The sequence below is a fragment of the Blennius ocellaris genome, assembly GCF_963422515.1.
Source record: "Blennius ocellaris genome assembly, chromosome: 16".
In the NCBI taxonomy this organism is placed as follows: Eukaryota; Metazoa; Chordata; class Actinopteri; order Blenniiformes; family Blenniidae; genus Blennius; species Blennius ocellaris.
This window is the reverse complement of record NC_137665.1, coordinates 6,505,057-6,793,414: the sequence shown is the minus strand read 5'-3', so window position 1 is coordinate 6,793,414 and position 288,358 is coordinate 6,505,057. Positions and strand designations below refer to the sequence as shown.

At 43.5% G+C, this 288,358-nt stretch overlaps 13 protein-coding genes across 19 annotated transcripts in view; 4 read left to right on the top strand and 9 right to left on the bottom strand.

Annotated features, from left to right (window-relative positions):
• Positions 1-17,718: 17,718 nt before the first annotated feature.
• On the bottom strand, positions 17,719-36,599 carry pdgfab (platelet-derived growth factor alpha polypeptide b). Its single transcript, XM_080511771.1, has 6 exons — positions 35,965-36,599; positions 34,670-34,766; positions 30,074-30,211; positions 28,656-28,846; positions 21,070-21,196; positions 17,719-19,740 (listed from the first exon to the last, which is right to left on the bottom strand). Exons 1-6 carry the CDS (start codon positions 36,025-36,027, stop codon positions 19,727-19,729), a joined length of 630 nt encoding a protein of 209 aa, XP_080367897.1. The 5' UTR covers positions 36,028-36,599; the 3' UTR covers positions 17,719-19,726.
• A 12,680-nt stretch (positions 36,600-49,279) lies between these two features.
• Positions 49,280-101,002, bottom strand: prkar1b (protein kinase, cAMP-dependent, regulatory, type I, beta). 2 transcript variants are annotated; one of them, XM_080510911.1, is made up of 11 exons: positions 100,913-101,002; positions 99,426-99,613; positions 86,647-86,817; positions 83,813-83,904; positions 66,647-66,708; positions 64,219-64,265; positions 61,121-61,279; positions 57,496-57,556; positions 55,480-55,601; positions 50,829-50,910; positions 49,280-50,003 (listed from the first exon to the last, which is right to left on the bottom strand). In XM_080510911.1, exons 2-11 carry the CDS (start codon positions 99,597-99,599, stop codon positions 49,831-49,833), a joined length of 1,143 nt encoding a protein of 380 aa, XP_080367037.1. In that variant the 5' UTR covers positions 99,600-99,613; positions 100,913-101,002; the 3' UTR covers positions 49,280-49,830. The 2 variants fall into 2 exon arrangements, with proteins under 2 accessions (XP_080367037.1, XP_080367038.1); XM_080510912.1 differs by lacking the exons at positions 99,426-99,613; positions 100,913-101,002 and adding an exon at positions 89,587-89,705.
• Positions 101,003-102,730: 1,728 nt separating this feature from the next.
• Positions 102,731-124,829, top strand: dnaaf5 (dynein axonemal assembly factor 5). The gene is given in 14 exon segments (XM_080512025.1): positions 102,731-103,283; positions 103,758-103,942; positions 104,126-104,250; positions 104,485-104,603; positions 105,812-106,044; positions 106,357-106,581; positions 110,635-110,778; positions 112,122-112,268; positions 112,271-112,292; positions 115,128-115,275; positions 118,545-118,695; positions 120,223-120,379; positions 120,533-120,724; positions 124,637-124,829. Coding segments are annotated over 14 exon segments (2,541 nt in total). The 5' UTR covers positions 102,731-102,745; the 3' UTR covers positions 124,792-124,829.
• Positions 124,830-125,867: 1,038 nt separating this feature from the next.
• Positions 125,868-131,790, top strand: LOC308141698 (glycerophosphodiester phosphodiesterase 1-like; the record flags this gene model as incomplete). The annotated part of the gene is made up of 6 exons (XM_080511907.1): positions 125,868-126,128; positions 127,120-127,295; positions 129,403-129,508; positions 129,950-130,042; positions 130,241-130,452; positions 131,643-131,790. The coding sequence occupies 6 exons, from the start codon at positions 125,868-125,870 to the stop codon at positions 131,788-131,790; spliced, it is 996 nt and encodes a 331-aa protein (XP_080368033.1).
• A 2,170-nt stretch (positions 131,791-133,960) lies between these two features.
• LOC308141940 (MAPK regulated corepressor interacting protein 2-like) lies at positions 133,961-138,506 on the top strand. 2 transcript variants are annotated; one of them, XM_080512208.1, is made up of 5 exons: positions 133,961-134,396; positions 134,506-134,575; positions 134,983-135,122; positions 136,217-136,309; positions 138,342-138,506. In XM_080512208.1, exons 1-5 carry the CDS (start codon positions 134,345-134,347, stop codon positions 138,410-138,412), a joined length of 426 nt encoding a protein of 141 aa, XP_080368334.1. In that variant the 5' UTR covers positions 133,961-134,344; the 3' UTR covers positions 138,413-138,506. The 2 variants fall into 2 exon arrangements, with proteins under 2 accessions (XP_080368334.1, XP_080368335.1); XM_080512209.1 differs by having other exon boundaries at positions 134,506-134,579.
• A 198-nt stretch (positions 138,507-138,704) lies between these two features.
• trap1 (TNF receptor-associated protein 1) lies at positions 138,705-145,234 on the bottom strand. The gene is made up of 18 exons (XM_080512207.1): positions 145,049-145,234; positions 143,870-144,040; positions 143,698-143,780; positions 143,468-143,608; positions 143,033-143,104; positions 142,758-142,918; positions 142,561-142,670; positions 142,344-142,417; positions 141,996-142,151; positions 141,719-141,839; positions 141,554-141,623; positions 141,201-141,348; positions 140,578-140,763; positions 140,329-140,467; positions 140,154-140,239; positions 139,923-140,068; positions 139,758-139,830; positions 138,705-139,393 (listed from the first exon to the last, which is right to left on the bottom strand). Exons 1-18 carry the CDS (start codon positions 145,158-145,160, stop codon positions 139,292-139,294), a joined length of 2,151 nt encoding a protein of 716 aa, XP_080368333.1. The 5' UTR covers positions 145,161-145,234; the 3' UTR covers positions 138,705-139,291.
• A 648-nt stretch (positions 145,235-145,882) lies between these two features.
• crebbpb (CREB binding lysine acetyltransferase b) lies at positions 145,883-177,468 on the bottom strand. 3 transcript variants are annotated; one of them, XM_080511187.1, is made up of 31 exons: positions 176,595-177,468; positions 166,598-167,226; positions 162,686-162,853; positions 161,607-161,859; positions 160,310-160,423; positions 158,663-158,902; positions 158,479-158,575; positions 158,214-158,351; positions 158,008-158,125; positions 157,705-157,879; positions 157,511-157,573; positions 157,155-157,276; positions 156,558-156,740; positions 155,954-156,406; positions 155,627-155,800; positions 155,257-155,434; positions 154,844-154,962; positions 154,515-154,754; positions 154,327-154,415; positions 153,271-153,351; positions 153,068-153,124; positions 152,911-152,988; positions 152,764-152,831; positions 152,529-152,679; positions 152,153-152,299; positions 151,939-152,052; positions 151,700-151,865; positions 150,515-150,682; positions 150,185-150,346; positions 149,383-149,664; positions 145,883-149,269 (listed from the first exon to the last, which is right to left on the bottom strand). In XM_080511187.1, exons 1-31 carry the CDS (start codon positions 176,677-176,679, stop codon positions 146,936-146,938), a joined length of 7,446 nt encoding a protein of 2,481 aa, XP_080367313.1. In that variant the 5' UTR covers positions 176,680-177,468; the 3' UTR covers positions 145,883-146,935. The 3 variants fall into 3 exon arrangements, with proteins under 3 accessions (XP_080367313.1, XP_080367314.1, XP_080367315.1); XM_080511188.1 differs by having other exon boundaries at positions 155,954-156,403; XM_080511189.1 differs by lacking the exons at positions 155,954-156,406; positions 156,558-156,740.
• Positions 177,469-181,826: 4,358 nt separating this feature from the next.
• LOC308141124 (adenylate cyclase 9) lies at positions 181,827-212,695 on the bottom strand (the record flags this gene model as incomplete). The annotated part of the gene is made up of 9 exons (XM_080511147.1): positions 181,827-183,165; positions 184,089-184,231; positions 184,414-184,573; positions 185,295-185,503; positions 186,226-186,328; positions 186,490-186,781; positions 187,127-187,226; positions 188,756-188,928; positions 210,883-212,695. 9 exons carry the CDS (start codon positions 212,693-212,695, stop codon positions 181,827-181,829), a joined length of 4,332 nt encoding a protein of 1,443 aa, XP_080367273.1.
• Positions 212,696-217,423: 4,728 nt separating this feature from the next.
• srl (sarcalumenin) lies at positions 217,424-231,505 on the bottom strand. 2 transcript variants are annotated; one of them, XM_080511133.1, is made up of 7 exons: positions 231,427-231,505; positions 223,650-223,745; positions 222,877-222,972; positions 222,130-222,165; positions 220,954-221,070; positions 220,587-220,820; positions 217,424-220,489 (listed from the first exon to the last, which is right to left on the bottom strand). In XM_080511133.1, exons 1-7 carry the CDS (start codon positions 231,485-231,487, stop codon positions 219,678-219,680), a joined length of 1,452 nt encoding a protein of 483 aa, XP_080367259.1. In that variant the 5' UTR covers positions 231,488-231,505; the 3' UTR covers positions 217,424-219,677. The 2 variants fall into 2 exon arrangements, with proteins under 2 accessions (XP_080367259.1, XP_080367260.1); XM_080511134.1 differs by lacking the exon at positions 222,130-222,165.
• Positions 231,506-237,407: 5,902 nt separating this feature from the next.
• Positions 237,408-244,312, bottom strand: tfap4 (transcription factor AP-4 (activating enhancer binding protein 4); the record flags this gene model as incomplete). The annotated part of the gene is made up of 7 exons (XM_080511724.1): positions 237,408-237,566; positions 237,678-237,845; positions 240,548-240,691; positions 240,811-240,981; positions 241,088-241,186; positions 241,272-241,437; positions 244,224-244,312. 7 exons carry the CDS (start codon positions 244,310-244,312, stop codon positions 237,408-237,410), a joined length of 996 nt encoding a protein of 331 aa, XP_080367850.1.
• Positions 244,313-248,134: 3,822 nt separating this feature from the next.
• glis2b (GLIS family zinc finger 2b) lies at positions 248,135-270,580 on the top strand. 2 transcript variants are annotated; one of them, XM_080512106.1, is made up of 7 exons: positions 248,135-249,141; positions 266,974-267,175; positions 267,619-267,749; positions 269,010-269,165; positions 269,258-269,391; positions 269,473-269,591; positions 269,699-270,580. In XM_080512106.1, exons 2-7 carry the CDS (start codon positions 266,998-267,000, stop codon positions 270,439-270,441), a joined length of 1,461 nt encoding a protein of 486 aa, XP_080368232.1. In that variant the 5' UTR covers positions 248,135-249,141; positions 266,974-266,997; the 3' UTR covers positions 270,442-270,580. The 2 variants fall into 2 exon arrangements, with proteins under 2 accessions (XP_080368232.1, XP_080368231.1); XM_080512105.1 differs by having other exon boundaries at positions 248,135-249,146.
• A 4,231-nt stretch (positions 270,581-274,811) lies between these two features.
• On the bottom strand, positions 274,812-277,564 carry pam16 (presequence translocase associated motor 16). Its single transcript, XM_080511388.1, has 5 exons — positions 277,471-277,564; positions 277,060-277,144; positions 275,785-275,921; positions 275,343-275,408; positions 274,812-274,990 (listed from the first exon to the last, which is right to left on the bottom strand). The coding sequence occupies exons 1-5, from the start codon at positions 277,471-277,473 to the stop codon at positions 274,904-274,906; spliced, it is 378 nt and encodes a 125-aa protein (XP_080367514.1). The 5' UTR covers positions 277,474-277,564; the 3' UTR covers positions 274,812-274,903.
• An 888-nt stretch (positions 277,565-278,452) lies between these two features.
• coro7 (coronin 7) overlaps positions 278,453-288,358 on the bottom strand; it is a 97,782-nt gene continuing 87,876 nt past the window's right edge. The window contains exons 10-28 of the mRNA XM_080511386.1: positions 285,610-285,664; positions 285,123-285,177; positions 284,882-285,027; positions 284,677-284,775; positions 284,489-284,593; positions 284,068-284,233; positions 283,798-283,973; positions 283,609-283,717; positions 283,431-283,517; positions 283,208-283,350; positions 282,889-282,993; positions 282,449-282,534; positions 282,188-282,329; positions 282,018-282,107; positions 281,797-281,913; positions 281,539-281,674; positions 281,364-281,455; positions 280,978-281,064; positions 278,453-280,155 (exon numbers count right to left, since the gene is read on the bottom strand). Coding sequence (XP_080367512.1) covers positions 280,147-280,155; positions 280,978-281,064; positions 281,364-281,455; positions 281,539-281,674; positions 281,797-281,913; positions 282,018-282,107; positions 282,188-282,329; positions 282,449-282,534; positions 282,889-282,993; positions 283,208-283,350; positions 283,431-283,517; positions 283,609-283,717; positions 283,798-283,973; positions 284,068-284,233; positions 284,489-284,593; positions 284,677-284,775; positions 284,882-285,027; positions 285,123-285,177; positions 285,610-285,664 — 2,005 coding nt within the window. The 3' untranslated portion in view covers positions 278,453-280,146. The remainder of the gene's footprint in view (positions 280,156-280,977; positions 281,065-281,363; positions 281,456-281,538; positions 281,675-281,796; positions 281,914-282,017; positions 282,108-282,187; positions 282,330-282,448; positions 282,535-282,888; positions 282,994-283,207; positions 283,351-283,430; positions 283,518-283,608; positions 283,718-283,797; positions 283,974-284,067; positions 284,234-284,488; positions 284,594-284,676; positions 284,776-284,881; positions 285,028-285,122; positions 285,178-285,609; positions 285,665-288,358) is intronic.

The window sequence follows — 288,358 nt, the reverse complement described above, 5'->3', positions numbered from 1 at the left end:
TCCTCTGTTTATACTTATATTTAAATTGAAGAATATTTGAACAACATTTTAGATCATTTTCTAGAGAGTTCCACTGTATCACACCAGATACTGAAACACACATTTGTTTAAGGGTTTTTCCTGCGAAAGGTTGTTTAAAGTCATTATTTCTTCTGCTTGTCTCACTGTTTACTGTAAAAAGCGCTTGCAGTCCATGCGGTAACAGGCAGTGTTTTGCCTTGTGAACAACTAATAAAGTTTGTAAAGAAACCAAGTCCTTCAATTTGAGTAGTCCTGACCTCAGAAACAGTTCTGTAGTATGTTCCCTTGGAGCAACTCCATTAATTATTCTTATAGCCCTTTTTTGTAAAATAAATAAGGGCATTAAATTTGTAACATAACAATTTCCCCATACCTCCAAACCATACATTAAGTATGGCAAAATAAAGGAGCAATATAGGATTCTCATTGCCTTATAATTCAACATAAACTTTACTTTACTCAAAACTGCAATGTTTTTACAAATTTTATTTCTTACGTAAGCTATGTGTGACTTCCACTTAAATTTATCATCAATGAGGACTCCTAAAAACCTAAATTCTGACACTCTCTCAATACTTATTCCATTTAAAGTCAAAGTAACACTTTCAGGGCATTGTTGATTTGTGAACAACATAAATTTAGTTTTGCTTAAGTTTAAGGACAATTTGTTTTTATTAAACCATTTCTGAAGTTGAACCATTTCTTGTTCAATAGTTTTCATTAATGTTCTTAAGTTCTTCCCTGATACAAAAAAATTTGTATCATCCGCAAAAAGAACAAAACGTAAAATCTTTGATTCCTCACAGAGGTCATTAATATATAAAGTAAAGAGTTTAGGCCCCAGCACAGAGCCTTGAGGGACTCCACACTTTACTGTTTCTAACTTGGATTCATGGCCTATATGCTCTACATATTGTTGTCTATTTTCTAGGTAACTACTAATCCAGTTTAACACCACACCTCTAATACCATACGTCTGTAATTTAGATATCAATATACCGTGATCGATCGTGTCAAAGGCCTTTTTAAGGTCAATAAAAACTCCAACTGTGTGATTTTTATACCCCAATTCTGTTGTAATGTCCTCCGTGATTTTCATCAAAGCCATAGCTGTTGAGCGGGTGCTTCGAAACCCAAACTGATTGTCATGTATCAAGGAATGTTTCTCAAGGAAATTGTCAAATTTATTAACAAAAAGCTTCTCCAGAATTTTGGAAAATTGAGAAAGCAAAGATATAGGCCTGTAATTTGTAAGACTATGCCTATCACCAGATTTAAAAAGGGGGACATCGAATCACATATAAATGGTCTCTCCTTTGTTGACAATGAATACATTCCTTTTCTTAATCTTTCATTTTATTTATTTTTTTTGTGAAGAAAAAGAAGCTTCTTTGCTCCCACATGCCTGAGCTGGAAGACATTGACACTTTCTACAAGCTGGGCAGCGACTATCTCTGTATCAGGTGTGATATCGTTCATCTGACGCAGATAATGTCTTCAAGTCCTCTGCCACCTCTCAGATATGATTGCTGCACTCGGTGCCTGACGACGACTCTGTTGTGGTCACGTTTGAAAGATAAACCAGGTATTATCTTGTTTGTATAGTCTTTGGTGTTTGGTGATGGAGAATGACTTCATGGTTGAGATGTCTTGTTATTGTGGGCTCATGCTCCAGCTTACCATTTATTTTATAATTCAGAATTATACCTGCCTAGTGTTTGCTTCAGTGTTTTGTTTTGTTTTCCTATATGTTCATTATATTCCATTTCCAAACCAAATCTCATTCTTCTTGAACAGGACAAAGGTCTGAATCCAGACAGCTATACCTCGGACATACCTCTGAATTAACCCGAACGCTTTCAGACCTGTTTTTCCCTTTTTCCGTGTGACCTTCTCACCCTTTTTACTGTTTTTCTATCCATGCCCCCCCTACCCCTCTAAACACAGGAAACCTGTGCGTGAAAACCCTGCTTGTGTGTCACTCCACTTTAAAGTCAGAGTATCAAGCAGGAAAATAAATACGGGATAGAGAAAGTAGCAGTAGAACAAAGTAAGACAAAATTGGCATGGCAGCAAAGCCGGGTTCTGGCTGATGTCCATGTTGATAGAGAGGCTTGAGGCCTGGGCTGGGAGGATGCTCGAATAAAAAAAAAAAAAAAAAAAAAAACCCACTGCTTCTGATACCATCAATGACATGCTATTGCTGTGCTATTACACTGCCAGACGTACGATTGTTGCTTTGATTATCTCACATAGTGTGTGAAGCATCCCTCCACTATTCTTTATCCAGCAGTTTTGAGTAATCGTTTGGAAAACCCGAACGACCGCTATATGTGTCCACCTCCATCGGTCATGTTTGACTCACTTTCTCAGTCTTGCACAGGCAGGATAATGAGAATGCTTTAAAACTATGATCTCCTTTCACAAGTACCTCATTGTGGCATAGAGGCTGTCAAATGTCGGGGGGGGGGGGACCTGTTACATAAAAGATGTACGTTGTGTCTGTAATCACACATCAGAGACTCATCATGGCCGTCGCAACAGGCCGGCGCATCCCATCCTGTGTACTTCAAAGAGGTGGAAATATTTCACACGCAGACAGACTGTCACACAAGCACCTGTCACTTTGTCTCCACATATAAAGACAATTTAAGTGGCTCGCATCAACAGTACGATTATCCCTCAGAATGAAAGTTGATATGAGCAAGAGTGACTTAAAACGACACACATAGGTGGGCAAGTGTTGAGATGAAAGGGGGGAGATTTCCCAACAAGTCTTAACGGCTTTGTTCTAAAAAGATCCTGAGCTTAGATTTATCTGGTGGAATGCGGAGTGAAATCGCAGCCTGCATATTAAGCAGCCTGGCGAGGGGAAACTACGACACAGAGTACAGATATGTTTAGGTGGTGGGGGGGGGGGGGGGGTGGAGTTTGAACATTCCTATAAAGTTGCTGCAGGGACAGTTGAGGCTGTGTTCCATGACCGTGTCCACATGTTGACAGCTTTACGCCTGTGGTCCTGTACTTTAACTGCTGCCTTGGATAAACCCAAAAGCCATCGTCTCTACCACTTGCTGCCTGAACTGAAAGGAAGTCTGCTCTGTCCTTAAAAACTAAAAGCTGCACTGGTGAACACTTCTTCATAGGAAGATGTCTACAGTAAAACGGGACGAGGGAACAGACGGTTTTGTTTGAGGAGTCGCTGGACGTCTACACGTCTCCACTCTCAACAGGTGCTCTGTCTAAGATCACCAGAGAGCAGACGGTGGACCGCCTGCTTGCATGAGTTTATTGACCTATGAACCTTCCTTCCACCCCTTAAGAAAGAAGTACACCGTCACTACCATTAATCACAGAAGAGGGTTTAAAGGGAAATTTCTCATAAAAATTTGAATTCAACGTGCCAGTGTGGATATGCTGAATATGCCTAAACATTCTTTTCCACTTCATTCTAATTTGCCTTCAAATCTGCATTTTATCTTTTAAATTTTGTCTGTGAAATTCTGCACCATCTCACTTTAACTATTATGTTCTGTTAATTGTGTCAAATCCGTTTTATATGTTTATATGTTATGTGTATAAGTCTAATGATGGGATGTGTGCTGTGGACCTCTTGGCTAGGTCACCTTTGAAAAAGAGATTTTTATCTCAATGGGTTTTATTTTTCTGGTGAAATAAAGGTTAAATAAAAATAAATGTTCGGTCACACATGATCATTTCAAGAAGGTTCCCAGTTCCAGTCCTGGTTAGGCTTTGGGTCATTTCTGTGTGGATCCACACCCCTTTATGCGCCTGGGCTTTATCTGGCGACAACGTTTGCCTGTCGTCATTACAAAAACATGAATTTCATGTGAACTAGTGTTTTTAAAGATTACTTCTATATGCCTTTCTCTCTGAGTTTGTCCTCTAGATGGACTGGCGACCTGTCCAAATCAGCTAATTGCACAGTTGTGCAGCAAGTGGATGTTGGATTTTGGTGAATCTTTGCAAAGACACTAAACACATCATGTTGCAATGTTTTATTTGCCGCAGGTTTCTACAAACTTCATTCTGCTTTTTTTTTTTTGGTTCAGTCACGCACCTGTGTCTCCTGCTTTTTTCTCTATAGTGTTTTGGTGTTTTTGTTTTCCATAATCTCATTGTCATGGTTCACATTTAGCGTTTTTGGGATATTTTGAGATTACTTTTTTCATTTCAGGGTAAATGGCTTCCCCTCCTCGTGTCTGATTGCTGCTCCCCGCCCAGATGTCGTTCACCTGTGCCTGAGTGTGTGATTGTCTGCTCCTGGTGGCTTTGGTATATATTGGGGCTTTTCTTGTGTGTCCTGTTTGCTGGCTTATCTGTGTCGGTGTTGGTTGTATTTCTGTGGCTCTTATGTTCCTTATACATCAGCCTTGTCTGTTTGGAATTTCATTTCAATGGCATCTTTTAGTTTGAACAAGTCCTTCATATCTCTCATTGGACACTTGATACGCATTTCTTCCTTCTTGACTTAGACCACTGTGTTCTCACAGTATTTGCCCCTGCTGTTTTCCCTCATTCCTCACTGTCAACTGCAAGCAAATATACCCAGATTACATAGTCTACGGCACTTTTATGCAGCACCTTTTCAGTTACTGTAGTAGAAGTGAGGTTGAGGGAGTAATTTGTTATTGTGGAAATGTGAGGGTACATTGCTGATAAAAGCACAAAAGCAGTTTATTTGCTCCTTTGATTTTTCTTTTAAAGGGATCTGTTTCTAAACTTGGGTTGATCCTTCCGATCCATAAGTAATGCTTGAACAAACGAACTTCTCAACACCTCTCCCTTCGTCGGTTACCACTTCATATCCCACTTGCATCACACTGAGGCCGTCCGCCCTCTCACATCAGCTTCGATGACAGTATTAAGTATTTCTAAGTGTAGCTCTCCTAAGTTGTCTCCCTGTTTTGGTTTCATCCCGTTGATATGTAGCGATAGTGGGGTTATTCTGCAGTCCACAGGCGTTAATTTTATACATGGAAAGAAGTCTCTTTTTGAACCTGATCACAGTCAAAAGGTGTGGACTAAAATGGCAACATGCACAAACCAAAGACAAATATACTGGTATGTATACTTGGCTTATATGAGCTACTTTAAGCACTTGAGACCAAAAAAAAAAAAAAGAAAAAAGACAGGATAATACGGACAATAATTTCACTCTTGTCTGTTTCTCTTCCTCTGATCTTTTCACTGGAGCTTCTCAAAGTAGGAGGGCTGCACAGTGAGTGGATTTCAAAAGCTACCGACTGATGGAGCGCTTCATATGAAAGAAATAGGCTCACTGTTCCCTTTAATGGATGTTTCTTTTTCAATGAGGACTTCCCAGAACCCTTACTTGACTTTACACTCCACTTTACCATAACGGCCCATTCTGTTCCCATTACTCAGAAGTAGTCGGTGCCTCTCTTTGCAGGATGAATGAAGAGAGAGGTTGTAAACACACCAAAAGCCTCTTTTTCTTCAATCTGAAAAAAAAAGGTCAAGCATTGACAACTTGAGATGAAAACAGAGCTGTTAAAAAATGATAAAACATATCTGCCAGTACATAACCCAGGAGAAAAAAAAATGTAATAACATTTTTCACAAGCTTATAGAATAATGTGTACATTTGACTTTTTATATAATTCTCTGGTATTTCCACGTTGCGACAATATGAAAAAAGTTTTTCTTTGTTTTCACAGAAAAGAATGGTCTGCTTGCACGCTGTCCTGCTATCGGCGCAGGGCTCAGATATTTGAGTATAAATAGCGTGAAAAGAGGAATTGTGCCAGACAGGAATGTCCTCCTCAAGGGCATCTGTTGGATGATGCCCAGAATGTCCTGATGGGTGTTAAAATTTGCTGGAGAGCAGCCAAAATCAGTCGGAGACGGAAAATAGAAAAACAGGACGGAAAGAAAAAGAGAGAAAATCACCAAGGGAGGCATCCATCTATCTTTTTTTCTTCTTGCTCAATTTATGAAAGAGGGGGAGAAAAAAACCCAAAGAAAAGAGGATAAAACTGACTCGTATTTGAAGGCAAATGGGGATTATTTAAAATGATGGATATTTGTAAAAGAAAGCAGGAGACAAAACAGATATTCCCACAGCCCATCCATTTCCAATACTGCTTTATACCTCTTAGGGTCATGGGGGACCTTAAGCTGTATTTGCAAATTGACTGAATTGTGACAAAGCGAACTAAAAGGTTGCCATCAGTCTTAGTTTAACATGGGGAGGCAAGAATCTGCCAAGCCTTTGATTTGAGAACTATTCAGAACTAGCTATGCTCTTTACATGGTGGTCCAGTTCTTCTCTGTTGCCTTCATATCTGAAGTCACTGCAATGGCATAAAAGAGAGGCAACAGACAAGAGGGTGAATAGCAACTGCTGTTGTGTAGACACTGATGAAGATTGGTTGCATTACTTTTAATCTTTTATTTGATTTAATTAAATTAAATTTATTCATGCATCAAATCCATCTTTGTCGGTCACAGTTTTGTTTTCTACCTGATGAAACGCACCACCAACTGGCAGCTATTCTGGCTGGTCATCACCTGGCTATTCGGAGGCATAAAAATGGAATGGAAGCTCAGCAAATGACCTTATAAAACAACGTGCCGGAGGTGCTTTCAACAGCTCCTTCTCACTTCTTAAAATGAAGAAGCCGCAATGCCACAGCAGAGCCTATGAGCGATCAAGCAGGTATGTCAGGTATTGCCGAGTGATTTTGTTCGGTGCGTGTCTGTGTGTGTGTGTGTGTGTGTGTATGTGTGTGTGTGTGTGTGTGTGTGTGTGTGTGCGTGCGTGTGTGCGTGCGTGCACAGCTGTGTATATCGCATGGATTTCTGTGAGCAGTGTGCAGCCACAGTAGCCTTGTTGCCTTGTTTGTAGCAACAGGAGCTGCTGTCAGTCGCACAGTGACCCGGCTATTTTACAGGGGTTGGAGGTCAGAGGTCAATGAGGTGACACTGGGATTGTTGGGAGATATGGAGTGAGGCAGAGCAGCCTCGTCACAGGCCTGACACAAAAACAAAAGGCGGTGACCTCGTTCCATGGGGATTGTGAAGAAGCACGGGAAGTTGCTGATTTGGAGTTTAACTCGTTAAACCCCTGGGGAGCCGAGAGAGATGCTGAAGAAATGCGCTCATTTTGCCACCTCCAGTAAAAAGCTGGATGAAAAGTGACCACAAAGCCGAGTCATCCGGGGAGTCCCGTGTCGATGTGAATCACAGTGCTGACACTGCAGGCAACACCCCGCATCTCCCGGCAAATCGCGTTAAAATAAAAGACCACAGATTTAGTACACGTGATTGTGAAATTTGAGATTATCAGAGAGGTCAGTGACTGGGTGTTGTAGCAGGAGGGGTTGTGGCCCCGGCCACGGTGCCTGAGATTTCACAGCAGCAGTGAATTCCTGAGCTCTGGCTTGTCACAGAGAGATTTGTTTCATGTGCGAACACAAAGGCGGAGCGGGCTGCACGCGGGCCCTCGACAAAAAGCAGCCAGTCCTCCGCTGGAGCGTTGGAGCGTTCGCACAATGCCACCTCTGTAACTTCGATTTGCCTGCAGATGTTTACTTTTGATGTCTCATCACGCGAAGTCACACTCCAGAATAAAAATGATCGTCTCACATCTCCGCCTCCTGTTCTTGTTTTTGATGTCGTTGTCAAGGAGTTATTTTCAAAACAGGGACTTTCACTTCTGAACTCCACCGAAAACTTTATTTTAGAATTTATTTGTAAATTTGTTTAAGAATAGAAAGACAGATAAGTGAAGCTTTTTTTTTTTTTTTTAAAGACCTCTCATACTGTTAAAGACACCTCAAAATCGCCATAATTTACAAGTGACAATTTAACAGTGTTGCGACCTGCAACACCAACAGGTGTCCAACAGCATTATCGGACTCTGTGTCTGTCGATGACCCTGAAATTGTTGACCTTCTCTCCTCCGAGACCTCCATTTGTTACCTCTTTAAGCCTCCAGGCTCCTTCGACATGACAGTTATCTCTTTTTAGGTGCACATGAATTTTCATGAGACAACCAACCATTAAAAGTCACACTGCAGTAAAAACAAAGTCAGGTATCTGATTGATGTGATTATCATTTATTAAAAAAAAAAAACCACTGAAAAAATACATCTTTACAAAAGGTGAACAAATGTAATCGGACATAATTTCTTTATGTTTGAATATCTCTTGAAACAGAAACCGTTTCTGCAATGCCATTTTGCAGACACTCTGAGGTTAACCAAAAGACCTTGCAGCAGAGACCACAGAGTAACACGGCTTTTCAGAGAGAATATGCCACCCATACATAAGCCTGGCACCCACAAACATTCGCTTGTCCCTTCCCCGGAGCACTGATGAGTGCATTTGTTCTCCGTCTGGGAACGACAGATCAAAAGAGACAGACGATTGAAAGAAAGAACTGAATGTGGTCGCTGCCGCTGCCAGTAATTCAGGGATTTGATTTCGCATCTTTGTGTGTTATCGTAAAGCGGAGATCGACACAGAGAGGGCGAAAGGAGGGGGGGAGAGAAAGAGTGCTGAGAGAAATGAGAGCAGTGTGGGCATGCCTGTTGTTTGCTGGCATATCTCTCTTCTCCATCGGCTATACAGCATCTCGCTCGAAAGCAAGATTGCTTTACACTAAACAAAAACGTTCCCATAAGCGCATTCATGTCATTGACATTTCACAATGCATCTTTGAATCATTTTCAGGGGTTCAGCATTGTGTTTATACAGACCAATTGTACAATATTGCAAAAGCGTCCTCTGTCTGTGCAAAATGGCTGATCTGATTGATTGAATCAGGCCAAACTTTTAAACAACATGCCTGAAATACGCTGCATGCCAGCTGCCTCTATCTTGCCACTGGATCTCTTTATTCACCATTTTTGTTGCTTTGCTTCTTCACTTTCCCATTGGCTTCTACCTCCTGTTTGGTTCTCCCTCTGCTTGATTGCACATTGACATGAAAGACCTTGTGTCACTGTATCATACAAAATAGTCTTCTGTTTGAATTTCAGAGATGAGAAATGCTTCAAGTTTGAAATTTTTAACAATTTCCTACTACGGTATTGGTTCCCCCCAACTAAAAACATGCCCCCATTGTCATTCTCTGACTCTTACACACACATGGGCCCGGTAGCATTCAGTGTCTCGGATGAACTTGGGCTGAAATGCACACTTGCACCACTGGCATAAGAGCAACAGAGGTCTACACAGGCACTGTTGTCCCGGGACAGTAAGGTAGTTATCTGCGCCACAGTGGGAACATAAAGCAGTCAATAGATGAATGCTATCTTTATATCTGCTGCACCAGAGGTGATTTGAAACGCTGCCACTGGACGTCATAGAGCCTCGCTCTGAAACGCCGGCTTTGAAGCCCTGACAGCACCGACAGAATCAGGCCAGCTCTTTGATACGGGTGGCGGGGAAAGGAAAACTTGAGCATTAAGAGGGAACATTATTTGGTTACAGCCCCATTAAAAGTCACTGAACTTTGAGAATGAGGGGAAGAATAAAATATATGGGACAGGAAAGTATTTTGTGGGCTGAGAGACATTTTTTCATCCATCTTTGAAATGTACCCATACGAGTGTGATTGTTAACTTTTTATTGTCAATAAATGTACATTATTGTTTATTTTGAATTCAATCTTTGAGCTGAATAAGGTTTTATCTTAAATGACTGAATATCAAAGTACCGTAACACAAAGTAATCCTAAATGAGAGATTTTATCCCTTGTTCAATCAAAGCTCTCCCCTATAATGAAGTCTTTTGTCGGATCTGTTTGGGCTTAAGGGAATTAAGATATCTACCCCAAAATGTTGGTTTATTTTACTCAATCTTCCTGTTTTCCTATTACACGTCATCTCAAAGCTCTTTCTCACTTCCTGCCCGTGGGACTTCAGGTAAACCAAAACATTACGTCAGTGAGGAACTGGCGTCTCACCACTTTGGCCCCTGGAGCGCTTTCTGAGGAGAATGATAAACACAGTGGTGGGCTGTGGGAGAGAGAGAGAGCGAGAGTTAATTACTGAAGCTGATTCACTTGCTAATGACTGCTTCATTTCTGTGGGACCTTTTTTTTTATTTTTAATGGGAATCAGGAGTCGGTCTGAGCAACAGCACAATCTGCTTTTAATGGGACTTTAAACAGCTCGAGTTGACGCTGCTGTGCGCAGAAACAAAGCCGATGCTTTTTACTTGTGAGGCAGAATGATCTCATTAGGAGTAAAGAGGAGGATCGTGGATTGACTGTAACAGAGGGAATTGAGACAAAAAAAAGAAGCTGAAAGACATTACTGACGGGTTCACACTGTTCAGAACACACCCCGAGGCATCTCTTTCACTACAGTCACGCTTAATCTCTGTCATAGTGTGATTACAACATAAACTTTCACTGCAGCTCTGACTCAGTCACTCAAAGTGAGTGTAAAGAAAATCCTTGGCAAATGAATGCCATATATATAGTGTAAAGTATTTATAAGGATGCTTAATAGAGGCACGTTAGTTGCTTCCCACTACACCTTAGGTATGTGTGCCAAACCGTCCTTTATTTTCCAGAATCTGAGGCAAAACATATTTTTATCTTCAGTAAAACTCCAAATATATTAGCATGTGTAATTACAAATTGATGTCCCCAGGCTCAAAAGGATCCATGACAACCTGTAAATGTATCCCGTGAGTATTATAAAGCTGCACCAATTCTCAAAATTTGATTTAACGAACCTTTAATCAAAAGTTACCACCATGCAGAACCTGTGAACCTAAAACTGTGTGCGACCTTTCTTCAACTAAACAAAAACTGTACAAGAACTACCTGCTTGTGTCAATCTGAGGTCATTATCACAAACATGAAATCTTATTAAAATGAGACCAACTATCGCTGAGAGCCATTTCTATTCACTATCAAGGTTCCTCTCGTGTGCTCATGGCGAAGCACTGTGGGTGTCAATGAGGGGAGTCCGGGGCTACAATTAATGAATGTTGGGGAAAAGACGCTCAAGTCAGAAGGCTCACCCCAGATTATCGCCTCTGCCCCCTGCTGCACAGCTGAGGATTACTGAGCTCTTTATAGAGACGAGGGTCTCCACATCCCAGAGGACCCCCTGAGGATCAGCATGTGTCCAGAGCATCATACAGTGTCCACTCGCACACACACACACACACACACACACACACACACACACACACACACACACACACACACACACACACACACACACACACACACACACACACCGAGTGAATTTTTTGAATGATGCTACAATAGTCGCATCAAGAGCTGCTTTTGTTTCTGACATGAAAGATTTTTCTGATATTTTTATTTTGTATTCCGCATTTAAACATTATTGAAGAAAAATAGATTTGCTGGTCACCCCCATCTTTTAATTTATGGCATTTCTCTCACCAGATGAAGTGAAACCCCTGGATGATGTTTGTGGTTGTCTAGCCAGAGATTGTCAATATCAGACTTCTGCTCCACTACTGTAATCCAGTTTGCTATACCTCAACAACTACTGAATGCATTGTAGACATTAAGTGTATGCATCATGCATACATCTAATTTAAAAACCACTGACTAGTTGAAATACCTACTGTAAATAAGGCAGATATGATGTACACAACTCCATTTCAGAGTTTGCCAATAGTGTTCACGTCAACATGCAAACTTAGTAAATTAAAAGAAACAATAATAATACATTTTATATATCTGTTAAACATTTGATTCAGGCATACAATTTGTTCAAAACTGTCTGATCCAAGTCATCACATGTCGCGGTGCTCAACAGAGCAGTGTGATGCATGTGTGTGTGTGTGTGTGTGTCTGCTCTTAGGTAGACCAGGGGTAGGAAGGGGGTGTGAAACAGGAATTCCTGGACACCGAGCACATGTTCTGTTATGCCCTCCTGTCTCTGTTAGCAGGTCAGAGATGTCAGTCATTCAAGTTGGTGTGTGTGTGCACGCCTGCCTCACACAGTGGCACGCCATGATTTACACCTCCAACTCTGTACCACAATGAATATGTCATTTAAAATAGCAGGTGTTCACATGCGGCTTAGCTCATGGAAAGCAAATTAAAGAGAGAGGGGAAACAGAGACGAGTGTGTGTGTGTGTGTGTGTGTGTGTGTGTGTGTGTGTGTGTGTGTGTGTGTGTGTGTGTGTGTGTGTGTGTGTGTGTGTGTGTGTGTGTGTGTGTGTGTGTGTGTGTGTGTGTGTGTGTGTGTGTGTGTGTGTGTGTGTGTGTGTGTGTGTGAAAAGGAAGGAGACAGGGGCAGGAATGAATCTGAATTAAACTCTAAAATGGTGCAGTCACACTAGCACGCAGGTCATTGAGTTTCCCGACCGCCGCTGGGCCTGTTTCTCATCCCGCGACAATAACTTTGCCAGGCAACGTAGCACTGGTAGCAGTTCTGCTGTTGCTGTTATTAGCTTTGGTGAAAGTCATGTCGGAGATATTCAGGTCAGACTAAAACCGCTTAATATGAAGCATTTGGGTTGGTGAGAACTGCGCGAGCATGCCTGTGTGCTCCCGTTTCTGCACAATGTGCCATGACATCATCTTAGTGATGTGAGGAACTGCAGATAAAAACAGGCCAAACGAGCCATCTGAAACAGTCAAAACACTACAAAAGCAGTCTCCTGTTCCAGTCGGTGAGGAGGGAAAAAAATAGCCGGAGGGTAAAAAACAAAGCGTTAAGATCAGAGATTCGGGGAAGGAAAAGCATCAAGTTTGAGAAAAGACTGATGCAGAGAAGCCTTCATGTTACATACAGGGAAAGATAAAAGTAAGAGAGCACAGATGAGAGGGTTTAAAAGGAAACAAAGGAGGTTTTGCTCTTTACCAACGCCCGACAAAGAGAACAAATGGGGTGCTGTGAAGTCTGGTAACATGCTGCATGAGTCTTTCCTCACTCCCCACTGGTCGTCTGTCCGATCCTCCCCCACTGTCGTGACCTTCCTTCAGATGCTGCTCCGTCAATCCGGTTTCCACTCAGGCTCCTGCTTTTCAGCCTCACCTCTCATCAAAGACGGTCATGTGGGAGATTTCTTCTGATATACCCTCTCGGAAACACGAGCAGCAGAAGTTGAGGTTATCAGGGGGTTAATTCAGTCGTGGCCCGGTCGTGATTCTGATTGCTTATTATAACTTTCAACAACAATTTCAAAAATTACTTTCTTGAACTGGCCATTGTCTCTTGGGGATATTTAACTAAACCTTGCAGATATCGCCTACATATTAAAATGTATGTAGCCCTCATCAGTGAATTGAATTTCAAAGTTCAGGACTTCAGCGCCTGTTTAAAAACAGATGTCACATCATCATCTTTCTTTTGAATGTGTGTGCATTCATCTACACTCCAGCACCAGGTGTGTCTGCCACCTGCAAGCCAGCGAGGATAGTGTGAGGTCTGTTGTGATGCTCTCGTGAATGATGCCCCCATCAGACAGATAGGAGGGCTTCTGCTGCTTCAGTCTTTCCCACAGTCGGAACATAAACTCCATGAGCACACACACTAAGGTTCAGAGTCCTCTGTTAATGTCAATCACGCTTCTTTTTCTTTTTTTTCCCATCTGCACAACAAAGCCTTTGTACATCTGCGTGTGTGTGTGAGTCTATTGACTATAGTGTTCCTTTAAAGATAAGACAGTGGTATGTGTGTGCGTGTGCAAAGGCTTCTGAGCAAGTGTTCTAGTAAGGCTATAAAACTAGGTGGTCTTATCGCGCAGGTGAATTATGGGATGTAGAGTGCCGGAGCCTTTGCCGCAACCGCTTTCATCGGAGCGAGGGATGGTCTGCGCTGGATACGCGAATCACCCAGTCAACATCTTAATGAAGCATCCCTCAGCAGTCCTCGTGTTGGAAATAATGAGGGACATCCTGAACATCATCATCTCCACGTAAAGACAAGAATCTCTGAGAGGAAAAGGAGACGGGGGCCAGGTTCAGCTGAGTCCATTACTCCTCTGATGGTGGTTGGATCAAAGTAAACACTGATAATGGTTACACCACAGTTAATAATACCGCCTGCCCAAGAATGTTGGCTGGGCCGGCTACTCCCGACCTCACACATATAATTGTGTGTCTACGAACACACACACACACACACACACAGACGGACATACCCTCAGTCGTCATTCCTCAATGGCAGTGACACATTCCAAACTTTTTTTCCTCTTTTTTCCCACAAACCAAACACTGCTCGCTCCTTCTTTCTAATTGTAGACTTTTGATTTATTTGATGTGCAAAGGAAAACTGGCTTCCTTCGCGGCGCTCCCATCGGAAAACGTGCACGCTCGCAGACTCGGCCTCCCTCACAGACGCACATGCAGCAGAGGCACCGACTCCCTGCATCTCCCCTTTGTAATTACAACACATGAAAACTTCAGCTCCCGTTAGACCTTGACTTATCTCCCTCCAGAGACCTCGACACTCTCCGTAGTTCCCTCTGCCACACCTTTCTCACGCCTTTCTTCGCTAGCTGATTTCACGCCCAGTCTTGAATAAAAGCTGACAAAGCTGTTTCACTCAGTCAGATAGTACTTAGGAAAAAAAAAGTGGATTTGTGTACCTATAGATTAGTCTGTGAGGATTTACAGGTTTTCTTTCAGCCTGCACACAAACACTAGCATGGTCAAATAAATGAGATATGCATAGGTTTACCTGTGAGAAAGTGAAGAATATAATTCCTGTACGACCTGGATGTGCTGGGTGAAGTGGATTAAGATAGTAAGTATGCTTTGTTTTTGCCAACTTTGATGACCGAGGGTTGTTTCATGAGGCTTTGATGAGTCTTGTTGGAGTCTTGAAGCTGAATATGTTTGATCAAGAGAACGCTGTGGTGAATTGCAAATGTAGAACAGATTTTTCACCCCTGTGGTCTCAAAAAAACAAACTTTAGTCTTGAGTTATATTCGCACATAAAATCATTGGTGACAAAGCTGGTAAGCAAGATTTCCATCAGTCATGAAGAACATCTTGTTTTTCCTCAAGAAAACTTTGACACATCAACATGTGGAGGCCAGAAACTGATCTGCCAAGCCTGTGATTTGGAGAAATATCTGCTGTGCCACCCTGGACTCAGTGGTATTACAATGTATGAGGCAGTCTACTGAGATAAAATGTTGCCTTTCTCCAGTTTTGTTACTGGCATTAGTTGCGACTATGGGAGTTAATCAGACAATCCAGAGAAAAGTCATACTCGCACAGAGAAAGGCCCACAAGCAAAAACTTTGCTATCCCACAATGCTTTGCAGTGTTCTGTGCATGCCCCATAAAACAAACTAGTTCAACTCCGGATTATTTAATGTTTGCATGGTCTTCCTTATCAGTTTTGTCCTCAAGGTAGAAGTTGATAAATGTCCATTTTAACATAATGCTGCATGGATGACAACTAATACCAGTCTGCAGTTGGCATTAATTTAACAGGTGTAGAGGTGCATGTTACTGACGTAATAAAAACTCCAAAACAAAATTTTTCACAGTAGTGTCCCAACACATCTCAATGTATGATATTGGAATTTAATGAAGCTGATGTGTCACAGTACACTCAGTACACAAAGAATGCTTAATGCACACACATTTCTATGGAAAGAAGGTTTGTGAGGTTTTTTCGTTTTTTTTACATTGCATTACATCGAAGCAATTACCCGAACGAGGATGTGTGCGAATGAGAAAAACGTTTCAGAAGGAGTGCCACCCAGGGGTGAAACCAGAAGCCAGAAGCATGAAGAAACCACGGCCGCCTCAACCTCCACTCTTCTGAATCAGCCCCCGCTGCCCTAATCCAGTGTTTACATTCGATGCTGGGCAGTAATGATAGCCATGAGACCATGGACCACACCACGTCCTCGTGCACCCCTTCTCTGCAACCACCCCCCCACCACCACCTTCCACCACTAACCCAAAGCTGTTTTCACAGGAGCCAAATACCTTAAATACATAATTAGCGGGGTCATTTGTGCGAAGGGGGCCCCAGCAAGGGCATGAACGTGTCCATGTGAGTTTGTGGGGGGCAGAGGGAGGACAAGGAGTGTGGAGGGGGAGGATATGAAGACGTGAGAGAGCGGCGCACAACAAAGACGTGCATTCATGGCTGTGGCCCCGGACAAACTTGGCTGTCGCCATCTTCAAAGGCCACCTCTGCCTTTCCTCAAAACCCAGAGGCCACAGGTTGGGGCGAACAGGAGAAACATAACAGGGCAACATGAAGGGAATATGGAAAGGGGCGGACGGGGGCAGGACACGAGCAATGAATGACAAGTACAAATATCTGCAATGTGGGAAGGAAATAGTCAGGGTATATTGAGACGAGGTTGCTCAGTTGATTAGATCAGGTTCCCTCAATCTTGTATTTGCTGCATCAAAACTACCAGAAGTACTGTTTCTGTAAACATTTTCATAATAAACACAAAAATGGAGTGAGATGATTAAAGCTCCATATGTCAGTTACCACTTTGCACCACCAGCAGCAGACTCATGTGACCTATGAACCCTGAACTCTGACCTTATGCATTGTGGGTTTTCAAATCACAGTTTCACTCCCTGCTAAAAGCTCGAAATTCCTGCTGTCGATGTTTCACACTGGGACACCTTCTTTGTATTGTTTCCGACTGCGCTCATAACTACATCTGCAGACTTTTTCCGGCTCTCACACGCACACACATGCACACACAAAGCCCTCTTCACACCTTGGCTGCCCCCACATGCCCCTCTGGCATTGTTTATAAAAGCATGTCCACTTAAGTGCTGCCCTGTCTGCCCTTTCTTGCTGTGGTGCCGATTACCCACATCCTGAGTCCACTTCACTCCCTCTTTTCTTCATTTGTTCCCCTCTGTCTCCATCCCATTGCACTCTCACTCGCTCCTCAGAGTATTCCCACTCCTCCTCCTCCTCTCCTCAACATGACATATTGAGGATTTTTCTTCCCAGCAAATACATGGCACACACCCCCTCTTTATGAATAATGTCAGTTAAAAACAATAAAATCAATCAAGCCTCTGTTCTTCCTTTTATCTTGACTTTATTGACTTTATCCTCTGTTCCACTGGCGAGCCGAGCTGCTGCCTTTCTGATCCCTTCTCTCTTTCATGTTTTGTCTTTCTTTATCTGGCTCCCTCCTGAGGTAATAAGCAGGCTGTATGGCTGGGAAGTGCACAGGAGAGGGACTTTCATGTCCCTCAGCCCAGGGATTAGGGTGAGCTGCACAGGGAAAAGTAATAAAGCCCCGCAAACCTACCGTCTGCTGCTGGTGGATGCTGGAATAGAGCCCAACTGCTGCTCAGTCTGCAAGCCTGGAAAAGCTAACATTTCCTGCATACACAACCGCCCGACTTCAGGCCTCTGTCGTCCCGCTGCCGCAGCAGCAAGTCATGTGGACGCCGCTCTTTGGAGCTCATGTATCCATAAATTTTCAACTGTTTGCACATTATGAAGCTATTTAGATAAAGCTCACTGGGAGGCTTTTTTTTCATTGCATACAGGTTCATTTTTCTTTTGATCAGATCTGGGCATGTTCTATTGCATGATTTTGGCAACCCGCGGGCAGTTTAGTGGAAGCAAAACTGATAAAACTTTGAGCAGAAATACATTTATTATGGAAAACATAAATATATAAATTATGGTCCTTTCTGTCTTTGTCCAATGGAAGCTCAAAGTAAAAGTTAGAAAAGACTGAGTGATAGCATAATAATGGCATTTGGTTGCATTGTGATCAACACCTAGTAAGCATGGACCCTGACTTACTGAGAACAATATCTTACATTGATGTGGATGTGAACAGTGGGGAAACATCAGTCTTACAAACAGAGCACCTGTCAGACTCATGGTTAATGATTCCACAAGCAGGCTGTGGGTGCATGATGCAGCGATCGCTGATACGGTTTCTATTGTTAATTTGACTTTCACTCGACTCATTTCACATTGCACAGTGGCTCATTATTTTGTCTTTTTCTGTTACTACTCAAACTTCCTCATTTCAACACAGGTGTTCTTGCATCATGTCTCCCTGGTCGTATATTCATCAAAACCGCTAAGAAAGTAATTGTTTGCGCTCGTCGGTCATGAGGATCTGCAGGCTGCGTTTCCAGGCCATCCTGGAGTGATCTTCATCATCTCTCCTTATGTTGAAAGGCTGGAAAAAAATTTAATTACACAGGGCGGAGTGATCACAGATTTGTCCTCCTGTCAACAGAAGAGTAAACGCCGACTACACAAGGAACCCATTCATGCATTTGTCGCTTTACTTCACTTGTTCATTCAGTCCTGGAGGTGGACTTTGCTCTGTCTCGGCTCCATATGTGTACTCGTGAAGCAGACTAGGCGGGTATCTTCCTTATCATTGAAGCGATATGATTGGAAAAAGCCTCATGTTGCGGCAAAAATTAGCGCAAGGACACACGTAGTCTGTCTGTCCATACACATTTAGGCACTTTTCCACTCATTAGTTGCACACACATACTTTGATATGTTTTGTGTTTAAAAAAACAGACAGTGCTTAACACAAATAGTACTTCGGCTACAATGTTCCCCTCCATATGAATTTGCCATATCTGAACTCTCTACTATTAAATCTTTGCTGTCTTGTGTCCAGGGAGCTGGTGCACTGATTTGTTCCTGGTCTCTTTCAACCTCTGACTTTTTTTTTTTGCTTTGTTTTGTTTTGTTTTGTTTTGTTTTGTTTTGAGGATTAAATTCACACATTTAATCACAACAAATGAAAGAAAAACATAATTCCTGCTGGAATATAAGTATGCATAATATATTTCATAACAAAAATAAAGCATCTTCCTGTACTGACTCTCACATATCCTCCTTGCACACATATATCCAAACCATATACAAGACTTGACATAGATCAGGTATACTGCAATATAATAAGAAACATTGCTGACAAAAAAAACAGCTAAAAAAATTGACACTGAGATTGTGATCTTGGTGGTTACAAAAAAAAAAGCAGACCGCACAGAACTCTTGCATGTCTTCAAAATCATATAAACACCTTTAGGGGTCTTTCGTATCTATCAGAAGAGACAGAAAGCAAATGTCCACACATATAAATAGTTTGTAAGTAGCGCATCTTCCATTTGAAAATTAAACTGTACATAACAGTTGGGCAAAGTCACAGATGACCAGGCGTCTCAGAGAGCATCCACTCTTATCTCAGAGCCAACATCCGAAAGTTCAAAATGATCGATGCTCCACAGTCTTTCCAAGAAATAAAGAACTTTCCATTTATCTCTGCTTTGTCCGGTTTCTCTCCTCTTCTTGCTTCCATTCTGTATGTGCAGGAGTCATTTAAACGTTGCCGAGTCGGAGCATGAAGACATCAGTTTCTCTGATCAAAATGTCTGGCAGTCCGCCCTCCAGGCTCTCTCCGCCCAGCGTCTCTTCTTCTCAATCAAGCTGCGGTACAGTTCAGTCTTACGAGTCGGTCGCACATCAGGGACAAGGTCATAATCACTGGTCACTGTTCTTTGCTGCTTTTTTTTTTCCTTTTCATTTCTTTTCTTTAAAAAAAAAAAGCACCTTTGGCATTGTATTTTTTGTTTTGTTGTTTCAGTCTCTCGATTTTACAGAAAAGTTTCTTTTAGGTTGAAGGCAGTGGGAGAGAGAGGACAGAGCAGGTGTCCTTTGTGGAGGCGTCCTCTGTTTAGGTCTCGCCCTCGCTGAAGTCCTCTGCTCTGATTGGTCTCACCTCACATCCACTGTGGGAGAAAAAGCTTCAATTAGTGTCTTTATTTTACATAAACAAGGCATGCATTTCACCACAGTTGAATCTATTTCTGGATTTAGAACCCAATTTGAATCTTGTTTTTTTTTTTTTTCATGCATTTCAAACAAATTGACACAACAAACAATCATGTTTCTGCAGCTTTCAAGGACAGTGATCTGTGGAGACATTATTCAGTCCCATGAAAGTACTGTGTGTTATTTTTTGCACACCCAAAGTAAAGCACAAGACAGAGACAAACTTTTTTGTTTTGAAAACACAATCTTTTTTTCTCTTTTAAAGGGTGATGACAAGATAACAAAGTGAAGGAGAGCAACAGTAAATAAAGACAAAGGGGTGTCTCTTCAAATGTGAAACCAGACAAACAAAGGTTTTCATTACAGCAATAAGAGTGTAGCAACCACAAACAAGCACAACACTGACACAAAGCAGATTTATGCACTGTTCATGCTCGGCAGGCCCAAACAACATGCAGCACTGGGGTTCAGAGTGTGGTACTCTTTAGCCCTTCCTCTTCTCACACTGATTGGCTGTGAAGTGATTGGTGACGGTGATTGGCAGGCCCTATTTACACTCTTATTGGGCCATTGAAGCGCCAAGAGGTGAGAGAAGGTGACAGCGCTCAAGTCCTACCTGTTCCCCTCACAGCTCTCCAGAGGGCTTTGGGTAATGAGAGCAACATAATTATGTCACCAATAAGTCCTTGCTGGGCCTTAGCTTTTTAGGTTTCCTTTTTTTACCCTTAGCCCTAGGGTGGCCTGAAAACACAAAGTCAGGGAGGGTGGACAGGAAGGAGGGTTAAAAGAAAGCAGGAAGCAGGGTTTATGAAACAGGAAGAGGCACGGACAGCCCTGCGACAGAAGCAGAGAGTGCAACGATATCACACTACTGAAGATGCCTTATCAGCACACATCACAGGACTTATCTACCCAGCAAGAGAGAAAGCCTTTAGATCAAGGCATTGGCAGATTTACCTGCAGCTACCTTAACACACACATTGCCAACACTTTATACACACATCCTTATTCTCATCCCACAACACACAAACACACAAGCTTGAGGGTATTGCGATAGCAGGCCACCACATAAATGTTCAAGAGTAATTGTAGATGAAGTTCATTCAAGCTAAAAAGCGAGACAGACAAAATGAGAGAGACATAGGACAGTCAGGAAAGGAGAATGTCATGACTCGATGGGGTGAGGGTGTGATTCTGCTCTGAGACTCATCCTCAGAGGGGGTTTTCTCTGTGGAGATGCCATGCTGGAACATTGTGTTGGGGCGATGTGCAACAAATCCATTTACCTGTTTCTGCTTCTGAGTGCTCCACCACATGATGCTGTGATGTGCACACACACTCCAGGTGATCTTCTAATCGCACAAAGACCTCTTTCAGCTTGGGTCTCCTCCTCACGTACTCCACTTTGGCTACCTGAAGAGAGGAAGAGTTGAAAAATGGATAATTACATTACAATTTCTGGCACATCAGTGAATACACGCAGCCTGTGCTCGTCTTCAAACAGCAAGACTCAAAGTTCTGTGACTTCATTAACCAAGTGATTTAAAAATAAATAAATAAAACAAGGCACTGCTTTGCCTCGGTGTGCTTGGAGTGTGACGGCAGCATTCCTCACAGGCTGATTCATTGGGTTCCGCTTGTGTGCTGCATGGACTCCAGATCGGGTGTGTAACTGAATGGAGTGTATGACCCCCTCTTGAGCAAGCTCAAACAAAGGGAGAGGAGAGATGACGTGAAGGAGGAGTTGTTGTGCGCCCTAAGGCCTAATCAAAGGTTTACTCTGGCAGGAGAAGAGAGGCAGGGATACCCCCCTGCCCCAGGCCTGGAGCATCCACATCCAGACTGACACACACCTTAAACTCTCTTGCATTGTCCCAACACGTTTGCTTTAAATCACATTTCTTCATGGGTTATGAAAAGTGCGTTTTAGCTTGGTTACAAAAAGTAGTTTGCTATCTATAGTAAGATTGGGAAATAGAAACACATACATTTTTACGAATACAGAAAAGCAGTCGAAATATTTCTCGCCTTTCAGGCAACAGGTTTTTCGCTTCGGGCTTCCATTGCTGCTCCCCACCCACAAGCCAGTGATGAAAACGACCAATCCGCAGATGGTTATGAACACGCAATAATGATTAAAGCTCTGATGAAAGCTCAATAGAAGAGGTTGCTCAGAGGTTATGATGCTCTTGCTGGGTAACTCAGAGGAGGTGGCCACATGCTTTTCTCTCTCTCTGATCCGTGTGCCAAAGGCCGGTAGCCTCCCGATCCACCACCGAAGAGCCTCAGGGCCCCATGGAAACAATATCTCCTGCTCCACCGATCCTACTCACTGCACGAAGGAGGATATTGACCGACAATCTTCCAGCACTCTCTGGTGTTATGAACAACACACTTCGGCTCGAGGCTAACACACACATGTAGAGGGGCAAAACTGATGAGAGGCTTTTCTTCCTCTATTCCCAGGATGGCTTCCCGCCAAGGCCGATTCTCGGTGGCGAGTTAGTCATGCAGACAAATGAACATACCAATCCCTGTCTGATAAAAAGAAGTACAATGTTGACATTCACACAGAGAGCAAAGCCTCATCTTAGGGCTTCAACAATGGCCAGAGGGTCATCCGGTGGGCCTGAAACTGAGGCCAAAAGAAGTGAGGAACCAGCAGTTTCACCAGCCACTCTTTTACAACTGCCTCTGACCGTGGAAGAGGAGAAAGAAGAAAGGGAGTGAAAAGAGGGTAAGCAAGCAAAGGGAGGTATGTGGTGAACAAACAGCGGACAATGGTGTCTGGGCTAGTGGCGAGGTGTTTGCTGTTACCGAGCGCTGACATGGAGAGCGGGTGAAAGGCCACAGCGAGGAAGAACTTAATGCAGGAAGGTGAACCACCGGTCTGATTGGGAACACTGGAGAGTGTCTATGTGTCTATGTGTGTGTGTGTGTGTGTGTGTGTGTGCGTGCGTGCGTGCGTGTAGGCAAACAGAAGAGGTTATTTGAGGAATAAGGAGGAGGGACCAGCCGTGTTCATGGATCGCATTAGATGAAATTCATGTGTTACCTATTAACTTTTCTTTTCTGTCTCACCCAGTGGAGATATTTATTACATTAACCCTGACAGGAGAGATAGAGGAGTTATTGGAGATTTATTGTGATGAACCGAGAGGAGCAGACTGCATCACAAGACGACTTAAGTTTCCTAAAAAGAGCCCATAGCTGATCTTGAATCAAGAGAGAGATATGAAAGCTGCAGCTGTCTCAATGGACAGCTATGCTGCCGTGAGTTTCAGGGAATGTCTGCGCGAACTGATCGCCAGCAGGAAACCTTGAGAGACAGTCTGACGATTACAACTGACACTGATCGTGAGGACTAACACACAAATAAACAAACAGCTATTGACTGAAAGATTCAGCAGTAAATCCACTAGATAGGAGGCAAGAGGTGTGTCTCCTTTCCCTTCACACAGCAGGGTTAGAAACACTCCCTGCAGGAGTTGCAATTCACACAGATAAATACATACTTGCATATTTTGCAACCAATGTATATTTTTGTCCGACTCTTCTCTTTCTGCTTGTGACAGTTGTTTTCACTTTCTTTCCAAGTATAATGTGTTGAGTTTTAGCCACTTCTTCACCTCCACATAAAAGATCACTGGCTTCCTTTTTGGCACTGAGTCAATGACTTCCCGCATAAAACATACATCAGAAAAAGACCCCCATGCTACGACAAGGGGCCCCACATTCTCTTTGTATAAATCAAACTGCTCTAAACTCCTTAGAAAGCCTGGGCCCTGAGAAAAAGTCCCCTGAGTGGCTGTGGAATGACATCCGATCCACGGGGTTGGGGTGAAGCAACGGGCTCTGGGAAGCGCACCCGCTTGGTTTGTCCCCAGTGTCTCCACAGCCCTCTCTGTAAAGCCAATTGTCCCACTCGGGTTAATTAGGAGATCCCTGAGCACACAGCGTTGATGAGACCATGATGGAAGGGAAAGTTTTTACAACTGCCTTCCAAGGAAAACACAGCAGGGATGTGGATGTACACTGCAGGGCCATCATGAAGTGGAACAGTAACTGAATTGAGTGGGAGTAAAAAAAAAAAAACCCAAACAAAACCCCCCCCCCAAAAAAAAACAGATGGAAACAGACAAACTGGAGTGGCAATTTATGCATCAGGGGACAGAATAGGCTAAATTAAATTTGTTGGCCAGACAATTTTATATATTTACATCTGAGTTTCCCCTCCTTTGAAGTGCAACAAAGAAAAGATTCTGTCCACGCGCAGCGACCACAGAACATCAGCCAGGAAAGAGCACTGCTGCTGCCCTCTGCTTCAACCGCCTCAACACACACTTGGGGTGGTGGGGTTATCACAGTGTGGAGGAGAGAGGAAGCAGGGAGGGTATTTATCACGTCCCACACAGGCCTCAGATGCTGAAAAAAGGCACTTCAGAGCACCCCGCCTCCCCACTTGTTCCTAGTTCTCACACAGCTACACTCCTGTCAATGCATCTCCAGATGTGAGCCTCTGTCTTCCCCCTTACCACATCATGTTCTGTGCTCCCCTATGCCTGCAGCAAAATCACGCAATATCAAATATCAAAGAGGTTAAAAATGAGTATAATTTCTCACAGACTTCTCAGAACAACATAGAAGAGAGAAAAATATTACTTAAAAGCACTTAAAAGAAGAAAAGGCCAATTTGACTTTAATGAGAGGGGGCAACAAAGATAAAGTAAAAGGCCCTTGATGGAGTATTAGATTAAAGAGAGGGAGATTGCTCTGCTTCAGGGATAAAACAATAAAAGCGAGTAAATTGCAGATCCAGGACTGAAGGGATCTGTGCAAAGAGGAGATGCGGCAAAAAGAAAATGAAGTCACTACGGACAAGGGAAAGGGAGGACGGAAACGAAATAATGAGGAAAAATACAGAAGTGGAGTACAATTTGATTAAAATGCAGCGCGAGTCTTCCCGCTGGAGCTGATGCATTCCAGCCGGCGGAGCGGTAGCCAAACCCTCCAGCTTCTGGCCTGGTCAGGACACTCCCATGATCTGCGACCTGCCCCCCACAACCCCCTGCTGTGGTTACCACGCACACATTTATACACATACAAACTCCCTCACCCTTCTTCATCTCGCTGCAGAGCTGAGTGAATCAAAGGGGAAATAATTCACAGCTGCAAAGGACTTCAAACAAGGAGGCCCCTCATTCCAATATGCTGCATCCCCCCTATACCGCACCCTTCAGATGATCATAAATCATTCCCACTGTATCATTGTCTTTTTTTTTTTTTTATTTATGAAACACCCTGTGAGTTAAGGTTCCAACCAACTGTGAGGCTCCTACTTCCTACGACAACCAATGCCAGTGCAACTGCCAGTATGTGTGTGTGTATTTGAGTGTGTGTTTGTGTGTATGGGGTCAGGGCCAGGGCTAGTGCCGAGAGATGTGTGGACCCCCACACTCAGCACTGAGGCTGTATCCACCTGGCCTCTGTCAGCCTCCACTTTGATCCAGAAGCCATCAACACTTCATTACTCTGCAGCCCGTCTTCCTCTCGCTGCCACTTCACACAAATGGCCTTGTCCCTTCACTGCGGTTGAATAGTTTGCACAGCACAGCGCTGACTGCACTCTCTCTCTCTCTCTCTCTCTCTCTCTCTCTCTCTCTCTCTCTCTCTCTCTCTCTCTCTCTCGCTCTCTCTCTACTTCACCGGTGCATGTGCTCCTCTTAGGATTACAAAGATGTGCACTGATGGCCTTCTTTGACCTCTGCAAAACGATTGTGTGTGGCCTCTAAGGGCAGCTACAAAACCAAAGTGAATGAGACGAACGGGACTGCTCCATAATACACTCCAGATTGGTCAGATCACAACAGACTCTAGAAAGCTCATCTTATCGTTGGTTCCAGTGGTTTTAGTTGTACTCATTATGCATTATTTTCATAAGAATTAGACATTTTCATTTACATTGTGGTAATCACAAACATTGAAAAAGACTCATTTGCTTTCAGGAAGTGACTTGTTCTCAGAAAGACATATATCTGAAGTGGTATTTTGTGTAAGTCACAATATATTTCTGAAAGTTGACTCTCACGTGTACTGCAGAAACCTGAAGCGTTAATGAGTGTGAGGATGAGTGGCAGGTCTATTCTTTCCTAGTGTCATGCCCTGTTTACTCAGCCCCAGACATAGAAAACAGACACACACACATATATACATGGAAACCAATGTGCAAAAGAATGCATGTGCATGTCAGAATGACTGGCTCTCCCTCCAACACTCTTCCTCACTGCTTTCTGTTCAAAATCCCCTGTTGTTTTATTGTGCAGATCATCTCGCAAACCATGGAACCAAAAGCACTGAAAAAATCATCAGGGTTACTGGACACGGCTGCAGCTGTCGGCGCAAGATATGAGAGGGATGAGCTGATGGAAAGACGGAGAGTTCAGGCAAAGGGGGCGAGAAAGCCAGAGAGAGAGAGCATTAATATTAAGAAGGATTAAGGAGCAATAGGATTCATTATTTTAATGTCCAATATGTTCCTGGAGTTGTCTTTGATAAAACATGTGAAGGAAAAGGCTTGAAGAATGGAAACGATACATTGTGAGAGATGGAGTGGATGACAAGCAAAGGAAGGAGAAGGAGGAATGCTGAGATAATGCACTCCAAACACAAAATCATTGTCTCATGGCCAAATCAGCCTCTCTCTTCCTGTCATCTCTTTCCACTGCTCTTTTAGTTGCTTTTCCTATTGCCCTGAGCATCAGGTTTCTGAACGCTGGACATCTCGAACTGGCTATCCTACTGCACATGCATACTCCTCTGTCTTTTATTGTGTCCTTTTATGCCGAGGCATGCAGTCAACACAAAAACAATATCACACACGCAGATATATTTATCACAGAGATGAACCAAAACTGCAACAAAGGAAAAGAGAAGTGTAACAAAAATGTGAAACAATGAAAATAGGGAGAAAACAAGGCAGAAGGAGAGAAAGAAGGAGACTTTACTCTTGGCCTATTTGCCTCCCTCAAGCAAGTCCTATTTAAAGTAGCTTTTTATTGCCCCACTGATCAGGACAGACATCAGTACAGTACAGGGCCTGTAGAAACCAGTTCTTTACTTTGTTTGAAGTCCATAGTATTGATAGTGTGAAGGAAAGAAAGAAAAGAGAAGAGGAGGAATAAAAATGCATCATGGCATGGTAAAGAAACAGAAAGAAAGTGTTCCTTTTCCCATCCTTGAAAAGAAACAAGTCAGGCCCAGAGTAGACGGACAGCATTTTTAGCTTTCTAATAAATGAAAGTCCTATTTAGACACACTGCTGAGGGGACAGAAAAAAAAAATGTTGGCATGAAACAATGTTTCTCTCTCACAATGTGGTGAATGTCTTCTGAAAGAAGAGAGCCCTGACAGATGCCCTTTCCAGGGATAAAAGTCTGTTCAGCCCTCTCTGCCAGTGGCTGTAACCACATGAAAAAAAAAAAACCTCAGAAGGGACCCTGCACACCATGCCTGAAGGCCCTGCTCAAATCTGTGTAACTTGTATTCAATTTGTTCTCGGTGTCATGAGGGGGACACAGACATAAGTCGCATGGATCATGGCATTCCAGGAATAACTGAATCAGGCTTTATAGTGTCTTGTGCGCCATTGTCAATTTCTCTCCATCCTTCCACATCCCTGTGATCACAAACAAAGCTCCTTTTGGGGATGACAGACACTGAGCGGCTGGCAGGCGAAGAGACAGATGAGTTTGCATGCAGACGGACAGACGCACAGGACCGCGCCGTATATCAGGGCTCTTTAGCGCTCCATGAGTCAGCATTTCTGACCATAAACGCTGAGCGCTGTGAGCACCATCCTGTCAGTGCTGCCTTGTTGTTTTTAATCCGTGAATAAAAGAGGACAGAGAGAATATCCCTCCAGTCTGTTAAGAGATCTCCGTGAACTGTGCCAGTACGATTGATATTTATTACCCTGCTCATCGAGTGAGGCGGCACCTTTAAAGCCAAACAGGAAGATGGGAACGGGAGAAAGAAATGTTCCAGTGCCAAGACAGGGCAAGATCGCAATGATTACAAAGAAGAGACAAGAGAGAGTGTGCAGATGGACTCGATGAGAAACAAAAACACGGTGAGAGTGTTCCAGGCTGTCCTGTTTATTCTCCGGTTGTCTGGTGCTCTTACAAAACAGACCACATAACTCCCATACCTCCAAACAGGGCCATGCACAGGATAACTAGCCACAGTGTAAATATATCAGAAATACATCTCAGGTCCCAGCCACTGTGTCTCCCCTGATCCTTACCAGGCGGACATGTTTTTAAGCAACCAATGCCAAAGAGCCTCTGAGAACAGTGCAACCCCCTTCTATCCCTCCCTCCTTGTCTTTGTCACCTTGTCTGGTCTGGGTTCGCAGCCTCCAGAAAAAGACAAAGAGTCAAATTAATAGGGAGCAGCCGTGCAGTAGCCAGTGACACTCAGACGAGACACTCTCTCTTCTCCTGTTTTGGCTCTCTCTCTCTCTCTCTCTCTCTCTCTCTCTCTCTGTCTCTCTCTCTCTCTCTCTCTCTCTCTCTCTCTCTCTCTCTCTCTCTCTCTCCACCGCTCCTCTGCTTGTCTTATATCTGGCAGTAGAATCCCTCCCGGTCTATCCTTCAACAGACGCCTTGGCTGAAAGTGCCAACTCCTTGTCCCCTTTCCTCGCTCTTCCTCCCCTGGGACAGCCTTCTTGGCCTCTTCACCAACATTAGATGGAGGATGGGGAAGTTTCTCACACCTTGTTTAGAACCTGGGTTATCAACCTGATGAGAGGGTTTTTGGTTGCCTCCATGTGGGAGAGTGGCGTTTGCGTTGCGGTAAATGTAGCGTGTCTTACCTTAACGGTGCGGTGGTGCTTGCGGGAGGGGTGACAGCGCATGTTGCTGGTGTTGCAGCAGCCCGTGCAGCGCTTCACCTCCACACAAGGCGGCCATATCAGGAAGTTGGCAGATGTGGGATCCACCTGACTCCTGGGGATCTCGTAGATCACCGTTCGCGTCTTGCACACTGCGGGGACGGCCTCCTCCACTGGAAGACAGAAAAGGGAGAGAGACAAGCAAGAGTTGATATGTGTGGTTGGTGATACTTTCTGATGACATGCATGTACTGATTGTTGTAATCTGTCCATTTCACTCACAGCTGCTTCATGCATTCCTTTGCTGCTTATAATTTGATGACTCACTTAATGTGGGAGCTATTCGTCTTACCACAGATCACTCCCAACTCTGTTTAAGGCCGTTAAGAAGACAAGCTTCCCAAAAAGCTGATCTCATATCGGCTAAAGAGGTTGGGAGTCACTGAGACCTAAAAAAAAAGTGTTCTTTTGTTCAGAGCTCTCAGTGAGGTTAATGCAGCGTGACTAGTCTAGAAAACCTTTATGTGTGCCGGTGGGAAATATCTAACGGCCTTTGACCCCGCTGGCCACAGTGAAAAGGGGAAGGCACTGAGCACTCAATTCACATTTAATGCTCTGACATGCAATCGAACCTAAAGATTTGACAGAGAGTGTACAGTGAGACACCATTATATCGTAAACCTGATATGTCCATCATGCAGGGAATGTGAGGGCTTTTGTAGAGATCTGCCAAAATGGTATACTGTGTCATACTCTTATGATACAGCCCACATACATGAAATGTGAGCCGCCACTTCATTCTGTGTTGCGTTAAATGCTGCGCTGCCTGGACAAATGTAACGAACACGCAGTCGGTCTTAACACACACATCGCACACCACATGGTAATCTCCGCACCTCGATCAGATATCGTACCGCGTGGCGTTTTATGAAGAAATCTGACTGAGGGCCCAGGCGAGCTGCAACTTGAACCCTGAATGCCTGGAATTTCCACACTCGAGGATATAGTTCTCTCCTGAAGTGTGTGTCTTAGAAGTGCAAGCCTCTGGCCAATTTAAAGCCTTCATGTCAGACGTACTCGTCAACCTCAATCGCCAGTCTTGTTTCCCATGATTCCTTGATTGCCATAAATAATAGGTAGATGCCTTCATTAGGGTTCTTTTCGTCCACAAAGAGCAGTACAAAAGCCACAAACTATAAGCTATGTTTGAAATTAGTTTACAGTGATCGGTTTCATCTCGTGGGAACTCGTATGTCAGTAGTGATATTTAATATGCAGCTTATTTTTAGGGACATTTTTATACTGCGATGGTGTGCCCAGTTGTAATGTATATAGTGTCAAGTGTAATCATGATGCAATCTCAGAGCAACAGCGTGCACATTGTGTTGATTCAGTCTCACCAATGCTCCTCTTGCGTCGGCTGTGCAGCTGGGAGCTCTTCAGGTCATTGTAGTAACCGTGATGATTGGAGTTGTTTTTATGGTGGTTGTGGTGCTGCTTGTGGTGCTTCGGCTCCTCGATGACATCGTTTCCCGTACCTCATCAAAACAGAAGGCCGCCATATTAATAATGTCACACAGAGAAGAGGGAACACACACATACATACACAAACAGGCGGACACGCACGCAATGCTTATTCAACCAATAAAAAAAGCTATGAGTCTCTAACCACAGCTGTAACTGTAACGATGATAAATGATTGTAATGGGAGGCTTGTTAGGAGACTGCATATGATCTGCCGCTGCTGTTTTTATATACCTTGTCCACAACAAACTGTGGGTTCAGTTAGTCACCCAACCATAATGAAACAGTAACTTCCGAGTGCTTTCTGGTGCTGTTTGTTTGATTGTGGCCCAAAGGGCTTTGAGTTCCCTTCGACATGGAGGATGGCAGGCTGGGTGGCAAGGTAAGTGCTGATGATGTCACAAATTGAGATAAACAGTCCAGAGTACACAGGGTGCAGGCATGAGGCATGCGGCATGGTTTTACACAGACCTATGTGTAATTGCAAGCTTTATGTGTCAGCCGCTCTCAGTCTGACTGAACTTTCCCAGCAGGAATAAAGTAGCTATGCGCAGGTGAGTCAGCATACTCCTTCAAAAACAACCAGCTTTCGCAGCAGGCACACAAGGGCCTAAAGTGGTCATTTGACAGGTGGTACTCAGCCGCCATTATTCCTGTGCCTAATTAGTGGTTTCATGTCTCTCATTTACCTGGAATTGTTTGCTTTTTCAATCATTCAGTGGCTTGGAAAAGTACATGTTCTGTAATGCTGCAGGGCTATTCTATTAAAGCCTTCTAACTCCATTCCAATGCAGCCAGTTCAACTTTTTCACAGTCATGGCCCTCTGATAAAGCTTGCTTGTTTTGGTCCCCACCCAGAATCTAAGGTAGATGATGGAAAAGTGCCACGGCTGCAATAAAATGATAAAGCTTGTCTGAAGGGTACAGCCTTTTCCCAAAGAACAGAGTCTGAGTGTTTGCTAAATGGGTGGGTCTACCTGTCTGTATGTACAGCATATCCACCCCACTTGACAAACACAATCCTACACCTGTACACTTAAACATAAACACATACTGTCAATTACGCAAACTCCTCTCGTTATTCTCCATAACATGTTAAAACCCAATGTACACCAGCACAACAAAGCTCAGCCAAAGGCAAACACATTCCACGCTTCCAGCTCCCTTTGTGCTCTGACCAGAGTCATCTGAAGGGATTTCCTCAACCTATACAAGTTCCTCCTCTGGGATTGGTTGCACGTTTGCTTTTTGATGCCTTCATTTTCCATTTATGTCAGGTTTCACTCACAATCCAGTCCCTTCAGTGAAAGTTTCCGTCCAACGTGTCGAGCAGTCAGTCAGACCTCCAGTGACCCAGAGCCGAAGGTTCACAGAGGGGAAGTGTTGACTGGAGCCAAGGCTAAGCGCAACAGGCTGTAATACCTACATTCAGAAGGACACATGCGCATACTGTACATGAGCTGTGCACTATTTGAAGTGCATGACATATGCACTAAGACACACACTGACTCTGTTTGCTGCACCGCCAGGAGGACTCGCTGTCATTAGCAGTCAAATGTTCATACATGCCAACATTTTAACACGAAAGGTCACTGACTCCCACTGAGCCTTTTCTCTTCAGTCTCCTGAAGACAGGAGTGAGGGAGGGTGTTACACCAACGACCACCCAAAGATTGTTTTTGTCTAATCTGAGAGGAGAAAGAGAGGCAGGACATAAAGAAGTCCTTTATGAACTACAGACTCCTATTTTCAGCACACTAAAAGGTTGTTGTGGCTTTTTCCCCCCCTTCATCTCTGGATTCAAAGGAAAAACATAGAAAATATGGAAAGGAAATGATCAGAGTCATTGAGATGAGTTATGGAAAAATTTGGGGAAACAATCAGGTGACGAGAAGATGTCAGAAATGGATTTTCTCCTCTGCTGGTTCCAGGTGACTGAAAAGGTACAAGACGGCCTGGAGCCTCATCACACTGAGACAAGAGAAACGAGGAAAGGAGACAGTCTTGCGCCATGAATCAGGCTTTCACGACCAGCAAAATGACTCCCTCCCTGTTACTCCTGTTTTTTTTCTTTCTATCTCTTATACAAACAGTCAACATGTTGACCTCTGGTGATAAGTGACACAATAATTCTCTCTCGTTGTCACTCTTCCTTGTTGTGTTATTGCAGACAGCAACAATTTTGAGTTGACAGAGTTTAGGTCATGTGGACAACAGGTCGTCCCCTGTGGGTGTGACCGCAGGCAACAAGAAATCTGCTCGGTGAACTCTGCAGGTGTGAAGGCAGTGCTGCCAACTCTACGGCAGGTAAACACACTGCCAGCCTGTCAGAAACAAGGAGGATTGCACAACAACCGGCGGCCTCTCTCAGTGAGGCAGGAACACAACCTCCAGATTCCCCTCGCTCCCTCCTCCTCCTCCTCCTCCTCCTCCTCCTCCTCCACCTCTGCCCCATGCCAAGAGTCAGGTTCCCTTTTCTGTCAAAGTCCTTCAGTGAGAGAGATAAGAGCAGGCAGGCTAGGGGCCACCTTGGGAGAGAGAGGGATCGAAACGAAGGATAGCGAGGAGAGGAGCACCTTCGGGGCCAGACAGCCATCTGCCGACTTCCACGGGGTCATCTCATCTGTCAGTCAGAGCTGAAGACGCCATCCTCATGAAAGCACATGCAGGCCTGCAGTAAATGCAGCACACTGCAGCCTTCCAGTGAGTTAGACAGCAATGTGTCTTTCTAACAGGCCTCAGGTATTGCTATTCTCTCAAAAAGGAAATTACCTATATTTCACTCAATAAAATACTAAACTAAATGACAATGGGGGAGCCCATGTGTTGCATCACCTTACAGGTGAATAAATACACCTCGGCCTTTCATGTTCCTGCCCCTGTTGTTACACCACTCCATGCACAGTTCAGTGTATATCGGTAGCCTTGCGTCCATCTGCAACAAAAGCTCTGAAAATACCCCGCAGGCTGGCGTCAAAAGTCTTTTAATGGGCCGGCCAGAGCCGCCAAGCTGGCCCTCAGACAGATTTATGTCCTCGTAATAATAATCAGCCTACTAGTGTTACCCCACAAAACATTACTCTGTTTGAAGAAAGACATGTTAATTCAATTATAAACACCTCTTCTCATGCTAGAGGCACTCCGGGGATCTATTCCAGGCGCGGCGTGTCGAGTGATCACTGTTGTGGAAAGCAAACTGGTTTGATTGTGAATTAATAAATGGAAACCTTTACTGATGTGGGGCTATTAGTCCTAATTGATAGGCACTCCAGAAAAGCAAACTCATCCTCACATAGAAGAATACTTAATGAAAGATCAGTCCCCATGCTGCTTTGCGGAATATAAGTTTGGAGGTTGCTAATGATCTGTGACCGGTGAGGCAGCTTACATCATTTGGACTGTTAAAGCAAATTTAGTAATTACCTACATCAACAAAGCTTTACGGCAAAGCCTTGAATTTGGTGCACAGCCAGAACCTGTGTAAATAAAGGCTCTTGTGAACGCAAACAGCCTCTTGCAGTGTACTCCTGTAACTTAATCTAAGACAGTCTGAGACTGGCTGGTCCCCCGCCATGGAAGAAGCAGCACTTAAACCAGAGGAAACCCGCATGACCTGCGGGCTGACGTCTCTATTTACAGGGCAACAAATGTGGCAGTCCTGGGATAATAAAGCTGTTCATGGCAAGTAACAAGAATATGCACAAACAAATGTCTCGGTGACAGTCCACTTTGTCACATATAGACGGTAAAAGCTCGTGTCTCGGTTGCAGCTTCTGCAGTTGGCAGTGTTCCTGAAGATACAGATCCATCAGCAGTTTCTTTTGCATGCCACCCAAGCTCACTTTCAGGAAATACCACTTATCAGATCCCAAAAAATTGTGCCAACACAGCATTAAGTTGCTATATCTATTTGTTTACTAAACTAGATAAAGCTGCAGAAACAATGAAGTCAAAACACCTCATTTCATCCAGTGTTACTCAAACATCAGTTATTAGTAGCTGCATCTTATATGTGGCATCTGTGTATGATTGTTACACAAAATGTTTTAAGCCACCCAATCCAGGAAAGCCCCTGTGTATATTGTTTTAAAAGAAAACACAAGGAAAAGAGCTTGCACAATCCTTAATTATCTTAGATGCTGTGCAATCGTTGGATAACTGCAACGTAATTAACTTCATCAATCGGCCATCACATGTGGCTTTCGCTATAATAAATCTATCAAAACCCTCCATAGGCATCTCTTTTTAGGTGTTTGCATAATAGAGTGCACACTTTTCCCGCTGACAAAAACCACTTTTTTTTTTTTTTTTTTTTGCAATCACAGTGCAGCTCTTTAAATGCCATTCATTACTTGGCTGTTAGACCACTAATAGCAGGCTCACTTCTGAACAGCATCCAGACCGTCAGAGGCTTCAAAGTGGAGCCAAAATCACAGGTCATTAGTTTGAGAGTAGCAAGAGGCAGAATTTACCTACGGAGTCAATCTCCAGTAGCCGCTGGAGGTCGCTGATGCTGTGGATTTCACTGTGGGACAGTCGGTCTATCAGCTCCTGGGGAAACTCCACTTCCTTTTAGAGGGGGGGCGGCAAAGAAACCAAACAAGAGATGAAGGTTACACATGTGTCATGTTAGTGTAATTCTTTGTCTCTATAAATAAAGGGTGGGCGTTCAAACAACTATCATGGACACCAGAAAGGTTTACAGCTCTGTGCCAACTCAGAGGTCTTCCCCGTTGCCACACATTTTCCCTCATCAATGGGTAAAAAAAAAAGAAAAAAAAGAGCGAGGAACCCCCTCAGAAATGATGAAATGAAAGTGGTGCTTTTTTTGCAAGACAGCAAAAATAAATGCTTCGTCAATGCTTTTTTTTTTTTTTTTTTTAACAAAAACGTTACAATAAGCAATTTTTTTTAATCCTTTCTTTTCTATCAAAACAATTACACAAACTGAACCCATAAAATAATCATCTGTCATTTATTATTTACGGTGCATATCATGCTTCTTCGGAGCGTTTTAAACAGTATATTTTAAAGATCTAATTCATGTAGCACCTTTGCGCTCACAATCCAAAAATGTGTTTTATTTATTTATTTTTTCCTGGGTTTTTTTTGTAATGGATCTGCGAGACAGCTCCTGTCTCCGTGCGGGTAAACGGCGCCTCAGCCGCACACTTTGCACTTGTTGCGGTCCTGCAGACACCTCAAGTTGAGAAGCAAGTCTTGCAGTCCCACAGGAACACGGGCTATTTTTATCAACCCTTGCGCGGTTCCCATGAAACGCGCTGAGCCCAACCAAAACGTTTGCCCAGTTGGCTCGGGCTACAAACAAATTTGGCACAAAAGCCAAAAATAACTGTGATAGGAGTCCAAATGCGGACGCGAGGTGCGCTCTCCAAAAGCGCGTAACCGCAGTAGTCAGTCCCACATGGTTTCCGTGATTCTGATGTTTAGCGTCTAAACTATTTCAGTCTGAACTTAATATACAATCTTTAATGAAATACATTTGATCAACAAACAAACAAACAACAAATGCGATGCTTCTATGTAGCTCAGTCTAGTCACAGGGTTCATCACTTTACAAGATCCCTCTCACTCTTTACGCATCAGGTTGCTGTGTTGTGCGCGCAGCTCTTAGGGACATGCGCGCACAGTTGGACCTTTGCACCCTCGCAGAAATAAAACCCCACACCACTATGTCTGACATAGATCCAAAGAGACACGCTCTACCCGACCCTCGGACCGTGTGTGGAAGGCCCGGTAACTTTACCTCAGCGGTGGCCAGCAGTAGGTACGTTGTCCACAGCAGGAAGTAAGAAAGTGCGGTTCTCATTTCCTTTTAATTTTGAATTCACCCCGATCACGAAGAAGGTGCTAAATTGTCGGAGCCCCAGAGTCGCTCCTGGCTCCAGAGGATCCACAACCATCCCCTCGGGGGGAGAAACCGGAGTGTCAGAGCAGCTCGGGAGGCTCAGTTGGACACTTGGTGCTGCACTTGCTTGCACTTGTGAAATCCTGAGCCTGCTGGAGGTTGATTCTTGTTATTCACATTGGATTGCGTCCTCTTGAACAAGCGCTGTACTGCAGCTCGACATGGTTCCTTAAGCGCAAATGAAACAATCCCAGGAGACCAGCCTGATGCGCATTGCACTTGTCCTTCACCTTCTCATGGAAAATACACTTAAAACTTTTTTCCAGTTTCAAGAAGAGAAAAAGAAACGTGTCCCTTTTCTGTAAGAGGATATTAGACAGGTCTAAGACGCACAAATATCAATATTTTAATGTTAGTAGTTAATAGTCCGAAAAGATTATAATCCAAACGAGCAGATGCCCTCGGAGAGTCATAAGGCAGAAAGTTGTCCGTGCTATACTACCCAGAGCCTGTCTTGCGGCAGTCAGTACAGGTCCTTGGCAGTGGAGGACTCTGGAGTGAATGGTGTCGGAGCGCCTCTGAGCTGCTGAATATAGAGAGCCAGCAGCTCCGTGCCCATTGCGCCTCCCCTCGCGTTTTGGTGATCATGCATCCATTCAGCGAGGGGAGCTGGTTGGCTGCTTGAATGACTTAAGACTCGAGAGCACGTCCCCATCCCCCCTCCAGTGTGTGTGTGTGTGTGTGTGTGTGTGTGTGTGTGTGTGTGTGTGTGTGTGTGTGTGTGTGTGTGTGTGTGTGTGTGTGTGTGTGTGTGTGTGTGTGTGTGTGTGCGCGCGCGCGCGCGCGCGCCCAATATAGCAATTCGAGCTGCAATCAATATAGATGATCTGTGAGAGGTTATACTGTAAAAAATGCAACTAAAGAAAAACCCGTTCTGAACGGATGAGAAAGATGAGAAATGTGATCGCTTTTGTTCCTCATTGTTGAAGACTGATGCAAAGATTGAATGAATGATGAAATGCAATGAGAGGAAGTTCCATTCGTCCATCTGTTGATCTGAACATTCATTCCTGGAAAGTTTTTCACAGAGCTCAAGAGGAAGTTATATTTAATGACTCAGAATTTGTTTTGGGTTTTTTTAATTGTCAGAATGACAAAGCCTAATGGAAGGATGGATGGATGGAGATGTACTTGAGTTCAAGTCCATCCATCCATCAGTCCAAAACAAAAAATTAAAAGATAATATGAATGATTACAGTGACCAGACTTGTGTGACTGTGTATGTGTGGGGGTGCGGTGTGCTGTGTGCACGATTTCGGGCCACAGGAAGCACCTACTTAACGGCTGGTTCGATGGACTGGTCCGGACTTGTCCTGAGGAAGCTGGAGGCTGCGTGGTGCTGTGCTGATCTGTGCTGGGAGGTCTGGAAGGAAAGCCTCCGGGGCCTGATAAAGGAGACATACCGACAAGAGCAGAGTCACAGGCAGACAGCACACACACACACATTATCAGCCAGAGGTGACAATCAGTAGGGAGCTACAGGTCAGTCGACCAGGTGGTCTGAACCCTCCACCTTGTGCGTTCAACTACATCGCATAGCACAAGGCCTGCCTGAGGGCACTGCGGGCTGGAGAAAGCTCTGCAGCAGATGGTGGAGTTATTAATGTATTTTAAAAGACCCATGAAGTTCATTTTAGGATGGCACCAGTGCTGTGAAATGAATTAAAACTTTTTTTTTTTATGATGAATTTCCCTCTGACAGAAATTATTTATATGACACACTGCTCCTATTGAAACTGCCCGGTAAAGATTTACTGTCCCACACCGATTATTCATTTCTCAGATGCAGATTCCACCAGCAACTGTGCACAATGAGAAATGTCCTACTATGGCAAGATGACGGTTAAAAACAGATTCCTCCTGACCTCTGTGTGACAGGCACCGCGCTGAGGTTGTGGTTACATCACAGGTCGGCGTCTCGGCTGCACTCTCACTCAGATGCACGAGTCATGTTTCTGGTGGGTGTCCGGTTCACATTGTGATGAAAATGTCGGGAGTCAGAGGAAGAGATGAGAGAGCCAGACACAGAGGAAACGAGAGTCAGCAGGCCAGTGAGTGAAGGAGTTAGTAAAAGGAAAATGATAGCAGGTGAAAGTGAATCACAGCTGTTTCTTTATGTTGTTCACTTCAGTGTGTTTTTGTCACTCTGTGCAGCATCATGTAGATAGATGGATGGATGGATGGATGGATGGATGGATGGATGGATGGATGGATGGATGGATGGATGGATGGATGGATGGATGGATGGATGGATGGATGGATGGATGGATGGATAGATAGATAGATAGATAGATAGATAGATAGATAGATAGATAGATAGATAGATAGATAGATAGATAGATAGATAGATAGATAGATAGATAGATAGATAGATAGATAGATAGATAGATAGATAGATAGATAGATAGATAGATAGATAGATAGATAGATAGATAGATAGATAGATAGATAGATAGATAGATAGATAGATAGATAGATAGATAGATAGAGGGATGGATATTTCAGTGGAGAAGAGAGAAATGAAAAACCAATAGAAAAAATTATTTTCTTTTTCTCTCACCTCCCTTTTTTTCTGCATTTGCTGCTGAGCAACATGTTTACTGGCAACTGAGGCCTGTGTACTGAACAACATTAACCCCATTAAATGATTTTATAGATGCTGGTGCATAGTAAATCTGGCCATAAAGACTCTGCGGAGAGGACGCTCTGAGTGCGGTGATGACTCCCGTTTTGCCTCCGGGCCACACATAGTTCCCACTAAGAGAAGCACAGGAAAAAGAGGCATGGCGGGGGGGGGGGGACTTTTGAGGAATGCGATAGATATGAGTTGTGTTCCCTTTGGGGAATAGGTTTGTCTGGATGATGTTTGAATCATTTATTTCCACAGTAGGGAAGAGGAGATCCTTACTGTTGTCTCGAATTAATAATTTTTTCTTTTGTTTTTAATCATCAAGGTCCAAGAGGACTCCAGGTGTGAGGTCAGACCATCGATACACGTCACTGCCATAATATTAATGAATGCCATGTGTCACAGTACAGTAAGTGTTAAAAGCCACACATTATCATCCATAACTCAGCCGTATGCCAGTGCAGCCGAACTCTGACCCTGCAACGAAAGCAAAGAATCTCACACTTCAGTGCGCTGCAGCACCATAAAAAGATAGCAGAGCCGACAATAGAAACTCGGCCTGCTGATAGCTGGATATTCCGGATCATTACACTCACAGTGACTGGCGTGTTTCTTTTTATATTAAAGTTATAACAAGTTTTTTCACTGGGCATTCCCTTTGTATGGCACCTTATCATTTCACAGGTCGAGTGGATTGCCTTGCAACAGAGAAACAAACACAGGTTTTAACCTGGTGTTTCCCCTCTGCACCACCCAACCTCATCATGAATGAGTCACGGACAGCAGGAGCAGGCCCTTTGTAGAGGAGAGGGATCTCCTCCCTCCACCTCAGGGTAGAATTAGGCTCCGCTAACGAAAGCCCCGACTGGCTCATCAGTGTCGATGATGACAAAGTCGATGCCATTAGTGGGTTGTGTCTTGATGTTTTTAGCACCGGTCTGCGTGTTATTTGACACGAACGCTTGTAATGTAGCTATTAGAAGTAGCGGTAACATTTATGGTTGGGTTACTCATGTACACACACGGGTAAGTAATTCAGGTAAAACTTTCCAGGAGTCAAAGGTACATTCCAGCGGCTGGTAGCAATATAAATTGGACTTGGAAATTATCCAGAGCACAGTGCATTCTCAGGGCAAGGATTAGGCACATAAACAAGCACATATTTACATTTGGATGACTCTAACTAACACACACATTGAATACTAAGTAGTGAGGAGAGGCAAAGTATGGAAGCTCTCACTACTGGTCTTAGATGCAGCTGCTCTTTTATAGAGACGATTCCTGGCAGCCATTTACAAGACTTCATCTCTCTAACATGCAACCTGAATGAAGTGGTCTGTGGGGCCTCCCCACTCCCCTCTGGACCCCCCTTTTATTTAAGGCGCTATAGGTGTGCAGGCATTCAGAGGGCACAATACCCAACTGCTCTTTCATGAGTCCCAACTGCAGTCAAGTCCAGCTCTGGCATCAGAAATGACTTCCCATGCACACATAAATGCACAAAGCTGGAGGTATACGGTATGCAGGGCAAACCTCCAGCTGCAACACATTATACATTAATGCAGCACACTTCAGTTGTTAAGGGACCACAGGATCCTCTCTGTGTGATCTACAGATCTGTCAAACTGGGCTCTGCTCCTGTCATAACTCTGCTTTGACTTTTCTTTACGACGTCCTCTTTTGTGGAAGCTATCCTCAGAGGGCTAAAGAAACAGGGAGACAGTGTAAAGGAAAAATGACACAGAAAGGAAAATAGGAGAAGCAAAAAAATGTGAGCGCTTGTGTGTGGTTGTGTTTGCGCAGATCTTGCAGAGTCAGCATCCGTGTTCGGTGAGCCTCACACTATGACTCTCTTATTTAGATCGCAGATGGACTTCTCAGCACAACAGGGGAGAGGAAGCATCAAACAGCTTTGCAATGCAAAACCAGGCGTGTAGCTCTCCCAAACACTGAGATATAAGATGCACATTTGGGAACCCCAACATGTACACTCACACACCTGCAGTCTTTCATGTGCATTCGTCAATTTCCTCGAATGTACGGACAGGCAGACATGAAGCAATCCGGGCACAAGTCCTTACAAGCAGCTCCCCGTCCCCCCTAACCCAGCTCATTTTCCCCTTTAAAACACTGCCTCTTTATTCTCTATGAATGAAAAAAAAAACACACACTCTCTCTTTCTACACACACTCACTCAGAAAACAGGGGACTTCCAGCCACTAAGAAATAGCAGCATAATTGGCGGTGCTCTGTTGTCTATCAAGACCTGACCTTTTCAACATGTGTGCTGCGTGTTGGGAGCAGTGGGAACCAGCGAGGAGGAAGACAGGGGTCTCCCCGGCTCTGTGGTGGTCTGACCCAATCCCCTCCTTGTTTCGCTATTCCAACTCCCCCCAAAAAACTCTGGGAACTCCCACTGTGTCCGCATGTTGAGTTCAGAGGAAAGGAGGGAGGACGTGGCTCACCCACAAATCAGCCTCTTGGCAGGGGGAACATCAAAGGCGGTACAGGACGACGTGGAAAAGGACAAGCAGGAGAAAGAGCTGCCCTGTCTCACTGTAATCCCAAAGGGGATGGAGGAAAATTTGAGGTCTATGTGTGGAGCTCAGACATTATAGTGGCACAAATGTGAGCTCCCCTGCTAGTGCCAGTGGGAAAATAGCCGACTGGTTTTGCCTTACATGATTCTGGCCCCCGAAACGAGGACATTAAAGAATGAAACATATACAGGGACATTCTCATAATAAACATATGGGAATTTACAGGATTACGCTTCTCTGGTAAGTGGAAAGATATGGCTCAGAGACGCTGACAAAAGTCATCCAAACAAATATGCAGAAACTATATCAAGGGCTGATAAAGTAGGTGAAAAGTCCATGGGAGAGCGTTATCTAAAAAGTAATAAAACCAACATTATATACTAAATTAATTGCTCTTCAGCCCAATGACGAGTCACCTGAACGGTGCTACATGACGCTCAGCTCTCATGGGGGGGGCACGAGAAGCTGTCCTCAGAGATGCATTAGCAGACTATAAGCTCATAACGAGTCCAATTGGCATGTCAGATGGGGATTTTTACTTTACCTCGCTCTCTCTATCTTTCACTCGCCATAGGCTGCCAGGCTTACTATGTAGAGACGCTGAGATAAGAGCACTATTGGTGGCTGCTATGATGGTGCTGATGTATGGGATTAAGGAGAGTTTTCTCTGCTCTACTTGAGTGACACGAGCTCGCCCTGCTGCAGATGAAGAGGGAAGAGGAAGACTTGGATGAGGGCGTGAGGTGATGGGGAAAGAAAACACCCTGGATTTAAATATATTTAAAACTAGATACCTCTGGTCACTTGTTCTACAGCAAACATTCTCAGAGATTTTCCTCAACATAGTGCGATTCCTATAGCAACCAGCTTAATTGAGCCATGAAAGTACTTTAACTCCAGGAGAGAAGCCCTACCCAGTTTATGGGCCATACTGTGAAGCTGTTTCGCACACATCATGGTAACGATTAACAGTGGTTAATGTAAGCCCACGACCCCAACGAGCTCCCACAAAGCTCCCATCTGAAAACAGCACTAGGGTTCCTTTAAAAAATAATTACATTGGGTCTTTGGGTTCTTTTATTTTCATCATGAGGGCTATAAAAATAGTACCAGCTCTAATCTGACTGTATGTTGTCAGCGGATGTTTGTCAGCAACTGAGAAAAAAAGTTGATGATGAACAAGTAGGCAGGAATTCTGGGATATCTGGGCCTCACAAATTAAGAAAAGAAAGATTTTTCAGTCTTTTTTTCAGCCTGATACTTCATCATGATCAGACCAGAACCATAATCACACCTCCCCTCCTCTTCCTCCTAATCATCCTCTCTTAGGACTCAAGATGAAGCGTTAAAGATCCTGAGGCTGGCGAGAGATCACAACATACTGATAATCAGCAGGAAGTGTCTCCATTATGAGCTTAAAGATAGGAGAGAGTGCTCTCTGGTTACACCTCTCACTCAAATCCACACATTCCTCCAAGGTTTAGGAAGAGCTGGGTCGCCACTGAGCTGGGTACCGTAAGGTTTTAGGGGAGAGCTCGGCCACCCTCAGTCCGGCCGCCGTTTCCACCCCGGGCATTGCTCCATCTGCAGCTGGGACATTCAACGGATTGTGGGTGCTTTAGGAGGTCTGTGATGTCTCGGGTGGCCTGACAATCAAAAGACATCAGACAGCTTTTGCCGTGTGACTTTGCACACCTGCAAAGAGACGTTGTATGTACGAGAGAGGAAAGGCTTCTTTCGGATGCACACCCAGTGAAACATTCATGTTTAATCGCCGTTGACTCTTGGCGATGAAACCAAATCCCATCCAGACATCAAACAATGTCAACGTACAGTGAAGGCCCTAATTTGCTGCATCGCACTGCAAAAGCTGTCAAGTGATTTAGAAACCTGAGAGGCTTCAAATGCAGGAAACGTAATTGTCTGAACTAAATCATCAGCCGAAAATGTCTCGAAGCTAAAAGGTTTATTGCCATTACCTCAGAGGGTTTCTGAGACTATTTCTTTTACAGTACAACGGGGACTTCTCCCTCATCACATTCCTTCATCTTCCTAATGTGATTAGAACGGCGCTTGACTACTTTTATGATCCGCACTCAAAACTCTAATGACTCCTCTGAGAGTAGGAGGGACTGAAAAAAAGAAAGAAAAAAAACCCCCAGAACAATTGAAACAATTGCTGAGCTGCCTCTCCGGGGAGAAAAAGTCAGAGCTGGAGTGAAGAGATGGATTGTGCTGGGCTGGGATCAATGTGGGCAGGAGATTGCAGAGTCATGCGCATGATGGAATATTTCACTCAGAAAAATGCTTCTTGACTTGAGGCTTTTTTGTTGTTGTTTTTTTCTTCCTTTCTTTTCATTTTCCTCGACCATGCAAAATGTCAGGAGAACATCTTAGTCTTTTGTTTGTTTTTTCTACACATTGTTTGGAGACGAGTCACACAAAAGTTTCATTTGCTGGGAAAAGCTTTGAAACTGAGGCCAAAAGTGAGCCAAGTCACCGAGGCTTGGTCTCAGTGTTGGTACATGTATACATGTGAATTATTTACTTGTCGTCCAGCAGGAAATGAGAAACGATAACAAGCTTGGGAAAGAAAAGTAGAAAAACAAACAGATGGTATCTCGTTCCCTCTTTCATTTCTCTTTCTTTCTCTCTACTTTTCTGTTTGTCTACAAGGGTCAAATTTAAAGGCAGCAGCCCGACTGAGACATTGTTTCAGTCTAAATCGTATTGAACTGTTAGATAGTGAATCGAACTTAACTCACCTGTAAGAAAAAAAAACTGTCTTTATTTGTTGTGAAACAAAAATGGTGGAAAGCCTTTTGAAGGTCGAGTGGAAAAACCCACAATGTCCACTTCAACGTGTATAAAGAAACAAGAACTACGCAAAGGAAGAATATGCACACTCCATCCAGATAAGGCCATGAATCAAACCAATGATGTAACAGTTTAGAAATCTTTAAACCTTTGTTACAACGTAACTATGCAAATCACATATTCGATATTTGTCAAATGGTCCCATGCATCTTGTGTTTTTGCTTTTCCGTAGTCGTACCGTCTCTCACCACGAAGTTAATCAGTGATCACTGGTGACGAGGGACTGAGTTTAACTGAGTCAGACCTTGTGATGATCTCCTGATCCAATCTTTGACTCTCCCTCTCTCCTCCTGACCTCGGCTCGACACTCCCTCTCATCCCTAACCTTTCAATCCCATCAGCCTCACTACTGCTCAGCCACCTGTGACTTGGTCCGGGTGGTGACCTTTGACCCGGGAAGGTCGTGATTAGAGCTCAGAATCAGAATGGGGATCAGGCAGAGATGAGATTCCGCCATACTGAGAGTTTCAACTTAACCTGACTGAATGTCGCTCCAGACAGCTGCTTATTAAAGCGGCCGGTCATTAGTACAGGCACCTGGAAGTCCAATGCCTTTATTTACTAGAGAATGCAGCAGGAATCAATGAAAGTTTGGAGAATCATCATGGGTTTGTGGGGGGGGGGGGGGGGTGCTGCTGTCTATGGGAACAGAGAAATCATACGAGGTCGACAGGAAACAAAAGGGAGAGAATTAGAGAGAAGGGGGTTGACCACATACCCCTCGGCTAGACTCGCTGTGCCAGATCTAAATATGCAGCACCAAATAAAACATCCTCTCGTGGGACTGTGGGTTGCTGGGTCGAGTTATGCACTGCAACGCACACACACACACACTCACACACACACACACACACAAATCCTCCAGGCCATGTTATCTTGAAAAGCCCCTAATTTTCAAACAAAGATATTAAAGATTGCCTATTTATTTAGCTCAACAATTCAGGATATTTTAATACTGCTATCCAGAAAAATATTTAAGAATATCTTGTCGTAATGTACCTATTTGGCCTGCCTCTTCCATCAGCTGTAGACCTACCATAGTAATATACATGGCTCCTTTCGTTCATTCAAATTATTGGCTTCACGTGTTGAAGAGATTGTGTCTGCTGCTGGGTCCAATGCAACTTTTTGTTTTTTCACTATTGATTTCAGGAATGTTGTTTGATTCTTGTTGGTCCATTTTATCAGCTACTCACTGTCAGTGTCAGTTGGTCCACTTACTTCGGCTGCAACACTTGCATCTTGATCATTCGGACCACAAATTGCACAGGAGTTTCACTCTAATTGCACCAGTCTGTGGGAGTATCTGCGTTATAGCTTGTAGCAGCAGCGGCAAAACCAAAAGAAAAAAAAGAAGAAGAAAAATGACACGAAGGGAGTACAAGTAATGGAGAGGCGCTGTATGGGTCCTTCATCCTCCCAACTCCTCTCTACTGCTGGGCTTTCCTACTGTCATGGACCAAGAAGAGAGACACAAAGCCGGGACAAGAGAAAGCCATATAGCAGAAAAAGAACAAAAATATATGATTCATGCTTTTGCGAGTACCTAAACAAAACATGTTTTCTAAATGGCAGCAATAGATGGTCCAGACATAGTTGTGGACTCAATCCATTAAAAAGTCATTTTTAATTGGCTGCTGCTGACTGAGTGTGGATAAACAGGCTTTTTTTTTTTTTTTTTATTACCCTGATGGTTACTTTACTGACAATGTGAATAATCAGTTAACCAAACTGATGCGAACCCAAGCATGCAACTAGAGTTCAATTAAAATTTACTTGGTGTGCAGGTGTGTGTGTGTGTGTGTGTGTGTGCGCTCTCTAATTCTCACACTGGCGTAGGGCCATGGTGTCGAGGCCTCAGCTGTACTGTTGGTGTGGCAGTGCCAAGTTTTGTCCTCACTGGGCCCACCCAGGGTGGCACAGTCATGACCGTGGTTTAATCAGGTACTCTGAGACGCACACACGCACTCTCAGTGTACAGTTTGCGCTTTTTTTTTTCTTCTATACTGATGAGGATGTCAAATAAACATATGGATATTAATGCACACTGTGGTGACTTACAATCTTTTTGTATAGATTCAAGCATCTGTCTCATTGAGCTGCAACAGAATACCTTGAACCAATTTCATAAATGAGCCGCAGGTCCTCCCCGACATTCCAAGTTGTCCAAACATTCAGTGAAACAGTATCTTTTCACCGCAAATGTCTAAAATCAGTTTGAATCGATTTTCAATTTTAGTGTCGATAAAATAAGAAGTTTCCTGGCACTCATTCATATCTTCTTATGTCTTCATACATCAGGTCTGCAACTGAAAGACCCATGCGAACTTAGGTCACACAATATTTTCACAAACGAGGAAAATGTAAGATTTTCTGTCATTTCAAGAAAAATTTTTTTTGGCAATTATAGTTGTATTTCTAGAATTGTATTTTTAGAATCAAAAGGACAATAAGTGTGCTAAAGTGCTCTATCTATATCATGACCCTTGAAAATATGGCAGCCCACCATTATTGTCCCCACAAAACCAATGAAAACAAGAATCCACACCAACACACGCTGACCACTTTCATTAAGTTCATTTTGAGAAGAGCGCGATGAATATTTGACGGGAGGAAATCTCTTAATCCTATTCCAGGACTTTTACTTTTCTCACCGGTGGCACGGAGGTTTCATCCTCCACGTGATCCTTCACGGCTTTGAACGCGTCTTTTTGTGACGGACGAACTAAATAATTCAAACATCTTTCACATCCAGCTCAGGCTTCACTTGGCGCTGGAGCCGATCCCGGCTGGCTGGAGGTTGAAGGCAGATGGACGTCACCAGTCCATCACAGGACAAACAGTCACATTCACACATGTAACAGCCATTTATTCACCGGTGTATTCACCAGTACAAAGTGTTGCGGGGAATGAGAGGAAGGAAAAGAAACTTTGGCAAGTTAAAGAAGCTTGACCTGTTATTCACGGCAAGATTTGTTGTGCATTTACAATGCGTTCGTGTGTTGAGGGGGGTACGAACTCAATGTTAGCAGGTTGGAGGCACATTCCTCGGTTGATTTAGGAGGCATTAAGATGAGGAGGAATGTGTCAAAGCTGCAGAGGCTTTAGTCCTCTGTGGTGTAAACTGGCTGGGAGGAGCGCCGAGGCTTTCTGACAGCAACGTCTGACGGATGACTGACACTCGGCTTAACGTGGGATGGATGGAGGGCAGAGAGGGGGAGGAGTGGAGGGAACCTGTGGAGGAGAAGAGGCGTCTAGGAAGACCCATGAAAAGGATGATTTTTATGTTTCAAAGAGAGAAAAGGAAGATTTATCGAGATTTAACTTTTAAGGGAGGTCTACGCATGGACTAAATAGAGAGAAAGGGCATGAGCTGAGATAAAGGAAAGGAGGGGGAGATAAGTACCATCAGGAGAGGAGGAGAGGATGCCAAAAAGTTGGGATAAACGACTGGAAAAGAATGTGGAAATAGTCACACTCACAATGGGACGAGGAGGGGCAAATCAGGAGAAAATCACCACTCGAATCAAAAAGATTTCAGAAGCTTATCTTTATTTGCTCAAGATGGTTTGATACTTGAAAAAAGAAGAAAAAAAATGATACAGAGAGAGAATAGAGAAAGGTTGTTGTTTTTTCTTCCTTAAGGTCTCATTTATACCACATCAGTCACTGGGTCAGTTGTGCAACTTTGACAGATTACAATAGATCAAAGGAAAGCAACAGGTTCATATTATTCATTTTTCAAATATTTTCTTATATATATATATATATATATATATATATATATATATATATGTGTGTGTGTCTTTAAAAGCACCTGAACTCAAACTGCTTTATTCATCCAACATTACAAACTCTAAGTGGTGCAAAAGCATTCATCTAACGTCAAACAAAATGAAAAAAAAAAGCATCCGGTAAGACGTGTACGTGTGTGTGTGTGTGTGTGTGTGTGTGTGTGTGTGTGTGTGTGTGTGTGTGTGTGTGTGTGTGTGTGTGTGTGTGTGTGTGTGAAAGATTCATTGAGTCCTGAGACAGTGTACGCATATACAGTAGATTTGTGTGTTTTATCTCAGTGTGTTTCAGACTCTTGCTCGTGAGTGTGGACTAGACTGATAACACCGCTGCGCCTTTGGTGAAGCTCCCAGATCAGATTGAGCCGCTTCGGGGGATATCGGGAGGATTTTTACTGTAAAACAAAATCGGTTCATAGGACGAACACACATATTGCAAAAGTTTAAAAGATAATTCTGGTGATTTTCTATATATTTTCAATGTTAACAAAATGCAGTGACCAACAATGAATTGATGTGTGTATTGTCTCTGTATCACTCAGTGAGCTACACTGTTGTTCAGGTTGTACTGTTTGGAGCCATTTGGAAGCAGCTTGGCAGACATCGACTTGAATGACGTCCACGATAGAGTTTGAGCAACACACGCGAGTTGTCTGATACGCAAGAAAAACACGGACTGGGCGGTTAAAAACACCCCGTTAAATGAGCCCTGTTAAAATTCTGGTGGTACAAATGTGATCGATGTAAGCGGCTGTGCTGTAGAAAATGCTATGGGAAAGACAGTCTGGAAATCTGTGCTGTAAGAGCTGCGCGATGGGAGAGGAATGATATCGATAAGTGCAAATTGCACTAAAGTAAATGATTTTCTAAAGAGAAGTGGAAAATTGTAAATTCCAGACACGTCATGTAGCAGCTTTATTTGCAAATAAAATATGAGCCTATTTACAATATAAAAGGATTATGAGCGTCCATTACACAGCAGTCTGTGCCTCAGAGAAATGACATCTTCCCGCAGTTGACGGTGAAAATCGATGTTTGTGGAGCTGCTTCCAAATAAGCCTCTTTATTCTATGTGATGTAGAAAGTGAGGAAACAACAGAGCTCTCGCAAGCAGATCCAAGAATAACCATGCTCCGGACAGAGAGGTTTTTAACAGAATAGGTTCATTGTTGGTTTTGCGCTTTTCATGTTCTTTATAAACCATAAAATTGGAGAAACTCAACCAGGTACGTGTCTATTTTTTCAGCTCAGACCATAAAACTACATTGCAACTCATATCAGCAATAAAAGCACACAAAAGAAGCCATGAAAATGAATCAAATAAGCCAATTGTTTATTATTTTCACACCTCTACAGCTACATTTTTGGGAACAGAGGTCTGGTTCAGAAGTGGAAAAAAGGCAAACCACAGCCAGCGAGCAAAGAAATGTGTTCTCACCTCCTCGCGCTGTACGTAAACATGACTTTACTTCCTTCTCGTGTCCTGAATGCATCCCAATCCTTCCATAGACTCATGAAAGTGCAAACACCATTCCTATTCACCCTTGAAGCATTCATCATGAACAGTTGCATGGCTCCTTTACATTATACGTATGGTCGATTGATCTCTACCCTCGCTCCGATTTTGACCCCCCCTGCATGTTGTTTTGGACATAAAGCTACGTGACAGCACAGATCAAGTCAAAGTGCACAAGGGCAAAAGAAAGAAACTCGCAACATGGATAAAGGCAGGAAATGAGCGCTCTGTCAGTGTCTATTTAAAACCCATGTCCTTCACCCCGTACCTTCGTCCCATCCCTCCCACTGACCAAAACTGTGATGCTGATGCCGCCCACCCCTGCTGGTGGAGCCCGGTGGGGCTGACGTGTCACACGGTGAGGGAGATGAAGCTGTTGTATCTCTGGATGTTCCTCTTCAGGATCTCTGAGCACGGCCCCAGCACGCGCTCAAAGCGGGGCCTGTCCAGCTTCACACACTTCAGGGGACCGCGGGCGACGACAGTGGCTGCCCTGGGACGGTTCAACAGCAGGGCGATTTCACCTGGAAGAGGAAGAGGAGGAAGAGGAAGAGGGGGTGAAATTAGAAGAGGCAATCCTCTGGGAAAGGGTTTCCTAATACTAACAATGTGGCCCAAAATATTGAAATAAATACACTAAGATTTTGCTATAATGCTTCTTTGGGAAAGAAAATACTTATGTATAATTATTTGTATGTAATTATTTGGTTGAAAATACTAAGCAAGAATAATAGTGATGAATGTTTTATACTGAGCATGACTGAAATTGATCCGAAATTGGAGAGAAATGTAGAATGTAGAACATTTTTTTATCGACAAGAACAGTTTGTATGATGGTTTAGAGAAAAAAGGAAAAAGAAATCTAATATCCTTGCTGCTTACTTTATTTAAGTGTGTTTATTAACTTGTTACATAATTTCTCACTGACTCAGTTATTCAACAATGAATGCATTGACTCACCCCACGTTACTTCTTTACTTCACTTCACTTCACTTCACTCACTCACTCACTCACTCACTCACTCACTCACTCACTCACTCACTCACTCACTCACTCACTCACTCGTGTTGGTAGAAATAGCAAACGTCAGCAATATCCAATAGCAATATCACTTTCAGAAAACCTTCAGCTGATCCAAAAATGTTTGTGATGACATGAAATATATCATAGGATCATAAAAAAATGACGCAAGCTAACATTTGACCTTTCAGAAATCCTGCATCCTACATAGGTCTCGTCATTTCTCATGTCAAAAGAAAGATATAATGAGGACAAGTCCTTGCTTTGTTAAGTAGCTTTTCTCACGTGGGGCTGAGCTGGAAAGTAGAAACTGCCTAACGATCACTCACCAAAGTAGTCAGAGGGTCCGAGGCGTCCAACTTCCACATACTCCTCATTGTCAGACCGACGCTGCAGAACAGATGCGATTCCCTGGAGGAGAGGGAAGAAAGGAGGGAGCGTTAGATGAAATTTAGGAGGCACGGAGGAAGAAAGGACAGGATGAGAAGCAGAGGAATAAAAGGGGGAAGGAGTGTATGAAGAAGGGGAAGATGGAGGGGAGGGGTAGGGGTATTTAGCAAGGGGCTGAGAATCATCAGGAGGATTAAGCTGAGGAGAAATTCCTTTGCTTCATAGGAACACAGGTGCACAGGATTTACTCCGCTTTTCTGTGGGACGGACACCTGTTGTGTGCGACTCGCAAGAACTGAAACACACACTCAAGAGTACGTGGCGCAAAACCTGATCGGTTGGGTTATTGCTTATGTGCAAACAGTCACAGCATGGAAACAACAACCTCAATAACACAGACGGAGTTAAATGCAGACTTGTGCACTGAGAAAATGCACAATGCAGCGAGGAAACTCGACAGCTGATGTGTGTTGGAGACACTGGCTGGGCTATTACTTCCATCTAGTATAAATACATTTCATTTCTGTTCACCGTGTCCAATTCATGCTGTCAAATCTTGCAGCTGTGGACTCATTATAAAATATGTTTTAGTTTTTTTCATCAGTGGTAGGGTTGCGCCTGATGTATTTCCATCTGGACTGAGATAGAATATGCATGTTAAATGCTACTGTCTGGACATTTTCCTGGACACAGAAACTACTGCAGGTTAAAAAAAAAAAAAAAAAAAAAAATCCAGCAGGGGAACTTCCCAGCTTGTCCTGGATCGTGTCATATAACAGACTTGACCGTCCTAGCACTCCCCCACTTTCTTTAATCCGTTTCTGTTTTCTCCAGACCTTCTGCTGACCAGGCTAATAATGCTTAATATGAATATAATCAGCCTTAATGAGAACCCCCCCCCCCAAAAAAAAAAAAAAAAATCTGTCAGCTGCCCACTGCACGCACACAAAGGTAAGGCTGTGTCTCAGGGACTTAGTGGGTTTTTGTTTGAAATGAGCTGTGGAGAAGGCTGTGTGTGTGTGTGTGTGTGCGTGTGTGTGTGTGTGTGTGTGTGTGTGTGTGTGTGTGTGTGTGTGCGTGTGCGTGTGCGTGTGCGTGTGTGTGTGCGTGTGCGTGTGCAAGGAGGGGTTACCGTTTACTGTAAGTAAATGGAGTACACTGTGTGAGTGTCATTTTCAAGTAAGTCTTTGGCAAACTGGTCGCAATGCAATTTCCACAACGTGACAGAGCAAGGTGGATTTAGCTCTGCAGTGAGGGTCTCCGCGCTACGACAAAATATCTTCCGTCGTTTTATCCAACTGAGGCTCTCAGGAGGGCAAATCTGCTTCCAGCCGAGTCTGGGGAAAAGGCAGCGCCCAGTCCATCGTAGGGTAAACTATCAGCAATTTTTACGTCACCAATAAACCTAAAGTGTATGTTTTAGTCCTGTGGGTGGGAAGAAAAAAAAAGATTACAGTAGGATCCTCAAGGTTTGTTTCACTATTAAATCTATAGAAAATGTGTTAGAGAAGAAGCGACAGAAGGCATTCCGATGTATGGAAAAAAAAAGTTCCAACAGAAGACCACTTGAGAACGAGGTCTCCCACCAGTGCGGAGGCACGAAGCAAGAGTGGGATGTGAATGGAGGGACGATGAGGCGTTTGGAGCACTCAGACTGCAGTGTTTACAACTGGCTGATTCCTCTTCTTTCCATTCATGTCCAAACACACAGAGTGAGACAGCGCAGCGACACGAGTACAGTAGTCCTTTAGCGAACAGGCCTCGTCATCCAGTGTGGTCCAGATAACCATCTTGCACTGTACCACCCCAGGGGGTTGCACTCTACTCCGCAAATATATCCTTTTATAAACACCGCAGGGTGCACAGGACGGGTAACAAGGAAGGACGGCAGGGAAGGCCAGACGATGCAAGACAAAAACAAAATACATAGGTAAAGATGTAGCATCTCGGATGTGATGAAGCAAACAGCTACTCGGATAACGGCCCTGAGAAAGAGAGAGTGGCCTCGACAGGGATGAAGAGAGATGATACACTGAGCAGCCGGTCCGCGGGGCCACCCAGCACCAGCAGTGTCTGCACCTTCTCATTCAAACATACGTCCACTCACTGGAGAACAGCGTTTCTCTGGAATTTCGCGGGACTGCTCTCCAGTCAAAGCACGACCCCCCCCCAAATTTTTTTTAATATTCATGTAACTCACTGCCACCAAAACGAGCCCCTCCATTAACTTTATCAATCTTCAGTCTATAAAAGAAGGTTTGAACGCCATTAGCTAAATTGCACTTCAGGGAATACGTGTAAGTAACAGACAAATAACCAGGAAATATAGTGAAGAGACACAGGGTTGTTTCAGTGTGACCCACAGGGACCTTTTCGACCACTTAGGTGAGATTACTTTTGTTCGAGGTCAAAGGACAGATGTGAGCTGCTGTTCGTGCTGACGATGGAGATAAAATCGAGTGTATCTGCCTAAAAGAAGATAGCAAGGTTTATAGGGGTTACTTTATGTACATAGCTTCTGCCCTCACACAAGTGAATGCAGTTTTATAATTTTAACACTCTATATCAACTTGTCTGTATTTTCTATACGGTCACGCTTCCTCCAAGGAGAGAAAGAGAGAATCTCGCTGAGTCAAAAAAGAAGAAAGGGTTTTTGCATGTGAGGTGAGCCAAGCTGGGGGGTGAACTCCAGGAGTAATTGATGTGTGCTAAGGTGAGGCTGTCTTCATGGCCCCGGGAGCCTGTGAAGCCTTGTTTGTACAGTGTGAGGGGAAAAATGTAAACGTGTCACTTCTCATTAGGGAGCCATTTTTCGAAGCGAGCAAAGAAAGTGATGTCTCTTTACCTGCGCTTTGTTAATCTTGCATGTAATTAGTGATTGAGTGGTTTGTCTTTGACTCACCCACCGAAAACCACAGAAACAACCGACGGAGAGAAATGGAGACATGAGAGAGGTAAGAGGGAGGGCAATGGAGGAAGAATAAACGCCGCGAAAAAAGAAGAAAAAAAATCACTTACAACTTTGCCTTCGAGGCAGGAATCGGCTATAAAGGTATGCAACAGAAATTCCCTCAGAAATTCCTTCTCTGCCTCGTTATGTTCGAATCAACTTTATTTCTATCCTGGTGTCTCTGCAATCTTTTACTCATCCTTCTCTCCGTCTCTCCCTCGTCTCCTCTCCTGGGAGGCTGGGTCTCCTGACCCCGTGTGAAAGTCAGTAACACACATTCCACCAAAGTCCGGCCCGCTCTGGGAAAGTCGGGCTGGATCGAGAGACGGGGAGCCAAAGTTTAGAGGTAAAGTCAAGGGAAAGGGAAACCTTAAAACAAAGAGCAAAATTGATGTGAAGTGATTTTTTTTTTTTTTTTTTTTTTTTAAGTTATTCCAAAATGAGGGACGCACCCTGCATGATTTAAAAAGCAATGATACACACAGACAGTCTGGAATGAACTTCTGGATTCCTGATACATTTAATCCAACTCTGTTGTTTTCCCATCATCTTCCTCCATCTTTCCATCCTGCAATCCCCCAGATTCCTCAACATTGTTGTTTTTGTCCTCCAATTTGAGTCAGATTGATGAGTTGCACATTGCAAGGAGCGACATTTGTGTGTATCCATTTTCTGCCAAATAAAAATGGTTTGAAGTATTGAACTTTCGATTTGAAACCTCAACGTTTGAGCTGTAACATTTTTTGTTACCACAAAGGTATCAATACAATGTTGTTTTATTAAATTCACTTTCACGTGGTTCTGAAACTGTATTTGCTTTGAGTTCGGTTGTTTTCAGTTGGGCAGGTCACATAGAAAATTGCTATGAGTGTCCATTACACCAGATACATTTGACTGACACCAGAATGGAAAAAAGAAAAAGCCTCACTGTCTTAACAACTTAAGAGTGAACATAATGTATCTTTTATAATCAGAAGATAAACACTGTTAGATGAAGAAGAAGAAGGAAATAAGCGAAAAGCAGGTCATGGGCGGAAACATAACTCAGCGCTCCCACACATTCTAACCAGTCCACTGCTCACTGGGCTTATTGAGGGACACGGACGAGTTGAACAGACATATATGACAGAAAGACTTACAATGTGAGAAAGACTGGATAATCTATGAGACAGGTTGATAATGGGAGAAGCAGCGGACAAAACGGCAGCAGGTTGTGCCCTCGTCCCCTCTCGATGGAGGCCTCTTGACTTGACCCTGGTGAAAGCTTGTGTAAGTATGGAGTTAATCAAAAGTGTGTTAGGATGACAGGCAGGGGGCCCTTCGTGAAGCAGCGCCAGGGGCCCCCCTGTTCCACAAAGCCCGCAGTGTGAGGGGGGCTCTTCTTTGTGGTCGAGGACCGGGGCAGCAAGGTCTGTCTGCTGGTGGCAATAAACGGGGATGAGTTCCGATGTCGGCAAAAAGCCCACCGACGTCTCTGTACGATGACAAGTACATGAACCCGAGGCCCAGACTGATGACATGCACACTGTCACGGGCCCCACGTGTCAAGAGGGGCAGATTATGGCCAGAGTGAGAACATGGATTTGGATAGTGGCGATTGTTTGTGTCGAGCCCCGCTGAAGCTTATGCAAATTTCTTACCTCTGTGATTATGAAGAAGTCGTCGCCCGGCTCTCCCTGCACCACTATCTTCTCCCCGTCTTCAAACTGGACCGGCTCCAGAGCATCGGCCACGGTCAGACGCTCCCACTTATCCAAAGACTCTGTGAATAGACAACAAATCCCAAGAAACAGTGTGTGAATGCGCTGCAACAACAAGATAAAGAAACGCATACCTTTGTGTTTCTGTGAAATGCAATCATATCTTTCAATTGTTCATTAAATTGTTAGAAACAATATTGTATAATCCAGTGACTCGTCATCTCAAATTTCTTAATTCTGCTGAAAAGACCATAAATAAACTCCTAGATCTGTTTGCCTGATAACAGACAGTCATACATAAAACTAAAAATCCTTCAATCTAATAAATAAGCAATTTTCCATAGAGGCTTTGAACATGTAGATTTTCCTATTAAATATCTGACTGGGAAAAAAATGTTTCAACTTCAACTGATATAGAAAATCCCACAATTTACGTCAAAAATCATCCGACTTTCACCCTTGTGGAGATCATTGTTGTCTGATCTAAATAATGAATACATTCTAATGTGGAATGTGACTCATGTGCAGCGGAGACATCACCAACATCATCAGGCTTCCCTGGATGAAAGAGCGACTCATTGTTTCGATTGACGCGAGTAAGAGGGGAAACGCTGCCGCAGAATCTCTTTGTCTGAAACGTTGTCTCCTGATGAGCTCAGTAACTGATCCCAGTGTGTCTATTTGTGTGTGCAAAAATGTCTGTGTACTTAGGATTAACTAGGGAAGGTCTCATGGTCCGAAGGTGTCCAGTGTCCCCTGCAGTGGGGCCGTGGTGTCTGCCAGACACAGATGGATGTCTTCTGTCCGGTAGCCGGCTCAAGGCAGCAGGTCCTGTGGAGGTGATCCTTAACAGCTCGGCAGGTAACGTGAGACGCAAATGTGCTGACAAGAGAAGCTACATTTCACGCTTCATAGCGCCTGCACCCACTTGGATCACCTTGTAACTCACATATATAGTAAACACACTGGGAATTGGTCAGTGGGACGTTGAAGTGTGTGTGTGTGTGTGTGTGTGTGTGTGTGTGTGTGTGTGTGTGTGTGTGTGTGTGTGTGTGTGTGTGTGTGTGTGTGTGTGTGTGTGTGTGTGTGTGAGTGATTTGTTTTCTCTCCCTTCACTCCTCGACATCAAGGGCTTGCACCCAATTTCGTGGCTATCTGAAAAATCAAAGACAAACAAAAACACTCCCGCCTCCTTCCCCTCCTCCAATTCAAAGGGGCAGAGCAGAGAGGCAAAGTGACAGAAAGAGGAATGAAGAGAGGAAAACCACTTGGAAGAGGGAGGCGGGTGTTTGAATACAGGCCTCAACAAGGCTGTCAAAAAGGAGCCACAGAAGAAAAGGAGGTGAATGAAAAGAGAGCGGACCGCGCGGAGACGTTCTCCTAAGACCTAAATTGAGTGTATGTGTTTACTCAGCCAGCTAATAACTCTGTACAGGGGGCACGGCCTTATTCTACACACCACACACACACACGATCAAGTGGAAAGGGATGAGATGTCAGTTCCAATTGCAACTCATTTCTAAAGTCTGAATGAATCTCATTTGCTATCCCTCCAAACCCAATCGCCTGTGTAGGCTGGTGTTATCCAAATTCCAGTGGGAAAGAGAGGCTTAGCTTAACCCTCCATTCTTTAATTGTCGGCGCGGAGACGTTGCAGTGTGACTGGCTTTGGTATGAACGGCGTGAGAAGATTAGGGCCGCACACACACAGACCTCACTCAGCCGCGGGCCTCGTGTGACAACGTGCGCCTGTGTTTACATGGGTTAATCTACAGTATGTGTTGAGTTAACTGCTCTGGACTCGTTGACCTTTTAAATATTAATGCACAAAATGTTAAGCGCGTGCAAACACACTCACGGTTCAGCGCATTCATAAAGGCACAAAGAGTGAAACGCCGGAGGAGAAAGACGGATTGCCTACTTTTCTCACTATGTGCTAATGTTTGCTGCACTTACCGAGGATGGAGACCTTGCTCAGGAACTCTTCGTACATCTTTCTCTTTCTCAGTGTGCTGCCCTGTAAGAAAATGACAAACGTGTTTATATTATGAAACGTATTTATTGCGATCATGAAAGACATTCTCTTTTCACTTACAACATTAGTTTGAAAAGAATCAATTTATATCGGAACATTTATTAACAAAAGATTTTTCTTTCCATAATATTCTTCGAGAGGCACTTTACATTCTTTGAGCGCAGCAAAATTATGAAACCAATCTTCACTGTGAGATTATCACAGTTCATGGGGTCATGGTTATTGAGGTGTGTATGAGATGTGCGCTAATGTCTGTGGCATGTGTGTGTCTGTGTGTGTGTGTGGCCCACCCCACCCACCAGGCAGGGGGACTTTCCCCTCTCCGCCTCTGCCATGAAAATCAGGTACTTCCTGACAAGTCCAAACCCAGAGGGACCCCCTTCTCCTTCACTGCACAGAACCACTCAGGGGGAGCAGAAACATAAAGGGGGAGAAGAAGTGAGTGAGGAGAGACGATCTTGTCCGCCCTGTCTCTGCCTTTGCATATGGAAATGATATATTGAGGCTTGGGGTGTCTTTAGTGCATAAGTGCCAGAGTCCCACTGCTGCCTCTAATTTCATATAATTTCACATTTTGTCTTGAAAGGCTTGAGAATATCCCCAAGTGAGCCAACGTCAAACTCAACATCGTAAACAACTTGATTAAAGGAATTCTATCCTATAGTGCCTCCTTCCTGGATAAATCATTTGAGTGAGCCACAGTGTGTGTGTGTGTGTGTGTGTGTGTGTGTGTGTGTGTGTGTGTGTGTGTGTGTGTGTGTGTGTGTGTGTGTGTGTGTGTGTGTGTGTGTGTGTGTGTGTGTGTGTGTGTGTGTGTGTGTGTGTGTGTGTGTGTGTGTGTGTGTGCGTGCGTTATCAGTGTGTGGAGTCAGAGCATGCGGTCTGTTTTCAGTTTTGCCACTTATGTTTCTCTGCTGCTTCTCCAGAGTATAAACTTGCTGATAAAGCAAGCAAATATAAACACTTGCACGGGTGCTGTGTACTGTATCTCTATCACATACTAGCTCACACACACAAACACACACACTTAACTTCTAACGGAGGTTGAACTGTCCCTCTGATTTAATAAAAACTCTCCATCGAGCTCCTCAGACAGGCTTGCTGAGCTTAAAGGCTTACCAGACATACATAACATTACATTATACAGTTGGTCTAATTCATGCCAGTGCTGTAAAAGGCTGGGTGGGCCCCAGTAATGTCAGCAATGTTGGGGTTCACTGGAATGAAAATTATACTTTTCTCAAATTTGTTTTTTCTAATTTCAAATGACAGTTGTTGTTTTTTTTTTACTCTTTGCATTCTTTTTAATCTGCATCTGTCCCTATCCATCCTGTCTACTTGGGAGGGCCTGAGCACATGTTTCATATAGATATTAAATAAAAAAAAAAAAACCCTACTCATACTTCTGTTGACTGTACTGTCTTCTCTTCTCCTGCGGTTAAAGATGAGCCAGCATCTGTGTCTGTTCGCTGTCTTTGAGGTAGAATCATCAAAGACTTGAGGTGTGGAGCAAAGCCAGGCTGAACCAACTGTACCTTCACGTCCTTTCTCCGTCACCTTCATCTCTGGCCAACGTGAAACACCTCCCCCTGCACCGCGCGGCGGTCTTTCATATCATCTTTCCCTGCTCCCTTTCGTCTTGCGTTCTGTTTGTTGACTATGGTCTGTCGCTTTGTTAATGTCTTTGTCTGTGGCTGCGTATGTTTGAATACCAAGGTGACACGACAAGGTGGGCATTGTATGGCTGAGAGCCACACACGCCGGAGATCTGTGTTTATCAGAGGTAATGGTAAAACATTGTTTACTCTGTGATAAGGAGAATTGTAGGATGCATGGCTGTGCAACGGCAATGAAGAGAATTACATAATATCACTGGCAGCATGCAAAAACTATACATAAACTATCATCAGCATGCGATGAAACTGAACGTGTTGGTCAAGTAAGTTACCAAACATCACAGAACATTTTTCATTCAATAAATTGCAATAGCAAAACATAACATAGAAGATGACAAGGAAGAGCAAACTTTGAGGTGAAACAGAAAATATCTTATTATAAAGTCCACAAACAAAACTCGTGTTGTGAGCCAGCGTACCCAAAAACAAATGTATACATTCAAATGGTGAACATGCAAACTCCACACGAAGGTCCCGAGTCGGTAAACAAAACCGAGACAAACCATGAAAACTGATGGCAGTCCCCCACGCACCTCCCAACCTCCTAACTAGGCGCAGGCGCAGGCATCCAGCCTAATTCTTACTGGAAAACACATGCACACGCGTGCACGCGCGCACAGAATGCTCATTGTGTTTGGCCTAAGATGTTGCCAGAATACCACACTTTGTAAAAGCGAGCTTTACAAATCATTGACAGCAATAATTAACTACAGGTTCACATAATTCACCCCGACTCCCCTCCTGCTGCTGCTGGAAAAGAACGAAGGAATGAGATCCGCCGAGAGAGAGAATCCTCTCAAAGAAAGGTTACCGGGGCAGATTGTGCCCTCAGCTTAACTATGTGCTCGAGAGGTGACATGAGTGCTGGGAAGGCCGGTGCCAACTTTACACGGAGGTGAAAGGTCCAGGAGCAGACCCTCTTCCATCTCGGAGTGTTTAAACTGTTTGACATACAACAGAGTTTTCCGCCGCTGCGGCTGCTGGCAAACGCTGAGATGCCCGAAGGCGTTTGAAAGGTTAATTGGAGTCTATCTAATTTATTTGGAATGAGGTGTTCGGGAGATGTGAGGAAGCATTTAACCAGTCGAGGAGTCTCGTGCCCACGCACATGCACACACACAATAATTACTCATTTTCGTGTGTGCGTGTGTGTGTGTCTGTGTGTGTGTGTGTGTGTCTGTCAGTGTGTCTGTGACAGCGAGGGCAGAGCACCTTGTGTTTCCAGTTTAAACATTTAGACATTCCTGGTAGATAAGCTCCTGCAGTGGGAAGTGTGTGTACAGGCATTAGAAATGACCCTTTTTCGCCATCGCTCCCCCTCCTCTTTCACATGCTGCTTTTATACATGAAAAAAGAGGTCGAGTTTAGACATTGCTCGGGGAGGAAAGAGGAGGATACACTTTTGTGAGAGAGCGTGTGTCAACTGGTACGTTGATGCATTCGGAGCATTAAAATTAAATGTTGTAAGGACTCTTTAAGTGCTTGAGTGGGAGAAAACTACAAGTGAGGATCGTGACTGATGACTCTCGGGGGGGGGGGGCATTTTAATTGTTTGTACATACATCACGCGTATTTGTGTGGTGTGTCATGGTGCATGATTGAATTTCAACTGAAAAATGTAAAGGGTTCGTCAACTGCTTAATGCACAGAGGCTGTAACAACAGAGGAAACCAATAAACACTATCTGTACTATAATTATAACAAATGACTGAAACTCTGTGCTCTCTTTCTCCACGTACAGTATCTTGGAAAAAAGATAATAGTGTGGCGGAAATCTGACAAGCTTAGGCTCCAGCCTGTAGAAGCATGAAGGAAAAGCTCAGACTTATGCGTACTTAAGTGATATGTGTGATTGGATTAAAGCCCGTACCATGAGAATGCGCCGGTAGCTGTCTCGGTCAATGCCCCACAGCTTGAGGTCAGTCTTGGCCTTGACAGTGGCAGCTCGAGGAGTCCCGTAGATGAGGGCAAGCTCTCCGAAACTGCCTCCTTCTCCAATGCTGGTCACCCATTCACCATTCACGTACACCTGCAGAAAGAATTACAATTCATTTAAAAAAAGAAGAGGGGGGGGGTAAAAGGGGCACGGATGACCGAATAAAGTCTAACATTGCCAGGTTAATGATGAAAATGATCAATCTTTTGTTCATCTCCTCAGTTTGTTGGATTTGTTTGCTGGGCTTCTCCCTCAGTATATGATGCTTGCACAGCGCTCAGACGAGATCCTCTCGCTCTCCTGTCTCCCCATCAATCCCTTCAATTTGCTTTGTCTTGTCTTGTTGGAGTCCACGCCATCTTTTTGCAGTGATGGATATCATAAAGCTGAGGTGGATCTTGTGCTGCTTGCGCCTCATCTACTCGTCTTACACGCGCACACACACACACACGCACGCACGCACACATCTGATCACATACATGCACAACTATTAAAGCCAGCCAGTATAGCTCTCCAGCTTCAGTGAGACTCATTCAGGTCATCTCTGGGGCCGTTACAGTTTCACCTGCCGACACACTATCCACTATCTTGCTGACTTAATTACACTGAGAGAATGGCAGGACCCAGAAGGAAGGAGAGACGTTGTATCCCTCCGTCGGCTGTTGTTTGCCGTAATTGTTGTAGGCAATTATTCAAGTTCAGAGGAGACCACGAGGGACTCATCCGTCACCGTAAACTGGGATGGTTTCAAATGGATGCTGAGTGTCAGCTGCAGTCATTTCAAGCCAAGGGGAACAATTATATACGTGTTTATAAAGCGTTACGTCAGAAGAACACAGCTGGTATTGCAGTCAAGTTATCTCCTAAATGTAAATCTCCACACTTCCACACTGATCCCAAAATGTTTCAATAGACCTTTCATGAGGTTCCGATGACAATAATAAAATTTTCTCATGAGAGCTTTTGGTACTTGAGGTTCAAATAGGAAAGACAATTAGGAAAATCCTATTGAAGGAGTGAAATTGACATGCAAAGATATATACTATATATATTTTTTTATTTTATTTTATTTTTTTTTAAATGCTGCATCCACAGTAAATAGCATTAAACAAACCCCCCAATTATGAAACAACGGATTGCTTGGCTGAGAATACTCAAGTGAGATATCCTTTTTTCAATAGATATATGTGATTAAAAGGTGCTGAACTTTCAAATAAAATCACTTCACATATAGAAAGGCTCTCGTTTGTTCTGCAGTGTACCCATGTAAATACAGGCCAATGTCTTTTAGTGAATACGTTTGTGCGCGGACCTGGAGGGGTGTTTACATTAGTGGCAGTGGTTGTCAGCTTTCAAGCAGTTTATGAGACGCTGGCAGATTTACACCCCCCATCTAATGAGAGACATCTCCGCACTTCAATATGCTCGGCACTGATCTTCAGGCTGTTTAGTGCCTGGGCTGTGGCTGGCAGGCAGCAGCTGTCTGCATGGTTCGAAGGGTGGCTAGAGGGCTGAGGAGAAGGAGACAAAGATGAGGGGTGGATTTGGGATGAGGTCAAGCGTAGGAGTCTTCCCAATGCTTGTTCGGGCAGTGGGAACACATTCATGGGTGGCAGCGCAGAGCCGACCACCTCCAGTTTCACACACTGGAGAAACAATGAAATCATAATGTGGTGCAAGACTAAAGTACTGGTGCAGTGATTTATTTCACTGTGAGGCTGGGTCACGGAGGAATTTTCGAAACCTTAAGAATGAAAGTGGGAAAAATTGCTACATTTATGCAGGTCTGAGCGAACGTTAGAGCTGCGAGGATTGACTTGTGGCAAAAGAATGGGCTGTTCCTCACCCTAACTATACAAGCAATTTCAAAACACTGACAGACGAAAAAAAAAAAACCACAGACTCGTGGTGAATACAAAAACAATGTTTCCCTCTTGTTAGTGAAAGACAATTTCAATGCCAGATATTATACAACTCTACATTACAATGAAAGATGTCTGAATCAAACACACAGAAAATATATTTTGTGTGGATAACTTGTTTCAAAATGTTTAAATTGCACTCAATTTAAAAAAAAAAACAACAACATTTGGGCTTTCCAGGTCTTTGTCATCCTTGATAGAGACCAGTTAGGGCTGAAATGTTTTCAATTTTTTTTCTGTTTCCTTCAGCGAATTTCCTATCTTGCATCAGACCTAAATATAGGCTTGAATCCACAGACAGCAGCTCTTTTGTAGGAGAAAAAAAAAAAGAACCATTGTGGCATGTTGCTCCTTGACATGAATTTATAAAGGTGACTTTCCTTATCTAATCACATTTTTACAAGACACTGTCTGAAACCAAGAACGTCAGCACAGGAGTCGGCCAGCGCACTCTTTTAATTATTATTGCACCATCTGACTATTATTAGACACCCTTCTCCCTGATTAGATGGTTCAACGATATTGGTGAGCTGCAGCCTGCTTCTCTTCTCTTGCCCACTGTCTCTGAGCTGGGCGCTGTAAGCTGATAAGGTCACTTCCTGTTTAACTTTCCATCAGCTCCTGTTTTATCTCCCTACTTAACTCTGCCACTCCGTGTCAGCCTCGCTGAGACCAAAGATCTTCTCAGTTTGTGCGCCTTCATAGCGCCTTCAACTCCGAAGCGCCAGGTTCAGATTGTCATCAGAGGGGAACTGAACTTTAAAGAAAACAAAACGTGGGGGCAAATCATACAACCTGGCCATTGTCTGAGGGAAATTTTGTCTCATGAAAGGATCAGGTTGGGTTTTCCACTGACTCACAGTCCCTCTTATAGTCTGACATTAAAAGCAGGGAAGCACGAGCTAAAGCTGCCGTTCTGCAATCTAAAATCCTCTTTAATTGAAGTGTTTAACTTTGATCCATTTGAAGAGTTGGCGATGAATTCATCTGTGGGTGAAACCATGTGTGTGTGTGTGTGTGTGTGTGTGTGTGTGTGTGTGTGTGTGTGTGTGTGTGTGTGTGTGTGTGTGTGTGTGTGTGTGTGTGTGTGTCACCATGTCAGCCACTTACGTCCACTTCACCCTGGTCAATCACATAGAAGTTGTCTCCTTCATCACCTGGAGGAGAAAGAGAAGGAATACAGGAGTTTGTAAAGGAACAAATAAATGCAAAAAAAAAAACAAAACCCACATGGACTCAAACTAAATGTAAATGGTTTGCTTTTCCCACCACTGTCACTTCCGACTCAATGTTTATATTGTTTTTCTGATCAATAGTGGGACTCACCAATGAATATGATGCAGTTCAATATTATATATAGTTTAAGTTTATATAAAAGTATATAAAAGTGCAGAGAACAGATCTGTAGTAAAGCTTACAACTATAGATTGCAATTTTATGTTTTCTGTTCTCTGCATCACAGAAAACCGTCAACTTTATGGTTCTAAATGTTTGCAAGTTTGATATTATGGGCAAACAAATGGAAACTGATCTTTTAAAGGGTCACTCGGACTATTGTGTCACTGACAAGGAATCATGGGGTCTGGTCGGTTGATGTCTGTAAAAAGCATCTAGTCCGAAGACAGGACTGAGAAATAGCAAGTGTTCCTTTAATTATGCTATCTATTACATGGGGTTTGGCGGAAATGATTTTTAAAAAAAGAGGCGGTGACTTCAGTGTGTATGCATCTTATGTGTGTGTGTGTGTGTGTGTGTGTGTGTGTGTGTGTGTGTGTGTGTGTGTGTGTGTGTGTGTTCACCTGAAGATTTGAAAGGCTAAAAGTGCCCTGTGAGTAAAGTTCACAGGAGTTCACATGGCTAATTAATACTGTGAGTGGTGAGGGCTCGTTAATCATGCAGCCCTATTTGTCACACAAAACGTCCCTTGTCTGTCTGAAGGGCCGTCCCACAGGAGACCCCAGACACACACACACACACACATGCACAGATACACACAACCTGCTGCGACCTGGCCTTCTGCTATCTCCCCGTTTCTGTCTCTCTTTCATCTCATCTATCGCTCTTTAAATTCCCTCTTATACTGTGTCTTTCTTTTCTTCCACTCTTCCTGTCTTTTATCACTTTGGAGCCTGCACCTTTGTTTTGCACCTTTTCATTCCCCCCCATGCCTGAGAGTGCAGGCAAATATTTGACCAGTGTGCACACACACACACACACACACACACACACACACACACACACACACACACACACACTCATAAATCCTTTTCCACACTGGTGTACTTGGTGGGGACTTGTTTTAGCGCAGCCTACTTGTGATGCACACTAATCAGATTATTTCTCTTTACTGAAGAGGACAAGCCGAGTTACATTATGTGCCACAATCATATCTTATAATCACCAAACACCAGTAGCATAAATGTATCGATGAGAAAGCTGATTTCATGTATGACAGTGGATTTTATATGTAGTTAATGCAAAGAACCAATGCTTTAAAGTTAATTGAGGGCATGGGTCAACAAAGAGTCAACAAAGTACAATGAAAATACCTCGAAACTGCATTTTGCATGATATGATAGAATAGATTCCCTCTTTGTTTAAATACCACTCGAGCGCCACAGTCAATAACTTCTAAGACTGTCTAAATAGTGTGTGAGTGGCCTGCAGCAGGCTTGGTTTCTTGAAGCTTTACAGTAGTCCAGGCGTTTTCAGTGACATCAGTACTGCCTATAGTGCACAACACGGTGAACATAACAATAGAAGGTCTGGGAGTCGAGGTCCTACAAAGAGTTATTATCACCAAATTAGGACAGATATACTCGTGGAAGCTGTGTTAAGAGTTGGCTGGAGTGACGGAGCTATCACAATTATCTCTGAACTTCTATATGAGCTTGTTTTATGAAGCATGTGTCACATGCGTAAACCGCCTGATGTTGTGCGAACCCGGCATTATCTCAAAGTGCGAATTTGTCTGTGAGAATGTGTGTTTTCAGTGTTTTGAATATGTGATTACATGTGTCTGTGTTTGATAGGAGTTTGAGTGTGTGTGTGTGTGTGTGTGTGTGTGTGTGTGTGTGTGTGTGTGTGTGTGGGGGGGGGGGGGGGGGCTCTGGAAAAATACAGTCTGGCTCTGCCAGTCTGTCTTCCTTCAAAGTCTGGGGATGTCTACGGCTGCAAGTCGGGCTGAAGAGAGGGACCTGCCATCTGTTGCAAACTGGGGGGAAGTTGTGTGTGTGTGTGTGGGGGGGGGGGGGGGGGTGCAAGAGGAAAAGGGAGGGAACATGGGAGTGGTGGGACAAAATAAACATGAGTCATTGTGGCAGTGCAGGAGATGCATCCTTTGAGATAAATCCATTGAAGGTCATCCTGGAGAATGGCACAAGAATTCGACGAAGAATGATTTCATGGGCTGGTGGAATATCTTCAATATGTTTTCATGATCTGGCTTGTTGATATTTATATTTCGCCTAACTACTGCAGATCATTCATTAGTCCATCACTGACTCCACATAAATTCATTAAAAATAATAATACAAACCTTGCTGGATGACTGTTTCCCCTGCAATGTGGGTGACAGGGAACATGGCATCAAATATGTCACTGGAGAAGAAAAACAAGCAGAAAGGAGAAAAGAGAAGGCTGATTAGAGAATAATTTATAACTGTTTATCTCAGCTAACATACAGATATACAGTACATGCAAGATGTTTTGATGGATTAGGAAAGCACAGTCAACTCCATTAGCAGGTAGTGAAAGCAGAGGAGGGAGGGCTGATCCCTGAATAGACACACACACACACGCACGCACGCACACACACACACACACGCACACACACACGTGGAATTGCGATTTCTTAATCACCATCTACATCCAACACTATTCATTATCAGACTCACCCTTATATTTTCTCACAACTCCAAAATCAAAGCAGTTTATAAGAACTAAAGTGACAATGGAAAAAATACTGGGGGTGAACTATCATCAGATATCAGTTTAAAAAATGTTTTTTTGCTTGCATCATTACAATAAACTGCTGCTGTGCAAACAAGACGGTTTTGTTTCAGCTCACGATCAAAGCCCGTATCACAGTGTGTAACTCTCTTCAGAGGCACTGAGAAAACAAACAAAATGAAGGCTGTGCCTGAGCACTTAATTTCTGTTTCAGCCCGACAGGGAAAGCGCCTGTTCAAACCGTTGCTAATCGGGCTGTTTAAATGCATCAAGCCTCAAAAGATTAGAGCTCCACTACTGGGATGTGTTGGGACAAGAGAAAACTAAGTATCCTTCCTCTCCTCCTCCCTGTCTGTCTCTCACCTTTAGGGTATATTTATCCATCTAATCAGCTGCATACCACCCGTCTCATAGAGAAATATAGAAAAAACAATGACGAGGGTCAGGCGTATCAAAGACATACAAGACCCGCTGATTGACTGTGTGGGACATGTCTGAGCCCGTTTTCAGTTATTCCTGTGTGTATCTGGGCCAGTCTGTCTGAATCCGGGTACATACTGCCCATGAAAACGCACAGGTTTGTACAGAATAATGTGTGGGTGTAGGATAAGTGTGTTCGCCTGACAGCGCACTGCAAGGCTCAGGCAGCCAAACACAACTTGCAGAAACACTCAAAGACATGAAAGTGCAGCTTTATTTTTTTTTGTGAACTTGCCGGGTAATAAACTTCAGGTCAACAGATGTTGGGGGGAGAGAGAGAGAGAGAGAGAGGTTATAAGAATGTTATTGAGTGGTTTTGGAAGTGAATGGACCCTGCTGGTATTTGTTTATGTGACACAGAATAAAAAGCAGACTCGAGGATGTGGACTTGGACCAGCAGGTAGAACCCGTGCATTGCAGCTGGTCATTGAGTCATGCATATTTGAGGACACAAATCGCAGACGCGCACATATTGTACAAAACTCTTGCTCTTTGAAGTGTATTGGCGGAGCCCCCATACTGCTCAGCGGTGGCAGCGAGGCAACACACTCACGCACACATTTGCAAGTACAATAACTTAAGGCACAAGAATTCTTAATGAAAACGTGCATACCAGCACTCTGCTATGACCCACAAGTTCAAACAGCCTGATGGTGATTAGTCAGAGCACGTGCACGAGCACCTGCACTTGGCACGAACGCTGTTTGTTCAGGGAGACACTTGATTTCAGATCAAATATAACCACAAATACAGATGTTTATGAGCAATTTGGTATAATCACATTTACAATTTGGATATGATTGTTCATGAATGTGCGTCGTCCCGATCAAATAAATGATTAAATAAATAAATAACTGCGACCATCAAAACAAATACGCATAAACACATACTTTAGAGTACATAAGTATTTCAAAGCATTTGCTTCACGTGGAGAAAATATGAAGGAACAAGTTCTTAACGACTGAGTCAAATCTGTGCACAAAAATAAGATGTGTTCAACGCGACACACGTTGCGCCTTTGTTATGATGACACATCACAAAGTCGAATTTCAGGCTCAGCATTAAGCTCCAGACTCCACCGAGTCACAGTGAGAGGATCAAAGAGCAGCAAAGTTGAATTTGGGTAATTACACTTGACCACATCTTTCTTTCTCTCCCTGCTCTGCTGCTCCATCCAGTCAGTGAATGCACCGCTGAGCACGACAAAGATACTTATGCAGGTAATTACTTCCTCTTGTCTCTACCTGTCTCTTTCCCTTTCTTTATCCCCCACTTCCTCCCTGTCTGTTCACAACCACTTTTTCTCTTCCTCTCCCTTCTCAATTACCCCTTTCTTCCCTCTAATTCCCTGACGGCCCCACCTATTTCGACCATCTCTTGCTCCATCACCCTCTCCCCGAGTGTCCCACATGAAGTCATTAATCTTGTCCTTTCCGCTACCTGTAGCCTCTTTGACCCTGTGAAAAGGCAGCGCCGTCCCACTAACAATGGATGTGCTGTTCTGACGGAGACGGCGAGAAAGACAGAGAGGCAAAGGGACCCTCCAGTCTGAGCGAGGAGCTAGGAAGTACACCTCCACCTGAGGGAAGGAGACAAAGCGTCTGTCATGGTTGTGATGTGTGGGCCGGAATCCCTGCAACATGTGTTTGCGCCTGTAGACACATGCATACACACAAGCATGCAAAAACATAAGTCTAAAAGAAGTTGTATGAACCATTCTGCTCATACTGCATCAGACTCTGTCCAAGTGTATTCAGAAAGTCCCCAAAAAGTTTCCTTGCATATGCAGTAGGTGAAGCAAGAATATAAATGCAGTAATCAAAATGAACACACAGTGAATGTGTGCATCAGTGCATGTATGAGCTTTTGTGTTGGAAGGCAAAATAAAAGAACAAGTTTACCCCTTTCTTAGCTCATTCTGACAAAACAGCCTCTTATTGTTGTGAAACACCCATAAAAGAGTGGTTAGGTAGGGGGATTTTAGTCATTAATGAAATAAAGCCTGGCTTGCTCCTTGCAGCCGGATTGCTTATTATTCTTCCAGATTGACGATGAAGGCCTCCCACTCTTGCGCACCTCTTCCATCCTCCTTAATCTCTCCCGCTGCACCGCTGTTTATTTGTTCAGCAGCAGACGTCTTATCTTTTACATTGCTACATCAACACACAGTGCAGCCTTCATGCCATTAACACCAGAGGCCTCTTTAACGGCGCGGCGTGCCGCCATGTCTTTGTGCTTCTTAATGGGCCGCAGAATGTTGAGTTATACAAGTGTTCAATGCTGTGCCCGTCCAGAATGCCCGCTCTATTTGGGAAATTTTGCAATATCCAGCTGTATATGGCAACGCTGCTGTCAAAGTTGTGTGTCAGCTTGGCAGCAGTGAGCACTGGTTTGGCTGCTACAGTGTCAATGCCGTAAGTACATGAAGAAATAATTTTCACCACAACAGTTTATGGTAATTCGGAGTGTTAATCCTTGGAAAATAAGAACAATAGTCTTTGTTATGCAACTCTAAACCACTACATCATACAAGCTACGGTGCAAGGACACTAAAAACACATTCCGTTTATAAAGCATGTTAGATTTGTGGCTGCAGACTGACTTTTATGAAATAATTTCACACATTTTACAAGCACAAAGACGCAGATGTAATAATGCGTAAAGTGCGTGCTGGAAATTGAAACATGTTTTGAGGAGTCTTTATTGGCTGTGCCTCTTCAAAACCTCAGGGACCTGGGAATGTTCAACAGGAATCGCGCTGCATGCTAATCGTAGTCTACTTAGAATTAAGAGCTCTCGGAAGACTGCAGAGACACTGTGTACATTCTCGACAACCTTAAGTGGCAGGTTACTATAAATAACATGTACTGCTATACTGATTTTTGTCTGGCTGTTTTTGTGATTAGTCAGCATAGTGTCTAAAGTCACAAATATGAGCATGTAAACATAAATTAGATTTTCACTGTTGACTGTGTATAAGAGAAGTGTTTAGCCTGTTATCATAGCAAGCTGGAAAACAGCTTCACGAGGCTGAGTAAGTGGCGCACAGTTTAACACCCTGCATTTACAGTTAAGCACAACCAGCCTCAGTGACTCTCATGGAACAGCCAACTCGCCTCACTTGAGTTTTGTTGCTGGAAACACAATGGTTTATTTTTGATAACTATTTAAAATTACGTAAATTTACAGAGAGAGACGCTCACATGCACGGGCATGCCACTGACAACAGCCAACCGTGTGAGAGAAAAATAAAGGCGGAGATGAGGGAGGTATCGCTATAAAGCAGTGAAGCATTCAGGGAGAATATTTATGACATAAAGGTTGTGAATGTTGGCCCCATTCACCCCAGTAAAAAAAAATTAAGGAATAAATATAGAAGGACTGGGTCAGGCTTGATCGCCGACAGACTCTGAGATGAACTGCTAATAGTGCCTTACATATGCATCACATATCTGGTAAACAGGAGAAGTTGAGAGAGTTAAATACATATTTCAAAGCCCTCTGGTAATGAAGATTAGATTTTTATGGTCCTCAGGGTGAATAATGTAGCTGATCCCTGACACACATGGGGATGAATTCAGCCCTGGATGTACAATTATTCTTACATTTCCCATTCCACTGTTATAGTTTTATGCCATTAATATAGGATATGAAGTTATGCAACTTTATAGTTACAAACAAGCAAATAATAATACAAATGTAACATTTCTCAAGTTTCACCTAAACCACGGCCTTGTTAAGTGACATCAGATGTCGATGTTTACATTGGGAAGCTCCCATTCTGACTAGACGCAGATATATTTATCAATATTTAATTTACTCCTGAACACACCAAGAGTTTATTCCGGTACACATATTTCTAATTGTAGTTTTGAACCACACAAAGAAATACCTTAACTATTTGTCTTAATTTGTGACACCCTTCATACTAAAATCATTTAATCCCAACTATAGATAAAATAACACACAATTTTGTCCATCAGTGAAACTTCCCCACGTTGCCCATGCTTAAGTTTAACAAGATACGACAGAGGGGTGGTCGGAGAGGTTTATAGATGGACATAACAGGTTACGGGTGATGGAAATGACCACTTAGGGACGGTCAACAATGTGGGAGGAGAGAGGACATAAACGTCAGTCAAGGAAAATGAGAACTCTCCCTTTTCAAGGAGTCAACAGGCTTTTAGCCAATTTGGTCCTCAGAGATAGAAATACTCCAGATTTGATCAACATCATAAACTCTGAAGCCCACATTGTATCTACTTTGCCATTGTCTACTGAAACCTGAGGACTTCTTAAAGTCCTTCATAGAATATAAGAGTGTGTTAAGCCTGTATCTTCGCCTCAGCGTCCAATAGCAGCAAACATTAGCGTTTGTGACTTATCTTCAAAGGGAATTGATGGACGCAGGATTCAGCGTTAAAAGGAATCTGTATGTGAACTGAACAAAGGGCGGTGGGGACACTGTGTTAAAACCACACACCTGGCGCTGCTGGGTTTATAAGGGGTGTAAACACGGACGCATCCTGTTGCCTTAACTTGTGGACGTGCGTCTCGGTGTGTGCGTGCACTGCGGTACCACGGCGCCTGAGGGTCAGTGCATTTATACGGGTGATCTGTGTGACCTGCAGACTTGTGCTGAACCCCGCTGAAGAAAAGTGTCATTTATATAGACTGCAACGATCGGACCACCTGGGGAGAAACGGAGTTATAAAGGCAGGCTTTTAGGCTCTTTATTTTCTACTTCCATACATCGGTTTAGAAATGAAGCAGTGACATTCATATTTAAGATGTGTTTTACTAACAGCCAAGCAGGCAGTGCATTCACCTGTTTGAATGTAGGATACTAAAGCAGTATATGACTTTAGAAGTCACTGAATTACGGCAGTAGCAAGTTTGGAAGAAATACTTTCGACACGGTCGCTTCCTCTACACATTTGAGCCTAATCTAATCAATAGCTATCAAATAAAACATCAAGGTAAACTCCAGTACCAGTCACGCCTGCCAATGGCATGAGAAATGGAACATTTAAAAACACTAATTCCACAGAAGAAGTGAAGAAACCGAGACAGGAGAGGCCTTCTGTCATATTTCTCTTCTGTCAACGGTGTACAGCTCCAGTGGAGAAATCACACATTGATACTGGCCTCAGGATGGTGGGAGCCAGAGAGTCATGGCAGTGGTACAAAGAGTCCGCCAGAGAAGGAAGAGTGAGTAAGAAGGACCAGTTGATGGGAGGATGTGAAGGAAAAAGCAGGATGTGTTATAGTGAGGGAAAACAAACATCAAAGTTTGACAGAATCTTCACTGTAAATGTGGAAATGTAGTTTGAAAGTTATAAGAGCAGAATCATTTTCCAGGCAAAATACCGAGTCCACTTCTAATGTAATCCCTCCTATTCTCTTGAAATGTCTCTATAAATAACTTCAAAGATTAATAAAAGAGATATAAATAAAAATCTGACTCGCACATTCTGCTCCGTTTGAGACTGCGTTGCTGGTCGTCTGGTGACATGAATAAAAACTCCCTGTTCCTTGTTTAATGGACTGTTGTGTCTATCAAATATGACAAGACTGTTTTTTTTTACAGGCCTACCTGTTGATCCAACACACACCACCTGCTGATGCAGCCATGATGTCAGCTCAAAAACATCACAAACATGTCCAACCCTGCTGCCTCTCCCCTTTTTTCCTCTCCCTTTCTCCGCTTCCTATCTCACATTTTCCCAGAGCAGTGATTAGCCGGCTGAGCAGCTACTTAACTTTAGGAAACCTTTCCCTATCGCTCTTTTTTTACTGTAACTTGTAAAACCATTGGATTTAAGTAATTTCTGTCATATTTCAGCATTAGTTGATTTCATACTTTTCTGATGCCCTCTTTCTTTCCAGCCGCAGGGCAGAAAAACGCCAGCTTTCCTCCACTTAGCCAGAAAAGGGTCAGGCTGAATCAGGTGCTGACAGGGCTAAGCCTTTACCACTCGGATGTGTCTACAGGGGACGTGTCACTGGAACGAGTGTAAAGACAAGAGATGGGGAAGACACATACTCTTCCTCACCCATTGCGCAGAAATAACTCCACGAAATGCTCACAAATAAATATATATAGTTAAATTAAACCTACAGGATATGTAAAGATTTGATTGCTTCTTCCACTCACTCTCTCACACGTCTAGTTGCAAACACACACAAACACACACACACACGTATCCTGACACGTTGCTAAACATCATAAGGCATGCCGCTGTGTCCTGGAGGCATGTCTTTTCCTCCGCTTTTTCCTCCCGCCTTCATTCCCACCTCGCAGAACACAAGAACGGGAACAAGGAAAGCATTTGAGAAGCAGATCGGGACGCAAATTGTCTTTTGTTGGGGTTTTAAACCTGAGAGGTGTTTACACAACACGGCCCATTGTACATGCATGCTCAAACACATATACATGTTGAAACTGAGACGGCCAGAAGAAGTTTGAAAACAGCCCGAGGAAGAGGGAGGGAGGCTTCGACCAGTAGATGACTGGATGGAGAGAAATGAAGGAGGTATCCCCAGTGGAACTGTGTGTGTGTGTGTGTGTGTGTGTGTGTGTGTGTGTGTGTGTGTGTGTGTGTGTGTGTGTGTGTGTGTGTGTGTGTGTGTGTGTGTGTGTGTGTGTGTGTGTGTGTGTGTGTGTGTGTGTGTGTGTGTGTAGATATAGCATTCTGGGTAGTGAGGTAATGGTGCATCGGGTGCAAGTCGAAATGGGAAAAATAGCTGACATCTAACTGATATAAGGTTTTCACTGCTATAAAAAGACTGCTTCGCTATTAACATGCATATAAGAGTAGTGTTGTGCAAAGAACAAGCACTTTTCTTTATAAAATCCTAATATGCCATGAAATATGCTCAGTTTCATTCCTAAGTTTCAGAATTGACGTGCCTTCAAGAGCAAAGCATTCTGGTCAGGTCGTGTGCCACTTTGGGTTGTTCTTATATATGTCTGACACTTCAAATTCCAATTAAACATTAGTTGAACTTACAGAAGTGGGCTCTGAAAATTCAGGAGTTCATAATGATGTTTTTACACAAAAATGTACATATGTACTAGTTTGGGCAAACAAAATCTCTTCTCTGTCCATGCAAATATGATTTCCACTTTAATGTTGAGTTTGTGCAATAATTGTTAATTGATCAAACTGAAACTTTTCTATATATGTGAACCAAAGGGGGTCATTTTAACTGAATTCAAGTCACCTTTCTAGATAGTTAGCCCATCCTGTGCACCGTTGCAAACCAGATATTAGCAATTCCTGTAGCTTTAAACGGGAAATATGACTTGAAAGGTGAAGTTAAGAATGATGGCCTACATTATTTAAAATAAACTCTATGAGACCTGCCATGCTAAAGCTTATCTAGCATGGAAATAGGCTGCACCCTCGAATCCAAATAAAACTCAAATTGACACCGAACAAACCAATAAGGACGTCATGGGAGAATTAACACACTATAACAAGACTGTTGTCCGTGCTTGTGCACTGGAACCTATCGCAGTAGCATAGACAAAGAAGGCGGGATGTATACAATAGGAGGCCATGGGCCAACCCGGGCTATTTTGCAAGGCGCTAAGCTGCCCTGTCCCCGAATAATGTGTGGTGGTCAGAGTGTGGGTTGTCCTCCAGGGCCTGGCTGAGCTATAAAGGAGCTGGAGGGTTGCAGGAACATCATGTCCTCACAACAGGGGCAGAGCCAGGAAGCTACTGTCATGCACACTTGCACATTTAGCCTACATATTAATTCACACGTGATGAAACGTGACACTGTCCACGTTCAGAAATGAACTGTGTCACAGCAGTATGTGTGGTATAACACACAGACACAGACACACAGACACACACACAGGTGCTCAGCCTAATGGTGGCACTGACGTTAAATACATGTTCTCCCTTTCACTACACTTGACCTCCGCTCTCACAGCCGTTCAAAGAAGTTTTGGTGGTTGTTTTCCTTTGAAAGACTGAAGTGAGATACAGAAGATTTGTGACCCTTTTCAAGCGTGGGTATTTAATCAAGCTGAAGCTGAGACTCATGGGGAGGCAAGTTTCAGTTGATCTCCCAGTTTTATGCAAGACAAACATTCATGCGCATACAATTTGCTGATTATCTTTTGATCATTTGCATTCATCTTGTGAAAATGTGTCTGCACACAACTGCATAGACACATAGATACATATGCACGCACATGTTGCATTGAATTGACCGACATTTTAGGCAGGTTTACACGAATCTAAACCAAAGCTACGACGTACCAAACTCAAACCTCAACTTCAGCCAAAAAGCATGTGTTCATCTACAAATCTTGTGTTAATCAATTGACACAAACACACTCAGGGAAACACACGCGCACACACAGATCCTCAAACTGATTGTATAAGCAGTCGAGATGGCAAATATGAATCATAGATAGTTGGAAAAATGTCCAACAGGGACTCTAGGGTACATTTTGGAGGGAGTGAAGCGTTTTTTAAAAGGACTCTAGACACTAAAACAACTGCATTTCTCACTAGTTTCTGAAGAGCTTTATAAGGGAATGGATGAAGAAAGATGACAGGGGGTGGAAGAGGTGGCGGGGGAACAAGTTGAGTCAGCAGAAAGTACATGAGAGAGGACAACATTTTCCAGCTATGAGTGCACATGTGTGCCGCTTGCTGATGTGCATGTTTGAGCGAGACTATCTGCGCTCGCAGGCAAAAAAATGCAGCCTGGCTGATATGAATGTTCAACAAATCGCATGCGTGCACGCCGCGGTTTGCATGGGCACGAAGGTGAGGGGAGTCAAAGCCGGAGCCAAGACGTGACATCTGGGGGAGGTGACGCCGCACTTGCCAGCACTGCTCTGTGCGCACTGGATGGTGGTGGGGATGGTCGAGGTTCAGTCAGGCCTGCAGCTCTCCTGTGGTGAGTGACCTCATCGCCTGGCCCCTGGCATTGTGGCAGCAGCACAAAGCCACGAGGAGAGAGAGAGAGAGGAGACTCCACATAATTGTGGGGGAGGGAGTGGATGTGTGTGGATGTATAAGAGAATGAGCCCGCATGACTGAGAGAAGGAGAAAGACAGGAAGGAAAAGAGGGAAAGACAGAGAAAGCAGCCGCTTCTAAAAGGAAGAAAAAGAAGACCACCGGGTTCTCAGGAAAAACGCACGCACGCACGCACGCACGCACGCACGCACGCACACACACACACACACACACACACACACACACACACACACAAGGAGTCAATGTGGAGATTCGTGGGACAGGAAACACAAACACACTCAAACAGACAGAGAGACTAAACAACACACATCACAAACCTGCTCATTTGATTCATGTTGCACACTGCTGCTGTTTCACAGCCCGCCGTAAAATACAAATCATGGACAGAGTCAAACATCTTCATTACTCTTCGGCCTGAACACGCAGAGAAACAACAGCCGGTAAAAGAAAAGATGCCAATACACACAGCGCAAAGTCTATAACTGACTTCGACAGGAGTCACAAGAAAAAGACATTCTCGCCATATTATCAACCTTATATCCTGTTTATTCTGCATCCTATACGAGGGTCACCTGTGTGCAAGCAAGTCGATTCCCACACTAATCTTCATTTTATCCATACTTTATTCAATCAGTTTCCAAGACGTTTCAGTGAATGAAGAAGCAATGATTCCAGTGGTTAGAGAATACCTGTCTACTCTGTGTGTGGCAAAAACACCCCCTAGGGGCTGCTGTATGGTAACAACAGATTCAGTGTCCATAGACTGGATGCTGTGGAGGGCCGTGGCTGCTTTCTGACCCATTTCGCCACTGCACAAGTTGTCATTTCAGAAACAATCTGTCTGTGTTTCAGACCTCAGTCTATTCACTGCCCTGCTCAGCTCAAGTTCCCACATTAGTTCTATTGAGCTATCAGATGTGATGATGACAGCTGGGTTCATCTGATATGGCGAGACAGTATTCTATCTCCCATCGCATCCTTTTTCTTGTTTTTGTCTCTTTGTACAGACCTTAAATAAACTTCCGGCGAACACAAGCAAGACGGATTTTCTCTCATGCGGCTTTAGTGCCTCTCCCCTCGACTATTGTATGTCTTAAGTTTTCAGTTGGCCCACTGATTTATTATTATTGTTTTTGCACCTCTTTTAGGGCACACACACAACACACACACACACACCCACACCCACACACACACACACACACACACAACACACACACACACACACACACACACACACACACCCGCACACAAAAGCGTCCCGGTACACTAAAGATGTCCCCTGTCTATCAGCAGGAGCTGGTGGGGAAGGTGCAGAGGTTAGGGTTTAAAAGGTCAAAGGTCAACTAATCATTCACTTCATCAACTCATTACTGTGTTTGTTAATTAGAGGATTAAAGAAGGCAGGATGAGATGAGCAGAACCACTTTACAAACGCTGCACGGATGTGTCTTTTGCTTTACAATATTGGAGGTACAGGACTTCCTACAAATTGAAAAAAAACTCTATCTCCTACTCAAATATGTGTTTTTAATTGTACATGCTAGGATGAAAAACTTTTACTCCAAAGATCAAACAACCATTTGTTACTAGATGGCAATATTTTTTTTATTAATTTTATGCGCCTCTGAGTTTTCTCAAGTCCCCCAACCTATTTCTGTGAATATACAGAACGCAGGGCTTCCAGTGTTGATACTATTCCGAGAGAGCCTCTTTGTGGACTGAAGGCATTAGACTAATGTAGGCAGACAGGAAGAGACAGCTTGATGAGTTGATATGTGTCTATTTGAGTGTGCTTTGTTTGGGTCAGGAGAGAAATAAAATGCGCCTTCACAGAATCCTCGAAGGCCTCTTCAATATGTAGCACTATCAGATTTCTCTTGACAGTGACTCGCAACACAAAAAAGACGCAATTAAAGTATGCAACAAAATGTACAAGAACACAAATCTTTTCAATAAAAAAACTGCTTAATGACCGCTTTATAAGTCCTGTTTAAATCTGTTACCTTTCATTTGCTATAATAAATAAAAATTACAAAAAAAGCTGCAAGTTATCGTTCTCAGTCACAGTATCTGTGATGAAAAGAAGTTTTCCGTTATCCGTTACTAGCATCGTGTCAATATTCATATAAATAAAACTTTTATTGTACAAAAAATAACTGAAGTCTTATTCCACAACACATAAGCCAGACATTAAATTACTTGTGCTATTAGAGTAACAACTAAAGGAAAGTGAGTTTATTCAGGTCACAATGCTTGTCGCTCATGTGGAAAGAGTTGGTGGAAAGGCTGCAAAATCTATCCGCACTGTGACAAGCAGGCTAAATGTGCACAAACACACATAAATAAGAGCCTGTAAACTTAACAGCAGCAGCTGGGATTACATCCCAACAGGTGCAGTTGTAATTGACCAGCCTCCTGTTGTCACTCCTGATGAATTTCCTATTAACATTTGTTCTGAAAAGTATGGAATCAAAATGGAACTAAAATACAATTATCTGATATCCGCATGGTAAGATGAGATAACAGTTTCAGTTGGTGTGATAATCATTTTGGATGTAGCGAGACGAACTCCAGCTGTACGTGAACTCAAACACCTGCTCCTTGCTTATCTTACAGAGCCGTGTGTCTTTTTACGGCCTATGTCATAATGAGGACGGAAGAGAAGGAACCACAAGGCACAACACAATGGTAGAAGTTTAGAAGTTGCTCCAGAGACCAAGCAACATGAAACAAGGTATATATCATGTGTACACTAACTAATGATGAAGGAAATACTGACGTGTCGCTCGGGGGGCCTTTTTGCAGTTTATCACCGTGAACAAATCAACTCCGTCCTGACCAAAGAGAAGTGCCACATTCTTCAGTAAGGCCTCACCTCTGGTTTCTACCGTCGTGGAGGAGGAGTCACACAGCAACAGAGAAAATGTTACTGCAAATCAATGTCAAAGGTTTGCCGGAAATACTGAGAAAATCCACAAGACCAAGTGGTGATTATCACAGACTTCTTCCACAGTCAATGATGATAACACATCTAAAACTTTATGGAGACACTTGAAGATGGACAAAGCACAATGTCTCTTGAGCTTTTGCATGCTTGAATGCATGCTGAGTTTAAAGTGAGGATGTTAGCAAGATGCGGACGTACTGTTGCTGATTGCAATTAACATAAACAACAAAGTTCATATAATTGCAATTCAAAGATTTTGTTCTGAATATATTATAAATGTTTTCAGTTTACATTCCAATAAAGGAAATGGCCACAAAGCATGTAGCGGTTAACACCTTTGCCTCAGCAGTAGAGCAGTAGATACCATGATTCTGGTAACTAACTGATTCATCATTTTCAGATGATACATGTTTATAACTGAGATTTTCCTTCTGTATTTGTTTTGGCCATTTTGCCAGAGATATCGACATCATTTGACAAGTAAAAATAAACTCTGGAATATCTGGATTTTCATCTGTCTTCTATACCACGATATCCAGTCAACCTTTACCCTGAAAAGGTTGCCAGTCCATCACAGGGGAAACATGAGGAGAAAGACAATCAGACACACAAACACACACAGGGAGAACATGCAAACTCCAAACAGTAAAGGCCTGGCCAACCTTTTCCTCCATTTAAATATTTAAAGTTCATGTTCAATTTCATTAGACTTTTAAAAAGGATTCAAATCAGATTTTTAATTTCAAGGGAAATGCAAAAAATGTACCAAAAAAAGTTTTTTAAGCTTAATCTTTATCTAAATGTTGTTAACTTCCATCTGCAAAGGCAGCCAAATGTGCCCAAACTTCACTTTAAGACAGCTGAAGAACAATAAGCCGCCTACAAGCACACGCACGCATCCACGCACACACGGGTGGTGCAGCTCAAAAACCTTCGAGGCCATAAAGTTTGACATATGGAATGGCGTGTTAATCAAAGACTCCATGGTCCCAGCTGGTGCAGACACACTGGGAAAACATTCTGACATGCACACTTGAGAATGCACTTGTGGTGTGTGCATGCATGTGCGTTTTCTCAGGATAAAGTAATCCTTGTCATTCTTTGAAGTGATGGTGGTATTTATGCGCCTGTGTTCTTCATGGTCTATACTGATGTCAGCTTCTCTTTTAACTCAACTTGCCCATTTTATATTAACCACAACTTCTGTTCATTTGATCCAGTGCACAGTAAACAGTGAACTTTTTTTTGTTTCCTTCTGGAATTATCATAGGGTCAAGATAGGATGAACAAAAGAGGAAAACGCAGAAAAGGAAGTGGCAGTGGGGGCTAGTTTGCATAACTGTATTGGCATCTTCTCCATTTTTGTGCCTTTGCATGAGCTCAGTACACCGCTATAGCTGAGGTTATCAAAAGAGGTAATCTGAATGTTTAGTCCTTCCAAAATCCTTTCCTTACCAACTGAACTCCTCAGGAAATCACACACATAAAACCCAGACTACTACGCATCATCCACAATGCAAGCTGAGTAAGCGAACATTCACAAAACAGGATGTGATTAAAGCATGGACGACTGAGTCGCTCTGTTTTAAGTCAAGTAATATTCTGCTTGTCCCAAGATGCCCGAGTGGATCATTTTTCTTCTGTCTGGTTCACTCCTGTAATTATGCACTCAGTTATTACAGCCCAAACAGAAAACTAATAGGCAGGCTTCACCGCTGAAAGAAAATCCTGTGGAAAGACATGATGTGTGTAATGTTTATAAATGGGTTTTGGTGGAGTGCCTTAGAAACATAATTATCGGGATTAATCCTCCAGTCAAATTAAGAAATATTCACAATTACATTTTGAACATGAAGTACATACAGAAATGTATATTTTGATTGCTGGTAGTGATCATATAGGATTGGATGTGCAATTAAGACGAGTCAAAACACAGCAGGATGGTGGAGAAATATAATCACGTTAGAGGGAAGTCATACAGTAAGAAGGAAAAAGACAGGGCAAGTCTGTCAACCAGTGTCTCCAAATAAGCTGAGCAAAAGATCTATTGGAATGTGTAGAAGTACTTCTCAATTCCAGGAGGGGCAGATAAACAAGTGAAGACCATCAGATAGATTATAAAAGTGAGAGAGGAGAAGAAAGGTCACTAAAAAGCAAGGCTGGAAAGAGAGCGATGGGGAGAGTGAGGAAACAAAGAGGGCTTTATTGTTTTCGATCGTTCTCATTACTGAAACAGATGATAGCATAATATAATGATAATGGGGGAACAAACTGTGGTGTTTGGCTTACATAACTGGTGAGTGACTAATGGCACAAGATGTTTTTGTCAAGACACACACAAATATCCACCTTGAGGTTTTCACACTCTCGCATGCAATCCCGAAGAAAAGGAGTAATCTTGTGAATGTCTTGAGAAAACGAGCAAGCAAGATTTCTTAATTGCATTCATTATCTGCTACATTACCTAATATTGATAAGAAATAGCTTACTGATTTGCTGTTGTGACAAATTCCTGAACCAATTATAAACTGTGACAAGCTCCCCACTTAATGTAATATGTGAAAGAACATCTGATAACCCAAAGGGCCAGCTGCTTGCGGATTGAAAAAAAGGCAAGAGAGAGAGAAAGTGAGAGAGGGTGAGTGAGAGAGAGAGAGAGAGAGAGAGAGAGAGAGAGAGAGAGAGAGAGAGAGAGAGAGAGAGAGAGAGAGAGAGAGAGAGAGAGAGAGAGAGAGAGAGAGAGAGAGAGAGAGAGGCGACTGAGGAACCGAAAAGCTAAGACTCCATCTGCTAATCTACGTCAGTCCAATCTGGCACTTCTGGACAGAGCTCATGTACTTCATACCATGGCTTCATTAATGCAAACAGAAGGCAGAAGTCAGAAGTCAGTCCTCACAGACGTTTGTCCAGATTTCCCAGCCTACATTAGTATAACTCTTCAAAATGTACAGTTTTTTTAAGTTGAGAATAAATCGCAGATGCACATTCTCATGCAAAATATGTGGCATATTCTGAAGTCATGCCATATGCAAAAAAGCCTTCTGGTTGCTTTGTACAGTTTTTCTTTAATGCCGGGTGACCACACTGGCCATACGTCAACACTTTTCTGTCTGTGGCCGCTCCAGGCAAAACAACCACAGGGCGACCGCAACGCAACCAAGCCAGCAAAGCAGCAAGCAAAGCAGCCAGCCGTCCAGCATCATCAGCTGCAAGCGAAGAGTGAAGAAGAACAGCAGCGAGGGAGGGATACTGTAAGAGCAAGGAGACAGAAATAGTGAGGAACTGGAAAGCAATGCCAAGGAACTGCTGTCGCTCGGCACAAATCGGCAATCAGAGGAGACTTTCACCAAGTGAGATCCTTCTGTATTGCGAGATGCATGCTCAACCGCAGATCCCACAACAACCACTTCCTCCTTGCACAGCATTAATTGTGGATGTTGGTTGTGTGTAGTGAGGCAGCAGACATGACGGCCAGTCGAAGAAGTTCTTCATCACGCATGCTTTCATGGACTGATGACAACGCCATTATATAGCCTGGCATGCCGAGAGGTCTTGAGTACATTAAATCCTGACAGTTTATGGTCTGCTGCCACATATACTTCTGCTGTAACTCTAATCTGCCACATCAGCCACCCAAGTACATGACTTTTCAAACTGTCCAGATCCATCACGCGTTGCGCCCGACTCAGAGCTCCCTCAGAAGCAGTGACGTGCAATCAGAGGCCTGCGTGCCGCCGTCGAGGGACAACACTAAATTGTCAGCTGACGAAAGAGTGGAAAAAGTGTGTTTTGGGTTTGGTCCGCGGAGGCTTGAGCCAACAGGAAAGCTCCGGTGTTTTGCTCTCCACGGGCCATAATGGATTCTCCCTGCCAATGAAACACTATTCCGGCTGGCGGGCAGGACTGCCAGCCACCTGAGAGCCTTTCCCACAACACCCAATCCTATGTCAGAGCCAGACGCGGCCATCATGGGAGATCTGAGACAGATGTAAGCAGTGTGAGAGCGTGGTGGCAGAGAGGAGAAATTTGAAACAACAATGAAACGGGCGCAGATGGCGAAAAAAAACACTGATCATTTCTAAAAATGCAACATGATACCGATGCACGTACAAGTAACTATAACAACCAGTTCTACAAAGCTATAAAATAACCCCCCCCCCACCCCCATCATCTCCTTCTTCCCAGCCACATCTGTCCATGCTCAGCTCCTCTGTTTCTCACTGTAGATGCAGGCAATAGTGGCGCACAGTGGCTAGGAGGCTACACACTCAAGCAGAATCATGGCACGTTTTCACAGGCGTTGCAAAAATGTCATACCTTCTCTCATTGTCATCCAGGTGAGCGAACAGCACATTCTTGGAGATGGCTTTGGCCAAGGCAGTCATGGTCTTGTAGTCTTTAGGAATCACCTGTGGAAACCAGGAAGTAGTAGCTGTTGAGGTAAACTGAGCTGTAACAACACTATGCAGGTGGACACATGAAAGAAGCCAGAACAAACACATAATACCACTGACTTCAAACGTGGACTGAATTGAGTAATTAAAGAGCAGCATATTGGCAAACTCTGAAAGGAATATACCACACGTGTGCTTGTGTATTTTTGGGATAGTCCATCTGTTCAGGGATTACACTGAGAATGTCACACAGACGTTAAACATTCAAAAGGTCTCTGAACTCATTCATAAAACATGCATTTTTCATGTCGGGGACTCTGTGGCGTGTGTTCATGGAAAGGGACTGGCAAAGTATGAAGCCACAACAAAGAGGCTCAATACTCAGTTTCTATAGAATCTACACGTATTTATGTATATTAATGTATATTAATGTAATGCAAATGGGGGGGAAAAAGAGAGGAAAACAGGAGAAGAACATCCTATTAATCCCTCTCACAAGAGAATGACAGAGGGGTATGGGTATGTGTGTATGTGGTGTGTGAGTGTGTGTGTGTGTGTGTGTGTGTGTGTGTGTGTGTGTGTGTGTGTGTGTGTGTGTGTGTGTGTGTGTGTGTGTGTGTGTGTGTGTGTGTGTGTGTGTGTGTGTGTGTGTGTGTGTGTGTGTGTGTGTGTGTGTGTGAGTGTGTGTGCATGTGTTGTGGGCGAGAGGAGGGGATAGGCTGTAATTAAGTTAAAGCAACAGATGTCTCCACATGAAGATAACCACACTGGGTTGTGCACAATATGCACATAAATACACGCGCAACCACATCTCATACAGTATATAATAAGAAGTACCAACATTTTATCTGTTCGTAGAACTGCAGGATACTTAGCGGTCAGGAAGAGAAATAGGTTGGTCTGGCCTGGAAATGCACTTGGAGGAGGACAGGGATTTTTAGGTCAGCCTCCTACACATCTTCCCAAAGATCAAGCTGTAGCTTTATCACTCTGGAGAATAGTAGATGCCAGGGCAGTGCTTTTGCTCTCAACGTTAGGATTTAGTGAGTGTGATTCTACTGGTAGAGATGGTGCTTTAATAAAGCCGAGTGAAATTTAAAAAAAAAGTTTGAGTATAGACAGATGTGAAAATATGGGTTTCTTGATTTAACAGCTGCAAACAGTTGTGAGAGAATATTATTAGTGGAATCCAGTTGGATTGTGATGGCTTAGGTAAAAGTAAAGGGATGCATTACAGTCAGCCATCTGCGGGCAAGCCCCACAAAGTTGGCTGTGTGTGTTGATTTTTCACTGTATGTCAACGGTTCAAGCAAATTCCCCGCCTGACTGCAGTAATGCGCTTTCATGTTCTAATTTGACTTTAATTCACTTTTCTCTGAGGAGCCTGCTATGTTCCGCAAGCCCATGAAGTAATGCCACTGACGTGGCTGCGTGAATCACTGCATGTGCGCATCCGCCAGTGTGACAGTCTGTGAGATAGTGAAGGACAGTGAAGAAAGAAAAAAAAGCTGGAGATGAAGGCAGGCTGCTTGCCACAACACATGACTGCAGTGTCTCTGGTAGAGATCTCAGAGCCTTAAACGCCGAAGTGCATGTGCACACCTGACACGCACAGAGACACACTGCACGCTCCAGTGGTCACGCAATTACAGCGTGGTGACGGGGTTCATGCCGTTATGTCACTACCCAGCAATTATTGGCGTGTCAAGTTAAATTACAATGAACAAGCACTGTCCAATCCAAGAATGCGTGTGTGTGTGTGTGTGTGTGTGTGTGTGTGTGTGTGTGTGTGTGTGTGTGTGTGTGTGTGTGTGTGTGTGTGTGTGTGTGTGTGTGTGTGTGTGTGTGTGTGTGTGTGTGTGTGTGTGTGTGTGTGTGTGTGTGCGTGTGTGTGAAGGTGAGTTATAGTTTCTGGCGTTAGCGCATTTTCCCTTTCTCCCATGGCTCTAAAAAGTTATGTCACGGAAACATGGAAGTTTTTAGAAAAGACTGATAACTTTACCAGCTTTTAAAGTACAAACGTAAATAACTGTGGCTGCTTCTCCCATTTCTAGGTTCAGGAATATAGTAACATCTTAATCTAATCTGGTATTATGTGTATTGTCTGTATTGTGTCGAGATATAAAAACATTCATTGATCTTTTTCCACCACTTTTTAAAAATTACGTTTTTCAAGAACCCTTAGATGAGTCAATTTGTTCTTCAAATATATATATAGTGCACGAGTTTTATGTGCAGGACTATGACAGTAAATAAGATTTCTCGGTGTTCACCTCAGTTTAATAGATGAAAGCGGAACAAATAATGTTAGTTGCTCTGACTAACAGAGCTAAAAAAAACTTGAGGAGTTTTTCACAGACGTAATATCAGCATCACACTGATGCTGATATTACGTCCACCAGTGTAGCAGATGACTCACATGCTGTGTATGTTGGAGAAACTGAATGAAAGTACAACTTCGTTCCTCTGATGATGAATTGCTATTTAATACACAGTTTATCTATCTGCTTTAATGCTGCGTAAAAATGTCTGGGTTAAGTATATAAGTTAAATCTGGAATCCACAGTCATCAGTTTTCTTGCTCTTGTGATTCTTATATTAGGTCAAAAATGAAGAATTATTAAATATGTAAGCAGTGACTGCAAGCATTTGTGCGAAAGTGTTGTCGTGGTTTTGTATGAGCAGAAACATGCACACAGGTGTGTATTAGATGTTTGCGTATCTGTTGACAAATGTGGTCTCAGGCCGCTGGCTGACCTTGCGTACGTAGCTGACAGCATCCTCCTCGGTGTAGACCTCGGCGCTGACCCCTCCTCTGCGGCGGCGGGCCTTGACGACAGGGTTGGGTGGCGGCGGGGAAACCTCATCATCATGCGAGTCTGACTGGCTGTTAGATTTCTGGCGCGCCATGATCTGTTTGCATTCTTCCTGTAGGAAGAAAGATGCGAGAGAGAAAATGCTTTGAGGCTTGAGCATAGAGAAAGGGAACAAAACAATAAAATATACAGTGAATAAGAAGTTGGTTTATCCAATACTCCCTTATTCACTTATTCTTGTCAGGCAAAAGGAAAAAAAAGAAAAGAAAAGATATGTGTTGAATAACAGACACGACAAATGAAGCTTCAGGCAAACAAGAGCATCTGAGAGCATCTGCTATTCTTATAAGTCACAAATGATCACATGAAGAAGGGATGACAAGCCTCTTCTTACTCCTTGCATCATGTGGTTTCATCAGCAGGCCAGATGATGAGCCACAAAGAACATTAGATAAAATGAAATACACGTATTCGTGGTCTGAGCACACGATGACTCGCACAGTGTGAAAGACATCAAATATTGACACCCACAGGCCTGTACAGTCAGCCAGTACAGTCAGACAGGAGAGCTCCAGCAGGTCCTCCTCAGCGATGAATAACAAGGAATAAACTCATCAAAGCAGACATGGGCTGCTGCTGGCTGACTGTCGTTTCAACTGCAGATCACTCATGAATTATAATGCCAGAATAACCCATCAGCATGTGTACAATAAAATTACTGAGAGCTTGTTAATGCAAGGAAAGGGGGTTGCAAAATAATTGGCCATCATCCACTGTTTTGAGTATTTTTAACAAATATACTGATAATATTTAGCAAATACCTGACAATGTGGTTTTATTTCTACATTAGGAATTTGATATCCCGAAGTCACAATTTCTAAAACACATTCTTGTGCCAGATCTTTATTATATTTTCATTCTGTTTGGTTGTTCACATGTGCCCTGGGTACTTGCAAATGAAAAGAATAACTTCACATAGGCAAGCGTGTCAAGCAGTGGCACTGACACACTGCAATACAGAAACCCGACAACGACTGGAGTGAAAAAGAGAGAAAGAGCTACTGTAAGAAATGATTCCCAGAGGGTCAGCAAACTGATTTTTTTTTTTTTTGCCTTTGCAAACTAAATTTATAGCAGCACGAAGCATTTCTTCAGCTCAGTCCAATCCCACAAGAAAAACTGAAATTTAAATCCACAGCATTCCCTTCAGATGAAATGTGATCACATTGAGTTGGACGTGCAACTGGAGTAAATGATCAAAGACATTGGAACATGGCAGCAAATAAATCTGAGTATGAAAACAAGTCAAATGCAATATATTAGATGATCGGTCCCAAAGAAAACTTAAACTTTGGGAAAAAGAGGAGCAACAGAAGAGATTTAGAAAAGATTGTTGGACCCGAGAAGTGGCACAACAGTGAAAATATCTTAAAGTCCACAAACTAAAGTTGTGACAAGCCAGCTGAGGAAATGTCTCCCGAGATCCCTATTAAAAACAGACGCAATTGTGATCAATTCAAACATTGTCAGACGTAAATCACATTTCACGATACACTCGTCAATTAACATAAACGTCATCCAGTATTTTGTGCAATCTGACAAGCAAAGCAACATGTACTTAATCTGTGGGTATTGATAGACTATCTTGAGTAAATCGGTCAGACCTCAAGCATGTTATAGTATTTTCATGATAACTCTAAAATTGCCTTTAGGTGCAAATGCGAGTATGTGTGACTGACTGTCTCTCCAGATGGATGGATGGATGGACAGATGATGGATGGATGGAATCACAGCAAACAAATATCGTGGGTTATTGTACTCCTAACAAAGGAAATAAAGACTTAAAAAAAACAAACAGTTATGAAAACTCATGTGTACACCACCAAGAAGCATATGCAGCTGCAAAGAAAGAACAGATTTATCCCTGTGTGTGATTCAAGCACCACAGAGACGACGATAAATGCACAGTTTCTTTTCCCCTCACTGTCAACAAGATACAACCTGTGCACCAAGACACGACTGAAAACACCACAGAAACAGAGGGGAGCAGAGAATGGATGACATGGTGGTCATTCTACAACTCAACATTTCTCTGGACAGTTTTCTCCAACTGTCTAGTTGAATAATAATACCTGCATAATATTGTAAAACAATGACAAGCCAAAGAACAACCATGCTTCAGCAAAAAAAAAAAAAAATCTGCTAATTAGGTGGATATCCACAGTGACCTCATTAGCTTGAACTTCGACTTATTCTATGAGATGGTACCTTCATTCCCTCGCTGTATATCTTTGTCTGACTCTGTCTCTCCCTCTTGCTCGTTAGGCTCAAAAGTTACCGCGACGCGACGCTCACTGTGTAAAACACTGTTATAATGCAGATGTCATACACAAAAACAACTCAGTGGGACATGCACGCACACACACACACACACACACACACACACACACACACACACACTCACACACACACACATACTTATTTTTTGCTTACGCAGAGTCACCGCCTGAGGGAACGCAGCCAGCAGGAGAAGCAGAGGGGAAGTGGATCCAGATAGCAGCAGCGTCGATGCACATATTTACACACTCGCACGCATTAAGGTACACGCACAACCTTGCAAACACACGCACAGGCAGAGTGCAGCGGGAAAACACAGCTCACACACTCAGCTCTATCAAAGTGTAGCAGTGTCTGCAATCAAGCAGCACACGGCATCCTCCGAGGAGTGAAAACAAACACTTTAAATACCAGCATGCTTTTCTTCCCCGTCCAGACAAACTCATTCTCACTGACAAATCAGCTTAATCTATACACACACACACCACACACACACATTCACCTTTACCTTTACATGACATCCCACACGCGACAATGTATTTACCATGGCATGGAGGATTCCTGGTCAGGCCTGCTGTGAGTCCCTCAGCGTGTCAGAGGCACCCAGACATCGACTCAAAGTTTGTGTGTCAAAGTATGCATGAGCATCGACACACCTTTATCCCCATCTCATACACACCTGACGCACATGTCACAATGCATCAGCATCCCGCCTCTCTTGCACAGCATATGGGCAAAAACGAGAGAATCCACGTTGGTTGTGTGAGACAAACTGAGAGCGTGCGAGCGGCTAAATGTCTGCAAACCCCAACGACACGGCAGCCAAAGACCAAGGCTATTGATGAAATCACTGATCACAGCAAAAAAGGCTGTCTCCTCATCGCTCCTGCGCAACTCTTGGGTCTCTGCTTTCTACCCTTTCTGTCTCTCCCTCTCCCTCTCTCTCTCTCTCCCTCTCTCTCTCCCACAATCAGGTGGCGCAATGAGCGGGTTCCTCTCGCTACCCTTCGTCACTATGACAACTGTGCACTGTGAGCATCCTGAATGGTTAGTAGTGAGGCTGAGCAGGAAGCACACACCTACATCCAGACACAACGGTTCGGATGCCTGTTGACAGAGTCTCACCACAGTCGCATCACGAGAAAGAAAACGTTGCTGGTTTACAAAGATTCCCACAAGGATAAGGACAGATTCCCCGTGTGTGCCAGGCACTATCCATCTGTGTTTCTTTTTCACACACACTTATCTTCAGTCCGCCCACAGGCTTCCCTCTTAGGTCAGAGGCTCAGTCATCAAGTGACGACTTTGTACCAGGCTCTAACAAGTCCTGATATTGTTGTGGCCTCAGCATCCAAACAGACGGTCGCACGAAAGAGTCTCATGAATGTAAAACTACACAACATTGAAGCCCTTATCTGTGTAAAGTGAGCAAAAGATCCTCCCAGACGACAAAGACAAAGCCTTTACTGATTGAGAATTTCTGTATGCCTGGTCAAAAGAAAGAAAAAATAAAGCCATCTATGTTTTAATGCCATTCTGTCCTTTTTTTTTTCTAAAAGCCAAATCTATTTTAACATGATTCCTTCGGTTCTATGCTGTTTATTTACAAAGTGATGTTCAACTCTAGAATGAGTGCTTTTGCCCTCTATTAGAGTCTCTCTCTCTCTCTCTCTCTCTCTCCTCCTTTCCTCTGCTCTCTCTGCGTCATCATCAGCGGCTGTGTGCCAGAAAGAGAGGACAGAGGGGGAGGGAGAGGAGATGAGACAGAGGACACAGGCGTAAGCAAGACACAGAGGCGTTTTCGAAAAGTGTGCTTTGAATCAGTGACAGAAGGACCTCGGACCAGAGATTAAACAATGACAGCGTAGACAAAGGATGACACAAATCCAATCCCACACACGCCCTCGCCACATAAAGTAACTTTTATTAAAACCATCATTAATTCCAATTTGAACTCATCTATGGATGACGAGTCCTATTAAAAAGGTCTATCCGAGTTTGAACCAATTTGCACCAAACTGACATGAACAAAAGGTATGACTACCTCTCATCCAAATGACTGTGTGACTAACCAGTATTAATGAGCCCAGCCATTCATCCTGTTCAGCGCCAAACCATTCAACCCATCCGAAAGGATCAGTGAGTTCAAAGCATAAACACCTCAAAAGAACTATTCTTCCACAAAGTTCGTTTTTTTTTTTTATATCAGTCAGAAAAAAAATTAAAAATAGTAAAACATCAGCAGTCCGACTAAAAATGTCTCTTATTTACCCCCCCCCCCCCCAAAAAAAAAAGGTTACCTTCGGATATCCCTGCCCTCGTTCAATGGCACAGACAGTCTCTCTCTCGACTGCTGAGGCTGAGAGCATGCAAGTGAACAAAAAACAAAACAAAGTGACGCACAAACACACACACACACACACACATACAGGTAATGAAGCATGCAGAGCTGATCCACCAGAGAAGCTAACAGTCAACTCATCACTCTGTTCCACACCATTACAGCACAACAATAGACAGAAAGTTCACTGCTGTATTAGGCCTGCCGCTAACGACCCTGTTTCACTATCTGAAAACGTTAACTCGATATTGAGTTGATCAAATCTGGCAAGAGTGAACTTTTACATCAACCCAACATCTTAAGAAAAGGTAACGCCGTGATACAAACTCTTGTTCTCAGCAAACAGACTGAGGCAGTCTCACTCCAGCTCTAAGCAAAAATTGGGTATAGAGTCCTCGCGCTTGTATTGCCTCAGTCAGACATCTTTCATTGTTCTAGTGCCGCACAGTATTTAATATACATCATTATGTTCGTGCAAATCCAACTTGCATACATTTTATACATTCGAGCTGAATCTCCTAATCACAAAGCATACATTTCCATAATTGACTTGCTAAGATTTCATCAACAAGAACAAATACACTTTTTATTCAAGATTCACAAAAAACGGGTAGCCTGAGAATCGTGTGTACTGCTTGCAAAAACGAGAAGACGCTGCCTAATCACGAAAGGAAATACTGTCTTTAAACAGTGTTGTTCTGGGATGTAACAATGTTTGACAGCTCGGATGAACATGTTTTGTTACAGTCCTGTGGAGTCTCTGCTTTCGCAAAAAACTGTGGGCCGGTAGAGGAAGGTGAAAGGATGCAACGGGCAGATGAGAGAAGACAAAGAAGGACCACCACGGAGACGGGGACTGGGCTCCGATTTTACCTGCAGAGGCCCCGAGTGAGCTTGGGTGGAGGAGGTTTAAGTCGGGGTCACTGCGCACAACCTGGGCTGATCTGACAGACGACCCACTCCAGCATGATGGTGCTGAGTGACTGGGCCGAGTGAGGACGCTCGTTACACTTTAATGTCATTTTTAATTTATTTTTTTTAATGTATATTTCGCAGAACTACACTGAATTTTCACAATTTGTACTGACAAATAAAACCAATGTACAAAATGAGGGACAATGACAGAGGAAAAGATAGGGAAGCTGATTCAAAGCCACACTGAGTCTCCTTCTTAAATGCTCTCAGCAGACTCAACAAACAACTAAACCCTCCTGACGAATTGTCAATCAGAGGCCTTTGAAGGGACTGGTGAAATTGTTATGATAGTCCCTGGTGACAGCTGAATGGCTGGCAGCACATAATGCCTTCTCATTTTACAGGGGAGAGGGGGGGGGGGGGGGGGGGGGGGGCAGCGGCTGATTGACTGATACAGTGAAAGACATGGAACAAAGAATCCTCTCCCATAATGCAACGTGATGGGATCGTTCACAAGCAGGGCTGATTTGGCAGCGCTTGCGTTTGTTCTTCCTGACATGCTTGATGAAGCCGTGTTGAGCTTTACAGAATGTACTACCACCGGCTTCAAAGACATAAACAGACACCCTCGCAATGCAAACATGACACTGACATTTCGGGAATCCATTTTTGTCACTTTCCAGGGCTTATAGATGCTTCTATTATGATAATAGAAAATGAAACCAATCAGTCTTTCTCAGAGTAATTAAAACTAGATTCAGGAAGAACCACTGTTTCTAACTCAATCACAGACATTGACATGGACTCTGTTTAGCAACCTAAACCCAACAGGTAATCAAAAATACATTGCATATTATGAACTGTCTCGTCCTGCTATGCCAACAACTTCTGAGTGCCTGAGGCCACAAAGAGTTGAAAAACATAAAAAAAAAAACAGGGAAAAAGAAAACAGCCCACAGCTTTTATAAATTAGGGGGCAAGAGAAAAAGCACTTTATTTGGAAGAATGAGCGAATACTATACAAGAAGTGGCACTTCAATAAATCTTCAAAACAATTCAATCAAGTGCCGAGCAGCTTTCATGTACTGGTGGATCACCCAATAATTGTAGCTCACCCTCTCGCCTTCCACCAATGACACAAGTAGTTCACCCTTGATTTTGATTATCATGGGTTTAAATGTGAACGTGTTTTGTCCAATATCTGTATGGGAAAATATGGTATATCGTTGGGTAAAAAGATGAAAATGGACAAAAAAAAGGGTGATTCTTGACATAAGAAAAAAAAAACTGTACAAAGATGGAGCGAGTGAGGACTGAGAAATAGCACGAGGAACAAGAGGCATAAAAGAAAAACTGTAAAAAGCCAGAAGTGAAGCATGGGACACAAACTTATGATAACCCCTGCGGCTGCGAAGAACAGAGGCGCATTCTGATCGAAACAACATTTCACACAACACGACAATAATCACTCTGTACTCAAATTACAAGCAGGCAGAAATTGCCACTGAGTGAGTAGATGTTCTGCTACATGTTCACTCAGTAAAAAGCTTATGGCAGTGAGGCAGTTTACCAACAACTGTCTGCTCTTAGAATAATGTCATAAATACAGTGGAAGTCAATGAAGATATTTCATGAAACTGAAACCCCCAAAGAAAATGTACGTCAGGAATGTTTACGTGGCTCAGAATTACAAAGGCGGCTCTGGTTAACTTTCCATAAATGGTTTACAGCAAACAACCCACCCCCTTTCCCCCTGGGGCCAGGCAAATCAAAGGCAACGAAAGAAAATTGGAGACAACCAAACTAACATATCATGAGATCAAAAGCTTTGTAGCTAAGATCACATATGAAAATATGGTACTTCCAGACTATGCTGAGGTGTCACATGCATGCAGATGGGGTTGTGGAGTGAAGCCTGTCATTGCACCGAAGGGCGCAGGTGGTGCGTTATGTAAAGAGGAGGGAGTCTATATGTTATCATGTGAGGAGAGAGGGGTGAAGCTCATGACATGTGGGCAGGACAGAACAAACTTTCAACAGAAGGAGCAAGGAAAAACAGTTTGAAGACACAAATGTGCCAAACTACACGAAACATCTGTGGTGCAAGCTGCCTACTTCCCACACTGAGTGACATTCTTTTTTCTTTTTCTTTTTTATACAGAATTACGTTCAGTGATGCCACATTTGGATGGTGCTGCTTGCAAGGAAGCCAGCTGGCCTCTCTCGCCATTTATTTTGCTTTTTCTTTCACCAAAAGCTTTGACTGTGACAGACCATGTTCCATATTGTGCTTGCCTTCCCTGCATTTGCTGGAACACGTGAATGTTTTATAACATCCTCCACGAACTCCATCCGAGGGCTCAGCGCTCCATTAAATCACTCCATGGCGAACCTAAACGAACAGCCCTGCTACCTAACGGCAGTGCACGGGTGGTTTGTAGTTTTAAAACACTAAAGAGAAATGAAGAGTTCTTTTCCAAGAAAGATTGGAGCTGTATATCAGTGGTTTCATCAAGAGAATGAAATCAATTTAACATGTAGGCAGTGGCCGTGGGGACAAAACCGGGCATATAATCACTTCACTAAGACAAAATTCGACCACGTTTCAACAAAATTATTACGTATTTTCATTGTATTTTCTAATAGTTATCCAACAGTAATATGCACCCACAAACCTGGGAATGACGCCCCAGAAGTGAAGAAGGGCTGTCATCTCTCTCTTTGGCTTGTTTCAATTTTTAAAAAGTGCATTCCTCCAACGAGCAAATCAGAAATCAAACCCTATATAGTGTCATGAGGGGTTTAGCCAATCTCAATCAAGGCAGGCTCTCCCTTTGACTCCTCCCCAATTATGCAGCACTGCTGAGGGCACATGGCACCACGAGAGGAAGTACTTCCTCCTCTTCCCAAGATGGGCATGTGTGGGCGGAGTCAGGCCAGCTCACACAGACACAGCAGATTCTGAATGTAGCTCCTATAAGCCAATATTCAAATGGAAGAAAATCAAGGAAAAGTTGGATTTGGAACCAACGTTGTTAGACTAACGAGACCCATGTGAAAGTGTTGAAAAGCTGTATAAAACCCCTTTAAAATTCACTTCTGCAGGAGTGTTCACTTCCTGAGCACATGATCGCCTCGTAAATCCTAATCAGTGCTTTACTAATTCCCTCAAATCATCTGTAATTTCCTAAAACAAGCCAATACATGTAGAGAATAATTCAAAAATTGTCCTCTGTGAATGAAAATGGTTCTGAGATTTTGCAGTCAGTAACAGTGACAAACTCACTATCACCAATAAAATACATAATACGGTGAAATGCTTTGTCTTTATGGTTCTATTATAAAATTGAAGTTTAATTGTCTGTAATTACACTCTTAGCTAAACTAATAGAGATGACAAATTGAAGCGTGCATTGTTCTGATAAAAGACATCATTACCATGTATAAATAGGCAGGATGAAACGGAGCCTGATGCCTGTTATTATGACATTCACAACATCAGACAACTAATCAAGACATGTTATTATGTATTAAAAAATTTTTTAAAAAGAACTGATGTATTTCATATTTATACCGAATTTAAAAAATACTGAAAGAAAAGAAAACTTTGAAGTGGACAAAACAAGAAGGGCAGACAATAGGGGAATGAAGACAGGGGGGGAGATGTTCCAAGATAAGATTGCAAGTGCTCCATGAAAAGTATCCTGTGAAAGGAGGTCAGGTCTGGAAAAGGGGGAGAAATAATACCCCAGTTATCTAACTGGAACACAGAGAGGCTTGGACACAGTGGTGGACAAGGAGAGTAAACTTCTCTGAATAAAGGGGCTCATTGAACACAGGACAGAAATTGTATATCTATCAAGTCGTCCTCTACCGTTGCCGAGGTTACCACCTTTTGTTGGCTGCGACTGATGACAGCAATAGTTGCAAGAGATTAAAAAGAAACAAACACATGAACGTACAGACTGGAAAACAGAGGAATGCTCAAAATAACTTCTCGACCTAAAGAGAAGCTACATAGAGTTTAGACAACTTTCACAAGATAGTGTATTCCTTTAACGGAACTTTTTTTGTTGCGAAAGACCTGAATTCCTGTGATGAAGAAAATTTTTCTTTGGAACAGATGGATTCAAAGAAAACTCAAAATGGTATTACTGTTTCATCCGTAAATTTGAATTAAAATGACAAGGCTTGTTGGATAAAAAATAAATAAAATTAAATACTGTCCCACCGGTTGCCATGTGCATGAGAAAAGAAACACAATAAGCCTCTTAAATAAGTGGGACAGCGCCGAAGCATCCAAGGCCCGTGTCAATCCCTCGAGTGGCCGACCTGACAGCATAAGCAGAGATTTGAGCAGGCTGGCTGGAATAATGTTGGGCAACTGTGGACGACGCAGTCCTGCAAGTCTGCTGTTTTGTTGTTGTTGTTTTTTTTTTTTTTTTCAAACCTTTTAAACACACCAAGTCATTTGTCTGACCACGATTCAGCAACATAACATGGTCTGCACCCAAAACAGCACATTATATCTTTTTTAACCCTAAAAGATGCCGTTTTGATCCTGCACACATTGCATAAAGCCAGTTTATTTATGTGGTACTTTTCAGGCAACAGGCAATTCAAAATTGCTTGACGGGTACACAGAAATACCTTAAAATGATTGTCTTTCAGCTGCTCCTTTCTGGGGTCACCACACCAGAATAAAACACCAAGGACACAAGAAGCAGTAATGACATACTATTACAGGGTCAAAATGTGCAAGCATTGATATACACGTCTGACACACTTCAGAATTACATCTCTTGAAAACGTGCTTTTTATGAGTGCAGACGAGTGGCAACCACGGGTCTCTCTTGGTTTTTGGCTTTTTGCAAAATACGTAAGCATGATGCCGACAGATATATTAAGGCTTTGTCAATTCGTGCAGGTATTTATTTTGTATGTACAGACTGAAGTGAAGAAGACATATTACTCCCAGGGTGAGACAAAAACATCAAATCTCAATTACATTGGAGCAGCCAGCAACAGTGCAGGTTGAAGAGTGACTGAATATTATTATTAGAATATGATGAGAGTCTACAGATGAATGTAGGATGGGTAAGGTCGATGTGAAAAAATAAAAAAATAAAAAAATTGTGCTCCATGCTAAGGCTGCCTGATGTCTCGCAAATCTACCTCCATCGCAATATAAACATGAACGATATTAATACGACAAACTTTTTATGACGGAGAGCAAACACAATGTAAGGCAAAGCTAAATCCCTGAGCACAATGACAAGCATTGCAGTATTGCATGTTTACGTGTGTATTCATCGCAAGTCATTTTGCATTATTGCATATAATTTATTTTATGTGTGTATATTTATCCATAACACCTACAAGAAAAATGTAGCTTCTGTTGCCCTCGTCAGGGTTTATCACAATAAATATCACCTATGTGCTGCCCAGAGTAAAATATGCAATGTATGTGCATTATTATATTTTTCCCACCAAACCATCGTAACACATTGTCTCTGTCCCAGTTTATATGAATTTGGCCTATTTTCTTTTCCATGCAAGATATTTACATGACAGCGAGATGGGTAAATTCTCATTCATCTTTCCTACTCTAAAAATACACCATGATAAAGATTTACAAACACCTCATTTGTTATTGTGCGATTGGCTGCGCGTGAGGCAGATGCGCTCGATGTGAACGTATAGCATGTTTCACTCGTAACTCAGATTTCCTCCTGAGGTCTGCCCTATTAGTATTCCTGCTGCCTCTCTAACTATGCAGCACTACAGTCTCCATTAACAGCTGCAGCTACACTATCATTGCTTTGTTCGTTTTCGGGAGACGTATGTGTTTAAAAGACTTTAAAACACTGATATTTCTCAGAAATATTGATCATATCAGACAAGTCTCACATGCTACAACACACGTATATCACTGTAGCAGAGCTAAAGATCCTCCTACAGACATTATGATGAACTGTGGTTCTTTTTTTTTTTTTTTCATTCTTGCTGTATCTGATCTTTTCTCATAATCACTCCTCTTGTTGGGAGTTTCTTTCTAAAGCCGAACTCTCCCCCAGGCCACCGCCGACGGCCCACGGCTACATCTCAAACACCTTGATGACCTTCATGCAGCAGCAGGCGAAGAGTGGCGCCCGTTGTTCAAGTGTAGAAACCTCATGATCCACTCGTGAGCAAAGTACCCAAGTGCGTCAAAGACAAACCGACGAACAACGAAAAACACAGAGACGCTCATTGGGATAAAACTTCATTCACGTAGTCAATCTGTGCCCATTCAACGACGGTTAAACATTTCTTTTTTTTTTCCAATCTGCAGCGTCTGACTGTCCATTTCATGTTGTTCATTTTAAAATTACACGAGAAATGATCAAAGCCTTCAAAAAGATCTTGCTGCTATTGATATGTGCACGCACACACACACAGACACACACACACGCACACACACACACACACTGAGCTGTCACATTGTTTGTGGGCCACAGGAAAGTGCTACTGAGGCTGCCCCAGTTTTGATGTGTGTTTTCGAGCAATAATTACTCCTATTCTCTCCTCACAAAAGCCCGCTCACGCCTGTGAGGATTCCGTCTTTTAATGAATATTTCACTTCTGTTGACCGTCTGCTTACAACCAGACACGCAGACATGCAGGCAGACACAAAAAGTGTGCTGTCTCCCGGCAGGACACTGGCCTTTTATGGGTGCCCCTTCACAAACTCCCTAATGGATTCTCCTATTATAGGATGGAAAATAAAAGCCCTATTATGACCGTTTCAAGGCAATCTGTTTCTTACATTGAAACTCGCTAAAATGTGATTCCTCTGTTCGTCAAATATTACGAATAAAACAGCAGAAACACCAGCACACTTGCTCCAAAACATGTATTTTTATCCTATAACAAAAGGACAAAAAAATAAATCTGGCAGGAAATAGTATTTAATAGCTTCCACACGATGCAATGAAAGTAAATGTAAAACAGACATGGTAATAAACACTTTAAAGCGCAGTACACACTGAATTTTCTACAAAGACGCCAACATTGCAAACAGACACTCAAAGTGACAAACCCAAAGTCAGACAGGCACATAAACTTGAACTTTTGTGATCACCAACCTTCTCCAGCTTTTCAAAATGCTCCCGCAGGAACTTCATAGGACGCTCAGGCTTAGCGATGCAGAGGTTCACAATGCACTCTTTGAGGATCTGCTGGATGTTGTGCTTCTGCACAAAAATTTCACAGCCCTTCAAACTCTCGTCTTCTTCCAGAGTGGAGGAGGAGGTGGCCATCTTATCTTTTATCTCTGTGGCAGTAGGAGAAAACAGGGTGGACCATGAGAGGAGGGGACGGAAAGCAGAACAGGGGGGTGGGGGTGGGGGTAAAGCAGTGCAGCAAGGGGTGAGGACGGGGTGAGGAGAACAGAGCGATGGGCCGGAGGGGGCAAATTTGGGAGCACATACTGTCAGCTATGAGGAGAGCTCATGATGATGAATTGTAGGAAAGGGGTGACTTTATCTTTTGATGGTGATACATGTTGTCTGTAAAGGACCTCAAATAAATACTCCATGATGATGATTGGATGTGTCGTTGAAGAAGACAAGATAATCTTTCGATTTTAAATACCTTGGTTGAAATATGTCAGGGTGAGTTTGTAAAAACAAGGTTTTTTTAGGGGGGACATTTCACTGTATTCACTACACGAAGGCTTCGTAAACGTTGCCTTTATGTTGAGAGTGCAGTCACTGTTTGGTTTCGCAAAAACGATTTCCACTCTGCACCACAACAAATAAAAACATCAGTTTGATTTGAAAGGTTGTTATTGCACTATTATATCTGTCCGGCCCATCCAAGATGAAATTGAGTTTGTGGCTCCTGAACTAAACTGCTTTAAAATGCCATCACCTTTAATTAAATATGATATTGTTTATATTCTGCAGGCCTGTTTAAACACTTTGCAAAAACACAACTTTTGATCCAAAAATAAACACACTTCATCCTCACTGCTGTTTTCCAGGCTCCATGAGTACTGTGTATAATTGGTGGGTATATAGTTGACGGAACAGGTTAATTGTATAACTGTGTAAGAAAATAGCAACGATCATGTCGATGTACCATGAAACTATAGATTATGTGTCTCATAGCAAGCCTGGAAGAGTGAGCAGCTGCAGCTAGCTAACTGGAAACCACCGTTTCACTTCCTCATAGGGACGTATACGTCTATGACATGGTTAGTTCTGCAGAATAAATAATAATAATACATTGCTTAAGGTCGAGGGTGGGGGTGGGTGGGTGTACATCTATCTATCGATCTCCACAATAAACACCCCAGCAGCGTCTGCGCGGAGCAGTTTTGTCAAGTTTAAACTGAGGAGCTTGTGATGAAACTGAGCACCTGTTTAACTGCATTCAGAGGAAACGGCTAACGCGGCTAGCATCGCTAGCCTCGCAATGACAACCAAAACCACAACGAGAGGAAGAAGAAGAAGAAGCAGAAGGGGGGGGGGGGGGATGCGGCTGTCAGCATCGTGAACGTAACGAGCAGAGGTCACGCTCTCACGCGCTGACCCCGTGGAACGCGGATCCAGTGGGTTTGTGTCCCTACCGTTGTTCTGTGGAGGATGCTCAGTGAGAAAGCTGCTCGCTGGTGGCGGCAGGAGCAGGTGGAGGGGGCTGTTTCTGGGCTGGGATGCTGCTGCTGCTGCTGCTGCTGCTGCTGCTGCTGCTGTTGCTGCTGCTGCTGCTGCTGCTCCCTCTCCTCCGCCGCGGCTCGCTCTGCGTCAGTCCCGGTGACGTCAATCTGTCGTCTCTCTCACGAGCGCCTCTCATGAGGCCGGCGGCGGCGAGCACGCGGACCTGCAGGTAAAAAAAACCCTTTAAAGGAAACACACGCCCAAACAGCGTCTGTTGTGCTATCTTTCATGGTTAGATTTTTTTTTTTTTAATTCCTCAGCTATATTGATTAAAGGACATGACCATACATGTTCATTGATTCAGCTGTGAAATTGTAAATATACTATGCTTCCTAGAGTCCAAAAGTGACCTTTGATGAGCTTGTTTTTGTCTTTCTTCCCAAAGCTCTCTGCAAAGAAAGAGTGCACTACTCATGATTGGCGCTATTGCCAAATCTTTCTCTACTCTTGTTAGGTATCCATCCATCCATCCATCCATCCATCCATCCATCCATCCATCCAACCGATAGCACTGACAACTGCGTCACTATTCAACACACACGTGCGTTTACACACCCACACACACACACACACACACACACACACACACACACACACACACACACACACACACACACACACACACACACACACACACACACACACACACACACACACACACACAAATTGCATGTGCAACTATCATATGAATTTGATGGAGATGTGGCAGAAGTTGAAACTGATATAAATTGGCTGACATAGTTTGATTCTTGTGAAAACTTCACTGTGGAATTGAACACACATAACTACAACTGCCCTTGCTCTAAGTATGTACACATGCGGCATGCCATTGGCACTGTAACCGCACATGAAGATTCATTAAATATTCTGACTGCCAAATCTAAATGCCCCCATGTTAAAAAGACCGACAATTGTGATTGTTTTTATTATTATTTATTACAACCATCATACAACACTTTGTTTGTCGTTCTTTGTGAAAAAGAAATGTCCAGGCGATTAACCATGGGAACATCTTCAGGGGTCTGCCAATAGAGAGTTTGAGCTCAAGGGTGAATGGAAATGAGAAACTGATGAGTTGTGGGCGTCCTTCCTACATAGTAGGAAGTACATTGTTTTTTACTTTTTGGTTTTTAACATGTTTATTATGTACAATGACCTTAGGTGTCTTCGCGTGAATACATCCCAGATTTACTAGTAGAATATGAAACATCCAGACCCCTGAGGTAATCAGGAAGAGGTTTACTAAGTGTTTCCAGAGTCGGAAAGGAAATAAGCTAAAGTAGCATTTGGTTGCAATGGGTCTCACCTGTGGTGGAAACTTCCTGAACACCTTCTGACACTCACTGCTTTTAAATCAGGTCTTAACACCCGAATGTCCGCAGGATTTCCAACATACAATAGATTTTACTTATTCTATTACCTGTATCTTAATAATTTTTTTTATTTATTTATCATCTTATTTGAATCGCATTGAATATTAAGATTCTTAATCATCTTGTCTTAATGTGTTTCTTTTATATCTTTGTAAAGTGTGAATTACCTTCTGTCTGAATGGCGCTATATCAAGAAATTTGCCTTGCCTTGAAAGGTGCTGATAGATGAAGTTTATTAATAGTAGTAGTAGTAGTAATTGTAGTAGTATCGATATGTATTGTGTGTCATTGTTAATAAAGGTTCACGGTTTTGAATCGTAAAGCAGTCGTTTGTTTGTCGTGCAGCTGTCGGTTGCCATAGTGACAGCCAAGATGGCAGCCACGGAGGCAGGAGAGCAACATGCTGCTTCAGAAGTGCTGAGAGGGCTCTCTCGGCACTTAAACTGTCTCAACGAAGACAACAAAGCGACGCGAAAAAGAGCCATCGAGGCGATAAAAAGGGAGACGGTAGACAAGGAGCTCTCTGGCGGAGTTTTACAGGAAGTATTCGCTGCTCTCCTGAAGCCTCTACTCAAATGTCTGTCAGACCCGATGGAGCGGTGCCGAGAAACCACGATAGCGACGATAACAGAGTTCATTCGATGTGTTCCCAAGCCGGAGGAGTCGCTGCCTTATCTTGTACCCTGTCTGGCACAGCGGTTTGGGGAGAAAGAGGCTCTGGAGCCTGCGGAGGAGCTGCGGCTGTCCACCATGGAGCTGCTGTCTCTGACGGTGGAGGTGTGCGGAAGACACTTAGCGCCTTATCTGAACGAAGTGATCAGCATACTGCAGAGAACCATCGTGGACCCTTTCCCGGATGTTAAAAGAGAAAGTTGCAAATGTACCGTGAATTTTGCGAAGTGTGTGCCAGGTTGGTAAAACGTGTCTTTTGTTGGTCAGTCAGGTTGCCATGGTAACAGACAAACGTTTGTCAGAGGCGCCCCGTTGTCATGTCTTCGTCTTAAAGTTGGACAAATGCATTTAAACAAAGTTCCTGTGTCTCACACTGATTATGGCAAATCTTTGTTTGTTTTAGTTTATTTCGACACTGACACTGAATACGTCCACATTTCCTTTCAATGGACATAAACATCAAAATGACCAGTTAATAGTCTTTAAGGATTAAGTCACTGTTTGCTGTTGTTGAATGTTGGAGTTGTTGGACACTGGTTATGCAAAGAAAAAATTGTTATAGACACAGAAATTACTAATAGACATTTGAATGTGTTTAATGGCAGTGTGGTAACCACAGTCCTATGGTTCATTTACTTTAACGATACAAAAGTGTTTTACATAAGTGTATGACCACGATGAACTGGAATTCATTCCATGCATTTCTCCTCAGAGCACTTTCACATGCAAGCAGAGAGTCTTGTCAAGCCTCTAATGCAGACGATTGCTCATCAGCACTCCAGGGTACGAGTGTCTGTCATCGAAGCCACTGGGGCAGTCATTCAGCATGGCAGTGGGAAAAACATGGATGACGTCGTCTCTCACCTGGCACAGAGACTGTTTGACGACTCACCTCAGGTTGTGTTCTTGTAAATAATTAACTTTTTGGCCCAGGTGTACGTGTAACTGTTATGTTTTGTTTAGTTTTTCTTGTCTCTCTTGCCTTCAGCGTTTTTTCTAGGTGTTGACAAAATAATAGTATAGCTCTGAAGTGAAAACATGCATGTGTTAAATTACAGTTGCTCTCAATTTCTTGTCCAGGTGAGGAAAGCAGTGACTGCTGTCGTGGGTGACTGGTTGTTACGCCTGAGAGATCGTTACTCGTATTTCCACAAACTCATCCCACTCCTGCTGAGCAGCATCAGTGACGAGATCCCTGAAATAAGGTTTACATTCACACTCTCTAATGCATTCGTAATTCCACATTCTGAAAAAAAAAAACGTGTATGTGGGCTGTGAGAATTGCAAATCATTTCATCATGTTTTAGTCAGCTTTTCACACATTTACACAATCTCTTAGGAGTTTGGGTTGTTTGCTGTTTTGACATTTTTCGACGCACACTCATAAAAATGTCAAACGCATAGGACTGACCACAATGACTTATCGTCGTTCCTTGTAGGCTTCTAGCAGCTGATTTGTGGAGGCAGGTAGGCTTGCAGTGGGAGAAGGAGAATGAGGACGACATCAAGGACAAGATGGATTTCCTTCTCGCTCCGCCGCCACACTTTCCACAAGAAGGTCAGTCACTTGCAAAGTGGTCCACCCCAGCCCCGCCGTTTAGAGAGGAGAGAGTGGAGAGCATTATTCCTCCCCAGGGGGAAACACAAACTTACAACAGCTCAAGGTAAAAGGTGCAGAACTTATAAAATTAAGGAATTAAAATATGTAAACATATGTAAATATCTAAACAAGAGCAAAAAAAGAGCCCAAAAAATAGAATATGTAAAAATAAAAATAAAACAATCCAGTCAAAAGAAAAATCCTCTAAAAATAGTCTTTTTTTTTCCTATGACTTTCCCTCATAGACAGCGAGAGTCATTGCCGTTACTGCACTGCTTTGAACTCTACTCCATTATATAAAGAGGGTGTTTTCAACAGATGTGTCATTTAAGTTCATCTCTTTATCTAAACTACAAACCATCAAAGTCGTCCCAATGTTTCTTCAGCTGCACATCAGTGTAATAACTGCACTTTAGGTAATGCATTAAATCTTATCTTTTTTATTCCAGCTGTCCACAGCTATAACATACAGTAAAAAAAAAAAAAAATGCTGTATTTGACAGCTTTTTTGTTAGGACAGGCAGTGGCTTGGAAAGATAAGTGTCTGCCTCAGGGCCAGGAATAAGTGTCAACGTGAACATGGTCAACACATAAAGTCTAACTCATTCTATGTGGCTAAGATACACAAGTGATTTATGCAGGTTCTGGGCTTTGCATTTTGATTACTTTCCAAGTCTGGCAATTACACATTTGGCAGTATGGATCAACGCTGTGTCTGCCTCGAGACAGGAAAGGAAATGAATGATAAAGAAAGAGACTCTCTCTCCTTCCCTCCCTCTTTGTGCTTCTCTCGCTTGCCATCGTAAATCTGCCAGGCCTCCCAGTGTGAAGAGGTCACTGTCAGACAAGCAGGAGGGGTCTTGTTTGGTCTTGTTCTGATGTGTTTCTCTGATTTATCACTGTCATCTTTTCAGTTCTGGCTTCTTTTCAGTTGGCCTATAGAAGGAGGAGAAAACAGTGCAAGCGAGAAGTGCGCTGGAGTTCAACAGTAGAAGTCTAGTGAAGAATGTGTTTCATAAAAAAAAATGTATGTAGAGAACATATACGTCGGGGCAAAATTTGACATGGGAATTGTTGAAATTTTTTTTGTTTCATCCAGCCATCTGTCTCATACACCCCACTTACCTAGAATTGGACTGTGGTTAATGTTTACTTTTCTCCTCCAGTGGAGCGTCCAGGCTTAGGTTGCAGAGAGCTGGTAGTGAGAAACCTCGGGAGGCTGGTCCCAGCCATCAGCCATGATGTGACCGACTGGCTGGTCCCGACACGGGTCAGGACCTCTCAGCTTCTTTCTGTGCTGCTCCTCCATGCTGAGGACCACAGCACCCAGCATCTGCAGCCTCTCCTGGCCACGCTCTACCGGGCCTGTACCGACACAGAGCAAGACGTCGTCAGCAATGTAAGTTCCAATAAACATCGACTCAGATATGGGATTATGTAATACCGATCTCCGGACAAACACGAACGAATCGAAACAATTCCAGGAAAGCATCCGCTGAGTCAGCAGATTTGGCGTCGTGTGTGTGCGTCCTAAATTTAGACAAAGCAAAGCGCAGTTCGGGGACTTGGTATACTCCTGTTTACATAGGAGGATCCAGCAAAAATCTTTGATGTGTGGCAAATTATAAAAACACTTTATGTCCTCATCCCTGTTCAAAACTCCCATGTTTATGTCTCTGTTCTGACTGTCTCTCTCTCTATCCGACACCAGTGCCTGGCCGCTGCTAAACTCCTTGGGACGTTTGTCCCTCCGCCCGTTTTCCTCAAGTTGCTGCTTGAACATGTGACAACCCCACACTCGTCCTCTCACCCCTGGGCCCCCCTCATGGTGCTGGCTGCCGTGCTGGGCGGCTGCTCCAGACCGCTCCTGAAACCACATCTCCAGCAGATTGCCAGCACTCTAACCCAGCCCGAGGTCTGCCAGGAATATCAACAGGTTAGCACAAGAGGGGGAAGTTTGGGTTCAGTTGTGGTTGACATTGATTTGAACTTATTTACCTGCGAATGACTGTTGTTCCAGTAATACTGCCGACCTTCTTCACACCCACTCTAAACACATCCTAATGCTCTTGCTGACATCGTGGCTTTAGCCGAGTATCAACACCTGTCATGTTTATCGAGGGCGGGGGAATCAAGTTGTTGTTTAAAGTTCTGAAACCGTAATTCAGGCATGTTTCGAAGCAAGCTTTGCTCGCTCCCCTCCACTGTCGTACTGCTCTTACTGTACCCGCTCTTGATTTCCCCTGGGATTTGTGTGAACCAGCTGTTTCTCCTCAAGTCTTGATAGGCGATCTTGGCAGTCATAGAAAGTCATTTTGTACCTTCACTGTGTATCTTAGCACTCTTATTTTTGGCAGTGATGCGACAGCGGGCAGCCTATATATTTCATTCCCAGTTGGTCCCTTATAAAAATAATTTTGATGATAAGATGCCACATCCTTTAAAAGGCTTAAGCTAAAGCGCCTTCAAGAGTTTCAATAGCACTACTGTACACAGTGGGCTCTGTGGGTATAGTGTTGAGTAATTCTCTAATAGCTCTACCCTACTAAAGTGGCAGTCAGACCATCTGTTTTTCTTTTCAGTTACACAGCAGCCTTTGATCGAACCGTCTCTGCTCACATGCAACTTTGAAACTATATATTTTTTCCTCGCAGGATTTTTTTTTTTCTTTCAAATATTTAAACTCTCCTTGTAGTTTCTATGTAAATAACCACCTACCAGTGGAAAAACCCCAATCTTGTCAAGCTGGGTCAGTCATGTTTCTTTTCCTTTTTGCAGCAAATATGCTTCCCTTTTAAACTCATAATAACAAAGAGCTATTTTCTGATCGTGCTGCACCATTGACTCGCCCATCCCCATGAACTCGTCCCCCTCTCAGAGAGGCCAGAAAGAATTTCCTCCCACGAGATAATAACAAAAAAAAAAAAATCAACTACATTCATTGACCTCTCCATAGCTGCTTTGATCCTTTAGAGCAAACAAAGGATATTGGCTTCTTTCTTTTTTTTTTTAAAGCCGTAAGTTAGGTGTCAGTACCAGACTGTGGCTTAGCCACACCATTAAAAGGATCCCTGAAATTTCAAAGCCTGGATAGTCAAGGCCGGTGATAAATGAGTAGGGAAACTGACCTCCTTCTGTCCTCCATCGTCACTATGTGGCAGGGTTAACCAGAGGGTGAATTAACAGGACGGGACAGTCACATGCTTTCACACAGATGCAGGCAGACCTCTGCTTCCTCTCTGTCTGTTCCACCATCTATCTTCTTCTGTCATTGTCTGCGTCTGTGTTTCCGAGGGCAAAGCCTACAGCATTGTGATTCAAGAGTTTCCCCAGACAATGCACCTGCAGCATTCTTGGACAACAGGCAGAATTCATTGCAGGGCAAAGGGCCAGATCGGCGTGTAGCCGTAAATCACATTACTAGAAATGGGACGTGTTGTCTGCCTGTCTGACCTTCCTAGTGTGTATTACTTTTGTTTAATAACAGTTTGCTGATCTGCAGGCAGACAGTACACATCGGCACACATAGACTCTGTCGCTTTTAAAAAGAATAATAATTTAGACAACTTAGAATGTTTCAACAATAGGTTTGTTCTGATCCAACTTTGGTGTAGTATGCCAGTTGAACCATAAAAAAAAGATAATTTGACAAAATCAGGTTTAAAGGGTTAGGGTTATAATCTCAAAAGAACCAGGTGGGGAGCTAGAAAACACCATGGGGTGCCGAAGATTTGAAACCTGATACATCATGCTTCTGCACAATGTAACCGCTTCAATTCTTTCCTCTCTGATTTCTTTCCTTTATTTCAGAAAGGCAAACATATATGACAGATGCTCAGTGAAGAAAAAACAAAACAAAAACACTGGTCAAAAGTTGAAGATGATGTCAGTCTCTCCAGAGGAAATCAAAAAGAGCCTGCGGTTAAGGAAGCCACCATCTTCTCAGGCCCCGTGTGTGATTTATATGTGGTGTTTGCTGATGTATCACATGCAAGTTTCCCTTTTCTGAAGGGGTATTCCACTGGGGATTAGCGAACGCTCGCCTTCACACACACTTCACACAGAAGAGTGTCATGATGTTTTAGGTTGCCTTGGTGACATTGGTATCATAGATAGGCTGAAGCAAATTGATAAAATTGTAAGACAAAGCGAGCTTTGTGATTTGGAAAGATTATTTATGGCTATTTTAGCATAAAAGTAGGGCAGAGGTACAAAGAAGGGTTCTCTAGTTTCTCCTTGTCTCTGCATGAAGAAACTTCTGAGCATTCTTTTAGGTATTCTGCTGAATGTGTAAATGAATTGTCACCTGCAATGTATTTGCACTTTAAGGCACTTGAATACTGTCCAATTGAACCGGCAAACTTTACCTGAGTGCAAGGAGCCAGTATTGCATTCACTGGCAGTGTTTGTTTCCCTGTTGCCATAGGAACATCAGTGGAGGGGGGGTGGGGGGTGCGCTCCCCACTGGATAGGAATCCTTCGCCTGGTATAGGTCTTTAAAGAGGAGTTGTGTAGGTGTAATTGATGTATCCAGTAGTGGACAGATGCGCACACACGCTGTGTAATGAGGCCCCTGAAGCGTGCCCAGGCCAATGAAACCAGGTGTATTTCGCCTGGCTCCAGGTGTCCACCTAGTTATTACTCGGCACCACTTTTTCCGCTCTCCCTCTTTCTCACTCTCAGCGCGCTCCTTAATGGTTGTTTTCTGTGCATGTATAAAATGCTTGTCTGTATGTGTGTACACTAATGTCTGTGTCTGCCACTGTTTGTCACGTTATTTCCACTGCTGCTCGACTGGTGCCCCTTGCTGCATTTATGTGCCAGTGAATGGTACGGTCACAGGCAGGGATTTCCCCCCACATCAATGACGCGTGGAGCCTTTTTAACACCGGTGCACCGTGTTGTGGGCAAGCTGTTTCAAAGGTTTGATCCAAAGCAGTCACCTAACGACGGGAAGGCAGGTTGTGGTTTCGGCATGGAAGCGTAATGTCGATTCAGACAGCCGGAGGAAAGTTCTTAATCTAACCTTTTTTCCAGTCTGTGGTCAAAGCCACTGCTGTAAATGAAAACGTTCACTCGTGTGTTTCACTAGCTGAAAGTACCTTCCTCACAATTTATTGCTTTTGTAATGCTCTGAGCATCTTCTTGGCTTAACACAGTGCTTTTCCTGCAGCTAAGTGCCAAGCTTTGCTGCACAATAGCAGCTGAAATGTTTGAAAAGACATTGCACCCCCTAGTGAAAGTGATCTGCTATTTGCCTGACAAGTAGACAAAAGGATTCCATGTTTCAAGCGAGTGAGCAGATGAGGATGGAATTCAGTATTTCTTGCTCACGCAGTCTCCCCCCCCCCCCCCCCCATGACCATGTCAGCGCATCAACCAGACGAGCGGGAACACCTGAAGGCCACCCCGCAGCTCAGCCCCTCACGTACAAAAACACAACACTCTGGCTCACTCCTGGACACACTTCCCCCTCCTCCCCACGAGGCTCTAATGACAAGCCCCGTGAAAACAGGAAAAGAGGCCATGATCCCACTGATGGCATGGAAATTAGCTTGAGCTGGAGGTCTTTGTCTAAACATGAGCTCACCACAACACTGACTGAGAAGTGACAGCAATCACACGCACTCATGCCCAGAGGTTAAATGTAAGTCCTCGCAGTTAGGCTTTCTTGTTCATCAGAGGACTCAGGTGGTTGTATTATTTAATGCAGTGATTATAAACATGTTTTTGCAAAGCGACGTGGCCACGTATAAGTGCTGCAGTGAATAGATGACTACATGTGCAGTAACAGAAAAAAAAAAAGGGAGTAATGACTAAAATCAAACCCAAAATGTGAATTGATGATCCCTCCAGTCTGATGTTCCTCAATAAATATGCATGAGTCCAACAGGATTGTTCCAACAGGTCCCACATGTGTAACAAACCAGGTGGGACAATCTTTTTTTTCTTTTTCTTTTTTAATGTTCCTCTTCTCTCTCTTTTGCAGGCTATGTACTTGGAGCAGTTGTTGGCCTGTGTGGATACGCTGTTGCTTCAGTGTGAGTCAGACTGTGGCAGTGTCAGTCTGCAGCTGCTGCAGGTGCTGGTCACTGTCCAGAGCCTCTCCAATGAGCCTCAGCTCAGTGAAAAGGTGAGAAGGCTTGAGTTGTGTGAAAATATAATCCGAGACACTTCCTGCAGCTCTGCCATTACTTTGTTCCAGACAGGTGGGACCAGCTTCAAAAACTATACTTTTTTTTTTTTTCCCCTTCCATTTTCTATTTCCATCCATTTTTACTAGAAAGGTACATGGGTTTTATGAAGCAAGGCAGCTATTCAAAGAATGTAAGCATTTGTACTGGTTCAAAGTGGGCATGGCCAACAATATAATTACCCACTTAGCCAGGGGAGCCGAAATTGTACCTTTGGAGTGGAACTTTAAAATCCAGTGTTGGGTGAAAGGAAGCGAGGGAAATGTGGAGAAAGAGCGAGACAGACAGAAATAGAGGGAAAATCAAATGGAGAGATTTGGATTGTTAACAGTTTTTGCCTTCATCATATTCTCGTTACCACCTCCTTCAAGCCACAAACTCTAGCTTTCCACTTGTGGTCAGCCCCCACACTGACAGACACACAAGAACAATGACGAGTGAAGCAAACGGTATCTCGGGTCAACATGTCATCTCACTTCTCACTACTATTGTCAGATAATGACAGAGAGACGAGCGGGAAGAAACTGGCACAGATGCTCTGCAGACAACCACAAGGGCTCACCAGTGCGACTGTGTGTTTATGTCTGTCTGCATCCGTGTATAACACACAGGGGGCAATATTAGTGAAAGAGACGGGACAATATGAATTAAGAAAGAGAAGGAGGGTGAGAATGGCCCTGAGCATTCCGGGACCCAGAGGAAAAGCAAAACTTGTTTTCCCAGAAATCGGTCTCGTCTTTCCCATCAACAGACAGCTCAGGGCCGTCCTTCTCTCTTCTGAACATGCCGATCTGTGACTCAGACAATGTCTCTGTGCCTGTCCATCCCGAAGGGACTCTGTAGGGAGCTATGAAGTGCCCCAAAGGTCAATTCCCTTGCCCTCGAAGGTCTGCTAATTACTCGCTATCTCATTCCTGCCCTTTTCTCCCAACTCTTCCATCTGTACTTACTTGTTTTTATGTGTGTTATGGATTCCTTACATTTGTGACATCCTGTCTGTCCGGGTTTTTGTGACTCTATTTTATGTGTGAGACATTGTCATGTCTGACGCTCTCTTCCCCCCCCCATGATGTTACATGATCATGTTGTGCCTGCCATGTGAGCAAAGCCTAAAGAAATCCTGAAATTATAACAAAGCAACAAAAGTGGTCAACTTCAAGACAATGTTGAGCTTTGTTATTCTATTTTGACAACTTCCGTAAGCTTTGACTCCCACCTGAGTTTTCACCGGAAATATATAACATAGTTGATAACATTTTGTTTTGCCCCCCCCCCCCCTCAGGCTATGGGAAGCGTACAGTTTTTGTGTGAAGTGCAAGGTCTGGACTCAGCGACGGAGCTCTATAGGCAGCACATGGGCCTGCTGCTGGACTGGCTGTCTACCTCTGTCAACACTTGGTCCAGTTACTCCCCACAAAGGCTCCAACTGTGCACATCATAGTCACGCAGTCAGGTGAGACCTGAAAACCTGTGTGCCTAAGAAGTGGTCAGACGTGCTGCAGAAACTGAGGTTTGCGCTTGGTTTGCTTGTTTAGACACCACATGATGTATCATATTTGAAACAGTCATTTAAGCATAGATTCACTTCAACTGACATGGTTAATATAATAATAACTATCATTTTATTTTCATGTGGCTGGTTCTTTTTATCACCGATACAATTCAGAATGTGGTTGTAACTGACCAATACCTATCATGCAATCATTGATAGTACTTCTCACACATTGTTGCAGGTTGTTCCTCATGGTGTAACACCCACTCACAAAATAACAGAGCTGTCATTAGTGCCGTTTGGCCTCCTGACTTTGGCTAATCCCTGTGTCGCCCTCTGTTTGTTAGTTACCAGATCTGTCTCAGACTCGCCTAAAGCACTTAGTCCGTGCTTGCATATGTGTGTGTGTCACGAGGGGTTAAAGAGCTCTGACCCTTGATTTGGTCCTGAGACTCCACATTACCTCCCTTTATGCCATGTAATCCTCCACTATCACCACCTCCCTGTGCCATGCTTTCATCTCCATATCTCCATCCCTTTTTCGCTCCCTCACCTCTCCGTCTAATTGACTGGGCAGCTGGGCACTCCTCTAATCCTCTCTCTCTCACTCTCTCACTCTCTATCTGTCTCTTTCTCTCTCTCTCTCTCTCTCTCTCTCTCTCTCTCTCTCTCACACACACACACACCCTGACTGACCAGTCCATTCAAGGTCCCCACTGAGGTCACTACATCAAACAGCAGCAAGAACTGCCCGCTCTTGACCTTCTCCTGGATCAAGGCCACTTTGAAGCTGTGTGTGTGTGTGTGTGTGTGTGTGTGTGTGTGTGTGTGTGTGTGTGTGTGTGTGTGTGTGTGTGTGTGTGTGTGTGTGTGTGTGTGTGTGTGTGTGTGTGTGTGTGTGTGTGTGTGTGTGTGTGTGTGTGTGTGTGTGTGTGTGTGTGTGTGCGTTGGACCCCATCTATGTGGTGGGAATCAATTTGTTTGACCCCATGAAACCGAGCACTTTTACAAAAAGGTAGCAACACGGTTTGAGCGTTCAGATGCCCATTAGTTAAGGTTGTGTTACTGCTGCCGTCCTCCCAGACACGATGATCAAGCTGTTAACCTGTGTTTGTACATGCATGTCTGTGTGTGGTCTGTTTCTGGGTGCTCAAGACTTAGACTGTGTTAAACTTGTGGTAACCACCTTTTCCAGCTAACGTTGTCGGGCCCCACACTGATTTAGATGTATTTGAGGGTTAAGAGGTGGTTTTATTGCTAAAGTTACAATTGTGGTCAAGGGTTTAGAGGTTGGTCACTCAGTTGTGATGGTTAAGGTTAGGGCGGTGGGCTCGAGAATGCATTGAGTCAATGGGAAGGCCCCACAAAGGTTATGTGTGTTTTACTCACTGACTGCTGCTCCATCTGTAAGTTTCTTTCTTGCATGCATAATCGTTTGTTTATTACAACAACTGAAAGACTTTGCTACGGGCATCAGAACTGGCACTGTCTGGCCACCTTGTTTGAAGTGCAAATGAGTCAGTTTAAATTCCTCCCCACTGGACAATTGTCAGTAGTTAATATGACAACTGAGAACTGGTCACTTTGCTTGCTCATCATGTCTTCACAGACTCTGTTTGTTGGAGACGGGAATAATTATTGCCCTGTCATATCCTCCTCAGCCTTGTTTTTCAGAGCGTGTCAGAAAGTCCAGTTGTGTGAACCTTGAAACAAGAGCTCTCTCTCTCTCTCTCCTTTTGAAATGTTGCTGCCAGTGCTTAGCTCAGGCACAAGAAACATTCCCCCGGTCTTAAACAGTCCATGTGTTAAATGCAGCCACTATAAGATAATCAGCAGATATCTATTCAAACACCTCAGGTGATAAGTCATATTCTTCGGGTCGCTGGAATCTTTTGGATTAAAATGAGCTTTCTTTCTCTTCTGCTGATTTATCATTTTTCTTGTATCTTTTTATGAGGCTGGCCAACATCCCCAGACAGTGTCAGGATTTCCTCCGTCTCGTTCCACTTCTGTACAAGTCAGAGTCCAAACAGGGTGTGGACACTTATCACACAGACACACACGCACACACAGAGTTCATTTTATATATATAGTTCTGTAAATATGCACGCAGACTTTGTTGGAATAAGTGTGTGGGCATGACTCTAACTGGGAATGCTTGCACTGTGAGTTTGTCATTTCCTGTAAAAGACATTTGTATGGACACGTTTGGTCACGCAAAGATCATGTTCTGATTCATTTCCTTTGCACACAGTGTCACCGTCTTAACAGTCCCTTGAAGTCTCAATAACACAAGGCTTTTGGTCGCAGCTTCACACAGAGAGTCTTTGTGCTGATTTGTGTTCGTCATTCAATCATCAGCTCAGAGGAAGGGAAAAAAAAGCTATTAAAACAAATGTTAGATATAATGACTTGGGTGGCACAGCTTTCTGATTTCAACCCCTTGCTTAAGTCACATTAATGGCCGTATTTTGTGACAGTGAGACGAGCAATTCTCTGCTTTAAAATGTATTCAGTGTTTTTGATACACAACACAAGATGTGAGGAGAGGTTGAAACAGAAGGTTGAAAGGAAGCGCATAACATCTTGGTGTCTGTTTCTAGTCGTTTTTGTCCTCACTGTAAAACTTGAAAATGATGCATAATAACAACAGATAAATTACTCAAATGTATTCACAAGTGAATAACCCCCCCCAGCTGGTTTATATGCAGCCAACCTTGTCTCTGTTTCAAAATCATAATTGTAATGAATCATTGTGTGTGTGTTTGTACGTGGGTGTGTGTTTGTGGGTTATAGGTCCGGTGATTGGGGAGTTTTTAAGCCAACTGATGCCTCTTCTCCAAAACTGTCTACAACCACAAAAAGACCCAGAAATGAGGATGAGCATTTTCACGATGCTTGCCAAGTCGCTCCTGGACGCAAGCAACACACTGGATTCCAAGGGGTGAGAGAGATGCATGATTTTACATGTCAGTTAAAATTCCTCCCAATTATTCCAGACCTGTTCCATTTTATTTATATTGAGTCGAACTGGACAAAACCCATGGCTCGGCCATCCACAGTAAGCCGAGTTTTTCATGTGGCCCATCTGGAAAATCAATTGCCCACCTCCGAATTAATCACTGCATGATGTCACAATGAGCTTTAACCTCTGTGATTTGTAAGAATCCATCTAACTATCCGCCTGGTCTTTTTTTTTTTTATATATGACCCTGCTCACATTCTTTTTGACTTCACCCTTTATTGACCCAAACAATCTGGTAACATTACAATCCTCAAAAAGCACACAAAGAACCTTGGATGCAGTTGATTCAGGGATTGTAATAATAATGAGTTTTGTTTCATGAAGACACCAAAAGGTCCATAATGAAATATTTGACAGTTAAAAATATTACATTGAAAACAACATTAAAATGGCCCTGTTAGCTTCAACGTCCAGTGTTGATTCAGGTATAATTAATGATAAGATGCACTGTGTTTCCTAGAACGATAACCTCCATTGTAAAATGTCCCATCCGAGTTAAAATGGTCTCTCGGGGAGTATCAGAGTTGCTGGGATTAGTGGAAAACGCCTCTCGCTGAAAGAAAAACATGGCACATATTGTCCGAATCTCTCATCTGTAATTGGACTGGTCATTGACTGATAAAGAAAGTAGGACAGCAGGAATTTCTGACACCAGGAGGTGACTGCGCCCCCCCCCCCCCCCCCCCCCTCCTCTGAGCCCTCAGCTGTGCAGCCTTCAGCCTGGACTCAGAGCTCCACTGAGGGAATGCATTAAACCTGAGGCCGCCAGTGATCACAGCAGCTGCTCCTGTCGATCAGGAGAGACAAACTCTGTCTGTGGCGTTGCCATGGTGATTTGAAATGAACCGTAGCCTCACAGCAAGAATGGTCTTTCACGGCAAAGTTGGGTTATTACAGGAAAGCACACGGGTCATCTTTTATATGGGAACACAATGAAAATACTGTTTCGTCGACTTGGCCAAAGTGTAAAGAATCTAAGATGAAATAATATCCTTGTCAGTGAAATTTGTCACACACAAAAAAAAACAGGAAGTGTCCTCGAGCCAGAATATACTGGCAGCTTTGCCCAAAAAATGTGGAGGTCGGAAAATTCAGCTTTCATCAGTTTTTTTTTTTTTTTTTTTTTTTCCCAAACCAAAAAGCCTATTTAGACAAAAGATGTCTCTGTTTCTTCGTCGCTGTCAATGTGGCCACCTGCACTGCTAACTGCTTCTTTCATTCCTGAGGTATATCTCCGGTAATCACAAAGCCCTGAGAAGACAGAAATCATGTTATACCTTCAAAAGGTTTCATACAAATGCTTAACTCGCACTATGTGGGGTTGTGCAGTCTGCCATAACATTTCCATTCATGCTCATCGCATCTCCCCATTCATGATTTATAGCTTGAACTTGGGGGCCACACGTACTGTATGTCATCAAGAGGACAAGGATAGTCGTAGAGAAAAGCTCTTTTCTTTGTTCTTCAATCAGAATGACATAATGACAGCTCGGGGATGGAGCGAGCAGAGAGGGAAAGTTTTTTTTTTTTTTTTATATATATATATATATATATATCTGTAAGTGCCTGTCATCCGTATTCGCTCATAATTTTTTTGTTTCATGTGGAGTTGCGTTCTATGATTACAAAGCTGGATACGAAACATAAGTAGAAGGTGATGCATAACAAGTGAAAGTTAATGCTTTTTGCCGAGATGTGGCAGGCCAAACCCATGGCCCACGTGCAATGGAGATAAGAGAGTGTGCTTTCATGTTATGTATGAACTGCCTAAGATACCTCCCTTTGTGCTTAATTTCAAGTCACGTACAAAAAAAAATGCAATCCACTTGTGGTTTTTCTTTTTGTCAGAAAACTTCAAGATTGTACGGTAGATATATTTGTAACGTGGATCAAAGCAGGTCCAATTTTGCGTTCATCAAAGAGATCTGATGCAGAAGTTCACCTTGCTGGAATGACTTTCAAAGAAAGGATTGTGGAAATGAGTATATCTGGTAACTTCTGCATTTCTTTTTCTCTCTTCTGTATGTCGGTAAATTGTTGGCAATCATAAAAACACACGATTATGCAGAAATCTGAGTACTGAGGTACTGCTGATGTGTTTTTCCTCCCAGTCCAAGCAGTGATGCTTTCAGGTTGAAATATTCCCTCCTGAAATGTATTTTAAAAGTCAGGCTTGAACATAAACTCTGTGCACATAAAACAGGTACAAGTGACCAAATAGTGTTTCCTTTCTTTTTTTTTCAGCGCGAGAGAGGATTTTTTATTATATATCAATAGCACACTCTCTGGGGTTGGGAATTTCCACAAAGGTGTTATATGTACAAGATGAAATTAAATGCAAACATGATATTAAACATAGTTCTTTATACTTTTCAAGCTGAATCTTATTTTGATGCTTCGACTTTACGGCTCGATCAGTCGAAAGTTCTTTGCAACACGATATGCACACAATCGGACCTTGCTGAAGTTCGCAAAACAACCTCATTGAGTAACCGTTTCGGCACATGACATAATGATCCCAACACATGTTGTTTTTCTCAGGATTTCAGCTTCATAGCTTAGTTTACTGCGCACTTGCTTCGCAAACATCATACAGACGGCCCCCGATGAGATTTACAGTCGAAATCCACTCGAACCTGGAGTTTGTTTGTGCATAAATGTGCAACTAAGGTAAAAAATCGTACTCTTCTTTCCACTGGACACCGTCCCCGTAGCATGGAAATGTGTCTTTCCATCCGCTGGCGTCACTCATGGTGATCTGTCAACACCTGTCAAGAGGAAGCCACTGAGCGAATACAGCAGCACAGTTGTGGCTGCATTACTGGCACGCTAACTCCCCCTATTGGCACTGGCACATCACAACATAGTTTACCACGTACAGTACATAGAAGTTTATTGGTAAACCAGCTGAACAGCCAAAGGCAAAAGGCAGCTTGGAGATGTTTGCCAGTAAAGGGCATTGCAGACTCTGGCTGTGAGTGAATACATAAAAAAGAAAGTGTAGAGCATAGAAAGAGAGCAAAGAAGGACATTTTATAGTCAGTGCTCCTGATTTTTGTCATCTGTCGCACACTGTTTGAACAAACGGCGATTGTGGTGCCATTTTTCTGCTGCTGCTCGTACAATATATGAATATCAAAGCTCTCAACGTGATGCATCTTGTCCGTCCGGTTGATGTGTGGTTCCAGGCACTTTCGTGAGGAGTCCGAGAAGTTCCTATGCGACACCCTGCTTCCTAATCTGGTGTGGCAGGCGGGACGCACTGCCGCTGCCGTACGCACTGCAGCCCTCAGCTGCCTGTTTGCCCTGCTGCATGGAGGGGCCGTCTCACCTGGGCAGGTAAACTTACACACTCGCACTGCAGACGTAATGCAGGTTAACACTTTAGTCAATTAAACCAATGAAATCCATCCGCATGCACAAAAGCAAATTAAAAAAAGCTGACTATTTTTTTTTTTTTTATCATATATTTTGTTCCCTACCCTTGCAAGGCTTTGGAAGCAAACACCGGATGTGAGCCTCTCCAGTAATATGTGTCTTTAATCTCCAATCTGACAAAAACAGTTTTTATTCACTCAGCTATAAAGGGGAAGTTCTGGTGCTGCATTTTTGTAACACCCCCCCCTTCTCCTTGGTTCTGACAATCGCTTCAAATTCTCTAGTCTGTCTATCTTACGTTAAAATACGCAGCCAAATCTAGGAACCCCCCCCCCATCTTTGCCCCCATGGTCGAAAGAGTTGGCCGCAGTAGGTCGCAGGTGTACACGAGGGCAACCGGGTCCACATACCTTTGTCCCCGGGGAACAATGCCCCCACTGTCCCGGGGCCCTGTTATATGAAGGAACTATCACCGGAACATGCCCTTGCACCTGCCTGTCAGAGCATGTGCTGAGTTACAGTATGCGCGTTTTGCACCAATTGCACGCACATCTGGCTGCCTGCGCGAGAGTGACCGGTTGAGACCGGCTCAGGCGCCTCTTCTATTCGCACGTCGTTAACTACAAGGCGGCGCACACATCTGGGGGACAATGTGAACACGGGCGTCAGTGTGTGCTGTTTTAAGTGTTTGTCATGAAGCTGCCTCTGCGCACACGTCCCCACGAGCGGAGGGAAGCCGTGGATGTGGCGACTAAATAAAGCCGCGTTACTTTGAAAAAGATCAGGTTTTAGAAGTCGAGTGGAGTCGAGATCGAATCAGCATGTCCCGACAGATGTAGCAACAGTACGGTGTGTGTGTGTGTGTGTGTGTGTGTGTGTGTGTGTGTGTGTGTGTGTGTGTGTGTGTGTGTGTGTGTGTGTGTGTGTGTGTGTGTGTGTGTGTGTGTGTGTGTGTGTGTGTGTGTGTGTGTGCGTGTGCGTGTGTGTGCGTGTGTTTTCACGGACAAATCAAACAGCCTTTCATTTCGAACACTGTTTCCTCACTGCTCCCTGTGAAAACAATTAGCAGCTCTAGTTACACTTGGCACCCTCACATTTGTCACTGATGTAATCCCGGATACTTTCGCTGCCAAATTTTTCCTCCGCTTTCCCTCCCGCTCCTTTCACTCCTTTTTTCTTTTTCTTTTGTAAAAAAAAATTGTTTTGCCTTCATGGTCTCGATAACAAACACACACGGGGTGACAGAGGTTTTGGCCATCACCTCTTGGCTGTGGCTCCGTTGCTTTCAGCTTCACCTTGTTTGTCCATTACCTCTGTTTCTCATCTGCTGGTGTGATGAGAACATCAGTCTTCGCCGTGCTCCCAAAATCAGGCTCCACATCCATGTGACTGTACACGCTAATCCAGGCCTGCCGGTCGCACTAAAAGCAATGTTAAAGGTAAAACCAGGTGGTGCTGGGTTTGACCTCTGATTTTCTTTGCGTGTAGCTTCTGTGCGTGGAGGAAAAGCTGAGTCTTCGGGTTTTGTCAGCATTGGACGAGGACTCAAAGACGAGTCGACTGTTGGCTTGTCGCTCTCTTTCCGCAATGCTCAGGCTCATAGGAACCCGCCTGCGCCACGACGCGCTCAACAAGATCTACCCTGGTAGGAGACAAACACTGACACACACACGATAATTCAAAACTCCATACTAGCATTTGTACGTACATGCATGTTCCACGGAGTTTTACGCTCTTTTTCATCTCGTCTAATGCATCGGGTTTTTGTTTGGTTTTTTTTTCTTCTTCCTCTCCACAGAGTTGTTGAAGCGACTGGACGACAGCAGCGAGGAGGTCCGGGCCATGGCTCTGCAGACACTTGGATCATGGCTGTCCAGCCTGACCAAAGACTACAACCCTGAGATCTGCTCTGCTCACCTCCAGCTCGTCTTTCAGCAGCTCGTCCTGTACCTGGACGACCCAGACAGCTCAGTACAGGAGCAAACTCTCGGTGAGACGAAACAGACCCAGGGATGACGCTAGAGTGCTGATTGATAGTGACACCCTAATAGTTGCAGGTGTAATTGTGCTTTGGTGAAGGTTAATGCAAAAATGGACGAGTTGAGTTAAAAACAACAAAGCACTGAAGGAATGTGTTCCTGATGTACTCAATATACGGTAGACTTAATGTCTTTCAGATTTAGCATTGTTCAACATAAGAATGATGCTTGACGAATCATTTTATGTCGTTACTCCTAAAGTCTTTTTTTTTTTTTTTATTCCACACGGAAAAAAACCTCAGTGCCTCTTCCTGATAAGACGTCCATATGCACGCACTTAATACGATTCAAATGATGACGTGCGATGGACCTTCTGCTTCGGCTATTTGAGAAATAGGCCGCGATGAAAGCAGAGTTTAGGTGTAATGCACTACAGACCAGCCTGCTGCGTCCGTGACACTCACAGGGGGATGAGAGGAATTTGGGGTGTCCTCTATCAAACGTCAGATTGCAGTGCGGGCACTCTGCCAGCAGACCCTCCACTCCCTTATTTCAAAAGCATGATCCCACTTTTCCACGCAATTTATCACTCGGTGCACCGTGAACAGTTCCAACTGCCAAGTGCACCCATGAGCGGCTGGGCCGGCCGGCGGTGGGCTTCAGGAGTTAGATACAAGATCCAGATATGAATAAGTACCCACCTGAGACTCATTTCATAGGTTAATATGCAAGCTCTCTCCTGTCAGTGTATGGATATACCTGGGTTAGTGTGTGTGTGTGTGTGTGTGGCAAATCTCTGCTTCTCCACTCAGGACCCCCTTTCTACTACCATTGCACCTAATGACAACCACATGAGGACCGTCTCCCCACCTTTCCACATCTGTGTTCAGACCATCCCACTTAATCCCCCCCCCCCGTCCCCCGTCTTTTATCTGTCGGACTCTCTTCCTCTTCTTGTACCCTCGCTTCTCTGTGGCAGCTGGGTTTTGTTGATGTATCGGTGGAAATTCCAGAGCACTGTTATTCAAGATTTTTCGCTGCCTCCTGCTCGCCTGGCTGTTCGCTGTCATTACTTTTGACAGGACGAAGGTGAGCACTGATGCAGTAGTCGGTGATAAAAGGACTCGCCATCTTCAGAGAGACGTAGTGAAGAAAAGAGAGGGAACTTCGTTCTGATTCTCACCAGATGCAGTTGAATAGTTTTGGGATGTGCATCTTGGAAACTACGTCGTGAAATGCTTGCGAAGATCATCGATGTTTGAAAGATGCCAAGCATGTGTGACCTTGCCGTTTTACCTGCGGTCTGAGTAGGTTTGTGGTTTATAGTTTTGATTCCTTACATTTCAGCTGAGTTACAACAACATTTTCTGCAACGGTGAATTCAAAGCTCAAGTCTGTATTCTTCTTTTTCAACAAGTCCCATGAATTATCCAAACCCTGAATCTATTCTAACGGTTATTGTCGGTCAGGCTCAGCCCTAATATACCTTAAACTTCCTTAACATGTAACTCACGTGAAGGAGCATGAAAATGACTTGCAGTGTGGGATTGGCTGGCATATTGCTGAAGTTTCCACAGTTATGGGCTGTTTATTTTATTTCAAGTTGATCGCACCGACACAAACGTGCTGCCTCAGATAAATATCATGACACCAAATCCAGCGCTTAAAATGACTCTGAACGAGTGCACAACATAATCCTGTTTCAATCAGATTGGTTAAAAATAAACAGTAGCTCTTTTAGAGAAAGTATATGATGTTTATAAAACATGAAGCTGTGTGCTTTAGGATTTCTCTTTGCAAAGAAACTAACGAGCCGACGAGGATTAAAATTTCAAGTTTATTTCTACAGAACAAATTCAAAACAGCTGTTGTCCAGTGCTTTATAAGACCAGATATTAACAGTACAATTAATATAAATTGGATAAAACAGCTGAGTCAGAGGCATAATTATAGATCAAGTTCAAGATTGAGCTTTCCAGGTGGTTCTAGATCAGTCGGTAGAGTAGGTCAGCTTCCAGTGCCGATGTTTGTGATTCGATCCCCATTCATTCGTCTTCTAAACCGCTTCATCCAGCTGACGGTCTCCAGGTGCTGCACCAGGTCTGGGCCGGTTTTAAGTGAAGACAAACTCTGAACAGCCTGTCAATTCATCACAGGGCAAATGCACACACACACACACACACACACACACACACACTCACACACACACACACACACACACACACACACACACACACACACACACACACACACACACACACACACACACACACACACACACACACGGGCAATCTCACACACTCACATTCACATCTGCAGTCAATTCAGAGTCAACAATTAGTGCCACATTCAAGTTTTTTGGACTGTGGGAGGAAACCAGCGCATCCAAGCTCCACACAACCTCCAGCCTCCAAGACCAACCTGGGCTTGAACAAGGGCCGAGGTGGGATTGTAATCCAGACCTCATCTTGCCCTGTCCATTTGTTAAAACGTCCTTGGCTTGGGCAAAACATTCTTACATAGCTCATTTCACAACTTCAGCAATGTCAAAGCACTGCACAGTGGGGGGTTTTTCACATTCATGAAGCAAAATAATATATTTTAACTCGCTCTTCTAAAAACTCACCGACTTCATAACATGATGGCTTAAATCTAAAAAGGCCTTTGTGGACACCCCAGGTCGTCAAAGTGATGCTCAGGGAGGACAGTGCTCGGAATCGCTTTGTGAAACAAGATGACCTCACTTCTCGCTGAGTGATCGTCTGGATCCAACAGCAGCCATGACCGGCTGCCCCCCCCCCCCCCCCCCCCTCAAAAAAAAGTGGCAGCATTCCTGCTTCTCATGCACGTTTCCGTTTGAAGCTTTGTTTTCTGCCCTCCCGACGCCCATTCTTCCGCTCCCTCCCCTCGGTGCTTTAATCGTTGATCCTATTCTTATGCTTCTTGTATTTCAAACGCATATCTGTGAAGTGGCTGGATGTCGGCAACATGTCCCGACAGAATGATGGACACCACTGCCATTCCCTCCCTCTCATCCCTGCTTCCCTCCGTGCTGGCACGAGCGTCGCTCACTTCCCACAAGCCGCCATTGTTCTCCTTTAATTCAAAGCTCAGCCCATCCATGCATCCACCCCACCTGAGTACAGTATACACAAAGGCCAAAATCCCCTCCATCTCCTTGAAGAACAAAGGCGGGTATCAAGTGATGAGTTTACATGAGCGAACTCCTACACACTGGTGGCACGTCAACCACGGGAACTGCACTTGTGCATTGTCCTTCCCGAAGCACTGACAGCAACTGAGGTAATTCGATATTCCTCCAGAAGTCACCAGGTAATCTGGGAACAATCATGGAAAGACTGTGGGTCTATCGCCCCCCCCCCCCCCCCCCCCCCCCCCTGGACGGACAGGGAACCGTCACGTGTGTGGACACAGTGGCTGTATTTCTGCAGTTCATCACCGCCACCTGCTGGTGATGTGCTCTTTGAAAGAAGATTTACCAGAGAGGACGCACACCGTCTCTCTCTCTCTCTCTCTCTCTCTCCCTCTCTCTCTCATCCACACCAACTCAAAAAAACATGCAAGTGCAACGTAGATATAGTATTAATGATTGGCAGCTTGTTACATTATGATTCTAATAGCAGGACTCGGTAGACTGGCCATTTTGATTTCACATTTGAATGACCTATAAATGCTCAATTTCCAAAAAGCTGGTATTTCCAAAATGCAAATAATAACAGGACATAGTCATTCTCAATATCCATAACCCAATACTATTAGAACATTATTATGAGAAAAGAAATTAGATGTTGAAATTAAGACTTTTTTCCTATTACTGTTTATAGAAATGGTTGATGTTTGGTATTAACAGTTTTGTGTTGCTGTTGTTGTTGTTTTCCCCCTTTCTGTTCTTGATCGTGTAGAAATCCTAAAGATAGGCAGCTCAGTCCATCCGGGACTTCTGCGGAGGGAAGTGGAGGCTGCGAGGGACAGACAGAGGAGTCCTCTCTACTGTGACCAGCTGCTGCAGCACATCAGTTCCCTTTCTACTCAGACCACAGCAACATGTCCCGACTGACCTGAAACACATCTTGAAGAAACTCGGAGACTGACGCGTGTGCCTTTAAAGAAACAGCATCTTTTCTTAGTGTTTCTTAGAATTTGTAGTGATTTATACCTGTGGTTTGCATAAATGTATTTCTTCAACTCATAATAAAAATAAAGAGTTCATCTTAAAGAAACCAGTTTTATTTTTAGTGTGGAAGTGTTTGATCTATCTTTTATTGCAGTGGTTCCCAACCTTTATTCCTCTAAAGCGAATTCTCTCTTAGATGGACTTTTAACCTCCTCTGCCATCTGACAAAAACTTTACACTCCAATATGTTGGGCAGCAGGAGAAGCAAAATCGAACCTGCAACCTTCCGACTTAGAGACGAGCACTCTACCAACCAAGCAGCATAAAGACACCTTTGTGCAGATTCTTCTTCTTGATTCTGATTCTTGTGTCTTCTGATTTAGAGGAGGCTGAAAGTGCCTTCAGAATAACCATCCATCTGTCTAGGATATATATATATATATATACACACACACACACACACACACACATATATATATACACACACACATATATATATATATATATATATATATATATATATATATATATATATATATATATATATATATATATATATATATATATATATATATATATATATATATATATATATATATATATATATATATATATATATATATATATATATATACACACACACAGTTATCTGACATTAAGGCATATGTTATGCTCAAATGCCATGTAGGATTTGTTTTTAATTTGTGGATTCATGCCAGAGATTTTCAATAGGGTGAAGGTCTCGGCTTTGGCTTTCTCCAAAAAGCAAGTGTCATCTGACCAGAGCACCTTCCTCTGTCCCCTACATTCCGTGTCCCTTTCCTCCTCTTCCTCCTCTTCCTCCTTTGTCTCCTCCTCCTCCTCTGCAAAGTCCTGACGTGAAACTGCTGATTTCCGATCTGCTCGCTGGCTCAGCATCATGTAGTCAGCTGCATCCATCCATCCTCCTCCTCCTCCTGAGCTTCATCCTCCTGCTGATCTCTCCTCTTCTTCCTCCTCCTCCTCTTCCTCCTGTCGCGATGCTGCAGGTCGGGGACGAGGCGCTGTATTTCTCGGTGCTGTTTGTGCTGGTGTTTGGGATGACGAGGAGCGCCACGGGTTCCTCCCTCCTCACCGCCTTCCTCTACGTCTTCCTGGTGACGTTCCGCTTCCCGCCGGTACCGGCGGACCAGGCCGGCCGCGTCCTGCGGCCCCGGAGCCTCTCCGGCGGCGTGCCGGTGGTGGCGCACCGCGGAGGCGGACACGACGCTCCGGAGAACACCGTGGCAGCGATCAGAGAGGTCAGACTCCGAATTTTAGCCTAGCCCTGTCCAGGGGGTTAAATCCTACAAATATTGCCATTTGTCAATGTGTGTAGGCTATCTAATGAACCATAACCAATATTTCGTTGGACCACCTTTAGCTTTGATTACGGTTGGCATTTGTTGTGGCATAATGTCACAGTCTTTATCTCCATTGTTGCTTTATGTTTTCAACAAGCTCTAGTATTGATGATGGGAGAGTTGAACCACCTTGCAAAGCCTTCTCCAGCACTGACTTCTACAAAGTTCTTTGCAAAAATAGAGCTTTCGTCTTTCCTGTCGCGACATTCAGGCGCTTCCTTCGGGTCTCTGGACTTTTCTTAAAACTCTCAGCTTCCTTCAGCACCTGGACTATTTCATCTGCCAATATTTCAGACTCTGCAACAAGATGGCGTTCCAACTGTGTGCCAAAGGCTGGGCGAGCTCCACAACTCCTCTATTTTTGGAAAACCTAAGAACCTCCAGTGAGCCAGCACTCTCAGAACCAAGTGTTCTCATGGGCTGATATGGGACTATCAGCTCTTTAGGATACAATGGAGTCTGGGTCTTCTTCTTTCGGGTTTAACAGCAGTTTGCATCCTTTAAGTTGCATTACCGTCATCTGCTGGTTTTATCAACCCACATTGTTTCCCACCTCTCTCATCGTCCCTGTTGACTGTTTCCCTCTCTCTCTTATCAGCAGCTTTCCCACCCTGACGACTGTTTAGTTGCTTTGGCCGTGGCTTTCTTGGAGAAGCCTGCCAACCCTCTCACTACCCACAACACCCACATGAGCATGAACCCATCTAAGAAAAAGTTCAAAGAATCCCAATCACGGCAGTGCTGGGAATTCCTCTTGCCACTTTTATGGATGTAAACTGCCGTTAAACCCAAAAGAAGTAGAAGAAGAAAAAATTCTGTTTGCTTAATTTTACCCTCAGCTTAACAATACAGCTGCTATTTTACAGTGTTTTTACTATGTTTTCTTCAGGCCAGCAGAAACGGGGCAACTGGAGTGGAACTGGACCTGAGCTTTACATCGGAAGGCGTGCCGGTGCTGATGCATGACGAGACGGTGGATCGCACCACCAATGGGTCCGGACCAGTCAGTAAACTGCAGCTTGTTCAACTCAGGAGGCTGGATGCTGCAGCTCGACACAGGCTGAAGTACATAACAACACACACTGTTATTTAAACAAGTCTAACTCTGTTTTAGGAATTAAAAATGTAGGGATAGTTTGTTGACAAAATGCATAAATAATGTGGTACTTAGGTAGAAACTAACCAAGTTTGTGTTTCCAAATAGTTTTTTTGCACTCAAGTTCTTCTTTTTATCTGAATATTTTAATTATTTAAATACTTCAAACTCATCATATGGGTTGTTTTTTCTCTCATGGGAATGAAATGTACTGAAATTTCTGGATATCTTACAAAATAGGTCTTTTGTGGTTTTTAAATGTCAGTTGATAACTAAAAAGAGATTCCATTCATATATAGTAAAATCGATGATTTTAAGGTGAAATTGATCAAAGTCACACACATTCGACCATTTTTAGCCCGAAGATAATGGGTGGCTATAAAACAACCTACGCACTTAACTTTACTGGGTTTATGTTACTGATAAAAACAGTAATAAAAATAAAGATGAGCAGACGCTCGAATGCACTGGATCAACTATCATGAGACAATCTTTCATTTTCATTCATTTTTTCTCCCAAATGTTCATATTTTTAAGTTGAATGATCAATCGGGTGCATTTAAAGATGTTTCCCTGCGCTAAAGGGACAAAACACAGAAATGTCATGTGTTGTCATCATTTTGATTGAAACTAAAAATCCACCTCACACTCCTCAGCCTCCCCGGGAAAGTCTATTCCAGGGTACTGGAGAGGAGGGTCCGGCCGTTAGTCGAACCTCGGATCCAAGAGGAACAATGCGGTTTTCGTCCTGGTCGTGGAACACTGGACCAGCTCTATACCCTCCACCAGGTGCTTGAGGGTTCGTGGGAGTTCGCCCAACCAGTCCACATGTGTTTTGTGGATCTGGAGAAGGCGTTCGACCGCGTCCCCCGAGATGTCCTGTGGGGGGTGCTCCGGGAGTACGGAGTCCGGGGTCCCTTGTTGAGGGCTGTTCGGTCCTTGTATTCCCGGAGCAGGAGTCTGGTTCGCATTGCCGGCAGTAAGTCGGACCTGTTTCCTGTGCACGTTGGCCTCCGGCAGGGGTGTCCTTTGTCACCGGTTCTGTTCATCATATATATGGACAGAATTTCTAGGCACAGCCGGGGGCCAGAGGGGGTCCGGTTTGGGGACCACAGAATCTCATCTCTGCTATTTGCGGATGATGTGGTTCTGTTGGCCCCATCAAGCCTGGATCTCCAGCGTGCACTGACACGGTTCGCAGCCGAGTGTGAAGCAGCTGGGATGACGATCAGCACCTCTAAATCCGAGGCCATGGTTCTCGACCGGAAAAAGGTGGCTTGCCCCCTCCAGGTCGGTGGAGTGCCCTTGTCCCAAGTGGAGGAGTTTAAGTATCTTGGGGTCTTGTTCACGAGTGGGGGAAAGATGGAGCGTGAGATCGACAGGCGGATCGGTGCAGCGTCTGCAGTCATGCGGACGTTGTATCGGTCCGTCGTGGTGAAGAAGGAGCTGAGCCAAAAAGCGAAGCTCTCGATTTACCGGTCGATCTTCGTTCCTACCCTCACCTATGGTCATGAACTATGGGTCATGACCGAAAGAACGAGATCTCGGATACAAGCGGCTGAAATGAGCTTCCTCCGTAGGGTGGCTGGGCGTACCCTTAGAGATAGGGTGAGGAGCTCAGTCACCAGGGAGGAGCTCGGAGTAGAGCCGCTGCCCCTCCACATCGAGAGGAGCCAGCTGAGGTGGCTCGGGCATCTATTTCGGATGCCCCCCTGTTTCGGGCATGTCCCTCCGGTAGGAGGCCTCGGGGCAGACCCAGGACACGCTGGAGGGACTATGTCTCTCGGCTGGCCTGGGAACGCCTTGGGGTGCCACCGGAGGAGCTGGAGGAAGTGTCTGGGGCGAGGGAAGTCTGGGCAACTCTGCTCAGACTGCTGCCTCCGCGACCCGGCCCCGGATAAAGCGGTAGCCAATGGATGGATGGATGGATGGATGGATAAAAATCCACCTGCTGTAACATTTGATCGTATGCTCGGTACCTGTCATTAACACTGAGTTAAGGAAATTCCCCTGTTGCGTTCCACATATTTACAATAAGTGACATAATATATGACACCTTGTTTCTTTGTCTTCCAGGGACCGGTTTAGTGGCGAGAAGGTTCCAACTCTGCAGGAGGCCGTGCAGGAATGTGTCAAACATCAGATGGTCATATTCTTCGACGTGAAAGGTCAACCTGATCAGGTAGAAAACACACCAGAGTAAAATGTGATCTGGAACAACGATGGGGGAAATGTATGAGATTAACATTGAAGTGATGACTGATGGGAAGATCAGGGCAAAAAAAGGAATAAAAATGTTTCTCATAAATAATTGTACTGACTCAATTACAATTGTATTACTACCGGCGGAATTACATGAAATTCCAAGTCGATGTTGGGTGGAACAATTATTTTCCTGTTGAGCCTCCATTTATTCAGGTTTTCATGCATATCATGGTGTATGCACCATACATCCCTTTTATTAAAAAAACCAAAACAAATCTATACATTTATATATCACATTTTATCACATGGATTATTAAAGACTTTCACTAAGATTTCAGGTACGGTTAAATACAAAGCTATGTTTTGTTCCAGTTTGTAATTTTTTTATGTTTTTATTGAGTTTTCAAAACATTTTCAGGCGGCTGCAGTGCTTCATGAGATGTATAAGAAGTTCCCGGTCCTTTACAACTCCAGCATTGTTTCCTCATTTGAACCCAAAGTCATCTACAAGGTAAGGAAAATACTACCTTAGTAAAGAATATATCCATTGTCTTCTTTTAAAGATATTGTTTAATGTTTGATGACATTATTGAATGAAAGTCTCAGCAAACTTGCTGCTCCGTTTAGTTCCATCGCACGACAGCTGCTCCTTTTAGTTTCTGAATTCGTCACCATGTCTTGCTGAGTTTGAATCCTCTCCGGCCCTCAGATGCGTCAGACTGACCCCTCGGTGGTCACAGCTCTCACCCACCAGCCCTGGAGGCTGAGCCGCTTCGGGGACGGCACTCCCCGGACCCTGTCCCACTGGGGCCAGCTGTGGACCGGACTCCTGGACGTCCTGCTGGACTGGGCGCACCACCACATACTGTGGAAGCTGTGCGGCATCTCTGCCATCCTCGTGCAGAAAGATTTCATTTCACAGTGGGTGTTTTCAGGTTTTGTAGCCGAAACGAGTGCCGTCAGTGCGGAACTCCCGTTCATGCTCGAGAAGCAACATTTATTGTGTTTTCACATGTGAAATCAAACGTCAGTGAAGTTTTCTGAAAAACTGAAAAATGGCACACAGAAAATAACTTCTTTCTCTAAGCATCAGTTCATACGAAGCAAAATGGATGCAAAACCTAAAAAAATGAAACTGCAGGTCAAAAAGCATCTGCGACAAGAATAAGGACATTTTATAGCAGTAAAATAAAAATGTGGATCTGTAATATGGCTTAAAAATATGCACTGCAGGGAACAAGCAGCCCCTTTTTCTCTATACTTTACAGCCCCGGAACCAACTTTCAGAGATGAATAAATGATTAAGTTGCAGCACATTAAGTGGTTAATGCGGTAATGGTAGAATGATGATCATTTAAACACATTTTATAACAAGGTGTCATTTCAAATGGCCTCAAATCGCTTTGTCAAGGTGAAGCTATCAAATATGTGCATGAAGATTTAAAGAAAAGACAAAGCTTCTCAATAAATTAACATCCATGTTTCTCATAAATCTTCGTGGTTCATGTGCTCAGTCAGAGTTCGGCCTGTAGATTGTGAGGATGAACTTTTGGCGACCCTGTCATACAATATTCAGTCTTACAGTTTAATGTGGGATCGACAATGAAAGGTTTCTTAGGCTATTAGTGTGATTTTTATCAGATGTTTTTTGTTTTTTTTATCACTGGTTTCCGGTGCATTGCAATTAAAAGAGTTGCTTTTTTTTATTGTGAAGGAACAAAATGCACCACTGTTCCTGTCAACGTATGAGAAGTTTAACACAGAAATGTCAATAATAATGTGAAAACATGGCTGGTTTCACAGAACTAATAACAAGAACCTGCATCTGGGATATTTTCTGACCATTTCATACACCCTACCACTCATTTCAGCATCATATATGTGATGAAAACAAAGTGATTCTGTATCTTTTCAATTCACTTGCCAGGAAATCATTACAAGCCTGATTTTTATACGTATATATAGTAGTTATTAAAACTACGACTTCGTCCGAAGTCATCGGTAATCTCTGGATTCGCTGTTTTGTGTCACGTTTCCACTGAAAAGGGTTTTGTCCTTCTCAGGAAGGAAACTGTATTCATTCAGATTCCTTATCGTTTTCTTCAAACCAGGGATTACGTTGAGTACTGGGCGGCGCGAGGTGTGGAGGTGGTCGGCTGGACCGTGAACTCCGCTGTGGAGAAGGACTACTATCACAACGTGCTGAAGATCAGCTACATCACCGACAGCCTGCTGGAAGACTGCGATCCTCATCTCTGAATGACATGTACACACATGTAAATAGTGTTTTAGGACATACAGGGATATCCAACCTAACATGCATGATCTTTGAAATGAGCGAGGAAACTGGAAAGATGGAAAATAAAAGACGAACACAGGGGTTTCTCCCCTTTTCCAAGTTTTAAACCAATGAAATGCGTGGATAAAATCACTTTAGGTGGAAGGAACCCAGAAGTTGTGATCTAAAGGTTAAAAGGTTAAAAACATGCAGTGATTTGTAGCTGGGATACACATTTTCCTCCCGAGCTCAACGGTCACATTCAACCATGAAGGCTTAGTTCCGTCTCGTTCCTAACCCAGTACCAGCAGCACTACCTCCACCTCGTCTGGATCAGGGATTAGGATTACGCTACCTAAAGATCTTTTCTACCGACTGCGCTGATCTGATCTTCCATGAGCTCTGTTTGCACCTTTAAGAACACGTCATTGTATTTAGCCGTCGCTTTACATTTTAGCGTCATACTTGACATTTAACTAATCATGAACTTCATTTATAGAGAATATCCTGCGAATGGATGTAAACATACTTTGGATTGTATAGTTTGGAAACCTGCCTTCCATTTGTCTTTTGCGCAAATAGATAAGATGCTTTGTGACATGTATTTAATTCCTAAAGCTGCAAGATGATGACAGTACGAGCTGATGTGTACAGATAGTTTGTCATAGTAGTTTTATTTAAATATGCTCATGATACATGATTGCGGATACGTTTTTTTTCATTAGAGAGGGAGAGTTGTAAAATAATCTTGAGGTTTTGTGAATTATTCTTTTATTGATTAATGAATTCATTAAATTTATTTTAATTAACTTTTTAGTTATCGTGAGGTTTTTATTTCTTCATCAAGCTGTGCTTCAGTTGATGCAAGGTTAAAAGTATGACAAGAAATCTCTATAAATCATTGCATCTAGACATGTCATTGTCCATCTTTGATAGAAAATAACCTTTCATACTTCTTGTTTTTTGGAGCTTTCACTAAAAAAAGAAAGGAAGCTTTTATTTCTTTGTATTGTAGATCATTTTAATGTCAATGTGAGTGTTTTTGATGAAACACTTTTTTTTCTTTTTTTTTACTTGAACCAACATTACTAATAAAGCCTGGTTACACTGTAAAGTGAACTGAGTGTGAATTAACTGTCCTGTGCACCTGACTGCTGGTGTGTGCACTGTAAACACAGAGATTTCTATCTGATGGGGGCTTCTCAGAGACACAAACGGCTGCAAGTGAATCCACCCATCTTCTACAACACAGTGTGAAAACAAAACTCAGCTTTAATTGTAGAAAATGTTAGAGTCTGTATACAAAACTGCAGGGACGGATGCTGCAGCTGCCGCACCACACCAAACACAAGCACCACCACTAACTGACCATAGGACAGACCTTTGGGAGAGAGATGGAGTTTCAGAGGGATTTATCTGCAAACTGCTTTGGATATAAGGTCTTATGATCAACTGCAGGCATTTACTTGAATGAGCAGTTAAAGTGCCGCCATGTTAATCAGACAGTTGGCTGCTTATGGGATCTTGCATAATGCCAATAATAGCAGTTTAATGCATTTCTTCAAACAGAGCAAGCCGAAAGACAGTGGGAGTGTTTTGCAGCACCATCTACCTGCTGGAAAAAGGTTTTTCTCAGTTCAGCATATCATCCATAATAAACTAGACCTTCACAGAAAATCTCAAAAAGTATCAGCGATGCCAATCGTTTCACATGATTTGGAACTTAAAGAATGTATCCTGACTTCTATTAGAAACTAAATCAAGAAATGTCTAACCTGTGGCCCCAAGTTAATTTTAAAACGGCCTGCAGGAAGTTTTAAAAATATCGTGAAATTTATGAAAACATACTGTTGACTAAACTATAGCACCGAGTTTTAACACCGGACAGTTTCAGCAAGGCAGCTCTGGCATCGTCAATCTTTTTTTGTCTTTTTCTTTAAAAAAAAAAAAAAAAAAAAAGAGTTTCTATTTAAAATAATGAAAAATATTGAAATCAGTGTCGGGCAGTTTTATAACGTCTCCCACGAGGAAACGCTGTCTCTTTAAAAGCGCACGCGGGGGGCGTGTCGCGACGTCGCGGCGTGCGTCTGCGCGCAGCGTCTTGTGAATGACAGCGGCTGTTTCAGGTTGTGTGACATTGTGGCAGGACGGGGGACGAGCTCGAGCCTCAAAGTGACTCGTGCGGTCTGCCTCATTACACGGTGGCGAGAGGGACGCGGGCGTCGAAGAGCAGCAACGAGGGGAAGACGTGTCGCGTGGGATATGCGCGCGGAGAGTCGAGCCGGCAGCACGTCGCGCAGAGCCTGAAGCGCGCGGCACGCGTCTTTACAAAACTGGTTACAAAACTGCTCGCGCAAGCTCGGCGGAGCTGAGGCAACACACCGTGACTGAACCCGAGGCCGGTGTGGAGCGATGTGCTGCTCTTGAACGAGTCCCGACAAGAAGACGAAGATTCGGTGGGGTTTTTTTTCTTCTTTTTTTTTGTACTTTTAAAGAGCCAAACTTGGGACGTCCAGGTGAACCTCCCTGCGCGTGATGTACACAATTTCAAGAGGTCCCAGCAAACTGGTCACCCAGCGGAGGACAGGTATGTTTATGAAAGCGTTGACTGTAACGTTCTTACTATTTACTTACTTTTATTCATTTTTTTATTTTTTTTTTAAAGAAACTTAATATTTGTCTTATGTTGATTTTAGGGCCCACTCAGCAGCTGGACAGCAAGATTAATGATTTTAAGCACAAACAGACATCCTGGAGCATGCCGGAGTAAGTAAGAGACGCCACCATGTTCTGATGTGACTTCAATGATTCACAGGTTTATCAGGTAAACTTGTGCAGGTTGTTGAGTGGCAGCAGTGGACGTCATCAGCTGGAGACAGACTCGTTTGTTTGTTCATCACTGATCCCCTCTAAACACGCCACACGCTCCCGCTTCCTCATTGCTCAGCCTGTCTGCTTTCCTGACTTTGAACCAGCCGAGCAGGCCATGTGTGTGTTTGTGTGTGACCTTGGGAGAGAGAGAGAGAGAGAGAGAGAGAGGGGTGGGGGGGGTTGGAAGGAGTAATGGCACATGGTCCTTCATGCAGCTGTTGTAATCTCTTGACTGCCTCAATGGAAGAGCCACTAAAACCCTGTTTTTGTCCCCCCCCCCTCCTCCTCTATATTCCCTCCAGCCTTCCTGCACCCAAGATAGTTTTCAACCGCCTGAACGGTAAGAAGTACCACCACCCCACGCCGGCGCTCTCCGATGACAGCCAGCGTGACGAGAGCTTCACTCCTTCCCACGAGGAAAACGTCAAGTTCGTCTACGACGGTGAGGAAGATGAGCCCTTCCTCGTCGTCCGGTCGTAACCAAACACCCCCTGCACGCCGCTGCCTGTTGGGTTTTTTTGTTTTTTTTGTTTTGTGAATGACATTGTTGTGGGTGATCAGAGTTTGTTGGAGCCTCCTCCCCCTCCCAGGCCTCACCCACACAGCTGCTCCAACACTGATATAATGAAATCCTCTCACACCCAACACTTCACACCCCTCTGACCCACCCGGGCAACAATGGCCCAGGAGAACTGCTTTGTTTTGTTGTTGTTGTTGTGGTTCAGATGTAATCCCACCGCTTACTTGAGGCTGCTTGAAAGGTTTTGCCGATTCCACACGCTGACCCACTTTTTGAAGTGTGGCCGTAGTTTTAACATTCACGGGCCTGTCCGGTCTCCTGGAGACTGCACCGGCTCAGCACTTTTGTTTTTTTCTTTTTTTTTTTTACTTTCTCTGTCCTGCTGGCATTGGAGCTCGGCCACAGAAGCTCATAAACAACTTGAGCAACCTTGTAGTTGAGAGGACAAGGACACAAAGAAGGTCCAGCGCTTGACCTTTTCAGGTTAAAACCATTCAGGGATACATTTTGCGCCGCAGCACATCAAACCTATAACTTCACGAGTTTTATTCATGAGACACCTCTGCAGGAGCAGAGTCGAGGGGTGGCGAGAGTCTGAGAACGCGATCGGGTGGGACTAAACAAACGAGGCGATATCAGACGTGGAGCTAATCCACTCAGTGCAGACTTGATGGGGAACAAAAGTCAGAGGTCGTGAACCTTCAGCTCCAGTCTGACGTCCTGCAGCACGAGGGACGGAAAGGAGGGAGGACAGACTGCAGCAGAGATATAATCACTCACGCACACACACATGCACACACACACACACACGTGCACAGGTGTCATTATTTGAAACACAAACATTGAGTGGGCGGGACCGCCCTTCTGGACTTTACTTGTTTAACACTGGGTGTATCTCTGAAGGGGCGGGGGGGGGGGGGGGGGACAATATTCTTTTTCTTTTTTTATTATTTGTTTACTTTTTAACTAAGGACAGATGAGGACGCCTGGCCGTACTGACGGCGTTGTGTTTTCAGCCTGGCAGGAAGTGGCGCAGCAGCAGAAGGAGCCAGAGGCGGCTCGCACAGCGGTCCACTACAAAGAGACGACGCCCAGCCGGCACACGGACGGTGAGTGAACGACCACGGCGTCGTCTCCCCGCCCCCCCGAGCCTCTCGGCCCGTGACCCCGGGACCGGTCGTCTGCACTGGTTCGTGACGGCCAACCATAGTGAGGATTAGTGGAGGTGAGGCTGATCCGTCCAGCTGGAAGACTCAAACCCGTCGTGCAGGAGAGATGAGCCGACTCCCGCCGATTTGGAAATAATTAATCGAGCATCTTGTGCGCTTAATCAATAAACCACGTAAAAACACAGTTTAACACGACAAATAGATTAAATTACAGGGATATAGTAGGATTTAGAAGTGCTCAACCATGTAAAAAGACTAAGCTTTTTTTCCTTGCAACACGTATTCAATATTTAATTGATCAACTGATTTAATTTTGAAGCTCTATACCAAAAATAGTGAACAAACTTGGTTTAAAATATTAGCTGCAGTACCTCGTTATATCCACCAGAGTGCAGTATATACTCGGTGTCTCCTAAAACAACACTGAGATTCAACATTACTAGTGGCCATAAACGGTTTCCATGATATTGTTCCTTATGATTACAGATTTATTATGTTGTTTAGTAATCTTTTTTTTTCACGCTACCATATCGTACTTGTCGGTCATAACAAAGGTCTGAGACCAAAAAACCTGCAATAAAACAGTTAATCAATATCCAAGCGCCGTCCATTGATCTCATGTAGTTATATAGTGAATAATACACCTGAACCCGAGATAACTTAGACAATAGAACACAGGTGAACAAAATATAAGCCTTTGATTTTTGGCATTAATAAAAATGATGTACAGATACATATTCGTGTTAAACGTATTCAAATCTCTCAATAAAATAAATGTGGCGACACATAACGGGGGCAGCTGAGGAGCACCACCCTAAAGATTTTTTTTTAAATGTCTGGAAATGTAAAGTAAAAGTGATTTGAATAAGAAAAAAAATGTTTGGGGCAAGTGGGATTGGGACCATTTCTTTTCAATGCAGACAGTTAATAAAACACATTTTATATTTTGAAAATGCCTTTTAATGTGTCTTTAGCTGAGCATATATATATATATGCTCCAAAGTCCCAGAGAAAGAGACGAATCTTGTATAAAAGAGAAACAAAGAATCACCTGTTTCCTGAAATGTAGTTGTGGCTCAGCTGGTAGAACTGGTTGCCTCCTAATCCTGAGGTTGGCAGTTTAATTCCCCATCTCGTTTCACCACTCCTGAACCAAAACACTAATCAGTGTGGTTGTGAATGAAATGGCAATCAATGTTCCAAATCAGTTTTTACTGTTTTTTTCTGAAGAATCTATAATTCTTCTAAAGTTTCATGCAGTCAGAAAACAAAACACATTCCTATGTGGGCCTCGCCATGGAGTAGTGGTTCGCTCTCATCAGCTCTGGGTTGGAACCCTGGCTGCTGTGGTTTCCTCTCAAGGTCCTAAATCATGCGTTTTAGGTTGATTGGCATAGATTCTCTCTTTCCAATCCTTTACCAAATTAAACCAACCGTTACCTCCAGGTGGCGCCACACACCATGAAAATGTTGTTATACACGCCTTTTCCGAAACACAGAAAACACCTCAGCATAGCTGTCTTCAAGTGGAGATACGTACATATCTGTACTGAGTGCAGAGGTTTTCCAAAGATCAGTGTTTTACAATTGACAAATGGACTTAAGTAGTACACTGCAACAAGCCCAAGATACTAACACTATATTGTAGAAGAAAATCATGTAAAATGCATGATTTATTTTTTTAATGTCAATTTTGCTGTATAAGAAATCTTAGTTTTGAGACTATACTGTAAAAGCAAGGACTAAAAATAAGTAAATAACTTTTAAAACAAGTCAAATTATGTCTAAAAAAAAATAGGATTTGAAATCTTGGCAGGTGGCAAATAACTTGTGGTGTCGTCCCATCAACCAGCGTGGGAACAAAGATTGAATCCCATTTTAAGAAATACTATTTCAGATGGATCGATCTTTAAAATGTGCAAAGAACAAAGACTTTCAATCGCGTCTAACGTCGACTCGTCTGGTTTCCCAGACTTCGTGGCCATCGACCTGGACGAGTGGTGGGCCCAGCGCTTCCTGGCCAACATCGACAAGCTCTCCTGACGCTGGGCGGCGGCTTGTGGGAGGCGACACCTGAGGCAGGACGGCTCGCAGACGAAGCCTGGGCAGGTCTGACGGGTCCGAGCGCCCCCCGACGTGGTCCAGACGGACCGGAGGCGCCGCGACGCCGTCGCACGGGGACTTGACTTGAACGCTTTGCCTTCAATCTGCAGGTTCACCCATCTCGTCAAGACGCACAGCAGGAGACGGGCCGCACACCGGAGGGCGCCGTCTTCAAGAGATGTTACCCATTTTAATAAACCTGACTTTTTATTTTAAAGCGACACTTTGACGACTCCGTGTTTATTGGCTTTAATGTCGACGTGAACAGGCTCCATAGACACTCGCCGCGTTTTGTTTTACATCACATGAACTGCAGAGTTTCAGTCTGATTATTCATCACATCCAGGATTTAAGATTAACTTGCTTGTGAAACATAAAATCAAGAGTGGATGTATCATTAAATAATGAAAAAGGATGAAGACATTAGGGAGAGCACAGGACGGAAAAGAGGTAACAGTTTGTACCCAGTGTTCAGGATGTGGTGGACCTTCGGCCCGACACTTTACTTTAGTGCCGAAAACGAGCGCACCTTGAAAAACGCCGTGTTGAAGCATGAAGGGAACGTCACTGACCACCAAGAAGGGATTACCACACACTAAACTCACCGAGATGAGGCTAGAGGGCATAAAGATGTTTTTTTTTTAAATCCTTTGTTTTTTTTCTTTTCATCTGCCATTTGGTAAAACAAACAAAAAAAATAAAAGAGGGAAAAACTCCAGAGGATTTTTCTTTTCCAGCTTCAGATGAACCTGTCGGGTCCTTTCAGTTCTCGGCCTTCGGCTAAAGGCCAAAGTCTGTAGCAACACGTCTTCACGGCGCTCAGTGCTTCTCCAGAGCTTTGGTCAGGAGGTCGGTGAGGCGGGAGATCATCGGCCGGGGGTCGTCGTTCAGGCCGGCTGCGATCATGGCATTGTCATAAATCTGAAAAACAAGATGAAGAGCAGAGTGGTTACTGTGCAATCAAGTCTTCACTCACCAGCTCCACAGTGATTTCAACAATGAACCAATTCATTTGTCTCCCAACTCATTTATGTCCTTGAAATGATTTTCACTGCCTGAGAGAACAGATATTTCAGAGGCTTGCCAATAAAAAAGAAACACTAATCTCAACACGGTGTTTGTGTCAATTATTGGTGGAGTTTCTCCTGAAATGGTAACAGATTAGAAGATTATTAGACTGCTGGATTTTCCATTGTGCTCGTTTTCTTTTTTTTTTTTGCTGACAAATAGACATGAAGGAAAGCAAAGGCCACAGATGAAAACAGAAACGAGTGACACTTGTTACCTGTTCCAGTAACAATCCAGCCAGCTCGGAGTTGGTGTCCTTCAGTGTGTGCATCTTCTTGATCAGATCGTGTCTAGAAAACAGTGATTAGTTAAAAAAAAAAAACGTGTTATTAGAGTTTCAACAGGATTTCTTTCTAACGACACCCACGTATCAATCCCTCACCCGGCGTTGATTTCCAGCGTGGGCTGCAGTAACTGGGCCCGCTCCTCGGCCGTGCGGGCCAGCTGCTGGGTTCGCAGGAAGTGGCGTGCTGCGCCCATCTCCAGCACTGTGATCATGGCGGGGTGGGTGTCCAGGCGAGGGGTCAGCTGGGGGCACACGCAAAAGTTGGAATTTCACATTTTGGTTCTTGCTTTCTCGGTGTCGCGGTGAAGCGGCGGTCCGTTTTATTACCTTGACGTTAGTGACTCTGGGGCCGAGGCAGTTCTTCATCCAGGCCATGAGGTCGTCGGACTGCTCCTGCGTGAGACGCTCCGCCGCTGCAGGGCAGAGGAGACAGACACATTTCAGGGGTTCAGTTCCGACAACGCAAGCCGACCCACTAATGAGTAGAGAGCAGACGGCCGACCTGGCTTGCTGTCTTCGTACTTCTCCTCCTTGTAGTGATCCACCACGATGTCCGTCTCCACCGAGATCAGCTTCTTCTTCTCGAACTCCCGGAGGTGGAGCAGAGTCAGCTCGTCGAACTGCTCGTAGCAGAACAGCACCTGCAAATCGGCGGAGAAGCGACATTTACGCGCTCCGCAGAATTTCCTCCTCCACGACCGAAAGTCTCCGTAAGTTCCAGTTCCTGTCGGGTCCAATGCGAGCGCCTCACCTCCATGTCCTTCTTCTTCATGGCCTCGTAGTAAGGCGAGTGCTCTGCCAGGTGTCGGTTGGGGGCGCACAGGTAGTAGATGTTGCGGGAGCCGGCCTTCATGCGGGAGCCGTACTCCATCAGGTTGGTGTGCTGCCCGGCTGGCAAAGCCGAAGACTCGAAGCGCAACAGCTTTGCGATGTCCTCCTGCAAATCCATCCGCGAAATCACCAGTTAGAAACACTTGGAAGGACTTTAGCCACACTGTACGACATGAAGTTTACTGTGTGCAGATTGAACGATGAAAACATAAGCAGCCCGACGTCGTACGTGACTCGACGTGATTTTGCGAGAATAAAGTCATAAGCGTGCGCCATCCATTCACGAAAAGGAAACTGGCAAAACCTGAATGCAGCTCCGAAACTTTCGGAATTTATACTTTGGAGAGAAATGGCAAAAAAAAAAAAAAAAGGAGGCAAAGCTTCTCCCATCACAACTCTACTGAGGCCATTGGACTATTTCGACTAAAATAGTTCCAGAAGACTGAAATTATAACGGCTGAGCTGATCGAGAGAAAAAAAAAGAATCTCTGATCCTGCCGATGTGCTCGTGACGCCCCCCCAGGAGAAACCAAAGACGGCGACCTTGACGTCTTGTTCCTGCGTGGTGACGATGCCTTCTCTCATGAAGAGGCTGTAGTCCTCAAAGAAGCTGTTGTACTTCTCGGGCTCCTTCTTGCTCTGGTCCAACAGGAAGCGGATGATCCTCTGCTGGAGAACGTCACGAAGCTTCCTGGAGAAAGAAGAACAAAGTCGTGTATTTATGAGATGAAAGCGCCATCAATGATCCTTCTGATTTTCACAATAAAAAAATAAAAATAAAAAAAAAGCTTAGAGATGGATGTATTCTACATGTATGCAAACAGCGATTCAATAAATAATATTTTGCCTGTGAATGAAAAATATATCAAATCAATGGCGCAATGCTGGTGGTGTACCTGATGAGGGCGCTCTCCTGCAGCAGCTCTCTGCTCAAGTTCAGAGGAATGTCCTCACTGTCCACCACACCTGCACACACACACACACACACACACTTCCTCATCTCATCAGAGACATGAGTTCCTGGATGTGAAGGCAGAAGAGAGGAAGAGGCGGGTGCAGACCTCGCAGGAAGCGCAGCCACTTCGGCAGGATGTCGGCTGCTTTGGTCTGGATCAGAACCTTCCTGCTGTACAGCGCCACACTGGAGCCCATCTCCCTGCTCACGTCGAACATGCTCGGCTTCTGTTGGCAAACACGTCGTTTACCAGTCGTGTCTTAATTACCAATACGTAAAACGTGAGGAAGTAACTTCTCGTGATTCATCATGAGATACCTTAAAACTGAAGGGAACACAACGAAACCGAAGCATTGCAAAGAGAAACGGATCACCCTTCTCACCGTCTCGGGGACGTAAAAGATGCTCCGGATGTTGAGCGGGGCGTCGGCGCGGTAGTGCAGCGTGTAGCGTGGCCGATCGTAGGCCTGAGCGATGTAGCGGTAGAACTCCTCGTGTTGCCAGTCGCTGATCTCTTTCGGCTCCATCGTCCACAAGGCCTGCGGTGTGAAAGGGAACTATTAGAACCATAATAAACTCTACACCACAGGAAGTCCAATCATTTACTTTGCTTGTACTTTAGAATTTGGTTAATTCAAGGCATATATTCAGTGTTACACAGAAGTGTTCCGAATTGAATTAAAAAATCCCGAAACCAAGACCAGCAGCACCCCAGAGGCGGAGAAACTCACCTGCAACGTGTTGAGCCTCCGTCCATTCAGGAAAATAGGGAAACTCACAAAGTTGCTGTACTTGGTTACAACCTCTGAAACAGAAATCACATCACAAGTGCATCAGATCACTTAGTGCCACTCATCAGACAAATCCTGTCATGTCCCATCACATGTTCAGCGTGCAGCCCTCCTCGCTGCACCGATGAGTGGTCAACGAAACAAGACGCTGTCCCACCTTTGACTCTGTCCTCTGCGGAAAACTCCTTGCAGTCGTCTTTGAGATGCAGCACAATCTTGGTTCCCTGCTGAACGCCGCCGGCTTCAGCGATCTCAAAGACTCCAGAGCTGATGAGACACAAGTCGGCGTGTTCGTGGTTTTTACACTCGTTTCACAGATGTTTAAAGCCATCGTCCTCGTCTTCCTGCTCTCACCCGTCGGAGGACCACTTGTATCCGGGTGCGTCGGGTTCAGCCGAGCGGGAGTAGACGTCCACGCAGTCGGCCACCATGAAGGCAGAATAAAATCCCACTCCAAACTGGCCGATGATGGTGCTGCTGGCTTCGGCCTGGTTCTGCAGTGCGTCCAGAAACGCCTGCAATGCAGAGAAGGCCGAGAGAGAGAGAGAGAGAGAGAGAGAGATCAGCAGGACGCATCACACAGACGAATATAAAATGACACAACAGGGAGGAGTGCACCAACAGCCCACCTTGGACCCGGAGCGGGCGATCGTCCCCAGATTGGCCACCAGCTCCTCCTGGGTCATGCCAATTCCCGTGTCCTGTCGGAATCCAGAAAAATCCTCCGTCACTCCAAAATAGTGAATCTACGCATGTTGTGAGACTTAAACCGAAATATTGTAGATATTCTCAATCAAAAACATGAGCGAAAGAAGTTACACTTGGTCATATCACGACTCGGTTTCTGGTCGATACATAGTTCAAGTAAATACTCACATAAAGCATGAATGGGTAAAATCTAGACGAGACGGTGATTGTCTGTGTGGAACTGAGCTCCCATGTCAAGTTGACACACAAAGAGAAACTGACTAATCTGACTTCCTGATGGATGAATATAATCGTATCCCGTTTTATTTCTCCTCTGTGAAGTCACAGAACATGTTCTTCCACAAACAGTAGAGCACCTGGATGGTGAACGTCCCCTTTGCAGCGTCGGTCTGCAGGTGAAGCTCCATCGGGGCCGTTTGACCGTCTGCCGTCATCAACTTGTGGCGGAGTTTCTCCAGGGCGTCGCTGCTATTAGAAATCAGCTCCCTGATGAAAACCTGACAGTCGACGAAGCCACGAGAGAATCAGTCACAATCAGTGAACGTACACGGAAGTAAAATAGTACCTGCTTCGCTGCACTTCTTACCTCTTTCTCAGAGTACAGAGACCTGGCAACAATATCCAGCAGCTTTTTAGTTTCAGCTTGAAATTCATGTTTGGAGAAAGTACCTGGAGAGAAGAGGGGAAGCAGCGTTCACGTCGGTGTCGGTTTAACACGAAACGAGAAGCTGCAGAAGAAAACACGCGGGAGCGGCAACCTTGAACAGACTCTGTATCGCTGATGATGGTGTGCAGAGGCTCCTCTTCTGGCTCCTTCTCAGCCTCCTGTGTGCTGTAGTGAGAGCGCTGGCTGACGCCGAGGCCGGTGCGCTCCGAGCTCCAGACGCCGGGACGACTGCTCCACTTCCTCTGCTGTGCAACCTGCCAGCCTGAGGACGGGAGGAGACACAGGAGGTTTTGCATTGAGACGGTTCCCGTTCTGAATTTGACTCAGTTATGGAAAATACTTGCAACATTAAGCGAAACATATGTTCACAATCCAATCGCTTGAAAGTAGAAATGGAGACTGGATCAGATTAAATGTTCCGGTCATTAAGGAAAAATGTTTTCCATAAAAAAAAAATTCTGAAATCACATAAACAAACAATATCCTGGCACATGAAAAAGACATTTATACCACAGAATACAAATCAAGTGGACATTCTTCTGACATTGTTGATTTTTTATAATATTCTTCTGAAGTCCTTCAGACTAATTCCATAATGTAGAGACAGTATTTAAAAATGTCATTTTGGTTTCTGTACTCACTGGAGTAACAGTGTCTCTTTGACGATAACGACACATGGTAGAATCTTTGACATCAACATATTTGTGATCAATAATAACTACAAATGGAAGCTCCACATGATATATTCACTCAATTGAACTCCAACAGTCACATAGCAGTAAAACTATCAAATAACAGTGTGTCATCTGCATGTAAAGCTTTAGTACTATGCATATTCTGCAAATAAATATAGAGGATCTCTGGCAATATCAACTGTAAAATGACTTAACTAACATTCAGTATTATACAATATTATCGCTGCAACTGAGTGCTGATTTAAAAGATAATGAATCAGAAAATGTTCAAGTTTACTATGTGATTGCATTGTGTTCCCGAAAGCTTGTTGATATTGTAAAGGTCAGATCTCGAGGTGTTTGTATTGACATCTGACTTTGAAGCTCAGTCTGATGTAACATTTCATGCCTTGTTGGAGTTTCGTATCAAACGTATTGCTGCTGCGTGCTCTCGTGAGGGGTTGTGACTCGCACAACCAGCTCTTTTAAAACTTGTAAAATGCAGATAAGTGAAGGAGTCCAGCAGTTTCATGAAGCAGCAGCTGTGATTCTACAGCTGCTCGATGCTATCGATGCTAACGCTGCTAACAGCTCACCTGCTGTGGAGGCGCGACACAAAGTTCGCGTGCTGAGCCGCGACACGAGCCGCGGGGCGGCTCTGTGAGCGGAACCGAGGGCGAAGCGGGCCAGTGACAGACACCGGGACATAATGACACACAAGAGGGGGGAAAAAAGAAGAAGAAATGGGGGAAAAGAGTACGAGGACGACCGTCTCAGGGACACACGCCTGACAACTGTGCTGACAGGACCCGCGACTGCGCGTGAAAATGACGTAACTGAGGCGTCCGTCATCTGCCTGACGAGAAAGAGAGAACTTTACAACTCTCTTCTGAGGTCATCCAGTAAAAAATGAAGTTTGACATTAGTTATTGAAAAGAACCCTCACGGAATCGTCCATTAATTTGTATTTATGTTCTGATACACCCACTTTCTAAATTAAAATCTAGACAATATTAGGACAAAATTGTTTTATTTCCATTCATCTTTTAGACCATTTAATCCTGTTTAGGCACTGGAGCAAACCTCAGCTCACTAGTGGCAAGGGAAAGATACACCCCGGACAAGTCGTCAGTTCATCACAGGTTAAACACACAGAGACAGACAACCACACACTCATTCACACATTTTACAAATTAACAACCAGAGGAGAACATGCAAGTCCAGCATAGAAACCAAGACTTTCTCACTGCCGAAGTCATTAAACACTTGTCTCACAGCCGGTTTAAATACAGGTCTGATCCATGCGTGTTGGAGTTTGCATGTTCTCCTTCAGGTACTCCAGTTTCTCAGATCTCAGCTCAGATAAACTTAAGAAAATCAACTGAAATATATATGAGAAAATTCCTGAAGCATAGAAGAGAGAGGCGGAGTCTGTGGCACACAGGTTTATTTAACAATATGGTATATAAGTACGAAATGAGCCATTTGAACCAGTTTGTACAGTGATTTCATTCTTATTTTCTGCATATTTACAGTACTGTCTAGCTGTGTGATTTACATTAGAGAACAGTTCATCATCAATTCAAGTTTAATGCGAGAGATTATGATGCACAAAACTCTCTCCGAACACAAATCAGCAGTCAAACAAGTAATTTTCCCACCACAGGCAAAAGAGGTTCAGTACTTAATGAGACTTTCGTTAGACTGAAAGAGAGACAAAGCAACTTATGGACATCTGCAAGACAAACAAGGGCTCAGGCCAGTAGAAAGAACATTCCGGCACTGGAGAACATGAACAAGCTTCGACGCAGGCTTCTCCTCCACCTGCGTTTGGTGTTTGGGTGTGTGCAATAGTTCCTAGATCTATACAAATACGTTAATCTCCTTTAGACTCTGCAAACAGGAAAGAAATTAAGGCTTTCCTAAAGACAGTCCCTTTTGAAAAATGGCATATTATAATAAATTAGCCAGGAACGAGGAACTGAGCAAGAGGTGAAACCTGGCAAATAATTCCCCAGACAAATTACTTTACAGTCTTTTTTTTTTTCTTTTTTCTTTTTTAAACACAAATACAACATTAATTTGCAAAGGTACAAAATAAAAAAAAAAGGAATATTAAAATGAAATATCTGTTTTTTGGGAAGTTTCATTTTCTAAAAAAAGTCAATACCAGAGCATAACAAAAGAAAGACAAATTAAAACAACACAGAAACCAGGGCAAAGTTTTGCAAGGCTGGTCTGAACCAAAAATATATTCTTTGTGTCTATGTTTTCATCTTTTCAACAGCAATTATTAAACCACTCTGTGTGTTGTAAGAAAAAGTAGTCCCCGGTTGAGGGAAAGTTCACAGTTCGTAGGCCTTGTAAGACTCGTTTGTAATTCTTCTAGCATTTTTTTCTTCTTTTTTTTTGTTTGTTTACACCAGCAAGTACAAAAATGATGAGCTGAAAACACAACAAGGCCTTTCTTCTGTCTCCAAATGCTACAATCCTTCAACAAACTTTTCTAGCGTGTCTCCCGTCGTGTCCCCCACCATGCCCATGTCATTGCTCAGGCCCCCTCGGTTTGGTGTGTTGAGCTGCGGGAGCATGGCGCTCTGCTCTGGGGTCCCCATGTGTCCTTGCTCCATAGATCCCGACATGGGACCTCCGAGGCTGTGGTGGGGGGAGCCGGAGTGGAGGGCCCCGTGCTGCGGTGACGGCTGGGGTTGTATCCGTGGGGAGGGACTGGAATGAGGGGCCTGCTGCGACGGTGGGCGGGGCGATTGCACTGGGGCTGGGGAGCGCACTTGGTTTCCCAGGGTGTTTGCCATTGCCTGCCCGGGTAAGTGAGCGCCGCCCGGGGCTTGGCCTTGGAGCATGTGCGGTTGTGGACTCATGGAGTTGGCCTGCGCCGGCGAGCCCATCTGCTGCTTCATCATCTGCTGCTGCTGCTGCTGCTGCTGAAGCATGCGGTGCTGGAGGAGATTCTGGGGCCCGTCCATTCCCATGCCCGGCTGGCCCATTTGGGACGTGGGAGGATGCTGCCCCATGGGACCTCCGCCTCCTTGCATAGCCATTTGCTGCTGCATACGGAGCTGGGAGTAGCTCGCCGGCCCCTGCTGCTGCTGGGGGAACTGCCCGTGGCCCTGAGGCAAGCCTCCCTGCTGCTGCATCCTGAGCAGCTGTTGTCTGCGGTACAGCTGAGGGTTGCCATTCTGCGCAGCGCTCATCATCTGGCCTTGAGGGCCCATGGGCGCCATGCTCTGGGGCCCTGCTTGTTGCGGAGGCGCCATCCCAGGTCTCTGAACCTGGTTCGCCATGGCCGCCATGGCCTGCATACCTGCCTGGGCCCCCAGCATGGCTTGAGGATTCTGCTGCGGGGCCTGTTGCTGCTGCTGAGGCTGGTTGGCCTGGTACTTGGCTGTCCGCTGTTTGATGAAGGCAGCCATGAGGTGGGGGTTGGACTTGAGGATGCTGAGGACCTGCTGCTGCTGCTGTGGCGAGCTTGGAGATTTCAGAGTGCGCAGTAATTCCTGCAGGGCGCTTGGGGCAATGTTACCTGGCATGCCCCGCGGCATGTTCTGCTGCTGGGGCGCCATGGCCTGCTGTGGAGGCCCCTGAGGGGGCATTACCCCGGGCATTTGGAGAGACTGTTGCTGAGGCATCACGGGCCTCTGCATGAGCGGAGTCTGTTGGGGCATCGGGGCCATGGGGCCTTGTTGAGGAGCCACCTGTTGCTGGTGGCCCTGTGGGCTCTGCATGGGATTTTGCATCCCTGGACCCCACTGGCCCTGCTGCATGGCCTGCATCACCTGAGGGCCCCGCGGCCCCTGCATCATCTGCATCTGGCCCTGCATGGGCCCCATCATGCGCGGGTGGTTCATGGGTATTCCGTTCATGGCATAACTCTGCTGCTGCTGCTGCTGCTGTTGCTGCTGCTGCTGCTGTTGCTGTTGCTGCTGCTGTTGCTGTTGCTGCTGCTGCTGCTGTTGCTGCTGCTGTTGCTGCTGCTGCTTCGCCTTGGCTACCATCTCAATCTGTCTGGCCACTTTCAGGGCCGCCAGCAGTGGCTGCTGCTGCTGCTGCTGCTGCTGTGGAGGTGGAGGCTGCTGTTGATGTACCATGTTACTCATAGGCGATTGTTGCTGATGGAGCGGAGATGACTGGGGCCCTGGTTTTCCCTGCGGCACCGGCGTTGGGGGCTGACTGCTGCGGCCGTTGTTGGGGAAGCCTTGGGCCATATTGGCAGGGTTTGGTGGCTGCTGCTGCTGCGCTTGGGGCTGGTTGGGCATGGGCTGGGGAGTCTGGGGTGTGTGGGGCTGCTGCACTGAATTGGGGGTATCGGGGGCAGCTGAGGTAGGTGGCGACGGCATGGGCATACCTCGTCCGGCCATCGTGGCCATTCGGCGGCGCATCATTTGAGCCTGCTGGAGCCTCTGCTGCAGCTGCTGCTGACAAAGCTTGTGCTTAATGTTGAGACAGAAGGGAACGGGACACTTGTTCTCCTGGCAGTGCTTGGCATGGTAGCAGCACAAAGCGATAAGCTGCTTGCACACGGGGCAGCCGCCGTTGGTCTTGCGCTTGCAGCCCTTGGTGTGCTGCACCACCCGTTTCATCTTCTGGCACGAAGGCAGGGAGCAGTTGGCGTTGCGGCACTGGCAGGCGTGGACCAGCGACTGGATGCAGCGCTGGATGCTGAGGCGGCGGCTCTCCTGAGGGCTCTTGGAGGCCTCGCCACCCTGATTGTTGCTGTCGTCGTCCAAACCTAGGCCCCACTTCACCATCTGGTGCTCATGGCCTGTAGCTTTGTAGCAGTTAATGCATAGGTCGTAATCCTGAAGACGGGGAAAAAAAACAAAAACGTTGGGTTTAGAATTGTGTTAAATAACACCCGATACCAGCTCAGACGGCACATTATCTGATGTAGAGTTACTGCAGAGAGGCTTACCTCGCAAACAGTGCAGTGCCAACGGGTCTCCACGTGGTGCTTGCACTCGTTGCAGGTGTAAACAAAGCGGTCCTGGCCCTGGTTGTGCAGCTCCACCAACATGCACATGGTGCTCCACTTGCACCTCCGCAGAGAGCTGAACTCCCAGTGTTTGTCCCGGGCCAGGGTCAAAAAGGCATCACGTCCGTCCATCAGGTCACAGGTCAGCAGAGGGTCAGGGTCCATTATGGGCGGCAAAGTGTTCAGGACGGGCCCGGTTTGGAGGTGGATGACAAAAAATACCTGACGGCAAAAGGACAAGACGTGCGGAGGTGAGTTTTAATGACAATGATGGTTTTCTAATCCCTTTGTTTGTAGTCATGTATATTGAACAGCGAGAGATGTCCAGACAAGTGTCTCATGATCAGGGAGACAAAGATGCCTTGTAATGCGATGCAGTGAGACGACCAATACAGACTTACGACATTGCTTCAACCTCCCGGAGCAAGTGATTTGTTGGGTTTTTCCCCTGTTAAAAGCACCGAGAAATGACTGACTGTGCTGTATGGGGTGCTACATAAATAAAGTTGAATTGAATAGTTTGCATCTCCCCAATCTCTGCATTCTCCTCTTCTTCATGTTACACTATGCACAAAAATACTGCACGAAAAAGAACTAATTCAGCTTTTTATGAATATATTTTGATTGAACCAGCAGAAGGACCCATGAAGCTTTGCAATGTGCAAAAAGCTCATCTGCGCTGCGTCGACCAGCTCAGTTTGAGACAAGAATGGAAAAAGACACGACTCGTTAACTTTCCCACCTCCTTATGTTTCTCCATCGTGGCGTAGAGCTTCTGCGACAGATCGTTGGCTACATTTGGCATCCCAGGCTTTTTCTTATTGGCTCGACTGATGCTGCTCTTATTTTTGTTGGTTTTCTTGTTATTCTTCTTTTTGGCATTCTTGCTGTCAGCCTGGGCTCCCTGTTAACAGACAAAGGCAAACATTCAGCAGGAACAAAGGGTGAACATGAGTGAGATGAGACTACTCAATTAACCCGAGAGGTTGCTGAGGGCTTTCATATAACGATCTGCTTGAGGATGATAAAATGTCGCGTGAGAAAACGCGCGATTCAGACTGAGCCAACTTACCTCTGTCATCTCAGAAGAGGCTGTGTTCTCCTCTTTCTTCCTTTCCTCCTCCTCCTGCTCCAGCTCCTTGATGCTCTCCTCAAGTACATTGGGCCAAAAGTCGCCCTCAAAGTACGGCAGCTCGTTGGCGCTGGTCAGTCTGTCTTCTGTCGCCTGCTTGAAAATGTCCTGAAGAAAGATTCAGACAAGGATCTCATCAGACAAGAAGTTTCCAAGCTGTGCGTCGTATGTAGGAATTTACACACAATCTAGAAATTTGTCTCAACACAAAACCAGATGTTAATGTTTCCACGGTAATTATACGTAAAGATGGAGTAAATATATATGTTTACAACATTATAAATAAATGGTTAAAGGCAAGGTGAACTGATGCTGACGAATATGAGGCCAATTTCAACATCAAAAGAAATTAAAAAAATATGAGGTAATTTAATAACCCACAATGCTGAAGGGCATTTTATGTTTATCGGAAATCCTTTTTTTGTCTTTCAGTAAAACAAAACAGGGAAACATTCACTGGTAATTGTTAAATTGACGCCACATGCATGTAATTATTCCAAAGTTGTTTTGGAAAAAGTGGAAAACATCTACATGAACCTACTGTGAAGGGATCAAACCTGCAAAACTAGTTAAAGTCGGGATCCAAACACTGCTGACACAGAAATGATCATAAATGAGGCAGGATATAGAAGCAGTTAATACTGTGACCGACATCTTCCTGGTGTAACCTGAAGGGATTTGCATGTTCTGTGACTGAGCAGTTTCTCTGGAAGCGCTGGCTCACTCCACAATGCTCGCTGTGACTCCAAACTGTTTGCGAGTGTTATGGTGGAATCATATGTCTCAAGACGTAACAAATTTGTCAGTGCTAGTCATTTCTGGTCAAGTCATAATTCTGAGCAGATGGAAAAATAAGAAGGACAGTCGGTGGAATGCTTTGCTTTTCAATTTCTGACCAATCGAGAAAAATGACCAACGTCCTTCTCTTCTCTCAGCTCGGGAAGAGGGAACACACTTTTCTGTACTGCAGTCTATGAATAGACCTCACATACTCGGCCTGCCTTCAATCCTGTGTCACCTATAACAGGATCCAGCTGATTGCGACACTGAATAAATCGGGTATGCGTGGATCTCGTCGGCGTCTCGGTGTGGCCACAAAGCACGATTCTTCAGAGATTTCCTGACCTTGTAGTCATGTATGATCCGCTCAGCAAACGCCTTGTCCAGCATCTTCCTGTACCACTCCTGGAGCCTCTTGGGTTTGGGGATCTTCTGGTCAGCAGGATGGCAGTGGAAAATGTAGTCGTCTCCTTCACTGGGTGGACAGGCCCAGATGTGACCGGTCACGTAGCTGTGGACGACAAGTATTTGAGCCAAAACTGCACTGAAAACACGGAACTGTGTGGAGGGAGATTTCCACCTACCCAAGTTTCTTCACGTACTCCAGGTAACCTATCAAGATCTCGTGATATACTGCAGTCCTGAGCAAACGTGGCTTGAAGAAGTGAATACTGTCGAGGTATGATATGTAAACCCGTCTGGGGGGGGGGGGGGGGGGGGGGAGGAACAAAAATATTAAACAAGCACATAGAAATCAAGTACTTTTACATGAGGGCGCTTCTTTTACTGTAGTTTCACCTGGTATTTGGAAACGGGCAATCCGAGCCGTACTCCTGGACGTGCATGCCGAAGAAACAGACGTCAACTCCGTCTATCTCCTCAAATGCAAAAAGTGCTTTGGTTCTGTAAGGGAAGTTCTCCATCATCTCGCCTGAGTCTACAAACCTGTGAGAAAAAAAACAACCCAGAGGTGAAACAACATTTAGGCGTAATCTAATATGAAAATAGACAAAAATTGAGAGTATTTTCTTAAAATGTTCCAACACGTCTTTTCAGGATTGTTTTTCAGCAGCATCAAGCTGCCATCTGATTAGAAATGTATCCAATCTTCCTGCCAATCTTGGCTTAACACTGAAATTGAATTTTAAAAAAATCAAACCGGTGAGAAGCTTACCTAGACTTCATACCAGGCTTAACCTCCACTGTTTTGTCGGAGCTGGCAACCACTCGCACAAACACCTCGCCGGCTTCTGGGTGGTTCTGCCTCTTCAAGTACTTGTTCACTCGGTCTTCTATGTACGACCCCAATCTCGTGGTCTGCAACCCTTCACAAACACACACGCATATTCAGAATCAGCTCAAGTTTCAAAAAAGTAACACATTACCGTTTTACTGCAGACAAAACTTACTTTTGGCACAAAACTTGTTATCCTTTCTGGTTTTGTTGGACATCTTCAGACAGTTATCACATATAAAGCTGAAACAAGAAAGATCAAACTGTTTAGCTTCAAATTACAGTAACGATGGTCAATTAAGGTCAAAATAGTCAAACTTACCCTGATGGCCAAATGACATCGTAATGCAGCACACAGATCTGATGCATCTTTCGTCCGCAGTCTTTACATTCAACAAACCTTCAGGGAGAAACAGATTAATTTCTGGCTTTTGCAAAGAACAAGAACAGAATTGATCACCTGTAGCTACAATGCTTACGGTTCATGGTCCAACATGTCATTTTTCTTCTTTTCAAACTGATCTTTCGATATCATGCTGCACAGAAAGAAAGAAAAAAAAAAAAAGAGAGACAAGGAAGTTCATATTGGCTCCTGAGAATTTAGCTCCCTTCCACAGAAAGAGTCTTCAGTCTTCTTGATGATCACTGGCCAGTGTTCAGACCTCCAGGCCTGGTAACTTACGTCTGAGGCTGTGCCGGGTCGTCCCCCAGGGTCACACTGTTGCCCTGGATCTCATTGAAGCACTTCTCACAGAAGTGATACCTGTCGGCAATAAGGCCATATTTGGGTGAACTGCAGCCAGCACACACAGTAGCAGCACAGGCAAACCGGCGTACGGGTGGCAGAAGGCAGAGTGAACGGACGAGAACAAGCAGCGGACAGACAAGAGACACACACACAGACACACACAGAGGCAGCGATACACATTAAGTCACAATGGAAATGATCATGATCCAGTCATTCATTCAAGCTAGGGAAATAAACAAAAAAAACAAAGGACAACATGCGAGGATAATAAAGATAGTATAATGATTGTCAACAACAAATGGCTATTCAACATCATCAAACTGCAAGCTGCAGAAGGAAAAATGACAAAACCAACAATCATTTGTGACACGAGGACATTAGCAACATGCACCAAGAGCTGATGAATGGATGATGTGGTCGAGTCCAGAACGATAACCAAATTCATTTTAATGAAGTCAATACTAGAGCTTTGCAGCATGGGAACCTGTCAAATCATTTTTAAAATGTAGATTTTATAGAACATAATCAAGACTTTTTATTTTTTTTTATTTTAAGTAATAAATATCCTGAATTGTAATTAGTAATCTCGCCATGTCGAGAAGACAGACAGCTGCTTATTGTGCCTAAATGTAACCTACACACATGCAGCACAGGAGCTATGGGCGATTTCATGCAACACATTGAAATGCATTCGATCTTGCCCAGATGTTCTCGACAACAAACCCACTGAATGCTCAAAAATATTTCTTTTTTAAAACCTATGATCTCTTTAAGATCCTGAGCCATAAGTGCAGCAAATTAACCGTGGAGCAATATAAAGGTGCAATAACATGTTTTACACAGAAGGGGGAGCTTCTGTGCACAAATGTAGGAAGACGACACTGATCATGAGCACAATGTGGCCAGACCACATTAAGCCACTCTCAGTCGGCGGGTTAACATGTTCCCATCAGGGAAATGTTCTATACGGACTTCGGCATGCATTCGTACCTGTTCTGGTAGCTGAAGTAGGTCCCATCTCTGGAGATGGTACACAACTGTTTACCATAGCAACACAGTGTCTGGGGCGAGAATTCGTACTGTGAAGGAAAACAAACACATTTCAGTCGGACGTCACCGTGACAGCCGTTTTGGCACCGAGCGTCAACACATTTCGCTCAGATATCGTAGCGCCTCACCTTCCTGCCGCAGCAGTAGCCCAGACCCTGCATGACGGGATCGATCTCGGATTCAAACACTTCTGCCAGTTTGGTGCAATACTTGTAGACGCGGGAGGTTTTGCGGTTGTACAGCCAGGCGTTGTTGAACATGAGCCACACGTCGTCCACGTACTGCCACGGCTCCTGGTACTGACCCGTGTCCAGCTTTCGCTTGATGGTGGATAAGTCGACGGGGTTCTTCACTATGTCAAAGTAGTCCTGCGGGAGCGGAAGCAGGGGAGAAGCATTTCCAGAAAGGCACAGACGACCTGAGAATTCGTGCACGCACCATAGTAGCGGGGACTTACAGGGATTCCCAGTAGCATGGGGTCTACAGGTTGTCTGAATGGCAGTGACTCGGGGTCTTGTCTGTAGAGGGCCTCGAGTGTTGGCATGAGGGCTTGTCTCAGCTCCTCCGGCTTGAAAACTGCACAGAAAATATTATAAGATACACAGATAACAGATGTGACTATTAAGACATACACAATAGTTTAAACTTTCACTGAGCACGAGTCAAGAGTTGACAATCTTACCAAAAATCCTCATAAAAGATTATTTCAACTAATACATGGCACTAGTATTTAATTTTCGATAAAACCCAGTAAAAAAAGGTACATTTTCTTTGTGGTGTTTTTTTCAAAGGCACTTTTTTTTTAAAAAGGGGAGGAAGAGAAATCTTTGCCTTTTCCACCTAAAGTTCACATGAGATGAGTGCTCTTACTCTTTTTACGGTTCTGAGAGGGGGAAGTGGTTGTACTGTTGGCCCCACTCTCCTCCTCTTCTTTGGGTTCAGCCTTCACCTCTGGCTTCTTCTCCTCGGTTTCCATTGGTTCCTGCTTTGGTTCTGCTGCGTCTGGCTCCTCCTTTTTCACCAGCGGAGGTTTGGTTTCGTCATCCTGCTACATGGGCACAAGAAGCATTAACACGCTAAAGACTGAGGAGTCAGGAAACCATCAAATAAATACTGTATTGGTCCAACTATGAGTCTACCATGATCACAAGATAAACTTCCATTTCAAGCTCGATATTTGCAGCCTGGCTGCTTTTTATGAAAGCTCACAAGTCAATGGTGTTCAAAATGAAGCTCATACCTCCATTTTGATATCGCTTTGCTTTTTCCCAGAGTTGCTGTCGTCATCTTCATCTTTTATTTCAGGCTTCACTTCGGTGCCGCTCATTTCAGGCATGGCCTGCTGGGAGCTTAACTCAGCCACGGAGCCGGGGGTCGGCACTCTGTTGTCGATGCTTGCTGCAGCCTGGGATAACTTCAACGAGAGAAAGTGACACTCTGATCACAAATGCTGATGGTTTCAGTTTACAACAGACGAGAAGATCTGTGACGAGCACTTTAATGGAAGCTGGTGAAAGCATGAGCAAGTTGGAAAGCAGCTGCTTTGGGAGCTGGCCGGGCGTCTCACCGGTGTGCTGGGGTGCTGGGCCTGCACTGAGCTGGGCTGCTTTATCTGGCTGGCGGGGTCTGTTTGGGGCTGCGCAGGCGTCAGAGGCTGGGAAGGGTCGGGTGGCGTTCCCATGGCCGAGGGCGGGCCAGGGAGATTACTGGGTATGTGGGTAGGAGTGGAGGAAGGACCCCCTGTGGAGGCGGGGGTGGAAGGCTGTGGAGGCACCTGGGCCTGTGTGGGAGTATGATGCTGCTGAGGCTGAAGCTGCTGTTGCTGTTGCTGCTGCTGCTGCTGCTGCGGCGGCGGTTGCTGCTGTTGCTGCTGTTGCTGCTGCTGAGGCTGAGGCTGCAGGCCAGCAGAGGCATTGGGCGGTGGGGTGGGACCCAGTGTGGGCTGGGCTGCGGGGCCACAAGGCAGCTGGGAGCCAAGAGAGCCCAGAGCATTCATAGGAAGGTTAGAGTTTTGTTGCTGCTGGAACAAAGAGGGACGCACTATTAGCAAAGCAATACACAACACACAAACGCAGGCGCGTACTAACGCTATGAGGGAGCCGTTCAAACCGGAACGTGCTCATCCAGGTTTAGGTGCACCTGTCTCACAGCCGCACAGAATATAGTCTCACCTGTGAGACGGCAGTCTGTGACATGGCCTGTCCCATGCCCACATTCATCGCTCCACCTGCAGTTACAGGAAACTGGCCCTGCGGCAGGAACTGGCCTTGGTTGGCCGGCTGCGGCACCATGTTATTGGCATGATTACCCATCATTCCTTGACTTTGTGCCATTCTTGACGGGGACATACCCATCTGGAAGGTGAAAGCAATTAAAAAAGAGACATGACGAACCAATAGGACTCCCATGTTCAATAATTGTAACCACGGCTTAAACTAGTGCCGTCGTCTATTCAACCTGTGCCGTCGCTTATAAATACTAGGTGGTGAACAACAACCAGGAATAACCGATGTTTAAGAAATCGCTTCATTAAAGATTGTTCACAGACAAAGAAGCAGAGCATTGTTTGTGGTAAATTAGGTAGCAACGGAGTTAGAAATAAACGATTAGTGAAACAAGCCAACGCTGAGGAAACAAGGCAAACCTTGCAAAAAATGGCAACAAAAAGATCCCATTTAGGACACGAACTAAGGACGATGGGTCTCAGCAAAAGCATTTGCTTGGGGGGAAAAAAGGAGAAGGAAAATTACAGCAAGACAGATACTAACCGCTGGCACAGAGCTCATGTTCATCTGCTGTGGGTGGTTCATGGGGGAGGGAGCCCTCGCTCCCATGGGCGCCTGAGACATCTGTGCATTCTGCATTGCCATTGGGTTAAACTGATTGATTCCTGTGGGACCAGATACACAATTATCTACCTGCTGAAAATACTTGGGAGTTCTATTAATTTAATATTCTGCCTATTACTGGGCTGGCAGGGGGGTTTAACCGAGATTATGTTCAAATCCCAGGTCCAAAGTAATTAAATAGTGTTAAATGTTCGGGGAAGCATCTTTGCAATACAAACGTCCTTTTACCACCAACCAACATGGAATAACTGTGCATGTACCAGCCATCAGCATACCTTGGGGCACCTGCATACGATTCATTAGCTGACTTGGCATGCTGGGCATCGGGGCAGGTCCATCTGAAAGAAATTAGGATTTAAAAAAAAAAAAAAGTTCCTTCCAAAGTTGTTGTCAGAATAATTTTTTTTTTTCGGAAATATCCAATTTGAAAAATACTTGTAGCCACAGCTCTGGAAGAGGAGTTACTCACTTGGAGGTCGAACAGCCTGCCCTGGGCCCATGGAGTTGGGTTGAGCCATCCCGGGCTGCTGCGGTCCGACTGTGCCCACCATGCCGGGCTGCTTCTTAAGCCGCGAACGCCTCTTCTCCTCCAGCTCCTTCTGGATCTTGTAGATCTTTTCTGCCAGAAAGTGGTAGTACTCATCCTAGTGAGAGGATAAGACAAATAAATACATTCAAAAGAATGATCAATGGGAAACTTGTTTTTTTTTTTCACACAAAAAAAAAACATGGTTTGGTATAAACAGAATATGGATGCAGTATATTGAATTACCCTGCTGTTAGCCGACTCGTACATGTCGCCCTCGACCTTGCGTGCATAAGCGACCAGGTTTTCCATTCGTCGGTCCTTCAGTGCTGCAGGGTCCGGGGTGGGGAATATGGCTTGTACTCTGAAAGAAATTAAACGGACAGTGACTTTATGTACCACTAACTTCAGTGTCTGCAAAGCAACTTTTTTTTTTCCCCCGTCGGACTTACAGTTTGTGCACCAGGTGAGTGCGCAGGTCCTGAGTGACGTGTTCGTGCCAGGCCTTCCTCACCCCAGAAGCAGAGAGAGGGGTGGCAGCAGGCAGGTTTCCCATACCTCCTACTACTGACCCATCTGGCATCAGCTGACTGCAACACAAGCAAAATTGCAATGTCATCCATTAAAAACAAAAACACGCCCACTATGGATACACCGCTGGCTGAACTGTTAAGAGTCAAGACGGTGGGTTCCTCAGAGCGAAATGACAGGTCTCACTTGTTGAGTGTGGATAGCGAGGAGTCCGGGTGCAGGCCCGTCTGGTCTGCGGAAGCGTTTCCCATACCCCCTGCCATCTGGTTCATCTGATTAGCTCCTGAGAAAAACAAATTCCCAAATAAATCAGCAGAGCACTTGTTGTGCGGGAGGGGTGGGTAACAGTGAAGTCCTCCTTCTTTTGTACCGAGGGCGTTCATGTTCCGTAGCTGCTGGTGCTGGGGCCCCTGGGGGTTCTGCTGAGCTGGACCCTGGCCCTGAGCAGAGGACTGGTTGCCGTACGGCAGACCCAAGGCTGCGTACGCCCTCTGCATGGAGCTGGGATCTATGTGTGTGGCAGCACTGTTGATGGCTGTGGCACTCGGCTGGCCTTGTCCGACTGTGTTGATGGCGTTCTGCAGGCCGGCCCCGGGAGAATTCAACATGGCTGGAGAGACGAGATATGGAAATGACAATATCAATGCTAACGCAGTACAAGGCTAATAGGCCTCTGATGACTGAGGCCTTCGTACCAAGGACTTGTTATTTCATACCTAATCATAATTTTATGATTATCATTATGAATATTGTATGAGTGCAACCTTACAATGTTAGAATAAATATCAAGATGGCATCACTCAATCATAAAAGTAAAAAGTCTTCAGAATCTCAAACTTTTTCCCCAAAACTCTTAAACTCGTATTAAGTCAGTGACTATATATGATAACCTCTTCACCTCTACATATTTCTTATAGACTAACAAATATAATATTGTATAGGACAGTAGTGTTTATTTGTGTAAATCAAGAATCAATAGGATGGTATAAAGTGTTCATAGAAATTGTGCAAACATTTTTTCCAATCAAAGATATTTAAGGTTTGAATTGTGAAACATTGTACTGATAATTCAGTTCTACCCCAAAATAGATTTTATTCTCCATCAAAAAAGACCTTATATCTAAAGGCCTTAAAATATCCTTTAATCACAGCCTTTTCACAGATGAATGATTGCAAAAAGCAATTGTATCTGCAAAACTATATGCAAGTGTAACAAGTGGGAAAATAAATCATTTGGTTTAAATGTAAAATTGGCAAAAACTCTGACAATTGACAGCTAATTTAAAAGGAAACATTTGTTTTAAGTAATAAGACAATATCAACTTATTGATATTATCAATGATGAAACATCAAACATGGATTTCTTTCTTAATTCGTCTTGATGAATCTTGTTCGAAACGTATAATTTGAAAAATTAATAGTGACTATTGAACAAACCAAAACAATGTAGTAATTGTCCATATCATAAAAATCCCCAAAACATTTATATTGCAATGGATTTTTCTCAGAAGAAAAAAAAAAAAAAAAAGAGAGAGACTCCGTGCAAAAAAAACATGTCTTCTTGTTCCTCCATTTAAAGTCCCTGCGCTGCTCCCTGCTGTGTTGACTGCTGACAGGGAGCACGCTGCCTCGGAGGGGGATTTAAATCTGTCATAGGGCGTTTCAGCCAATTAGAGTGCACGCCGCCCCGAGACCCTGCCCCCACTGATAGCAGAGCCGCCCAGCCCCTCCCCTGGGTGTCAGATTACGGGCCCAGCCTTTCCACAGGAATCCTCTCACTGTCGGCTCTCGAGCCGCGGCCGAGCCAGCACAGCGTTGTAGCTGGGACGTGCAACCTGCAGGTGGCACCACTCCATACTACACACTCGGCACTTCAGGCTGCCGGCGACTGCTTTGTTAAGCAGTGCACAAGGTTCCCAGGATTTTCAGACGATTCCAAAATGCGACGTTCGGGGAGTTTTTAAGTCGTCCTATTCGAGGTTAACTGACGAACGAGAGGAGGCAAGACGTTACTCACGCTGCTGGTTCCTCTTGTCACTTGCGTTCTTCAAAGGCAAGCAGACGGGACAGTCGTGCCGCGTGCAGTTCTTCCAGTGAGAGATGATCTGTCTGGACGATGCACAGTGGGCCACTGGAGGAGAATGAGCGGCAGACGAAACGGAGAGTCAGACGGACGACAGGTGCTTCGCCGCTGCACGAAGAGGAAAACAAAACGCACTCGACCCGCACACAACGAGAGCCACTGAAATAAACGCGGAGAGCCGGTAATGACGCATTAGGGCGGCAAAACTCAACGAGCAAACAGTGCGCATGTTGTAAAGCTATAAATTCAATTTTCCATTCACTATTAGTGTTTATCCAGTATAAACATGGCAGTTCAAAGGTCACCGAGCACGCGTGACCTCCAACCAAAGCCCACAGCTGCGAGAGCGAAGCTGCTGCCTGCCAGGATAAATGTCCAAATGGAACACAATCATCATGACAGCAGTGTAAAAGAGAATAAACTGCTTACACCGTCAGTCACTGGGAGTTATTGACTGGAGGGAGATGAGTGGCTCTGCTCAAGCGTTAAACAAGAGACCTGCTAACAACAGATCCTGCTTCAGATTGTACCAAGTAATACAACCACTGACATTAAATTGTCTGTTGAGTTCATTTAACTTCTTTGGTCAGTGGTCAACGACATATAAGAGAGTAATTAATTACGCTGGAAAGCCAAAGGTAGCAGGTGCTAAAAGGTGTCTGGATGAGACACTTTCTACTGAGCGTGTCCTGTAGTTTGTAAATCAAATGGCACAGAGCCGGCTACAATTATAACATGCACTTAATCTGTCAGGCCCTCCAGGATCTAACTGTCTTTAGTGTAAATCTTCTTCTTTGTCTACCGGCTGCTGCCTTCGGGGGGTCGACATTGGGGGTTGGGGGGGGGGGGGGTAATCTGCCCCACCTCTACTGTTAAACCAATCATCTCCCATGTCCTCCTCCTCTTGCCTGGCAATTCTATCTCCAACATCCATCACCCACCGTCTCTGCTCAGCCTTCTGAATCCAGGACCTTGGTCTCATCCACCTCTGGTACTCGTACATGACCCTCTGATACCTTCTGCCACTCCTTTCTCATACAGTGCCATACCTTTAGTGTACATAATGCAGGAAAACTACTTTGTGGGAGGTTTCTATTGAGAGTTACTGACTTCAGCGTTCATGCAGCCGAGGAGAGAGAGATCACTGAACGTTTCAACGTAAAACCGTTCCGTCCTGTACCTCGCAAAGTAACCGACCGACAAGTTGACGTTTTCTTCCACTTCCACTCACCCTGGCAGGACTTGCCGGCCTGGCAATGGGTCATGTGGTTGAGTACGTTCTTCATGGTGCGGCAGTGGGGCAGAGTGCAGGCCCGCAAGTCCCCGTTGGCCTGCTCTCGCCGCTGGCACTTGTGTGCGTGGAGCAGCAGGACCAGCTGCTGCTGAATGAGCTTTCGCTTCTCGGGGTCGGCCGTCGGGCCCGCTGATACGCCACCTGCCCCGGGGACCATCCCCATCGACGCTACCTGCTGCTGCATCTGCGACTGGAGAGAGAGAGAGAGAGAGAGTGCGGAGAAACACCGACGGGTTAGACGGGGGTCACGTCGCATGTGGGGGATGAGGCAACGCCACAGTCCGAGTTTTTAGGAGGGCACCGGCGCGTGGCAAACGCCACGCAAAGAGAAATAGCGCCAGTTTGATTCGGGGAATCCACGTCCTTCTGTTTGCATGTTTTACCTGGGCAATGGGGATTTCTCCAGCCGACTGGAGCGGTAAAGCCACTCTGACAAATGGTATTAAAAAGGGCACCAGCACCAGATGGCGGCCATTTGCTGCAATTTACAGAGCCTCAGTTGACACGCAGTGGAGAGCAGAGTGCAGGGCAAGAGGAGAAAATTAAACACCAATCAGCCACAAGTACTAAAAAAAAAAAAAAAAAAAAAAAAAAATCTGCTTGCATGCAGGACAATATGTGCGGTTTATCTCGCACCTGTTGAACAAGCAGATGGGAGCAGAGGACCAGACGTGTGCTGTCCCCGCTTCACCCTGAACTCGCTAACATCTGAGGTGTGACGACGCATCTGTCTGATGAATCATCGGCGACGGCCAATCCACCAATCGCGAGCAACAGCCGAGCGAGCGCCCACCCACTCACCGGGCGACTCACGAACAACCTGAATTCACAGCATTTCTTTTAAAAGGCTGCGGTGGAAATTACAGCAGGACAAAAGCTCAAGCTCCTGCAGTGAATGTGCGACGGCAGCGGCTTTAATGAATCGAATGAATTTTTGTCGTACATCTCAACCGAGTGACCTTTTCCATCTTTCTTTCTTTTTTTTTTTTTTTTTAAAGGACCAGTTAGACACTCACCATGTTTGGCACACTACCGGCTCCCTTCAGCTCGGCAGGGAACTGGGGCAGGTTGTTGGAAAGAGCCGCCTTGTTCTGGAGTTGTTGGGCGTTGACACCCGCTGCCCCCATCTGCTGGACCCCGGTCTGACCATACTGCCCGCCAAATGAAGCCCCTGACATCGCCATCTACAGGTGGCAAACAGGACAGAGGGTATCGATCAATCGATCAATCAATATATGTAAAGCTCCTTTCATGCAGTTTGGGAAAGTTCAACTTGCTCAACAAACGATTTAAAATGTGATATTAAGACAAATTCACAGACAATAAATTCGTAAACAAAAGACAAGAATAAAATATATAAAGCACTTAAAATAAATGCTAAAAAGTAAAAAAAAAAAAAAATAGAATTTAGGCAGATTGAACTCTCACTAAACTGGGACAAAGTAACAGTCAGGTCCAAAGATGTTCACATCATGCAAAGTATTACTCGACATTTGATGGTGCATATATAAAAACCGTCACACAAATCACACATCTGTATTCACTCAGAGGTGTTTTTCTTTGCCACGGGGTAATCAGTTGAAGCCAAAGGGCAATTCTGGCTGAGGCTACATACACGTCTCGCTCAAATTGAGTTTGTTATTACAGGCTGCACCATGTGATGTTGTGTAGTTTGGTTCGCGATGTCGGAAACTTTGTGGTGTTAATAAGTAAAAAAATCCAATGTACACAGTAAACAGTCATCCCATTTTAAGAACTTTGTCTAATGAATAACTTTTATCTTTGGAACTGATTGACCATTCAACCATTGAATAAAAGGGCAGCGAAAGAGATCAAGCTTGAATCAAAATGGCGATTTTTTTTTTTTTTTTTTTATTTCTTCACTGTAAGCAATATTGTCATTTTAAAATTTGGCCTATGATGAGACAACAATTCATTACACCTTTAGAATTTAGCAGCAACGTGTGTCGGACTCTCCTCTTGTACTAATCTCTGTGCATCAGACTGTGGCTCATCACTTGGTGGGTATATCACTTTTTCGTTCATAGCAAAGCAACACTTAATGCCGTTTTATTAATGCACTTTATAAGAAAAACACAAATTCACTGGTTTTAAATGGGCTGAAAAATATGTTGAAGAAAACTATCCGTTCATTGATATTGCAATCACCTCATATTCATTTTGACATTTCTTAAAATTCAAACCTAAAACAAAAGTCTTGGTTCAAAAGACTTTGAGTTAGAAATTTGTTCCGTCTTCACGGACCCCGGTTCAACCCCCCTCGCCTGCACCCAGTGGCGCCCGTATCACGTTCAGGACAGCTGAGTGGAAACATTTTGCATTCCAGTTTAAGATCAAGGAGGGTGGGAGTCGATCAAAACTTGCTGTGTGAGAATCACTGAGAAAAAAATTCAAATGTGCAAATGCATATATCATCCCATCTCGAGACCATTTTTTTGTTTTTTCAGATCCAATTCAGAGTTCAGGGAAGTGTTTGAAGATGCCCAAACGATACAGTCTTTCCCAGAAACTCCCTGAAGAGAACGCTGGTCCGGATCAAACAGGGAAATGTGAACGCGCCCAAAGATCACTCAGTCCTGTGGAGCAGTACGCACATTGCCCGGGTGGCTATCGCCCCTCTGACTGACGTATCCCCTTTATGTTGAATTATTTTCATCACATGCGACGGGTGGTGGGGCTTTAATTACAGTAACTAAGGACAAGTTCAACAGCAGACCTGACAAAACACACTTGAAAAGATATATTTCAATATCCAACAAAACCCTAGCATCCAATTCTCACAGATCGAGTGAAAACCAGAGATCACATGTAGCTTAATCAGACAGATTTTGGTCAATTAAGATATTTTCACATCAAAGGATTTTGCCGTCATCTTCTGATGGGAATCATAGGCAGCGAAATCATTAATGCAAGTGGAGAACAAAATAGATAGGTCTTTATATACAACCCTGCAATCATAACTGTTCATTCATGTTTAAAAATATCTTAACTCCAGTGTATATGCATATTCTCATTCATCCAGCTAAGATTCAACCAAAGAAAGTGAATTCAATTGAATTGTTTATGATCTAACCTTCTGAAGACTTGCGCAAAATGAGGAATTAATGTGAAAAAAGACGACATGAGATTCATGATTTGATATCATTTATAAACTGGTCTTAAGACAAACGTAAATCTTTGTGGGGGGTTTCTGATTAGTTAAGAGAAAATAACTGTGTTTTCTCTTAAAAGACAAGCGTTGTACTTTAGTATAACCTCAGGAACGTTCAAGTTGTTGACATTACAATACCAATGAATGAATGAATGAATGAATGGTTTATTTCGGTTACAGTTTCAGTATAAGTGCACCACAATATACTTGCAACCGAAATGGGTATAGGCTGAAGCCAAGGCTTAATTCAGCCTATCCCTTAAAAACCCGTGCGGCTACCCCAGACACCAGTGATACAAAAAATATATTCAAATTTTTTTTTAAACACAACTGGAGAAGAAAAGAAAAGAAAGAAAAAAGAGGAAAAAAAGAAAATAATAATAATAATAAACATAGCAGTCGTAATACATGAGAAAAACCCAACCAAACAAAACAGAAAGTAACAGAAATTATTGTTCATTGTAACCATTAATCATTTTTCTTTTTACTGTTTTTTTGAAGCAGAACAGTGATTTGCACCGTTTTAAGTTGTCACTGAGACCATACTACATTCCTTTATGGAAATTAAAACGTGTGACTCAAAGGCTGGGTTCGGTGAACGCTTGCACCCGTACCCACTGCCATTGCATTACTACTCTCGGCTTGAACTCGCCCCCTGCCTTCCGCCTGCTTTCCTCCGTTGCGATCGGAGCGGCGGCGAGAACGAGCGAGCGAGCGAGTGCGCCGCGGAGAGAAAGAGCAGCTTGCAGGACAGCTGAGCGGAGTGCTGCACTGCTGCCTTGCCCCTCCCCCTCCACTGCACAGACACACAGATGCTTGCCTGCTTGCCTCCCTCTCATTCACACATTCAGCCTCCTCACAGACGGGTTCTCCCACTTGATGATCTGCACTTATTACAGGGGGAGTGTCGGCAGGCAAGAGCGCCGCGCCGCCGCTCGGAAAGCCACCCAATTATTCATGGCTCGATGGATTTCGAAACTAGAAAATGTTGTTAATGATTTTTGGGGGGGGCGGGGGACTAACGTTTAAAATGGCTTGAAGTTTTCTGTAGGAAACGTTTTCGACTCATTGTTGCATTATACACATCTTGAGACGGTAATTTATTATTGATGGAGGTGTAACACATCAAAAAACATTTATTTCAAGTGTGAACCAAGTAATGACACAAATATCTTGGCGAAAGTGAGTAAGAAAAACGTTGTCATTATTTCGTGAGACAAATGTAAACATTGGCTTTTATATCAAGAACAAGAATGCTGATGACACTATCATTTGTAAACTACAGCTTCGGGGACTATGATCGTTACCATTAGCTGCGAGTGATTATTCTGCCAAGCGATTAAAGCTCTACCCCCCCTCACGAGTAAGCACCTGAAATATTTAAATCAATTAGTGTTTGAGACGATAAAGCACTCAACAGAATATGACGAGCTTGAACTTGTGTTTGAGTGTTCAACAGAGAGACTAGCCACCAGGAATACAACCATTTTTGAAGATGCCCAGTTTACAAATATATATTGGTTGTATGTTACCACTGCAACTTTACATACACCGTTAGGTTTCATGATGAACATGGTTGAATACATTGAAGTTTGGTTAAAGTCAGTTTATATGTATTTAAAACTGGGTCCACATCATCTTCAACACCAGTGAGAATGAATGCCTTTTTATCAGTGGTATCATATTATCAGTAACGTTTTACATGTCCTCAGTACACAACAGGTTACTCGTGAACGTAATTAATCTTGAACCTTACCTTATTCATGTTTCCAGCTTGCTGAGCGTTCAACGTGTTGTGTGCACCCAACTGTGGCCCTCCTTGGGTGAGGGTCTCTGCCAGCACGCTGCCTCCAACGCCCGGTCCTGCTCCTACTTGGGCCCCCTGCATGCCCTGACTCTGGTACTGCATGCCAGGCCCGGGTCGGCCCCTCCCCGCTGGTCCCATGGCCCCGTTCATCACGGGCCCCGCCTGGCCCATGACTCCGTGACCCTGCCCACTGTTCAGCATGGCCTGGCTGAAGGCCATGCCTGCATTTCCGTTGCCTTGTCCAGCAGCGCCGCCGCCTTTCTGGCCCTGGGGAGACTGGTGATTCGGCGAGCCTTGCCTCAGTGGACTTTTACCAAGCACGGCGCCGAGCTGGTTTCCCACCATGCCCCCCTGCTGGGGGCCGGCAGAGTTGAGGCCGCCGCCCAATATGGAGGAGCTTCCTGGTCGCAGGAGCTCAGACAGCTGCTTGTGTTTGGCAGCAGCGTCGGGAACGATGGAGTTGAGGCCGGGGCCTCCTCCACTCGGGCCGCCATTTGAGGACATTCCCATTGCCAGGTCTCCGTTGGGGATGAGCTCATCTGGGAGGTCATTTTCTAGGTCAAACAGCGACACAAGATCTGGGGAACAATAAGGATAAATTGAAGTAAGAATCAGCCAACAATAATACATCTGCTTTAACCAGTAACAAACAGAAAAACAATATTAATACAACCGTTTCGACTTGACACACAGAGACAGTCAAGAGGACAATTCGACAACAGAGTGCTCAATAACCTTAACAAATGGTCAGTTTGTTGTCCAGAAAACTAAATCCTCATCCTGGTAGATTCTTATATTTGAAGCATTGGTTCAACCATGTGAACATGATGATCAATTCTCTTTTTCCCCCCATTTTCTATTAATCAACATCCAAAATGCACTTGGGACATAACTGAAACACACATCTGCTTTAATTTCCTTTCAAGGCAACAACTCTCTTCATTCACAAACAGTTGCTCTTATATCCCACTGTGGTTACCAATCTTAGCACTTTGATATGACTAAATTTACAGATCGCTCCTTCAGCAAGACCCGAGACCAAAGAAATAATTGAATTCTCGTTAAATATCTTCCATCACATAGTCACATGGCTGTCTGCTTTGCTTTCACACCCTGAAAAAAAATGGCACACAACAGGCAAGTGCACACAAGTCTGACTGAACAAACCAACAAAACAGAGAAAGTGTGAAAACATTAAGTTCCGAATGAAACTATTGTTTTCGATAGCTTCCTGGTATATCAAACCATCTGTCACCAGTGAAAAAGTACTTTCGGAACACTGAAGATGCAGGGCCTGTATAGATTTAATTCATATAAATGGGAATTAAATCCAAGCCTGGTTACATACAATCGTAAAGAAAATCGGAACTTTTGCATTTATGTATCGATGACCAATACAATTCAAGTCAGTGTGTCATTGAACTTCGCAGACTGGACCAATTTGTTACAAAATACCTACTTGGAGATTTGTTCCCTCCCAGGGAAAAAGAGATCAGCGTGAGGGTGAACTCGGATTCCACTACCTCTGCTGCTCCGCGTATTTATAAATGTTTAAGTTGGAGTTCACATTGTGTTATATGTGCTCACAGACGCAATGGATGCGTGGGTAGTCCCAAGAAACAATAGGGGAAAAAAGCCGTAGCCAAAGAAAACATCCCACGTTGGCTTCTCTGCCAGTCACACAGGCAGATGGAAAACTGCTGTGCAACAAAATGGATTATTTGAGACTATGGAGGACAATTCAAGCCTGTGCTGGTCTGGCCACACGCAAGTGTCTTTCCTTACGCCTTGATGTCCAAGAGCACTATATTAGTCCAGGTTTCTCAAAGTGAGACATCAATAACTCATGGGATGCTTTCACACAAGCTCAGCTTGGTCTGCTTACAGTGGATCGCAGTTCACTTTCTCAGATAGACTCCTTCGCTTCCTCGCCGACTTTGGGGGGGCAATTGCTTTGGACACAGCCGCACTGCCCTCGGACCACAAACACCATATTGTCTTTACTTTTAAGTCGTTGAATCCACTTGTTTGTATTGAACAAATCTCTAAAGCTTCCATCTCCTGAGGCACTGGTATTACAGATATTGCAACATTGCTACAGGCCACCGACTTCTTTTGTACTTTGACATTTTTTCCACACCGCTGACATTTTAGTCACTGTGTTGCTGATGCTGCTATGGTGGGGTGGTTCCATTTGTGTCTACGGCATGTTGCAAACGGTGATCAGTTAAGAGCTGTTGCCATTAAACAAATGAGCAAATGAAAGACAAAAGACGAGACGATCACTTTAACTTGATTATTGCCAATCAATTGGAAAGAAATGCTACAATCACCTACAAACCAATACTGCCAATAAGATCGGGACATCCTTACTGTGACACCTCAGTTGAGTTCAGACATTGGATAATGGACTTGGGCCAACACAAACGACCAAGTTCTTCGACCTTTACAAACGAGAGGATGCAAAGATATTGGCTAATCTCATTCTGAACAATTCCAATCGGAATAGGTAGAACCTGCGCAGTGATTGATTAGACGTTTTTGCACATCAGACCAAATGAAAACTGATCTCAAGTAAGCAGCTTGATATCATATGAGAGGAAGGGCAGAGAAGCTGCGAATGCAAAGGTTTTTCTCTGAAGCTCTCTGCACATTGTTGTCGGTGTAGAAAAATCAATATGACAAGTCCATACACGGATAACATAAAGGGAACAACAATAAAGACCACCATCCAAATCACACTTAAACCAAGGTCCATCACGTGAGGGCACGCGTGTGTTGGCCAATAAATCTTATCAGCACAGCCACGCCCGCCCTGGCGCCGAGCGCAGCGTCTGTGGTAATTACATTGGTAGAGAATGGAATACGGACTGGCAATTAATATCAACTCAGACATTACCTCCTCAGGCTTAAAATTAAATACCAGCACTGTGCTTAAGCTCAGAGCAACAAGTGTCAGAACCGCACAAGATAAGGATGGTTGAGTGCGAGCACCTGCAGATTTCTTGAGGCATTTTCATTCCACAGAGGAGACGCACACTTGAGAAGTTGCCTTCACTATGAACTCATTTGAAAAAAATCTGAAATTGCAGCGCGAGTTCAGTCATCATGTCAGTGCAATGAGAGTAATTTACACGGCGAGCGGTGACAACCGAACATTCACGAGCCAGAGGATCCACATTTTTGAGTTGCACTGTTCTCACCTGAAGAGGAGAGGACACGGCTGCTATTGAGCAGTAATTCACCCAAATCTTTTCAGCAGTCGAATGAGAATTTTCAATTAGTCTCTTCAGTCTGGGAGATAATAACGGGCTGTTCAGTCGACTTCTGCTGGCTGACTTGAGTCAGAGAGGCGGAAAACGCAAATGGCGAAACATTCCCTCGACTTCCTCGAAGTTGACAGAACAAAGTCACCAAGGAATGACAACAGTCTACATAACATGGGACTTACAAAACATAAAGCTAACTATACATCCGGGGGGGGAAAAGTTAAGTCTCGAGCCATTGAAGGGCCAATCAAGCACAAACTCATATAAAATAGATTATTATATATTGGAAATCCAATATTTTAGATTGCAGTGGCCACATAGTCTATAAAGCAACACTACCGACCACATCAGCTAATACAACGATGGGCCATAACATTACGACCACCTGCCTAATAATATGTAGGTTTGTCTTTTGGTTGACAAACCAACCCCATGGACTCCCAATAGAGCTGTGATTTTGTGTGGTGGTATCTCGCACCGAGATGTTAGCAGCAGGCCCCGAAATTCCTCCGAGTTGGAAGGTGGGGCCACAAGACCACATGCATCAAGGAACCTTAGCCACCCATGAACCTGTCCCTGGAAATCTTTCGATAGCTACTGACCAATGCAGCGCTTCGATGTTTGAAACGCTCGAACACAGAAGTCTCGCCATCACAAATTGGTCCTCGTCAAACTCGCCTAAATTTTGATGCTTGTTCCATTTTTTTCCCCAGCTTTTACCACAACATAGTGACTACATGTTCACCCACTGGAGGATGAGATAAATCATGCAGTAAACCTGATATGTCTCATCCACTGGCAGGTGCCACGATAACGAGGTTATGTTTGATCGGTGTATGAATGTACGTGGCTGTAAATCTTTGCAAGGACAACATTTTGATTAGACTGCTGTCTCGGGGCACCGGTAGAATCAATGTTTGCTTATCTGTTAGTATTTTGGGGCCTGTATTCTCAAAGACCAGGAACACCATCATTCATCACTGTGTGTTTGGAGCATGAATGAAGGGCTTTTTTTTTTTCTTTACAGAATGGGCAAAGCTTGTCAGCAATGAAGATTTGTAATGCCGGGACAAGGACAGAACACACAAAAGAGTTGTATTTAAAATTCTTTCTGATTGGTAGATCAGATGGTCTCGTTTACAGCAACTAGAAATAGGGTGGTCAGATTGATGGGACAGGTTTATATGCATCAGAAGTACCATCTGACTCAGTCACTGGATCAATCCCATAATGCTTTGCACAGTGACATTTGACCATTTGTGACATACACATCCAGAAGCCTGCCATTATTGAAGATAGATTTGTTAGCTTGAGATTGTGTTCATCATGGACTTGGTTGAACAACTATTTCCAATTTACATCTATTAATCCTTTAAACTATTTAAAAGCTTTTAATCTCTTTAACCTTTCAGGTATTGAATGCAATATCACAAGTTAAACTGTTATCTTGGGATATTTTGACCATTCTTGTGTAGAAATGTACACGTGATAAAATACATAGAGAAGCACCATACTGACCAAAGTCACGTTTTCCTGTTTGCCAGTTTAAAAATAAATTTCTCATAGTATTTCGATTAATGATTCTACAGTCATCAATGTACATTTATTAGCGAAAGGATAAAGAAAGAATGCAGATGCTTCAAAGTATGGTCACTTGTCTTTATCTAAAAAAAAGTATCATGTGATGGCATTACGTAACAGACATGCACACACAGCTCTGACAGCAAGAAGGAATCCAAAGTGCCGTTTACATGGACCCCAATTGGACAAACAGAGGCATCAGCACCAAAACATACAAGCAAAAATTCCCACCGCCTGGAAAAAAAAACCCATATCAATACTGTTTAATATTAAGATAAAAACATACTGGAGTATAAAGTGAAGTACTTGCATCAAAGATACCCAACACGCCCCTATAAGCAAGTCAAATCACCGCAACTGTTTGCTTTTCCAATCTTCTGTCTCAAAAATGGGGTTTGCTGCATTATACAAGTCACACATTTTCTCATTTGTTATTATGTGGGGCATGAATGCAACTCCAACAGTTGCCATTGTACACCACAGAACATGTTGATCTTTTATGTGACCTTTACTAAAACCTTGTTACAGTCACTCGGTTGATGCATAAATGTTAGACCCTGTTCATGGAGAACAGAATAAAAATATATAAATTCATACATGATTTAAGCACAGCTTTACATTTTCTATTGGAGCTCTAAAAGGACAGAAATGAGTATATAAAACTTACTTTATCACACTGATACATTTAGTAGCAGAAAAATAAGAAAATTGAGATCCTTGAACTACGGAAATGCAGCGTGCTTGGGTTTTTTTTAAATCACATTTGAGTGGCGGCACATTTGTAGAACTTTTAATATGGTGTTTTATGAGAAAAACTGTGATGACTTCAAGATGTACAAAATTAGTGCCACACAGTCCATGTCAAATCTGGAGGCTGCAGTTATTTGCTGAAAACCACAACCATTAAAAGAAACAGCCCAAAATATATTTAGGGCAGGGGTGCTGAATTAAAAAAAAAAAAAAAAATGTATTGCCTTTTGGCAGTTGGACGCAGAGGTCTGAATGAATAAAGCGGGTCTTGCATCCTGTGTTGGGTCGCAGGGTTAACAGAAAGGGAGAAAAATGACGTCTGGTTTGCAGCTAGCAACACCAACCCATCTCATGTTCATCAGTTCCACCTCAGATGAGACATTAGGTAGCAGATCCAGTGTCGTCTGCCATCATGTCGCCGGGCTATTGAAAGGCACCTTTTCGCTGATCTGATCACAATGCGCAGCCATGCTAACACGTCCGAAGAATGCACACCCAGGGGTTAGTAGTCAGACGTGCAGGCGGGGCCGAGGACATCCCGCGAGGTGAAGCGTCATGCTGCCTCTGGCCTGCGGCAGACACGCCCACTCAGCCATGCAAGTGAAGAACCAGTCTGACACTGGGTTGTGGCCACAGGCACAAACGCATTACAGGCACACGAGACTGGAGTGCCATAAAAACTGTCACACATTAACATTTACCTCAAAGACTGCTAATCTGTGCCTGTGAGCGTCGGTTCTCTGTGCAGCAGGTTCAATGTGTTTTAAAGCAGTTGTCGTTGGAATGTGCCACACTACTACTAATAAATGATTTATCCATTGCACAGACATTGCTGTGATAATTGCCACCATGTGAAGTCTTGGCACAAGTGCTTTTTGAAATGAATTAAGAGCACCTAATGTCGAATGTTCAACACAACTGTGATGTAATGATATCAAGCATTGGAATTTATGTTTATACCACCCATGGAACTTGAATTCATTTTACTGCTCACTTTATTTTTTCACAAGCCAGACATTGTTTACATAACAACCAAATGGAAAGAGCATAATTGTGCTTTTTTTTTTGTTTCTTAAAATATTATGCAAAATTAATTTTGCAATGGTTTTCTAACAGTGATATGTGTCCCCACAGCCTGTGTATGAGGACCCAGAAGTGAAGAAAGTCTGGTATCTTCCTCACTTGCTTGCTTCACTTTTTAGCGAATGTGTGCTCATGCAGGTGATTCAGAGCTTTTCCCTTCGTGACATCAAATGGGGAAATAACCACTCCCTCTGGAGGTGAATACTCCCTTTGACCCCCTCCCACAGGCAACGTCAGCTGTTTGGTAGTAACTATAACAAAACATTGACCAAAAATAAATAACCTATTCAGGCACACGACAGTTTTAACCCACCACTCTGAAATGTCCTGCTGCAGCCGCAGAGTCTGAGCTTCTTTGGGAGTCTGTCCTTCTGGATCCGAGGATGGTTCAAATTGATATGGTTGAACGACAACGATTCTACGAGCCATAGCGATAAATCAACCAGAAACATTAGCATATGGTACTGCAAGCGGAAGCCGCATCTTCTCCAGGGTTGCCAGATCTGACTCGCTGTTTCCAGCCCAAACACACAAACCCAGCCTCAATCGCAACCTCTGTATGAACTCATGTTAAAAGTGTAAAACTATCATATGCTTAAAAAAAAAAAAAAAAGACCAAGAACAAAGGTAACACGAACAGGCTCCCCACAAACAGCGCAATCAGACAAGTTCAATAGGAGCCCGATTGGTCGGAAAACCATCTAATCTGGCAACACAAATCAGGTCATGCCTATTTGGCAGATCATACGACGGCTGAAACTTTGAATCGACACATACCTCCTATACAGGTCTATAGAAAACCATCATTAAAAGTTGTGCTCGATCTTAATCTTCTTCCTTTCACTACCATGATAATTCAGCCCCTTGCACATTAACATCAGAATTAATATACACACACGCTGAAAAGTAGCATCTGAATTTACCGGATGAGTCCAAATATATGACAACGCTGGTTATAAGAAAACCCCATCCCTGTAACAAGACTGGTATTTGGGAAAAAACTAAATCCAGCCTCTATTTTATTCTTATATTCAGATCAATATGGTATTTTAAAAAAAAAAAAATTTTTTTACAAACACTGCCTGCTGGATGTGACGTCATGTCCTTTTCTGCACAGAGAGAGCAAATCATGGGCATAGACCACTCACACTGGAGTCTGATGGCAGTGTGAACAACCATGCAAAAAAGCATAAGGACCATGGAGCGTAAATCAGAGCGCCAGAGGAGAGCCAATCTGGAGAGACTTTTAGTCAATGCTTGCTGCATGCATGTCAGCTGAGAAAGAAACTGATTTCTGGCAGCGGTGGGGGAGGAGGCCCAGTGCCAGCCTGCTTTATTGCCTAGTGAAAGTTCCTGTCACCCCCTCCTAGAAGATCACCTGTAGTGGCTGGAGATGGAGGACTTTCAGCGAGATCAATTCCGGGACTTACTTCAGCAGCTCATGCGACCGTGACAGTTTTATGAGTTTAGAAATGGAAAAAGATTGGAGGACTGTTAAGATTTGGAAAGTTGAAGTGTTTTCAGCCCTGACAATTTATCTTTTATTAACATTAAATTGTTTTTCATAAAGGTCTATACCATAGTGTAGTAGTGAGCAGTCTTTAACGTCATAACGAAAACACTTCAAGTTACGAGTCGAGGTTTGGTTTTGAGTACTTTTTGGGTTTCGGCTGCATGTTCTCCCTGTGTATGTGTGGGTTTTCTCTGGGTACTCTTGAAGGCTGATTGGTGACTCTAAATTGTCAGAAGAGTGTGTGATCTGTCTCTGTTTTCCCTGTGATGTATTCTGCCTGCCCCCACAGTCGGCTGGGTTTGGCTTAAGCACCCTGTGAATCCAACTTGCAATATCGAAAATGGAAGAACAGATGCTCACACAAAAATCCTAAATCAACTTTCCAAGCATCTATATTCTTCTCTTGTACAAGAGTTGGCCAGATTAAATTATTTCTTTCATGAACAATTGGTTCCTGCAATACGAGATTGAAATGGTGTTTAAGTTCCAGCTGCAAAAATTTAGATGAACTTTGGTTGTGTAAGTAATAATTACCGTTTCTAACAAGATGGTTGGAGAACCAAACCTCTAGATGCCTGTCAAACTTTGGATGTCATCTTTAATTGAACTCTCCATTTGGGTTCAGTTATACAACACTTTTAATTTAACAGTTTGATTATCTAAAATGCACCACTTGGAAACTGATGAAATATTAACAATCACCTTTAAGCACAACAGTAGTTCTTTTAAAATGCCGTCTATAGTTTCATGATGGACAAGAGCTTGTTATGCGGCTAAAATCTTTTCCAGATATGCTTGTAACATTCTCACGATGTTGCTTGAAAGGTTTAAAAACAAGACACAATACCGACAACAGTAAATTGTATAGAAAATATTGAAAGGTGAGTAATAAACCAGTTGTAGTGAATGACATTGGGAGTGTGTACGAAAGACACTTACAACTTTATTCTTTTTTGACAGCACAAAGTCCTCTAAATAACAGAAAAGCTGTATAGCAGGTTGGACTCATGAGGATGTAGACCCTTGGGCTGCCTTCGAGGAGAGATCCTCAAGGGGGGGGAAGTTAGATGCTTCCCCATTCAGTGTTGTGGCTGACTTAATTCAATCATATGGCTGGATGGAGCAGGGCTGAGCCTTCATGGGCAGGCTGACTATCATCCAATCACACAACAAAGGTTAAAGTTATTCTGCCGAGCCCAAGTGTCAACTTGAAAGACGCCAATTTCAACAACTCAACAGATCCACGAACAGCAATTTTATCTGGGCAGGGAGGCTGGAGGGGGGGGGGGGGGAGCCTCTCTTAATGGATGAGGAAGCCGTTTTTTCTCGTGCCTGGGAAACGAGACGCATCCAGATGAAACGTCCACTTTTTTTTATCCACATCCATCTCTGGTGAGTTTTCCACGATTCTAACTTTCAAAAAGAGTCAATCTCCCAACCATGCAACGCTGTAAAGTTGGAGTAAACTGCCTGTTGAACAGTGAACATCCTCCCGATGGAGATGCTGCGAGTCTGCTCATGTTCTGACATCAAATGCCTGCTTATAGGATCGAAACGTTTCAGATCGGAGACGGTCAGGCAGTTTTACTGTCACATTCGCACATTCCGCTGAAGTGACCGGCGAGACGCGTTGAGTGTCGCTTAAAAAAAAAAAAGGGAAGAAGCAAAACCAAGCCGAGTGCATGTTTATTTAACATCAACTTCATTGTAAGTTATTATGTTGAGTGTAAAAGCAGTGTCCGGTCCTTACCTGGGCCATCGGATCCCGAGAGGGGTGAATTGAGCTTGGGTCGCTTTGCGGTGGGGGGTCCGACATCCAGCAGATTGTCAGCCATCCTGCTCGAGTGTTATGAATGGGTGGCAATATAGAGTGAAATATATATATATAAAAAAACAAAAATACGCAGGATCGGTCGAAATCGTTGCCCACTGGCTTGTAATTATCGGTGACTTGTAGTAATGTTGCGTGTTGAGGGGTAATTTAACAGGTTTTTTTTTTCTTCTCTTTTCTCGGCTGGCAGACAGACGAAAACGCTGCCCGGAGAAAAGGGATTCAAAAGAGAGGCAACAGCGCCACGCTCCGCCGCCGAAGATCACCCCATGATAATCCAACACCCAACACCCACATAATTATCCTCAATAATCACGTCCAAAAATTATTTTGCTTCGAGAAAAATAAATAAAAATCATTCATAAAATATTACAAACCGCGTAAGCGATTCCCTTTCTCCGCAGATCGTCGGTTTCACGTCTGTGCAGAATCATTTTTTTCGCCGACGAAACGAGCGGCCATAAAATCGGTTCTTGGCCCAAATAAAAAGATCAAAAATCAAAAAATATTTTCTATGAGGCGGATTATTTTTCCCGTCGCTGTCTGCCGGTAAATCCAACGTCTCTGGACGGAGATACGGCGAGAAGCGGCGCTCGCTAAAAGGGAAATCAAATATACAGTGGGCTCTCTAGACGACAATAACCCGTTTAACCCTCACATGTTCGGATTAATCCTCATCGGAACATCTAAGGCTTCGATTCAGTGGAAGAAAAAGGCCTTTGAACGCCGTCCGGGGAGCTCCGAGAGGTTTTTAAAATTAATGCTCCCCCCGAAATCCCGATTCTGAGCCGCGTCAAGATGGCGGCTGTTGATTCCTCCGATACAAAAAAGTTTTTTTTTTTTTTTCTTCCCAGCTAGACTGGGGGGAAGGGGGGGAGGGGGGGGGGGGGTGCGTCGCGCTGTGACGCCCTGACGTAACCTGTGCCCCACCGTGCGTCATGTGGACGTACGTCAAGTTGCCTCGAGAGGTGGACACAAAATAAAATACTTTTTTTTAAATGTTAAAAAGTGCTTTCAAATTTTAGCTTCAGTCACATTTCATTTAAATCGGAAGGTGAAAATCTTCTTTAGAATGATATGCACATTAAAAAGCACCCACAGGCACAGCGACAACATACCCTTTTTTTTTTTTTTTTTTTTTATGAACCCACGTGAAGCGCGAAAATTTCATGTTTTTAATTTTTACACACCAACATTTTAGGCAAAATGTTCTACATATGACTTTATAAATGTATTAGTTATGTCATTAAAATGGAATAAATATCTTAAAGAGATGCTTTTGAAGACTTAATACAATGCAAGTCGTGACTAAAATACTAAGATAATACTCATTATTATTATTATTATTACTTAACCATATGGTACAAAAATTTTATTGAATCCTTAATAATAGATATATATGTATTTGTATCACAAAGTTCATGAATGTGAGGTGAAACCTCAAAAATGTAATTCACAACCTGGATGACTGAGAATTTTACAGTTATATGTGCAGTATGCATTTTCTTTTATTTGTGCATTATTAACATGTTTGAACATAATACATTTGTCTATGCGCTGTCCGTTACTTGCACCGGTTGTTGGGAAATTACATTGTTTTATTGTTTCTAAAAAGTAGAAAGATATATACTTATATACAAGCAGATGAAATGAAACAAATTAGAGTTTTAGGAATATCCCAATACACATTTAGTACAGTGATACTTGTACAATAATTTATGATTAAATAATCTTGAAAAACGAAGAAGGCTATTGTAAATGTCATATTATAAGGATAATTATTACTTATACATGTCTGAATAAAACCGGCTTATTATTAAAAACACATAAACAAGTTGATACCCACTGTCGAGGTAATATTTGAGTGGATTTTAAAAAGTCATCATTGCATTGTTTGCAATGTACGTACTTGTAGATAGCACAGTTATTATAATTGATATGAATCTATGGTCACAAAGCCCTTTAAAAAAAAACATTACACTGTCTCTAGCTCTTGCTTAAAGGTCATAGCAAAATAAAAACAAAATACTGAAGTCAGATAAAAGCACCTCAAAGCTGTTTGCAATACACAAGTGATCATACTTTTGTGTTTAGATCCATCAAAAGTTAATGGGCTGATATAAAAGGCTATAAATTCAACTGGACAACATTTCCCAGCAACTGACTTTATTCAATATTAAGTTTCACTTGACCTATTAGCGTGCTATATACAAAAAACATATCCAAATAAAGCAACAGTTCATTAAAACCTGGTGGCACAGTAGCAGTCTAGCCCAATACTACCTACCAGCAGATGTCTTGTAAGCATTTTATTAGGCTAGTTTTAACATCAAAGGAAAATGTCTTCACTTTTGATTGGAGCCTTATCAGACTTTTTGCCATAATAAAAAGTAGACTAAAAAGTCCAAATCACATTCCCTCTAAGATTAGCGCATCTCCCAGAATATACACAATCACACAGTTTTACAAACACTCATACATTGTTTTTACACACATGCAGAACGTACAAGTATTATTTAAATGTTGTTAAAATTACCATTTTTTTAAGCTGATTCAATAGTCTAGAACATGCGCTTATATAAATAATAGAAAATGCTCAGATACTATACAATATAAAGGCATAATGTACATAAAAAGTGAGTGCCTTGTGCAATTTTGTTTTAACAGTGAGTATAAATGACTTTTGCATGTGCACAACAAACCTGCAAACAAAGAGGTTACCAGAACTGACGGTCACAATCCAAGAGATGGCAATGACATTCTTTGGCATCGACATTTTCCCTATGTGCCACTCTGAGGATTCAGAATGTCACTTCATCTCAATAAATCAAACAAAATCATCAGATATGTTCACAGATCTGTAACTTAACACACTTAAGTCGTCATTTCGGTTTGTCTTCAAAATGTTCAGAGTTCGTAAGAAAAAATAGCAGATTGTTCAAAACACCTTATCAAAATTTACAGAACAAAAAGAAAAAGTAGCTTGTATACTTTATCCAACACTTATTATCACAACTTTTGAGCACTTAACCTTTAATAATAACAATTAACAATTATTCCCTTTATTGTTTGCAAAAAAAAACATTAATTGTAGGCTGGTACAAGGGTTGTGTGCTCATAAGCAAATACAAGAAAAATATCCATTCAAACCACTGCTATTAGACTGAAAAGCCAGATCTCCTCTGTTTGGATGACAGTGAAATGAAAAAGAAGTGTCAAAAAAGAGAAACATTAACTGAAACCCCTTTGTTTTCCTCATCAGTTGTAATGACTTGGTGTGACCACCCCTGTTAAAGATAATAAACATGTATGATGCTTACTTCGAATTGGAAACATCAAGAAAAGGCACTACTCAAATGTCATCATCTTCGACAACTTCATCAGAATTATACATTTTGAGAAGCATTAATTGTCTTGATTTCAAGCAAAAGAAAGAAAAATGTACGAGTTCAAAGTTAAAGGCACATGATACCCGAACTCCACAGATGGAAAACAAAGAATGTACATAAATAGGTTATTCAATAATTTCAAAATGATTTTTTGGGGGGAATATTCATAATTTCCCCCTCATTATGTGAATGTCAATAACATGGCATTCAAGCAGATTTTAATGTGGGTTTTTTGTTGTTGTTTTTTGCCTCTGAGCACACAGTCCTCTTAGCAAGAAACACAAAAAGACAAAAGTGTCACAGTGAGACAGACAAGTAATAATCTGATGTTAGAACATAGAATTAAGTCTTGGAATAAAAAGCAGAAAAACATATAGGGATATAAAATACATTTGGTGCACTGTCTTTGCATCCACAGTGCTGTTATATTAAGTTACATGCTGATGAAAGCATAAAGCAGCAAAATCATCCAGCTGTTTGCATCCCGTCTCCTTTCAGCACAAATAAACACATTAAGATGGTGTTAGAGAAGTTCCCTTTTGATTATCAATGTCTTTAAAGCACTATCAACTAATACACAGTGTAATCCACAGCAAACCGAGGCAGTGGTTTTCTCTAATCCATCTGAAGTCAGAGCTCCAGACTCCCTACTGTAACGCCTTGTAGGATTCATCAACAATAACACAGCATTGAGTTCTCGCACCAGTCTGGATCATGGGTCGGGGCACAAATATTAGTAGCAGATATCCTATAATGGTGCAAGCATGCTGATTAAATGTAGATAGGAGCCATCATGCCTCAGTGCTGAGGCAATACATAGATCTTAGAGAGGACGATAGAAAAGCTGCCACATCAGCAAACAAGTTTTTATTTTTATTTTTTTAACTCCCTGCAACGCTGTTGTTTAAGTTTTTGTAATCCTAAAGTTTCATCAAGTTATTTGAGTAACTCACACTAAAGGCAAGATCACCTCCACATACATACAAACACAGACAGCCAGACATTACAGGCATGCAAATACACTCATACCGCTCAGCCTCGTCTGTCCTTAGCCTGTATTGCCTGTACTGATTAGTCCCTGCTGTACATTTCTGGATGGGTTCTCTGGTTTATAAGAACAACATGGGCACAGGCTATGCAACATTGTAGTGCAGATTTTACTAATGGAAATATCTGGTAACATCTTGTTTTCTTTCCCTTTGCTTTACTTTACTTGAGACGCCTCTTACTGTCGCTCCCATACTCGATAAAAGGCAAAGCTATCTCAGCAAAACATAGATTAAAAAGTAAACCTGTAACAAAAGCAAAGCTTCTTTTTTCCCCCAAAAAAAGTTTTTGTAATTTACAAAATTACAGTTTTCCCTTTATGTTTTCCCTACACATTGTTCTACTCTAAAGGCACTTAAAAGACATGAAGAAATAATTAAGATTGAAGGTGTAAAGATAATCAAGTAAGTAAATAACAGAAAATGGGAGCTGTAGCAGGCATGAAAATGTTCATTCAACTCATCTTCCCATTTTCTGTGTTCCTGCCCGAGAACCCCCTGATGGTCCACCCGGTACCCTCGAGAACATATGCGGATCATATTTACACTTGCGTTCTAGCAGACGAGAGGAGGCTGGCGGGTCTATCCACATACTCTGCCTCTACCTCCAGGAGGGCCAAATGTAGAGATGTACAACCAATCTGCACGTTCGCCTGGCAGGACCAAGAGCTTAAAGGGTACAAGGTTATAAATAAAAGTGCCATTGTTGTGAATTTTTAAAGTCTCGTTAATTCTCCGACAGTGATGCTACCATCATGGTCATTGTCCTTTTTGTTGTCTTGCTGGGAGTTGGTTGAATTGTGAGATGTAGCTTGTTGGACTGATGGCGAGATGAGGAGCTGCTTATTATTCGGAGGAGGCCGTTCAAGACACATTGCAGGTATGGACGTGAGGCCGCTGTGAGAAACGGACCGCTTGGCGAGAGAGGTTTTCACCACAGGACGTCTGTCCGCGGCGTCTTTCACGTGGCTAAGTCCTGTTGCAGCAGAGGAACCAGTGCTGGCGCTGGGCACTATTGTGCTGTTACTGTTCGTAGCGCTGGATGCGGGCACCATGCTGGCGATCTCATCAGTGGGGGAGCGCCCAATGCTGCCATCCACCTGTGCTCGGATCTCAGGCGAGACAGAGAGCTGGTACTGAGGCACGGGGCCACTGTCACTGCTTTTCGGGTAAAGGAAGGTCTTCATCTGCCCTTTGCCTTTTACGTTCACCGTGCCGCGATAATCGAAATCATAATCCATGCCACTGAGCACACAGTAGCTCTCCTCGCTGACCTGTACGCGACACTCCACGCCCGTCGTATCCATGCGACTCGCGATGTTGACCGTGTCGCCCCAGATGTCGTAGAGGAGCTTCGTGGTGCCAATCACGCCCGCCGTCAGGGGCCCGTGATTGAAGCCGATGCGAAGCTTAAAGCCAAAGCCCAGCATGTTCTTGTTGAAGTCATCCACCACGCGCATCATTTCCAGTGCAAATTCAAAGAGGGCGCGGAGGTGGGCGTGAGGATGCGCTGCGTCTGCACACTGCTGAGCGTTGAGTCCTGCCGCCGCCATGTAGGTAGCTCCGATGGTCTTGATCTTTTCAATATTACCGAAGAGGGGCTTCCGCAAGAGCTCGTCGAAGTCACCGATTAGCTCATTGAGGACACGGTAGCACTCCTTGCCTCCCTCGTAGCTCTCCTCATAAAACTCACTGAAGTTAACAATGCTGGCAAATATCACACCCACGTTGTCGTGATTTTTTGAGTAGCTCTGGGTGACCTTAAGTTGCTCAGCGACGTGGATGGGAATGATGTTGCGAAGGAGCCAGTCGGCCTGGTCCCTCATGTTCTGAATCTTGATGCGGTGTTGATCAGCTTCCACATTGCCATGGTAATGAAGGCGATAACTGACCTCAAACTCACGATTAAGGAACCAGACCAATAGAAGGAGGAGAAAAAAGGCCACGCAGGCTTCAGGGCCGAGCAGGTCCTGTGGGCGTGGCTGCGGTTCAGACTCCACAAAGTCGTCAGACGGGGCGATGGAGCTGTTGCTTGTGTTCCTTTGGCCATCAGACCTGTTTCAGAAAGGAGACAAACACCATGAAGTGGGAGAAAATATTCGAAGAAAGGAGACAAACGTAGGCCTCACGCAAACATTTTTCTTGCCAAAATAAACAGAGCTTCCATCGCTCCAAGGCAGTAACTCATTTGAGCTGCAGGAAGATTTAAAAAAAAAAAAAAAAAACTGCAAGCACCTTACAAAAATCTATTAGTCCATATTGCACAAGCGAATGTACTTAAAATAAGCACAGATGTACTTGACTTTTACTGAGCTCTTTAGCTGCATTGTTGGTACACTCATCTTCCCATTCATGATATGTTTCCATCCATGTATCTAAAATCCATTTTGACATTATCCAGACTATGATTGAGGGATTGCAGTTGTACCTTGTCATGGTTACACAGGGTGAACAAGGTACATCTTTTTCCATTACTGCTTCAAAACATGTCACATGTATGTGCAATTTCAAAGGCCCATTAAACCCAATGTTGTGAATTTGTGGGCATTGCGTCAAGCATAAGTAACTGGGCGAAACATTAAATACAGAAAGGATCTGTTGGCCATCACGTTCAAATCATTCTCGCCATTGAGTGACAGAATTAACCACTGAAACCGTCGTGCCACCGTGGTAAACATTTTATCAAAATATCGCATTTATTTTTTGGCAAGGATTTTAACTATCATACTTACCAGAAGAGCAAACTCTGAGCAACACTGCAAGAGATAAAACATAAATGACACCTGTTTATATTTCAAATAAAGATATTTATCACAGTCTGCAACAAAACAAAAATATACTTCTGCTGCTATTTAAAATTTTGGTAAGACATCTTTACCCGGCACGAAAAACACTGTGAAAAAAAAAAAAAATTCTGGTGCACCCGCTTCAGTTTCTCCCTACCAACAGTTTATGTCGAGTAAACAGAAAAATCCTACCTGCAGGGGGAGTTAAAGAGCAAGGTAAGCAGTCCTATCCCCACCAATGTTGCAAGACTGGAGCGCATCCAGTAGCTGAGCTGGCAGAAGTTACAATACTGAATGATAGAGATGATGACGGCGCAGCAGATGAACATGGTAAACTGGGGAAAGATGCAGAGAGGAAAGCAAAATGAGAAAAATCTATTACGTATAATTATGTACGTGGCCAATCAGGTACTTGGACAAACAGAATGTCCCCCAACACCAATGGAGACAATGGCAAATGATTAATAATGTTATGATGTATTTCTAAAAATAAAGAACAAAGGAAACTGATGATCACCTGAATGGAGAGTTGTTTGCCACAGGTGACATGGCAGAAGACTGCTACAACAGGGAGGGAGACCAGAAAGGCTCCAATGATGTGACGCACGATCCAGCCTGAGATACCTGTCATCAGTAGTCGTGTGCAGCTCAGAGCGCTGTCCAGATAGAAAGCCATGCTGGAGAAGAAGAAGAGTACAGCATAAATGATAGAGATGACTGCGGTGTATTAGAATGACACAAACTGGAGCATTTAGTTTGACCTCAACCTGATCAGTTCTTGGTAATATTAAAATCAAATGATTGGATTCTCAAAGCATCTGCCTCAAATGATCAGAGCTTTGAATGCCCAATACAATATATCCGACTCAAACATTACTCAGTATTTACTTATACGCTGATGAATTGTTGGTTGTTTTCATTTGATGCTCTTATCTATAATACATGGAATACATGGATTAGCCGAGTATTCATAAGTAACAATGCCCACATTTTCTCCTCTCTTTCCCTCTCAATTCTCTTCTCCCCACCCAATATATTGTAATTATATTCAGATGCGAGTACACTTCCCACTCAATATTTCCATTGGAAAGCAGAAGGCACTTTGCTATCAGCAATATTCCCATGCAATTATCATGTAAACTAACCATGCTGATGACAAATCTGAACTATTACAAGCAAGAGCTTGCAACAGTCACTAGTTGACATTATGAAAACATAAACCCTTTCCCTTCCTCCAGCAAAGGAATCATACGTCTAAAACTCATAGGGAACACTGATGAAGCCAACACTTCATGTTCTTCATGCACTTCTCTCAATGTCCACACAGAGGGGTTTTCAGACAGTTTCACTGGCATGGAGCTGAAACGTGATTGGGATTCCACCTTTGCACTATCTCACCGTGTGGCGAACAGCAGAGCCACAGCCTCGAACAGGGCAGCTACAGCTGTCAGAATGAGTGCCGGTGAGGACAGGCTCTGCTGAGTAACAAGCGGCTGAAGAAAACATGCCAAGGAGAGAGCCAGAAAGACTGAACAGCAAAGCAGCATGTCCAGGAAAGAGCTGAAAGTCGGACTGGCAAATGTCTGCACCGCTGCTTGGGTCTCCACCTGCGAGAGAAAACAAGCAAGTAGGAGTCAGAAAATACAATGTAATATAACAGATGAGGCCAACAATGATTCGATTATGCATTATCCATTCATTCGTCTTCTACACAGTTTTTTGGGGGGATTTTAGGGATGATTCCGATGTGTGGTAAATTGAGAGTCACCAAGTAAACTGCACTAACACTGTTTCACTTTAAATGTGATTAAGGATGAATGAAAAGCTTTTCAAATATTTAACCATGAGGGATCTATAAAACTAATTTGAATTCTTTATTTTGGCAATTAATCATATTGTTGCAATTAGAATGAATCTCAGCTATGATCACTTAACACCAGCAGCCGACTTTTGAAGGTGCACTTTTGAAATCACACCAGCAGAGGACCTCACAGCCCAACGTAAACTCTCTCTTGAGGTCCTGCAGTGATTTCTCTTTGCCGCAGTCTTGACTAGTCTAGCCATATTGCAGCGCAAACAGGTTTTCCAGACAAGACTCAGACACGCAAACAATGCAAATGAAAACTTTAGAAACCTAATATTCACATGATAGTATATGGTGACATGAGACGTATCAGGGAATGCATCATGAAAAGACAGGAGTTGTAAAACCTTGACTAATAGGGGATACCACTCTGATCTAAGGTACCTTTACATCAAGATAATAAAGTAAAGACACCCTCATACGACAAATGGTGTAAGGATCTCACGGCACATGTTGCACACTCACCTCCTCCTGGTAGTTTATCCGGTAAGCAGACTCCAGGCTCCTCTCCAGGAAGGTGAGGCTCAGTTTGTTTATGGGCGGCTTGTAGAAATAGTCCTTCATCAGACTGTCACGGACAAAGGAAATGCCAGACGTCAGACACAATGACTACACTTGAAACATTGCAAATACATGAAGTTTAGATTGAATTTCACCCCTGAAACTGAAAATCACCACTTTGAAAATAGTAATGAGCAGGTTCATTGGATCATCATCAATTTTAATTACCTGTCCTCTTTGATAACATCAACAAAGTGAGCATCACTCCTCTCCCTGAAGTTCTTTGACCGAAGAGGGATTAGCACTGAGTGGTCCATGCCCATGGCTCCGCCGCTCCAGGTCTTCTTCTCTTTCTCTTGCAGCATCTCACACAGCGAAGTCTGGCTGTTGTTCAAGGCCTCGAGTCGAGGACTGAGCAGGCCATTCAGAGCCTTGGTGCTGCGCCCTCCAGACACTGCTGGAGAACACTTGAGATTGGAGCACTCCTGGGGAGGACAGCGGAGAGAGAGGTCCTTCATTTCTAAAAAGGGACGCGTGGTAAAAAGAACTATTTATTCTTTTAAATAGGTGAACAATGGTATATAATGGCAAAGATAGGGTGAGTACAATTCAAAGCCGAGGCAATTTAAATGAAAGTGACACGTTTTAACTAGGACTCGTGGAGTTCCATTTTCTTGAACTATTTTTAAGACGCTCATTTTACTTCTGGGCTTAAATAATTGCAACCAGAGATCGAGCACAATGCCCCAATATGGTGACATCAAATATAATATCCTGAAGGAACATATGAACCCTTTCTGAATATAAAAACGTGATACATTTTAGTAAGAGAGTATAAATAATAACAGGCTGACCTTGCTGATACTGGCCTTGTGATCATCATGGCAGCCATTGTGCACCACACCTTCCTCCACAACTTGATCCTCCACTGCTATAAGCGTCACACTGCAGGATAGACAAGGGGACTAACGCGGAGGCAATACAGAGGGAGATGCAGCATATGGGGACAGAAAAGAAGAAAGAGAATTTATAAACCGAGAGATACAGATCAAGGACGGCACACGAGCAGAGAAGAACATGAAAAGATGCTCGAGATAGAGGGTGCTGATATGACAACACAGCTACCACAAGAGCACAGGCAATGGATCATTGCAACAAAGATGATTGCACATGTCACTTAAACACAACCTTGAGAGGTTAAAATAATTTCCTTTGCATCTGTCGAGATTTCAATCTATATCTTGTACCAGTGAGGAGGATGTTAACAGCAGCAGTAGGAAAAACGTGAAAGTGGTGTGTAGGAGGTCTGTATTGGCTCAGGGTCATTTGAGTGTGTTGTTATAGTTATATTGTGGTATGATTGACCATGACACAGATACAGTACATTCACATGCTCAAATATGTCTCTACACCCTCCCTAATGTAAATATAAACAGAAGGCTTTTGCACTATAATTGAACATGCAAACATTTATTACCACGGCTGCCCTAAAGGTCCTTTCACACACTCAAATTTAATAAGCCTTTTGATGATGCCCGACGGTTCAGTGTGAGCTCTATCTGAATTTGTGTGAAAGTCACGCACAATTTCCAAGGCAGTTAATGAGAGGTCATCAGTCCTAGGCTTGCAGGCTGGAGACCTATAGGCTTCCAGTTTTTCTGCTTGAGATAATTCATTACCATACTGATGACATGTATGAATTCTTTAGCACCTCGACATTCTTTCTTCCCGATCCCTCCTTTTTTCCCTCTATTGACTACACTTTGCCCGTCTGCCTGTATCATCAGAGAGCTAAGAGATCTTTCTAGGCACCATGGAGTGCTTGTGTGTTGAGAGAGAGCTCATTTCATGTGACCCTTGCACATTAGTGCAGCGGTTTGATGGTAATTAAAAGGACTAATGTGTTGCGGGGCTTTGGCCAGTCCATTACCTTGTTGTAGGCTATAATTTGGACGCAAACGGAAAAACTTGAAGGCAGCACCAAGGAGACGTTCATGTATGGACATGTTGGGTTAATTAGTACTAAAGGTCAGTTATTATGTCGTCTTATTATGAGAGAGAACAGCGCTTTTCACTGCTTAATTAATGAGATATCCTTCTTTTGTTCTCAGATTCAGACTCTAATTGAGTCAAGGAGAAGGGAGGGTTCACATGGAGCGAGTGTGAAAACATGCAGTCACACCAAGAGACGACAGAATTAAATAAACATGGTGCACAAGGTTACAATGAATGCAACAGGCAAATATATGGATGCCTTTTCACACAACGCCATGTAAACCGCATTGCGTGTAAAAAAAACTAACATTTTTTTATCACAGCTCTGATACACCAACACAAAAGTACACAGAGGGCAAAGACGATATCAAAGATGTGCAGTGCGAGAGCTCACAGTTCTTCCTCAGGCAATGTGGATGCGCAATGATAAAAGATCCCAGAAATAAACCGACATATTTGAGAATTTCACAGATTTTTCTATGAGATAGCTACCACTAACCTTTGCCCTCTCTGGGGGGATGGTGCAGGCCGAGGGGGCTCCGTCGGGGGTGTACACTCGGGCCGTCGGACATCGAGGATCGGCGTGCTCTGGCCCGGACAATCCCATCTGGGAGCAGTTGCAGTGAGAATGAGGCTCTATCTTTCTGCCAGAAATCAGGTATGTCTTGAGGCCTGCGAAGCGAAACAGAAAGTAAGAGAAAAAGAGGGAGGGTGTCAGTGAAAGATCAGTTCTTATTTTCAGACGTAATTGTACCAGGGCCACGCTGGGTTTCATAATCTCTGCAGAGATGAGAAAAGTGGTGGCTGTAGAGCTGTATCGGGACATACTCAGGACTGTGAAATAAATGAAAAGGTTTTAAGAGGGAAGAAACAGTGAATATCAATCTTTCCTACGTGTAAAACCAAGGACGGGCACATGAGTCAATTCTATTTTCTCAACATGTATGCATAGTATAAATTTACAGGTTATTACATACTTAGTCATTTCTCATCCTCATATATATTCCGCTTCTCCTCTTGCATAGCCTGAGGATAAATGTATGTATTGTGTATGTGTATGACTGCATATTCATCTATATTCTTTGTGACTTTCTCTACAATGAGAGCATGAATCTTGGATACAGCTATATGAATTTTGTATTATTTTTTTATCTTCACATCTGATGTCTGAGCCATGTTCACATTCAACAGGTATCCGCTAAATGTTTGAACACCTGTGTATTCTATCACTACGTGTCCATCACCCCAACAAAGTATGTGGTGTGTATGTTCGAGCATATACTGTGTATTTCTGTGACTTTTTCTCATCAAATCCTACCGCTTGAAAAGTTTAGCAAAGACCTTGGCCGAACCATGCAATGACCACATGAATGCTTTAAGTACTATTTAAAAACAGATTTGTTCAACTATGAGATTCACTCATTAAAGGAGAATCAGACTTGACATGACCAACAAAATGAACATATACACAGGATAGTGTAGAAGACGCTCCCAACTGAGCAATGAACATATTTGTTCTTGCAGACATATGGCTCACTTCTTGTTTGGGGTTTTCCTGCCAATATTGGTGCGGTGATATAATCATAAACACACAGTCAGCTGAACTCCAGGGCTTCGAATCCATAACCGTCGAATTTCACATACTGAGGAAAAGACCGAGTGTGTGTGACTGAACTCTTCTTCAGCCTTTCACTGTCTGCATCGCCGTGTTGTGACAAGCGACTACCACAGTAACAGTTATCTGTCAGACGCACAGGTAAGTAGCTGTGACCGTGTGCGTCGCCGCATTATTCAACTGTCAGCGAACCTGCAGCCGCGGGCTCCGAGCATTGTCTCCACTGAGCACCTCAGTCAGGCGTGTCACTGTCTCTACTGAGCCAACCAGGGCCTCCAATCTGTGACAAAGACCACACATACGTGTGGCACATGAGCATGCAGTCTGAGTTTGAAAGATTGAAACGCAAAAGCAAAATATGTACAAAATCATTTTTGAAAAGAGCAAACGCAAAACTAAGTAAACACAAGTGCAACTCACAAAAACACCCACTCAAACCACCTACACACCCTGTCAAGCCGACATAGAAACACAAGTGGAGGTGTAGATGGACGACTTCACTGTAACTAGATCGATAGCCAGGTGGATGAGAGTCAGAGATGGGAAATGAAGGCAGAAAACGGCACTAACAACAAACTAATTCCCCGCGCCAGTGATGCAGAGTGGCAGCACCGATGAGAAGAGGCAGCAGGAGACCGCGGAGAGCTTTTGACTGCCTCTGAAAATGAGAATATGTGACAGTGCGCTTAAGTCAGACCCAGAGACATAAATGCTCGCAATGCACACACACAGCACTGTGTGATTCCATTAGCTGGCTAATTAAATTATGTTCTGCCTCCGACTATGATACACGTTGAATTCTGTTTATGCTCTTGGGTCAACTGGGTTGCTTTTCCCCTCCCATTCTGTCTTTTCTGTCTTCTTCCATTTTCTCCCATATGTTGAATTCCATTGGCACTCAGCACCCTCTTAACTTGCTTGAGTACCACAGGTAAAGATGCATCAGACGCTCTTTCTTTGAAAAGGTGAGTGAAATGTGACTATGAAATGTAACCATTTTGTTGTCTTTTTAAAAATCAGACTTGGAGCATTAATTCAGATAAACATCACGTCCTCTTCAGCCTTAAGCCTACATAAATACTCAAGTAAGCCAACCATAGTTCATTATTTATTAATATGTTTTGAGTCATGGTAAATGCTAATCGTGTAATGAAAAGCAAAAGGCGCCCGCAGACTAATAATAAAACTGTAAAAGTTGGGGGCCGTGCCAAATCCGTCTTAACTGAAAGCAGTGGACCATTCAGCCTCTATTCCCCAATACAGTATGTGCTTATTAAAGATAATGAAGTATTTCAAGCTTAATAATGTGCATTCCTGCACACTACTGGAGTGGAGAAAAAAAAAGAAAACGACTGTGAAGCAGAGAATATTTCACGGTGAATGAAATGAACAGAGCCAATATTAGAAACATTAGAGTAAAAAAAAGACCATTTTAAACATGTTAGAAAAGAACGCTGCAGAGAAAACATCCAAACTCAAAATAGAAATGTACGTAAGTGAAGAATACAATAACAGCCGTGGAGTACTGATAGAAATCTCGTGCATGCACAGCAAGAACATGAAAAACACCACATGGAAAAGATCTCAAGCCAAAACCGAACTAGACACTTTGCTCTGAATCAAGACACCACTGACCCATTGGTATGTTACCAAGGAGGGGAAAAAAATGGGTCAGAAATCCATGTCTGTCCTCTGCAGGTTATTGAGGACATACATTAGATTGATTGCATCGGACAGGCTGTTTCAGAGAATTACTTCACATGCCAGAATGGAGGAATTGAAATAGACTTGTGGAATATCTGAGTGTTTCAGGGAGCAATTCCATTAGTTTACATGCAGCTCTTTGTTTTCCATCCACCTCTGTCTATATGGAGACAAACAATGTCTCATCTTTACAATCCAACCTTAAACTCATCCATATATACCACTTCAGGTCAACAACACATACTCCCAATCACAACTCGGGACAATTTGGGGTTAATAATTAACCTCAAATGTATTTTTTTGTGGCGTACAGGGAGATTATGCAAACTCCACAGAGACGGGTTCAACCCGCCCAACAACGATCTCACCATGTGGCAAGAGTACTACACTACAAAGTGGCCCTAATTCAACTGTGTGGAGTTTTTAGCGTTTTCGGACAGTAGCTTCAGGCTCTGACCCACAGCTGACTCCACAATACATAAAAACAAACAAAAAAAAAAAACACTAAAGCTGAGCTCTAAAGGTCTTGTCATGGGGGGGGGGGGGGAGGTCTGGAAACTTCTCTATATTCCAGCTGATGTCTCCGGTTGCTTTCCTGCTGAACGTCTCTGCTTTTGACAATCTGTCTGTCACGTCACATCTGCGTGACGCTCTCTGAAGCAGGTACGAGTGTGTTGGTTGTGTCTCCAATGACCTTGGGCTAATTGAAAAGCATCATTAGTGACAGCTTTTAAACGTTTGCGGGACTTGAAGAGTCCTGCCTTGTGCGATCGGCTGACAGGGAACAGAAGATAACCTTTCCCCATGAGAGCCCAGTCACATTATCTCCCTTTGTTCAGGACAGACGAGAGCGACACGAGAAAACACTTTACAAACAAATAACAGCGTCACCTCTACCCCTCCCTTCCTCTCACCTCGTCAGAGCACGTCCCAGCTCTTGTGGGACAATGGTTGCCCCTGAACCCTCTTTGCACAGTGTTCAGAGTGAATTTGTGCAGAGATTGAGTGAGCCAAACAAATATGCAGATTAAAAAAAAATAATAATTATTCATCACACACAATTTTGTGTGTCCTTATTAGGACAGTGCATTGACTCATTGTGATAAGCCCCTAATTCTAACCTTAACCATTCATCTTTAGGACTAACCTTGATACGTCCACAGTTTTCACCATATCTCTGACATCATCAGGATGTAATTAATGGCATTCTGCTGCATAAAGAGCAAACTGGGACTGGTTTATAATGCTACGGGAAAAAAAGAAAAGAAAAGAGCAACAACTATGTGAAATGTAAACCACAGGAAACAATATGCGGCATCTTATGTAAACTCACCAGCAGCAAAATAATGAAGAGCCATTGTACCCAAGCATTCACCCATACATTTTCACAGAGGTACACTGCACCTGAACTTGTTGACATTAAAAAAGAGAGGACTATCCACTTTGCTCTGTGGATAGTCCTATCTACTACAGCCAAAAGACAAAATCTTGTGTTACAACAACGTGTTACTAACGGGAACGGGGATACGAATTTATTCATCCCATATAGGGGAATTCAGTTTTTACAGCAGCTCCATACTGCACAAAAGATATAAAATGAGAATATTCAAGAGTAATAAATATCAAGAATTGTCTCCAATCAAAACATAATAAACAAACAACTGACAAGCTGTCAAATGGTAAAATGCACATATTTACAATGGATTTAATGGTAAAAGTGTCTGAATGTGATGGACTGGTGGTGTTTTATTAGATATTACCTTTATTATGAGTGTGAAAGTGGAAAACATGAATGGGAAAGGATAAGGAAAAAATAAACATGACCACTGCACCAACATTGAATATATTGAGCATATAATCTCAAACCTTTTTTTCCCCCCCCATTTCTCTCTTCTGATTCAAGTGAGGCTGTGAAGCCAACGATGCTCCCAGCGAGGTTCATTAACACCAGTGAATAAACAGGGCAACAAAGAGAGATGGATGTTTGGCAGATATGCGAGACACAGTGCTCTCATGCACGTACGCGCACACACTTGTTACTTTCTGAGGGTCATTGCATTGACTTTCATGGACTTCCTGCAGACCTTTTCCAAGAAGAGCCAAAACTACAAGGCATCGATTACCTAACCTTATTCCAGCCTCCCTTAATAATGTAATGAATTTTCCTATGGCGACCTCAATTTCTTCGCACGGAGGCGTGAATCCCCAGGGGTTTGTGTGGGAATCAACCTGATTTCCACACCTGTGCAGAAGAACCAGACAAATACGCCCACAAGTTGTGTTTAAAAAAAAACCACTGTCAATTTAGCCAATTTAGTCCTAACTACTTACTCTGACTTTACCTCATGTTGTACCTTTATTTGGCCCCGTAATGCAACAGTGCAAACAGATTTCGGTGGTTAGAAATAAGGAAAAGTGCGCACGCACACGCACACACCAGGTGGCTGATCTTCCCATAATGACAGGTTTGCTTTGCGGGGCCAGGTACCGGAGCAGGAGGGCAGTGGAGCAGGTGGCGCAGGGAAACAAGCACTGCGAGGCTGTGCAGTTCTTCATGCCATTTGGCAATGCCAGCCACAATCTCCTCCTCCTCCTGCCTCCACTGTGTCTCCATCCAGCAATATACTGCACATCCTGTCCCTGTTGGGGGGGGGAAGAGGACAGCAGGAACAAGAGGAAAACCTGTACAGCATGACAGGCTGCTTAGGAGAACTTCATTATTGTGACACAGAGGACAGAATGGGTCAAAGAGAGTGAGAGATTGCACAGAGGTAAAAAAAAAAAAAAAAAAATGTTTAAAGGAGAAACATTTGAAAGAATAGAGCATCTTTGAATGTTGGTTTGTGGTGATGGTGGAAAAGAATGTCTCTGCTATCTCTGTGTGAACCCATTCAATCAGAAAAAGCATGAATGACACACATGCATTTTTCATAAGGAATCGCATGGGGGACTCGACTCCAGCAGTCATTTCTGACAGCAAAGGAGAAGCAGAGATGAGTGGGAGTTGGGAGAGGAGGGTGAGCAGTGACCTTCCCCTTCAAAGCTGAAAACTTCTCCGGAGCACAAGTTCCTTGTGGGGAGCCAAACAACATGTAAGACAGAATGACGACTCGCTTCAAATAATGAGTGACAACTTAATCTTTTATCCATTAAGACACAGGAAGGCTGGTTAACATGCCGTCTTTGTTGATTACACACACTGCCTTATGAATAATATATAGAAAGGGATGTTTCACACATTTCTCTATTGACTGAACACACACACACACACACACACAAATATAACAGGCAAACAGATTGTTAACTGTATGTGTTCCATAACAGTAATATATCCAACAATACAGAGGTTCCAGCATTGACAAGCATCGTTGCTACAAAGAAATGATCTACACTATGTAATATCAGACAAAACTGAAGTTTTACTTATCGGTTCTAGAGCTGGGAGAGAGAAACATTTAGGTAGTGTCATTAAAAACATCAGATCAAGTAAAGAACCTGGGTGCCAGTTTTAAACCAGCCCAGAAAGCACATTACATCAGTTTTAAAGGTATTGCATTGGCTCCCCATGTTGTTTCGAATTCATTTTAAGGTTCTTTTTATTGTTTTCAAAGGTCTTAATTGTCTTGCGCCTTCTTATCTTACAGATTTACTTTAATCTTTTGGCCTATCACGAACACTCGGGTCCTCCGGCACCGGCCTTCTAATCACTCCCACCGTTAATACAAGAACCTATGGTGAGGCTGCTTTCCAGTAATTTGCACCTCGTTTATGAAAAAGCCTGCTGAAGAACCTGAGGGCTGCAGAGAACTGTCATGTTTTTCAAGGCAGGCTCAAGACCTTGCTTTTTTTTATTATTATTAATTAAGGCTCTTAACTAATGTTCCCCTTTCACTCTTACCTTGGAAGATTTTTGAATTTTTCATTTATGTTATCTTCGATATCTCCGTACAATGGGCAGGTGGGTGGGTTTCACTCTGTTTTTATTTTAACCCTGTTGAGCATTTTATGCTGCATTTTATTGTACTAAAAGTGTTATATAAATACAGTTTGATTGATTGACTGAAGTTGGAATGAAATGCTGCAGCATCTCCTGTTCAAAATCTTAGCATTTTACCAGAATATAACAATGTGAGAGGAAGCAGTGATTGTGAGGCAACTTCAAAATGAAAGTTTTGCTCAAAGTTTTGATGTATTTCTTAGCTGCTCAATTTTTTTTAAGTTTATCTTTGTTAGTACAATAGAGCAGAAGCTTCCCGTTTCTAAATCCATTTCATTTACTTCACCTGAAAACCAAAAACAGATTTGAAGCAGCACATGTTTTTCCCAGGTAATTTATTACTTGTGCAATTGTAGTTTTTCTTCCTTTAACTTTTGCCAAACAGATCATGGTGGTTTGTATAAGTATTTAAGGTTGCACAATGATTGTAATCCCGTGCAGTAGGGTTGGACTTCTTGTAGTACCCATGTAGGAGGAAAAACTCTCCATTTCTAAAGACAGAACACGACTAAACATTTCTGAAGTTGCACCAAATACTTGGCAAACACAATGCTGCAGACTGTGTCGAGCTGAAGCCACTTCTAATGTGTACACGCCAAACTCTGTGAAGCACAGCTAAATCAACAGAGCTCTCAAACACTCGGACCCACGATAACCCGCAGTGACCTCTCAGCGCAAGTTATATAAGCCGCAGCTCCTAGAAAAGAAACAGCAGGTCCTCTACAACACCTGGGCTTTCTCAGCTCCAGCTTTCCATGAAAACGTGTGTCCAAACTGTGAACTACGTCACAGTTCTTCTCTGCTTACACACGCTCTGTCGGCACAACAGGCCACTCTGGGGTCGTTCTTCCTGTCGCAATCAAGAGATTCAAACAATATCCTTCCCTTCTTTTTGGTCTGCCACTGACATAAACAAAAGTGGCACTTAAACAAACTGTCCATATTCGGTTTCTGCTTTTTGTCTGGCTTCAATCAGGCCCGACCGTGGCTCACTCAAAACGACAATAGCAACACTTGACATCTCTCCAAAGTCTTTAACTCTCGCTTGGCTGCGTCTGTCTCGCATGCTCCCTGCGCTCTTTTTTTGTATTCCGTGCCTCCGATCCCTCCATCCATCGACAATCCCAGGCCGCCACGGTCTGCTGGCAGAACAATAGATACAGTTGACATCCCTCCAAAATCTTTAACACCCCCCCCCCCCCCCCTTCTCCTTTGCTCACTGGCCTGTATTTTCTCCCCCGTTTGTCAATCGCACTCACAGGCTCACTGTGTCTCTTTCGTTCCCCTGCTCTCTCTCTCTCTCTCTCTCTCTCTCTCTCTCTCTCTCTGCCTCTAACCTAACTATCCTCCATGTTCTTTTGTTTTCACGCTGATATCCATTTGCCTCATCGCAAGCATAGAGGGCTCTTCTCTTTCCATCTCATCTTTTTAAAACACCATCTTCCTTCACCCTTCACCCACAAGCAGCCCTGTGAATGCTAATTTCCCATTCTGCTTTCCCCCTCGCACATAATGATGACCATATGGCTACTTTACTATTCAGCACATCTGTCTAAACGGCTGATTTCCCCCCCCGCAATGAGTCTCTTTATCGAGGATTTTTAATAGCAAAAACGTATCATTTTCATAACCTTTGAATTGAAATAAAGGCCTAATTGAATCTGTTTTTATACAGTATATACATAAAATGAATGCGATTATAATAACTACATTGTAAAAACAAATAACACATCTTAAAATACAATAGAAAACACGTTAATTGAGGGATGTTTAAAGTTTGGGGCCGGGCAACAGCAGAAAAAATTTGGGGGGGCTAAAGATTTTTTTTCCCAGCAATGTTTTCTTAATTTTGAGAAGAAATCATGATGAAAAACAAATAGATATGGGTTAAAACCATTTTATTATTTGAATAAAATACACATTTTAGAGTTTTGTAATGGAGACTAATTGAAATTATAATACAAACTTTTATACAAAACCAACAGTAAATACATTTAGATTCAATAAATATAATAAAAAAAATCATTGACACTAATCTATTGAAAAGTATCTCAATGGGAGTAAGAAACTTTGTTTTTTTTAATGCCCATGAATCCCAGATGTTATTAATAATAACCTTTTAGAAGTGAAAATCATTAGAAAGTCAGCATTGAACAAAAACTAGTTTGTTTAGTGACAAACCTGTAATAATATGGTTTTCCCGCTTTGCGCGGTGCTCATCCTCCCACATTTCACTACCACTTATGTAAACCCCTGCTTTAATCTATGTAACAACATTTAATAATTTATTCTGTCTATGAGTGAGGCAGTAGACTAGAAAATGTCTGGCAAAGAGCATAAATACAAAAAAGATCAGTCCTCCTTTAAGGAAAAACTGTTATATAATGTATCATTAAACTGCATTTTTATTGTATTGGATTAATGCTTTATCCTGGGATGATCTCTGTTCTTGGCCTTGGTATGTCAGCTAAGTCTCAATATGTTTTATATATTCCCAATAAACCCGTATTACCCTTTGCAACATAACCCTGTACAATATGAATCCCATAAAGTGCGGTGACACAAAATTGAAGAGGTCCCTAAAAAAACCCGCCAATGTGATATTCAGTCATAGTTTTAAAATCAGTTAAAGACAGACCCCAAAAAAAGATGATTAAACGTGCACCACTAATTAACTGTCAGGCATTTTTCCTTTTCAGTCGTGTTTATAATTGAAGTTCGATTTTATCACATGCTAAACAATCTCAGTCAGAGACGCTATTGACCCACAGTTACAAACACTACTCCCGTATTGATTAGTGGCCACTTTTGTGGCTGCGGGGTTGATGATCATAGCGAAGAACAATCCTCCCTCCCTCCCGTACGCCACCTGTCCTCGCCTTCTGCAGATTTTGTTCAATCGCCATTGCGAGTGATGGCGTCCTCACGGGGGTTGATGGTAAAATGCGAACGATCTGCCGAGCACATTTCGTGAGGACTCTTTATCTAGAACAGGCCAATGATAAAGCACGAGTAAATCAGGATGCCCGTAACAACATGAGCTTCTACCACATAGAAAAACCACAGAAAAGCCCCCAAAACAAACAGAGTGTATGTATGTTTGCGTTTGCATTGTGACTTTCATCCCAACGAAAAGCAGCAATGACATGTTTATTAATTCTCACGGCTCAATAAGGTGAACAGGGAGCAGTTTGATATGAGACCTGCTTGCATAAACATTGCTGTAATGTTTCACTGTTGATAAAGGTGCCATTTGAAAAACAGCAGATGCGGCACGATGACTCAACAGTTAGCGAATGAGACGGCATCAAGATGGAGGGAGGAAAAACGAAGCGACGACAGAAGAAAAAAAAAATGAAGTGACAAAATGAAAGTGATAAAAGGGTGGGGGATGACCCCCGTTGGGAATATATCAAGTACTTAGCGCGCACACACATAAGCCAGCAATGGCCTTTAGGAGTGACAGCACAGGGGGATTCCTGGGGCTATAAAGTATGTGGCTGCAGGAGCAGCTGACAGCTAGAAAGGAGGCAGGAGGGCTGCCGTGAACTTAAGCCAACGGAGAGGATGAGCCGGAGGCAGGGACTTCAGTCCATACGGGAGATGAAATGGACACACCAGATATACACGGCTGGGGGGGAAAAAAACAAAACAAAACATCGCATTGATTATGAGAATGCGGTTACAAGTGAGTGCTATTGTCACCAAATTGATCAAAAGAGGTAAAAACTAAATCAACACATGATCAGAATGTTATCCTGTCATTCATGCCTGCAATGCTAATTTCATCAAGAAAAAAAGTCATATTTACACTTTAAATACAGACTAAACATTAAGTGTCCATGGCTCAACAGAATATTTACAGTCCTGGTCTAAGATTTGTTTTTCTTGCTTATATATTGTAATATTCCGCTGCCAGGGTTGCAAAAGCATGGGAACCTCAGAAACGAGAGGAACATGGTGGATACAATTCAGGAACACCTGACAGTCAAACATGTTGGCTTGCGATGAAAAATTAATTGATAATAGATGAGCACCGAGCTATAAGTGCTGGACACTGCTGTAGACAAGCTGCTCCAAATGCAACATCTCAAATGCTGTGGATGGCAGCAAGGATGAAGCAGTACGGGAGGAATAGACAAGGGTTGGAGCTTGAAAGCAGCAACAGAAAGAGTAAGATCACACAGTTAGTGCTGATCAGCTCCAGAGCAAGACTGAATGAAGAATGATTGTACAGTATCCTTGAGTGTTGAGAAAGGCGCCTCCAAATAAAAGTTATTATGAAGAAGTATAGAAGACTGATGGATTGATGTGCAGTCTGACAGTGAAGATAACATTTAATCCAGAAATGACTCGACTGGAGCCCAAATGTTTATGAAGTAATTGTTTTCCCTTGTGATAAGCTCATCGTTCCCCGATATTAAATTGAGTAATCCTTCATTTTTTAATGCTAAAAAGAAACGTTTTCCACATTTCAACCAAATACAAATCAGCCTATTGACACATTGGACTGTTTCACTGTATAAACACACTGATATCGCTTATAGTGGCGATAGTCATAAATATGAACGTAATAAACCCTCTACTCACACCAACACAATGTTGATCGTTCAAAAAAAATGAAAGAAAATTTAAAACTCAAATAAGAGAATCGAAAATGTTGTGTTTTTAGTGAAAGGAATCATAGAATGTTGCAATGCAGAAAAACAAATAAAAAAGGAGACGGCATTTTTCAAAGCTGTCACACAACAACAAATGGAATTTATTGCTATATGGATCGGCTGAAAACAAAAATGAATCAGAATTCAACCAAAAATTGACGAGTCGATTGTGTAGTGTAGGAGTTTCACTTTCATGTATATGTCATTATATGTGACAGATGACAGCTCGGCTTCACTTTTAAAATATTTTTTATGTTTTTGAGCTGAAGTACTTTCATTCGCCAAGAGACATTGATTTGATCCCCTCTGGGGTCAAAATGATTAGGCAGAAGGGAGGGATACATAAACTACGGTTCAGGTTTACCTATCACCATTCACACAAATAATCAATCCAATTCCCCTTTTAATTTTTCAGCACCAAATGCAAAACAGTCATTTAAAAGGCATTTTTACAAAGAAAAACCCAACAATTCCATTGGAGCATGCACAAGTGATGGTGGAAAGGAAAATTTCCCTTTTGGCAGGAAGAAACCTGCAGAACCAGGCTCAGAGGTGGCTTGGTTGGGGCGAGGGGATACTTGCAAAGAAAAGTACAGAGAGACACAGATTGTGGGAAGGGATTTAAACCATGGTTCGGGTATAGGGGATAGGGAATAATGCTTTTGGTTTATAGGAAACGTAATATCCATGACACGATTTACAAAGAAAAAAAAAATGCAGTATAAACAGCAGTGCGGGAAATTAACTGCTCAAATAGAAGGCAAAAAAAAAAAAAGTGTCTAATAGAACCACAGGCTGGGTGTGAGAGACAAGCGTTTCAATATACTCTCTTCACCGCTAAGAGGATCAGGCTAAAACTGGACTCGGATTACCCAACATTCATTTCACAGGCGGAATCTCTGGAAACACAATCCATCAGAAATGCATGTGCAGAGTAAACATAAAAACACAAGCGTTTGAGGAATCGATCACACTTCCATTCCACGTTGCACACACACACGCACACATACGACTGTGCAGTCGATCTGTGCACGCTGAGCGCTGCAAGCAGCAGGCTCCGGCTGGCGCTGGCTCCCCATCATCATCATCCCTCATTCATAATTCACACAGCCATTTATCACACATTCACTCCCACTGTGCGCCCTAACGAGTGACTACAGCCCACAAACAAAGGACAGGGTGTGGCTGCGTGCGTGTGGGGGTTTTGCAGTTAGCACTCCTGACCAAAAAGTGCAAAAGTGAGCGTTCATGGCTGAGCAGTGTGCGGTGGCGGTGCACTTGGAGGTTATAGTGTGCCACCTTAAGAGCGCGCCATGCATCAATGCCACGAAAAGCTGGTGTGCATCTGTTAAGAGGAGTGTTGGCATTTGTGCCCTTGATCACAAAAGGGAGAAGAAAAAAAAAAAAAAAAAGCTTAGGATGCATCAATGACTCATGATAGCAATTTATCACCCGAGTGTCTGAGCGACCACAAGAGAGCTACTTTAGTTCAGCACAGTAGAGCTAAAACTGTGCCCGCGGAGATCTCAATAAAAATCACAAACTGAGATAACAACTGCTGAAGAAAAAAATCCACTTATGCATTCTTTGGCTCTTTTTTTTTTAAGATTTACAATTATTTGGCTCAAGAGTGCATGCAATTTGTCTCTTTGTAGATGTCCTTTGAAGAAATGGGAAGGCCTAACTAGCTTTAGTTTTCTCACAATGCCAAAGGCAAAGATTTAGTTGAATAAAATCAGTTTGGCCCCTTTCTGTTCATCAGCGCACCAGTCCTTCTGTCTAAAAAGAGCCAACTGACCCTCACCCCCTTTCAATGGCCCGTTGCCATGGCAATTAGCCTTTGCAGGCCCAGAGTGCTGAACTGGAATTAGTGTGTGTGTGTGTGTGTGTGTGTGGCTGCAGATGGGAGTCGTCCCTACCCCATGTGCAGTGTTATGCTGAGGGTGTTATGATTGGAGAAATCGGCGGCACATAAGCCCCGACTGAATGGGACAGACCTTAAAGAGACAACTATCCATCATTCCATCTTACTTTTCCATTTCATTCAGCCTTGTTTTTTTTTCGCTATGACCATAGTCTCCGGCGTCTTTTCCTCGTTTCCACTGTGCCTGTTTCATTTTTATTCTGGTGCACTCTCCACAGGAGGGAAAGTCATGTTTGCAGGAGAATGTACAAGCTGATCTTCAGCTCACATTTGCATATGTGAAAACTCCTACTGCATAACAAATTGGCCTGCTACATGCTGTCTGTAAGAAAGCCGCCTGATAATTCCTATACAAATCCTCACTGTGTTTTGGAATTGTTGACATTATCCTCAGGTTTGTTTTTTTTTGTTTTTTTAAATGTCTCAGTTTTGCCCCCAAATAAGGCTCTGAAAAGATTGTAATTCTGTTGGTAATCGGGTTTGCATGCATTTCCCATTCATAGAAATGTGTTTTTCAAACTGTGCGTCAAGTATTATCCTTGATGTGTATCCTTTCATGCACCGTTTTATGACAAAAAAAAAAAAAAAAAGTTCTGCATATGTCCAAAATTCTTTGTGGACTTTAGATCAAGAACACTTGCTGTTATATCAACTATCCTTCAGATCAGCACACTCTCGTTCCTCCACTGCACCCAACCTCTTTGAGTGACATGGAATAATAGACAGATCAATGCATGGCTGCACTACATTAGTTTACCTGCATTAACCCAGTAGTTCAATGTCCTAATGGAGCGACTCAAACACAAACACAAAGCTCACTATACACTACCAACTCAACGGATCAGATACCCGAGAGCATAAACGAACAGTTACCAGGGACGGACAGATGTGTTTTTCAAAACGATGAAGCCTGTGACATGCCTCAGGTGAGTCTACATGTTACACTCTTAAATGCTATGGGTTTACTAGATTACGAGGAAAATCATATTTTTCCACCACTTTTCCAGAGTCTATAGCAAAATTGTGTTTGTGGATAATTTCTGATTGATCATAAAAAAAAAAAAGTCCAACAATGTTGTTCATTCCTTTCTTTCATACAGTTTTACTACAATTCAACACATCTATTTTCTTCACTGAAATTGTTCTAATAATATGAATTGAAATAAAGTTATTTAAATGACATCTTGCAGCACTGGTGACTTTTTAAAACACAAAGTAGCAATATTAAAGGAATACCTGCAGTACAGCCGATGCCAAATGGATTGCACTCACACAAAAATGGAGGCGACTGCTATGCAAGGTGCTCAATGCATCCATTGGGAGCAGTTTGAAGTGCAGTGTCTTGCTCAAGGATACTTCTACATGTGGATAGAGCACGGTGGGGAATCGAACCTGCAAGCTTCTGATTCAGAGAGGATCATTCTACCAACCGAGACACAGCCGCTCAGTTCTCACCAGTAACACGTTATCTTGGCTTCACACTCATATCAAACTGAGATGAGGGAAAAAAGCCAAGAGACATCTGAACAAAGTCAAACCGTCCGCGAGGCAACATGTTTCATATCATGTTCCACTGCGGAGGCTACATACGCTGTTTGCTCGGCAGATTCAACCATGTCAGCGACTTGTAAAGGGTGGCTTCTTATTAGACTGACAGCTGTGTGGCTGTTATCAGGTTCTCTCATCCACTGTGCCCCTGGGGTTTTATCACTGTCAGGATAGATGGAGGTGTAACACCTGAGCAGTGGGCCTATAGGACAGCTGTCGCCTTCAGGAGGACATAGAGCACAACAGGAAACATGGATATTCAGAGCAAAATCTTTAACAGTATCACCCGAGCAGAAAGACCACAAGGCTCAGCTGATAAGGTTATTTGTAGCTTCTTGAAATTATGTGATTTTCAGTTTTCTTCTCTTGATCCAGACGGTGAGTACAAATCTGTGACTGACGGCTGGGCCAAAGCAGCAAGCAATACCCTTGATGCACGTTTCACCTAAATGAGGGATTCTGTCAACCTGCTGAGTCACAGCTTGACACAGCAGATAACCTAATTGAACGCCGCTATATAATTCAGCTAATCACCATGTCGTAGACCTTCAGTAACCTTGCCATGATGGCCCCATGTTTACAAAGCGTGCTGGTGAGGGTGTGCAGATTTGTTCAGTATGATGAAGACAAATGCGATAAATAGTAAGATTGCATTGCTGCAGGCCACAGTGCCATGCTGCGCTGAACTATAATCCCCAGTGCAGAGTGACACTGTACAATGTCGTGTGATGTATTAAGCCATTATTCTCTGGGCAGCGCTGTAATCCACCATGGAGAGCCAAGGTGTTCTCGCCAGAGCTCGGGCAGCGCAAAATGAAGGTTGGCCATTTCATTCCCTTGGCAGCTTTGGCGCAGTTGTGTCCTCCTCTGGGATGTCTAATGAAACGGCTACTACAAAAGCACGGAATTCATTCTAATACTAATCCATTTATGTGCTTACCGCTTATTTTAAGAACCTTGTTAACCACCGCAACCTACCAACACTACGCTCTAAACAACATCCCTCCTATAACCCCGCCGAGCATTTAGGCCACTCCAGTGGCTATAGAGTCCACTTCACCATCAACCCTCCTCGTCTTTAGACAGTTGAGTCAGATGTGTGTGTGTGTGTGTGTGTGTGTGTGTCTGTGTGTGCATGCTGATTTGGGCTCAAGAGTCGAGGTGAAAACTATGCCAGGTATTTGACTGCCGGCAGGAGGAGAAGACAGCTGTGTATATACTAGGGTGAAAAAGTCAAAGCGTTTCAATTTTTGGTCAAGTAGACAGAGGACACACACACACGCACACGCACACGCACACGCACACGCACACGCACACGTTACGACTCTCGCCTCACAATCAGACATCCGTCCAAGCTTTTCTGTGGCAATCTTGCTGTGTATATAGCTTTTCTCCCAGTAGTCCAATTTCCTCCCACAGTCAAAAAAAGAAGAAGAAAAAAAAGAATATGAGATTAAATGATGGTGAGACATTTCCCAAAGGTGAAAGTGTATGTATACGTGTCTGGCTCTCTTAATGTGCCCCGTCATGTGCTTCTCTCTGCCTTTGTTGATAGTCAGCCGATCCCTTCCGAAACCCAGTATAACCTTAAGTCTGATAAAGCGGGATAACAAATGGATGGATGGATTCACAGATTCTTGGATGTGGCCTTATCATGAAGATCGTGGCGATATAAAAACCTGTCATTTGCATCAATGGAAGCAATCACACGGTAGGTACAGCTACAATAACTGCTACACAAATACAGTAAAGATAGAATTACGATGGCATGAAGAAGTGGCAGATTTATTTTGTGACACCTCATGTCAGCGATCAACATTATCCAAGTTTATAGAGAACGGGGTAAAATCATCTCTCTTCTCAGCTTGCGTCCCTCCTGCCTGCCAAGAGCCGACACTACTATCAGCAGAACATTTAATCTAATTGGTATAAGGTGGCGTGTTTATGTTATGTGATAGTGTTTAACGCGGCCCCACAGAGATGTGGGCACACTACATTTGAAGTGATTTTACAGCTGATCTGTAGAAGCTAAATATGGATTTTCAAACATGTTCAAAAACAGCTGACGGTCGGTTTGTCATTCAAACATTTAGTTGTCGACATTACAAAGAGGCTCCGGTTTCATATAAACTGGGTGTTGTAGATGCAATTGCACAGTTTCACAGAAGATCAACCTTTTTATTTCTTGGTGATTTTTATAATCATTCCATTTTATTCCTGTGTAACAAACTCATAAAAGAAATAATTACGAATGTAATCAATGACACAGTTCTTCTCAACAGTGTAAACAACTGAGCAAAGAAACGTAGCTCCAGTTCCCCAGACCCACGGTTGTGCACTTTCCATCATCTCTCTCACCTTCATTTGTCACAGTGTTGCTTCTTTAAACATAACCTCATAAACCAATCTCCTTTCTCGTGGCCAAGGTCACAGGTAACAGCCATTATAAGCAATCCTCCACTGAGATTCGGGCAAATACCCTGCACTTTTGCTAACTGATGGCACATCCCTGTGGAACAGCATTCACACGGCGCAGCCGGAATGTGTGGAAATGAACGTGTGATCGTGTCTCCACAATGTGCAAATGGTCGTCTCGATAACCAATAACTGCTGCAAGGCAAGAAGTGACGTGACGTCAATAGACGGAAGCAGGGCCTTCATTACGAGGACCATTCGCTGCGAAGCTCTTCTTTGTGCTTGAGTAAATCATAATGTAACTCGTCAATCATTCTTCTGAAGGCCAGGAAATGAGCCAAATATATGAACGCCACTGACCACAACACAAAGTGTCCTCTGTGCTACCGATTGCACAACCTTTGGCATTACTTAGCTTCTTTGATATCTGCATGACATGAAACTTTTTGTTCTTGCCATCTCCCTTGTTGCCTCCCCATAAATAAACAAAGCCATGACAGCCTCATTACAGGCAATCAATATGATTTGCCGTGATTAAAAAAAAAAAAAAAAAAACCGACTGGCTGGAAGGCAGCTGAAGCGCTCTGGGGTCAGGATAGCACCAGGCCAGCGTGGGCAGATATCATGATAGAGAATTGCTAACATTAATCACTTTAGCCTAGGAGATTACTCAGTCTTGCTTAATTAGCAATCTGCTGCAGTGCAATGAGAGGAGAGCGGCGTGAGAAAAGGTAATACTGTATGGAGCTGCTTCAAACAGCTTTGCTCAGCAGTACGACTTACAAAAAGGTCAATCTTACATTTTCAAACTGAATATGAGAACATGCAGTAAGATGAAGCAGTTTGGTTCAATAAGATATATATATATATATAGAGAGAGAGAAAAAAAACATGAACCTTAGTGGACAGGAGCTCAGAATTTTTACCAAAAAAAAGCTGTCAGGAGCTGAAATTAATTAAAGTGTTCTTCACATCATCAAAGCCAGAGTTTCCACCACTCATTACGATCTCTCTCTTATTATTCATTCAGTTTAAGGTACAGCTCCAGCCTGAAAGATTCACAACCAGGAAGTGGAGATAAGGTGCATACAAATGAGGGAGAAGTATGAAGAGCGACAAAAACCCTTTTAGACCGACAGTAAGAGATCTTTCTTTTTTTTTGGGGGGGGGGGGGTTCATTTTGGGACAGCAGAAACGAGCAGCAACACAAACCAAAGGAAAACACAGCAATTACCCCTTTATTGCAGTGATTTTGGGGATATTTGGCAAATATATTTCTTCCCCACAGCTGAGTTAATGAATTCAGGAGGACATAGGAGGCTAAGAAAATTGAGATAAGGGTGTTTCTTGGAATTAGTGAGAATGTTTTCAAATACACTCAACAACACCCCGGGATGGAAATGTCCACATTCCAAGTATTTGAATAAATGCCTTTAATCTCTAATGTCCAGAATGTACCCCTCCTTGCCCCCAGCACTCTGCCACCCCAAGATGGATACAGCCATTTGCAAGACACACGGATGGAAACTCTGCCTTGAATTTGGCCAAAACTCCAATTAAAATGATCCACACATAGGGGCCATTAGACTCCATGTAGTATGTCTGTCACTTCGGTGGTGCTGAACAGCTCGCTTGCGGTGGGGCTTTAGTGCGTTTTGGCTCAGAAAAATCTGCCCCGCTGTGGTCAGAAATCACACGATGAGAGCAGTGGGAGTAAACGCAGCAAAGCAGCAATAGTAACCGCTAGAAGCAAATAAATCACCATTAGAGCTCTGCACTGCAAGACTCTTTCAGGGATGTTTGTCACAATAAGAAGAATGTTTTCACATCTTTAGATGATGAGAATAATACAAATCATAGCTGCTTTCACTAAATTACTGAAGCAGTTTGAGCACTACTTTTGAAAGCTGATAATCAAGTAATACTATTACAGATTATGCCTGCACTATCATTTTTTAGTTTTACAATAATCCACAATCATCAGTCAACAGCAGCAGAAAAGGTTTTACCTTCCCCTAAAAACAATGACTTTGTGAAGGAGAGAAGAAAAATGCTTGGATCCATGTGGGGATTTTTGCTTTCTGCTGAAAAATAATAGGGCAACACACACACAGTCTCCTCCAGAGGGATACTCTTCTGCAGGTGCAATCATTCTGTGTTAGGCACCTAAGGAAAGAAATAAGACAGGTGCTTTACACTGATATGGAATCTCTTCCAGCTCCTATTTGCCGTATGGAAAATGTACAAAAACGGTTTGATTCAACCTGTACCTAATATATACTTCATTCATTAGAATTCATTCTACACTACTGTAGTCTCATCCCATCCATCTAAACACCCACCAAATGCATATTTTGTAGAATGTGTAGTTTTCAACTGCTTAACATATAGAATACTTTCTTCCAATAAACTGTTATGATGAAAGAACTATCAACAGTCCCAATTCTTTTGGTACAAATTATATTTTCACCTTCGATCTTCTCCTGAGTCTTTGTTATTTTATTGGTATTTTTGGGTGGTATTTTGAAACCTAAATATTTGGGGATTTCGTTAATTTAATCAAGTTTATTTTGGCCGTGAAATATCTATGACTTTTCATCTTGGAGGAGCTCTCCTTTTCATTGAAGCGCATTATTTATCGTGGGTTGTTTTTTTTCTTATACTTATATATATGTATACTGGTAAACAAAGATTTAATTAGGTTTAGTCAGACACTCCTTATTTGGAACATGGACATGGTGATGTTTTATTAACTGCACTTTACAGAACCAGGGGGGAAAAAAATCCACGCCAATCTAAAATGATGTCCAAGTGCCTTACATCGTTGAGATGTAATATTATAAGCACAGCATTTCAATTTACAGTATGTTCAGCCCCACAGTGGAGGGGCAACAGATGCAGCTGTAACACTTAACTGACCACGTGCAGCAGCACTCCATGCAAACCTCAGCTACAATCAACCATAAATAGCTTACAGCGGAGGGCTTTTGTGAACGCACACGGGTGGACGAGAGAAAAATACGTGACTTGAAGTTTCAGTGGAGCAGTGAAAACACTCACAGGCACTTTGTGAAAATCTAAAATATCACACTTACTCTGAAAGGATATCAAAAATAGATGGAGGGCAAACAGAGAGAGACTGGTGTCCTAGTTCAGAGCAATTTACTCCTGAGTTAAACAACAAGGACCAGACCTCGCCAGGATCCATTCCTGGCAGCAATGCTACCAAAGTGAGTTACGCACACTGAACGAAACAGAAGAATATTTTATAGCATTGGAGAACAACTCCTCATCCAACAGCCAGCTCGCTCAATGGCACGAAGCAACAGCAAGAGGATCGATCTTAACAGACAATTGTATACATGATGGAGCCAAGAAAACCGTTAAGATACGGCGAGTGGAAGTTGGAAAATAGCAAACCGAGGATAACACATGCATGCTGACAATGAAAAATAAGGACTGATTAATCTGAGACATGAAGCCCATAAATCACCTGTTGTCGCTGGTAAACAAAAGAGGCTTTCACTCAATCTTATTTTTGCTGGCAACAGTATCGATGTAAAGGAACATGTTCTATTTGCTAAATGTCCTGTGGGCATTGAAATAAATTGATCATTCATACCCACAAATTATTCATGTGTATGCTTGAATTGGTAATTTGTGTGAATTGCCATTTCGTACTTAACCCTGTCTGATATACTGTACATCTAGTAGAATAAGATAGGCAGCCTTCGAGGTAACTCAGTCAAAAAAAAACAAAAAAAACAACTGAAGAGCTAATTCAAAAGGGCAGACAAACGCCATCTGCAAAACCTTAGTCAGACAGTCACTTCACTTACAATGGATGATAATGGATCAGCAGGCCTTAAATGATGAAAAGAGCCATTAAGCCAGCATTTAGCCACACTGAGGCCATTTGCATAAATATATCAAATAGAAGCCGCAGTGAGGCAGTTTAAAGGCAGGGGAAGAAAAGACAGAGAGGTGAAGATAAAGCTGCAGGCAAAACTATTAGAGAGGCAGACAGTAGCATCAAGTTGTAAAGCAATCCCTGAGGTTCAGAGCGAGGTTAAGAGAACAGGACACATTGAGGACGTCTGGAAGGCAATGTAATTGAGCAAAGAGAACAAAGAGTGTGCAGAGACACGGTGAAGGGAGGGACGGGAAAGAAGATGGCGTCTGTCTGCGATACAGTCACAACACCAACGCCACAGAGGGCACTCATAACAAACTCCAGTTTCTGTCCGTGTACGAGTCCTGGGCATGACACACGATGATGATGATGATGATGATGATGAAGCCCTGTGTTTCACTAGCCTTCAACAGAACAAATGCCTTTGCTTTTGTCACATTTTTAATCTACCCGAGAGGTGAACATCTTATATGCTCTCTTGATGGGAAGTTTTCTGTGTGAGTGGTAACAAGTACTGCTGAACATACTAAATAGATATGACGGTGGCAGCCCACTGCCACAGCACTTTCCCCGAGGGGATCAATCAAGTGTGCTTTCTTTCCAACATTTTTAAAGTTTGAACATCAATGCTAAATTATTGTTTTCCATTGGAAACTTCTTGATTATGCTCTCAAATGGTGTACACCCTAATGTAACGTGTTATTTTGACCACATAGTATATGGCCTATGTCACTCATGGTCGAGGCAGGTGTAAGCAACAATGTAAAATGGGAGCAGCAGTATTAAAATCGTCACACAATTGATTCACTCCATGTCTACTCAACACCGTCATTCATTGTCAGAGCTTACCTTTGAGCTGCTCAGCCACGACACTCTGTCCGATTCGCTCGATGACCTGTCCATCTTCGTGCTGGTAGCGGTCGTCCAGGAAGTTGGCTGTGGCCTGTGAAAGGTGGACCTTTCCTGCCACGCCCAGTTGTTCCATCAGATTTGCCAGATTGACATCATTGGACCAGACGTCAAACTTGAAGCGCTTCATGCCCAAGATCCCACACAGCACAGTGCCAGTGTGGACGCCCACCCGCATGTTCACCATTTCTCTCTTCTCCTGGCAGAACTGTTCAATTGCTTGAATCATGCCCAGGCCCATTTCCACGCAGCAATAGGCATGATCAGCTCTTGGCTCAGGACAACCAGCCACACAATAGTAACAGTCTCCGAGAGTGCTGATCTTTTCGCAGCCAGTGATCTCACAAAGCCTATCAAAACGTCCAAACAAATCATTTAAAAGTCCAACAAGTGCATGAGCAGATTTGTTGGCAGACATTTTGGTGAAACCCACAATGTCCGCAAAGAGGATGCTGACGGGCTCCATCCGTTTCATGTTGAACGGCCTGAAGATGATCTGGCCCCGGGGGATGGAAGTTTTCTTCCGCTTATTGTTTTTAGGGCTGGAGATGGCAGCAGCTGCACCGCTGGTGGAGTAACGCTTAACTGAGTTATCTCCTATCTCCTCATCGCCCTGCTTCATTAGCTCATCGGCCACAAGTCTGGGCATAACAGAGTGGATCATTCGCTCTTTCAAGGCTTTCTCTACCTCCAGATCTTTTCCATGCATGATAGCTTGTCCCACCTTGAGAAAAGTGCTGCGTGACCGCACCTCGGACATGATGAACAGATGGATGCCGATGGCATGAGCACAAAGGTGGAGCAAGGCTTTGGCTGGGCCAAACCAGCTTAGTGTTTCCCAGCCTAAAGGAGAGGTGAAGCTCCAGTTCTGCCCAGTATGGGTCAGGTGCAGCCAGCCCAAACTCTCAAAAAAGACAGAATAGAGAAACCCGAGCAGGACTGAGGCATAGAGACGGATATGGAGAACACTGTATAGCAGAAGAAGAACTTCAATGCAGAGGGAGAAGCTGCCGACAGGTGAAAGGCAAGGGGACCAGGTGCGTTCTTCCACAAGCTTGTCATACGACAGGTTGTATTCGGGCCCAATGCCACTGAACTCCTCCACATCAAGTGTAGATGTGGGAGATTCTTGTTCTTTGAAGATGGATGTCTGGATCTGGGGGGCCAGAGTCAGGATGAAGGTCACAAAGATGAGCAGCAGAGACGCTTGGTTGTAGCAGCGAGAGTAGAGCTTGGTAAAAGTTAAAAGGAAGAGAAGGATACAGAAAAGGAGGAAGGAAGCAGTGGGGAGGAGGAAAACAGCCCTATCACAGCGGGAGGGGTTGGCGGCGAAGTACAATCCCCAGAGGAAACCGGCAGCGAGCAGGTAAAAGAGCACATAGCGGAAGCGACGCTGAGTCTGAGGGAAACACCGTTCTCTGCAGGCCTCTTCCAGAATTGAAGAGTCAAACTTTGGATCCCAGAAATGACCTGCAGATCTCTCGAAAAGCTGAGGCATCCTCCGCTGGGCTCGAAAACTTTTGACGACTGGCCTCCTCCCTCCAGACTCTCCCGAGCTACAGCTAGAGGAAATGCTGTACTTGCAGTGCTTGGCTCCCCCGATGAAGCCCCCACCGATTGAACTGAGTGGCCCGCCTCCGTGTTTGTGTTTGACACTGCTGCCAATTCTAACAGAGACGCCTCCATCTCCACTTGAGTCACAGCTCACTTCTGTGTTGTGAGGCAGCAGTTGCTGATGCTGTGGGGATGCCATGCTGTCTTTAAGTCGATCGTAAATCAAAGGTTAGGCAGAAGGCACAATTATTTATGACAAAACGAAGGAGTAAGGCAAAGTATGTGGCCCCAGTATACCAACTAGTCTGATATATATTTAGAGTGGAAAAACTGAGAACAAACAAAGTACTCCAGAGAAAATTTCACTCTGCTTGTTGTGCCCTGGCTGTGGGAATGCCAGCAAACCATCCAAACTTTTCATAGTAGTTCATTATTGCTGCGCTTGACGTCAATCCCCGCATTCCTCTACATTCCCGTCTGTTTGGACGCTCCTGACGCCAGAAGGTGCAATCGCTGTCTCCTTTGCTCCAATACAAGTCCACTCTGCAGCTTCTACTTTGTTTCATTCATTGAAAAGTAAATGGGAAAATCGAGGAAACCATAAAGTAGTTCGTGCAAAACGCAGAAAACCCCACAGCTTGAATACAAGGCAATAAATAAGATGCGTCTTTTATAACTGCTAAATCCCGTTGCAGGTTTGATAGCGTACTTTCGTTACTGATCCATGTCCAGTCCGGTGTATCCATTCAATCTTCTCCAAGTCCAAGTCCTTCTGACAATCCCTCCGGGTCTAATCCATGCTTTTTTTGTGCAGAACTGCGCCAAAAAAACTTATTTTAACACAAGTCAGCTCAAGTCTTCGATTCGAGATGCGCCGTTTACCATCCTCGCCGCAAAGCATTTTTAATTTAAGGCGTAGATCAACACGGGATAGCGGGGACATGAGCGCAAAAACTCACGGACTGCCTCCGGAGCTTTTGTTTACCTGAACGCTCCTCGCTGCAGGCCTTTAAATCGCGTGTACTTATTTATTTATTTTGCTCACGGAGCCCCGTCCTTTCCTGACCGGCAGTCTGGAGCATCCACCGCCGCTGCGTCTCGAAACTGAGAGGATTTCGTGCTGCAGGAGTCAGACGCACGAAGTGCAGCGCGCAGGAAACACACACTCACTCGCGCGCACACACGGAACCGTTTGGATCTTTTGCGAGAGCTTAATGTCTGTCATACACACACACACGCCCGCGCGCGCGCAAAAACACACGCACACCGAGGCTGTGCACCAGCTTTGGTTATCCGCTGTCACTCCAAATGTCGCCAATCCATCGTCACAGTGCGCTCCAGTGAATTATCCAGATTGCCCGTCAGTCCGACACGAAGTCTCGTCCTGCCCTTCCTCGTACCTGAAGTTAAAGTTTGCCCACGACAGCTCCGTCCCCCACGGTGAACGCCAGACGACAGTAGCCCGGAGAGAGTTGGGCTAATTAAAAGGTCTCCACCTACGCTCCACGACCCCCACCACTCACAAACACCCCCCCGACAGTCCCACAGGGTTGGCGCACACTGCCGGATCCGGCCACTTTAATTGAATTGCATGTGTGCTTGAGAGGATATCGACATACGTCCATATAATTACTCCAAGACTAACATGACAAATCGGGGCTGCTGCGTCCTCCCATCCTGCCCGTCCTCCCACCCCGAAACGCTCGCAGTCACATCAGATTGTCTTTTATCTCTCTGGGTGGTCGGACCATCATCTGTGCGCCTCGACAGGCTGAGACGCTACGCGCTAACCAGGCGCCGCGGGCAACGCGGTGGTCGCAACAACCACCATCTTCTGAGCGCTGAACTGTCAGGCGTGAGTGTGTGTGTGTGTTTGTGTGCGTGTGTATGCGAGAGAGGCGCACCTGAAAAACATAAAGAAGACTTCCGGTGTTACCTTTAAGAAATAAAAGCTGTGCGTAATGGTGCGTCTTAAAACGGAAAAGCTGAGAGTCACGACACACAAGCAGTCTCTTGTTTCCTTCTTGTTTGCATTAACTATGTGAAATACTTCCTTTTCCTTATCTGAAACAGTGGTTATGAAAGTATGTGAGAGAGAGCGCTCATGGGCACATTCAGAGTCACAAATTAACCTCAGACACACGAAACAAAACATGGGTGTTTAAAAACGTATGTTTGCAGAGGCAAACTCTGAACTGAAAGGCCCATGTGCTCAAACTGGGGATTTCTCCCTGCTTGGCAAGAGTGCAACACTTGAGACTTCTTTTCTAAAGTCTATTCTTTGATGATTTCAATAGGAAACCCGTCTCAAAAACATCTTAAAGCACCCAATAATATATGATTTGTCTTAGCATAGTCACACCCTAGTTTAGTGTCTTTGGGATTCATTCATGTTTATTCCAAGGTGGCAAGGGTAAACTATTATCATTACTAAACCATTCTGTGTATTTTGATTCTGAGTCAGTCTGACTAACCGATGCACTCAACTTGGAAATACGATCAAAATAAAATCGTCATGCCCTGTACCGCAAAAATAGCCAGTACTTGTTATGCTTCTCATATTACTCACAATTTCAATAATGTTCATTTAAAATAAGATACACGCATTGTTTATATAGACAGATGTTAGTTTGAGTGACAAAACTAAGTGACACTTAAGACAACCATAGTTTAAGAATCACATTATCCATTGTGAGGTATTTGAGATAGTGTCAAGTTGATGTTTTCTTAACATTTGTGGTGTTTTGTATTGAAAATAAATTTCCTCTTTATCCGTTTTGTGGTTGCTGTTACCTTGACTGGGCTGTCTGCTGGTTGGCAGGCAGGGGAGGGGGCTGGGAGATGGAGGGGAGGGCTACAGACGCTTGGTTAAAAAAGAAAAGGCTGAATGGTGGCGAGCACGAAGGCTATTTTAGGGGTGGGTGGAGACAACCATGTCTTTGGCAATGGGCTGAAACTCTGCTTTCCAAGCCCCTCTACCGACTTTTACTCCCCACCGCTCAACTTCTTCCAATTTCATTAAGATTTACTTTATGATAGACAGATGCCAACATATTGTGACCAAGATATCAAGATGGAACGAAAAACTAAATAAATGAAGCAAATGTACATATATTTCCCCAATTTGATTAATTTCATATGAATAAATGACTGCAAAATTTTTTTTATAATTGAAATGTTTAATTAATCCAATCACACCACGAATCTACAGTAAGCAAAGTATATGTGCTGCATTGTAGGTCGAAGAACATTCAGCTTTAATGCTTAATTTTTTATTCAGTAGCCCGAGAGAGTGTTAAGCAGCAGCAGCCCCCTGCAGGCAGTGCAGCAGCTTTACGTGAAAGGGTCTGCAATGGGAACTGTGCCTTTTCTCTTGCAGTCCACCTGTGTGGAAGGGAACTACAGAATAAAATGAAAAGATTTGCTTCTTATGGGCGGATTATTATGCTGAGCCGCAGGGATAGTGAGGCTTTGCACCGCATAGAGGAATTTTAGAGGAGTTTCATAAATGAAAATACAACTTTTTCTTTACCCCCCCCACACACACACACACACACACTCACACACACTCTCACACACACACAGTCATCTACACATTCTGTGTAATTTGTGAATAAACTGTGGTTATGGGATTCACGAGTCATTTTAACTAGTTTTTAAAAACACTTAATTCATTATTCATTCTTTCACTTTTTTTGGGGAAACTGGGATACGCATTGAATTAACACAATGCAGCTTTTATTGGAGACCGTAGCTGTTTGGAAACATATAATGGGCCGCTTATAGTTTCATAATGTCTGTTTTTGTGTTTTGCTTCAAACTATTGGAATTGCTTTTTTGCCAGAGTGAGAAGACGTTTTATTTAAATAAAAAGAAAATGTCTTTTTAATGTCATTAAATGACTACATGCATTTCCTCTATATCATAACTTCTATTTATATACTGTTTTTTTCCTGAAAAATAATGCTTGAAGAATAGCAGGAGCAAATTCATAGAGGAACCCAAAAGAACTCAAACCAGAATTTCAGGGGAAAGTTGGGAGACAATTATCAACATCCAAATATATTTTCACTCCTTCCATCTCACGCACACCCCTCCCCACGACCAGTCACGACAAACTGTTGGTGCATTGCAGCTGAGGGAAAATGTCATTCTTTTAGACCCAAAACTTAAAGGAAATGGACAATCGGAGAACCTCAAGCTTCAGGGATAGCACGTTTAGAGTTACTCTCCTTTTATCAGTGACATGTTAGTAACTGTGAAAATTAGTAATACATTGACATTTCCGATGATTCACATTGGATAGTATCTTTTTTGTCATTTGTGAAAAACAGTTCAAGAGCAAAGACCTTGCTCATGAGCCGGCTGTTATCTTCAGTATTTGCCTTTACTTGAAGTAAACAAGCCCATTCGACCTGAATAACATAATTAATTCAGTCATTGTGTCCCTGCAGGAACAACAGAGGCCTAATTTCATCTTCATGGACGGCAATACTCCAGGTCATTGAGGTCGCCCGCCGGCTGGTTGTAACTGGAGGATCTCTTTGATGAAGAAAGGCTTTGTTACAATTTCACTAAATCTATTTTCATTGGAGGAAGAGCAACTTATTTATCATTAACTCACGTTTGCTAAATGTACAACGAAAAATGCAGTTTTCTATCGTTCTCAATTAATTCTCAATCAATAACATAACCTACTACCTTTTGAAGATGCAACTGACTGTAACTAATCACTAATTTCTGGTAACTTCCAAAACACTACTAGAGATGGTGAGTATCAAGTGATTAAACGAAATAGAAATAAGGCCTTAATGTAGGCATAGATGTGAAAGTAAAAAACATAAAAATGGGAAATCAAATTGAGGCTTTTGATTTGGAAAAGTAAAGATATTATTTGGCGATTAAATAAATAAGCACAATGGTTGGCTGACAAATTGATCAGATGTTTTTATTCTTGACGAGCACGCTTTCAAAAGTTGGGCCAAGTTTAATCGAAACTTTATACCAAAACAGAAAAAAAAAGAAAAATAACCAACAACTATCGTAATGGAGACACACACCCAATTAATGAAGGTCAATGACACTGAAATATACTAAAAGCATAACCACATAATGCTACAAAGCTTTGCTATGATGAGTGGACTCTTCCTTTTTCTTTCTTCTTTTACACAGCACTCTCTGGTGGGCATGTTCTGTATTTGCAGTGTAAACATACTAAACACACCCAGTGGACCACTCACACTCAAACAGATTAAAAAGGAAAATAAACTATTAATATTAATAATTTATATGTGTGTGTGTGTGTATATATATATATATATATATATATATATATATATATATATACCACATAGCTTAATGGTTAGAAAGACAAGGACATGGCAGGAACTTGAAGTGCTTTTGTCCATTAAGTTGATTCAGCGGTGCAGTGAGCTGTAGTTACCTTAATGACTTACTTTCTATGTGCGTTTCTTGGAAAATGTATTCATCTGATTGTTTTGCCCAGTTAAAGCACAAGACCCTTTCTACATGTCATGTCTGTGTGGTAAATATGAACCAATCACCAGTGGTTTGTTAGATAAGCTGTCTAATTATACACAGACCACTGAATGTTGGTCTGTAAGAAACCAACAGCGATTCAAAATAACGTTTTTTTTAGTATGTTAAACATTGAAAAATCGAAGGGAAAATTTGACCGGCTACAGCTTTGGAAAGGTTTATGTGGTGTGGCTTGGTGACGATGCTGAACAATATCAAGTTTCTGTCTCCGCTGATTGCTGACGAGCTTCTTGGTACTAACAAGACTGCAAAGTGCTGCCCAGAGCCAATGAATTCTTCAGATTAGATTTCAGGTAATTAGGGACTCTTACTAAGCCACGCTCATAGTATTTTCATTGAGGTCTGAGAACTTGCACTTTTGTAAGTATCATTTTCTACGTGACATGTTGACGGTTCCTTCTTATCCACAGAGGTCAGGGGTCAACTGATGAGTCCTCCACTTCACCTTTCCTCCATCAAACCTTTCATAAGCTAAAAAATATCCATCATCACAGAGATCTACCATCACAATCTTGCAGTAATTATTTAAAATGCACAGCAGGATTACTTTCTTTTTTTTTTGGACACATGTACAGAGTACTTAAAGTTACACAGAAAAAAAAATCAATAAATATCTTTCTAACCTGCAGAAGAAATTGATAAAGACAGTTAAAGCACATAATTCACGTGGTGTTTTTTTTTGTGGTCGCTCAGGTTGAAAAGCTTATTATTGTAGGAAAAGAGTTAACTTCTGCAAATTTATAGCCTCAAACAGAAACAGAACACTTAAGAAGTGAAGCAGAATGAACATACCCACTCTGCTCTGGAGACTCTGACCCTTGAACCCTGACCTCTACCTATTTCACAGGTTGTCAACAACCAAGAATCACAGGCATACAAAACTAAGAGAAAGAAAGGCCTCGTTTAATGTGCGGCGAGATTGGTTCACATGTCATTTGCTTGTTAATGTTAGAGGAAAACTACATGTATGTTAAATAGGCTGAGATATCCATCATGCAGTGTTAATCCATTTGAAAAGCAAAGGTTTGGAGATTACCCAAACACCAAGGCCTCGTTAGCACCCACAATAAATCCACTTCAAAAACAACTTGAAGCTTTTGTGGAATTGACCCGCTGCAATGTAAAACTAATTCTCTCTTTTCCTGTTTTATTCACATACAAGGGAGCTGGTGTTTGTCTATTTTCGGTCTCAGGATTTAAAATTTTTATTTGACGTTATTTATTCTTTTACATTCTTTCTTTTCTCCACTTCATGATTTCCCCAAACCCGAAGTCCCAGACAGTCCGTTGTGATTGTGCATGGGAGAGAGGGAGCCATGTGTTTTGGCGAAACTCAGCGATCATTGGCGTGTTCTCATTTCTTTCAGCACTTGTGTCCTTAAGCTGCCTTATCAGACGATGAACCCCCCTCCCCCCCCCCCCCCTCCCACAATCTGCATCATTCTCAACGTCCCTAAATGCACCTCCCCTTATTCTCCTGAGGAACAGAACAAAAACAAAACAACAAGCTTCTCTTCTCTGTCTCAACAATACAAGCATTCTGACAAAACCAGGGTTGGCGTCCACCAGACCCCTCCTCTTCACCTCCTCTTTCTCCTTCCGCTCAAGTTATTTTGTGTTCCTCAGTTCTTTCGGTAGCGATTCTTTGGCTTCTCACCACAGCCGGTAGTTTCACAGGCTGACAGGCCGGGCTGCTTTCCAGAGTTAATGCTGCTTAGAAGGGCGGGCAGCTCATTTGTGATTGCCTTCTCAATCTTTTCCAGAAGACAGCCTCCGATGTAGGAGCACTGAGCCGACAGTGGCTTGAAGTTGGTGACCGGATTGACGCCGAAGAAGTCACGGTAAGCGTCGCGGTTGGGCAGGTCAAACTTGCTGACGTTGGTCTTGGCTAGGATGGATTTGAAAATGTAGAACTTGTCTGGCTCGTCCACGATCTCCTTGAAGACTAACTCGGGATCGCTGAAGAAGCTCATCTTCTCCTTGAAGGTCTGAACGTAGCGGTCTACCAGCAGGCCGTGGATGCGCACGCGGATGCCATGTTGGCGGATGAAGGCAATCTTGTTTTCCATCCGATTCTCAATCACCTGGTTCAGATCTTCCAGAAGGGAGATCTCCTCTTTTTTGAAGAGGTCGCGGCTGGTGTCAGGTGCATAATCGTACGGCCAGAAAGAGCTGACGTAGACGCGAGGCGGCTCGGTAACATTGATGAGGGGAGCCAAGCTCCAAAAGAGTGCTCCGTAGACTCTCATCAAGTCCTGGGTGACCAGGTTGTCGGCCTTATTCAGGATGATGCGGATCTGTGACTCACGACCCTTCAGCTGCCGGAAGAGCATCTCCAGCTCAAGACCAACGTCCAGCTTGGTGGGATCGAACACGACGAAGATGAGGTCTGCCCGGTCAATGAACCACTGGCACACATCGTTGAACGGATAGCCTTAATGGAAGAAGAAATGAAGTTATAAATCCAGAGTTGTTTCGTGTTGTAATTCTGGCATTTGAAAAGGTGCAAAGCAAAGGGGAAAACCCTTTACCTCGCTCCTGTTGCTTGCGGTTCTCAATGATTCCCGGCGTGTCGACAAAAGTCACTCGCTCGAGCAGCTTGTGGGGCATTTCGATGCCGATGAGCTTTTCCAGGAAGTTTTGGCCAAACTTCTCCAGGGGAGAGAAAGAGCGAGAGCTGTCTGCCGCCATAACGATACCTTCAACCGAGCGGATCTTCTCCCCGTGCATAATAACAGTAAACTCAGAGGTAGTGGGCTCAGCTCCTGCAGGACAAAATGGTTCGAGAAGTCATCAAAACATAAACCTTTAGAGTCATGGTGCAATTTTAAATTTACTTCATAGCTTCAAAACTGGGTTTAACTATAATATTGACTGTGAAAATGATGTGTTTTATACCCGTGTAGAGCTGATAGGGGCTGTCACTCAAGCCCAGGAGGTAATTGATCATGGAAGACTTTCCTACACTCCAGGGTCCCAGAAACAGCACCATGGGCTTGGAGGTAATTTCACCATCTGTTGGGAGAGGAGATATCACACTGAAGACAATCTCAGGAAATTGTCTGAAGGTATTGAAGGAACCTTTTTTTCTTTCATCCCAATGAAAATTGATGCACTAATCAGGTATGCTGCGATGCATATAAAAAGTCTGAAACAGAGGATCTGTTTCCAAAAGTCGACGTGTATTAAAATCACCTTTGCTATAACCAAAACACTGATCAGGTCAAAATAGACTTCTGACTTGTGCTTTCACTCTCAATTCAAAGAACAAGGTTGTTTGTTTGTTTGCTTTTTTTCAAAAAGGGTTTAAAAACAAAAATAGGCACAAAAAAAAACAAAAATCAGTTGAAGCTGTTATGAAGTTGTTGGTTGTTTTTTTTAACATAACAAAAAGTTTAGTTAGATACAGCAGCCAAATCACACAACACACAATGAAGTGGTTACATATTTTGGCAAAATATAAAAAATAAAATCAATAGTCTTAATGCCCTCAGGCAAAGCTGCGTCATCCCAAGCTGCCATGTGTGTTGTGAGTGGACATGGTGTAGGGGGGGGTGGTGGGATGCAAAGTTTTGCAATGTAAGTCCCGAGCCAGAATTCGTTTATGATGCAAATATAAACAACAACAACTGAGAATTTAATAAACAAAAGGGGGAAAAAAAGAGGTATTTGTAAATCTTGGTGGCATTTAAGATGATCAATTCACTCCGAGCTGAACACTGACCACCCTTTCCCACCAGTGTCCCCTCCTCAAACCTGTAAGTCCTTCGCTATAGCCAAAGCTGCACATGCAAACCCCCTCCATGTATCACATATATCCCCCTAAGTACACAAACCTTCCCTCTCACCAGTAGACCGTTTTACAATATTCTATCCACAAACGGAATATCCTGAGTATTTAGCACCTTCTTTCCTCAGGAACTTCCCACTCCACATTGTTTGAAGCTTTCATTCACGGATCACTTTTAGGCTCCTGCCAAAGTGAACCATTCATGAAAGTAAATGAAGGGTGAAAGGAAGGGGGCAGAGCACTTCAGGCAGTGCCATGCACAGGTAAGCCCTGCCCACACCCACCTGTGGATGAGTCCCCCAGGGTTCGTCCGGGGTAGGCTGTTAGACGAGGGGAGTGGAGGAGACGGGGATGGATGGGAGAGAGCAGGGGGAGAGGGTGAGGTACAGAGGGGTGACGTACAGAGGGTGAAGGAGTGAGGTTTCTACAAGCAACAGGGAGGGGTAGAGTAACAATGTAGGACTGATGGGTTGGAATCTAGATCCATATTTGACCGACAAAGTGTCAAACATGTCGGTCGACAGATGAATGATGTGCCTGTGTGGTCAGGTGATAAATGGGGGTTACTATCCTATTTAAAAAACAACAACATTTATTTAGAGATATTGGACAATCAAAAGTCAATGTATGCTAAGCCACAAGAGGGCGAGCTTCATTTCACTGTGGGAAAGTAGAGGTTCAGTGTGCAGCTTGGAGATGAATTCACTGAGAATAAACAGTATGCAACTACGATGTTAAAAAAAAAAATTCTTTTTTAAAGAAAAATATTCCTCAATAAAAAAAAAACACACAACTTTATTGTTTTGTTGCTTGATAAACAATGCCACATTATAAAATAGCCACAGAGTTGAGACACTTTTTTGCTGCTGTGTATCAGTTGATGGTGTAACAATGATGCGTGTATAAAAACATGTCAACAAATCACTCATTAATGCCACTCAGACTAAAATAAATAAATAAATAAAAAAAATTAATCCACACAACAGACAAAGTGAAGCAAAGTGCAGACACCGCCAAGTGTGGAGTGATACCTGAGATCTCGTGCTGCCTCAGCTCATTGTACTTGTAAGCCTGCTCCATCGGCTTGATGGAGTTGTGGTAGATATTTCGCAGTTTCTGTAGGGCCGCTGGAAGATAGAGGAAAAACAAAACAAAACATTAATATGTTAGAAAACTGGATCCAGGAAGAGGGCACCAAGACTTTGAGGGACTACCTAAAAGTACCCAAAGAATATCAAGTGTGAATAAAGCTTTTAAATGCTTCTTGAGTTATTGTTTCCTCTTGGTTTTGTTGGCTTCATAAACTTAACTCTGTAAGTGATTCCATATGGGCAGCTTTCATGTAAGTGGGTGCAAAACAAGAACTGCTTTGACATTGTCAATTATCCCAATCACAACATCCAAACAATATCCACAACAAAAATGCAAATAAAAAAGAATCCAATTGTTCTACCTATTGAGGCTAATTAAAATTTTAGAATACAGTGATGGCTGGTGGCTGTCACAAGTGTTACTTATAATCATTTTCGTAAAACCCCAAGAAAAACCCCTTGATCATCACCAGGCTAAAACAAAATTAAATTACAGGTTAACACATTATTTAAAAAAAAACTTTTTTTGACTATACAACCATATTAAGACCACAACAATTTTTCTTAAAATCAATAAAAAGATGCATTGATCCTACTGGAGTTCTTATCAGTTAAAAAGAAAACACTAAAGTTAAGAGACGCACTCATTTCCAAAAGATTGTCAGTAAGTTTGTGGAACTTTTTTAGGAAACACTTTCATGTTTGGATCTCACCTGCATAGTCTCCTGCTTTCTCCTCAGCCGCAAGTCGCAGCGTCTCATCAATGTGTGATCTGTCTCTCAGGGTGGAGGTGAACTCTTCCTCCCCTTCTGTGAAGACATGACACAATAACAGCAACATTAATACACTCTGGATAAAATAACATATGTAATAGACTGATAAAGGGACGATTTAAATAAAAAAAAAAAATGGGTGATTAGTTTTTGACAGTATTCTAGTAACAGTTATAAATTATGTATAATTTATAAGTTTGATGTGGACAGTCACCCATATGTGTTCGGTCAGAATTTCATACTGTATGATGATATTTGTGGATTTACAACAATCAATATATTGTATTTCATTATGCTCCAGCCCTGCAGGGAATTTATCTGTAATACGATGACATTTGATAGCAAACACTGTGTGAGAGGTTTTGTATTGAATGCAAAGCAGATATTCACCCATCCGGTGAACATTATTCTGATATTTGAGCCTCATGCTGTGCAGCCTTTTACTGTGTGATCTTTTGCTACAAAGAACCCGAACAAAGGCCATGAGAAAAAAAGAGAAAAATAATACTCCCTTCAATCAGTTTTGCCTTTGCTTTATAGTCTGGATGATCAGTTTTGGAGATAACAGTGTCGAGTCTCACCTTGCATGAGCAATGCATCTGATTCAAAGCCATATTGTGCAGAATTTTATTTTATTTTTTTATAAATCAAACAAAGTAATGGAACAACTTTATAATAAATGCATGCATGTTAAAACCTTTTAAAAGGTTGTCCGCGTGAAAGGAAGGAGTGATTTCTTTTAAGGTACATGGAGTCACTTGCATTTTTGCCCCCTGCATACAGGGCAAATATTTTGGGACACCGTGTCTTCCTCAATGACACTTGAACATGTGAAGTGAAGCAGCAGGAGATGGCAGCTCCCACACTACGGTCAATGAAACTACACTTCAATCCACAGACAAACTATGTAAAGTTCCAAGTGTACGGTTTGTGATGAGGTTAACCTGAGTTCTTTCAGGGGCATGTGAGCTGATGCCTTACAAATTAGCCTACATTTGAATAATTAATAATTTTTTCATGAAAGTTGTAGTATTTCAAGTATGTATGTCGATGAGACCGAGAGAGAGGGGGGGGGGTACAAGTACAACGGTCATCTCCACTTTTAAACATATCGGATTACTTCAATCACAGCTGTTAGTACAATCAGCTCTTAATTTAGAAAGCAAATGCTGAAAATAAACGGACAAAGATGTGTTTGGCATCACCATGGGCTTAATAGCAACAGCAAAGATAAGACAGGCACAGATAGGGACTTCCCCAGTTTCATAACAGGCGAGGAGGAGAACGCAGAGCCGGACTGAGTGTTCCCATCAGTAATATGCATGAGACAATGATGTGCAATCCTCTGTCTTTTCTCGTCTATTTTTAACCACCAGTCACAGAGATGTCAGGCTGCAAGGCCTGTCCTTGTGTGCCCAGGCCTCAGAGGAGCCCCCCCCCATAACACCTCCCACCCTCCTCTGCTTCACACAAACCTGCTACAGCTGAGATGCTAGTGGGATAATGAAGATATAATTTGTATTCAAATGTGGAAAAAAGAACCCTATGATCTGAATATTGTGAATGTTTTTTTTTTTTTTTTCCAAAGCACATTGCATGCACCACTTCTGTGGGCAGGCACTTGGACTACCCCCAGTTACGTTTTTAATCTTGAATTAGTCAAAAGTAAATAAATAGCAGAGACAATTGCAAGTGCATTGTCTCCAAACTGCGGCATATTGAATTAATTGAAATTGCAATTCCACAAAAGTATCTGAGTCTGCAAGAAGGATCAGAAAGCATTTAAAACTGAAATTAAGAGTATTTTAAAATACAAATTGATACAAAATGCAAAAAATAACAAAAAGTGATTCACCGATTCGAGTAGGTAAAAATTTTATTAAATAAGTGATTTGTCAAGAAGAAGATGACAACAGATTAAATAACAAAACATAATAAAATGAATCAAAAATAATAACTGAATTAACCACCAAATTGAAGGGATGCATCTGAATCTTTTTTCTTAAATGTTTCAACTCTTCTTGTCAACTCCAGTCACATTTATGCATCCACACATCTTTACATTAACTTAGATCATTTTCCTCACTGTCTCATCACTCTGTCACTTGTTAGATTGGCCCCATACAATTAAAGTTTGATGGACTCATACAGACACAAGACTTGGCACAGTTATAATTAGAGGTAATTTACAAAGTGATCTGGGCGATGAAAAGAGGCACAGACAAGATGTTTTGCTCGTCTTTGTGCACTGCAAGTAGTATGTTGAGTTAGAATAAAACATTTATTTACTTAAATGTGACTTTTTCATCAAAAACGTGCCACAAACACAAATAATATTAACATTATGCTTCTTAAACACAAAACAATGTGTCTATACCTCATCAATACAGAGATGGATGATGACGTTTTATTCTTCTAATAATAAACTGGATCGCATTGCGAGAAATCTCAGTGCTCAGGTTGTGGCATCCTCTCGCACAACCTGGAGTAACGCCACTGACCATGTGGGTCATTTTTTACATTTCTGACCAGCATTCAGATTGACGTGCTACCTTGGCCAAAATTATAGGTGCATCTAATGTTTACAAGCCTCAAGTAAGCTGCAAAACTAGTCACGTTAGATTTTTCTGATTACATAAAGCCAGTTCAATAAAGTTCTTTCTCATTCATTCAAAAGCATTGGCAGTAGGTGCGATGGCCTTACAGTTGATACATAAATCCAAACGGAGCAAGTCAGTCTGTACGCAGTGAAGCGACCTTATAAGAGCTTCTCAAAGTTCTAACCAAGGCCCCAAACGATGCTTTTTTTTGCTGTATGGTTGTCGCGACACACTGCTGGTTAACAAACAATGCAACGCTGCTGATTTTCTTCCAGTCAACCAACTAAAAATAGACCCGTGCAATGTGGCGGCCAGCACAGTGTAAGAACAAGAGAAACCGAAAGGTCAGTAACCAGTCTGAAAGAAGAGTATGAGTAATGCTGGAGCCCTGAAAACGTGCACGAGCAGATCCACACCTGTGTCTAAGTAAGAGAAAAAGTAAAAATTTTCATAGCAGATAATGCATCAAGACATTTTAAATATTTGAATGCATTTAAAAACAGAGGTATTTTATAAACCCCTGTGGAAACCTGCTCTGGATTATTTCTGGGAGGAGTCCTTTTAAAAAAAAAAACTGTTATTATATCTCAAGTATGTTACAAATGGTTCTTTCATATTATTTCAGATTTTCATGGGAGGAAAATAAATCTACCTTTACGTTGACCTTTCATGCATGTGCATAACGGATCGATATTCCAAGAGTAAGGTGGAAATATATAATTAAAAATTAATAATTAGCTTAACTGTCACTGAATCAGATTCGGTCCAGGCGGGCCTGGAGTGACTGTACCTGCTTGGTACTGTGCAGAAAACTTACTTCACCTTGTGTAACTTGACTCATCACTCTGAGGAGTCATGTCTTTTAACACACGGCCTCTTGAGTGGGCCTTAACTGCTGTGAACTTGTTAACACCTTCCAATCCAGTCGATCCCTGATGGAGGCCCCGGGACTGTACTCTGCAGAGATCAGAGAGGTAATGTTGCATGCGGCCTGCGACCCTTGCATCGAGGCACAAAATTAACCCTGCAGGCGCCATGGGAGTTGAACTCTGGACATCTGCGTCCGGGACCATGTGTCCTCGCTGAGCCCGTTGCCACACAACCCTCAATCAGTTTGGGGGAAACATTCTGGCGGGGTCGGCACATCCCGTAGGAATGTCGGTGATTTAAGCCCGCCGCTGCCTCGGGGTAAGTCATGCCACAACTATAGATGTAACGTAGTGCTATTTTTCCATCAAAAATAATGTCACACAACTGCTTAGTGTGAAACATCTGTGTATGTAAAGATCCCATCTGCATGGAAATATGATTTTAGCTATTTCTGCATATCATTAAACACTGCGAGAAATGACAAACTGAATAAAGAATTATTCAGAAAGAAACATTTGATGAATTCAAATTAAATGTTTATATATGTTTGTGTCCTAATATAATCCTGCAATCATATGTATTCACACTGTATATAATAGGCGTCTGTATACGTGTGAAACCCCCAGGATCATGTTCCACTTGCAGCACTGTGGGGGTAAATTAGATTAAAGCGAACACGATGAGGGCAGGAGGCCTGGAACCCCCACTGAAAGGGTTTATCCTGGGGATGTGGGGGGGGGTTCAGGCCTCCTTAATTGAAGGCCAAGGGTTTCCAGTGGAGAGATCAATGGAGAGGGATTGATTTCATCCATTTTTGAAGAGATCGGATGACCATTTTACATAAATCTTGGTTCGCAGAATATGGAAGTAGTTGAACTACATTAATTCCATATAAATGCAATAAACTAAATTAACCTGTAACCCAAAAAATGCAAGAGATCGTTCAACTCGTAAAGGCTCGGTGGTATGAGAGCAGTTAGCAGAGCGTGTGCGGGGTGTGGTGAGAGGAGGCCACAGATGGCAACAGGTGGCACTGCTTGTGGCGCTCGTACTCCCCCATAGTCAGAAATAGCCCCACAATGGGTCAAAGGATGGACAGAGGAGGGGTCAGAGTGACTGACGCCTATTTTAAGGTTTTGACTCTCAGTCAGTCTGGAGACTCTGAGACGGTCACATCTCACAGACTTGACAACATATTTCACAAGCCGGGCGAGTGAAAGGGGTGTACAGTTGTGGCTTATAAAAAACTAAATTGCCACGTTTCCTGGGAAATTCTTTCAGCAAGTAATACAACTCGAGTATATTTGATTGCTTTTACACTTGCAAATACACTAGATATGTTCTTGATAAATCATTAAAGCAATCACATTGTGTTAAAAAACTAAATCCACATCAAACTCAGGGTTCCACTTTTATATGAGCCACAACAGTCCTCAACTAAGTCACTGACAGAGCCACATGAGGAGCAGTAACAGGCTCAAAGAAAGACATGAGGGCAAAGGCACTTTATGCTGAGGTGTTGATCTGGTGCCTTTATCCCTGCTCTCCTGTTAGAGGGTCAGCAAAGGACATCAGGCGCCCTTGGGACTCGCGGGAGTTAGTCTTAAGGAGGAGTGCGTAGTGTTTCAGTTTAGTATGACTGCGTGTGTGTGTGTGTGTGTGTGTGTGTGTGTGTGTGTGTGTGTGTGTGTGTGTGTGTGTGTGTGTGTGTGTGTGTGTGTGTGTGTGTGTGTGTGTGTGTGTGTGTGTGTGTGCGTGTGTGTGTCGCTTCTACTACTACCCGCAGTGGGATGTCCCAGACATGCTGCGTGCCATCGGAGGAAATCACGTGGACACTATGCTCCTTTAACTTTCAATGTGCTCCCCCGTCCCACCCACCCACACCGTCTGCAGCGAGAGCCAGAGATGTTATAACAGTACTAATGATGGATAGTATTACCTCCAACTATAAACATACTCGTGTAAAGAACATTTCTAAGCTCCAAAAAGGCACAGATGTCAGTATTTATTTTTAAAAGCATAATTCAATGCGTATTTGTATATGAATAATTATGCAGCATGAGCCAAAACCACACTCCAAAGCATTTATAGCCGGAGTAATAATCCACCCCAGATGAGTATTTGGGAGACTATTTAAAGAAAGGCAGAAATATTCTATATATTTTCACAAAGGTCTGCACTTCTTTTGCACTAGTCTGCATTTGAGCAGTTCTCAAAATCTCTTTTTGTAATTAGATTCTCAACACTGACTTGGTCAACTGGTCACAAATAAATGTGTTTAGAATAGAGTATCAGTCAAGTTGGATTATGACTCAGAATTCAAAGAATACTATCGTGTGTTTTTTTTTTTTATTAAGTGTTGACCCAAATAAAACTGTGGAAATGAGAAGTAGTGGGAATTCATCTGGTTATTTGTTATCACATCCAAACAATGCAGGATGCATGGAGAAAAAAAGAGACAATGTCTTTGTTGTGATTGAGTCAGAGGAGGTATCAGCACTACAAGCTTGTTAGATCCATCATTGTATTAAAAGGTGTGCTCACAGGGCCAAACCATAATAATCAAAGGAATAAAATTGTAGAACACTGAGTTCTAACTCTTTGGTAGGTTTCTAAAAAAAAAAAAAAGAAGCAAAATATGCTGATTGCTCTGTTTTCCTGACAAGTGTGATGAAATGATGGCAGATCAATTTCACATTCCTGTGGTCGTCTCTGCAGAGGTAGCTATTTCACTAGAATTCCTTGTACCAATCAGGAACTGAAATATTTACACTCTCGGAAACGTGGAATTCATCAGATTTACAGCTGAGATCATCGAGCAGTTATCACAATCATAATGCATGTGTGCACTGCAGCAAGATGTCAATTCACATTATGGTTATGCTTTATGTTTAGAATAAATGACAGACTGAACCGCCAAAAGTAACCTGCATGGGCCTGAAGGAAGGGTCAGAGCCACGGCCCCTCCTACCTGGAGAATGCATGTCCCTAAAAGGCCAACTGCTGGGAATAAATTGTGATTGTGACCGTGCAGAGTGACAGCAGCTGTGCAGCATGTCTAAAGGGAAGCACAGGACTGGGAGGGGGTGAGGAGTCAGGAGGAAAGGAGGGAGGGAGGGTGAGGGCATCAAATGGAGGAAGGGAGGAACTGTAGTGGACAGTGTTAGGTTTCAGGAGGCCTTCCAATCTTAGACACCTGACAGCAGCCTGGAATATGAAGGCCTGGGTCCGGGCTGCGGAGCTGAACGCCACCCCAAGGACGGACAGGGGTGACAGACAAGGGTAACACAACGTTGTCAGTCCCGATTCAGACGCCAGTCAGGCACTTTCGTATGCCAGGACTTGTGGGTGATCACGTTTCCACGACGCTCAACCCTTGATATGCCATGTGACCACATTTATTGTGATCCAGGAAGTTATCTTGCTTTTTTGTGTTATGTCTTAGTGTGACGGTGAATGCTGCCCATAGAAAGGAACATCTTCTCATTGGACAGATTGAAAAAAAAAGATGACGTAAAGCGATCGAATCAATGGGTACAAAGAGAAAAGCTCGTCATTCAGGTTCCCACATGGCCGCTCTGCTCTCTTTAGTTAGACTTTCCATCAGCTGGTCCCATGCTTTAGGACAGCTGACATGCTGTCAGTCCACTGTGTGAGCTGAGCAGCTCCGAATGATCCTGAACTCTTCACCCTCTTAAAACCTCATCAAAAACGTGATATGAACATTGGTTCATACATCAGAAGCCACTCAGATGACAGTATTTCATTTGTTTCTTATTTAAAAGACATTAGAAAAGATTAAATCACAAGAAGGAGTCAACGAAGCTCATGATTAATAAATGGCGCCAGCTGTGTCACTACAAACTGGGACAGATTTTTAAATAGTCTTAGTGTTAAAGAAAGACCGGGGTAACATTTCCATGTGTCTATCCTTGGCTGGGGGTCTCCTCTGCCTTGAAAAGCCAGTGTCATTCAAACTGCTCCTCATAATCGACAAATAAATCCTGCCAGGAAACTGCCATTGGCCACATTACATCCTGCCCCCGATCAGATTATTGAAAACTCAATGGATACTCAAGCGAGAGTCAACACATACAACAAACTTCATCACACATTCTTTAAAACTGTCACCTGACCACTTTCGTTCATTTGCAGCACTTGTAAACAACCACAGGTAGTTCCCACAGTGTTAGAATTTTTTTTTTTTGTAAAAGGTTGTTTTGACCAAAAACGCCTACAAGTCTTACCTGCTGTGGCCTGCAAAACGAGCAGGGAGAGGAGACAGCAGATTGAGACTGTACCCTTCATGATGGCTGCCAGGAGAACTCTGATAGTCACACAGACTATATATACCAAGGCAGGAAGGTTAAAGTGCACGCCGAGAGGAGGGGCGGGACACCGGGAGGGCCAGCTGCTGGACGGACTGAGATGTGTGTGTGTGTGTGTGTGTGTGTGTGTGTGTGTGTGCGTGTGTGTGTGTGTGTGTGCTCGAGGTGTTACAGGAGTCACACCAGCCTCTACATGTACAGAGCAGCTGACTCTCCTTTTAAAAGAGGCTGCAGGTTTGGATTGGACATCAAGGCGAGGCCAGAGTCTGTCCTCTCACCGGTGGAGCAGCATCAATCTGCCCATGCATGTCATTCTTGGTCAGAGTGAACGTTTGCTACCAAAACATCGAAATAGAATAGAAAAGAAATGTTAACATTTGACCCCACGGGTAAGAAGCCAGTTGCAGCCTAAATGAACGTTGGTTAATGAAATAATAACATAAATACAATCTTCTTTTTATACCAACAGTGTCTGTTTAGAATTTTTTTTTTTTTTTTAGCAAAATCTACCTTTTTCTTTTTTGAACTAAATAAAACTGAAAATTGACTAAAAGATTTGAAACCTGGTCTCTGCCACTGGGTATTCCTTCAAAATGATGTTGAAAAAAGTCAATGATTTCTACAGGCTTTATCATTTTGTTCTTTTTTTTTTTCCTTTCTTAAATTTAGCCTGAGCCCGTGAGTTTTCATGGCTCGCAATTGCAGACAGCCTTAGCTATATTGTATAACTTTCAATGGCATAGTACTGCGTGTTAAAGAGCATTGAAATCAGTGTGCAGTAACTGTAATAGAATCTTGATGGCAATTTGTTAACATTTTATTTTAGAGAGTAACCATTGATCCTCATGCACAAGGCCAATATCACTCACCTATTAGCAAGGACAGAAATCATTCAAATGACCATCCTCACTAAGAACTGAAAATCTGTTCAAATTAAAAAGCGAGTAAGAAGTGCCCAACAGCACGCAATTTACACACTGAAATAAAATATGCTCCACAATTGAAGACCCTAATGAGGATTCAAACCAGAACGACACTCACGATGAGACGAAGGTGTTAAGTTAATCACACACAGCTGTGTAGCAGAAAGGTGTTTGTTTTTCTCTTTTTTTGCTTGATCACCTACCTCCTGTAATATGTGTGTGTGTAAGAGAGAGAGAGAGAGAGAGAGAGAGAGAGAGAGAGAGAGAGAGAGAGAGAGAGAGAGAGAGAGAGAGAGAGAGAGAGAGAGAGAGAGAGAGAGAGAGAGAGAGAGAGAGAGAGAGAGAGAGAGAGAGAGAGAGAGAGAGGGATGAGGGAGCCGGGATGAGGGTATGTCTGGGACACAAAGAGCCCTGACTCAGCCCAAAAATCCCCAACACTGCTGAACGCTAGGAGGATTACTACTTTATCACACTCAAGCAGACACAGTGTGGCGAACATAATCTCACGATTCCTCGGGAATCAACATCTCAACTGTAAATTAATCCCCAAACATGGCAGGAGTTTCTCACTCGAGCATGTCCGTCCCAAATGGTGTGTCCAAACGTCACAGCGTGTTCAATGCTGAGCCTAAAACAGCCTTAATCCTGAGGACATGGGAGAGGGGCTTGATTTGTGGATGTAAATCTGTGCTTCTCATGATTTTTTTTCAGTCTTCGTCAATGACAAACAACAAATACAAATGATTCTCCATCTCCAAGTTTACCTTGTTAATGGGGGCTTTGGCAACCAGCAGCATCTAAACCTGTTTCAGTCATGAATGCAGCCCAACACACAGTTGAAATCCCCATTACCAGTGTTGAGAATAATGTTTCTTTAATGTCTTTATTTTTGGCAGTAACACATTCATTACTGATGACTATTGTGAAATTAACAATATAGATAATGGGTTGTGTGAGTGAATTTTTTTTGTGAGCATATTGCTTGTCCGACATGGAAACATTTTGAGTTTCTGTCTCTTCTGCTAATTAAGTTGACCGTAGGAGTTCCTCATTAGTTTATACCTGCAGTAACACAAAATGCATGAAAAATGTCCCACTGTAACAAGCGGTCAGGCTGTATTCATGCTACCCATCAAAACAACATTAGTGTACTTTTATATCACCTGATTGATGCAGGCAGCAGGTTTGTGGATTTTTCACGAGTCCAGAAATCTGTGAACAAATGAAAAAGACAGCAGCAATTTCTGATGGGTTTTTTTTCAATTTGTTGAATACATCATTAGATCATAAGCTAATTAGACACATCAACACTACAATAATATTACTTTTGAGAGCTGGAGAATTCGATAGGAACAACTACTTCGGCGAGCTAAGTTATGACTTCTTCTCAATTTTGTTCAATCTGATTGTCTCTTCATATAAAAACCAGTATGATAGGTTGTTTCGATAAACTACTGTTCCTCCTCTGCAACCGAACGTCTTTTCATGTTTATACTGTAAACACATGTTAACACTTCAGAGTGAGGCGAGGGAAAGTGTAGAGAAATTTTCATTTGATTCATAATTTATCAACACCTTGCAGGCCAGGAAAGGACATCAGATTCTACGTCTACTGAGACGTACTAAAATCAGTGAGACAAGTGCATGTCTCATTACCAAGCATTTCAGAGAGTCCTATTAAAGTGTGCAATGATATCAAAACTCTTCTGCACTGGTTCGTCGGCAGTTTATTATTATTATTATTGACTAAACACTAAACAGCTGGACACCAGAACCAGGAGTATCTGTGAGTGAATGTGTGAGGGTGTGAACACGCTACTTGGAATGAATCAATGTATGTCCGCGGATGACGGCAGGAGATGCCACCTACTGTCCCCGGTGTACACTTTAGTCATCACAGTAGATGGTCAGTCTTAATTTAGCCGCTGAGCACAAGTTAGAGAGGGAGGGGAGGGTGCCGCAAAGTCCCATCCACCAATAGGGACCAGACACTTGGACGTCAACTATACTGCCGGAGCAACGGCCAACTAAAGAATTGCAGAAATCTAGTACCGGTAGGTTGAATGAACCGGTTTACTAAGTGAAATATTAATTTGATGTACTAAAAAAAAACACACACACAAAAAAAGGCCAACATTTTAAAAAACAAAGTACAAACTTTATTATTCTGTCTTTACAAAGGCACAAGCCTCTTTATCCCCAAAACATTTCTCTTAAAAAAAGAAGAAGGAAACAAAAAAAACAACAAAGAAAATAGCTTCTCGATGACCATATGCAATGACAGGTCGAACAACATGTACACAGAACAAACAAATAGAGAGGAGATAGGAGCTGCAAAATGTGAAAAAAAACAAGATAGACAAATAAAGACAATAAAAAAAAAGGTTTAAAAAAAACGGGGGGGGGGGGGGGGGCAGGATGTGGGAGGACCGGACATGGAGGGAAAGTGGGGATACACAGCTGTGCGGTTTTCACGTTTTCACTCATCACCTCAAGAGCTTCAACTGAGGAGACGCCCCTTCATACAAAAGAAAGAGGCAAACTCCAGTATAGTACAGTAAGTGCTTTGTAATCTTTACCCCGATTAGCGAATCCCCAGGCCCACCCCCCCATTTAACTTGATAATCCGATATGTCCACACAATGTTTCAGAACACACAATAGCTTGGTGTATGGCAACAGATGGAAATAGAGCAACTCTGAGATTCAGCAGAAAACTGGTATTGCTGATGCTCAGAGGAGGAAAACAAAAATGAAGCTCCTCAAAGAGCAGAGGATGCATTAAAAAGAGAAGTACTGAGCAAAATGTCCCGTGATTCAATTCCACTCATTTCAGTGCAGCTGACATCAATATCTTTTTAAAGGGTAATTCAATGACAAATCATGACGCGTGTTCAAAGCTCCGCCGATGCATTGATGCAAAGGGATAAGACTATTATTAAATGCGATGTTAAAAATTGCAGTGATGTGTCAAAAGCACTGAATGAACCAAATCTCTAAACACGCTCAGTTTCGGCTGAAATTGAGTAAAAAAAATGATGGAATGTTCACATTTCATTTTTTTTCTTTTCTACATCCCATAACCTAACAGCAGACGTTACGGGTGAAAAACAAGTCTCAAATTTACATGTAAAATCTACTTAATGTCCATTTACATACACGTTTTTGAAGACGATACATTTTAAAAACAACTTGAATGGAATTAGTATCATTAGCGACCTTCTTTCTGCTTTCCATCGTGAAAGCGAATGAGACAAAAGAACTGGGACTGTACTCTCCAACACACCCCGGGTGTTCACAGGCCTGATAGTAGAGGGTGAAGTGAGGGATTCCAGTGGCCAGCAAAGGGCCGAAATAAAGTGTACATTACCCCGGGGGTGGTGGGGTGGGGGATGCGTTAAGGCTGGCGTCACAGTGCCTCCCGGCACCCGCCGGCTGTTAGTAAGGCAAAGCCAAGCCGCTGCCTCCCTCCGCTACATGTCTTCAAATCAACTGAGGGTTGCAGGCAAATGAACACGTAAAGAAGGAAGCTGTAAGGAACATGTAAATAGCATGATACAATAAGACAGAAAGCGCACAGAAAAGGAAAATGCATAGAGCACGTGTAGTCTGCCCAGTCACCTGCATGGCACATTCAGAACAATGACCGGGCACTTTCATCATATTTGAAGCAAACTCAGCTTTGATACGTGTCCCACAATCTGGACAAAAGCTACACTGATAGGGGCTAAATAAAACAAGCTCGAAAGATCGAGCTAATAAGTGATTGTATGTCAGTCGTATTTGTACGTGCGAATTTTTTCTTTTTTGGGGGATTTTTTTTCTTCTTCTTCTTTTTTTTTTTTAAAGTACAAGGCAACAGTGGTGCTTTTTGCAGACTGCCAGAGTCCAGAGCACCATGAAGCCCCTCTGATTCAAAACACTAAAGGAGACACATTACTCGTGCACGCACGCGCACACACACACGCACACACACACGCACACACGCACACACACACTAGGATATTACTCAACAGGGCCCACTGATTAGCTTATTTAACAAGCCAGGTGCTTTCATACCAAACAGGATAGAGTGTCATGATCTAGCAAAGCATTTTCTTTTTGTGAGTTTTTTTGACAGGCCACGAGTAAAAGAACAGACCAAATACATATGTGGGATTGCGGGGAACCCAGCCCAGCAAAGATGGCAACAAATAAACAGGATAAAAACAAGTAAAAGTTGTGAACCGGTAAGAGCACTGTCTTTGTCTTTCCTATGAGCACCAGGCAGCCGTGAAAACGGCATTTTAGATTCTCCATTTTTGCCGAACTTAAAGAAACAAACAAAAAAAAAAGGCGACATCACCAAAGTAAAATAACGGGTTGTTTCAAAATGAGGAGTTGGAACTTCAGGACAGTCTTTTCAGCTCACAGTGTCTCTCCAGAACAGCTCAGGTGGGTCAGGAAGTGAGGGAGGTTTAAAAAGATGTCCACCAAGATGCTTGGGTGGTGACGGCGCCTCATCCACAGTCACATGGCTTTAGCGCCGCGTAAAAAGATTAACAGTCCTGGTAGTTAAGAGAGATGTTTAGCAGACATTCGCAATACTAGTATCCAGTACGACAGAGCATTCATAGATCAGTGAGGGAAGTAGTCGCTCTGCTAATCTAGCCATTAAAAAGAAAAAAAAAAAAAAAAACGAGTTTGTGAGTGAATGAGAGAGCAGAGGGGGCCAAAGATAAGCGGAGAAACGATGCAGGACACACCGCATGTACAAATGTCTATGTGTAAACCTATCTGGGCCGCCTATCACGGTACAACATGGTGTGTATTTAAAAAAAAAAAAAAACAACAACAGCTGACTACCAGCCCTGTAAATGTCCACTGAACAAGAGCGCTATGAGTTACTCGCCTCCCATGGCCCCAGGGTCTGTCTGGGCCTTTTCTGTGTGTTGGTGTGTGCGTGTGTGTGCGTTATAATTGACGCCGGGGGATGAACTCAAGGCAGTGAACAGTCATCGGGCCCGTCGCTGTTTGAGGCCGTGTCTGAGGCCGCTGCATCGGAGAGGACACGACCCGAGCTGACGATCACCGCCCTCCGCTGCTCCTCTTCCCCGGCACATCCTTTCCCCTGGGTGCCCTCGATGTGCTGGATGGCCTGGGGAAACGGGAGACGTCAGACAACAGCACCCTCTAGTGTTCACACCTGGCGTTCTCCTCCACAACAAACACCCAACGTTGAGAGCTGCTTTTGCCCCCCGTATCTTACCTGGACGATGGTGTCCAGGTTCTGTCGAGATGTGGAAACTGTGTTGATCACGGATGTTGGGCCCATGGTTACCACGGTAACGTGATGGGGCTGGGGAGTCTGCACGGGAGCAGGGACGATGACCGTGGCATGGTGTGTAGGCGCAGGAGGCGTAGCAGGGGCCAACACCTGGGGAAAGGAAGCAGTCGGAATAGATTATTCCCTCGTTGTCATCTCAACCAGAACCTCCTACAACAGCTGGGCAGAAAACAATGAGTCTTGAGGGAATTAAAATTCATCAGTTTGAGGCAATGTTTGTCGTCAAGGTGCCTTTTGAGCAGCCAATTCAAATCAAATGACGAAGGACTGTGTTTATTCTTGTTCTCAAAACTAAAAATTGATGCGTTAATGCTTTGTTTTTATCACTTAATGCAAAAAGTTTACGCAGGAAAGCATTCAGTGTCTGAATATCTGCTGTGACGATTCTATAAATAAAATAACAAAGTATGAAGGAACAAACAAGCATAAAACCCAAACAAAGGAGTTATTAAAGACCTAAAACATGTCAACATAGTATATGTGGGATCCTATTTGGACAACAAATAGCTAAATATTTTAGTCTTCAATAAAAGAGAAGCATTTTATGTTATTCTGAGAGGATTCAACTAAATTTCATAGAAAGTTGATGTTTGCAGGTGTGCTGTGTCGGAGTGAACGTCTGAAAGTAACAGGGGAAGTTGTAAAATGTGCCAGACAGGTCTGGCTTATTATTAACTCATTCATACATGAATCTGCATATTTGTAAAGTATTAACAGATGAAATTTGTAGAAGTTTAAACTTTCTGAACAGAGGTGCAGCCGACTCTTGACTTCTGGAGCATGAAACCGTTCTTGAAAATCATTTTTGTCTGACAAGTATATGATATAGTGGAGAAGAATGTGAGGCAGCCAACATTAGACAATATACTATATACCAGTGTAATTAGCGTTTATTATTCTAAGAGAGTCAAAGTGATATTTGACAAAATTGGTGTTGGCTGCAAATAAGATAGGGAGTATTGAATCAGATCATAGAGAAAAATCATTCATAAAAATGCGAAAGAGAAAAAGCCCTAAATTTGATCCTTGTGCCACACCGTATTCAATCTTTGATCTGTGAGAGCTGTAGCCATTTATAGTTACGTACTGCTCCCTATTTCTTAGATAGTCACTGATAACAAGATCCTGAAAACCGTATTTGTGAAGTTTTGAAAAGATAATTTTATGGTCGACTGTATCAAAGACCGTGAAAGGTGCAAAAGAGCTAAATGTGTTGATTGTTTTGATATTTTAATTTAAAAAGAATGTTCTATGGCTACCAACTTTTCAAATATAATTCCGGGAAAAATTATTTGCGGCCGTTTGTAATTACAATCTGTTCAACTGAAGATGTAAAGAAAATAGTCTGACCTGGATTAAAGGTTAAAACTAAAAAAGTACAAAAGTTGAGAGAAACCATGTTGGCAACAAAACCACAAAGTAAATCAGCTCCACAGTCAAATTTTCCCTTGAAGTTAATTATTACTGAATCCATAGTAGATCGTGATTTAATTTATGAGCAACATTAATAAGCTCCACTTAGTAAGTCACACAGTGTCAAATGACAAATGTAGAACGTATCAATCATCTTTTATTACGAGTGGCCATCTGCCCCAAAGAGTGGATGGGCATGCATCATGCGGAGATTGATTTGGCATCATGTTCTGATGGGATAAGCCAGCAGAAACAGGATACCGGGGCCGCTGTCGGGGCGGGAGACAGGCACGGCAGGACGACGTGCGAGCGAATCATTTAACACACTGTAAATCTGCCCGAGCTGCTGACAGCTCTAACTCTGGACTGTCATGTGCAACTATGTCTTTGTGAAATCAACAGTGCACTAATGGATTAACGTGTGTGTGTGTGTGCATTTGTTTTATGAGTTGACATGATTGACTCATAGCACTTCATCATGTCAAATGAAAAATGGAACTCGCATGATAATAAAGATATTGTGGCATTTGTATTTGATGAACGAAATCACTAAAATGTCAAGTATTTCAAAGTGAAACTCTTTAAAAAAATTACAAAGATGTTTTTTCCAACTTTGATGCACTAATGCTGTCCAACAATATAACTAGAAAAAAATTAATACTTTATGTTCCTCCAGTTTTACCTGCACAGTACAAATCACCAAAAATGTTGTTGTCGTGTTAACACAACATTTTGTATGTTAATACTAAGTATAAATAAGAAAAGTACTCATTTAATCGACATGACTGGGTATTCAGTTAACTGACTTGAGCTGAGTCAAATCACCTGATCTGACCTGTTATATAGAATAAAATGGTTTTAAGTAAAAAAAAAAAAAAAAAAAAGTTATCTGCAGAATACAAGAAGTCCCAGAAAACGTGAATCTGTTAAAACATGAAAAAACAGACATGCACTAAAAATAGACGTCTGAGAGCTAAGTGAATCCAGATTTGATTTACTCTCAGTAGCCAACTGTTCAGTCAGTTCAAACCAGTATCCTGATACGACTGTGGGATTTAGTACGGAGAGATGCCTGTGCATTTCTGTTGGAGGGTTAGTGAAAATGCAGGATGAGTCATGAAATTTGACACTGCTTCACGAGAAGAGTAAAGGAAGAGATTTTTGGTGTGAAACGCAAATTACATCGGGTTTTTGTTTTGCTGTTGTTTGATTTAGATCAAAAGACAACTGAACTGCCGACCGAGGAACGATAAAAACCTGTCTTTTTCGTTCAGTGCAGACTTATTCTGTCATTTAGTGTGAATATTAGCACGAGGGCGTTTTTCTCCTCAGTGTGTTACACTTGAAATGAGTCACGGTGACTTGCAAATGCTTCTCACCTGCGGGCTGTGGGCTGGCGTGAGGTCCCTCTCCAGCTGCTTGTGCCCCTGCAGAAGGACAAGATCTTGGGCCTGCTGTTCTTGGAACTGCTGAGCGATCGCCTTCAGTTTTTCAGGATACAGCTGGGCATCCAGGGAACGCATCTGACGCACAGAATATAACATAACCGCAAAGCCAAAATAACAGCAATCAGCAAACGCTCTCTCTCTCTCTCGGGCCGCTGAGATTGTGCTTCCTGCGTTGTTGTTTGTCTCCCCGTTACCTGATCTTCCAGCATCATTCTGACTGAGCGCTCTTTCTCCAGCTGCTGCCTCAGCTCGATCATCTCCCTCCGTAAATCCTCAGTCTTCTCCTCCTCAAGGATGTCTGGAGAGCCGATCCCTTCGTCTTTCTCCTCTGCACGCCTCCTCTTGGGAGAGGACCCACTTAACTCCTTCAGTGGGAACAAAAAAATAAATCAAAGATGGTTACGTTTGATCACAGTTAAGGACAGAAAAACACATTGAAGCCTTCGCGAGGAGGTTGTGATTGGGCTTCACCTGAATGATTCGTTTGAGTTGACTGTTCTGCTGCAGTAGCCGCGTCTTCTCCTGCTCCAAAGTAAAAATGTACTCCGCCGTCTGTTGCAGGATGGCGGCCTGAAGAACAACGTCACAATCGAGTTATGAAAGCGGGTTCAGACCTGTGAGCTCAGCAACCCATTCGAATCTGTTAACGGCCCACCTTGCTGAGCTTCTCTCCATCGCTGTGTGGGATGAGTGTTTTAAGTGACTGGAATCCGGAGTTGATGCTCTGCATACGCCGACGCTCGTTGCTGTTGGCGATCTCCCTGCGGATTCGCCTCTCTTGGTCCCGGGCTGTTTCTGGGGTCAGAGGAATGTTGGCCAGACTGGAGGGAGAACGCCAGAGGAGGAAAAAAAAAAAAGTTAAAGAGAGATAAAGATGAAAAAGCAAGAAACAAAAACAAATGTAAAGTCTGTGACTGCTGCTGCACAGAAATCCTGACTGGTTGACTGGAGTCTGCTTGTATCAAACCTACGCAGGTTTAGAGTAACAACTCGCACACTTTCTGGGTTTTAAAAAGAAAAAGTTGAAGCCCTCATGTCACATGCAATAAGCGCTACACAAACTCAGTTGATAGAGAAATTCTCTGCAAGCTTCCCATAGCATCCTCTGTATCAGCTCCAGTATCTCTGCGACCTCTCTCGCCAAGCTCTTATCTGTACTGACTCAGCTGCCTCAGTGCAAACACTGGGAACAATTGTGCAGACACAGATGAGAAAAGGAGTGTGTATTGTGTGTGTGTGTGTGTGTGTGCAGGGACACAAAATGAAACACACACGCAGCAACACTGCAGTGGTATATTCAACAAACACATCCACTGCCAACACCGGCCAACTGAGCTCCAACTTCCCAAACACGGACCACTGCAGTGGAAGTGCCGACACAAAGCGGACAGGTCGAAGCTTAAAACGTCTTTATAAGCAGCACGGCACTCAGTCGTATAAAAGTTATTCGTTGACAATTGTTTATGGTTGTGTTAATTTTAAAAAAGTGTCCCTTGTTTAATGTTTACAACAGACCCGGGCATTGTATGAGGCCTGTTGCCTGGGCATTACCAACCAATAAGAGAGCCAATGAAAAAGAATTTAACAAACATGAATGAATATACATGCTGTTTGACATGCAGCCGTTTTATTTTTCAGGCTGTTTGCTGTATTTTTTTTCAATGTTTAAAGATGAAGCGTGTGAGTATTTTATCTGACCGAGTGAATAATTATTAACTTGTGGGCTCATACTACAAAAAAAAAAAGACAGCATGAAGTTCTTTCTGATTTGGTTGACATTTAAGTACTTATTCCACTAAATTTGAAGCTTTGCCCTTCTTTTGTGGACATAATGTGAGCCATCATCTCCCACAGACAAGACAATTCAATGCAGATGACGAACTCTAGCAAATGAAAGTCATGTAACACTGCTTCCTATTAAGTAATATATTTATACCGGGGAGAGCTGAAGTCAAAACGTATGCCAGTGTAATGATTTGTACCCGCTCGTTGGAGTGACAAAATCCCCAAGATCAAGTCTGGGGTCACGGGATGCGGCGGAGTTTGCAGGTTCCCCCTATGGTTTCCTTTGGAAGTCCAAAAATATACATGTGGAGGGATTGGAGATCTGAAGTTAACTCTATAGCAGAAATAGTTTTTATTGTGGCCCATGTGGAAATGTAAAGTCTGCCTGATCCTGTCTAGCCAGATGAAAATATGAAACTTGTACAATGCGATTAAAATGAGTCATTCAACTGGAAATTTGCTGCCACTTTACAGATCAAATGGTAACTTAAGAGATAAATCTTTTTGTTGTTGTTGTAATGTTAAAACAATTGAGATAATTTTCTATTAGTTGCAACAGAAGATGGACTAAAGGGTGTCCTTGTGGTACCTTGTGGTAATTAAATAAAAAAAATAAAGACTTGTCTCCCCCTTTTCTGCATCTTAAGTCGTACCTTTATAACATGTTATTCTGATTCACTAATTAGCTGAAACGAAAAGAGCGACTACATTTCCCAGAATGCCTTTCTGCCAGCAGCAGCAGATCCCTCCGCCTCCCTCTTCAAAGAGGGCTGCGGACGTATCGACGGGGCCTTCCGCGACAAACACACACACCCCCTTATTAATAACGCTACTTTTAATTTTTTCCGGCCTCCCCGCGAACATTAAAAGTCTCTTTACCGGACACGCAACGGTAAATGTGATCCCCCCCCATGCGCCCCTCCAAACACGCGGCCTGTGTCGCACCACGGCTTGACACCAGCTCCGTGCTCAGGCAGCCTGTCCGTGTCCTCCGCCATTACAACAATGCGGCAGGCAGCATGGCAGAGGTGCGGGGTGAAAAGACGCAGTGGAGGCGGCTCCGCGGCGCGCACGGGACGCGCTCGAACGCCACCGAAATACCCCGGCCGCCTCAAACGGTGGCGCCTGGGACAGCGGCCGTGCATTTTTAACACGCGGGAGGTGAAAGAAAACAAGGCTCCACGGGGCAAGAAACAAACACCAGAAACCCCCCCCCCCCACACCCCCCCGTCACTTTTAGCTGAAGCCACAAGCATGGCCGCACTACCCACAATAACTTCAGCTCGCAGCGACGGGAGACCAGCAGCCCCTGCGAGACCCCGCAATCGCACCGCAACAAGCCACCTGGCACGACCCGTCCACGTATGGTGCAAATCTCGGCACCCACGGGAGACAGGGCTGGGGGGGGGGGGGGTGTGGGGGGGAGTGGTGGAGGGGGGATTATTTGAGGATAAATGGATGCGGGGATGCGCTCCGGAGCGCAGCAGCAGCGTGGCGTGCACGGAACCACGTGGTTTGTGTTTGTTAGCCACAAAATGCACGGATTTCACTGGAAAATGTGCAAAATAACGGCGCGCGGCGGGTGCGGGGGTCCGAGCGGGCGCCCCGCCGTGATGTGCGGCACAAAAACCCGAGCGTTTGTTGTGAAATAAAGCCCGCAGCTGGCCGGGAGCGGGTCGTGTACACAATAACAGATCACATCAAGCATGTTGCCTCAGCGACGTCGCTCTTAAGTGCGTGTGTGCTCGCGCCAGATGACTTGGAACAATAATAACAATCATACACACGGTCGTGCGGCGTGGATCGCGTGAAGAATACACACCTACAGAGACCACCAATCACTTCTTTCTCCGTTTTCCTGAAATGTTGCAAGGAGGGCACCTTCTGAGCTGGTACCATGAAATACTCCATGCTCGCCTCTCGCCAGTTTGGTCTCCCCCTCTTATAAAAAAAAAAAAAAAAGAAAAAGAAAAGAAAAAAAACACGCTCCGTTGAATAAAAGCAATAAAAAAAATCCCGTGATCAGACGCGGGTGAAGCTCTAACAGGAGATCTGAATCCCTCTTCGGTGTAATGTAGTACTTTCAGGCTGCTGAGAGTTGTAATGTTACTCGACTTCCAGCTGATGGGGTTCCCTCGTTGTGTGTGGCGCTCTACCTCTCTCTCTTTCTCTCTCTCTCTCTCTCTCCCTCCCTCCCCTTTGCTTTCTCCCTCTGCATGACCGTGTGTGTGTGTGTGTGTGCGCAGCTGATCGGATGGCTTTCAAGGCGGGAAACAGCTGGTAGGAGTCACACACTGCACTACCAAAAGCCTCCTTCCGCAGAGACAGGGGAGGGGGGACTGCGCGTAAACAAAGGATCATCCAGCGCACAAACACACCGACTGCACAGGGGATATACAGACTTTAACTAGAAAAAAAATAAAAAAATAAATGTACAGTATATTATCAAATATAGTCTTTTAATTAAAAAAAAAATCCTAATCTTATTTACATTTCACTTTCCATTTTAACCCTTAAATGTTCATAGCATTGATTAAAACAAATTGGATTGATGCATGTTATAACAACAACAACAACAACAAAATGCACCTTGATTCACTCTTTAAATCTTTCTTTAAAGGCCAGCAGTCACCAAAATGTCATTTGCACCTTGACAGCTCAGACTGATAAGTAAATAAAGAGCGGGATTGTCTGCCACAGGGGCGGATACTCTAGCAGAGGATCAGCTGACGGGCTGGCAGCGCCGCCTGCGCAGCAACAGCGCACCGGGGAGGGCTTTTAGGGACAGACAGCCTGGATCTGCTGCTGCTGCTGCTGCTGCACAGCCGGTCTAATCACTGCTACTCACCATTTTAGGTGTGTGTGTGTGTGTGTAGATTTTAGATGAAGCCCTGCAGCACAGACACACATACCAAAGCCACAATGTAAAAACATGGAGAGGTGCTGTTTTTTTAATTTTTTTTAATTTCATTTGCGGTTTTAGTAACCAGTCCTCAAACAAGAGCTTCTGCAATTCAGTTAGACAACAGCTGGAAATCATCATCATACAGGAAGAGACACTACAACACGTTTAGAACATTGACATTTATTTATTTTTGTTAAATAGCCCAAAAATGTATAATGTTTCTTTTTTATCATCAATATAAATAAGCCATTATATATATATATATATATATATATATATATATATATATATATAAGCAAGTAAATGGCAAAAAAAAATTTTTTTTTACCAGACAGTTAGTTTCCATTAAACAAGAAACCAACTGTTTTGTGTTTTGTTTTGTTTTGTTTCACAGTGTTTTGTCACAACGCTTTTGCTGTGAGGAGATTGATACATATAACCAAATACAAACATGAACTGTTGTTTTCTTTATTTCAACTGAGGTCTCTAAATTATAGAATATTAGAGAGCAGACATCTGGGAATACGACTCAGGAGATGTGAATAATTGGGCGGTTTTAATGACAATAGATCTATTTTAACACACTAAACAATTCAGTCCGGAAACAGACATTTTACCATTAAACTGACACCCAGAGGTTTCCTGGGGCTAATCACATCCACGTTGTTTTCCGCCCTCTAGTGGTGGCAAGTGAAAACCTCAAGAGGCCCTGAAAAGAACTGTGAGTCCTGTGGTGAACACTTTCATCCAGCTGATCGTTCAATGTGATCAATACAGACGCGCATCTCTGACGTACAGCTCTGACACATGTTGCAGATTGATTTCGACAATGCTCGTCGGGTACCTTCATTAAAAGTTGTTTCAAAAGGTGTCAATTCTGATTTATCAATACAATTGTCTTTAAGCAAGTGATCTCGCAGCACCTTGTGATGTCCGAATAACTCCTAATTCCACCTGTGCGTGTAAATATGAACAACAATTGATTTGTAGAGAATCTCACAAAGGTCTGCGGTGTTTCAGACAGCTTCTAATTTCTCACTGGATTACAGGCCTTGTTAAAACACACTTTTAAAGTGGACAATATAAATCTGTACAAATGAACATCTCATTGATGAAGTCACCAATATGGCCATAGTTATTGTTAAATGTAAATTCTGCTTTTTCTTATTTTGTCATTATGCTATTAGTGTAATGTAATCTTAAACTCACTTCACATGCAACATGTTCCACAATGGATTCTAAAAAGTTACTTTAATTTTATTTTTGTAAAACTATTTCATGATTGTTGACCTTGTGATGTTGTTGTCGGAGCCAAATGGGATTAGGAATGACTTCAGCAGTTGAAAGATGAAGATAAATTGTTGGCAAACTGTTGAAATTTCATGACAGTTTAAAAATGTACCAGATAAGTGGAGTCTTAAACCTTTGGACTGGTGTTTAATACGATTGGTACATTTCTTTTCCTCGTATATTTTATGTGTGGCCAAGAAAAGAGATGCACTTAATACTGAGACATTTATATTTAGTTGGTTGTGAATAATGCTCTGAGACAAATATAATAACATTCAGACGTTGGATTTGTATATTTTGTTTTTAAATGTCTCAAAAATTACGATGGTGTCATTTTGCCTGCCTACAGTTCCAAAACTCCTAAATATTTATTTCAATATTATATTATACAGTCAAAATTTTTTTATTTTTGCTTGCAAAATTATTTTTGAGAAGTTATGTTTTTTTGTTTTATTTTTACAAACCTGACCTCAACTTAAAGACCAGTGTTTATGCAGGAACCGCATAGTTGAGAACTATGCTCCAGTCTGTAGTTATTCACCACAGTTCTTAACAATATAATGATAATAAATTTGAAGTTACACTGTGATTTTGAAATTTTGAGGAGGGACTGCATGTAAATACAATCACTGATCTGAAACAAATAGTCCCCGAGGCCGAAATCCAACCTGAAGGCTCAAATCAAACTTGCAGGATATTGACTGGAATACTTTAATTATATATAACTGCTGTTGCTAATAGGGATTTTGATGTTTATGTAACGCTCCACTGAAACCTGAGGATCAGATGAAGTGACACCTTTTTCCTTTTGCCGGAATATTGTCACTCCTGTCAGCATGAATATGCAAAAGAATGTAATATATTGCAAATAGAAAGCTTGATTTTGTGATTATATAACTGCATTTTGCATGAGAAAGCAATGTTGAATATATTATTACAGTAGGTGGAATTTGCTTGAATTGTTCGGGTTTTGTAAAATGGTATTAACTGTGTGACATGAAATTAAATCTTTTCCATACCTTACTCACATCTTTGCACTTCAACAAACAAACAAACAAAATAGAAATCTACGTAAACATTGTCACATTGTTAGATTATTGCTCCGGCCACCATACAGAATTGGGACTAATGTGACCCCTGCATTAAAATAAGTGACACCCCTGGACTATAGAGACTCTCTTTACTGTGTTTTCTGCAGGATGTCCGAATCAGTGGAAACAAATATAGTCTGCGGTTCCTAGTTTATGTCGTGTTGTTTTGATTCTTGCAGGAGTGATAAATGGAATAGAGAGTCTGACTGCTTCCATGACATCAGTGTGTTTTCACCGTCTGGGGGACAGCCTGTTGCAGCAGATGTGGTGGCCAACAGGAGGGAATAGATTCCTCCAAAGAACGTCTGGGGAGGGAAACATTTAGCAGGACTACAAAACACGAGGGGTGTTGCTCTGAGAGCTGGAGAGAGAGAGATATAGCCATGAGGACAGAAGGGGAGAGGGGCGAGGGGAGATGGGGGGGTGGGTTTGGAGAGGAGCCGGGGACTGCCCATGGTGGATGGGCGGAGCAGTAAGCATGCGCTGAGCTGGCAGACTCTGGGCTGGTCCTGACGGGCTGGCTGGCTGGCTGGGCTCCGGGCGGCTTGTCTGTGCGATTCAGACGGTCGTGGGGGGAGACTTACCACTACCACACCAAACACTCAGCGTCTCTCCTCGGAGCGCGCGGACGCAGAAGGGACGCGGGGACAGACGGGAAGCGCGCAAGCCCCGCACGCACCTCGGCATCTGGGGGGAGAGAGAGAAAGAGAGAAAGAGAGAGAGAGAGAGCGAGAGAGAGAGAGAGAGAGAGAGAGAGGGAAAAAAACGCACCGAAGAGGAAAAGAGACGATCCTCCCACCCTCCCTCCACCCAACCCGACACCCCGCAGCCAACCCGCCCTGTCCACCCTACCCACCACTTCGTGCCATCCCTCTGGTCCGAGCTGCCCTCCCGCTCCCCCCCCCCCCCCCTCCCCACCCTTCCTGGAGAACCACGACCACCCGGAGGAAACCTCCACTTGACCAGCGTTGCCATTAAGCGATGCGCTTTGAATTTAAGAAGAAATTACCTTTGCGCTCCTGAAGCCGGGGGTCTTGACGGATTTTGGAGTGTTTACACTTCTTTTTTTCTCCCGACCGGTGTCCAGTTGCCTGATAACATGCAAAAGAATCCCCCCCACGACCTCAGACAGAGCTGTCATCCCTCAGATATTTAAACCAAACAGCTGCCGCGGACGCTGCGTTTTGAGCGTATTAGTTCTATCCCCCCCCCTCATGCTGAGAAATAAACCTGACAATGGTCTGGGAGCGGACCGCCTCTCCAGACACATAGTAATATTCTCTCAAGACGTGTCAGCTGTGTGTTTAGTTGTTATCGGGAGAGAAGAAGAAGAAGAAGAAGAAGAAAAAGAAACGACGGATTGACGGACGCTGTTGGAGCCACGGGACTTTGCGCGTGAAGTTTGCGCCGGGGAGACGGGGACCGAGCCGGAGACATCCGCGGCGTTTTCCGCTGTAAGGTAAGCAGAGGAGCGACCCGGTCTCTGCCTGTCAATTCAGTTTATTGTCCGCCTGGCGTGCGTGTGTAAATGCGTGTGTACGCGCGCACGGGTGCGCGCGTGTGTGTATCCACGCTGGTCTCCGTGCGCCCCCGCGATGTGGAAAAAGCCGCACGGGTTCAAACAGGGCAGTGACCTATTTTACAGACACTCTCTCTCTCCAGCGGTGCAATGAAATCCTGCAGCTCGGACAACCCGCACTGTCCGCGGCTTCCACCGGCGCGCGTGTGTGCACAAATGGTGGCGGCCTGTCTCAACCGTGCAACCTCCCTGAAACCAGCAGCCCACTCCTCACTTATCAGGCACAGATCATGCCCTATATAATCATATATATTCAGCATTTATGTATGTATATCTGTCTATCTATATATATATAAAATAAAGGCAGAACATCAGCCATCTCAGCCAGCTGTTGAGTGAGATACTGAAGTCTGTGACGTTTGCCACAACATCTGATAAAGAGTTCAACGTCTGCAGACTGTTGGCAGTCATTTAAACCAGTGATGTTTTGGTACATTTAAAAGAGAAAGAAAGAAAATGAACATCAACCTCGAAATCTGTTGATTAAACAAGTTGCATTTTATTGTGCCCTCCTCATTAGAATAATCTTCCATCAGTTGCGCGCTGTAGTCAGAAAGTATTTGCTTGCAGCTATGCTTTTGATCACAACAGTAAATATGTGACTGCAGATGACTGCAAGCACTTTGCAATGCTCCATAACCTCAGTTTAGATGTTTTTTTTCTTTTAACACACTGAGAATGAAACGGGAGAAGTCTCTTGTCTTTTCATTCTATCATATTTGTTTAATCTGTCTCTAAATTAGTTGAGGCCAAGCATGTAGTCCGGGGGGGCAAGGATGAGCGCAGGCGGAGAGGCCCAGATAAAGAGCTATTTTCCTCCAATTAAGCAATTCCACTGTCCCTGAGCCTAATTGTGTGCACACTGGAACTGGGGTTTGGGATGGACCTTCTCCCCATTGGCTGCCTCCCATGGGCCCATTGTTACAGAAGATGCCAGGGGAGAGCAAAGCCCTGCCAAGGCAGACCGAACAAGGCCTGTGCTGGAGGGAAAGAAGGCCCGATCATTAAAAAGCATTAGGCTACAATGCAAATCGAGGCACACTTGGGGGCTCTGGACACATTTTGAATGGAAGTAAAATTACTATATTTCCAGGGTGACTGGGCAGTGCTTTATGAACAATATTACACGTGGGTGACTTAGTCCGATAGAAAACATGTGAGACCGGAGGTGGTCTGGCCGTAGGCCCACTGGACTTTTCTCAAAGTATGTGAGGAAGAGGAGCAGTGAAAGAGGCCGTGCAGGCTTCCTCTGAAGAGAGAACTTTGACTCCCTCCCTCTCTCAGGCCCCTGCTATTTAATCCATAAACTGTCCCTGAGCCGTGCACACAGGTGCTCCTCACATCCACGAGCTGCTTGCTGCATTGTTTATCCAATCAGCTGATGATCAGTTCAGCTTCAGGTCAAGCAAAAGATAAATCTGAGAGAAAGACCAGGGCCAGACAGAGAGGCATCTAACGCCATCAGTCCTGGTTATCCAGGCGACGCCTCTCTCACGCAGCACTTAGTCACTGCAGAGGGAGAAAAAAGAAAAAAATCCCTCATCTCCACCGTAAAGCCAGATGTCCGTCGTGTTCCAGCTGTGCTTCTCTGACATCTGCGGTCACACAGACGATACGACATGTTTGTGTGTCTGTAGAATTTTCTTTCACTGTATATTTTCTGGTCCTGACAACATGCATGTCCGTATGTCGCTGCTTGGACAGTTTCTGACAGCAACAGCTCGGGCAGAATTTTGGTTCGAGTTTGACACCAACTATCATAATGTGCTGTAGTTCGTCCACCAGTGACTGTATTCCATAGGACTCACCACGATGCCAGCCTTTGCAATCCAATCATGGGTGTGGATTTCACACACCCTCCCCCCCCTCCTCAGTTTTCCGGGCGCCTTGAGATTGTGCCTCACGCCGCAACTGTGTGACATCATTCAGAAAGGCAGCTGTTTTATGGTGGAAAAGGTGGGCCCTAATGGCATATTCCTGCGTCAGAGAGCAACCACGAGACGTGCTGTGGAGGGACGCTGGGAACCCACTTGTACTTTAAACTTGACCCGATAAAAATACACGGCATCTGATAAGAGGATGGATATTTTCTTATTGATTCTCACCTTGTGGCAAATGCCGCCACAAATAATTTGTCCCCTGCAATCTAAGGTGACAACAAAAAGTTGTTTTTCTAGAGCCCCCCCCAAAAAAAGAAACAACTCTGAGGAGGACCAATATTACTACCAGCAAGTGGGTGTGATGTAAGCCGCACTGGTAGAGCTGGTCTGAGTGTTTGAATTAATATCACAGCGGGGATCCATGGCTGCCAGGGATTACGGTCACACTGAAAGGCAACTCAGCAGCAGGGGAGGGAGGATTACATTGGTCAGTGAATGAGGCAGCATGCAGTGAAAACAAGGCACCTGATGCACACTTGTATTTGTCTTCACGCTGACAAGAGTCACTTTATTCTTTTTAATGTCGGAACTGCCTGGTTTTAATGTCAAAAGTGGAATAATTTTTGCTACCCATGGCAGCTGCATGCCTTTTGTTGCGTTTGAACACGGAGACAGTTGATTTGAACAGCTTTTCGATTGATGTAATAAAGTGGTTACAGGTGAAATACAGCCACTGTTAAACTGTTACTTATCAAATGAAAGGCATGGTGTTGCTGGAGTGAGAGAATGGGCTACATTGGGCAAACCCAGTGCGAAGTGACAGTCTTCATGCTTGTTTGAAAGAAAAATATGAATATCATTTGCTAAATACATTTCCAATCCAATCCACTTTATTTATATAGCACATTTTTAAAAACGAAGCATTTACAAAGTGCTTCACATACTGCACATAAAACTAAACAGTCCAACACTAAATAAGTATAATCAAAACAGATGAAAAACTACAAACACATTAAGAAACTACAAATAAGAATAAAACAATTCAAAAGAATAAATAGAAAAATAAAGACGCTTAAAAAGCAATAAAATAAATGAGAACAATAAATAAAACAATAAGTAAAAGACACAGGGGACCACACGATTTGTATATTACAGATCCAATGAATGTTTATGCCTCATATTGAACTTGTCCAGGTTGTACCATACATTCACCCATAGTCGGCTGGGATCAACCTCGGTGCCCCTGACCTGCGTGTTAAAGCGGAATAAATGAAAGATGGTTTAATAACTGATGTTTCTGTTCGTCATAGATAAAAGCTATAATACAAGTCACCAGCTAATATGACTCAATAAGAATATCAGACAAAGCAGACCAGATTAACGAGTTCAACTTAAGTTAAACTTGAGAATGACTGTAAATTAGTCTCAGCTTTCATAACATCAACAGTCCAAAACTTTCCACTTTTTTTCCACAAACTCCCTGATCACTAATCGTTGCCATGTGCCTGCGGAGTGACACAGTCGCACTCTGGAGCGGTGCAGTGTGATGTGTCATTGCGCGGCGATGGCAACCCTCCTGGACAGATGCGTTAAGAATAGACAAAAGCGGATACAGGGCTTGACTCATGCTGGCTTACAAAGTGAAGGAGACCAGTGCACAGTGTGTTGCTCCCTGGTTGGCCGGCGCTCACACTGCATTTTTCTTCAGTTAAACTGTAACCACTAATCACCTCGCAGCCTCTCTGTTTCCTCCTGGAGCAGACCATTCCCAGGTCTCCAGGGTGGGTTTAAGTGTACCCGTGAGGATATATGGTCTGCTCTTTTTTTCTTTTCTTTTTTTTTTTTTTAAATCACCTGTGTGGGACATCCCACGTGAGTGCTGAGCTTTTACTGTCTGCGGGGATCCTTCATGGTGGAGTTTAGGGGTCACTTCATTTGCTGTAAGCCTGCAGGCCTGCATTTCCAAAATAAACACAGACAAACTCTGTGCTTCACTCCAACTACTCCACCCTACCTCTTCTTATTCTCTTCAATGCGCCTTGTGCACTCCACACTCAGTGTTTCTATGATGAGAAAATTTGTGCTCGCAAAGCCCTGCAGACAAAATGCAGACCAAGTCTAGGGCAGAGTGCTGTCGGTGAGTAAAATTTGAAGCAGGAGAGCTAAGAGATGGAAGAATAAAAGCAATGAAAAGGATCTGACACAAATGGTGGAGGAACTAGAAAAGTATTTTTACTGCTTCCTGTAAGTTTCCAGTGCCGCACTTAATATTTAACCTGTAGATGAAAGTAAAAGCAGATTTAATTCAGGGAGCTGTGTGCGACATACAGCAATATGCTCTCAGCAATGCAGGTTCACATGACGACGCAGCTGGTGTGTATTGTTATTTACTTGCTCAGCAGCACTCCAGCAGTTCAGTCTGACTGAGGTATGCATGTGTGTGTTTGTAGTTCGAAATTAAAAGAAAGGGAGGAGGTGGGTACGAGGGGCCATGTCTGTAAGTAGCACACTGAGAAAGGGGAGTGTAAAAGAACTGATCTGATAGTGTTTAAGAAAAGGGCATGAAGGAGAGACGTGTTGAGCATTTCTGAAATTTAAATAAGGTTCTCAAGTCTGGGCCTGGGCCTGGCTCTCTCTCTGTCTGGGCATATCCAGTCCTGTCAACTCGCTTCCAGACTTTGCCCCCTTCACCCCCTCCTCCTACCACCCCCTTCGTCCCACCCTCCCTCCTTCTTCCCTCTATCCCCAGTTCCCTGGGACTCCATCTCCTCCTTGTTTTTTTGTTTTTTTAAACTCTGCTTCTGCTTCCCTCTTTTCCTTCGTCCCTCCCTTGCATTTTCGTCCACCACTTTCCATGAGCCCCCAGTTTCATGAGTGACACGTACATTATATAAGTGGCTCTCCATCGTATACGTGCAGTAAAACAGAGAGGGGAGAGGGGAAAAACTGTAACTGTTTACCTTCTCTGTGGTGTTGTGGCGATGTTGCCAGCACTAATTTAATTCATATGTACCATGCACATTTTTTTCTTACAAGGGAGCCTTATGTAATTGAGAAATGTTTTCACTTGTAGGTTTCATTTAGTGTAATAAAGAGTCATTCTGACCGACAATGCTTTGATGAAACAGAGTCACCATTTTTCTTTGGTTGCTAAAAGTTAATTTAGGGGTTATATTGAATATTTATAGTGCTGCCTTTGGGCTGCTTGTTTGCTCAGGTCTCAATAAATGTGGCTGTCAGTCATGGTGGGCTTAGCTGTTCTCCGTCTGAATCTAAATGTCAGTATTGATCAAGGACACGAGGGTGTACAGAAGCACGAGCATCACCTTGCCCTTCAGCACTAATTGAGATTCTCTTTTAAGTCTCATTCGTTCCAAGACTGCAGATATCCTGTGTGATTGCATCGTCCACAGCAGATCTATTAGCTGTTTGGCATGTCTGGCCAAATGGGAAGAGGAATCGGCTCCAGATCTTTGTGACTCTTGTTCCGACAGATCGTACGAACTGGATGTGTCAACAAATTTAAATCAAGAGTTTCGAGCTGCTCCATTTTACAGCATTATGCTCAACTCTGTCTGTCGCCATCTCACTCGCCCTCCATCTGTCCCTTTGCATCTGTCTCTGCTCTCTTTTTCTGTTTCTCTCTCTTGGATGGAGCCGCAAAAGATGAAAGCTGCAGGGTGGAGCCTGTCACTTAGTTGAGCATAGAAATACTGGGGGGGGGAAAAGGAGAGGAGATGAAGACAAAGAGAGGAAAAAGAAGAGGGTATTGAAAAGACTGTCATATTGACCTTGTGTTATTGCCATCCGAGGTAGGAGGGGCGGAGGGCTGCTCAGAGAAAGCAGGAGCTTCATGTGAGGGAGGAGACGACAGGGCTGCCATTAAGTTGGCACAGCCTCTTGAAGAAAAGAGAACACACGCCTGGTGTGTACATGTATGAGAGCTCACATGAGAGGATTGCTGGAATGGAGGTATAGCAGACAGTATGTGTGCGTCGGAGGGGGTGGGGGTGGTCACACCCAGATTTAAAGAAGCAGTCCATGCCAGTCGTCCTGCGGTGCCCCCCCCCCACACCCCCCCCACCCGGCAAAACTCACACAAACACACACATCACGTCACATAGTCCACTAATTGCTCTCTGCTGTTTTGTATTTCTCCCTCTTCCTGTTTTGTTCTCTTTTCAATATGCTTTGGTTTGGAAAGCAGAACCTCTGCCCCGATCCTCGTCTTTGTACATAAACACACTGGTGAGCTCATATAGACTCACATTTTAGCAAACAACCACAAATGGAGACACTCACTGTTCGGGAGTGCATCTCTCTCCGCCTCTCAGTGCACCACAGGTGTCATCAACCCTTTCAACAGACAAACAGTAGCCATAAACAGTAGCCATAAATTCAGAGGTGAAAAAGTTAGAAAGTTGCGACACCGCCGACTTAAACTTCAGCAACACTGCTGAGCAATAAAGAGAGCCCCCACCACCCCACGCCTTGCCCCCGGGGGGTCGTGTTGCATAAAGCTGTTGTTGAGCTCATATTACCCCGGCTATTGAATAAGAAGACCTGCTTCCCAGGGATTTCACTGCACACCCTCGACTTATTGAGTTGCAAGCAAATGAAAGTGGTGGGGGTCAGTGTGTTGCTGTGAAAAGGGTTTGTTTCTCATGCGTGTGGTGCCATAATATCCCCGTCCAGGAAATGACTATGAGACAGACGCACCCCTCCCAAAGCTGGAGCGGTACCACAGTACTCTGAACTGGCCCGAACACCACAACACTGAGCCAGCGTACTACTGCACACTGCCGCGTATGTGTCTTTCAACAAAAAGCACCATGGCTCCCTTAGCTCTCACACGGTTGCTTGAAGTTGTTGTTGGAGGCAGACCATATTGGTCCCGCAAGTGTTGTTGAAATGAAGTTTGTGTCCTTATTCTTTACTTTTTCAAGGGGTAAAGGCAATGATGATGATATTCATGAACCTTCTTCAAATTGATGCTGATTCTCAAGCAGAGAAACATAGAAATCTCCTTTTGGGTTTAATTGCTTATGCTAAATACACTTAGTAAGATTTTAGAAGGAGCCTACATCAGTAGTGGTTAATTATTGATGTACGTTAATGTGTCCATTGTCAAACTTTGCTCAAAGACACCTGTTCCCTTTGTTTTGTGCTGAAGTCATTTCTCTTGAGGTGTAATCCTGACCTGAGGTTTAGGGAGTGGCCCGCCAGCAGAGGCCTTTTGTGTTTGTAGGTGCGTGCATGCGTGCGTGCCCCGAGGAAACCTGGTATTTTAAAGATTCAGGCAGGTGCCAGTGCTTTACATTCCTAACCTGACCTTGTGCTCATTTCTGCTGCCTTCAGGGGAGGTCTGCCTCTCCAAAAAAACGGTAAAGCTGAATGTGTGTGGGGTTCCTTTGTGTGTGTGTGTGTGTGTGTGTGTGTGTACATCTGCACAAGACTTTACCAACACTTTTAAACTTTTAATGCCCTATAAAGTGCCGTAATCTCACATTCGTTGCTGGTTTAAGTGCATCTTGTTTGATAAGATCACGCTTTGCATGCATCCCCTGCATGCCTCTACATATTCACTGTATACAGTCTGTGCCAACATGTTATCTGAGCCGCCCAACCAGAGAAATATGGGGAGAATGCCACTTTGACAAATATCCGTTGATTTTATACTGCAACTCTAGCTGTGAGAATAATGCCGTGAGTCAGCTAGAATGACAGCATTTGGTGTGGGAGTAGCGAAGAACCGTCACTTCCGAAATACAGATCCTATCCAGGAGTCCCAGCAAAACAGACACAGCTGGTTCGTGGGCTGACGAGAGGACAAGAGCTCAGAATGCGCACTGTTCACCCAGATTCAAAAACGATTCAGAAGTTCCCCCAGCGCACTTAAGAAAAGTTATGATACAATCGGTATGCTACGGCCCAATCTATGACGCCCCCCCCCCCCCCCCCCCCCCACAGACCTCACCACATACACCCAAAACAACAACATGTTTACCTAAAGTTTAGTCCTGAATAACTGTAAAACTGGGCTGTTAACTTTTATCACTGTACTTTTTAGTCTATCGCCCACCACTAGCTCCCACAGCCTCCCAGACTGTTTTGCTCTCTCTCTGTCTGTCTGTCTCTCTCTCTCTCTCTCTCTCGCTCTGGCTTCATTCCTTCTTTTCTTTCTTTCGCCTCCCCACCTCCCTTCTTTCCTCTCCTGTTGCTTTCCTGCTGAGCGTGGTGTGGCGACGCCCCTGCTTGGCTGGTGAGCCAACTCCAGACCCTGTGATTGCACGCAGGAGTTGAAGGATTGCATCACTGCCTGTTGGGAGAGGCCACAGGAATGGACTAAAGAGGAGGGGAGGGGGGGTCTGTGAGGGATAGGGAAAGGAAGAGAGAAAGAGTGATGACAGACAATTAGGATAATGTCCAAAAATGAATCAGACAGTTTGTTGTTTATATGGAGGTATGAGGCAAAGAGAACGAGGGATGAAGAAGTGAGCATTTGAGGGAATACGATTTCATAGGTCGCCGGGTGTAAAGAGACCCAGGAGAGTAATTGGGAGATCAAAGTGAGCCATGGTGGAGATGTCAATCACATTTCTTGAGTGAAAAAAACAATCCTCTCCTCCGCTCTCGGGTGGTGGTAGGCCCCATGCTGCGATCATTGGTTACTGCTGCCCTTTGCTGCGCTGCAAAAGTGCTATGTTGTGAAATGCCCCACGTTATTGTAAGATTACTCACCACTCTTCAAAGGTTCCGGTGCCGGCGTGTGAAGTGCCTCTAGCATTAGTGTTGGATAGGTTCACTGCTTAATCAGTCACCACACGATCAGAGTCATCTTCCTCGGTTGGGTTGCAGGGGATTCGCTGTTTAACATGAATTGCTGTCCTGATAGTCGATGGATTAAAACTGTTTTTAGTTGATTAGAGACATATGCAATTCACGTGATTCTGACAAGGAGTAGATGGGAGAAAAACAAACCAGTGACTCGAAACACATGTTGCTGCACGTGGGCTTTCAATCACATACTGTTCATGTCATATAGCAGCTACCAGGCAGTCTAATAAATTGACGTATGGCTGAGGGGGAAGTTTCCTACCCTCATGCCAATTTGTAGTCTCGCTCCTCTGCTATACCTTCCCTCTTCTCTTTTGTCAAGAAAGAGCAAATTCTCCATTGCTGTATTTTCACTCAGAAGCAAACTCGATTTAATTAAAATAAATTCCTGGATGTTGTTCACCTCTCCCCTGCCTACCACACTAAGAGTTGACTAAGGTCACCATGCCATGTCATAATCTCTGGTTTAGCAGGTCATCAGGCTTATGGACACAATGTGAAGTCTCAGTCAACTGGCTTTTTATGGATCATTCAAGGTTTAATCTGACATCATGGCAGACTGAGCAGAAGTGCTCCGTTGTCCAATCTGTCTCGACACTGCAAAGATGTTGTTATTGAAAGTGGTTCAAAATTGTTCTGATGGAGACTTATTAACACTTAAAACCTTGTTCAGTATGGGTGTAATGGTTGAAAGCATTCCCAAAAATGTTATGATTGTTGTAAGTGTTGTACTTATACAGCTCATAATTTGCAGCAGAGCATAAAACCACAAGTGAAGGTAACATTCATACTGCAAGAGTTTTGCTGTTCATACCAAAGTTGTGCATCGTAACAACGTGTTGTTATCCGACCACACAAGGGCTTTCCTTTGAGCGTCTCTTCTTCTTTCGTCTTGTAGCAGTTGCCTTTTGACAACAAACCACAACGGCGACCCGCCCTCCTCGTTCTGTGCCTCCCTCCCTCCTGGCACCTTCCCTCCCTGCCTGCCTGCCTTCTGCCTGGAATTCCTCAGTGTCTGAAAGCCCTGGCTGGAGGCCATCAGTAACTTACTGAGAAGCTTCCTGTTGCACTCTCTCCCTCCTTTCCTCCATTGATCCTCCACTTTTTTCCTTTATTTCCTCCCGTTGCATGTTCTTTTCTCCTCTGCTGCCTGGTTCGTACCTCTCTGCATCTCTATCTCATCTCTGTGAGCTGTATTTTCCCATTTTCACTGGTGTTTTCTTGTCTCTCCGTGTGCTGCAGCATGTTAATGCACGTGTCGCTCGGTCTCTGTAATCCAGCTGTTGTGACTTCAGAAACCTATTTTCCCTCAGTCGCCTTTCATGTGCATGTGGCTCGATGCATGCTGCCATTACATAATCTCATGAAAGATCCTGTGTGGCTCTTTGGAGCAGGGTCACAGAGGGCTGGTGCAGCTTTACGTTAGAAAAGTGGAAAAAAATTGAGATCATGCAACTTCTTAAAAATCTCAACGTTATTTAACTCTGAACAATTACTGTGAATACAGGAAGTCATTTTGTGAACTATTTGCAGTGTAGGTCAGAGAATACTGTGGTGTGAGAGGAGGACCAAAAAAAAGCTTAAAGTGTAAACAAAACAGGGGCATGTGAGAGAAAAAGAAAAGTAAAAAAGAACAGAATAATGGAATAAGGAGAATGAGAGGCCCTGAGGAGAAGGACGAGTGGAAACTGAGGTTTACTGTTTGAGGAGGTGGCAAACTGAGAAGGACAGAAGCAGGAAAAAAATCTGTAAGTTGTGTGTACGTGTGTGTACGTGTTGAGTGATCCATCAGGGGGCAGAACCCAGGCTGAGGCTCGGGTGTGTGCCTGTGTCAGCAGAGGTGGGGTCGCGTCACTCGTGGTTAATACCTCAAGAAACGTCAGCGATGACACAAGGAAAAGCGAAGAAAAGCACCATTTTGGGTCCGTTTTCTCATGTCCCAGTTTCTAAACTCTTGAAAAATTGGGCATTTGCCCCGATTCACCTCAGCCATGTTTTTAATAAATAACATGCAGTTTTGGAGAATATAAGATGAAATTGATTGATTGAATTGAGTCGTTAGAGCACAAATGCCATGATGCTGCAAATAAACCTACGGAGTGCAGTGTGTATGAACATGCTGGGAAACTTGCCGGCATAGTTACTCTCTTCTTTGTCCAGGTTGCAGATGCTGAGTCCATCTGTGAGGGGTCGTAGGTCACGCCGCACCCACACCTCACTGAGTGACCTTTGACTCCATCCTTCACACCTGTTGGATGGAAAACCCAGCAGGTCTCGCCACGAATGACTCCGCGTCTGTGGATTTTTAAGCATCATAGAATTACAAAACCTGATGGAAACATATTTATGAAAGCACACGTGTGGGATTTAGTTCAATTGGCTGTGGTGTTAAGTTGGTTTTTGCTCACTTTTCTTTAACATACGAATAAGTATGTGTACAAAATCATCAGCAATGAAAACAAGAATTGTAAAAGTCTTCAAGTGTACTTTTTTTTGTGAGACCATAACAAATATAACCATGGGAAGTTTTCAGAGTGATTCCCTCTCAACTCATTTGATGTGAAACCTGCAGCAGCTGGTTGATGCCTCACCATCTGCACTTGATAACGTTGAAGTATTTACCAAGATAAAAGGTTACCATGTAATATGAAAGCATGGCCTGCAGCAGTTGTTACCTTCTGCCTGTAATATAATGTTTTATCACAGCTCATCAACTGTCCAGTGTTTTAACACAACATGTTAAACTTCTTTTGAATCACAGTCATTAATGCCATCAGCTGTTCGCGGCTATCGTTCCCACCATGCTCTCTTTCTCTGGCTCTGTTGGCTGTTTTCTCTCGTACCGTGCATGTGTGTGTGTGTGTGTGTGTGTGTGTGTGTGTGTGTGTGTGTGTGTGTGTGTGTGTGTGTGTGTGTGTATGGAGAGAAAGAGAGCCAGCGAGCCCTGGGGAGAGATGGCTTACCTCCTACAGACCACCTCCCAGGGTCACAGCAGGAGGGAGATTAAGTTACAGCCAACCTCAGAGGGGGCAGCACACACACACACACACACACACACACACACACACACACACACACACACACACACACACACACACACACACACACACACACACACACACACACGCACACACACACACACACACACGCACACGCACACACGCACACATTCTCTCGCTCCCGAAACGCTTGCAGAAAACAAAATATTGCACAATACAATTTTATATCCTGTAACATAATCATCTTACACTGCGCGGCCATTACATTCTCTGATGCTTTTTATTGGCTCTCATTTCTGCCCAACCGGACTGAGACCAGGAACACAATCCTCCTCATCGCCTCAGATCTGATCAGGCCAAAGATCAGTCGGTTGGAGAAGGGTCAGCGCTGATCTTTGTAAGCCCGGCCTCAGGGCACCGAGGTGTTGAAACATATACCCCATGTTTGACCCGATCCCCCCCCCCATATGTGCTACCTCACCCTTTCACTAACCAGCCTACCTTTCTCAGAGCTTACAACTTCACCCTGGAATACACACATCCGGGTTTTTATTTTTCTTGTTGGTTTTTTTCAAAGGGACTCGGGCTGGAAAGGCTAATGCAATGAACTAGGTGACGAAGATTGCTAAAGAGGACACACAACAAGCTTCTCTTTGAGGACTCTTCCTCTCTCACTTCCTCCTCACCCTCATATATCCTCGCTGTGGCCCCCTTGGTCATCGCTCCTCTCCGCTCTCTCTCTCTCTCCTGTTCAGCTGCTGTAGTTGGTGTTTACTCTGCCGGAGAGAGGGAGAGTGGAGAGGGCCCAGAGAGGGACAATGCTGCCTTTCAGAGACACTGTCGACCCCACGGCCGAGCAAGGAAGTCTGCATGGGGGCCAGCCAACACCCCTTCTCCAAACTTCACAGCCACCCGCCACGAAGCTTTATGCACACACTTGCATATCACACAGACTTGCGCGCGCACACACACACACACACACACCTCCGGACAGTTTTGCCTCTTTCTACGGTTCCCCCTGTCAGTGGGCCCTTCTCTCCGTTTCATGTTTCCCACGAGGCCTCCAGTCGGTGACTGTGGTTCTGTGGAGGATACCGTCAAGATCCTGTAACTTCAGTCCAAGATTCACACACACACAAACACACACACACACACACACACACACACCGTGAGTCACTACCCAGCCAGTCTCTGTTGTTTCTCCACCGTGAAATCATCACGGGGGTAGGCTGAGGTGAACTCCAGCAGCAGTGATGGATTCACTGGGAGCTGTCGTGATCCACTTCACTGAAATCTGGGGTGACCTGATGAGTGAGTGGTTGGTTAAACCAGCCTGAACAATCACTGGCTCATATTCCATACGACTGCACTTCTTCTACATGTGTCAGTGCATGTGATTCTCCTGCTGTCTCTCCCTATTCGTTTTTGATTTTCACTTCATATGTCAATTCATAAAAATGACTTGAACTCCCCTGAGATTGGATTATGAAGCTTTGGTTGTTTTAGATTTATAGTTGTGTCTTTGCATTCTGTTTTTTTTGTAGGATTTCATAGAATTTCCCCAAATATTTGTCATGCTGGCTGCTTCAAAAGAAGTATAAACATTTAAAAAGTACAAATGTAATGTATGTGATGGTATTGATTTAAAATCCAGCTTGTCCTTAAACCAGCTGAGAATTTTTTTTTTATTTTGTTTTACTTTTTAACAATAGAAAGGACAACAGGGAAATAAAAAAAGAACAACAAAAAAATGAATGTGTACATCTGTGAAGGCCTCCATATGAAATCCAACATGTCTGTAACAAGGCAGAAAGCCTGAGGTGAAGGCCATGGGACCAAGATCTTTGAGGTGAAGTTCATATACTTTACTTTGTACAGAATATAGTAAAATCGGTTGACATCACTACTTTCTAATGTTGTAACGAAGTGGGCCCTGCCGAGGGTTTCAATTCAAACCCGTCTAACCAATCAAATTGACCGACGGCATCTAGAAAAACAAGGAGTCTGGAAGTGATGGTATGGCCGACTCAGAGCCCTGATCTCATTATGTCTGTTTGGGATTACATGAAGAGACAGAAGAACTTGGACGTGTCCTGATCCACAGAAATTCTGTGGTTGGTTTTCCAAGCTGTTTGGAACAATTTTCTGGCTCCTGAGTTTTTTCAAAAATTTGGTAATTTATGTTGTTTTGAAGGCAAACTGTGTTCATGCAAAACGTTTGTTCACTTCATATCCTGAAAATTACAAAAACAGTCAAATAGAAATCTTTAAAAACATTTGTATTACATCTTTGGCATAGTATTGCAGGTCTTACTTGTAGAGCCATCTTCTATTGTTGAACTGAGGGAATGTCTGTAGTCTCAACGCGTATATGGAAAACATTTCCTGATTTCTTATTGTAAGCTATTATTCTTTAAGGTGGAGCTGTCTTAACTCGCATATTGTTTTGTTGTTTTTGTCTTTTACATTTATTTGAAGCAGACTGAAGATCATACTGAGGCTTTTTTTTTATATTCATTGTCCAGAAAAAAGAGAAAGAAAGCAAAATGGCCTTATACTTGTTTTGCAGGTTTCAGTTTTCACCATTCAGACATAGTGAGACACAAAAAAATATTTCTTGTTGTGTTCCTCCTACAATACATGGAAATCACTTAAACCCCTACAGTCAATATCCAGACCATAGGGGTTTAAATATACGTTTTCAATATTCTCCTCCCAGGTTGAACAGTTAAAACAATAATCGGTAATCAAATATGTGCTGGATAATTGTCAAATAAATTAAACAACATTTCAATTAAAATATGTTGATGTTAGAAATCCCTCCATCAATCCAGGAGATAACTAAACACACAGAAGCACAATTCCTTACGCATACCTGCCGCCAACATAACGTAATCATTACGTCTTCTTTCAACTCTGGGAAGAGAAAACGCCTGCAGACAGAACATGAAAACTCCATACAGACATTACTCCAACAGAATTATCTTGCTGTGATGAGACATTGAACTCTTCATTACAATGAAATTTGAGGGCGGAAGGGATGTAATACTAAACTAAAAGCTGCAGGGATGGATGCTCTATTGCATTATACTGCTGATTTGAACTGGCACTTCTCCAGCGCACAGCATCGTAAACGATAAAAACAATGCACTTCATTATATCTCTGGAAAGGCGCTTTAATGGCTGGCTGTTGTTTAGAGTAGAAAGTGTATAGCTCTCAAAGCGTCCTAAATAAATTGGCTGTACAGGCCATTATGGAGGTATACATATGGGACGGTTTGCACGTGGAGCAGGAGAGTGCTTGAGTTTGGAGACCAGACACTGGAGAGGCTTCCAGGCAGACAGAGTTGAAATGATGTGACACGCTACACTGATCTATGCCTCTGAGTTGTGTGCTTCCATGTGTTAGTCTTACTATGTTTAATAGCGTGGATTACGACGCTGATTGAGGTCCAGGGGGCCTCTTGTCCCTGCAGTGGATGACAGCAGGATTTGCAGGAAGGTTAAGGTAACTCATGGTCTGTGCCTCCGGGTATGGGCTTTTACTCATTCAAAGTGAACAGCGGACAATTTGATGCTACTTTGGCCAAACAATAAGGCCAAAATCCTTGGCAGTTCATGTGGAAGGAGTTACAGTAAGTTAGTCATACAACTCCAACACAGAGAAAAGGCAAAAATGGAGATGCAATATTCACCACATCTGTGAAAGAAGCTTACATCTACCCTGACGCATCTAAGCGGGTTTGCTCACACAGATAATGAAGACATTGCTAAGACACTTGAAATCACCAAAGTCGAATGCCCTCTATTGTAAGCTTGAAGTGATAATTTCTAAGAATTATTGCTCTAGGACTCTTATTGCTGTAATATACAACCTCACCATGAATTAACAACAGTGAGTTCCCTTCAGTTCACAGTAAATGGGAGTACCAAGCTGATAGTGTGACGTCTTTCTAAGCAGAATATCTCCAGAGATGTGTGGGTTATGTGCTCGTCAGTGATCTATGATCAGATTCAGAAAAAGACAGATTTGTCTTCAGATGTTTGTTTTTTTCTATGTGCATGTGAGGAACACGAGTGCCTGTGAGTGCATCACTTTGAGATCTCGCCGATACCGCCATAATGCTGCTCTGTGTGCATATTTTTTTTATAGTATGTTCCCTCAGTACGTGTGTGCATTATCATCCCCTTATCTATGGCTGATTGAGTCCCAACACCCCGTCCCTCTCTTTCTGCTTCTGTGTGTGTGTGTGTGTGTGTGTGTGTGTGTGTGTGTGTGTGTGTGTGTGTGTGTGTGTGTGTGTGTGTGTGTGTGTGTGTGTGTGTGTGTGTGTGTGTGCTGGTGGCCATCCCTTGATGAGATGGCGAACCTGGTGACCTCCCTGCTCCATGCCTCCCAGACACAAGGGCTTCTCATGTGGCCCCTGGCCAGTAACTCTCAAAGCCCACCATTCACCACCAACCGTGGCTTCTGTGAGTGCGAGGATGTGTGTGAAAGAGGGGGACGACGAATGAATTTGTCGGAATTACAGTTTGAATAACTGCATGTGTTCGTGTGCGTGTGCGCGCATGTATGTGTGGATGGGAATTTATTCCCGTTGTGGGGGCCAACATTTGTTTTAGACGGTCACACTATGTGGACAGACTTTCTTGTGGAGATGAAACCAAGTCTTTTATATAGAAAAATGTTTCAAAGTTTTAATAAAAGTAGATGAATAGTTATGGCAGAAGTTAAAATAAATCTACAGCTATTCAATGTAAGTCAATGCCATATCACTGAACAGTAATATGCAGTGTGTAACATGTGTAATCCGGTTCTTTGGTACTCATAGGGATGCCCACCTGACCACACACTTGCCTTAAGTCAATGAAATGAATCCCAGAGTTGGGATTTGACTTTTCACCAATTAATGGAAGTAACTGTCAAGTATGTGCATGTGCACATGCATGTACACATGTGTGCTTGTATGTCTTCTATGTAATGTGTGTATGCGTGCTACGTGGACACTTGGAACAGAAATGTAGGACGCGCTGCAACTGCGGAGTTGTGTGCGTGTGTGTGCCTGGGGTGAAGGAGCAGTGAACCCTACCGCACTCTGTTCAATGGCCAGCTCGGCTTTAATCCTGCAGGACGGCATCAGCACTGCCAGAACAAAAAAAAAACGATCTCACACTAACCGAAGAGGGATTGATGCTGAAGTGAAATACCTTATTTTTTAGTTCTTCGGTTTGATGTTATTCAGTAAGTCATAAATCACCTTATTCTTTTACTAATGGGAGTTCATGGAGGGGTCTCGTGGCTGAGGAAGACCACGAGTAGAACTGACAATGACAGCGAGATGGAGCGTTCTGCCCTCAGGCTGGGTCCAGAGGTCAGTGTGTTTAGAGGAGGGAGGAGGTGGACGGAGCGGGTACAGCTGGACTTGAAGGCCTGTGAGGGTTGCCCGTGGGTCTCAAAGGTCGGTGGTGTCTAAAGGTGCACACAGTGGAGGTTGGGAATGGGTGAGGGTGGGGGGGGGGGGGTAATGTGACAGGGTGCAAGGGCTTGTGGCGGGCCGACCAGTGGGGTGACTCAGGGCCAGCAGTGGGGGCGACCATCTGGATTGGATCGTAGACATTCCTTAGGAAGAGAGTGCGAGTAAAGGTCAGGATGGAAAAAGAGAAGGGGGTCACTGAGCTCTGTGTGTGTGTGTGTGCGCGCGCGCACGCACGAGTGTGTGTGTTTATTTTTCTTTGGCTTACTCAGTGTTTCAGCTCATGACTGTGGCCAGTTTGCCATTGTTGGAGAGTATTTCATACACAGCGGGACTGTGGAATGCGCCATACTTTCAACAACAGTCACATGGTGAATATCGCAGGTGTAGAAAAATCTGTCTTTTGCGATCTGTCACTGTAATGTTGTGTGAAATAAAATGCATTTGTAGTTATATGGACGCCCAGTGTGGGTTCATTAATCCAAGTTTTGGTTAACTCTGTGTTGGAATTCTGCAGTTGGGAGGTCGGCGAGTTGCGGAAATGCTGTCCTTGGACGAGCCCCTGGACCTGAAGATCCCTCGGCGAGCCAATGGGAAGGACAGAGTGCTGCGCTCTCCTGCCCTCTCCCTGCTGCACCCCAAACGTGCTCGCCAGCTCCATATGGCAGATGACGGGACAGCAGTGATAGAGCCAGCCTCACCAGCGTCGCCACGCACAGGTACACAACGGCAAGACCTAACTGACACGGCCACGTGTGTTAATGGACGCACTTTAATTCAACTGAAGTATTGATTTGATTATTTATTAAATTACAAAACCCACTTTAGAAATAAACCCAGTTTACAGTATAATAGTGATGATGGCCTATTGAAGGGGGCATTTCTATCAGGCCTCTTCTGAAACACGACTATGAATCAGTGTTATCTGATTCCCTTTCAACCACTTGGTTTCTCACTGTTTGATCAAGTTCATAAGATTTCTTCCTTGTGTTGAACTTTGTGCTCAATGTAACTGTACCTGAGAACAAGAAATGTCTCTCAAACAGACAGATTTCAATTCCTTATGTCCCCCATGTGTGCTTTTTAAAGACAAAGCGCTCCGGTGTCGCTCCCGTAAATCTCTCTAGAGTGACAGGTTGCTGCAACAGGTGTTTGTTTTCAGGTGTGCAGGTGGTCCCTCACGATCGAACAGACACTCCCACCCCTCCTGCGGTGGACCTCAGCATGTCTCCCTCCTCTCGCAACACTCCCAGTTCCCCGGAAATGACCAACAGCCACTACGTCCCCTCAGGGGTGAGCACAACCTCTATGCTATAAGTTCTTCTCTGGCTTGCCTACATTTTTTTCCCCCACACTTTTACCTTCTTCACCACAGCAGTGTCTTTCCAATTCCTACATCAGGCAGAAAATGACTCGGCCTGCTGGGGTCAGCAATTCAGGAACAACATGGTGTTGTGTCATACTGGCATAAGGGAATCAGGCTGTTCGAGGGGTTGGAGGCCTCCCTGCGTGTGTGTGTGTGTGTGTGTGTGTGTGTGTGTGTGTGTGTGTGTGTGTGTGTGTGTGTGTGTGTGTGTGTGTGTGTGTGTGGCTCTTATCAAACACCTCTTGTGTCCCAAACAAATAGCTCTGCCTGTGTAACTTGCACTCAGTGGCCCTGCTGGCATGACGTGTGTGTGTGTGTGTGTGTGTGTGTGTGTGTGTGTGTGTGTGTGTGTGTGTGTCTGCATGTATAACTGGATTTAAGGCAAACTACAGCCATGCAGACCTCACGCCGTCTAATTCAATTCCCTTGCAATTGAATTGAGACATGCTGGCTGGGGCCATTCAGCCACGCTGCTTCCCAGTAAGTCCTGCACAGCCCCCCTCGAGCCCCCCGCCACACTTCACCTCTTCCCCGTGGATCTTCAGGACACAATGGCTTATTCTGACTTTTGTCTGTCTCACGTTTAAAACTATGGTTGTACACACACACACACACACACATACACACACACACACACACACATTCCTCCTCTCCCCATCACAGAGAATTGGTCTCATTTTATGAAATTTGTCACATGTACATATCTGAGATGGCTGAAGATGAAGATCGTCACGGCATCGGGATCCATTTGCACCGTTTCTTCATTCTCTGGTTCATAGGACTAGTTTAATGTATGTCTTGCTTATTGTGTCCTCGACATGTTTTCAGGTCTCCTCTTTGTTTTCTGCTCGTGCTGCATTACACCTTGTGTGTGTCTGTGTGGGTGAGCCAGTGCATTTAGCTCTTTAAGACCCAGCTGAGGCTCAGTGAATCTCACAGCTTTCATGCTGAGCTCAGGGATGTCGCACACGTTGGGTAACTACTCGAGGAAAAACAGAGTTGGCTTTTCAAAGGGAGGGATAAGAATCGGTGTGTTAGTGGAGTTTCATGCTCTCCTTCGGTCGGGGCCGTCAGCTTGTCATCCGCATTTTCATCACATGTATCTGTCTTTCTTTCACGGCCAGCAATTTTCACAGTTGCTGCTCTTCTTTTTTATTCTTTCTCCCCCTTTTTATTTTATTTCTCAGAATTCTCACATCTCGCAGGCCTTTCAGTTCTTTGTGCCAATCGGAGCTGGTACAGGTCTTCACCTGCCGTCCTCTATGTTCATTGGCCAGACGAGTGACAAGAGAGCCTCTCCAGACCTCTCGGCGGACGAACAACTGGCCTGCCACTGGAAAAAGGTAAAGCCCAGAGAACGAATTCATGTTGGAGTTAAACCTTGGATTGGATCAGCAGGGTTTCCTCATCTTTGATGTGCTCCTCCCTCCCTCAGTGTCATCTGCTTTTTGATTCGCTGCAAGACCTGGTGGACCATGTCAATGACTTCCATGTAAAACCTGAAAAAGATTCTGGGTACTGCTGCCACTGGGAGGGCTGCGCTCGCAAAGGGAGGGGATTTAATGCCAGGTACCAAAGTAATTTCCTGGGATATAAAGGGAGAATTCTAGATGGATTTTTGTTTTATGATTTTTTTTTTTGTCGCTGCAGGTACAAAATGCTAATCCACATTCGCACTCACACTAATGAGAAACCTCATCGCTGTCCCACCTGCAACAAGAGCTTCTCACGCCTGGAGAACCTCAAGATCCACAATCGCTCACACACAGGTCAGTTGCCTACGAGTGTTTTATGAAAAGAGAAACATAAAAAGCATTTCGGTGGATGGGTAAGATTTTGTGAAACGAAGCACTAAAGATTTTGACATCTTCTGCAGGTGAAAAGCCGTACATTTGTCCTTACGAGGGATGCAACAAGCGCTACTCCAACTCCAGTGACCGCTTCAAGCACACACGCACTCATTATGTAGACAAACCCTACTACTGCAAGATGGTGGGCTGCTTAAAGCGCTACACAGACCCCAGCTCCCTCCGCAAGCACATCAAAGCCCACGGCCACTTTGTTGCTCAGGAGCAGGGCTCTTCAGGGGGGGTGGGCTCACTGCTGAAGGGAAGTCACAGCGGAGGGCTTGTCGGCGTTGGAGGGAAAGATTCAGAGATACCCTACATGAGCGGAGCCCACATCATCATTCCCGGGGCGGCGGCTGCTCTCCTGGGACGTCACGCTCTGCAGGGACTCGGTGGTGGCCTGCCCCTGTCCCCCCTCAGCCCTCGGCCCCTGGACCTCAGCACCCTGGGTTGCCCCAACTCCCCTCCAGGCAGCCTGGGAGGCGCGTCCATCTTGTCCTTCAGCGGCTCCCCGCTGGGTTTGGCCAAGTCCCCCCTGCTGTCCCCGGCGTTCCCTTCCTCGGCGCTGGGCCTGTCGATGGTGCCCATGCTCGGGGCTGCGTCGGAGCGCCGGTCCCAGAGCCACCAGAGGAAGAAAATCCGCGGAGAGGAGGTGGAGAACGAGGTGACTGGGGGAGTTCTGAACCTCTCCACAGGGGGGTCTCATGATCCCCTATCCTGGGTGGTCATCCCTCCAGGCACCGTGGTGCTCAAGCCAGCTGTGGTCAACTGATATACACACACACACACACACACACACACACACACACACACACACACACACACACACACACACACACACACACACACACACACACACACACACACACACACACACACACACACACACACACACACACATTCCAGAAGAGCTCAGGGGGTTGGGATGGGAGGGTATTAGAGGTCAAAGGTGATCAGGATTGGCTTGCACAATCATATCCACGCAATGCATTTTGAAGAGACGTCGGAAAAACAGACGACAATAGAGATACTAATAGAACCTACAATCAGAAAAGAGAACCTTTTGCCTCGCAACAATCAAGCAAACGACGCGGGCCTCACGTTTAGGTTGGGAACCTAAAGCAGGGGTCTAAACGCTCCGTTCAGGAACATGTCTGGCTGTGTATTTCTGTCAGGCCCGACAATGGGCTGCTCGCTCTTCTCTTACTTTGTACTTCATTCATTCCTGTTTGCTGGTTCCGCGGACGAGGACCAGCAAGTCAACCGTCTTAGTGCTGCAGTGTTCGTACAAAAGTCCTGATTCACCCATTAAGTATTTATATGAACTGTACTTTGACAGTGTGCCTCCAGCTTAGCAGTGAGATACATACACCATGAATGACGCGCCCACCGTGCACGCCACAGGAAAACGTTCATATTATCATAAAGTTGTGACCTATTTTTCACAGGTTGCTGTGATTAATATGATTCAGACAAGCTTGCCAGGCCAAAGCAAGTGAACTCAAAACAGTCTTGTACAGATAAACACAACACTTCATAGTGTCAGCCGGTGAGAGTATTGAAACCTCAAAACTGCTGCTAAGCTCTCTGCTCCCCCCCTCAGTAGCATGGGAAAGATCATTTTTGACAATCGGTCCCCGGGTTTCGGGGAGGGCGACCAACAACAGACCAGCCTAGTCCACCAGAATGTGTGCCAGGTGTGCGGACTAGGGGCTTTCAGGGCACGGAGTGAGTTGAGGACTTACAACACAGACAAGTGGTGTTCCATCACCTGGCAATGACCAATCATCACTTCCTCCACTTCACAAGTGAAATTTACTGCACTGGTACATCTGACTCCCCCCTCTGGCAGGACATGATACGTAACACCCCACTTAACCATTTTACAGGACCGGCACTGCTTTGGCTCCGGGATTGTCCAGCTTCTTTCCCGTAATTGAATCAACACGGCCAGTCTGCGTATGAAAGAGCCACTGTGGCGATAAACAGTGCTGTCTTGTATATATCTTCTTCTTCTTTTTTTTTTTTTTTAAGTGACCAAACACAAAACCAGCTGTGAAAAACAGGTGGTCATCCAGTTTGACTTAGTTCCTGTCAGTCGATGTTTTGTTCTAAGTTTAACAAAAATAAATACCTTGGAGTGAGGTAAGTGGGGTGTTGGCATTGTGTGCCACAGAGGGAGGAGTGATGCACTCGATGCCACATACAGCTGGACTGACTACAAAGCCACACTATTACAAACTGCCTCATTTTCCTCTGTCCAAAGTAGCAAAAAAAAAAAATAGAGATGAAAAAGAAATTCATGAAAGTTCTGGGAAACTTCTCACGGTTCGATTAAGCAGTCAACATGCACTTAACACAACTATGTTCCTTAAATGTTTTATGAAATGCTACAAGCGGAACGCGGTTCGTTATGACATAGTTTGCTCCTATTCCATTTTGTTCTCGCTCAGTAATCGACAATGTGACAGTGACTGTGTCCACCGGCGAGCGGTCGAGGAGCGTCACAACACAAGGAACATTCCCTCAAGAGACTGACTCATACTACTCTCCTCTCTCTCCACTCCTCCATCTGCTTTCGTTGGGTGTCAAAAACATTTTTTCTTCTCCGTCGCTTCTTCCCGGAGGTGAAATATTCAGTTGTTGCTGTTTTGTGGGGGGGGTTTTTTGTCATTTTTTTTGTGCTGTTGTTCAGACGAGACATTGTTTTCTGATGTCGAAGTTGCTTCTTGCTGCTCTGCACTCAGCTTTCTGCTGTCGAGGATGAGTCGTCGGATGGGGCGGAGGAAAGGAAGAGAGGGCTAGAGATGGGCTTGGCTTGTGAAAGCAGTGGTTCCAAGCTGACCTTGAAGAGTGTGCACTTTTACAAACTTAAATTCGGGCCCCTTCAGTTCTGGACGTGTGGCCAGTCTATCACAGGGAAAAACGGAGACAATCACACATTCTCAAAGTATCGACCATAAGTACTGTTGGGTAGATCGGAATACTATAGAGTTCAGCCATTGATCATCATCACTTCAACATTCTAGGTTTTTTGTCACAACGATCCACGAAAGTAGCCACATGTTAACTTGTGTTTTATGTTTGATATTGAATGAGGCCGCCCGTCCAGGACTGCCAAACCCAAACAAAACAACGTGATGAGAAGAAAATGTTCAGATTTCTTTTGACAATAAGTCAAAAGTACAGATGGCTTCACTTTTACGGTGTCACAAGCCAACACGTTTGGAACCACTGCTATAGAAGGGAAGCATGTTTCTGTGCGGGGATCCGATGGATTCATTGACATTACGGTTGCAAGACAATCACGCCAGGTTTACAACTCGGAGACGGTACGGGCTTCAGTGTACGAACTCTGTCACATTTAAACTTTAATATTCAAAAGGGCACACGGATAACTGTGAAATGGCGGGTTGCACAGAGTGTGAGCAAAAAAAAGAAGAAAAAAAAGAGAAGAGGCATTGGCTAGATAAATAGATGAATGGACAGGGGACAGGGAGGAGATGGGAGGTGAGGCTGTGTGCCAGTGGAGGAAAAGAGGCTGAGGATTGCTGCGTTGTGCAGCCGCCCTCCATCTGGCCACCTCCCCGCCAATCGGCCCTCACAGCTCTGAAGTCGGTGGCTGTGCTGTGCCCAGTGTGGCAGCCGCTCACAAGCATACCAGCCTGCAGAAAACTAGGCCACTGAACTCTGTCTGCCCTCTGGATCTTTTTTTTTTTTTTTTTTTTAGATTAAACCCAAAAGGCTCAGCTCCCCCACGGCAAAGCTTTTTTAGCAGAAGTGGGCAGTCTAACAAGCCATATTCACTGTAAATAATCCCACAATTTACCGATTCCCCGTGTGAGGCGGTGCCGTCAGGCTGCCCGCAGCACCACGAGGACTCGCAGCAGAGATGCAGATCCTACCTTTGTTTCTGCCTCAGTAATTCTGAGTCTTTATTATCTCAGACAAGACCCTCCTCCTCTTCATCATCGTCCCCACACACATACATCAGCAGCCCTGTCTCTGGGTTCAGGTTGGGTACTGAAACGAATCCCTCGCTGTGAGTGGACAAGCCCGCAATGTGATGTCATCAGAAACAGGTGTTAAGTAGGCTAGACACGGTTTCCATGGCAACAGTGGAACCCATAGATGTGGCGGCTCTCCTCTTCTTTCTCCTTCCCTCCCTCCCTCCCTCCCGCCCACCCCGAATGTCTGTCTCTCCTCTGCTGGTCGAAGCCAGGGACAGAGACTCGGTGTGGCGGCAGAAATCTGAGCAACATGACACGGATCCTCGCAGGGTCCACATTGTTTTCAATATTAAATAAGCTGTTATGATCCATTAACCCTTTGAGCTCAGCCTGTAATAAACTGCACTTTCTCTTCCCCTTCATAGCATGTGGAGATATGGGGATGCCGTCTCATCACTTCTTGGTGTAGAGCATTATTCGTTTTGTTGTTTTGGGGAGAAAAAACAAACAAACAAACAAAAAAACATCCTCAGTCGCTAAATTGTCAGAATATTAAGTCTTACTTTTTCACGACAAAAAAAAAGTGGTACGGGCTCCTGGAGATTTTTTTTTTAAAAGTTAGCCTCACTTCACATTAAGGAAAAGTGGAGTTCAAATCCAGGGGCACAGGAATCGTCAGCTCGTTGAGTCAGTGTCATTTATAAAGGGGTGCCATTGACTGAAGTGCCACGGTGTTGCACAAAGGGTTAATGATGAGACTAAGGCCACGCAAGGCCTGTTCCAAGTTATGTTTTTGCACATTTGTGAGATATGTCAGTATTTTAATTTTTCCAAGTGCCTTTTTTATTATAGGTAAATATAGAAGTTATACACTATATGAGAAAATGATTATATGAAAATATATTTTTTCCTGGCATCATGTTCTGAGGTTGAACATGCAGAATTTTAGAGTTGTAAAAGTCTCCAATTGGTACAACATAGTGGTGTTCTCCTGTTTTAGAGGAATTTTATTACGATATTGATAACGTCAATGAAAACAAAAACAATGTTTAATAAAGTTGCATTTGATACGTGTGTTTTCATTTTGTCCCACATACAATCTCATATTAAGATAATATTTACTCAATGCGACAGCATGAGAATTTACATATAAAAAAAAAGATTAATTTAAAATAAAACTCCACAAAGTGAATTTGTAGAGAAAAAGGAAAGGACTTTTAATTGGGTTATAATTTACAGAGAACGGGGAGAGGAAAGAAAGGGCACGGAGGATCTCCTCTTCCTTCATGTTTCTGTTTTCTGCTGCGACGGCGGCTTTTCTTCCGACTGAATGCTAAGTTCTTCATCGAGGCGCTCTTTCGCCCGTACCACCTGGACAAGAACGAGAAAATCAAAGATGAAGAGAGACGGTTTGCAAGCTACAGCTGAGGGCTGCTCAGTTTTTACACTGAATGAAGAGAGTCTGAGGTCTTTATTAGCCAGGATCCTATGAGTCCGCCTGCTGGTGGGAGTGAGTTAGATGATGATGACTCAGTATTTGGTAAAAGCTATATTTTAGATTTTGGAAGGTGTATAGCTCTACATTTCAGGGAGGTTTTAATATCTCACGGAGAATCAATAAATATAATATATTTTGGAGGAAATCAAACACTGTCCAAATAGTGACAGCCTCCCTGTGCACGGTAAAACATAAATGAAACATGGAGAGATACGGTATACTCACTTTTGATTGAAGGTAAAATGAGCCGCCCACTGACTTGTCGTTCACTTTGAAAAGGTGCTCGTAGTTCTGAAAGAAAGGGTTGGCGTCAGCATTCGACCGAACGCGTTTGAGGGACAATCAGGACAGAAGCTGGGAGAATAACCCATTTAATTATGTCGATGCACATCCCCAGGTTTAACCTAAAGCGCTGCAATACCCTAATGGTTCCATTAATATGATCAGTCGTATAGTTACATCCTGTGAGAACAACCTGGATGCAGATTTGTAATCTCTTCAGAGGGATTTTCTGAGCTGGGTTGGTGCATATGTGTGATGAAGAGTGTAAGCAGTAAATTCTGTTACTTTTCACCAAGCTGTACATCGATGAATGGGAGAATTTCACCTTCTCAACATGCTGATTATGTTCACTGAGTGTCTGATGATAAGGAGAGTAACTTTGCACCTTCTCAATCTCTTCAGGCGTGAGTTTGGTCACGTTGAGTATTTGCTGGGCCTCCTGCAGGTTCATTCCGCTGATGCTGGAGGTGGCGGCCGACTGCATACCGGCGCTACCCCGGGCCCGGGCCGCTGCCTGACTGGCTGTGAGCGAAAACACAACCGAGGAATAAAAAAAAACAACATACTGTGATGCTTCAACCAATGTACCTTGAACTGCATGCAAGATTTCTTTTGGTAAATTGGTAGATAACTATAAAAATGCTGTCTGAATGTATACGTCTATGAAACCTTTTGATCGCCAAAACAAATATAATAATAACAATAATCATGATGAGTTTTTTTATTAGGTTTTTCAAAAATGTGTTCCAAACTCAATCGAAAATGTGATTGCAGGAATACTAAGGAGATATTCATGAGCCACGTGAGACCATTAGACTGGATCATAATTTACCTAATTTAAAACTCAACCTGAAACAGTTTTTAAGGGAAATCAGGCACAAAATATTTTTTTTAAGTTAAGTATTTTGTCCCTCAAGCCATTACACAAATATACATATACAAAAAAGAACCATTGGATCTATGGATTTTAGACACAAACTACTTTATTGAAATCTGACTGATCACACAGCATTGTCCATATAATGAAACAATCGGTTTCTAAGGAATTATTCTCACTCAGAGAGCACATAAATAGTCCGCCCCACCTCCATGATCAAGCCGGTATGATGCTAGACAGAGCTGACAAACAGTGTATTCAGAAATTCAAGTATTTGTGAATCCTGATTAGTAACAAGCACAAAAAAAAGCATCATGTGGGATCACCAGGGAGGGAAATGGATATATTAGCTCACTTCATTGTGTAGTGAACTAAGCTAAGTTTAAAAAGACTGTCTCCTCGTGACTGGATAAAGGCAATGTGTGGCTGTGGGGGTGTTGCAACTTTTAGGATTTTAGTTTGCATGTGTCAGCTGCAGGAACTGATCCTGGACACATCCTATCCATTTAATTATGTATCAATCATCTTACAAAGTCAACAACTGTTAACAACTGTCAATGATGTTTATGTTTACACACATAGTTCTAATGGGATTGAAAACATGTTACACTCCAGCGACATCTCTAATTGTGGGTTGGATTTACAATCATTGCTTTTAAATTCAAAATAGTGTGAAAGAAAGTGATGTGTGATAGGGACATTCTGAGTCTTTGACAACACAATTTAAGTAGGAGTAACACTGTAACTTGTGCAAAACAGCCCAGGCCTTGTTGGAGCTCTTACCTGCATATTCCTGTTGTAATGCTCGGGCAAATGCACGTCCCACCACCTGAGCTCCCATCACTATGATCTGCGCCAGATATTTAGCCTGCAAATATGGGGGAGAAAAACCAAAACACCTTGATACTGATGATCGCAGACGAGAGAAATAAGTGGAGGTCTGCTAACAGGATATACATCACAATGCAGCAACACCACCACCGTCATTACAGGCACGACTTCTTCACGTAACCATGTCTTATATACATTTGATTAAACTGACTTTACACTACATATCCGGTACAAAATGAGACATCCTCGTTACATAAATGCAGTAGGCGAAGCAGAATCCCGTTAATGTCTATAAAACGGCTCCTCGACAGTCACTGACAGAGCGGTGAGATTGAAAACTAACACCGTCAGACACAATCTTACCATTTTGAAATAAAATCCGGCTTTTCCGCAGACCGAACGAAGCTTCTGTTTTCTCACATGTACACTGAAGGTTACCAAGAGTTCAAAGGTCAAGGAAGCCTCAAACCAAAGAAGACTCAGAAAGGAGGGCGCTCAGGTTTATATCGCCCCCTGCAGGTGAGGAGGACGACGTGCAACCTGTCTTCTCCGTTAACTACTACAAGTTCTATTTACCGGAATTTTATTTTTAAGAGAAATTTATTGTTGAACTATATTGGACAGTTTTATCGTTTTTGTTGTACTGATTCTGGAAATCATTCAAATAAACTTACAGTAATTACAGTAACAAGAGTAAATGTAACTGGGGTCCAAAGCCCCTGTAATTCAGACATGAGACTATTGTCTCATCTGTAATTTTTTTAATTTTTTTTTTTTTTTTTTTAATTGTACACAGAAAATGTCTTTCTTTTTTTTTGAAAAAAATATCTTCAATCAAGTCACAATTCTTCTACTGCCATGACAAGTTAAAGATGAAATAAGCAAAAAAAAATGTTTTATTTAAATTTTAGATAGTATAATTAAAATACGTGGAAAATCTAGATGGATTCAAAGTCCAAGGAAAAGAGAGTACAGACAGGGAAGTGGGAAATGTGCCACTTCCTAAAGTAAAAATTTATTGTGAACGCAGCGATATATAAATCTTCCCACTGGGAAAGTTGGAAGATTTTGGAGAACTTTGGACGTGGACCTGATATCACTCAGCCTGGTGCAATTATTCAGCTTGGAAGTTGGAAAGCTACCAATTGGGAAAATCCCATTTCCAATTTAAGAGTGTGCACATGGCAACAAAAAACCGGCAACAGGTTTCCCCCGCAGATAAAGGCCAAAGAACGCACGGTCCTGGGGTGTTTATCTTGTATTCATTGGCCGTGTCGTCGCCATAGTGAATGAATCAAACAGAGAAAAGCAATATTGGATTGAAAAAGTTTTATTGTAAGACAATAATGAAAATCCACAAAGTGTTACTTAGATAAGACAATAAAAGAATTTACTCACAAAACCAAATGTTCTCAACACAATGAAAGGTAAGTTTATCCCATTCAAAAACAATCCCACGTTGTGACCATTTGGAGTCACAGACATACAGCAGTATATATCCCACACACCCTGATTACACTTGTGTTCAAAATGACACACACATCCATGCACAGCTGAATAAGCCGGTTCAGTTGGATCTGAGGCTGTAAACCAGCAGGATTAAGTCCAGATGATTGTTGATACTGATGTCGCCTGAAATAAAGACTACATGATGGAATGCACTGTAACTGATTGACACTGTTTTGATGTCGGATTAACATCACTACTACAAACTAAAGTTTAAAACTTGGTCATGAGAATGAGCTCATACAAGAGTCAGAAGATGAACATGGGTCATGTTAAAAGTTAAACTAAAGATAAAAATGAAATAACCCACTTTATTATAAAGGTCCCTGTCAAAGTATAAGGAGGTGATTTGGCTTCTGTGTTCAACAGCAGTTCATTATTTGGCTGTTTTCTCCTACTGATCAGATTTCAAAGAAATGGCAGAAGATTCAACAAAATCTGACAAACAAGGCAGTGACATGTAATTATGTTTAAACAACTTTTTTTTTTTTTTTTTAGGCAAATATGGCAAACAAAGAAAACGTTAACGTGGCAATACGGTGATTAAAAAACTCCAGTTCATGGCCAAACATGAACACTGGCGACCCTGTTGTATCCTCGGTGAGGTTTTTGCTGCTGAAGCTTGAGTGTGTTACAGTAACCGTCTGTGTGTGTGTGTGTGTGAGATTCACCTGGTCCGACAGGAAGACGAGTTTGTTGAATCAGCCGCACCAAGTCCACCGCCGACAGAATCGCAACGATCCTCATGTTGCATTTTCAAAAGACACATGGAGACTGAGCACACGCTCATGACTGGTCACTACAGAACGCCAACAGTCGTGCACCGTGGAAGTTAATGTGCAAACACACAACAACACTATACATCATCACTCATAATGTGCTTTTGTGACACTGAAACAGGCAGTCTGTTTTTTTGTGTGGTTTTTTTTTGGAAGATACGGACAACCCAGAGAGTATCATCATGCTTCAACAACGAGCACAGAAAACATCTAATTCACAAGGTGTTTGTCATCAATGTGTATCTGTGGCTGTTTGAGCCTCTGAGAATTAACCAGCAATGTTGCAAACAGTGGAGGTATTATTGCTGCGATCGCCTGACGGTTCAATCCATTTGAAGTGACCCCTGTATTATAATTTACCACATATATGGTAAATGTATTTCCCAAATATGTAGTTTCAGTATATCTACTGAGAGCTTGTATAATCTTATACAGTGAGATTATCGTCCAAGCATAGTAAAATGTGACATCATTGCTTTGTCTACCATACAATTACAGAACAATTACAAAATCAGATTATCTCAAACCGACAGATTAAAAAAAATCCACTTTTAAACTGGACAGTGTCATATTTGATTATCCAAACCTTAACAGATATTGTTATACATACAGTACTGAGTTTTCTTTTTTTTTTTTGTGACAAATTTCCCTAAAACTTGTTGACGTTCACGTTGTTCTGGAGGCTGAGATGTCGTCTGCGTGGCACACAAATCTATTGTCACTCCTCTTTGTGGTTGGCTGGGCGACGTCTCCTTCAGTCATCCTGGAGAACAGAAACATGAGCCGAACTGTGTCACAGAGCAATAGAAGAATACATTGTGTTATAATTGCAGGAGGATCTAAAAATAGAATATCATTGTTAAAGTTAATTGCTTTCCCAGTTATTTCAATACTGTTATTGTATTGTAATCGGCGGGATTGGAAAAAGAAAAATTACAATCCTATACTTTTTAAAACAGAGGAATCGAAAACAAATGTATTATCAGTGAATTGATTTGTAATTAATTTCTACATTGATGAGATGAAATGAAATGTCAAGCTTTGTTCCAATTTTACTTGTGGTGATTATGCCCTCTCTCTTTAAAGAAACACCCATTCTAACAAAATACTCAAATATTTAAACATTTCAAGCTATAATAATATAGAATAAAGAAAATAAATTCTAGAAACATTCAAGTTTATGTGTAGTAAAACCATCGTAAAAACATGTTTTATTGGTATCACAAATTTTTTTTAACTTTGGCATTATATTATATTTTTGAGATTCATCTGTGAGTAGTTTGGTGTTTGGACAAAATTAACCTTTTTATGGATAATGTTGAATAAAAACAGATTTTAATGCTTCAGCAGTCTTAATTTGACGATCAGTTACATTCACTCTCCACTTTGTTTTTACAGTCTTGCATAAACAAAGATGGACAGAGTGAGATGGAGGAGGAAGCTTTTTTGTATTTCTCTGTGTGTTTTGTCAGAAAACCGTCAGTTAATCTGCAAGCATGAGCTGTGTACTCTGGAAAAACAAAAGTGAGGCAGTTGTACTTGAGGCATCATGTTTGATTTGCAATTTCATCAGTAATTCACTCACCCACTCGTCGTCATCGACTCCCTCAAAGGACTCCTGTGGGAGTGGGTCGTCCATGTTCCCCAGCTTCGCCACCATGGCACTCAGCAGCTGGATATCACACATGCACGCACGCACGCACGCACGCACGCACGTGCACACACACACACACACACGCACGTGCACACACACACACACACACACACACACACACACACACACACACACACACACACACACACACACACACACACACACACACACACACACACACACACACACACACACACACAGTCAATGCACATCAGGCCAACACCAGAACTCGTAACTCTGCGACTCCAGGAACGACAGAATCATTTAGATTTTGTTTATATGTGCGATGCAGGATGATTTGAGGACATGTACGGCACCTCCTCCTTCTTCTGCTCATCCGTCTTTTCCTCCAGGTAAACAGATGATGGCACGTATTTCCTCACCGGAGCCTCTTTGGGGGCCTCACTCACTTAAAGAAAGACACGCACCAGGCATTAAGCACCAACACAGACCAAGACATGTCTGACGGGTGTATTGGCTCTGTATTGGTACCTGGCGTCATGTCTTTCGGCTTCATACTGATGGTTTTGTGTTGGCCGTTGGAGCCGGAGAGCCAGGCTGAGGCGGTCACAGCCGCTTCCCACCACACTGCAGTTTCAGTGTACAGATCGTCCTGGAAAAACTCTTTCTGAAGACACACGGAGTAACACACTGTGGTTATTGCAATAGAAATGTGTCACAGAAAAACACCAGGAGAGGCGTGCTGCTGCAGTGGATCCATGTGTCCACCAGGTGGTGCAGTTGACCCACCTTGACCCTGGGCACTTTGAAAGCGACTGGCTCGATAGTCGTCTTGGTGAGCATCAGTCCAACAGCAATCTCCACATCACGCACATTGCATTCAGTTTTACGCAGAAAAGCCAAACCCTGCAGACAGCAAACAATTCACACGGGTTGTCAAATTTAAAATAAGTGGTCCTGAATATTTCACATTTAAAAATGCACAATTTATGCAGTATAGGTGAAGATACCTTGTGAGGCTCAGGAGAGGAAAAACTGCTGCATTCAATGAAGTACGGCTCCTCAGTGATGACCTCATAAATATGCACTCTGGTTTCACCCTGAAAAACAGATTTGACTCCTTCACCGTGGCTGCAGAGAATCTCACGACTTCAACATGTTTTGCAGCTCGTGTGCTTACTTTTCCACTGAGGATGACGATGCCGGTGTCGGGGTCGTAGAAAGGGATGAGTGTGGAGGGGGAGACGTTTATTGGAGTGTTGGCGATGGGTCCAGAGGACAGGGATTCTGCCGAGTACAGGTAGAGTCCTCGCTCACTGCGGCTGTGCAGGGACAAAAAAAAGCTTATTGGCCAAGTTCTGTTTTTTAACAGAACATTACTTTACAATTTTTGCCCACTTTATCAAAAGTTTAAACTATTTTCTTTAATCATTTCCAGTACCTGTCAAATCCCGACACCAACAGGTACTTGCCGTCATGCACCCATACCACGCGTGCGCCCCTGTGGCCTTCGGGACCCACCCCGTCCTGAAAACAGGAAATAACAAGTGCCGACATTACAAAGTGAAATAAGTGAATAAGCAGCACATTTATGCATTGTTTCCATTCTTAGCCTCCGTTTGTGTGCAGAAGCACCTTAATGTAGTTTTGCAGCATAATAGTGAGGTCATATACACAGAATTGACGACTATTTTTAATCACATTTGTTGTCTATAACCAAGAATGTGGCAGGACTACTAAATATTAATTAATTAATGATTTTGGAAAGCATATAGCTACAGGAACAGATAACTACAGGAGCAAATTCATAACATTTTCACGAAACAATCCCAGAGATCATTCATTTTTGAATCTATTTTAATGGTGGTCTGCTGCTGCTACCTGTACGGGGGCAGTGGACTTCCGAGGATCATAGATGCGAACTTTCCCATCCTTGCAAACTGTGGCCAGGAGCTTTCCGTCTGGACTCCATGCCATGGCAAATACCTGAATTGATGCACGAAGACAAATGAAGGAGAACCGTAAGCTTGTTAAACCATCACATTATGTGTGTCTTACAACATGTTGAGGTAAACCACACAAGTATGGCTGGCATCTGAAAAGCAGGCCACACATGAAACATTTAATTTTTTCTGATCATGAAAAGAATGAGAAAGTATTTCATTATAGTTTTTTTTTCTTTTTGTTGTGTTTCCCTCACCTGGTCCTCATGTCCACTGAGAAGTTTGACCTGCTCTCCCCTGTCCAGGTCCCACAGTCTGACACTGAAGTCGTAGGATGAAGACACCAGAAGCCCACTGGCCAGCGGGTGAAACTTAATGGAGTAGATCTTCTCTGTGTGGCCTAGAAGGAACCCCAGGAGCTGTCAGTCACCACCACTTCCCTTTGTTTGCGTCGTCTTTCGACCATCAGTCCTGTCCTACCTTGGAGGATGAGTTCAGGCTCTGTCAGCGTGTCTTTCAGCCCGCCTTCTGGCACCTGCCATACCCGGATCTTAGCATCTTCGCCCGCTGCCATAGACACAAAAAAACCCCCAAAAACATTATAAGCACAGAGTTGGACACTCCCATGAACAGTCTATTGTTTCAAGTCTTCACTCACCCACAGCAAGTCGGTGTGGGTCAAAGGGGTCCCAACAAAAGTCGGCCACATTTCCAGAGTTCTGGATGGTGGGGAACGCCGTGTCTGGCAGCCTGCCCGACTGGGAGCGCTTGCAAAACAAATAAAACTGAAAGTTAGATTTACCATTCGAAATATCAACACTCCTGAAATTTCTTGCTGCAGCTGTACCTCCAGTATGGCAATCTGGCCTCCGGTGATGGCGAGAGGCACTGCCACGCGCTGGTGGTTGGCACAGAAGCCGTCGCACTCGCCTGGCGTGGTCAGGTTAAGGCCACGGATGTTGGTGATGTGCGTGTCGCGGTGCATCACTGCACCCTGGATGTGACGGAACTTGGAGGTCGGCCCTGGTCGGAAAATCAACTTAACATAAATGACATCATCCTTCAATGAAGGAGGCTGGAATGGAGGGTGTTATATATTTCAGTGGCGTGTTTCTACCCAGCAGACTCTGAATGGCCTTGACGCTCTGGCTGGGACTGGGACTGGGGAGGAAGCCTGAAGAGAGGCCGGAGGTGGAGGAGGGAGAGCGGGATGGGGCGGTGCTGCTGCTGCTGCTGGGGGTGCTTAAAGGACTACTGGAGGTGGAACAGCCGCGAGCCTGATCCTGTGAACAAGAGGGGTAGCCGCCTGAGCGCCATCTTTATCGTCGAGGTCACACATTATCATGTATTTGATAACTCTATAATGGAGCAGGTGATGCTCCAACACCAATGACTCCCCATCTCGCCTTGTCCGGATGTGAGAGAGTCCTTGGGAAAGACACTGAACAACCAACTGCTCCAGCTTGCATGTATATGAACTTTAACACAAGTGAAGCTGGTAAAACACTTTATAAGTCCTCTACAACCGTGTCTCCTACCTCTTTGCTCCCCCCACTGGGAAGACCCTTCTTGACTGGAGTTTGTTTTTCAGGTGCCGCCTTTGATTTGGGTCTCTTGTCTGGGTGGAGACTGACTTTGTCCACCTGACGATAAGCAATGTTAAATGTTAGAGCTGCTCGTACAGAGTACACACTTAGTAAAGCTGCAGAGAGTGAAGAGAACTTACCTGCTTGTTGCCTCCCTGCCACCACTCCTCAGCTGTCATGGCCGGCGCTGTGCCCACCGTGTCTGGGTAAAGGTCTTCATGAAATTCCTGGCCCGAATGCTGAGAGGACAGCAAATATGCAAGTAATATTAAACTCAAGTGCAAAGAAAAGAGGTGGATTAAGTTAATCTGCACGATGGGCCAGTGGGTTCGTGTATTTACGAACCTTACGAGGGACCTGATAGCTGATTGGCACAATGCAGCTGTCAGTCAGCTGAAGCACGCGCATCACTTCGCAAGACACGATGTCCAGCGCCACCTTAGGCAGCATGGCAACGCCGCGTGTTGAGCTGTCCGTCAGACAGTGGCTCACTTAACATGTCAAATATGGAGGGAACATTTTTTTTAAAGACACTCAGAAAAAAAGATGTTTTTGACACGATAATGGTTAATAAAATAAGCTTTACCTTGAGAGAGTGACGGCTCAGAGGAGATTTCAAAGCAATCGAGGACAGCGTCTCCCTATAAAGGAGAGCAAGGTCAACAAATCCTTGAATCCTTGAGAATAAATTATGTAAAGATAATTTTTTCAAATCACATCTTCATACGAGACCAAAACAACTCCCCAGTTTTTATCTTGTGCTTTGAGGCCAGTTAATCAGTTTTCAGTCAATCTGACCAAATAATTCATAAAAAGATTATGATCATGAAAGGATTTGCACTTTTACTAATTCCTCATGCCCAAAAGAAACTATGCAGTTTCATCATGCGTCTCCTCTCCATCATCTTAAATATGAAATTCAGTTTAATTTGCTCTTGAAATATGTCAATCAGATGTGGACGACACCCCGTCTAAGATAAATTATTTCCACCATATAAATATATGAAACTACTCAGTTTTCTATTGTTATTTGTATACAGCATGTATAAGAAGGACATTATTGTTTATCTTACCATGCCAGACAACAGAAGCAAACCAGTGTCTTCATCAAACAGAGGAATCAGGATCCTGAAAGGAAACAGATGACAAAGAATATTTTTGAATGACAAGTGGTACAAGTTGAAGTTTTAATCAGGCGCCACTAGATGGTAGAACAGACTCATAGTTTCAGCATAAAAAGAAAAGTCTGGCAAACAGCTCAACTGTGTGGACACATTTCGAAAAGCTGAAATTGTCACAACTGTCACTCAATTTGTCAAAACATGTACTGCAAAAATGACAATCTGAGCTGAACTTTCTGACCATAACATCACATTTTGAACCGATAATGACACTTTGATCTTCTGTGATAAGACGAATGAAGCAGCAACATCATAAAATGTGCATGTGCATATGTGTGTGTGTGTGTGTGTGTGTGTGTGTGTGTGTGTGTGTGTGTGTGTGTGTGTGTGTGTGTGTGTGTATTTGCTCAGGAAAACACACACACGCACAGACATAGATCACCAGGGAGTGAAGCTGCAATCAAAGCTGAATATAATTTTTACTCAATGGTTGACATTGTGTTTAATGGCTTCTTGAAGGCCAAAGATGTACTTTTCTTTTCTGAATCCAGAAAATATCTGCTTTCGTTTTGCAAAACTAAAAAGGCTAAACATCTGTAGATAAAAAGACCCCAATCATGACATAAATAGGAATATTTTGGATTGAAATGTGCTGAAAGTTCCTAATTAATCATTTCAAACTCACAGCTCTACCTTATCCACACACGCTCGAATGAGGCCACAGTCACCTGCTTCCTCTCATGATTTGAACTGAGAGGATTGAAAGAAACAGAAACCTAATGAGCTTTTCACTCCCAGGGGGTAAGCGTGATTGAATGCCCCGACCAAACCAAACAGGAAGTATTACAGAAACAGACGGAAGGCGATGCTGGTCAGTCTTTCCTATTCTATAACTGGCAGTGTGTCCTGAAATAAATCCCTCTCCTCCCTCCCCTCATCAATAAGCAGGAACAGTCGGCGTGCTGTATTATTTTCCAGAGCGGGTCGGTGTCGGGGCACGGGGATGGAGAGTGCTGGCAGATTGAAGTACTTCACATCACGGGCCGCCGACAGGCTGACTGAAGTGGAGAGGCAGCTCCGGTGATGACGGCCTATTCCAGGACGAACGCTGCCCGGCTGCTTCCACATGAACCGAGACCGAGAGCCGTGATGTAATGCTCCAAGTATGACAGTATAATGACAGACTGCGTTTGGGGGATCTTAAGCGACAGCGCATGGTGACACGCCACGGTTCGTACCCTCAATGTGAGCGACTGTAACATCGACACTAACAAATCTGGGACATTTCAGAACACATACGATTTGTAACAGAACTCTGGCAACAGTGGTTTTTGTCTTTATTTCATTTTATTGGTAAATCTTTAAAAAACAATATTGAGCTCTTGGAACGTTTTCCATGTTGTCAAACATAGAGAAAAAAAAACTTGTCTAAAAATCCTTCAGGCTGTCCGCCTACAGAACTGAGAAAAATAGAACTGGCAAATTGCTTTGGACGCACTTTTTATTTGCACTATTCAAACTGGCCTACCTATATTTATTTATCCACTTATTTTTTTTTCTAATCTTTTTTTTGTGTGACTTAATTTTCTTTTTGATTACTTATTATAAATATCATGTAGTGTGCCATTTTCATTCTGTGTGTTTTAGATTTTTATCTCCATTCTTACATCCCATAAAAACTGGTGTCATGGTGCAGAACCGGTACTTAAAACATTTCACTTCACATTATACTATGTATAATTGTTGTGTGTGACAAATAAAGGACTTGACTTGACTGAATGCTGGCCTGCACAGTGGTGCGTTGTAGTTATTCTACCTGCCCTGTCTTGACTTTATACGCTACATTTCAATTTTGCATTAAAGGATATAATCTCTTAAAGTATCTAAATTAACTATCAATGTAGAGAAGATTATTACTAATAATGAGACAGTAAATCTAACTGGTGTATTCTTTTCCCCTTCAACTGATCGTACATTGCAATCAAGCAAATTTCAAGTATTTAAAATGTCTTTCCCTTTATGTCTTAAATCACCTGATTGTTCACTGCATTATGAAGAACTGCTCTTGTGTCCAACCTATGCCTTTTCCCCTCGATGCCCCCTCCCTCCCTGACAGGCCTGTGAAATCAGTGAGGGACATCCATGCTTGGTTAGGTCGACTCCTTGTTCCTATGTCCGAGTTGGCCCACGGGGAGTCCCTAAACACCTCCATACCCAGCCTCCGCCGCTCCCACTCTGTCCTTTCCTTCTCTGCAGCACTACCTCCCTTCCACCCTCTCAAATGATTTCTACAAATTTCTCCGAGTGCTTATCTTCGGGTTTCTCACAGTAAAAGTCAAACAGCCACATAATAGGAGTGAAGCTTTATCACTCTATCATTGCCACTGTTTACTGTCGCTTTCATGCTTCGCCTCTCCACCAGACCTTTTTCCCACACAGGAAAACACACACACGCACACGCCTGTATGTGCATATTCACGAGCAAACACAACTAAGTGCACACAAACACACAAGCTAATTATGCGGCCTCATGATGCACGTGAACATGCATTAACGACAACATGCATTTACACTCGCTTAGTGTGGGAGTTACGCGGAGCTCGATCACATGGGCTGATTATGAATGAAAACAAATACTATTATAGGCTTCATTCAGGAGAAGCTGAGAACAGAGACGTGTGTGTGTACGTGTGTGAGACAA

Bases quoted from the DNA above. Each gene is read 5' to 3' on its own strand.
- pam16 (XM_080511388.1), bottom strand. The intron at 275,409-275,784 runs GTGCAAAGTTAC...CCTTTCTTTCAG, and splicing joins CGCCTGAAGAGATTGAGAAG to AACTACGAGCACCTTTTCAA. The intron at 274,991-275,342 runs GTGAGTATACCG...GTTCTTGTCCAG, and splicing joins CATTTTACCTTCAATCAAAA to GTGGTACGGGCGAAAGAGCG.
- LOC308141940 (XM_080512208.1), top strand. From the start codon at position 134,345: ATGTACACAATTTCAAGAGGTCCCAGCAAACTGGTCACCCAGCGGAGG. The intron at 134,397-134,505 runs GTATGTTTATGA...TGTTGATTTTAG, and splicing joins GGTCACCCAGCGGAGGACAG to GGCCCACTCAGCAGCTGGAC. The intron at 136,310-138,341 runs GTGAGTGAACGA...CTGGTTTCCCAG, and splicing joins GCCCAGCCGGCACACGGACG to ACTTCGTGGCCATCGACCTG.
- pdgfab (XM_080511771.1), bottom strand. From the start codon at position 36,027: ATGAGAACCGCACTTTCTTACTTCCTGCTGTGGACAACGTACCTACTG. The intron at 28,847-30,073 runs GTGAGACTGAAT...TCTGTCTTCCAG, and splicing joins CCGACGCAAGAGGAGCATTG to TGGAGGAGGCCGTCCCCGCA. The intron at 21,197-28,655 runs GTAAGACACGCT...TCCTCTCTTCAG, and splicing joins AGCACCACCGCACCGTTAAG to GTAGCCAAAGTGGAGTACGT.
- crebbpb (XM_080511187.1), bottom strand. From the start codon at position 176,679: ATGGCTGACAATCTGCTGGATGTCGGACCCCCCACCGCAAAGCGACCC. The intron at 161,860-162,685 runs GTGAGTGTCTAA...CTCTCTCTCCAG, and splicing joins CCGGTAGTGTGCCAAACATG to TCGCAGATGCAGCAGCAGGT. The intron at 149,665-150,184 runs GTGGGAAAGTTA...TTTTGCCGTCAG, and splicing joins CGATGGAGAAACATAAGGAG to GTATTTTTTGTCATCCACCT.
- srl (XM_080511133.1), bottom strand. From the start codon at position 231,487: ATGAAGGGTACAGTCTCAATCTGCTGTCTCCTCTCCCTGCTCGTTTTG. The intron at 223,746-231,426 runs GTAAGACTTGTA...ATGTCTTCACAG, and splicing joins CGTTTTGCAGGCCACAGCAG to AAGGGGAGGAAGAGTTCACC. The intron at 221,071-222,129 runs GTGGGTGTGGGC...CTCTCCCAACAG, and splicing joins CCTGGGGGACTCATCCACAG to ATGGTGAAATTACCTCCAAG.
- trap1 (XM_080512207.1), bottom strand. From the start codon at position 145,160: ATGTCCCGGTGTCTGTCACTGGCCCGCTTCGCCCTCGGTTCCGCTCAC. The intron at 142,919-143,032 runs GTGGGCTGTTGG...TCTGCATTGCAG, and splicing joins TCGCCCGCTCCGGGTCCAAG to GCGTTTCTGGACGCACTGCA. The intron at 142,671-142,757 runs GTGAGAGCAGGA...GTGTCTCATCAG, and splicing joins TACAAGTGGTCCTCCGACGG to CTCTGGAGTCTTTGAGATCG.
- prkar1b (XM_080510911.1), bottom strand. From the start codon at position 99,599: ATGGCCACCTCCTCCTCCACTCTGGAAGAAGACGAGAGTTTGAAGGGC. The intron at 61,280-64,218 runs GTAAGTGGCTGA...TTCTTTCTGCAG, and splicing joins TTGACCAGGGTGAAGTGGAC to GTGTACGTGAATGGTGAATG. The intron at 50,911-55,479 runs GTAAGAAATTTG...CCTCTCCTCCAG, and splicing joins ACTTCTTCATAATCACAGAG to GGAATCGCATCTGTTCTGCA.
- glis2b (XM_080512106.1), top strand. From the start codon at position 266,998: ATGCTGTCCTTGGACGAGCCCCTGGACCTGAAGATCCCTCGGCGAGCC. The intron at 267,176-267,618 runs GTACACAACGGC...GTTTGTTTTCAG, and splicing joins ACCAGCGTCGCCACGCACAG to GTGTGCAGGTGGTCCCTCAC. The intron at 269,392-269,472 runs GTACCAAAGTAA...TTGTCGCTGCAG, and splicing joins GGGAGGGGATTTAATGCCAG to GTACAAAATGCTAATCCACA.